At 36.1% G+C, this 288,358-nt stretch overlaps 1 protein-coding gene across 2 annotated transcripts; it reads right to left on the bottom strand.

Annotated features, from left to right (window-relative positions):
• Window positions 1-24,565: 24,565 nt before the first annotated feature.
• Window positions 24,566-210,094, bottom strand: MMP16 (matrix metallopeptidase 16). 2 transcript variants are annotated; one of them, XM_082754834.1, is made up of 10 exons: window positions 209,772-210,094; window positions 116,861-117,009; window positions 109,762-109,884; window positions 97,655-97,959; window positions 76,677-76,838; window positions 69,471-69,688; window positions 43,426-43,564; window positions 33,182-33,332; window positions 28,559-28,674; window positions 24,566-25,259 (listed from the first exon to the last, which is right to left on the bottom strand). In XM_082754834.1, exons 1-10 carry the CDS (start codon window positions 209,901-209,903, stop codon window positions 24,925-24,927), a joined length of 1,830 nt encoding a protein of 609 aa, XP_082610960.1. In that variant the 5' UTR covers window positions 209,904-210,094; the 3' UTR covers window positions 24,566-24,924. The 2 variants fall into 2 exon arrangements, with proteins under 2 accessions (XP_082610960.1, XP_082610961.1); XM_082754835.1 differs by lacking the exon at window positions 116,861-117,009 and having other exon boundaries at window positions 209,772-209,853.
• Between the last annotated feature and the right edge of the window lie 78,264 nt (window positions 210,095-288,358).

A 288,358-nucleotide genomic window follows, 5' to 3' on the forward strand; every position in this document is an offset into this window, starting at 1 on the left:
TGAAAGGGGAAGAAATAGGGGTGGACGGAAACATTAGTGCTGTTTCTTCTGTCAGCATTTTTTTCTCATTCTGTTTTGATTTTTATTTTATTTTTGTTCTATTTTGTATCTGTGTAGCTAATATGTAGTCTGCTGACAAAATCTCTTTTCCTTGGCCTTATTCAAAACACTGGGAAATATATGAAACCTCAGAATAAACTTCTTAGTTTTCACTAAGGGGAAGACTTTCAGTTTGAAAAATTTAATTCTTTAAGGATAAAATTGTCATTCATACTGACTATCCATCTTGACACTTCTTTGTTCATTTGTTTATGAAAAATTGTGAAAGAATTGACCATCTGTTTAGTATAGAAGGCAAGTACTGTAGAAACCCCAGTGACAAAATTACGAGGCAAAATTTGCCTGTGTTACCTAGCTTGCTCCCAAGATACTATTTTCTGCTCATAGCTTATTACCATTACTAAATCCATTAAGGGGTATTAAATCCATTAAAAGCAAGGAAACTTGATATTAAATTTTCATATAAAGTGATGATCTCCAAATAAGTTATCTGAGAAAGTCCTCCTTAATCAGCCATTTTCTACATCACATGTTTTGAATTATTTCCTTACACCTTAGGGAAAAATCTTTCTTTCTCTTTAGAAACTGACATTATTCACTCATTCATTGAAAACTGTGCAACATGTACATAGGTTTTATTTAACCTTCCTGTTTGCACATACACACACACACAAACACACTGAATTTGTTACAGAGTAGATGATTGGCTGAATATATTGACTAACTTAACTAGTGCTGTGCAAGATATGTGTAAACTATTCAAAGGGTTATTTTTATTATATATATATATATATATTTTTATACAGAAGTATTAGTGGGCTTCACTGTGACGTCAGTCTTTTCACAAGTCACACTGAGTACTAATGTACAGAAAAAACATTAAATGGGAATTTTGATGACGTAAAGATCTGTGTTAAGGAGACTGTCAGAATATGATACACAGGAATCCTTATTTCAAAGTTGTTTTTGAGACAAATTTAACTCCTCTACATAAATATTAGATGGTGAAAAGGACTGTTACAGTAGTTCTCAAAGATATATTTTCAGGATCATTATCTCAAAATTCATCATCCCCCAAGTGGTTGCTTATCATTGTGTCTGGTTTTGGTCAAGAAGCAGAAAGAAATTAAATGCACTTATTCCATTTAAATATTGATATTAAGTATATCTGCTAAAGTGTAGATTGATATGAAATACGAAGTTCAGTAAATGAAGATCCTTCAGTTTTACATTTACCCAAAGCAGTGGGAAGCTTGATAGTTTATTCTTCACTGAGTCAATTATAGCAAATGCTGCTTGTTTATCAGCTCAATATATAAACACATTAATGACAGTATGCGATCTAGTCCAACACCTTGAACTGCTTCCTCAGAGATACTACTTTAAATTTGCCTATTCTTACATTTTTCCTCAGTTCTGCCTCACAGTCTATCAGGTCCTGTCCAAAGGACTCTGTGCCAGTGGTGATGGTTTGCACTGAATACCTCTGAGATTTTGCTTCTTTGCATATATTAAGTTGCCTTTTGAGCCTATTCAAAATTTGAGTATATTTGTGAGCAACTTTTAGTATATATGATAAATTGTAATAAATGTTTCACCATCTTACTTGTGTGTTGTGCAAAGTATCTACTTTTGCTTGCTTTAAGCTTTTGACCTGTTAATTTCATTTAATTCCCTTAGGGAGAAGACAGTGAAAAATAACTTTCTATATACTTATTCATATAACAGAGGGTTTTAGAACTTTTTTGTGTTTCCCTTCAGCTGCCTTTTTTGAATCACAGAATCACAGAATTTCTAGGTTGGAAGAGACCTCAAGATCATCGAGTCCAACCTCTGACCTAACACTAACAACTCCTCCACTAAACCATATCCCTAAGCTCTACATCTAATTGTCTTTTAAAGACCTCCAGGGATGGTGACTCCACTACTTCCCTGGGCAGCCCGTTCCAATGTCTAATAACCCTTTCAGTAAAGAAGTTCTTCCTAACATCCAACCTAAAACTCCTCTGGCGTTATAGAGTCCTTCTATAAGCAGTTTTTCTTTATAAAATAGAAACATCTATGATGACTTGATCATCCTTGTAGCCTTTATCCAAACATGACTACCTTATACAACATGATTATTTTGCTACTTAATAAGTACTTTTAACATGCAAGGAGAGAAGCAGAGGCAGATTTTCAAATAGAATTCAAGATGCAGGTATGTAATTGATTTACACAGTACTACAATGATTTTATTATTTTTTTGTTTTGTTCTCTATTCCATTCCTAACAACTTCTAACATCTCATTTGCTTTTCTTCACTGCTACTGTGCATTGAACTGGCACTTTCATAGATCTCTCCCTATCATACTCCTAAAAGCTTTTCTCAAACACTGTTAATAATATACTAATATGCATAAAACAACATTATATATACAAAATTTATTTTTTCATGTTTCACTTGTACTTCATTTCATCTATATGCCATGCCATTTCCTAGTTGCTTAATATTGTGCAGTTTTTCTTTTTACCATTATTAACACTCATTCCTTGTCTTTATTACTGTTAGTATTATCAGCACTTTTCCATATAACTCTTCCCAGATTATTTATGAATATAGTGAATAACACAGTCTCTGACAGAGACTACTACAGATTTTTATTTATGATGTATTTCCATTGTGAAAATGCAGTAATAATTCTTTCCTCAGTTTCCTGTACTTTAATCACTTCATCCATACGAGGACTTTGCCTCCTTTGTTAAATTTCTTTAAGAGTCTTTGCAGGGGAATCCTACTAAAAGCCTCTTGGAAACCCAGAAAAGCATACCAACTTGATTAGCATTATTTACATGTTTTGTGAACTTTGATAGATAAGTAAGATAGCCTCTTACTAAAGCCATTCTGATTCCTCTCCCATGTACCATATTTATCCATACATTTACTAATCCCTTTTCTAAGGTCAGTTTTCTCAATAGACATCATAGTTTACTTGATTAAAATTTTTCAGATTTCACAAAAAGCACTTTAAAGAACTGCTGTCACCATAATCACCTTACAGTCATGAGGCACTTTTAGGAAGACAACACAAGTCATGTCAGCTGTCTTTCCACTTCCTTCAGATCTCTTATATTAATTCAAGCAGATATTTGACACATCATCTTGTCAACTATTCTTGTCAACTATTTCCCTCCTCCCTTTTATCCCCTCCCCCCTCCCCAACAAGATGAGAGCAGAAAATGGGATGGAAAAGCTTGTGCCTCAAGACAAAGATAGGGAGATCACTTGCCAAACTCCATCACACGTGAAACAGACTTGACTAGGGAAAATTACCTTAATGTTATTTAAAATAGGTTTGGATAGTGAGAAACAAAGACAAATTAAAACGACAGCTTCCACTGACTCCCTACCCCTTCTTTCCAGGCTCAACTTCCATCCTTCACTCCTCATGCCTCTACTCTCCCACTCCACTGAGCAGTGCAGGGAATGGGGGTTGTGGTCAGCCCACAGCAGTTTTTCATTGCTGTTCCTCCCTCCTCATACTTTCCACTCTTCCAGTGCGGGTGTCTTCCTCAGGGTACACTCCTTTATGAACTGCTCCAGGGCTGGGTCCTCCATGGGCTGCAGTATGGATATCTGCTCTGGTGTTTGGAGCACCTCTTCCCCTCCATCCTCTCTCACATAAGCGTTCGCAAGGCTGCTTTCACTTTTTCTCCACAGTCCTTGCTCTATGTGGTATTTTTATCCTTTCATGAACACATTTTCGCAGAGGTGCCACCTCTTTGGCTGCTGGGCTTAGTGGTGCCCCGTGGTGGGACAACTGGAGCCAGCTGGAACCAGCTGGCACCATCTATCAAGGGCAGCCCCAGCCTCTCCTCACAGAGGCCTCCCTATAGCCTTCGCTGCCAGTACCTGGGCACTAAAACAATGACATATACAATATAATGTCTAACAGCCTGTAAGCCACTAACAGGTCCCTGGGAAGGAGATAAGCTAGCTCGTTCCACTCATAAGGACCTTAGTCTGACAAATACAATGCTAGAGCAATGCAGAAACACAGAACCCTCACAGAATATCTGAGTGACCCAGCTTGAGACAGCCACTGCAAAGAATCTGTATAGAATATGCCTAAATGCCTTCTATGTTGAGTGGAGAGGCACTTTAGAATCAGATTCACAATGGCTGCAATAATATTTCCTAAACGAATGCTAAAGCAAATAGAATACTAAGAAATACTGAAGAAATAAAGTATTTAAAATCATTCTTCTGTCTCAGACTTAAGTATATGAACGACAAATGGCTCTGGAGATTAAGTATCTAAATTGTTTCTTTGTAGACACTAAGGAAAGAAGACTGAAGTGAATGAAAACCATCTAATTCCTAGGAGGAGCCAACCCCTTGAGACAAACATGTTTTGGAAACCAGAAATCTCCAGACCCCAGGGCTGATACTCAGATGAGTCACCCATCTCCAAGTGTGCAATTTACCCATTTCAACAAAGGAAATCTTTAGACCCTGATCTCCACATGTGCCTAGCTCTTCCCAAGGATGGTGGCTAAGGCACAGGCATGAGACAGAGTTGCACAGGCTTCCCAGTGCTTAATAACCAGTTTAAGTGTCAGCTTGCTCGACAAGTTGACTGTTATTAATCATATTTTTAGCGCGCAGAGTTGAGCACTAAAGAGAGACATAATTCAGTGCTGGCAGTTCTATTCATTTCAGTACAGAATATGACAACAGTTAGCCAGTGGTGATCATGTGATTCACCAGGAGTCAAAGAACTAATCTCTGTTCTGGGAAGTAAAATCTTATTCCTGTAAGGCTAATGTTGCCAGGTATCTCCCTTGCTGCAGCCACAAAACTACAAAAGCAGCTGCAAGACCACTTTATGGGCCATGCAGATAGACAGAATCAGCTTTAGAGGAACTCCTGGAGTTGCCGGACTACAGACTGGGACTTGATGCTTTAACAATCCATGTAAAGAGTTTAAAAGGAAGGAGATATGGGGGAATAAGATTGCCAGTGCTAAAATAATTACTTTTATGTATAAAGAAGGAATCTCTGCATGAACCATGCAGCTTCTGAGATAAACAAGCGTGTATGACTGTGCCAGTATAATTTGGAGAGAGGTGGGAGAGGTTAGAATAAAGCTTTTGTCCCTCAAGGAATTGTTCCAGCAGCTCACATCAACATAGGCATATGTACTGCACAACACCATGCAGCCTGGCCCATCAAAGGAATAATTTAATCTTCAGAACTTTAAATTTCTTGTCTCTCTGAACCACTTAAGTTCAATTCTTTTAATTAACATTTAAATGAGATTACAATTCCCCGTTTGCATTTTCAAAGGTCATTAGGACTTTATGGCATTAGGCAATGTTCGTTACATATCAAAGGATTTGAGAAATCATCTCACATTGAAGCATTTTATACTTTTCCAGTACAGCTTATCTGGATTTATTTTGCTGCTTCCTCTTTAACTACCTATTGTACCTGGATTTAATAAGTAACACAACTAGAAAAAACATGCATGGCCCAGATTTCTCTGAAAGGTAAATTGAAGTTCCACTGTCTAAATTAATTTCCATATCCTATAAAGTAAAGCTCAAAACTATCCTTTCTAAACCCTTTCTTCTTTACTGCATTTCTCATTTCTCATAGAATGTTTATCTTTCCCCTACTTCCATCTTTTTATTACACTGGTAGTGTGCTCCGTGCCCTCATTTGTCTGTTCCCTCTTCTTCTTAGAGACCTGAGTACACAGTACAGTAACATTTCTCAGCAAGATAAGAGCTTGTGCTATATGACATAACCCTGCCTATAAGCAAAGCACTGTACACACAGTTGAATGCACAAAAGCTGTAAGGGACATTCAGCATTACAGTCAGAGGGCATTCAGCATCGCTGCCCTTGCAAAGCCTCTTTTTGCTCTCACATACGTCCTAGTCTGCTAGTTGACGTACGTGCAGGATAGCTCAATGAATGTGTCTTCTCTATGCTATTTGTAGTGTTCAAAGGCTCTCCTTTTGGCTCCTTGAAATACCCTCCCCTGAGCTAGTCTATGCTAAGGATGGTTTTTTTTTTTTTTTTTTTTTTTTTTGCCACTCATTCCCAGTTAGGCTCATTTCAGCCTCCAATTGTTGGGATCCCACTGCCACTCCAGAAATGTAGATGCATTCTGTTCCTTTACAGCTTGATGGCATTAGGGTACACTATACACTGGTGTCCACTGGAGCCTTGTTTTCCTGTGGGTCTGATGTGCCAGGCCATTGATCCATACTGTCCAAAAAACCCTGTTGTCGTTTTCCTCCACCTGGTTGGAGGCAGAGCCCCTCTAGTCCTGGTCATAATATTCATTAGTCACTTCTTGTAAATAAAAATCAGAAGTCCCTTTGTTAAGATCAAAAGTAAGACTGACCCTTCTATTCTGTCTAGGGACCTGCCAACCAGAAACTGGAGCATTAATTTTTGTGGAAGAACTGCCTTTTGTGATTGTTTTTCCTTGCAACTCATGTGCTTGTGCCTTTATTGTCAAGGTAGATTTCCTATCTCACTTCTGCATGTCTTCCTCATGATCATATGGGCGAAACCACAAGGTAGCACATGGTATATATCCACTATATCCTCTCTATAACAGTGGAACACTTTGAATAGCTGAGATACTAGTTTGTACAGCTGGGGTGGAAGATATATTTTCTTTGAGTTGCTGGACCTCTTGGGAAAGACATAAGCCCCTAGGGGGAAAAGAGACTTTCTTTGTACTGCCGGAGTTGGACAGCCAATTCATCCATTATTTGTTCCTCTTAGTCTTTCCAGGTCATTACTGCTAAAGAGTTGGCATATGACAGTGTGTTTCGTACAAATTTCTGCCACAAATGTAGCATGCACTTGAATTCATCTGGATTTTTGGATATCTATCAGGTCATTGTCTAGGTCACCATAACATCACCTCCAGAACAGTTAATTCCCTCAGGTACTGTATACCTCTTTCTGTAGTTGTCCACTTGCCTGTGTGACATAGAACATCTTTGAAGGGACACCTTTCCTTCACACCTGACACGAGTTACTTCCAGAGGCTGAGGGCTTGTGGCCCTTTTCCAATCACGTTGTCAATGCCCCCTTCCCTAGAGAGGGATCCCAGTTCCTTAGCTTTCCTGCCCTCTAATTCCAGGCTATTGGCCTCATTATCCCAGCATCAGAGAAGCCATGTGATAGTGTGCTCATCTGGACAACATTTGAATGTCACATATCTCACAGCTTACCCAGGGATAAGGGATCAAGTGGTGACTGTTACATGTATGAGATCTGCCTCTTCCTCCTCCTGTTCCCATGATGGCCCTGCTTCTAAATAGCCTGCCTTCTCCTCTTTCTCTTTCCGCTTCTTAGTAAGGAATTAACCACTGTGTATAGGGGTGACTGATACCAGCACGGGTTGGTTCTCTGGTCCAGCTGCAGTGCCTGTCACAGGAGTTAGAGTTGCTTCAGGGCCTGGTATGGGGGTTGGAGTGGTTGCATGACCTGTCACAAGAGCTGCATTAGTGTTGAGTACTGCTCAGTAGGCATAGGCCAAACCCTAACACATTGCAGTGAATTGTGTATCTGGAATTGCCGGGGTGACGGTGTAACTTTTTCAAATATTTTACAATTTTTTTCATGATTCTGCATTTTTTTGGGGGGTGAAGTTTCAAATCATTGGAAGTGCCCACTGTTCTAGGTTCCTGCCCATATCCTCCCACACTCCCTGCCACTCATAGCTATTCTGCCTTAGGGCAGGTCTTTGGGTGGCATTCTTAAATAGTTGTTTAACATTACAATAAATAAAATAAAATAAAATAAAATAAAATAAAATAAAATAAAATAAAATAAAATAAAATAAAATAAAATAAAATAAAATAAAATAAAATAAAATAAAATAAAATAAAATAAAATAAAACAAAACTAAACTAAACTAAACCTGAAACACATTCAGGAGACAGAGCAATAGGAACACACTTGTTTGAACATCCCAAGGATATTCAAAATTCTCAAGAGGTGTTGTAACTAGTCTGGAGGAGAATGGAGAGGTGGAGGAGAAAAAGTAGGTGAAGAAGTGGGAGAAAGTGTTGCTCTTCATCTCCCCCATATATTGTCTCCCTGAGGAGAAAAGGCAAAGAGTGCAATTTATTAATAGTTTCTGAGAGATGGTTCCCAAAGTATGAAATGACAGCACTGCTGAGTACAAATACCACATTCATAAGCCAGTGTTACACAGTACAGCAAAATGATAACCTTAAACCAGCCCCCAGAGATGATTAACGGTACAACAGGAAACACATACAGCAAGTAATGTGTAACTCAACACAACTCTGAGAACAAGCACAACAACTCTAAGAGAAAAAAAAATAAAAAATCAACATTGTTACCAGCAACTATTAAATGGATATCATGCTTATAACGATTTTTAATTTTTTTTTTTTTAATGTTCTCTTGTCAGATCTGTCATTATGCCACCCCTTCATGCCCCACACTGGACCTGAAAAGGACTATTGTGGTTTAACTGGGCAGGCATCCAAGCACCACACAGCCATTCACACCTTCCCTCCCTGCACCCAATGGGAAGGGGGAAAGAATTGGGAAAATAAATAAATAAATAAATAAACAGAATAAACAAAGCAAGTGATGCATAGTGAGATTGCTCACCACTGACTAATGCCCAGCTAGTCCCCAAGCAGTGACCGCCCACCCCCTGGTCAACTTGCCCAGCTTTATTGTTCCTCATGATGCCAGAAAATATGAGATATCCCTTTGGACAGTTTGGGTCGGTTGTCCTGGCTCTGTCCCCTCCCAACTCCTTGTGCACCCCCAGGCTCCTTGGTATCAGGGCAGTATGAGAAGCTGAAAAGTCACTGCTCCGCAGCAACTGAAACATCAGCATGTTATCAACATTATTCTCATCCTAAATCCAAAACACAGCACCATACCAGCTACTAGGAAGAAAATTAACTCCATCCCAGCTGAAAGAAGGACAGAGACTCTGGTTCTATCATTGCCTCATTATTATCCAGTGGTAGTATACAATTATAGTACTGCTGAGCAGGCAAGCACATCAAATATTTAAATATGAAGAAACTTATGCTGAGCTTCCTTTCCAGTTTCCTTTGTTATTTTCTTTGTACACATATCCTTGACAGTTCTGACACACATATTATTTCCTTTAATTGTGTAGCATCTCTGAACATTACTTTCCAGCATCTTTTGCTACTGTCTGCATCTCTGTTCTTCTAGTTGAAGAATGACAGGGTTACAATTTATTTAACTTGCACGTCTTACCAAGAGAAACTGCCTTCTTAAATTAACTCCCAGATTTTGCTGTCTATTAAATGTAGAGAGGAAACAGCTCCTGAAGGCCACCATCTAGGGCACAAATATAGTTGAATAAAGTGTCAATGTACTTACTTTATGCACAGATTAGGGGATATAATCTGGTAGTCATCCCCTCTTCTAGACTTGTGAGGGGCATTTAAGTTCCTCTATCCTAAACATGATCTTCTGAAAGGCTAGACTGACCTTGGTGAAGGTCTAAATTTGCTTTAACTCAGAGTTTTCTATGGTTCAAAGTTTAAAAAGTGCATGACCAGGTGTCGGTTATATGGTTATATCCGAAGAAGTCTTATATATTTTTTTATTTTTATTTTTATTTTTATTTTTATTTTTATTTTTATTTTTATTTTTATTTTTATTTTTATTTTTATTTTTATTTTTATTTTTATTTTTATTTTTATTTTTATTTTTATTTTTATTTTTATTTTTATTTTTATTTATTTTTATTTTTTAACTTCTGAACCAAGAGACTCTGATTCTTTTTGAATTGAAGTATTTTCAGAAGATGCCTTATGTTTTAAAGTTTTATGCCTGCTGGGATGATATCAATGGGATGATGCTGTCTTGTTCAGTAGGCCAGAGTAGTTTCTGGAATAGCTGTTTTGAAAATAAAATACTTTTTATTTCTAAAAGACCTAGCTAGTGCACACCAAAAGAGAAACCACAATGCACGCACAATGTGGACAGTCAATGAAATGGGACCTGGGAGAGATTTGGGTAGTATAGTATTGAGATACCCTGTATCTTCTTTGTAAAAGTAGATAGAATCCTTCACAGATAATATAGTATTTTCTTACAAAAGAACAACAAGAAAAAATAATAAAAAAACAACAGCAACAAAAAACGCCTCTTCAGTATCTTTTCAACCTGAATGTATTGCTATAATGAAAACATGAGCAAAGACATGCAGCAGGAAACTGGTCAGTGTGACAAGGTAACAGGATCTCAGTGTAGAAACCAGGACGCTGCAGCCACACTTGTCAAATGTCATGGTAAGAATGTCTAATGCTGAAAATCAAAATCAAAATCAAAAAAAATGTCTGTGAACCATAACACAAAAGTACTGCACAATACATTTCTTAGCATGCAATTAAACAGCAAGTGAGCAAGTCATAGATAACAAGGATGCCTCTGCATGTCACTGCAGGGGAATATATAAAAATAGAAGAATCCTGGAAGAGAAAAGAAAGATAATCAATACAGAGATTAATGACAGCAATTTCATACAAACATCTGGGCAATTAAGCATTCTCTTTAGGAGTTGTTTCTTGCAGTGACTTGTGAAGGGATAAATGAGTTGCAAACCAAACTTCACATCAATATATTGAACGTTGCCAGTGTGGTAGAAACAATACTTATTTCAGCTTGGACACTTTCCAGAAATTAAATACTAATACAAAAACATATTTGAAAATATTGGTTCCTCAAATAATTTTTGTAATTGTTGTTGGATATTGCTTTGCTTTTGCAACTTTTCCACTCTGATTCTCCTGAATTATAACTTGAACATTTTAGATCAGAAAAACAAAAACAAACAAACAAACAAAAAAGGAATTTCATGAAGGAAGGAGGCACTTAAGTGAAAGTCTATATGTTGCATTTCATGTGACAAATAATGAAACAGAATCACAGAATCACAAAATATCTGAGGTTGGAAGAGAGCTCTGGAGGTCACCTGGTCCAACCACTTACTCAAGCCTGGATACATACAGCAGGTTGCCTAGGACCCTGTCCAGACAGCTTTTGAATATCTCCAAGGAGATATTCCATCATTCACACAGAAAAGACCTGCTTCCTAATGTTCAGAGGGAACCTTCTGTGTTCCAGTTTGTGCCCATTGCCTCTTGTCCTGTCTCTGACCACCACTGAAAAGAACCTGGCTTTGTCCTTTTTGTATCCTCCCTTCAGATATTTATAGACATGGATAAGATCCTCCCTGAGCCTCTTCATTCCAGGTGTGGCCTCACCAGGGCTCAGCAGATGCAAAGGATCACCTCTCTTGTGACACTGGCTAATGCTGGTGACACCTTGCCTAATGCAGCCAAGAATATTGTTAGCCTTCTTAGAGGAAAGGGCACGTTGCTACTTCATGTTTTAATTGGTGTCCACCAGGACCCCCAGGTCCTTTTCTGTATTCCATCTGGGTGGCCTGCAGCCTGTACCAGTGACTGGGCTTGTTCTTTCCCAGGTGCAGGGCTTTGCACTTCTTGTTGAGCTTCATGAAGTACCTGTTGGCACATCTTTCCAGCATGTCCATGTCCCTCTGGATGGCAGCAAGACTCTCCATCAGCCATTCCTCCCAGTTTTGTGTCATCTCCAAAGTCCGACTTATCCTCTATACAAACATTCAGGATGCATAGGACTTAATACTTAGCATTTTTACTTCAGAAAATCAGGCATGGTCACCAACATGATAATCTTCTGTGATGAATTGACGAGCTAGGGAGCTGTGGGGAGAGCCGTGGATATTGCCTACCTGTTTTTGATCCACTTCCCTGTCTGCCCATGCAGCTCATACACCTGTGGGGATCTTATGGGGGACAGTGTCAACAGTCTTACTGAAGTCCAGGTAGGCAATATCCACGGCTCTCCCCACAGCTCCCTAGCTCGTCAATTCATCACAGAAGATTATCATGTTGGTCAAGCGTGACTTCCCTTTGGTGAATCCATGCCTGATTTTCTTACTCTTTATGGAAGTAAAAATGCTTAAGTATTGTAAAAAGTCCTATGCATCCTGAATGTTTGTATAGAGGATAATAGTTTATGTCCTCTGGGGCTGAAAGCAACTCAAATGGACTTTGGTTTGACATTGATCAGAGTCTAGTTTCTTTTCCTATTGAAGCACAATTCAAATGTACATTACAGCCTTGCATGTCCCATAGCAGAATTCTACTTCTAATACAAACCCATTTTCACTTGTGCAGCAGTGAACTGGCAATATACATGGAGAAAAAGAAGTTTGACTTACATGTTTTGTAAGTTTTAGGATTGACTAATATTCATTAAATTTCAGTCCTCATGATTGGTAAGCACCCAGTGTTTTGCCATTTGACTTGCTAGGTGATCTGTAAAACACTAATTTCCTTTATCCTTAGCTTATTTTGAGCAGAAAACAAGTCTTTGCCATGCCACCAGATATTGTGTTGAACTGAAGAATGTCATAAATAATATATTCATAAGTTGTAATTCCATTGTCAGTTATTGACATCCAGATGTTCAGTTGATTTTATTCACTATAATAACTCAAACGTAATATGAGAGTGGTTGGCAAGCAGTGATTAGAAATATTTGTTAGTCATAGTTAATTTTGTCTAATTGGTTAAACCAGTATTGATTGTGTTTCCTCTTTGAAAAGATTTTTTGGAAGAGAATAATTCCTGGAAACTAAATTCTGAATTTGGGCCCAAACATTAAAACAAAAAATGAATTACCTGCCAAATAATTGTGAGAATAGGTCTGAAACAGACTGAATTGTCATATCAAATTTCTCTTGTGCTAATTGTGATTGCTAGATGTTTACTAATAAGTAAACATCTTCTGCGTTTTGCAGCATATTCACCCACGAAGTGAATGGTATACATTAGACATGGATCAGCTTGGAAGTTTTTTAAATTCTTCTCTTTCAGAAACCAAACACTTCCTTGAACTTAAGATGCTAAGGTATTTAAGACACTCCCTAAACCCTTCCATTCAGAACTGGTGTTTATGTCAATCACCTGCAGACAAAGCTACACGGAAGCTAATTTCTAGGCTGAATGATTAGACTCACCTTTTACTGACACTATAATTTTTTATTTTTTTTTGTTCGCTCACAAAAGAAGGGAAGAAATTTAGCCACCTGTTCATCATTTTTTTTATAGTGTCTGCATCAGTAAAGTCTAATGAATGGTGCTTCAAATATTACAGAAGTAGGTACAAAGCTAGGCACTCCACCTTTCTCCTATAAATCCTATAGGAGAATTAGAGTTTAGAATAAACTCTATTTATTCTAAAGAATCTAGAGATTCTACTCTATTTTGATTTGAAAAATAAACTAATTCTCCTTTTGCCTTTTTTATACCCAGATATATCCATAATATCTCTATATTGTCTGTATCTGTTATTTATTCATTTTCTGAGGTGAAAGTTGGCTGTAATGTTATACAGCATCTAAAGAACAGCAACTATAAATCTTATGGTAATATGTACCAAGCAAACCACAATGCCTTTAGGAAACTTTTTTTCTGTTCTCTTATTTATTGACAGATTTTTTTTTTTTTTAATTACAACACAATGAAACGATGGTAAGTACATAAGATGCAATAGTATAAAAAGCCATTTTAACCCTTCCCTTGGTTAAGACACTTACAGCAGACAAGAACTGCCCCACCCCAATTCCCCCCTTCTCAAATGAAAAAAAAAATAAATATAAATTAATAAATATAAAACAAATCACTGCACAGCCCTTAACTCTTTGATTGCCATGGCAAGAACCCTAATGATGATTCTAGCATGTGACTTTCTGTGGTTAAAGGTTGCCGCAGCAGTCAAAGGGTTATAGCATTGTAAACATAAGTATTTTGTTGAAAATGTTCAGTCATGTTAATGGTCTACAGCAATGAGATTATTATCATGACCCCTTGACCTTTAATGACACAACGTTATAAGGAGTTAAAGAGATAATAGCTTGGAGAGCTGTTACATAGATTAGTTAACCCATTTTGTTTAACAATGCACTATGAGGTCTTGATTTACTAATAAAAGACAACTTGTGTATAATAAAACACTGTTCAATGCATTGATCAATAAAATCAATGAAAAAAATCAGTCTAAGCACCACAAAATTTTGCCTGATTATATCTGACAGTCATAATACACTTTAGCACCATTTAGTCAGCCTTGCATTTGCACACAAACAAACTTTGTGTTTGTCAGTAAAAGCTACCTGAAGGAATAACATATGTCAGTTATAAAAAGGTTACTGTATAGAATGCTGTGTGAGCCAATAAAATAAAATAAAATAAAATAAAATAAAATAAAATAAAATAAAATAAAATAACAATAACAATAACAATAACAATAACAATAACAATAATAAAATGACATTTAGTTGCAGGAAAAAAAAGCTCCAGTTATTTTGTTACTAACATACATTCTAATGAGCCAAACATGGGCATGAAATGCATGGGGCTATGCTGAGAAAAGAAAATAAAGATAAGAAATTTTCATGACACAGAGAAATCATTACATCTATATTCTGAGTTATTTGTCAGGCCTTGTAAATTAAGTGAGCAACTGTTGGATGGTTCAAGAAGTAGAGCTTGAAAAGAGTTGGTGTTTAAGAATGTATGGGTTTTACATGTTATGCATAAAACCACTTTCAGAGATATCCTAGAAACTGTACCAAAATCATGAAAAACACGAAAAAGATGAAAAGTTTGTTTCTTCTTTCTCAGAGGTGGAGGATAAACAAGGATATCATGGTGTGGGAAGAGACTCATAATTGTAGCAGATTCTAGCTAACGTATTGGAACCAGATTAATTTCTACTCTAATTACAGGGAATTAGGTGGAGGAAAGAATGGCAACCACATGGAAATTAGAATCAGCTTCTAAAATCACAAAGCACACCCAAAAAACAGGATTAAAAAAAATTAATAAAATAAATCATGTTCTGACAGATAAAAGATTACAGCACTTGGACTGAAAAAAAAAAAAAAAAAGTGAACGTTATTTGGAAAGTAATGGAAACAAGAATGTGTATGTAGTAGAAAAAAAAAAAAAAAAAAAAAAAAAAGACATGTACCCTTCTTGTACATAAACATATCAAACTGATTGACTACACACAAACAAAATCAGCCATACACACTTTAACCACTAACAGTACCAACCACAGAACAGGCAAAGAGCAGACATAACCTTCCTTAAACATCTTCTGAGCATGTAGGAATACACCATGTACAGTAAACCTGCAGAAGTCAAACACTTGCACCTTTCACTGCAGGCTGTGAATGAACTGCATAATGAATCTAATTCCCAGCCTACACTAGCAGATGACAGGTAGAGCTCTTCATAAATACACTGTTTATGACACCTAAAAATTAGGATCATTCAGAAAACAGTGCATAATAACTTTCAGCCATGCAATGGTGTTAGTCTATTATGCCAGAGTAATAATTTAATGCTGGTTGATGTCTGTGTACGAACTGACTTGGTGTAGAGGAGGGTCCGGTCCTACAGTTATTGTTGGAGTAGCAATGGCATAAATTACAGGCATCAGAATACAAAGATGGAAGAGAAAAGACAAGAATTGGTACCACTGTAAGTAATACTAATACTCTCAAAATACAGCTTCCCACCTCTCACAGACAACATAAACCATGGATGTAAATAGTGTGCAAGGGCTGGCATCAAAAATGGTGGCTCTTTGCTGTTACATTATGACCAATGGAATAGCCATGAGATGCAAACATGAAGTCTATGATGGTTAGTGCTGGCTGTGCCATAAAATTTTTATAAAAGTTAAAGGATGGCTTTGCCAATGGATGTCAGAGACTTTAGCAATCTGAAATGAATAACTTGGAGCTCAGCTGTTGGAATACTGGGCAATGAACAAGATTTAGTGAAAGATATATTCCAAGTTCCTCTAATGTGCATATGATGTATTTTTGAGAAAGTACTAGCTTTACATCATTGACAAAAAGCTGCATTTCCCAGTGATAGACGGTGAAAATATATATGATTAATGAGGTGGACAACAAAATTTTATTTTCTTCATCTGTAGAGTTAAGAGACCATTTCTCACTTGTCTACCAAGATCACAATACATTAAAAATTGTATCAATCAGTCAGAAAACATGTCAAGGCACAGTGGAAAAAATAAATAAAAAGGGGGAGGGATCAGAAATTTGAACATTTGAATCATCAACATCAATTTAAATAAAAAAATAAAGTGATACATGATCCATCCAGAGGTTATAGGTGTGTTTCTATTAAATCAAATATTTCAGGACTGAGATACAGAAATAAAGATACTTGTCTGTAATATAGACTAACATGGGTAAAGGCTTCTTTCTTCTTCAATATCTCATACAGCAGAGTTCTTCAAGTGATGGATAACTATGGGGTTCTAATTTCTAAAAACGAGGGTAAAAACATTAAACTTGACAAGTTTTTGCACATAGATTCAGGATGATATTGGTTTGACTAATCCTTTCTTGAATGATTTATGATTGTAGAATATATTTAGTGTGTTCTCTATGTATTTGTGGTCAGATTTAGAGCAACTCCACTGAGGTGCCTTTTTGACAGACCAGTAGTATATGACATCAAATATATAATTCAGTGGACTTTCCTAAGTGTAACAAGTATCTTTGTTCTTGGAAATCAATAATACTTTCAAAGCTATCACTGAGTTCCCGATAATATGTCTTTTTGTTCCAATGTCAGTAACCAAGGTAGTGGGTACGTGAAATTTTCCGTGGTGTCAGTCATCATCTTTGGTTCCTTCCCTACTCATCAAATAGGCTTTGCACTTGCAGTTATGAAGCAAAGTGTTCTCATTCCTTTTCTTATATTCTTATAGAAATTAAAAAAGGAAATGCACTTCCCCTGCTTTTTCTATGTCTGCCTGCTGTCTTTGATCGAAAGACCTAGTTTGCTCTCCTGTGGATCCTAGGTGTTTTGGAAAGACAATTCATGACTAATATAGGTTTTCTCTAAGAAAGATTTCAATGGTCCTAAAAAGCTGTATTTGTCATCACTGTGAACCAAGGACAACAACCCTCAAAGCAATGCATATATAGCAGATGATGGTCTGTGTATCTTGTATGGGAGATTCATAGTCCTCAGTCTATCCTATAATATCGTTTTCATTCAGACACAGTAAGACAGTAATAGTGAATGACACTACAAGTCCAAACTTTTAAGCGTGAATTGACAAGAGATGTCTGCTTGGTTTCAGAAACACATTTAAGGATGGATGTTAGACATATACTTAGTTGACAATATTTCACCAAATGCATTACACAGTGTAAGAACTGAGGATAGATTATTTGTGTCATCACACATTCCTTCAATACTGGATTGCTACTCAGGATTAAATTGTCTTGGGTATAGCAATCTCAGGCATTTCTGTGAGCTGAGTGAGTATTGACAATTAATGTCCTGAAGGTTGTTCTTTTTGTTGTCTGTTTGTTTTTAATAGTTTTCATCTGCCTTTTGATTCATGACCTGAGTGCACAGTACTTCATTATGTAAGGTGTAATACAGCTATGCAAATACAATCCACAGTAATGCCTTTCAGGTGTGAATTGTGGTTTGCCATGATCATTTAAACAGTGCTGTAGGTTGCTAGTGATGTCTTCTGAATACACATCATCAAATGTATCTTTTTCTAATGCGTATAACAGTGCTTTCCTAATATGTATAACTCTCTGTCTAAGCAAACAAACTGCTCAGAACTGACTTCAACATGGTAATCCCGTAAAATATGAATGTGATCAGTGTGTGAGCACTGAAATTTCTCTGGCAATAGCCAAGCAATGCATATATTGTATATGAATCTGTTCAGATTTTTTGTATGCCTAAATATGAGGCTGTGCTTTTAATTTTGAATGTATCAGTTGTGTAATAGTTGTTGTGTATTTTGGGCTACATATAATATGTAAGTGTTAATACTGAAAAATAAAGAGTATTTTAAACCACCATTTTACACTACTGGCCAACCTCCTTTTTCTCTTTGAGGTTGTGAAATCAGAGTAAGGGAAACAGTTTTTTTCACACCTTATAAATGAGTTAGCACTGACTGCATACTGACCCTAAGCACTGTCAGCTTCCACAAGTCTGACAATTTTATTTATAGCCATGTAAGTACAAATATGTGTGTAGACAAGGTTTTAAACTATGTCAATATATAAGGATGGAAATATGGATTAGAAACATTATTTTCTGATTTAACACGCTACTCTCTGTAAGTGGTGAACACAGCTGAGCATGCACTGATTGGCAGAGTTACAGTGCATTGTTACCAGTATGTAATACATTAGGGAAGTAATACTTCCCTAAAAACTCTTCAAACTCTGTTGTCATAATGTTAAGGTATAAGCAGTTACTGCAGAAAGCTATTTTATACCAGCCTTCTGTTGCTAATCCTACTTCCCAGAAACCCAGTTCCCAAAATGATGGATGGGCAAATGTCTGATCCAGGACACGCGCATGGCACAGAATAAAAGTGATTATTCCATGGGTCAGTGTCAGATAGCAAGATGAAGAGAATGCTCAGTATATAGTTTACCACAAGAGCAAATTTTATTGTTTGTTTGTTTGTTTGTTTGTTTATTTATGGGGCATGAAAGACTATGAATTAAGATATGCTGAGAGCTTGCCAAAGAGAGTAAGGGTGTAGTTATAAAAAGGATATGATGCAATTTCATAGGGTAGAGATGCCTATTAATTAAATAGCAAACTTTAGTTTATGTGGTGGCTATTATAATTACTAGCTGTGGACAATGTCATTTTACAGAAGCAGAAGAAACTAAGCTGTATGACTGGAAAGCTTTGTGCCATCATAAATGGCTGGCATATGTAATGGTTAGAGTTTATGTAGTGTGACAGCAAGCAGCACTGTGCTGCATGCACATCCAAGTGTAGAAAATCCTGTTTAGTATGTTAGTTTGAATCAACGTTTCTTCATTTATATTTTACCTGTCTCTCAAATTCATTTAATCTGTACTATGGGCAGACCAGAGTAATACTTAAGGCTATATCCACAGGGTCAACATACTTTAAACACCTCACATAGAATGTCATATCTCAACAAGATGATAGACAACTGCAACTGACTACAAATTGTAGATGATATGCTACAGCTTATGAATGCTGAGAGTCAAAACCTGTTTATGATGTTTGTGTTCAATGCTGTCTACATACTTGGAAAGACATTTTGATTTGATGAACAAATGCTTACTGTGGTCACATACTGATGAACCTTCAAAATATGAACTCCAGTTATCATTGTGTTTTCTTAGTTACATACATACCTCAAATAACACATCATAGAGAATCTATGCTGTCTAACACTAGAGTCTACCTTAGATCAGTTGTAAGATGGAGCCAGTCCACAACAAGTGGTGGTATGCTTTTGATGTTTACCAGACATTTTCAGCATCTATGGCACTGATGACAATGTTGACCAGTCTGTGACATCTCAGAGGATAAGTCATAAGAATGGATTAGAGAGATTGGACTCACACATTACATTTTTTTTTTTTATGAGATCATTGGCTGACAAATCCATGATTTATATGCATAAACATATTAATTTTATATTTATATGTTATATGGTTCACTTACACCTGATTTTGTAACTGACATATGTTTAAATGGTCTTATCTTATTCGAACCACTCTGTCTAGAGTCTGTGAACTTTGAGCCAAGGAAGTATTCTTAACTTAACAGCACTGGTCTATCAGTCACAGATACAGCATTGTAAAAGGTTATCTGTTCCTCGACTCACACAAAACATTATTTCATTTACAGCATAGCTGCACACCTAAGTAGCCAGTGACATTTGTTCCTTCCACTGATAATAATGATTTTCCTTGTAGCTCATAGGGCTGCAGTCTTCTATTTACACTTCTGGAAATAGAGCTATCTAAAGACAGTCTTGACAACAACAAAAGGCGACAGGGAGCTATTGTTCTGTAATGGCTGCATCAAATCTCTTACTACTATGCTACACAGCTTCCTCCACCTCTGCAATTGATGACAGAACTTAGGCCTCATTCTAAGAATACACGTATATGTAAGCCAGGACAGAGCAAGCCCCTGCAGTCATATTTTTCTTCAGCCTGGTTATCTTGTGCTATCTCCAGTTTAGGCTGCTAATGGTGTGGTAGTTTGCATTTCTACTTTCTTAAAAATGCAATGACTGGAACAAGGCTTTTTTTAAGCTTTGCCCTAGTGATGGTTCAAATGAAAAAAAAAAAAAAAAAAAAAAAAAAAGAATAGGAATGTAATGTTTCCGTTGCTTTTAGGCAGACCTACTTTCTATCCTACACACATTTTTTCTAACCAACAAGCTAGAATTCTATTCTATACAATTTGGTACCAAAGGCTACATTTAACTGATGTTAGGATTGTGAAGTAAGCCAAAAAAAGCTGAAATTTCAAAATTAAGTCTTACACTCTGTTCTTAACCCCCAGTGCTCATAGCACAAGAGTCTTGGCAAAACAACTGGGAGGTGAAGTACACTGCCAAGAGAAAGTTTAAATCTGCCCCTTATGTTTGAATATATTATTTTCTGTCATTTTCATTCACAAAAGTAGCTTTTTTTGTTTTTTCTTTAGTTATTCCCTCCCTTTTCTCCACTTTGAATAAAAGAAAAAGAACAAAAATTCATAGGAAGATATAAAACATGTATTACATTTATTCAGGAGACTTGAAAGGGCTCCGTTGGAGCCATTTGAGTCTCTCAATCTCAGGCTATCCAGTAAATATACAATTACATACTTTTTAAAGTGTATTTTTTGGAAAAAAAAAAAAAAATTGTGTCAATATGTTACAGTCAATAACCTTTTCATAGTTTTATACATTAAAAGGCCAGGTGAAATGGTGATGTTATCTACTCTGACCTCCTGCGTCATACAGACCATATTATTTTGAAGATACACAGCCCCGTATAGTCAGCTTGATAGACTGTAACTGATTAACACAATGAATATTTAGTTTTGTATTTTTCCACAGTACAGATTGTGACAGTAGCAATATGGAAAAGTTTATTAAAAATGTTATATGAAAAGTTACGACATGTGAGTAGGAACCCAGATTGCAGAACTCAATCACTTTGTTTTTGATTAGTGCTTGTAATTATAGGCCCTGATAGAAAAACAACTGTTCAAAAAATAACATCGTCTTAGAACTTTTACTTGTTTGAGTTCAAAACTAAATCAGGTAACACCACTAATTTAATCTGAATTTCCATAATTCAGTCAGCCAACATATATTTGGAAATTCCACTGACCACAATTGCTCCTACATCTATTACTTAAAACAAACCTTTATGACTGCATTATAATCTACTGAAAATAGGAGTATATAAGATAAATGCTGACAAAATCTTGCTCTGCGTGACATAAACATGCCAATATAATATTACTTTTCCCTCTCTGTATATAATATATATGCACTTTAGAGTAAAAGAAAATAATCAACTTGTGTATTCAGGTATCTATGATGTACCATATACCAAGCACTAGACTTATCACACTTACCTTCCTGCATAATTAAAATTAAGTTCTCCAAATGCAAACATTTTTGTTACTTTATCAAAAAACAACAGTCAACATGCTCAGCACTTCATTACTCTCAGGGAAACAGTTGCACAAAAAGTTAAAGCTGCCATGTAAGATATTTCAAAATTGAAGTGAATTTTTCAAGTGAACAAAAAAACAGATGAGATGCTGTTCTGAATTAAAGATAATATAAAACCAGTTCTCCTGTTGTAGAGGAAAACCAAATGCAGAGTAAATAGTGTTAGTATTTTCCACCAAGGGACAAAATTGGAACAGGTGATGAATCATTTTGTTCTGTCTGTAGCAAAATATAAGTTATAGTAGATTGTTGACAATAAAAATCTATGCATGAATTAAAATATGCATGTATGTGTATGTGAGTGTGTGTATGCATTTCTAAATACACAAATGCATGTACACGCACACATATTAATATATATGACAAAGAGGCATTGAATTCTGAATTCACCAAATGAGCAGATGTGCAGTAAATACCCTAGGTTACTTAACTGTCAATTAATATATATTTTCAGCAATGACTGAATTGGATTTACTAAATAATGCTATGGGCTGATACTGGTGTAATTCTAACCTACAGTATGCGGTACCTCTACAAAACATCTCAAAAATGCCATCTGCATTGCATATTTGTTGTAAAACTATATCTTTTTCTAATCTTCATTTCTGTTAGCCGTTACATATGTATATCTGTTTATGCTCTAAGAAATAACAATTTGCAATGCTTTATAGCATGCCACATATGTTCATAAAGTCCTCAAATCAATATAAAATCATGTAGTTGAACAAAAAGGCATACTATTTTTCATGCTATGCTCAATATAAATATAAATTCAAGGCAGTCAAGCTATTCATTACCAAAATAATAACCATAATATATGTGTATATATACCTACACTCTCTAAAAAGTGATCCAGTTATGTGAATTAAGAAATCAGTAAGAAATTGGCTGAATGTAGTACAAAAGTCTTATTTTATGTAAAAGCCAATACTGGCCATTTCAAGTATTTTAATACTTTCCTATAACCTTTTCATTAATAACTAGCTATCTGTAGAAATGATAACTTTATATGGAAAAATTGTATTCAAGTTAAATAAAAAATCATTTCTACTGTAGTTCATTTTTAGAGTGTGCATGTATACATAGCAAAATACCTTTCTACAGATCTATCATAAATATTTTTGTTTCTGTCTTTTCTTTCCTAAGAAAACACTTCAACATTTTTTTCTCTAATTTTGGATAATGTACATCAGGCCTTTAAGAAATTAAACCCATCTTAGATCATTAGCAACACCGGATTCCATTCAGTTTGTGCCAGTTTGCAAGTTAAAGGTCAAAGAGCAAAGACATAGGACAGTACACTTTAAGGAAATTCAGACAGTGAAGCTGTTCACAGAAGACAATGTTTAACTTGGTAATGACAGTCAACAGGTCAATAATCAAGTTCAAGGCAAGCTGTTCATTGTTGCAAAAGCTACTCCCCTCAAATCCTGGCTTTCATAAAAAACCAGGTGTCTGACATTTGGGGTGCATCATTCTGACCATCTTTAATAAGTTCACAGCCCAGTGACTGTAAAGCCTATCACTGCAAGAAGCAGCTCCTAAAATCAATAAAGAGGTCTGTCAGTTGCTGACTTTTCTCTAGGAAAAAAATATTGATACAAACCTGCTCTGCAGGTCACATGAAAATGACAATACTGCTGTTAGCACAAATTACACGTAATGACAAAATGCTTTGGTGGTCCCTTGGCTCTGTCGGTGATATCATGTTCAGCTAAAGGCCAGAGATTTGACTAACCCTTTGAGAACTATAGTGAACATGCAAGGGGGTAACACACCAGAGGATATTCATGCAATATCAGAGTCATCATTTTAGTTTTCCTTTGAAACTGTAACTCTACCTCTGAAGAGGCAAATTGTATTATCATGCAACATAGTTTAAAATAGAAGTTCAAGCTGCTTAAGATAAAAGGCTAAGCTATAAAACTGTAGCCAGTTCAGAAAAATCCTTGGTAAGTGGTAGAAGATATTAAAATAGGTTTGGTTCATTTAACCAGAAAGTAGCTGGTAAATATAGTTTGTTTTCTCTTTATGCTATAAATGCTTTTGTATCGATAATGCAAGTAGTTAAAAACACTCACTTGCAGTCACAGGAAATCCGTTTTAAATACAAAACAAAACAAAACAAAACAAAAACAAACCTGTTGTTCTTTTAAAATCTGTATTTCCAAAACACAATCCTGTAATTTAATGACAACCAAGATTAACATCCACCAGACTCTGATGCAATAGTTCTCAAAGGGTTACACCAAAGTAATACCAGTGTCAAGTTCTCTACACCATGACTGTTGCTTTAAGTTCATTGAAATCCACTTCAGAGACACACTGCTTTTTACCATGCTTTGGAATGAGTGCTCCTGACAGACCTGTGAAAGGCCTGGGGCAGTTGGCTTGGTACAGCTTGGGAAAGATTATGCAGGAAAACCAACCCAAAATCAAACAAACCAATAAAAAGATTCCGCTTGAATATAGTAATGAATATAAATGAGTTTAAAACATTGAGGACATAGCCCAGAGCAGCTGTATAAAACACAAAATGAATGTATTATTAAGGCTGTTACTATATTGCAGATATTTTGGCCCCTTGTTTGTTGGAAAATGGCTGTCCAAACAGTCTGAAGTCCTGCGTGTCATCCGGGTCTCCCACCTGACAAACTGGAAGTAGGAGTAGGACTTTATCCATAGCAGACAGAAAGCAATCCTCTTTGGAGACAAAGCTGTTTTGGGTCTTCTCACTTTCCTGAAAGTTCCATTGCAGGTTGTTGTGTTTTTCTAAAAAAATTGACTTTCAGCAAAATTTTTTTCAAAGGGGAACAGGCCTTAAGGGAAAAATGTAGAAACATTTGAGATTTTTTATTTTTCCTCTTCATTAGTTAATCCTGATAGTTTATCGGGCATTTGGTGTGCAGAGGAAAGGCCTAAATTGAATGACAAAGAAAGACAAAGGACTGAAGAAACAGCAGATACTTTGTATCATGGAAGCTTCCCAGCTGAGCAAATCGCCACTCATGCGCAGGACAGGCAACCCCCTGGGTTTTAAAGATCAGCTTTGTTTCAGACTGACAGATGCCTGCTCCTAGCTAGGAAACTGCATAACAGCTCTTGTGTCGAATCTCAAGTTACCACAAACTCCTGGGAGGGAAAGAAAAAAAAAAACAAAACAAAACCCTACATCACACCCACTCTTGCATAGAGCGTTTGCAGTACAGTATGTGGCGGGGTGTTCCTTTCCTTTTGAACTGGAACACAGTGTAAACCAAGACAAGGAGGCACAAGGCCAGGATGCAAGGAATGACAATGGCTATGGCTTTCACAGTGCTGGCTGTGTTGTCCAATTTGATGACAATGTCAACGTCATCTTGAGGGCTGTGTCGGTCTTTGTCTCGGTCTGTTGGTCCATCACAACCCATAAAATCCTTAAGGATTGATCTGGGATAGCCAGGTTCCACTCTGAGCATCTGGTTATTGAATTTCCAGTACTCTTTTCCTTTGTAGAAATATGTGAAGCCTGAGGAAGAAAAATCACAATTATTCACAGTCATATCAGATCAAGCATGCCATCTACACCCAATGACTGAAACTACTGGTATCAAATTATTTTACAATTAGAAAGATAAAAAATATGAGGAATGTACCCTACTGATTGGCCTTTCAAAAGTTTCATTTCTTTCCTTTCTCTAGAAAATCTGTTTTCCCCTATTTTTTACAGAATAGAAAGGTTTTATTTCCTGCATTACCACAAACAATAAAGGAATTCCAAAAAAAATATATTATTTTTGACAGACCAGGGTCCAGGTGATTTGTTTATACATTGAAAGCCCAACTGAAGCTGTAATCCTCGGGGCCAGCTCTATGCATGCACTTGGAAGCATCTCAAGCTCTTCAAGATGAAAAGTCTACTGAAATAAGTTACTATGCTGAGCTAGCCAGAAATAAGAGCTCTGTCTCTTCAGTGTCACATAGCCTACCACTGTACTTCAGAAGAAGGAAACTGTGTGAAATAAAAGCAGCTTTGTCAAAAAAAAAAAAAAAAAAACAGGTGTACACATTTAAATTTTCTGTAGGGTGCTGGTATTTGATCATTTAGATGCAATCAAATATGCCTCCATGGAAAAAAAAAAAAAAGAAAGAAAAAAGAGAGAGAGAGAGAGACTCCCTGACAAAAATCTGTTACTGTATTATCCCAGATGAAAAATGGTATTAATCTGGAAAAGCAAACAAACAAACAAATACAGCAAACTTTCACAAAGGGTGAATTTCCTCCCACTGTTTATAGGCTGAATACAAACTGATGGATTTTTTCCAAATTTTTTTTTTTCTCCCAGTTAAGTACTTCATCTGAAGCAATTTGATGTATTATCTATAAAAATATTCTAATATATATAGAGAGACTATATAGAGATATGACATCTCTATATCTGTATTCTTACCTATATATATAAACTACAAACTTGTATATATCAGGTACCTATAACCCAAAATACTGACATTAGTATTAATTGCTAAGGAAATCCTTTTGTCTATTATCAGACTTACTGTAGGTGTTTATTTGCATGGTTTGCACAATAAAAATACAAGGGAAAGCCAAAATAAATTAAAAATTATTTGGTTTAATTAGAAGATATGCTTTCAAAAGGTCATCAACAGAACTATGAAGATAAGCTTGTATGTCAGCTCTTCTACCCAAAGAAAGGAAAACAGATCCAGACAAAATGCACTCAAATTCTTTCCAGATAAGCTGTGTTACTTCATATTGGTATCTGTTTTTGTTTCTTGGTATTTCCATATAAGCAGCAGTGGAGATCTGAACTATTTCTCAGGACATGCCTGCTTTCATTATTTCATGAAAAATGTCTTAGTGGTTTAATGGGAAATTTATGATACCATTTTCTGCCTTTTTTTCTGCCCTAGGGTCCTTTTAGGCTTCCTGAGAAGCCCAAGAATGTCCTTTTCCCTTCACCTTCTTCACAATATAATGTCATGTTTTACCACCCTCCTCATTCAAAGACTGCTAGACAGACTATCAAAGCTATTGGGGAAGAAAAGAGAAGTGGGTCTGACATTATGAAGAGTCTTTTCTGCCTTAGTAATAAGTGTTCTGCCCCTGTAGTACTTTGAAAACCACTCATCTGAGTGTTACACTAAGATAATTTGCATTCATAATGATAGACACATGTACCTGAGCTCAATAGAGAAACCATTTTATAAGAAGTGCAATCAAAATAAGAAAAAAAAAAATAATACATGCATACATACAGCTATCATACAATCATAGAATAGCTCGGGTTGGAAAGAACCTTAAATATCATCTAATTCCAACCCCCGCCCTCCCCGCCCCGCCACAGGCAGGGATACCATCCACTAGATCAGGTTGGCACTAGATCAGGTTGGCCAAGGCCCCATCTGTCCTGGCCTTGAACACCTCCAGGGATGGGGCATCCACAACTTGTGTTTGCCAACCTGTTCCAGTGCCTCACTATATATAAACATATATATGTACTAAATTCCTTTTGGATGTAAATCTTTAGAAATATGCTTAAAAAGTAATTAAGGGAAGAAAGCAGAGGTTATATCAATTGTGCTTGTGCGTGCATACATAATTTTTGTGCCCATTTCCAAACATATATGTGTATTTACAAACAACAGTTAGTTATTGAGTGTAATATACGCAGAATATCATCATGCCTGATCTACTTCCCAGTAAAAATAAAATAAACCAAAGAAAAACAACATAAAAAAACCTAGTCTAGCCAAAATGCTGGAATCCAAAGATGTTTTCTACTTCTGGGTGTAACAGAGATGAAGCAAGGAAGCAATTAGATATATTTTGGGAAAACAAACAAACAAACAAATAAAACCAAAAAACTATAGTAAATTACTTAAGTTGGAGATTGAAATACTAGATGGAAATGATCTATACATGGAAAGAAATCTTTTTGCCTAATTATTAAAAGGAAATTAAAATAATATGGCAATACATATATGTGCTGTCTGTGAGGTGAGCACAAGAAATTCAAAATTTACTAATAAATAAATCATAAATGCCATACAACTTTCTTCCAACAATGACAAATGAGGACAGATGCATATTTTTATTCCCATCAAAGGTATCTACACTCTGTGCAACTGAGGACAGCCTGCCAGTAGCCCTGAGTAGCACTGAATTCTCATAAAGTAGACGAGATTTTGGCTGCTCTCATTCATTTGGAACTGTGGCAAACCGAAATTCTAGATTCCTGTATGTGATGATCCATCTTGGTCCAGGTAATAGCACCTTATACTAACATCCCCATGATTTGCATTTCTGTATCATGGGTTTATGACATCTTTGATAACATAGATTTCTAAGGATATATCAGATTAAGATTTCTATTCAGATAAAAGTCTGGTTTCCCTGTTCTAATTGTTCAGAATAAAGGTACTACCTTCTAAACTGTATAAACAGCCAATGCCTTGACAGTAGCAAAATGGAGATATACTGTGGTTAGAAAACTCATTTTAAGACATTCTTTAATTCTGCAGAAAACAGAAATAATTAAATGATTTAAGACAGAATAAACAAACAAAAAGAATGAAAATTAATGTTTATTATGCTAAATTTGAAAGATCTTTTCCCTTCATTGTGTTAAGTGATACATGCAAGCAAACAAATCCTTTTTCACAAAATCAAGTTCTATAGCAGGAAATATTTCCTCTCTTCATAAATTCCTCCACTACTTAATACAAATAGTCAATCACTGCTCTGCTACTTTATCTTACATAAAGGGTAAACTAGTAAATTATTAAAACAGAGATGTGTTTGCATACCATTTTCTTTGTGGACAAAGGCTCCCTGAGGAGATTCTGGGATACCTTTCCAAATTGTGATTGGTTTGGGATAACCAGGGTCCATGGATCTCATTTCTTCACTGTACCTCCAGTACCTGTTTTTTTTTTTTTTTTTTTTTTTTTTTTTTTTTAAAGAAAGAAAGAAAACAAAGAAAAAAAATATAACATAACAGGCAAGAAACTACATAGTTTTTTCCTTCTGACATTTGCTGTATTCAATAGTCACAAAACACCTGAGTTCTTTTCTTTGAAGATACTACCAAATAACAAAGAAATAAAATCTATTTGCAAACTAGATTAACTGTTTCATATACGCTGAAAAAAAGAAAGATAAAAGATTTTTGCACTTTGACAACTAAATCAACTTGTGTCCCACTTTTAATCAGAGCAATTCTGATGTCTAGAACACAGTGAAACAAAGAGAAGCAGCATATGAAAAAAAAGGTACACAAATGTTTTAACTAACATTTTAATCACAAAAATGCCAGCATGCTTAACTGCTTAACTTGACTCCCTATGAATATACATTACTGTAGCTGGTCATTTTATTACATAGTTACGATGCAACAGAAAATTTCAAAAGCACTTCTGCATCATTGTCAACCAGTCTTTCTCTAGTTAAAAAGCCTCAATATGCAAATTCTAGGCAACCTGAACTTCAGATAAATATTTACAATCTTGATTTTATTTACACTTAGAAATAACGTTGATACTTCCCTTGGTCTTATGCAGATGATTAAACTGCTATATGCATCTAAGTGTTATCATAGAGTATCCTTAGTTTCTCTGTGTATATTGCTATAATATTTGGGTAGGTTAGTACATATTTTGTTTGGCTCCACTAATTTAAAATACACTAAGTTAGAGCATAGTTTTTTGGGAGTTTTCCAAATTCAGCTTTATTCTTGTGAAAAATCACCTATAAAGGCTATAAAACTCTCCATATCACCTGAATTAATAATATAGTCCTGCTAAATTCTTGACCTTTTTTATAATTTGAACCATTTGACTTCAGCTTTTAGAAATGGTTGTTATGATATATCCTGGTAGATTAAAGAGTCCTTAAGTGGACAATATTTTTTCCTTGTGAAGGTTCTTAGAAACTAATCAATTCATCTCTTGATCTTTCTGAAAAACAGAATAGACTAAACTCTTATGTACCTTGCCCTGTGTGGCATTTCCCTGGCTTTAAAATTCTAGTGAAATTAAAAGGTGGCAGATTTGGTAAATTACACTAAAAACTATTTGCATTTATTTTTTTATTTCAAATGCATAAATCATTTTTATAAGCTGATTTCTTAATATAGTAGCACATGCACCAGTAACCAGCCAGAAAACGATGTTGTTTATTTTGAAATGGAACATCTTTTAGAATTTACATGGAGAATGAAACAACATGTAGAAATAGCAAACAAAGATCTGAAATCAATACTAATGCAGATAGTTATAACTCATGTCCTGACTCTGCATTTCTTCAGCCTTAGCTTGCACCTTCTGTTTCCACATTTGTTTGTTCTCATTTCTGTGTTCTCACTCTTCACTGAGTTTAATCTTCTATTTTCTATTTTTATCTTTTTATCTTTTTATCATTTTTATCTGCATTTCTTATGAATTATCTTATGTTTTCCTCTATCCCTCTTTCCCAAAACCCCCTTTCTTGCTTGCTTAATTCCATCCTTTTTCATTTCTTCTCTTCCAACCTGGAGCTCTTCTTGCGAGCTCCATTTACATATATAACCTCTATGTTTTTCTACATGATGGAAACAGGCAGTCCTATAGGACTTTCAAACATATATGTTGCCATTAAAAAACATCTTTGAGGACACAGTCAGTACACACTTGAAAGCCCTGAAAGCATTGTCTTTTCAGCATTGATGAGAAATCCTATTAGGAAAAGACCGATCATGATACTATCTCTTCAGTCAGTGCTGGAACAATGAGCATGTCCACAGGGTAAGGAAAAGCCTAGTTCTGTCTTTCCTTGGCATGCAAAATGTTCATAAGCAGACTCCCCAGTGACGACTTGAATGGTTTGAGCTTTACCAACTATATAAACTGTGCTACTATATCTCAAAGACTGATAGAATAAAAGGGAGAAAATAAATGAAAATGCACTTTGTGATTTTGTAAAAATAAATATAGAAAAACATTTGCTAAAATGCGTTCTTTCCTCTAGTTAATACTGTGTACTTAACCATATTGTAAACTACCAGATAACTAAACTTTATCAATGAAAAAAAAAAAGATTCATTTAAACTAAAAAGTGCAAAAAACACACCAAAGAGGGTCATAAACAAGGCCAAGTGTCAAGAAGTGCAGCAAGCATGTTATCGTCTTGTCCTACACTATTCAGTTCTAAGGAGAGGAATAAGAGTGGGTAAAATGTCTTTCTGCAGTCTTTTGTGCCCTCTTTTGCTTTCATAGAATTACTTTGAAGAGTTATCTTTTCTGTGTAAATGGATCACTTCAAGTAATAATAATGATCATTTCATGAATTAGTTTAGACATACAAATATTATAATATAATTTACTATTTGAACTTCTAAATATATTTATATTTTTAATCTTATAGGTAATATTTTATGCTTGTTATTCTATTGCTCCAACTGCTTTTTGTTTATACCGTTGTTCTGGCAAATTTAACTCTGTCTAGATTCTGCCCTGAAGCTCCTTTACTGAATATTATCATCAAAACTATTGTACATGTCCTTGAGTTACATAAGCAGGAACATTGTTATTTTGACGCTAGTGTAATGTTTTGATTTCCTTTAATTACTATGTCCTGCCACTAAGCAGCTACATTCATACCTTACTAAGGATTAAATACAGCCCTATAGTATATATATACGTACTACTAAAACCAGCAGAATTCAACTCTAACTTTACATAAAATAAAGAAATTGTGATATAAAAAATACACATTGAGAAGCTTAGTGGTATATGGGCTTATTCCCACTGGTGGTCAATATCCCATAATAGCTCAATTATCTCTGCAAGCTCCATGTTCTTCGATCTTCTTACATACTGCAATGCATTTATATCATGCTGAGTCTCATTCTGCTAGTTAGCTCTAAGTTTAAACTTTGTCAACAGATTTTTTTTTTTACTGAAGGTTTTTTTTATGTTAAAATATTATTTCCAATTATTATTATTATTATTATTATTTAGGAAACTATTAACTATAAGTAACTGTTTGTGCATGGAAATATAAAAGGACACTGCTGAATAAAGACTAAGTGAAGGTCATGTCAGATTCCTACTGTACATACTTTCCCAGGTGTGTGGAGGTGGGAAATTGTTATCTGAAAATGAACTTACATGAAAAATAAAAATATAATAATCAATCTTCTGAACAAGAGGAAGCAAATTATACAGGTGTCTTTCTTCGCTAATTTTCAAACACCACTAAATTTTGACTTAGTTTCTACCTTCTTTACCAGATCTTGAAGAACTATTTTTCTTTAAAAACAAACAAAACCTTTAACAATACAGTTGGTTGTGGCAGTCTGTAAAGCAATATTATTGTACTGTTAAAAGATGATAAATACAGTGTTATCTACTAAACTAGTAAACTAAAAATATTCTGTGATGTGCATTAAATTAATTTCTTAAGACATCCAAGAACATTATTAATGTCTCATAATCCTAAGTACCATACAGTAATAACAGCAGCAATCATACTTTTAACAATACTAATATAAACATTCAAATAATTAGGAAAGAATAAGTTTTCTATTGGTTTATTATTTGTTTATTATTATTGGTGTCTTGAGCACCCAGAATATATTAATAAACAAATATAGTAACAAGTTGAACTTATCCATCATTCAGATAACTTGCAGAGCTTCAAAAACCAATGGGTTTTCTTAACATTTCTATAAAGTTGACAAATATTCTTTCCTTTATTTTTGCAGATATGGAAATGAAGACATGGAGACAATAAGTGACAAGTGGAAGTCAGTTTCAGGACTGGAGGAGAACTCAGATTTTACCATTTTTCTTTTGTTCTTTTTTTAATAATAAAAATAAGTGTCCCTTCTGAAAGAAACCATAGCCTTAATTTAAAAATAATTCCTAGGGAACTGCTTAAATTGTTCTCTAGCTTCCTGTGTTAGCTGTCATTTTCCTTTCTTATCTCATTTTTAAATAGTAGCAACAAAGCCATTTTCACTGACCTTAAAAACTTTCAAATGAATCATTGCCTGTTTATGTGCTAGAGTTTAGAAATGAGGATAAAAAGGAGGTAATAGTGGACATAAGACTAAACACCAGGAAACTACCCAAATAAAGTGAGAGTGCAAGCTAATTACATTACTTGGAATATTTAAATTTAAATTTGTCACAACTGTGACATGCCTGTTGACTTCTAAATCATAACTTTCCACTGGAAAGAGACACTTCATATCAGTATGCTAACATAATGATAATATAGATTATAAGAAATATGAAAGAAGTATGGCCCTCTGCAGGAGGAATTAATAACATCCACAAAAACCACTGAGTTGTTGAAGTGGCACAACTTCTTTAGAGAAATAACAGAAAAGATTAATGTGCTTAGTTGAGATCCACAAAATTGTTTCCTTGAAGAATTCATATACCAACCTATCTCCTTTGAAGAAGTAGGTTTTCCCAACATCTTCCCACCAAATTGCTGAATCAATACCATGGGAAGGAATTCCACTTCCAAGTGTTATTAAGTCATGAGGATACCCTGGCTGGAGAGTAGTGTCCTTGAAAACCCAGAACTTGTTACCTGTACAAAACCATATATAAAGACATACATATATAGGTGTTAGTCTTCAGAACTCTCAGTATTGAAATGAATACATTCTAAAGAAATAAGACTCCCATAGGGTACAGTAATTGTGCTACAAACTTTGAAATGAAAAATATTATATCACTGCAGATAATGCCAAAATAAAATACCTTTGAAAATAAAATATATTACAGATACCTTGTATTTATAAAACATCTATTATCCAAAAGGACCATAAATAGGACCACATATTCTAATACCATCTATTCTGAGATCAAACCCAGAGTGAAAATTAAGTCATCTTTAAGGGTCTCTGTGAACGGTAATGTAATAAATTTACAGCAGTACAATACAGTAGTATATAATGTTGCACGAGGAAAAAAATAGTTAATTTTAAGACAAAATGAGATAAGAAAACATAAATAAATGAAAAATAGAAACTCTTATCCTCATATAAACTGAATACTTTTATGTCTGTGTTCTTTTTCTCCTGAAAAAGTTAAATTATTTAGGCATAATGTACAGGTAGATTTTAAAATATTTTTTCATATTATACATTCATATTCATATCCTTAGTGTGACCTACAGACTGCAAACTAAGGTTCTGAAGTCCCTCAGGTGAAAATGCTGTGCTCCTGAAATTAATGAGTGGTTGCCTTTAGTACCAGTGGCAATATCATTTAACCTTTGGTTTTGCGTAGTGGATCATTGAAAACCACACAATTGATTTAGTGTATGATGATAACACAAGGTAGTTGTGTGATGCTAGCTGGTATGCAAATATCTACACAAGGTTACCTAATCTGTTTTAAATATCAGTTTAGGCGTAATGCCTCCTGGACAGCAATGCTCAGTGGTTGAATCCTTACTGTTTCAGTTACTTGCTGAATATATTGTCTGTCTAGCAGTGAGCATGTCTACAAAAGTAGAATTTGCCACAATTTTTTCTAGTACCTGTACCTGCTTTTGGAGAGGATGCTCCCTGTGCTCTCTTGAGATTCTTAACACTTCATTTTCCCACCTTCAGTTTGCTCTAGCTTCCTATCCAAGCTCTTCTTCCTCAATGAACTCATGTCACCAAATTCATTACCTCATATTATAAGCCTTTAGACTAGTGCTATCCACAATAATTCTGCTATCTTCTAGGCTCTTCCCTGTCTTTTAAACATACTGTGCCTGCTGACCTATTTCTGCAACCATCTTTTCATTTGTATGTTTTTACTTTCTTCTAATTAATCCTCAAAATACACATCTTACCTGTGTATTTTCAGTAAAAATTTCTCTTTCAAACACAGACATCTCAGGCTGAAAAAAGGTAATAAAGATCCTCCTATGCCCGCTAGAAATAGGGAAAATGGAGCATAATCTATGTTTTAGTATTTATCTGAAGAACTTGCTTTAGAGCCTGTCTTCTTTTTGCTTTATGTTATCTAGGCCACAGGGACATTCTTTGTAAGCTAGACTATAGCCTCCATCATGTAGGAAACATGCTTATTTTCTCTTTAAGGGACTACCTTCATCTGTGTTTCTAAAAAGTGCTGCTAATTGTAATAACAACACTGAAGGAGAGGGTTGCCTGATGTGATGTAGACCTTTCTGAGTTACATTACAGAGAAGTCTAGGGAAGGTACACAAATACTGGATTGGCCTATTGTATATGTTTATATAGCCCTATTGGATATTTCACCTTAGTCTGTCCAGTGTTATTTATGATGATGTTTAAAATTTAAGGGAAAAAAAATGAAACAAACAAACCAAAACAACAACAAAAACAGGTTGTATGGGGCTTTGAGCAGCCTGTTCTAGTGGAAGGTGTCCCTGCCTGTGGCAGAGGGTTTGCAACTAAATGATCTTTAAGGTTCTTTCCAACCCAAACCATTCTATGATTCTATGATAAAATATGTTTTCCTCAGACACTTTTAGAAAGAGATCTTAATAGATAAAATCATGGCTGTTTATATTAGTTATTATATTTACCTGTAAGGCTAGGCAGGCTGTTACACAGACTTAGGAGGTTAAGGCGCTATGCTGCATAATTATTTTATAAGGAAATGTAGTATCACTCCAAAGACATAGGATCAGGTGTATGCCAGAGTTAAGAAGAGGGAAAATCCAGAACACTGGTTTGCAGTTGTTTTTAAATTTTAGCTATCCCTCAGTGGTATTAAATATTTGCATAACGGGAGGTTTGCTTTATATCCCTGTTTGTACTGGAGTGATATAAAGCATGCTTTCATTTTATCACAGTTTTAATTAGGAGAAGGGATATAGTTTCAGTCCCTCCCATGCTGGGTTTCCAGAATAAATTTTTTATCAGCTTCTTCACAGCTGCTTGCCACCCACTTCCAAATACTGAGACTACAGTTTGCTCAACAGATCCATCTTTTCCCTCTGTCAGTTGAAGGAAGAAAGGGTTCTAAGAAGAAACACATACAGAGACATTTGAAGTACTGAAAATAAAAGGGACATAGAGATCTAAGAACAGTCACAAAAAGCTAAGGTCTGTATTGACCAAGGATTAAGGTCTGTGCTACCCTGATGTTTACCTTTACTGAGATTCCCTACAGAATTCACTTATATAGGGTATGATGATGAGGGTGAGCATCTCTAATCTTTCATTGTCTCTCCTTCCATGTGGTTTATCCTTCTGCCAATTCAGATGACCAGACACAGAAGACTTCAGATGATAATGGCAGTTTCAAATGCAACAGTAAGAGAAGCCATGTATTTTGGACCTTAGTAGTTGGTACTTATGGTGTGAACAACAGATGGCATCCAGTAAATGATACGGAGCCAGCTCATTTCTGTTTCAGAAGATCATTCAAAATGACAGCTGTTGCACAGCATTGAGAGGCATATGCTGTGATGTATGTAATGCCATTACCTTTTCTTGTGCCTCACAAGGAATAAAAGTAAAGTCAGTTGTTAGGAATTGATCATTACCAGCCATACCCAACACGTCAAATTCAGCTATTAACAAGATCAAGTCACAGCAAAACAAAACAGTGGTTGAGCGCACACTTTAGTGGATAGCAGTACTGAGCAAGGTAACAAATCTGTTACATGTTCATATATACTGAAGTATAAGCAGGTAAAGAAAGGAAAAACATGACATAAGTGAGAAATTAAATCCTTCTTCACAAAATTTCTGACAGAAAGCGAATTGCTTTGCGGTAAATAGAAAAAAGGTAAATTTAACTATATAAAATACACTTACAAAAATGGAGACAGTAGGGCATTGAGAGCTTTAACATATGTGGGCAAAACTTCTATTGATTCTAACTATTCTAACACTAACTATTATGTATTATAGAGTTTAACATTGGAAGATATATTTAGTCTGCTACAACTCCGTTGATTGTATATGGGAATGGGAATGTTTGTATATAAGAAACCCAAATGTTCCACCTGACTGCCCATTTTATTTTTTTATTTATTTTTTTTCCTGTTTAGCATCTGTCCCTCAGCTGGAAGAAAGTGGGTGACTTGATCAGAGAATTTCAGAAAAGTTCAAATTCAGTATTAGGAGTTAAAGCTGAAAATCAGTGCAAAGGATGCATGACTATAAAGAAAATTAACTCCTTTACTTCTAAATTATATTTATGTATCGTAAAATGTACTAAAAATGAACCCGCATGTCAGTAAGCTTTCATTTGGTTCATATTCCACTTCCACAATTAAATAGTCAATACACTTCATGAATTGTGATTACAATGGAAATAAAGAATACATAACAAGACTAAAATAATTATAGTTTCAACCTTCTTATACATAAATAATGCTTGATTGGAGTCCTACTGTATGGCCCAGACAGAAATTAGCACTGTATTTATTTAATAGACTTGTTTTTCAAGGTCTGTTTGGTAGGTTTGTTATTCTCACAGAGTTTAATAAAGCACCACATGTTTCATGAAGTCTGGCCAGCCTTCAGAATGTTTCATCTCTCTGCATTTATTCCCTAATGTAGATCCAATATACCAACAAGCAGAATGTTAAGGTCACAAGCTGAGAATGAAGCAAGTGACAAAAAAGTCAAAATGTCTTACTTTTTTTCAGTAATGCTTTGTTAAATATCATCACCATAGGAAAATAATTGAGAAAGATGAACTGTGACTGCAATTACTTGAAGTTTCTAAGCATCTATCTTTGACATTCTTAAAAAATTGCTGGAAATAAAGGCTATCTCTACTGCAATACCTCTCTTAAAATACCAAATATTTAACTCCAGATAGTCTCCAGACTGACAACTGCAAACAATTATGCAGATTTTAGAAACCATGACCATTCCTTTTTAGCATCAGAATGCTGAATGGTTGTGCTCCAGGGTTGTCAGCAACCAATTCATGTTTGTTCATGGTCTATGTACTTATAATATCCTGTGCAGGATATAGCATATAATCACTATATGTGCTATGATGAGCCAAGATTATAAAAACTTTTAGGACTTCTATTCTGAACTGGTTTCTGTCTGAAACCAGTTAGAATTTGAATATCTAATTCCGGAGGGTTTTTTCTCCAGTTACTCTTGTTCCTAACTTTGGTCTTGCAAGCCAGGATCAAGCATCTTCTCACTAGTATCCCCAAGTTACTATTTTTGCTTCCTTTTATCTCATTCTATTTTTTTTCCCCACATCTCGTCTCTGGCACTTCTCTGCTCCATTATCCAACGCTATAGTAAATCTATTTTTCAAAATAATATTGCCAAGCAGTGGGATAAGTGCAGTTGAAAGTTATGATGGTGGCACTGTGTTTTACAGCAGCCTTTCTATTGCTACATTTGGTTTACCATAACATTCAATAGCACAGATGGCCTGACAATTTCATTTTTAGCACTACATAAATTCCCACAGGTATGGAGAATAAATTTTACTCTTCACATTTCCTCATTTAAAATAAAATAATAATAATAAATAATAAAAAGTATAGTTCTGGAGCCATCTTCTTATTATCATTCAGCACAGACACCAGCAGTGAATAACAAGAATGTAAACAGCTGCTTTTTATAAGCCACTGTCCACCAGATAGTTAAGTACTTTATAAGCATTATGAGTCACAAGGATGCGGGCCAATTATCTTAAGCTACATAAAATGAGCAAGTATCACTTTATAGCTTTGCACTACAAGCATGTCACTGAATTTTTGCAATTATTTTTCCTTTTATAAAATAAATATCAATGAAAAAAAAAAGTATATGAAACTAGTTAAATTTGTAAAGATAAAAAAATCAAAACCAAGGAAATTTCAAAACTGAAGAAGACCCTTGATCCAATAGCCTTGAACTTGATTTAGCTATATTTTTGATGGATATCTAACATATTATGTGTGGTCTCAAATGCTCCACCAATATTCTCAGAAGATTAATGTTGAACAGGTATAAACATACTGAAAGATTTTAAATAGCACACATAAGGAATAACTACATTTCTCACAGTAAAAATATAAGCTATACAGATGTTTCAAAGGATCATAAATAAATATTCCACCCTCAGTTGCCATCCCAGATTATTTGTATATGGCTAATATTTTACAACATGGCTCCCATTTAAATATATATATATATATATATATACATACATTTAAAATACCTGTTGTCCTGGTTTCAGTTAGAACAGAGAGCATGAGACTCTTAATCTCAGGGTCGTGGGTTCGAGCCCCACGTTGGGCGCCAAAAAGACTGTCGTGGTTTAACCCGGCTGGCAGCTAAACACCACGCAGCCGTTCGCTCACCCTCCCCCCTCCCTCTCTGGGACGGGGGAGAGAAATGGAAAGTGAAGCCCGTGAGTTGAGATAAAGACAGTTTAATAAGACAGGAAAATAATAATAATAATAATAATAATAATAATAGTACAATGATGATAATAGTATGTATAATAATAATAATAATAATAATATGTACAAACAAGTGATGCACAATGCAATTGCTCACCACCCGCTGACCGATGCCCAGCTTAACCCCGAGCAGTCCGGCCCCCTCCCCCCGGCTAGCCACCCCTATATATTGTTTAGCATGACATCAGATGGTATGGAATACCCCTTTGGCTAGTTCGGGTCACCTGTCCTGGGTCTGTCCCCTCCCAGCTCTTACTGCACCCCCAGCCTGCCTGTTGGCAGGACAGAGCGAAAGTCTGAGGTGTCCTTGGCTTGGTATAAGCACTGCTCTGCAACAATTAAAACATCGGGGTGTTATCAGCACTCTTCTCATCCTAAGCCAAAACACAGCATTCCACCAGCTACTAGGAAGAAAATTAATTCTGTTCTAACTGAAACCAGGACTTCTATACTATTTTATATTTCTACTAGTGTAAAACAGAAGCCTATTAATAAGAATACAACTGTTTACACATAAATAGGAAAAATATAATACTAATTAAAAAAAAAAAAAAAAGAAAAAAGTTATGAAGATCTAAACTTGCTTTATCATTTAAATCAACTATTTCAAACGATGTTTGATGTCTCAGAAGGTAAAGATTTAAACAAATCAAATCAAATCAAATCAAATTCAATTGGATCAAATAGGATAGAATCGAATCAAATCAAATCAAATCAAATTGAATTGAATTGAATAGTTCAGTTGGAAGGGACCTTCAGAGACCATCTAGTCCAACTGCCTGACTTCTTCAGAGCTAACAAAAGTTAAAGTATATTATTGAGGTCATTGTCCAAATATCTCTTGAACATTGACAGACATGAAGCATCAACCACCTCTCTGGGAAGCTTGTTTCAGTGTTTGATCTCTGTCATGGTAAAGAAATTTTTTCTTACATCTAGTCTGAACTTCCCCTGGACCAGCTTCACACCATTTTTGCATATCTTGTTATCAGTTACCAGGAAAAAGGGACAAACACCTCCCTGCCTGTTTCCTTTCCTCAAGAAGTCATAGAGAATAATAAGGTCATTCTCATCTCTTTCTCACGCCTTCTCATATAATAAGATTACACCTTCTCATCTCCAGACAACCCGAGTGTCCTCATAAGAAGGAAATAGAGCATAGATTATTGAAAGTAAATGAGATTTGTGGATTCCTAAAGAGATCAACAGAATGTTCCTATCCTGGATGTTTCACAAGGTCTACACTGAGTGTATCTTGGAAGTGTTATTGGCCTACGATTGAATGATTTTTGTCCTGAACCTATGACAGTTTAGGCATGCAAGCAAAAACGAAGTTGCAATTACTCACTAGTAGTCACAGATGAATAAATTGTATTAATTCTCCCTCCTCTGACCCCAGACAGTGGATATATTGCTCCACAAAAAAGAAAGCAGAAGTGGAAAACTGTTCAGTCATGGAAGATGTCCAGACCCTGTTTCACCATAGGAACAAAGCCTCCAAAGTGAGTGAAAGAGAGCAATAGAGATGTAAGGTGTGCCTTCAGAAAGGATTCTGAAGGGAGGATATTTACACACTGACATGTTTCTCCAGAACATGGCTGAGATTGAACAGCCTATAATTTATTGGAAGACATTGGATGTTACTGATAACTTGAGAAGAAGTATTGGAAGCTTTATTTAAAAACCTGCAAGTCAATGCTGTTGTCACTTGATCACGACACTTTTCTGTGGTGAAGAACGGATCAGTCTTAAAGTGAGAAGTGAGGTGATCTGGAGAGTGTTTTCTGAGCACACTGTGATGTTCACCCAGTCCAAGCTTGGTGATAGCATTAACTCCATTGATTCTTTTTTTTTTTTTTTTTTTTTTCCTCTGAATAATGAACATAAATGTTGGCTTAGATCTGTGCTTTGTGAACACATCTGTATTACAAACTTCAGATTTAGAGCTCCTACTAGAACTTACTTGGTTTCACCATTTTTTTTTCCATTGGTAAAGCATTCTACCTAGGTAACATGTTCTGTTTGCTCATCATCTCAGCAACAATCAGCTTGTCTATTGCTAACAACCTTGGGAGGAAGACATACACTATTTTCCCAAGAAGAAATTTTGTAAGGGAATGGAAGAAATGAGATGAGGATTGCTACCTACAGACTTCTGCTATCATGTTTCACAAATCATCTGAGATCCTTGGTAAACAGGAGTTTTCAAGGACATGCATAGAAAATACTCAGATGAATCTATTGATTCTGTGGCAGCAAGAAAACAGGAATTACACTGGTGGACAAACACCATCAGGTAGATATTGGAAATCATGAAGAGCTTATTCTTCATGACAGAGAAGCAAAAATTCAGAAAAAAAAAAGTCAAAAAAGAAAATAGAAGTATTTTTGACTTTGGCAAACAACAAAACAATACAGATGTTACTGAAAAACAAAACAAAACACAACAACAACAAATAAAGGAATTTTGAATGAAAAGCAAGTGGAAAAATATCTATAGCAAAATCCAAGTGTATGATGTTATCAATAAGGCACAAAATCATCTGGTCTGAACTCAAAGAGCATACACTGGGGATAAGGAAGATGGAAAAGAACAGTTTTCTGACTTATAGAAACACTATCGTGTTGCTTCTATTTGCTTTAATTAATCTAGATTATTTCATTTCACATGCAAAAACATGAACAAAATCCTCTTAGCCCCTCCTGTTGTTTTGTTGTCTGTAACATACAGACTTGTTGAATCAACCCATTCCTCCAGGGCCTAACAGGAGTCAGTCAGCACTGGATAAAGATTTAAATAATAAAATATTTTTAGGTCACAGGGAAGGAAAGGAAACGAAAGGTAAGGCTAGCTTGATCATTTCTGCGTGAAGGTCAGGCAATGGGGATCCCAGAATTATCAAGGAAGAGGTCTGATGTGCACAGAATGGTTCCTTTGCTCTGTGTAACAATGATGAGCAAAGAAGAATGTACAGAATAATCCCTCTATCCTTGTATGACCAGCAGACATGAAAATCAAATAGAGGAATGCAGATTTCGTGATACTTTGATCATGATCTTACTTACTTCCCAGTTTATGTCATTAAGTTTATTTTATGGCAACATAAATAAAAGTATATATTCTTTTGAAGTCATACAAATAGAAAATACTACATGGAATGTAATTTACCTTACAATTCACACACACACAAAAAAATAGTTTGGCTATTAGTAGAATGTAAAGTTCATCTTCATTGTACTATTATGTAGTATTTCTGCATGTTATTAAGCATTTTCCATTTAACATTTTAAAGGTGATAACATTTCCATAGTGAATGAAATATTGAATGAAATATTACTTCTATCTCCCTGTTAATGTTTCTGCTTCTAAAACAAAGGACTAATTTATGATATAACAATTTGAAAAACATTATTTCTACCTTTTTGCGATAAATTAACAAGTGAATCACTCACAACATAAATAAAAGCTGAAGTTTTACAAATACCTATGAAGTTTCTTATTTATTTTCCTAAAATATTATATTATAAAACATATTTTAGATGTTTTTCACTCTTAAATTGCTATATGGGTATTTATTTATCATATAGGACAATACAAATTTGTCAATTTTGCTTATTAAATCTAAATTAGATTTAAATCTAAATTAGATTTAAAGAACCACTGACACTGGGAATGAAACTGAAAAGAATTACATGTATTAGCAATAATTTAATTCATACAACATTTTATGGAGTTTATACTTTTACAGAAATACTTGATACATCTGTGAAAAATATATTTGTTATGAATTCATTTCCCACCTGAAATTCCTAACATCAGAGGTCTTATATGAAATAAGTACAGTGCAATACAGTACCATATATGTAGATCAGATGCCATTTAAATATATATGTGCAAATATCATTTGTAACAAGAAAGAAGAGCAAGGAGAACAATATGAAAACATAGGCAACTGTGTTTATTCTTGCTTCTGATCCAGATTTTCCAAAAAAATATTTCATCGTAGATCACTGCATTGCAATGCCTTGTATTTATGCTTCTAAACTTTTACTGAATATATCAGAGTAAATGATCTGATACTCTGAAGGGTAAGCATAAATTAAAGCTGCAGTAGACAGGATGACAAAACATAACTCATATGTAGCTTTAGTTAGCTACAAATTTCTAACATGATTTACAAACCATTAGTACAAATAAGTAAGTATGTTCCAAAAAAAACATCACAGTCAAAAGTATTACACAAAGTCTGGCTTTTCTTACCTTTAAAGAAGACAAAATTCCCGTCACTGTTTTCATAAACTGCATCAATGCTGGGAGGCAGTCCTCTCCAGAAATAGGTAATCTGCATGGGGTATCCATCCATTACCCTGTTGTTTCTGACTCTCCAAAACCACTGATCCTGGAAACCAAATATACACCTCTTATTGTGCTTTCAGGAATTCGTATATATTCAGTTGTTGTTCTGGAAATACTGAATAGCCTATCCTAGCATTTTTAGAGCAGAACCTTGGCTGTTTGCATAACTATATCTGTATTTGCATATGTGTCACCTCCCCACATTACCAATGTGTCAGAACTAGTTGTTCCCTAAGGTTAGAATAAGCTTCCCATGTGAACTCTGTGTGTGGTGCAGATAACCTTTGTCAGAATGTACAGAGTACTGTACAAGATGATGCAACCTTCTCAACATCATTCCGGTAAGGGACCAGACTTAAAATTTGCAGGCTGACTACAAGTGCTTATAGACTGAGCTGTAGGTACACGTGATCAACTAATTCTGCAAGTCATTTTTCTGCAGTGGCTTCTAAGAGTGAAAGGTTGGTAGATTAACATTACAGTAGTGTAACTTTACTACAACAGCCCCATAAGAACTACAATTTGATGGCAACTTTACTGTAGTGAAGATTTGCAGTCTTTACATGTGCAAAAATTAATATTACAGCCAATTATAGGTTTTAAATCCAGTATCCTGGTAAATCTCTCGTATATTGTTGACACTTAAAATAACTTCTCCCTGTTAAGATATGCTATTGCTTTAAGTGAGAATCATATGGAAGGTGCATTGTTGAGGAATGAGGAATATTGAAGTTGAGAAATGAGTACATGACACATTAGGTGGGTTTTGATAAAGACAGCATTATTGTAAGAGTTGAAGAGGTACAACAGAAACAGTTCCAGTTGGCAAAGGAACTCTAATAGGATATTTCACTTTTTAGACACATTTTCACAGTCTTACAATATTAATGTTATATAAAACAAAACAACTCCCTTTAAATGACAAAGTGCTATCCTGTCAGGTATCTGTCACAGTTGTTTTACATGGCAGTTCAGCCTTCTTTCTGTACAGATCAACTTGCAAAGCAAAAGAAATCTGTGCTCTTGTGGGAACTGGCACAGCTTAGAGAGAAGATTAGTATTTTACAGGAGCAGGCTTATGATGAACTGCATTCATCATTTTTCCTAACCTGAGATCACAACTCTATTTAATTGTTCATCTTTACAATGACACATCAATTTATAAATCATCACTGAAAGTATTAACTATAGAAATACAAAACTGCTCAACACATACACAAAAATACATCTTAGTCATGTGCATAAACGAGTCTTGGATTGAAAGAGTTGTTTTCAGTTCCAAATTTCTGAGGATAACTTTTAAAAAATGTTTGAATAGCTTATACAATTTGAAAAATATAACATTGATTGCCACTGAGTTGCAACTCTGAGAATAATATCCCTCACATCTAGCTATTTCACTAGTAATAAAACTCTATTATATCTTATAGTCACTCTAGTTTTGTCTCATTATACTCCTATTTACAATTTATTTTTATTTTTATTTTTTATTTTTAATTGTTAGTTGTATTAAAATGTTTTAGGAAGGTCAGCAAAACTTTTTTTTTTTTTTTTTTTTTTTTTTTTTTTTAGGATAAATTGACCAAATTCCAGTATAGGCAAAAGTGAGGGAATGCAGCTTAAAGATAAAAACGTTTAGGGAGGCCTAATTTTAAGTGTTCTCAATGCTGGAACAGATGTCAACCTCTGTTATTTGGTCATGAAGATAAGACAAAAGGGCTATGAAAAAATAAAATTAGGGGAAATGTCATCAAATCAGATGATTTGGAAGTACTTTTTCATTGAAATGGTAATTAACACTTGAAATGCATTTTCACATCATATTTTTAAGGCATCATCAATCTAGCAGTGACTTGGGGAAAAATGATTTAACAGGAAGTCTCAATAGGTCAAATAGTTCTTGTCTTTTCCAAATTCCTACAAAGCTCTCAAAAGCCAGGTATTATCTCAGAAATCAGTTACTGAAGTTTAAAAAATTACAAAGAAGTAGCAAGCTGCAGTGAGCTTCTCTTTCTGATATATGTTACTATCAGGGTTTGCCTGGGCCTGCATCCTGTACCCCAAATCACTAGGAAATTAACAGACAACAATAAAAACACAGGAAACACGCTATGAAACCTCTCTAATAACACCTCTGAGAGAGGTGACAATGCTTCTCTCTCCCAGTCACCCATCATTTATGGTTCAGGAGGTTCCCGAACAAAATTTTATAATTTTGGTATTAGCACTTCACTGCTAAGAATTCCTTCCTAAACACATGCAAATTCACAGCATCCACAGCTATCTGCTGAAATAAATATATGACAATTTAACAACATGCAGTGTGAAAAGCCATAAGCAATTAGCAAATTCACAGCTGCTCACTGTTCTGCCTTCATTTGCCTTCTTTCCTTTTCTGTATCACCAACAATAGCTGCACTTTGACTGCAAAATCTAATCCAAGATCCTTGTTAAAATTACCTTGTAGACCAAATCCATTCTACAATCTTTCTGTTTGTTTTCAGGAAACCTTTCTATATGTTTGACCAAAGTTTAGGAAAAAGAAATTCTTGAAATAAGATCTTCCTATTCCATTACCCTTAATGTTTAAATATTGTGTCCTGAAACATAATTTTGAGCATACCAAGATCAGTTTTCTGATGAGCATTGGCACAAATTAACTGACTTCAGGGAGTTCAATGGAGCAGTACCAGCATTACAAGAGATTCTGACCCACTGAACTTCCTGAATTCCTTTAATAATTTTCTGTTGTCAGTAAATTGTATTACAATTTACAGTCTTCTAAGTAATGATTGAGAAGAGAGCTACCTGCTAGCAGTACCTGCAGTACTAGCAGGAAGCTAGCAGGTACTGTACCAAAATTCTAGAACTATTTGTTCACTTTTATTTTTTTTTCTTTTTAAATTAAATTAACCTTTCTGTTCAAGTAGCTATTACATGATTTATTATTATTATTTTCATTATGGTGTTCATGAACTACAGTGGTTACTTAAAAATACTAAAAAGGCTTTTTGTCTCAATCAAGTGCTCTGAAAAGTTTACACATCCAATGAGTTCATTATTTTTCTGGGATGTTTTCAGTTGATTTACATGTCATCATAATAAGAAGGAACAATGGGGTATTGTTCATCAGTAAAGACCCTTCAGGTTTTCACAGTGTAGTCCCAAACTGGGAAAACAGAATTAAAATTTTGGAAGGGAATAATCTTAACATTTTTATGTTCCTATGTAAATAGAAAAAAAGCAGGCACATTATTTGCTAACAGATGTATTTTTAGAGATAGGCAGACTGACAAGATTGAGCAAGTATCTGGAAATGTGTGAAAACAGAACTGGTAGTCTGGATCATATATAAGAATGGGCAAAATAGGTGTTGGTGGACATTGATAGAATAATATGCTTATGTAAATTTAATTTTCCTGGCTGATTTTCATATGAACAGAACAGACCCAATGATTTTACACTGCCAGAGTTCAAACTCTGGAAAACAAGCTGACTAATTCTAACATGTGGATGCAGAGCATGCCAAGGCTCTTGCTGAGGTATCAGATAGGCTCTGTTTATAGAAATAATGGATCATTTCAGCACGTATGACTAAATTTACTTATTTTTTCTTAAACAAAGTTATATTTACTAGCAATTTTATCATCTGCATTTTGATAAACAGATACAAGTAATGAAAATGTATTTTGAATGCTATTATTGAAATTGGAAAGAAGAATAGTCTTGGAGAAAGTGCACTCACTCTAAGAAAGCTCCTTTACACTCAAAGTAAATAGCCTGAAACAATTTCTCTGACAAAACACATCTCAGCATATTTGCTTATATTGAATAAATACAATTTTGTCTCTTTTGAGAAATATAGTGCATTGAATAACTGTTTGTCTTTCCCACTATATTGTTTTAATATACTTCTAATTACTTAATTTCTCCAAAACACATTAACTCCTGCAGACAGGTTGAACATATGACTTGTCACATGCATTGCAATTCCAAGCCTAAAAAACACATGGATTGAGTACAAAGCTTTTAGTGCCTTTCCTTGCTGGCTAGCAAATGTTTTTTTTTTTTTTTGTAAGCATCTGTAGTTACCCAGTAGCTCCAAATACATGGATCACTCACTTGCAGCTGGGATCTTGAATAATAAAGGATCATTTAATGTTATAACCAGAGACATACTAAGTTAAACTTGGACAATTATTCCCAGTTCAGAAAGCAGGACTGTAACCGACAAACAAACAAACAAAATGGAATTGAAAATTCCATTCTATATCTATATCGATTCTATATCTAAGAATCAGAAAATGGATATTGAGCAAGGAGATTATAAGCTACTTCAGAAACACTATTATGGATAAAGAGAAATGGTAGAATGAAAAGCAGGAACAGTCACTCAGATTGACTGTTACAGAATTTGTTTTATTTAGAATATGGGACACTTTTGATGAAAAAAAAAAAAAAAAAAAAGACAACAAAGCCTTTTAGAGAAATTAAACTGAATAAAGATTGTACATAAATCATTCTGCTCTCAGTAAACACTCTAGGTAATTTTCCCAGTACATATGTAGCTTAGTGATTAGATGAAGGGACTGAAATGTAGTACTGTGTGTAAGATAATAGCAAGTACCTTCTGCACAAAAGTATTTCTTTGTGGACAGTCTTGAATAGAAGACTATTATAGTAAAAAAAAATCTGTCTCATAATGCATAATATATAATACTCTTACACTAAATATACTTTTGCTTTTCAGTGATGACTTTGGTAAATTGCGTTCTTCATGTTTGATTCTACGAATTCTCAGAAACATTCTATTTGATGCTGGTTAACATTTATGCCTTTTTTTTTTTTTTTTAATGAATGTTTAAATCTGTACATCAATGAAGGGGAGTTTCAATCCCATTCCCTGGTATTTATTCTCACCCTAAACATTCTTCATGATCCTTAAGTGACAGAACTGATGGTATGAGAATTAAAAGCAATCTCCAGTTATTTCGATTCATCCATAAAAACAGACAAAACAAACTAACTAACTAGATAACGGACAACAAAACCACCACCATCACAACAACAAAAACTTGTAGCGATTTTAGTGCAAAATTAGTAGATTTTTTGTTTCTCAGAACCTCACTTTCTCCCTCATCTCTGAACCAACAACCATCACCAACAGTAAAACATGAATGTGCTGCAAAATCTCTAAAGCTCTGCCCTTTATTTTATACTTGATGAATCCCACCTAGAATTCGTTAATGACATGCAGCACCCGAACCCTGACTCAGAGATCTAAAATACACCTAATAAAAAACACCAGGGTCTGGCTGGGATGGAGTTAACTTTCCCTTCAGTGACTCATATAAGGCTGTGCTCTGCACTTGTAGCTAGAACAGCACTTCCTAGATACACTTTTCTTGTGCTAGAACAGCACACCATTTTTTTGCCTATTGCTGAGCAATACCGGCACAGCATCAAGACTTCCTCCATCTCTTCCCTCTCCCTGGCCCCCAAAAGAGCCAGCAGGCTGGAGGTGGGCAAGAGGTGGGGAGGGAACATCACCAGAGCAGCCAGACTAAACTGACTAAAAGGATATTCCATGACATGTGGTGTCATGCTGAACAATAAAAGCTGGGTAATGGAAAAGACTTCTCTTATGCTCTTATGAAGGGAGACTGTTATGAAAACATGTCATCCCAAACAACCACTACATGTATTGAGGCCTCATTTCCCAAGATGTGGCTGAACATCTCTAGCTGATGTGAAGTAGAGAATAATACATTTTTTCTCTCTTTGCTTCTGGTGTGGCCTTTGCTTGTTCTCTCTCCTCCCCTAACTACCCTCCCCCCCCACAACTTCTACCTTTAATTAAATTATCCTTATCACAACCCATGAGCCTTTTCCATGAGCCTTTTTTTTCCTTCATAATTTCTCCTATCTCCTCTTCCTTTGATGAAGGGGAGTGAGAGAGCAGTTGTGGTGGAGTTTAGCTAACTATCAAGGTGAAACCACCACAAACAGAAAAACTGTCCAAGGTGATACACATTTTTTAAAAAGTACAGAGTTAAATAGAAGAAAAAATTGGAAACTTTTTGAATGTTATCTTTTGTACATACTTAGCAATGAAGATTAAGTTGCCTTTAAGCAGAAATTAGGTCTTGTGATGGTTTTACAAGGAATCTTAAAAGTCACTCTGGGTGCACAAGGAAAGAAAAGATTTAAGGCAGATGGTGGGATAGATGAAAATGTTTACAGCTGTAAATTATGATATTTTGACTACAAATATAAAAAAAATATGTGGAATCTCTAGAACTCTGTGAAATACCTTTACATTATGCAGAAAGTACCGTATGAATTTCTATTAGTCAATAATACTCTGACTTAATGTTAAAGTATATATACAGTGTTGTTACAGGTATTCCACCATCAAAAGATCGAATGAGATGCAAAACTGAAAAACTGAGTATCTACAGCTGTTACAGAAAGAAGTTTTACCATGGCTATATTCCACAGGGATCACTGCTTGGCCTATTTAATTTCCCATGAAAAGGCAAATAAATGTGCTCTAAACGTCTGCCCTAAATTGATGTTAACTAAATACTGATTTCCAAGTAATATTGTAGGCTAATACTATTGACAAAACACATAAAAGTTTCAGACTGGGTCATGCCTTCTCCTTTAATCTCACCATATGAAAAAGCAGGCCTTTTTCAATGGAAGATTGAAAATACCCAGAAGCTATGCAAAGTTTGAGAGGCAAACTGAAAAATTCAGACAAATGACTATTGTAATTTCTTTCCTATCTGAGAGTTGCAAAAACAGCACGTGGTAAATAATAAACTATGATGTTTAGGAAATTTAAATTATTCTTCTACAGAGAAAGAAGAGTTCCAGTTATGTAAAGAGAAAGATACCAGAGAACAAAACCTTTAGAAACTATCTTTCAAATGACTGTGAGAATGAAAGCTTTATATTACACACCTTAATATGTTCTATATGTATTGTATCCAAGTAAAGATATATCAGAACAATCCTTTTGAAAATCTTGATCTAATTTCAAAAGGCACTTTTTCACATCTACTTCATCTGAATATCATATGAATTTCATCAGGGGACCCCGATGTCTGGGATCTGGGTCTAGGAGTCAATACTGTCTCTGCCACTGAGTCTTAGCATGTGGGTTCATGGGCTTCACTCCTAGTCATTTGGTTGTTTCTTTCATAACATCCATTTTCAACATTACAAATTTAGAACTTATAGCACTTAACTTAAAGGCTAGGAATACATAATAGGAAATGTATATATAATAGAAAAAAAAAAAAAAAGATTTTGAGTAACATTCTGCAAAATAATTTTAATGGAGCAGAAGAAAAATTTAGTCTAGGGGATATAAAAGTAGAAAAAAATATTAGCACAATTCAGCTATGAGTGTTTAAATTATTATTATCTTATTTTATTATTTTTTACATAATATTTTTGAGGAGATGTATAGATTTAGATATAGCTGCACTTCAGTTCCTACTTAATTACACAGAAGAAAATAATTGGCTCTAGTGAGACTGGAATCAGACATTAAACGGATACTAACAATCTAGCTTGTTTTAGGAAACAATTAACTAAACAGGTTATTCTATACGCAGACTGAATATTTTAGCTCAACTTATTATTAAGCTAATTCACTTTAAGAACAAACAATACTCTTAAAACTACCAAGGACCATTATCCATTCTTTAACACATGAATGTATAATGCATTGACGGTGATTTATTTGAACTGGCAGAAACAATTCATCTTTCCTAATGAGTTTGAGATAACAGCATGGTTATAATGGGGTAACAATGTGGTTTGAGAAACCACTTTGTGAACTCAGACCATTTAACACTGCTCAGAAACACTTCAGCCTCTCCTATGGTGAGATCCTGAACGTTTTGCTGGAGATGAGACCAACTCACTAGATTTAAACCATCCTTCACACAAAATAAAGCCATTGTTACAATGAACTCTTTTTCTTAACAGTATGTTTATGCCAACCAAGTCCAGGAGTAATGTAGCTACCTGTGAGTAGGAGTAAGATACTGGTAGACTTACCCATTTGCTGTTTATAGTAAGTACTACATTGCACAATTGTTTGTCCTCAGCTGGACTGATTAACTGCTATTTAAAAAAGATTAAAAAAAGAAAGCCCTCCCCCCCCCCCAGTTTATAATATGCTGTATACATCTCTTTCACGGATACTAAATAAAACAAAATTGTAATGTGTACTCTTGTTCATCCAAAGTCTGCTATTGTCTTATGCACCAGGAAGACGGAGCGTAATAAGAGAAGTTACGACCGAAGCTGGAGCAAAAATACCATCAAATTTTAAAGTATGGCTGATTAGCCAATGTCAGTAAACCCTCTGAAAACTCTTCTGACCTTTTATAGCAATTTCAATAAAATGCTATCAGCTGCAACCCATTTTTCCTACTTCTGGTGTTGGACAATGGTAAACCCAAGATGTGTACTTTCTCCTCCTTTATTTTACCTTTCAATTTATTGTTTTCTATATAAACCTCCTTTTACATTTTCTCTAAAGTATATTCTAGTTATTTTTTACTGTGTGTTGGTGCCGAGGTGCTGGCAGCGAGGCCTCTGTGAGGAGAGGCTGGAGTTGCCCCATGTCAGGCATGTCCAATTCCAGACAGTTTCAGTCAGCTCCAATGGCCCCACTGTACAACACCACTGAGCCTGGCAGCCCGTGGGAAAACTTGTTTAAGAAATGGCAAAAATATTGCTCCTTGCTTAAATTTTCTTACATTCAAAACACTTCAATGTTTAGGATCAGATTTGAGGAAGTTAAGGACTTTTTCACACCAAAGAATTAAGTAATAATTCTATCTCATTGGATGTCAACAGAAAAAAAAAAAAAAAAAAAGTTAAAAAGTTTTAAAACTCAGTGTTATTTTCTAAAACAGTGATCTGTATTAAATTCTCAGAAAGTCCTAAATGGAACAAATATTTGTTCATTATAATTAATTTATAATACCTTTACATGGTATCTACATTATTTTTTAATATTATTAAGAAGAGATGTTCATTTTTTTTACAGTGAATTGGACAAAATTGGAGTACTCCTTACTGTAGCCTCCTACATTAGAAAAGGTATAATTCTTCTAGTTTCCACAGTAGGACAATTCTGAAATGCTCAATATTGTAATATTTGCCAGGAATTTCTGATTTTATTTCTAGTACACAAATAATAATATTGAATGCCTGACAACATGCTATACAAGAATTCTGCCACTCTTCAACAAGCTTTAAAAAACGTCTACTCATATTTAGACTAGGTTCTGCGATTCTGAGACAATTACTATATCCAAATACTATATGTGCTTCCCTGAATAATGGATGCATGAGATGCACAGAGGCACGTGTTAGAAATAAAATCAACTCTTAAAAGCAGATCTTATTCTTTAAAAGTGCCCAAACAGGCTATTTATTATTTGTTTGTTAAGGAAACAGGCTTGGTACTATTCATACAGAAATGCCAGACAAATTACCTTTTTAAATGATTGCACATCTAGTGAAAATATATCTTCAGAGGCATCCACAGCCATGGCTGTATGTTCTCTTTTGAAAGAGGTGCTTTCATGTAAACCCTGGCCCTTCCCTGTCTGTGCTTGGTGGAGTGGATTAACTAAATGCAGTAAGTTAGTTAACTTAATTTCTTAGTTAATTTTCCTAACTTAATGACTGCTCTTGCCCTTGCCAGTGCAGATGAAAACATTTTTTTTTACTTCTTCTTTATTTCTTTCTCTCTCTTTTTTTTTTAATATAGAAAATCTTCACTACTTTTCAAACTAACAAATTTTAATTACTCCATATCAACAATTTCATTCTAAATTAGGCACAGCTAAGGGCTGCTGCTAGTATTTGTTATTCCATGGCAGTAATTCATTTAAGAACACTTTGATGCACGTTTGGTTAATATTTTTTGAAATGTGTCCTCATTTTTTTCCTGTTCTGTTTTCATTAGCAAATGAATCTTTAACTATATCCTTTGTTTTAATTCTTTCAGTCTTACTAGTCATTCAAATATACATATTTTATAGTTTCTTCATTATCAAATTTTATTTCAGCTTCTTATAAAACATTTTGATGCATATTCATCTGTCCTGTTTTTGCTATGTAGACAGTAGCAATGGCATTTATGCATTTCCTTTCTTTGTATACATTAACCTTTCAAAAATACTCTGAAGCAATCAAAACCTGTAAGTATCTATTGAATGCTTTTAGTTCAAGGAAAAACTATTAGAAAACAGTATACTTTTAAAATGTGCCACTGTATCTTTGGTTACCAACAATGGCTGGATGACACTAGGTCTTTTACATGAAATTCAGCAGTCTGAGATTGGTAACAAATACAACAGGTTGATCTAGGCCTTATGTGGAAGATTTCCACACATGATAGAGCTAGAGATATCCAAGAGCTCTTCCTGTAAAGTCTTCCATACCATAACTTGCTTAGTGAACCTATTCCAAATGCAAATCTGACAGTTAAAGACCTTGCACTATGGTGCAGCTGGAGATCGTAGTCCTCAGTGCTATTGCTTTTCTGATGTCCCAGAACTTATTAATGGTAACAACTCAAGTATGAGTCATGCCACTAATACTATAGCTTTGCCAGCTAGATAATTCAATTTAAAAACAAATTAAGAAGATAAAAAAAAAAAAAAAAAAAGTAGCTAAGCTATTTTCTTTTGGTCTCTTTATTCCTAACTGAGTTTGTCATTTCAGTTCATTCTGATTTTGTCCAAATAACTAAAAAGACTTATACTCCATAAAATGTTCTCATTGCCACATGCTGATTACTCAATATGAACAAACAGTCAGTTATTAGAAAGACACAAAAAAGACCTGTGAAGACATCTAATCTAGGCTTTCTGCCAGGAATTTCTGAAATGATCCCATTCCCTCTAATGCTCTGTAGGTAACAGCACATGTATGTGATGCACAAAACACTTCATCCACAGGATTAACATTAGGCCTCAACAGAGCAGTTGACTAGTTATTTCCCTAGTAGTGATTGCACAAAACAATTTGTAAGCAATCTGTAAATTTTCTTGAACCCAATTCTGTTGCCTGCATCCTTGGGGAATTCATACAGAAGGTTTGACCCCATACAGAAGGTTTAACCCCTACTATATACCTACACAGTAGGTATATAGTATACACAGTAGGTATATAGTAGGGGTTAAAGAATGAAAAGGTGTGAAAAGGTTTAATAAGTAGTTGAGCTGAAGAGATGTGAGGTGAAGATGTCTGCTTTGCAGTAACTCTCCTTGTCTCTTTACAAAGCACAGTGTAAAAGGAGTTGGAATGAAGACTGACTTTCTGAGAGGCCTGCATTTACACAGGCTGCGTCAACACATTATCATGATTCTTGGAAATATCATGGGATATATGTTGAATATCACGTTTAAATGAGTCACAGTTTTTCTAGTTACTAACACCTACTTCTTGGTACTTCTCTTACATTAATACATTCCCCTCCAGATGCTATGGGAAACCAAATAACCAATACTTTTCTGTAACAGTTTGCTAGCTTAACTCTGACAAACCTATGAGCCTCTACTCTATTTGAAATCTCAGTAATATTAATTTTACAACTTCCTTCATCCCTCAAGTCAACAATGATACTGTATGTCCATTTTTATTCAAATTATCCTTTTATAGCCTACTTTGCTGTTCCATTAAGAAAGAGTATCCATGATCTTGGACTACCTTTTCCCTTTAAATAAAATTGGCAAGAGGATTTGAAAACATACACAATTCCCTAGGAATAGGTTAGATATTAGTATAAATATATTTTCAGAAATGTGTTCCCAGTTGCATGGTATTCCTTGGCGGTACGCTATTCTGTTTTACCTATAATAGCACAGATCTTTGAAAACAAATCTATCCCAAAGACCAACTGTAGTGCCTATTATCCTTCAGAAAAATTAGTGTTGTTTTTTGTTTTGTTTTGTTTTTTTTTTCCATGTTTGTTTTTTAATTTGTTTTTCTGTTTATCTTGGACCATAAGAAAAAAAATAATATATATATATATTATATAATATAATATTATATAATATAAATTATATAATAATAATATATATATATATATGGAAAATAAGGATTTCTTTCTTTCTTCCTTTCTTTCTTGGATGTCTTTTTTTTTTTTTTTCAAAATAACATTTATTTTCAGAATTATATTTTATCTATTTCTCATCGGTCTGACTTTGTTGACTCCACATTTGTAAGGAATAGACATAGAAATATTTGAAAGTGGTTCAGGACAGACTTAACTTTGTCCAAAGAAAACAGACCAACTGTTCTAATTAAATTGAGATAATTGGGTTTTCTCTACCTGTCTATCCTTATTACTTTATCACTTGTAATATGGACATCTGCCTGACGGGTGAGCAGAATACAAGTATGTCTGAGTCATCAGGCTTTTCCTGAAAATTAAAAATGCCAGAGGAAAGCAAACCCAATCCCCTGTCTATAATTTTGCCCCCCAAATATAGAGATTGATTCAGTATGGTATGTAGGCTATGTAGTGGGCTATCTCTGGGCCTAGATAACCAGAAGTTCATTGATAACGCAGGAGAGAGTATGACCCACTTCATCAAAGGTTTCACTGGCAGGGAAAACACTGAAAAACGTTAAATGGAGAAATGATGATTAAGCCAAAGCCATAATTACTCATTTCTAGTTTCTTTGACCCAGCTAGCTACCACCAGCAAACAAAGAAGACTGGAAAAGTCCAAATAGAATACAAAAGGATTAACTCATTAAAAAATAATTTTAGCTACATGAATAAGCCTGTGGACTGTGAACCATGGCATGTCTGAGAGATCATTTAGTATCATTTCAAGAGACAGCAAGTCTCTTTTTACTGGGGAAATAAAATATATGTTATTACTCTTCACTATTGTTGGCCAACAGTTCATGAAGACAGGGGAGTACCAAACTGTATGCACCACGATTAACCAAAAACAACCGTCACAAAACTATTATTGACACTGTATGAACATAGAAATTAGTACTCCATCTATGTATTAGTACATAGATGTATTAATACAGCTTTCATTGCCTTGATGCAATGATCTTTGTACTCTAGAGTGCATTGTCATAAATGACATTTATAAAGAATGTAAGAATGTATTTAATTTTATACCGCAACCTTTCTAAACTCAAAGAAATTCTTTCTAATCTTCCTTCTTTGTTTCTATATTATCAACATTGTCTGTGGAAGTCAACTAATGAAATGATCTGAAGGCCAAAAAATCTCAACCCTATGTCCCAAAATGCCTTTCCTATGCCTTCCAGTAACTAACGGCGGTGTACATGAAAGATCGTGAGGGGCTTTTTATCAGGAATTGTAACAATAGGACAAGTAATGGTTTTAAACAAAAATGTGGTCGATTTAGATTGGATATTCAGAAGAAATTCTTTACTATGAGGTTGGTGAGGCACTGGAAGAGACTATCCAGAAAAGCTGTGGATGCCAATCTCTGGAAGTGTTCCAGGTCAGGTTGGATGGAGCTTTGAGCAAACTGGTCTATTGAAAAATCTCTCCATCTATGGCAAGGGGTTGGAACAAGATGATCTTTGGAGGTCCCTTTTAACCCAAAATATTCTGTGATGCTATGATTTTATGAACTGAGACAGAGAAGTCCACACAAATGACTAGTCCAGACCAAGATGTACAGACCAGTACATAATCAAATTCAGCTTTTAAAAATATACATGCATTGAATACAGATTTCTGATAATTCAGTCTTTCATGTTGCTTAGTGAATGAATGAAGCAATAAGCTCTGATATGCTGATAACATATGAAAATAGAGAAAGACATGATGTAAGGAACTCTGTAGGGGAGTCACTTTGGATTCAAGCCCCTGAACAGCTAAGACACTAATATATGCTGTTTGATCACAGTTTAGTGCTTGTAATCTATGAAATTGTGCTGACAACAACAACAACAAAATCTATCTTGGTACCAAATCAGGCTTTGAGTACCATACTGCACTACTAAGTAAGTCTTCCCCATGGAAGTGACAGGATTAGAAAGATGTTGCAGTGGTTCCCACTGTAACCTGTGGCTAAACAGATATATTCTTGATGTCATCCAGAGTTGAGACTGACAGAAATGGACAAAGAGAAAAGCAGGCCATGGAGACAGGAATATCTAGCAAAGAGCACCAACAATGATACCTGTTGCAACAACACAGATATAAAAATGTTATATATTTAGAATCATATAATGGTTTGGGTTGGAAGGGACCTTGAAGGTCATCTAATTTGAACCCCCCTGCCATAGGCAGGGACACCACCCACTAGATTAGGTTGCCCAGAGCCTCATCTAACATGTTGTTAAATATGGATGAGGCATCCACAACCTCTCTGGGCAACCTGTTCCAGTGCATCACCAACCTCTGAGTGAAGAACTTCCTCTTAATCTCTAATCTAAATCTCTCCTCTTTTAGTTTAAAACCACTCTTACTTGTTCTGTTGTTATCTGACTGAGAAAATTTGATTGTTTTTGGTTTGTCACTCAGATACAGGGATTAAATCTTGAAGAAATTGAAGGACTTTCTAACAGTGCATATTGTAGAATAAATATGATGACAGATAAACTGTGAATTTACCATTTAAAGCAGTTAATGACTGTGGGTGACTATAGAGCTGGACATCACCAAAACATCACCAAAACATCCACAAAGGCCCCATTGTGTTAAGATTGAAAAGAAACACTGGTGCTCTGCTAGGGAGAAGGGGAAATCATTGAATTCTATTATCAAGTATATTGTTTGATCTAATAATACAGTCTGTTCTCAGTGAAGATACTCTCACTGAACAGATTTGTCAGATCATTACTTAAAATTTTCTCTGTCCCATTTGAATTTATAGACTGGACAAGCAATATTATCATATTATATAGCAAAACAGTTCTTGATTTCATATGCTTAATATTAAAAGCTAATGTGCTGTTTCTTGTGTTATTTTACCTAATATCTATTACTCATAGCTGATTGTCTCCCTGTCATATCAAAGGCACTGAACTCTGGTGAAATCTTGACTCTGTTAAGGTCAATGGAATTTTTCACATTAGTTTTAGCTGGGCCAAGAATTCACTCAGTAGGCAAAGAAGAATGCACTTCAAAAACATTCAAGCTATGACGTATAAAAAAGAAGATACAGAATTTTGATAAATGTTTATTATAAGTTCCTTATATTTTAGTACATTTTCAAATTGCAAATGGTTTTTCATTCATTTGTTGAAAAAACTAAGTGCATGGATGTTGCTTAATTATTTAAGATTTCAACTGCTTAGTAGTGCAGTGCTTTGCACAGGGAAGAACTAATTTAGAGGAACAAATGAGATGAGTTTCTTTTCATCTCTGTTAAATTTCTGTGTTGTTGATCCTTAACCCCTTGAATGGGCAATAAATAAAAAAAGTAAATGAATAATTAAAACACACAAATACTTCTGGAAAATAAAGCCTTAGCTGCAAATCAAGATTAAGCAAATATTTCCAAGACTAATCAATAACACTGCTTGAAAAAGCTTATATTACAAATCATTACAATTGTTTCCCAAAATCTCTACATAAATTAGTTGAAAGGCCACAATTTTGTACAACAAGAAATTTTAATTAAATCTTGTGCTTGAAATGTTTCTGCAATTACTCCCTTTGGTTCTATTAAGACGTAGCCCCAATTAAAATGTACTGTTAATATTCCAAGATAACACTTGCTGGTGCCTTCATGTAATTTTAAATAATTCCTTGCCGTGAAATTTTGCACTCATTTTATTTTATTTTATTATTTTTTTGCTATTCTATTGCAAATTAAGTATTTTTTCATTAGTGGAACATCCAAACACTTATTCTCTGAAAATAGTCAAGTTTAAAAAGATTAAATACATTTTGTACCCAAGTATTCTGTTAAGGCTTTTTGTTAAATTTTTGCTGTAGTAAAATAGCAAGTAAAAAAATTTATTGGTTCACAGTTACAAGTGACTGTAACAAGTAAACATTGTAACTGTGAGAAGAAAAACAGGATTTGATCTTTCACCTTTAATTTGCACTGTTAGTACTTACTCAAATGCATATGCTCACCAAGGGCTTTTATGTTCATATATTTTCCTAATTGAGATGCTCTGTTTACCTTACATTATTCATAAGACATAAATTTGCCAGATCAAAGTCTTTTATATTTATTTATTTATCTATATTTTTTATTATTTTCTTCAATTTCTTTAACAGTGGCATGCAGAGTTATAATTTTCCTGTATTTCTTTCACTTGATGTTATATTTAACTTGCTCTGATCTTAAGCACAAATAAATTACTGGTCATCTAGGTTTCAGAATAAACTCTTGACATATGTGGGAAAAAGAAGGGGGGACAGTTATATTCATGGCTAACTAAAATAGCAATTTCTGTTAGTCTACATATCCACAAGTAACGTGTTATCATTTATGGATTACTTTGGGTGAAGTAAGAGAAGCTGTAATTCCTTTTTTTAATTTTTTTTTTCATATTGTTACAAGTACTTCCCTAAGAATATGTACAGATTTGACCCACTGTATCTTTTTACAAAGAGTGACAGAGATCTTCAGATTCCACTAGCTCTATGAATATATAGGCACACACATACAAAAATGACCAATTCTTGGAATTTTGGCTTCCAAATAGTTAGTCTCACATTTTATTTTTTTTTTTCCCCACAATTTATTAGGTTAAAACTAAGTCAGAAATAAGAATTTGTTAACATTCATGTTTAACTGTCTAACCTTTATAGACACATCCCACATCCTACCACTACATTTTTATATGGGTTCATACATAGTTTTGCCTACCCCATTGTGAAAGATCTTTTTAATGTGATGACTCTGCAGGGTAGAAAGTGTAGGTGTAATGGTTCATCATGAGAACAGAAGGAAAGGATTAGTCTTTGAATAAAGTGGTTTAGACCAGAGCCTGACCCTTGAAATGGAAGTTGATTTCTCCCGAAAGCTGATACAGGGAAAGGAGACAGGAGAGGATCTGTCTTGCACAGCTGGAGATGGTGGCTCCCCACAGTCCCCTCTGTTAGTGCTTTGTGATCAGCAGCTGCATACACGTCTGCTGTGCCTGGCCCCTTCTCCTGACCTGAACATAGCAGTCACAAAACAGACCCCTGATTAAATCTCACTAGATACTCCCTGTGAGAGCTGTAGCCTAAAAGAGACAATGGATCACATGCAATGGGGACATGAATCAGTAAAACAGTCAAATTTCAATGGATTCACAGCATCACAGAATGACTGAGTTTGGAAGAGACCTATGGAGGATTCAGAGAAGTATGAAGAAATGCTCAGTCTCCTCCCTTGGAGGAGAGTGGGGAAAGCTGATGACGCAGAGACAATTTGCAAATCTATTCCTTTCTAGTCATCACATTTCAATACCTACATAAAATCACAATAAGGCTGAGGTTGGAAGGCACCTCTGAAGATCCAACCCCCTCCTTTGCTCAAAGCAGAATCAGATGAAGCCCAGGGCTGTGTCTAGTCAGGTTTTGAGGCTCCACAAAGGTTTTGAGGCTCTGGAGGGTCCACTGTTTCTCTGGACAACCTGTTGTAGTGTTTGATCTGTAAGGGTTTACAATGGGAAGGTACTTTCCTATGTTTAAATTGAATTTAAATTGCGTTTAAACAAGTGTTTCTGTCTTACTTTTCACCAAGGGAAAATACAATTCAGAAAGATGTTAGTATGTAATTTAAGGTGATGTCTCAGCAGTACATCATTCAAACTTGTGTTAAGGAGATAGTCAAACAGCAGGTACCACAGTGTCACTCAAAAAATGGCTTCAGGAGAAATAATAATATGAGTTAGCATGGGAGGGTTTATTTAGGTCAAGATGGTGTGGGCAATGGCATTTTAACAACATGGTAACATCACTTGCATTGAAAGAAAGGATTGTGTAGTACACCATCAAGGTGCCCACAAAGACACCAGTGTCTAAGGGCTGGCTGACCTTCAGAAAAATCTGAACTACATTTATAGCAGAACTGCTTGGCCTCAGAGGACAGACTGTATCTAATTAAAAGCGAAGCACATATGATGGACATGAGAGAAGCTCAGTGCCATCTGCTTTGCTGCTGATCAAATCCTTTTACACTACACTGTTCGCCAATGAAAACATAACCTTCTTGGAAAAAATAGTACTTTTCTGTCTGACAAATCTAAGGCTCTGCTGTAGATATTGAGTCACGCACCCTTCTGAAGTTATGATTTATAATGGGCCAGTACATAAATAATAGGAATTTTATTAGCCAGATATTACAGATTGTTAATCAGTTCAAGTTGCTTATGAGTTTCAATAATATATATATGCACTACACTTGCACTCTTGTAAATAAATCCCTAGTAATATATAGCTATAATTCTTTATACTTTTCTATACATGATACTCATACGTGCACAAATGTAGGCTAGTAAGTGCTACTTAATAAATGTAGCTATGACTGGGTTGACATCTTTCAGATGGACATAAAACTCTGTCCATAACAATTTTTTTCAAAGGTGAGTGGGAGGATTTTTAAATGACTTACTCTGGGAAGTTTATGACTCATGTGATTACATTCTTGTCTAGATTTCCCTGCAGCTGGATGGAGTATACTACCTGTTTCCCATACAGTGATGAACAGACAGTGCATTTTAAAGTTGTGAAACATGGTAGCTAAAGTCCTTTCCTAATGTAGAAACACACCAAAAGATTTAAATAAAGTTTGGAAAATATTTTGTCATCAGCCAGTGAAAAGTACCTATATACCAAAAATACATGAACTATGACTTTTTAGCATTCCAGCACTTCCCTGCTTTTGTCCTTCTTGACATCATACAACTTGTTTTTGTGCCATAAAACATCCATCTTGTACATTTCCAATGGGTTTGGTCTACTGTGATACATTGAAGTCCCCCTGAACTTTTGCTGCTTTTCTCCCTCCTTTTCAACATAGAACCTGAGCTACATGAATTAAAGCTGTCATCCTCGCTAATGAGTACAAAAATAGCAAATCCCATCAGGTTATTCTTCCTGTCGTAAAGATATGAAAAAGAGGTAGAAAGGAATCTGCTCTCTGCAGTCTTAGCTACTTCTGACCTCCCGTTCCTGGTCTTTTACAGTTGATATGTTAAGTGATTTTCTCTCTCGGATCCCGAAATGTTTACTTCCACAGCATCCTCTGCTGAACTTTCCCAGGCTGCAATTGACAGACCAGACCAGACATCATAATGCTGTGGCATTATGAGAGCAAAACAGCTACACAAACAGTCTAGGAGACCTTTGAAAAAATATATGCTTTCAAATTCTGTGGAGTCAAGTCTCTTATTGTGTCTATTTCTTTATCTCTACTTTTTATTAGTAGTATTTTCCCTCTGTCCCTCAGATTTATTTTCCCTCTGTCCCTCAGATTTTATTTTTTTTATTACACCAACCAGTCTAATTATTAAATAGTCAGTGCTAAAATTCTTTAAAAATTCCTCTTTTGTTTAATACATACCAATCAACTTTTTTTTTTTTTTTTTTCTTCTTCTTTTGTGTTTGTAGTGGGTTTACGTGGCAAGGTTTTGGTAGCAGGGAGCCATAGGGGTGGTTTCTGTGAGAAAGATCTAGAAGCTGCCCCATGTTTGGGAAGGGCCCCATTGTTTTCAGAGCTGAGCCAATAAGCGATGTTGTTTTGCACCTCTGTGAGAGCATATTTAAGACAGGGAAAAAAACGCTGCGCCACACAGCAGACGGGAGAGTCAAGGGAGTGAGAGAACAGCCTTGCAGGTGCCAAGGTCAGTGTAGAGGGAGCGGGAGAGGTGCTCCAGGTGCCGGAGCAGAAGTCCCCTGCGGCCTGTGGAGGAGACCACGGTGGAGCAGGTGGCCCTGCACCGATGGAGGCTGCCGCCTGTGGAAGACCCCTGCCGGAGCAGATTCCGGGCCGGACCTGTAGCCCGTGGAGAGGAGCCCACGCAGGAGCAGGTGACCCGGCAGGAGCTGCTGCCCGTAGGGGAGCCAGGTTGGAGCAGTTTGCTCCTGAGGGATGGACCCTGTGGTACGGACCCATATCTGGAGCAGTTCTGAAAGAGCTGCTGCCTGTGGGAAGCCCACGCCGGATCAGTTCATCAAGGACTGCATCCCGTGGGTGGGACCCCACAGCACAGGGGACGAGAGTGACCGAGAAGGAGCAGCAGAGAAGAAGTGCTGTAGACTGACCATAACCCCCATTCCCCCGTTCCCCTGCGCCGCTCGGGGGGAGAAGGTGGAAGAGGGTGGATGGGGGGGAAGGTGCTTTTGGTTTGCTTTTGCCTTTGTTTTCTCACTTCTCTCACTTGTTAGTAATAGGCAATAAATCTTACTATCTCCTTATGCCGAGTCTGTTTTGCCCGTTACAATAATTACTGAGTGATTTTCTCGTCCTTATCTCAACCTTTGAGCTCCTTTTCACATATTTTCTCCCCATTCCTCTTTGAGGAGGGGGAGTGAGAGAGCGGCTGTGGTGGAGCTCGGCTGCCCACTCGAGCGGAACCACGACAGTGTTTAACAGCATACTCTATATAAATACACGATTCCAAAAGGGATATTGAATGGCATCTATACAGTTATATATGAAAGCAACTGCAGCCTAAACTAATGCCAAGGGCTAATGACAGCCTAATTAGCTTGGTTTGTTTAGCACTTCATTTTTTGTTTTTACAGTGGTTCTTAGCAGATGAAGAGTCAGAAAACAAATTTCTTCAAGTTGTGGAGAAATTACTATAAAATAGTAAAACACAGCCTGTTAAGGCCTTCCTAAAATTGTTTCCATATTCTACCATCTGTAACACTAACATTTCAGAATACATTTCTCTAAGTTGTAAATGCTCTTTCCATGGTGGACACATTTCTTTCTCTACACTTACATTACATTTCAACAAAAACCCTATTAAATGTCAATGGTTAAATCTGGTATTCATGAAAGAGCGAGTTAACTTTTCAAACATTACTAAAAACATTATGGATCATATAATATGATCCATAATAGATCATAAATAGATCCATTAATAGATCTCTTAATTTGTTTCTTAAAGAGTTAGCATTAGCAAAGCAGAAAGTACTAATGCAACGTCTATGAGATGTTCTTCTGCAAAGCAAAATCCTGTTTCAAAAAACCAAAGAAATGTGACCAGTCTCTCTAATGTGCTGATCCTGAAGGACAATTTCAACACGTGGTGTTTTCTAGATGTACCCAGTTCAAAAGCTAAGGATTTTATTAAAATCAGTATAATCTTAAAACAAGGATAAAGGAAAAAATAGTAACAGCAGGAACACATGTTGTTGAAACAGAGCTAGAGGTAATTTTGCTGACAAGGAACAATCAACATATAGAGTCAAACACAAGCTACACACACATCTCAAAAATCAGACAATAAACAACCAGTATGACTCTGTCTGCATACTGACAGATAGTACATCTGAGACAGTAATTTCTGTGCACCATTGAACCCCTTGAAAACTTTTTTTTTTTTTTTTTAATTAACAGTACAAAGTATTCAGAAAGCATTAACATAAGTACCTTTATGGGTAGGACATCCAATATCATCTTCAAAACTCTATCTCTCTCTTTTTTTTTTTCCTTTTTTTTTTTTTTTTTTTTCTACAGAAATTGGAAAAGCATGTTGTAAACATCTTCACTAATGGATTTTATCTGGTGACCTTAGAAGATGGGGATCCTTTTCACTGAGGTCCCTAGAAGTACTTCCAGGAGACTTTAAGAAGACAGGATTGTCAAATATAACATACTACTGTATACAGTGGCTGAGAAGATTTTCCATTAAAAGCAGGCAGGCTGACAGTGTCATACCACTTAGCACAATTTTTCCAGAAAAGGAGGACCAATTTATATTTTTTTTCCTCAATTTTTCAGCATTTTTTATGTCCCTGGAGAGTCCTAACTAAACAGAGGGAGAAAACAGCTGGAGAAAATACTGGAAATGCGAGTGACAGCTAATACTAATTGCATTCAGCATAAATGCAGAAGCTAACAGGAACCTCAGGATAAAAGCTTGGCACTCATTAATTTTGGCATAGAAAGTCTTGTCCTGATGGTTGCTTCTACCAGTTCAAGCATATTTATAAATAATAGCTATAATTTTAAAACTACATTCAATTAAGACAAACTTCATCCATTTTCAAATATCATTTGATGAAAACTGAAGCCAATGCTTACAATAATTTCCTTTTTCTTTTTTTAATTATTATTTTTTTTTATCATACTATATCTCCATGCCATATAGCTAGCCGTGGCATTTTAAGGGCACCTAATTTAATGAATTCAGGAAAAATTCTTTTGGGAATATATTTATACAGCATTAATCCATATATATTTGTTGCAAAATATTTTTTTTTCCATAAAATCTAGTAATTTCTACCAAAACAATTCACCTGCAAAATTCTAATTTTATTTGCTGATCCTTGGGGAATCTTTAACAGGTTGATTGCTTTACTTCTGTATTTATCAGTCATGTTACTTTAAGAACAATTCTTCTTTATTTCATTTCTTAAACCACACAAATTTTATCGAGTGTTGCTAGGACTGCTATTTTGTCAAACTGATGGAAAACAATAAAAAAGGATAAATGTAGATTCCATTTTCCCTTTAAGCTTACTGTTATTCGGTTTAACTCTGGTACTAGCCATTTGAGAATACTGGATATTCTTAAAACCACAAACAAAGCTCATCAATTTGACAGAACACAGCAATTGCCTCTAATATTCTGATACACTAAAGCATACCTAATAGCTAAACAGCCAGCAGAAGCAATCTTCTTGAAATTAATATTGTTTGTCATCTACTATGAAAATCCACAGTGTATCTCAAACTCAAACTGCTATCTTTTGTGCTTCAGTTTTATGCTTAAATTAGAATTTAATTATTCAAAAGGACTTGCATTCTTCAACTCTGTGGCTAAGCTCCCAAGCAATTTCAAGGATTATTTAAACAAATTGAGCACCTGATCTTAAAACTGGCCCATGAGATAAAAATATTATCTATTTTTGTTTTGAAATTGGTACACAGCACACATGCTATTCAGAAGGCAGTAAAATTTGCCACTACACAGTTGTCACAGACCTGTGGATAAAGAGAAAGAAAGCGAAGGATATCATTTGATTAGCCTCCAACTTGATTAATTTTAACTCATTTGGGAACTATCCAGCAATAATTCTTCCAATGAAGGTCATAATTCTTCTTTAATTGTTTCCACCTGGTACAGTACTGACATCAATTCCCTCTTTTCTCCACGTCTCTGTATCTGGTTCTCAGCCTGTTGCTCATGCCTTCCCAGGCTTTCTTTGTACTAGCATTAAGGGGCAGGAGTAAGGCGATTGCCTTTTTCAGTTGTGTCAGACATTGTCAGACAACAGAATCCCCTGCTTCATTTCCTCCATTGCTGGATGCTCTCCTTGAATTCATTCCTTATTCCAGTTTATACCTTTTGAGAATGAATTCTTGCCCTGCTCCTGCTACAGTCTGATGTGCTAAGCTTTCACTTGTAACTTGCCCTCTGCCACTGACATTCTGCAAAGGAAAGTAGAAAAATAACAACCCCTAACTTTCTGACTTCTCTAATTCCTTCTCCTCTTTCCTGATTCTTTCATGCCCCTCCCCATGCTCATATACACACACACGAAAGAGAGAGAGAGAGAGAATCACAACCAGGTAATGAGACTGTCTTAGTAGACAAAAGTCATTCACAACTTAATTTCTGAACCAGAATGTTCAGAATGGCCTAATAGCCCAAGGATTCAATGACACATAGACCACAAAAACAGGATTTGTATACTTAATTAAATTCCATTTTTTAGTGTGCTAACCCAAGTTATCTCTTTCCATGCTGCCAGGTACTCTGAAGAGAAAATGAGAACTGTGGGATCCTTAAAGAAATTCATCCAGACAAATGCCATCTTTTTCTTGCCTTACAACATCTTGCTTTTAAGATTGAAGCAACTGAATTTTGTAATTCTAAACTCTAGACATAACACCTGTAAACAGTCTGTTACTGTTTTTTTTTTTTTTTTCTGATAACATTTGACTTTGTTTCTTCATTAGAGTGGGGACATCAGGAATAAAAATTTAGTTTTAGAACATAAACACACACTAGAAAGTATATAAGCCATATAGTAAACATGTAGCGTTTCACATGTATGTAGTTTTAAGGCAATAAGCAGCAAACAACTTTCCAAGAAAACACAGTTTTTCTTTTCAAACAGAATCGAAAAGAGTGATAAGTAATGGTGGTCAATCCAGGAACACTGACTTGGCTAGACGGGAAATTTTGTATTAGTGGGATAGCATTTCACTATTTATCGATTTATGTCTAAAATAAATGAGAGAATGTTTTATTGCTCTTGAGGTGGATGATATGAGATTGAAGTAGATATTTTAATATCCTGTTTAATGTCAAGTTAGAAAATTAGATTCTTCTTTAACCTTTGAGTTTTAGTCATAAAAAGACTGATAGTTCAAGACCTCCCAGAGTTTGAAGATGTACCATCTATTCAAATGAAAAGGGCTGACAGCCTCAGGGATGACAAAATACTTAGCTGTTCCTGGAAAAAAATATTTTTTTTTGCTCATTGGGTTATGAAGTTTCTCATCAATAATTGGGTTGTGAAGTTATTCATCAGTAATTGGTTACTCATCAATAATTGCGATGAAATAATGTAAAGCTATTGGTAAATATTTTTTCTAAGTTATGCTACAGAAAGTGAAGGTCTAAGTAGTAGTGCTAAAGAGATTTATCTGGAGCAATAAAGTACATAAAAAGAAAACATGTTAAGGGGGAAATGGTCCCACCAGAAAGAACAACAAAAAGAAAGAACCAAAAAACAAAAACAAAAACAAAAACAAAAAATATTGAATTGGGAGCTTCATGCTTTAGGACAAATTCATGTGTAATTGTGATATTGCTGAAGGAAAAAATACTATCCTTTCATGTGAAAGGCCTTAGCTATAATGTTGAATCATATCATATATTCACAAAACAAAGATCTCACGCTTCCTATTGCTGAAGCACATTTGACACAGCAATAGTTCAAAATAATAGATTATCCTCTTTCATGTTTCTAGAACACAGCAATACCTGTCAGAAAATTGTCTTAAGATTTAAGACACTGAATAATGAAGATTTTGTAATTATTTTTCAACATTCAATGTCTTCTGGAAACTGTATTTCCTAAGATAGTTTTGATGTCCGTGAGCTTTAGCAAAGTCCCTCTATCAAAAGACTGCCTTTCAAATCAGTTTGATTAATTCAGTTTGTCACATATACTACATTTATCAGCTTAGAGCAAGATGACTGGTAATAAACAGCAACCCATTTGCAATAAGATTTTTGTATTTTTGTGACGAAGACCTTTACTGAGATGTTGTGCGTTTAATGCAACCACAACACAATGACACACTCCATTGCAAATGACAGATCTAATCATAAAGTTAAAATTATAGTGCTGGGCAATAAATAAATAAATAAATAAATAAATAATAAAATTAAGACACACTGTATCTACTATATGTCTGAACATAGCTGTATTCCCAGCGAAGTTATTCTTACTAGCTTCTATTCCTCAGCTGATATATGCTTTTTTATTTCTCCATAAGCTGCAGCATTTATTTACCCTTGCATTTTGAGGCATTACAGTTTCTGCTGACATGAGTATTTTCCCCAAATAGAACATTACAGCAGTCCCTTGCTAGATATTCAAGCTATGTGTATGTTTATTTTTTAATTTCTTTCTTGAACTTTCTAACTGTGAGAGGGCTGGGAAAGTGGAGTCATGATGAATGAGAGTTTGCTTAAAAAAAAAAAAAAGTAGAAATGTAGACATTTGATGTAGCATTGAAAAATTCACAACCTCCTACCTTGAAAACAAACATTTCCCGGCGAAGAATAGCCAGAGTGTTGAAGTTCCCATCACAGATGTTAGGTTTGGCCCCAGGATAGGAAGGTTTGTCACCAGTGGGTGGCCGGGGAGGTTTAGGTTGTCTGTCATTCTTCCGCGGGTCTGCTGGAGGGATCGAACGATGTGGGGGCACTGTTGGCAGAGGTCTTGTTGGTGGTGGGATCCTGTCAGGTGGACCTTTAAAAACAGTAGCAAGGGATAATTTACATGGCTATCAGTGACATTTCAAGAAGAAGTACAAAGAAACCCTGCTGTAAGCAGTGCAAATCCTACAGCGGGTGGAGAATGGAAAAAGTGACCTAATCAGCCTTTCTCATGTTGCTAAAGGGTATAATGAAGGAATACCACAGAACCAAAGCACTAATGAAGAAAATAATTGTTTTTCACTGTTCAGGATCTTTCTTCTTTATTGGAACAACAATTCAATAAAACCTTCAAAGGATTTATTCACTACATATACTTTACCAAATGAATAAGAACTGTTCAGAAAAAATCATTGTCTCTTGCATAAAATAAAGGGAATAAACAAACAAAACTTTTCCTAATAAGACTATCATCAGTCAATGGGTTTACAAACCATCTTTTTAACTTCCACCTATCAATTTGCATATGCGTGGTATGACATGTGTGGTAATTTCTACTGACCCAATTTTTAGGCAAAGTACTATCTTATTCAGAACATGTTTGCACCTTTCCACACTTCCCTTTGCTATGTATAGACGGTCTTAAAACTGGACTTCAAATCCTATGCATCCACATTTTAAAAAATATATAATAATAATACTTTGCATTTTTCTTCAAAATTCTTAAATTAATTATGTTTTATTTTTTCTTCATTTATTTATTTAATTTTTATTTTTTGGTGAGTTTAACAAAGCTATATACTTGGTAATTAAAAGAATTTCTGAGGATAAATGTATTGAAAAGGAATAACTAAAACTCTGTATAATGTTTTAAACAAAGTTTTATTCTTGTACACATATTTTCTGTCATAATATACAGGTATATTACAGATGAAAGGTAAAATAACTATCCCACCCACAAGTTCTCTATCTGAAAGTTGAATGGCCTTCCTAGAGAGATGCTTTTCATATATTTATATTTATATATATTTCATTCAGGATATGCAAGGATGGGATCAAGAAAGGCAAGGCACAGATTGAACTGAACTTGGCAAGGGATGCAAAGAATAACAAGAAGGGATTCTGTAGGTACATTGGTCAGAAAAGAAATGCCAAGGAGAGTTTATCTCCTCTGATAAATAAGAAGGGAGAACTGGTAACAACAGACATGGAGAAGGCTACTCAGCAACTTCTTTGGCTCAGCCTTCACTGTCAGTTAGTATTTCCACATCTGTCAAGTGGCATCCCTTCCTATGGCAGGGGGTTGGAGTTAGATGATCTTTAAGGTCCCTTCCAACGTGAGACATTCTATGACTTTACAATTCTAATTCTCTGAATCTCTGGGCAGGATCTGGGGGAGTAAAGTCCCTTCCACTGTAAGCAAAGAAGAGGTTCGAGACCACCTAATGAAACTGATGACACAAGTCTATAGGACCCAATGTCATACATTCCAGGGTCCTGAGGGAGCTGTCTGATGTAGTTGCCAAGCCTCTCTCCATCATATTTGAAAAGTCCTGGAAAAGTCCCTAGTGACTGGGAAAAAGGAAATATCTCTCCCATTATTAAAAAGGGTAGAAATGAAGACCAGGGGAACTACAGACTGATGAGCCCCACCCCTGTGCCTGGGAGGATCATAGAACAGATCCTTGACATTGTTTCCAAACAATGTCAAGTCACATACAAGACAAGGCAGTGATCCAAGACAGTCAGCACAGCTTCACCATGGACAAATTGTGCCTGACCTGTCTGGCGACATTCAGTGATGGAGTGACTGCATCAGTCAACAAGAGAAGACCAACCCATGTCATCTACTTGGGCTTCTGGGGCTTTTGACATGACATCTTTGTTTCTAAATTGGATAAATATGGATTTGAAGGTTGGAGTATTCAGTAGATAAGGAATTGGCCAGATGTCTACAGCTAGAGAGTTATAGTCAATGGAACTATGGCCAGGTAGAGACCTGTAATGAGTGGTGTCCCTCAGCAATCTGTCTTGGGACTGGTGCTGTTTAATATCTTTATCAATGACGTAGACAGTGGAACAGACATAGACAGTGGTACCCTCAGCAAGGGCCTGCAGCATAAGGAAGACATGGACCTGTTCGAGTGTGTCCAGAGGAGGACCACAAAGATGACTATAGGGCTGGAGCACCTCTCCTATGAAAAAAGCTGTGTGTGTTCAGCCTGGAAAAGAGAAGACTGCAAGGAGATGTCATTGTGGCCTTTCAGTAGTTAAAGAGGGCTTATACAAAAGATGGAGAGTGACTTTTTACCCAAGCAGATAGTGATAGAAAGAAGGGAAACATTTTTAAACTAAAAGCGGGGAGATTTAGATTAGTTATAAGGAAGAAATCCTTCATTATGAGGGACTGGAACAGGTTGCCCAGAGGAACTATGGATGCCCCATCCCTGGAAGTGTTCAAGGCCAGGTTGTATGCGGCCCTGGGCAACACAATCTAGTGGGTGGTGTCCCTGCCGATGACAGCAAGGTTAGTATTAAATGAGCTTTAAAGTCCTTTCCAACTAGTACATTTACTTATATTTTCCATGTACAACAATATTGCAAGTTTCAGTTGGATCAGTAATATTTCTGGAAACAAATGAAAATTTAAATTTGGATCATCTCTCCAAATCATTTAAATACAAAATCAATTTTGACTTAAAAAAACTAACATATTTTTCATGAGCAATTTCAGAAAGACATTTTAATAGTAAGACAACCTTAAAACTTCATAAATGCCATTTGAATTTCTGATACTTGTTCAAAATAAGCATACTTTTTAAAGAAAAATATAGACTATGGAAGGAAATGGTAAACTCCCCAAATAGTTGTCATACAATTTAATAGGGCATTTATTTCATTCACAGTTTTAAGGTTTGTGACATTTATAATTTACAGTTAATAATGGTGTTCTGAGGAATATTGCAGACCAAAGTAATTATTTTAATAGGCGTGACATTTTTATTGAGGCGTATGATTCCCGATCACCTCTTGATTTTAAAGGAGGAAAGGAATCAGTTTGCAGTAGCTCATGTTGGAATGATTTTAACCCCAAACCAAAGTTTTCGTATGTCATTTGCTGGTGATGTCAGATATTACATCCCAGGGGTAACACATTTCTCCTAACGTATAGCTCACAGCTGTTAGAGCTTAGTGGTTAGTTTTTGGCAATGTATTGTTGTCTAGCTCTCAAGTCTAGACTACGAAGTTATGAGACCATGAGAAACAACCTTCCTTCTAGCTAATCACACAGGGAAAAAAAAAAGAAAAAAAAAAAAAAGCTTGGTAAGCTAATCATTTTGAAATTGCTATTTAAGCTTTATGAAAATATATATCAGTGCTTACTAATACAATATGTTTAAAAAGCTTGTTAATATAAAATATATCATAATGGCAGCAGAGTTCTAATTAGCAGTATGGTAATTCTACATCTATATAGGTGTCATTTGTAGTAGTAATGATATGCAAGGAATGGCTGTGATAATATTCAATTTAACCCTGATAGTTAAACCTCTAAACTGAAAATAACTGTAAGTATAAAATTAAATCTAATACAAAATTAATTGGGGAATATTAACCAAGGGAGTTCTAAATCATATAACTGGATACATGGCATTAACATAGAAATAGCACAGATTTTTCACTGTAGGAAATATACATATATATATTATAAACAAAACAAAACAAACAAAACAGCTATAGAATCAGTCTTTAAAACCAGGAAAAAAATTATGGCTTTGGAAGTGTAAGGAAAAATAATGTGGGAGTTAGTCTTAGATTCAGCCTATAAGCAAAATAATGTTATTGTTTTCACAGAATCATTTAGTTTGGAAACAATCTCTAAGATCAACTAGTCCAACCTTTAACATAACACTGCCAATTCCACCATTAAACACTGTCACTAAGCACTACATCTATACTCTTTTTCAAGACCTCCAGGGATGGTGACTCAAATACTTCCCCAGGCAGCCTGTTCCAATACTTCACAACCTTGTCAGTGAAGAAATTTTTCCTAATATACAACTTAAACCTCCCCTGGCACAATTTAAGGCCATTTCCTCTTATCACTTAGTGCTTGGGAGAAGGGACTGATCCCACCTCACTATAGCCTCCTTTAAGGTGGGGTGCAATAAGGTCTCCCCTGAGTGTCCTTTTCTCTAAGCTAAATAACCCCAGGTCCCTCAGCTGCTCCTCATAAGACTTGTTCTCTAAGCCCTTCCCCAGCTTCGTAGCCCTTCTGTGGTCATGCTCCAGCACCTCTATGTCCATCTTGTAGTGAGGGACCCAAAACTGAACACGATATTCAAGGTGTGACCTCATTAGAGCTGAGTACAGGGGGACAATCACTTCCCTAATCCTGCTGCCCACACAGTTTCTGATACAAGCCAGGATGCCGTTGGCCTTCTTGGTCACCTGAGCACACTGCTGGCTCATACTCAGATGGCTACTGACTAATACCTCCAGGTCCCTTTCCGTCAGGCAGCTTTCCAGACACTCTTCTCCCAGCCTGTATTTTTGCATGGGATTGTTGTGCCCCATGTTCAGGACCGGACACTTAGCCTTGTTGAACTTCATAGAGTTGGCCTCGGCCCATCAGTCCATCCTATCCAGATCGCTCCACAGAACCTTCCTACCCCTAAGCAGATCAACACTTACGCCTAACTTGGTGTTATCTGTAAACTTAAGGTGAACTCAATCCCTTTGTCCAGAGCATTGGTAAAGATATTGAACAGAAGTGGCCTTGGTACTGAGCCCTGGGGGCCAGCACTAATGACTGACTTCCAGCTGGATTTAACTCCATTCATCACAACCCTGAGCTCAGCCACTCAGCCAGCTTTTAACCTCACAAAGCGTACACACATCCAAGCTGTGAGCAGCCAGGGTCAGAAGAATACTGGGAAACAGTGTCAAAAGCCTTACAGAAGTCTAGGTAGACCACATCCACAGCCTTTCCCTTATCCACTGAGTCTATCACCTTGTAGGAGGAGATTAGGTTCGTCAAACAGGACCTGCCCTTATTAAACCCACACTGACTGGACCTGATCACCTGGTTGCCCTGTAGGTGCTATGTGATGGCATTCAGAATAATCTGCTCCATGAGCTTCCCCAGCTCCAAGGTCAGACTGACAGGCCTGTAGTTTTCTGGATCCTCCTTCTGGCTCTTTTTTTAAATGGGAATCACATTTGCTAGCCAGCAGTCAACTGGGACCTCCCCTGATAGCCAGGACTCTTGACAAATGATGGAAAGCACCTTGGCGAGCACTTCCACCGAGTCCTTCAGTACCCATGGGTGGATCCCATTTGGCCCCATAGACTTGCATACATCTATACATCTAAGTCGAGCAGGTCACTAAAAATTTCCTCATGGATTATGAAGGATTCATTCTGCTCACCATCCTTATCTGCCAACTCAGGGAACTGGGAACGTGGTGAACAACTGGTCTTGCTGCTAAAGAATGAGACAAAGAAGGCATTAAGTACATCAGCCTTTACTTCATCTCTTGTCACTGTTTCCCCCACATCCAATAAGAGATGGAGATTCTCCTTAGTCCTTCTTTTCTTGTTTATGTATTTATAAAAGCATTTTAATTGTCTTTAACAGCAGTAGCCAGATTGAGCTCAAGTTGAGTTTCCAAAGGTCATAAACCCTCTTTTTCTTCCTGAGTTCTAGCCATAGCTCTCTGTTCAGCCAGGCTGGTCTTCCACCCTGACTTGTCTTTTGGCATGTGAGATATATGTATTTTTTTTTCAGGAATGAAATCTTTTAAGATTTCAATCCTGAAGGGTGTCCAGCCTTCCTGGACTCCTTTGCCCTTCAGGACTGTCTCCCAAGGGACTCCACCAACCAGTCTCCCTAACAGGCCAAAGTCTACTCTCTAGAAGTCCAGGGTGGTAGTTCTGCTAACCCCCTGCTTACTTTTCTAAGAATCAAAAAGTCTATTAATTCATGATCTCTATGCCCAAGATGGCCTGCAACCTTCACATCACTCACAGGTCCTTCTTTGGTAACAAGCAAAAGATCCCAAGGGGCGCTGTCGTTAGCTGACTCACTCACCAGATGTGTCAGGAAATTATCTTCCACACACTGTAGAAACTTGCTAGACAGTTTCCTCTCCACTGTGTTGTATTTCCAGCGGACATCTGGTAAGATGAAGTCCCCCATGAGAACAAGGGCTAGCGATTGTGAGAGTTCTCCCAACTGCCACATATAGAATATTTTGCCTGCTACTTCAGCCTGGTTGGGTGGTTCTTAGTAGAATCCCACCATGACATCTGCCTCATCGGCCCTCCCCTTTATTCTTATAAACACTCAAATCTGTTATCACCATTGCTCAGCTCTAGAAAAGCAAAATACTTCCTAACGTACAGGGCTATGTTGTGTTTTGGTTTTAAAATTTCAGTTACCTTGCATTCTCAAATACATACAGAATTTACATTTGCTAGATTATTTGCTAGATCCTATTTCCAGCCACAAAAAAAAAAATAAAAATTAAAATTAAAATTAAAAAGTGGGTCTTTTTTTCCCCCGTGTAGCTCAAAGTCTTGGACTCATAATCACATTCTTTTGAGATCAATTAGCTATATTTATCACAAAAAAAAAAAAGGGCTTTCAGGGACCACAAAATTGATCTACCCAGGGAACTGTTTAGTATTATAACTGATAAACTGATAACTGAGCAGCAATCAATTCATACAGTTATATTAGCTTCGAGTACTGTGGAAATAAGCTCATTATGGTTAAAGCCTGCATATCTTAATATTTTAATAGATTGGGATCTCTTTGCAGATATTTTCTTTATGGCCTTTTAAAACATTTAAGATTACCATTCCAGCTGAGTGCAAATTTGAATGCAAGTTGTGAACAGTGAGAAAACAAGTAAAAGAACTTCATCAGAATTTTTGGCATTATCACAAGAAGGCATTTGGGATAACAAGTGGCAGAGCCTACCCCAACAAATTATTTTAGAGAGGTGATGTGGACAGGAGGTTGTCAAACATATTCTTAAGTGAAAACATTGTTTCCTAATTAAAGTATGACATACCATATATCTTCTGAATGCCCTGTAAATCATCATTAGGTAGTTTGAAGTTATCAGTTTCCATATACTGGTAAAATGGAGCCATGATTGCTGTGGGATCATTAGAATGCTCCAAGCCCAGAGCATGTCCCAGTTCATGCACAGCAACTAGAAACAGATCATTTCCTGTGGAGAAAAGAAAGGGAAAATAATGTATGAAACAATAAGCATAGTAACAGAAATAACACAAGTGGAGGACTCTTCATTTGAAAGACATTTTCATTGAATTTGAATTTTACTAGTTAATTAACAATGAAACATTAAGGTAATGCAGTTGCAAAGGTAACTTTTTTTTTTTTTTTTTTTTTTTTTTTAAGAGGCAACTAATCATATTATAAGCATATGATACTCATATGAATACCATGTGAGTGTTTATCTTTTTAAACTGATGCGCATGGTTAGTACAGGGTTCAAGTGTCATATCTGGCATCTAGGCTTGTGTGTAGTTTTAGACATCAGGTTTATGCTTTAGTTAGGCTAAGTAAAAATGCTTGCACTAAGTCATAGTTCCAAAAGGAAAATATCTCTGATGTGTGTGGTTAACTTCACAGACTGAGGACTACCTATTTAGGACAAACCCTACAGGGAACTTAGTCATCCAAGCAATCAGCAATCAGGCCTCTGCTGATTATTTGTACATGTTGTCCATTTCTGAATCACCATAACTGAAATTCTAATGAGGGAAATATGGGTGTCTTGCTATCTCATTCTCAAAATAGGATTCCCTTATTTATTTCATTGTATTTCATTGTATTTCATTGTATTTCATTTATTTTTCAAATTCTTAAGTATTAGAACTTTTTGATTTATGTAGATCTAAATAATAAAATGTCAGACTCGTATTATAGACTGATAATGACTGCTTTTGTTTTTTCCCTTCCAAAAACCCACGTTTCATTTTTATTACAGGGTATTGGAAACAATTAGAAATGTTACCAGTAGAATTATGGCACTCTGTGAAGTAAACACTAATCAAAGTTAGTAGAAGTATTTCTATAAAGGTTTCAGAGCTCAACCTTTATGGTGTTCATTTTGTTTATTTTTAATCATCTAAGAATGCATGATCTTTTATAAGTTTTTTGTACAGATTCTGTCTGTAGTCATCCTGTTATATAATGAGACTTTGGAAAAAATGTTTTACATCAGAAAGATTTTGGTCACTTGGAGAGGATTCACATCCAATGTATTGCTCAGTTTCACCACATAGGAATGGGAGGAATCATTCCTCAGAAGTGTTCCTATCCCGCACAAAAATTTACCAGCTTATGATGAACATAACTTAGGTTACCAGCTTATGATGCTTATAACTTTTAGAACGTTGGACATAAGCTAAAGGGGTTCCACCTAGAGTAGGTAGCTTTTTGTTGAAATACCAGTATACATGGTGAAAAAGTAAAACTGAAATGTAAAGTCTATACTGTGGTCCAGTAGACAGATCAATATTGAGATGCAAAAATGTTAAACATTAACTTTCATTCTATATTCTGTAAATCCTTTGGAGGTAGACAGTAATATTCCACTGCTGGCACTGGGATTATAAGTACTTTTATAATATAATAAGAATATTAAACATTGGATTTAGTTAAAAAAAAAAAAAAAAAAAAAAGACAGAAGAAGAAAAAGACATATATTTACAGAACTTTGAGAACATAGTTGAGAGTGTTTCAATTTTTCAAGTATTTCCTCTTGCTGACACAAGAAATAAACTTTCTTCCAAGTACCTATGAAAGGGGAAACACTTGGCAGTAGATGTCTTCATGATGTATAGAACCATGCTGATGTTTGTAATATAAATGTCTGATTGAAAGCATGGAAACATTCACAGTTAAAACTCTGTTTAGTTGACAGTCTTTTCACGTCTTTCTTGTTTTTAATCCAGAAATAGGAAAACTAAATGCTTGTGCTCCTTTATTCAGTATAACTGTGCAGAAAAATCACCTTTCAAAAATTAATGTGAAATAATATGCATTTAGAAATGAGAAAAAATTTATCCTATCATTTATAATTAAGTGGTTTTCAGATGAAATATCTTCTTGACTATATGTGTATATATATCTGTGTGCAGTTCTTTACATAGTAAAGCAGATTCTCCATGCACTGTTGTAACAGGTTTGAGGAGCTTGACTGTCCCTCTCAGTAATGCTTTTGATATCTGAATTTGCCCTTCTATATCCAGTCAAAACTGATCTTGACGGTATCTCATAGCCACAACATCTGTAGCTAACCTCAGCATTTTAAGTGATGCACAGGAGCAACCCTGTAAATGTTTTCATTCTGCACTCACAATGGAATAATTAATATCCTTTAAAAAAATGATAGTTTAAGATGAAAAGACATGAAACAAGATACTACTGTGCTATTAGCTATTAGATATATAGCTATTGTATTGTGACAAGGCTCAAAAGTTCTCTTCTGCATTTTAAGAAAGTTAGAGTTTCAACACAGGTTTATTAGAATGAATTATTTATTTGTGCAGCTTTAAGTTGTGTGTGTAAAATGGAACTTCCTTTTGTTCATCAGACCTTGTGAAAGGCAAATTTGTCTCCTAGACCTGGGCTCCTATCATCATAATTAAGAATATTAACCAGTCTAAGTCTTTGTATCAATAATTCAACTATCAAACCGCATACAGTATTTATTGAACCATTTTCATAGTTTTATATTAATAATATTTGAATGTTTAATAATATAAATAATGGCACTGTGGCTACGCTGATCAGTATCAATAGATTAAAGAGTGTTTTATGTGTGGTACTCAACATCTACTGTTTGAAGTGAGAGGGCCAGGAGGTGAACTTGTAACCATTTCTAAATTACGTAAAACTACAGTTAATAAAATACTCTTGGAAGAGTCTACTGTTTCTCTCTAATTGTGCCAATTATACAATGCCTGAAGAATCAATACATCCTTTGGTCTTCAGTCCCCACTGAGTATTTATAAAGATCTCTAGGAATTCCTATATCTTGTTCCATCTTGACTTTGAGGCTGCATAAATTACACAATGAAGTGAATATACATAGTAAATAAATAAAGCTGCTACTGGCACGTGTTCCTTCCAGGATCACAGACAATGCGCATATGGCAGAGCACTTCTACTACTACTGTGATAGTGGGTCTATGTCAAAGAACAGGTATTATGCAAGGGGTGTTTGTCTCTCTTCCTATGTATTTTGGGTGGGGTCATATGTGAAAAATCATAAATATTCAGTATCTGCTTGGCCCCTCTAGGCTTAGTAAAAACCTAAGCCCAAAAGGGAAAAAGGGAAAAAGACAAAAGGACTCTGTAATTTCTACCTCCTGCAATGCAACCAGTAGATGTCAAGGTAGCTATTAAATGTGGTAAACTAGAGATAGAACTGCCCTTGGAGTAAACAGGTAAAGGGGAAAGGAGAAGGTCACAGGAAAAAACTGGGAGAATAACATTCTTGCCTGGGGTGACAGCGTGATTTAACAGGGAACATATTTTCTACTTATAGTCAAATAGTTCCATTTTTCATAACTTTTTCCATCAAGAGTCATGATTGTCTCCAGGGCATCCTGAGTTTAAACTGACCCAAATAACTTAGTGCAGTTGAAACTGAGGTTTAAACCAGTTCAGAATGTGTTGCATGAGACCACTGCAGGTAGGACTTATTACTGTCATAGTTTTCATTCTTCTTCTCTTGCATATGATTAGATCTCTCTAATTCAGCAACAATTAGTCAGTCCCTATTTGCTTTTGGGAGATAACTTGCCTTGAGCATCACAATTTTACTATAACTATCTACTGAGAATGCAGAAGGATAATCCTAAAAGTGCTCATTCTTTCTCTCCAGTCTGTGCAGAAGTGTATTTGAGTCTGCAAGGTTGATAACAGGACAACTTCAGTTCCTTGTCTAGTGGTCAGAGAAAGATGGAGTATACAGGCAAGTGAATATTAGTACAAGCTCCAGACAGCTTTGTTAGCATACTTACACTGGACATCATCTTTTAAATATTTTGAGTCCTCACCATTGAAGGAGAGAGTCCCAAATGATTCTGTATATCCATATACATTATGTATGTAGAAAAATATATTTCAGTCTACTTGGCAAAATGAAGCACCATCTCAAAAACTTTAAAAAGTCACTAGAAAAAGAATTAAACTACATACAACTATGATGGCTTTTAAACTAAAAGTTGCCACTTTGGGATATGCAGCGGTGAATATTCATTGTGATAGTCTGTTACATCTTGTTATATTTATCTATAGGGTAATAGAGAAGTATTGCAAAATATATTTCACAAGTCCAAAATCTGTGCATCCCTGGTCTTCTGTTATTAACACAGAAATTCAGAATAGGTAGGATATAATATCAAACATATTGTGATTGTTTTTCATATTTTATCTCAGGTTTAATTCCACATTGAAAAAAAATAATAATACTGTGTGTAAGAAACTAAGACAAAATGATTATTTTTATACTGACACTTTTCTCTGAGGCTATAAACTATTTTAGGCACTAAATCTGCCTGACTTTACAATCACTGCCCAAACTCCAGAATATAAATATGTATTAATATATCAAATATTCAGCAGCCAACACTGTGGAGCACAGTGTATGGAGAAACCTCTGTAGCTAATATATACACTATTTTTCATGTCTACAGAGAAACAAAGCTAATACGTTTGTCCACAGCAAGCTATTAAGAAACACTAGTACTGGAGACATTATTTCCTGCTTTAAATGGTATGTGAGCTTAATTTAGAAAAGTAATACGCTAATGGCTTACCAACTGTTAGATTTGTCACTTGGCCATCTTTTTTACATAGTACTAAATGACACCCCAAGGCATGTCACTTGGTTCTTCTCCTTGGCACATGATAGTAACTGCTACAATACATTATGAGCTCAAAAGTTATCCATCCAAGTGACCTAAATTTTGTAGACTTCTATATCCAGAGAACAACAAAACAAAGCTAGAAGATGAATTTCAAATGTGAAACAAACTGGAACACTACAAAACTACTTTATATACAGACCATTTCTTTTTTTTTCTCAAATCTTTTTCTACGACACAGAATATTTCAGATTAAACATATATGAATTTAAAATGTAAATCTGTACAAGAAAGACTCCCATTTCGTATCTGTTATCAACAAACCGGTACTCCAGAGGCAACTTCATAGTTCATCAGAGAATATTACACATGTACTGTCCATGAACTTGTCTGACGTATTTACAATTTGCATTTTTGTTATTTGGTTCATTTATACCATTAAATCACCAGATCAAAGCTGCTAATCCAAACTTGCTGAAATGCTGCAAGATTTAGAATAAGATTCTTACTGCATGTAGCATACAGAAAAACGGAAGTTGTATATCTATGTTATTATTTTTATTTCCAGACAGGACAGAATTTTGAATGCAATATTTCAACAGTCAGTGATAAAAGAAGACTTTTTCTCTCTGTCACCGTATTGAATACAGCAGAATTAAGCATATGTATGCTCTTACATAAACGCAATATATGCATGCTATATATGTGTATAAATGGTCCTAGATACAAATCATAGGCATGCTCTTATACAAAAAAACAGTGCCACATTTCCCAGCCTAGGAAATCATATACTGTTGCTTGATGTTATCTCAAACTTTTATCAGTCACTGAAAATTGTTAGCTTTATGGTTATTTGGAGAAGAATTTTACAAGAAAAAGGAGAGATGGTGCCATAGCTTTGACAAAAGAATAAAACTGTTGTTTGTTATTGTTGTTGTTTTTCTGGTTTTAAATTAAAAAAAAAAAAAAAAAGTATGATACAGAGTATATCCATTTTCTGTATGAACTTGGTGTACCTATTTTGTGTATACAGTGCATTTTGAAGACTTAAATACTAAATCCCATTTAGTCATTTTTCCACTGTGACTAAAAAGAATGACACAAAAATGTATTTCATTTATTCTGTCATTATATATAAGCTAATACATAGACTGCAATATTTGCAGATTGTTTTGCTGAAATGTATATATATTTGGAAACAGTAGGGAGACACAAGAAGTTTATTATATATAGAAAGCATGTACTAATACACTCTGTATATCATTTCGTATACCTACGCCCACATGTGTATACTTCTTTAAAAAATACTCTATTTTAAACTGACCAGGAGATTAGTGTGAAATTTAAACTAGCTTGCTTGAAATTTGACAAGGGAATATTCAGCAGGACTGTCTTAAGGTGACTCAGTGATCATTGCTGAAACTCATTAAGGATATGTGAGTTTAGAAGAGTGTATGTCTTTTCAGGCAGTTTTCTACTGGTTCTGCATATTCTAGGCATAATTTAGAAGAAGTCAAGAGTCTGATAAAAAACATCTTTGAATGGAGCCCACATTCTTTTATAAAACATATCAGCCTCTGCTTTAAAAGGGGAGGACGTGCAGAAGGTAAGACTTTTTGCTTTACCACTTATATTTATTATCATTTATACAACCATCTAGTAAATAACTTGAAATGGGTATAATTAATTACTTCAGATATTCTTAATTTTCTTTCTAAAACAACATGGTGTAAGGATCTTTCCACTTTTTTTTTTTTTTTCTCTCGTACTTCTAATTACTAATAATAAAAGATATCACAAATTACTCTGACTCATGTATTAATATCAATATCTCTAAAAAATGAGAAGTCAAGCAGTTGGAAATTATCCTAGGGAGGTAAGCAAGGTACTAGAGCATGCTGCTTCCCCAAAAGGTGTAAATAAGGTTCTGCAAATATACTGCTTACTGTTTTGTTTCATGCTTTGAGGAAACCCTGCTGTGACAGTGAACCTAAAAAGACTAAGAACATCTACACTTGTGCTGAGTCTTTAGCTCCCAGGATTAATTTCTGTCGATCTCCTGGGATTAACTGCTTCAGCATGCAGGTCTACTACCAAATTTTTATATTATTCTCAGATGGCATTTGCATTCAGATAGTAATGAAGCCATGTCACTTAGCAGACTGAAAAGTACTATTTTGTATGTGCTCATGGCCATCTTTAGATACTAATTATTTTAAATAAATCAAATTAAAATTATATTGGAATTTTTAATTTTGTTATAAAATTATAAATTAATTTCTCTCAGAAAACTTACACCAGTCAAAAGGTTTGAAAATACAATGGTTATTCTTGGAACATTACAAATGACTAGGATGCTAAATAACATTTAATCTATTTTTCCAGTAGTCTCAATGCATTTGCAAATGTTGCACATACTGTAGCAGCCTTATCTATTTATAATTTTTCCTGTCGTCTCTTTGTTGCTGTTTTTGGTTGTTGCTGTGGGAACAATAAGCTGTAGAAGTATTTAAAACTTATTTCTGAAGGCTGTGAGAATGAACACATGCTGAGACTGAATGTTTGAATATGTGTGTGACAAGAGCATGTATCACATATTTATCAGCTCTCTTGCATGGTCCTGTCCTTAAGGGTCATTCATGTACAGGGAATGGACATCCTTCTACCACTCCTGAGTGAGTGCCAGGGTGGGAAAGGATAAAAATAAAAGGATAAAAATAAAATTGAGGCTGATTCCATATTAAAATCAAATCATTGACTTTGACAACAACAAATGTAGATTTTGACTCAAAACCACTCAGATAAAATGTTGGCTTGTTAACACCGCAGCTACTTTTGTTTTGAAGAGATGTTTTTGTTATTGCTGTTGTTTTTTCTTCTTCGTTTCCTCTAACGTCCTGTGTATCCAACTATAATGAGAAATATGTGCAATTACCAGGAGGACGGTCAAAGTCATGCTGCCAATATTCACAATAGATGTAACTTGCCATGGGGCAGAAATCTGTACAGGTCCTGCAGATCACTGAAATCACCGAAATAGAACCATGTACAATTTAATTTATGTATAAAGCATGTGTTGGCACTCTGCAGACATAATTTTTTACCCAGTCTCAGTTAAACTACTGAGATTAATTATATCATGCTCTAATTTAATTCACACTAAAGCCAGGTACAGGTTGTTATTCGTATCCTACTTAACACATATATATGACTAAGATTTTTTTAAAGATAAAGTGACATACCATTGGATTTATATTTGGGAATTTTATGTGAGTGGTTCTTCTTTCTTTATAGTTGTGTTGCCTGTTTAGTTCCTATTAAGAGAAAAAATCATGATAGAATTTTCCATATATATATATATATATTTTTTTTTTTTGGACACAATGCTTACCCCATTTTCTTATGTTCCATCAGTTCTCCAACTGCATCAACAGAACAGAGATATATATAATTCTTATGGTAATGGAAAACAAATATATGTTTACATATTACCATATTACCTGTGACATGTTCAAAATTTAAGTTGTGCATTACCTTTGTGTATTACCATATTTAAATCAACAGGAAGGTGTTTGTCCTGTCATACAACAGGGATAGTCTGCACCAGTAACTACCTTGTCTGAGTGTAATACTGAACTGTTCCCCCAGCAGGCATCTCTGCTTCTGAGATTTCCTTGTATCCCAGTTGGTGCTATTATTTGGAAGCAGTTATTACTTCAGTTCTCCTTCTCTAATCTGAAATTGCATGGTTTCAACATTGCAGGCAATATATCTCTAACTACAAAGGAACTCTATGAGATTAACTCAGATATAAACATCAACATTTGGTCAGATTGATTCCACCCCCTGATGCTGCTGGTTTCTGACTCAGGTCTTTTCATTTAGGCCCATGGCAAAACATTAATTATAAAGTACAAGATACAGATTTAATTCTGTGTACAAAATCAGGAAGCATTCATCATTTACTTGAACTAGAGACTTAAACCTGTCCACCACAACAAAGCTTTTTGCACAAACAATATTATTCTTTTAATTTAGCTGGTCCTTTTTGATCTTTCTTTTTTCATCTTTTCCCCAGCCTGATATTTTAGCTGTAGATGTTTCCAGGTACTGGTGTTAAATGCTCAGCATTTTTTGAAATGCAAACCACTTAGGAAAGAATCTAAATATAGACTTAGAAAAAAAATATGGCCTCAAGAACATATGGTTTAAGCATTTTGAAGTACAGAATTGACAGAGTAAAGCACAAATTATTCTCTAGATTTGAGAACACAGACATTGTGAGAAAGTCTTTCATTAGACAGTCATATGCTGTTCTTAAAAAAAGTTATATATGAGGTTTCCTTATATTTTAGGGTTAGCTTACATTCTACTTTTGCTACAACAATATATTAATTTTCTTCCTAACAGATAAAGATATACACGATTATGTAAAGTTCCTGTCTCTTTCTCAGGAAACAATGACAATATGCATAGTAATTGGGAGTGTGATTTTTCCAATCTGTTTGCCTCTGAAAAGACAGGAAGAGGAGGGGTCAGCACAATAATGATATCCTATAGAATGTCTGTGGAAAAAAATCTTAGAACCACTGTCTTGGAGAAAAAGTCTCCACAAAGCGGTCTTAGCAGCCAACAGAGACTCTAAGATCCAACATGAGATTTGGAGTCCCGAGCCCAGTACCCTCTTTGAACAGCAAAAACGCAACTTTCCATTTAATGGGACAATTTGAGGGTCATAGGTATTTTTTAAAATACTCACAGATAATTCTCTTTCCTAAATTATGTCTACTATCTCGGACTGATAAAAATATAGTTTCAAGCTATTCTTGTGTGTGTGTGTGTGTGTGAACTGATTTTGCCTTTTATGGCAATTTATTTGTGATCAAAAAGGTAACTTCCTTTTTTTTTTTTTTCTTTTTTCTTTTTTTTTTTTTGACCTGGCTTGTTTAACAGTATGGATTTTCATAAGGTGTCCATAGCAAGTGGACCTGAAATGAACTTGAAATTCAGGCTGTGGTGTGAAATCTCATAAAGCAGTTTCCTTATAATTAGCATTAGAGCTGTTATAATTATTTTTAGAGTATACATTTTAAAGAAATACTGTCTTTCTGATAGATGATGGAGAACATAAAAAGATGTATAGGGGATAAAAATAACACTAGAATATGTTAAATCATTTAATTTTTCCCCCTTTTCAATAACTGTCATGGAGAAGATTTATATGAAGCTCTCTCAGATTCAGGACCCAGACTTAAAATCTGCTAAACTTTCTGCTAAGAGGAGGAAAGGTAGGAGCTAGATTTATTTGTTGTGTGTGAGGTCTTTCTCTCTCTTTCTCTCTATTTCTCTCTCTTTCTTTCTTTCTCTCTTTTCCTCTCTTTCTCACACAGTAACCTTATGTGAGGGGTTCTGGGATTAGGAAAATAATCATGAAAAGGCTGACCCACATTTTCTATATGCACTTGTTCAAACTACATCGATCTGCTCTCCCCCCCAAAATAAATAAAAAAATAAATAATAAATAAATAAATAAATAATCTTTCTACCTCGCTACAGAAAAAGAAAAAAAAAAAAGCACTTTTTTTTTTTTTTTTGTGACACATTGAAAAGACACATCATTTGCTTCAACATATTAATGAGCTTAACAAATATTTTTCAACTACATTTCCCATGTTAACTCACTACTCTCAGTATACAGGTGTCTGATCCAATTAATCCAGTTTGGGAAGACAGTAACAAAATTTTTGTTGTTGTATAACCAGCTGTTAGAGACAAAGGCCTCTAGACGACAACAATAATATTAATAATAATGGTGTGGTCTGTTTCTTTTCTGTACATACCTGCAATGGTTACAGAAATTGTCTGTGAGGGGCCATTCTGTCTTTCAGCTAAATGTTTCTTTGGCAATGAAGTCGATGTAACAGGCAATGTGAACTTTCATCATTCATTTCCATGCAAAGTCAACCACTTTAGTTTTAACAGTTCTCATTAGCAGTTTAAGACTGGCTGATAGCAAATTAAGACAGATGGCTAATGCAAGAAGTTTGTTCTACTGGCCCTAGTATGTGGGAAATAACCTCCAGTTGTAGTTCAAATGGATAACTGAATTTGCAGCTTCCCTAGCTACTCCACATAGGCTTGCAACGGTCTGTGTTTGCCTACACAATGATGGAAGTAATATGCAACTTAGTAAATCTTATTACACTTCGTTTTTGATTTACTGCCTGCATCATGACCATTTCTGTTTGGCAAATAAGCCATAGTGTAAATACCGCCTTGGAGCTATAGACACTAAAAACACTGTGTAAGATGTGCTTAACAGACTACACTCCCATTGCTTTAATTAGGAATACTACAAAGTCCATCTCTTTGACTTATTCCTCAGCCTCTCTTTCAGATAGCATATTAGTGTACTTAACAATTTTAGGTCAAGATGGAAGCTGAGAGTATGATATTGATAGCCCCAGAGATATATTAAAATGGGCCAACTGAACACACGTCTAAAACATGGGGCTGGATTCATCCACGTCCCTGCCTTCACTGAGTGCCAGTGTTTAAGTTTCCCTTTTAACAACATGTAAATTAAGCACTTTTCTCAAAGCTAAAATGGTTTTCCATGAAAGCAAAAACAAACAAACAAACAAACAACAACAACAAATAGAAAATGAGTTAATTACCTTGCCAATGGTTAATATTTTCCAACATCTGGTTTCCAGGCAGTACATGGGATATATTAGAAAGATCCACTTCTCATGTCTGTATATTCCTATGCCTTATGACTGAGTCCTCACAGGCTACCCAGGGCCATTTATGGATGCATATAATGCATCTCTTCAATAACTAAAGGGGCCTCTCTATTCGCAAGTGCAGCTCTATATCCATAGCTCTACATACCATAGTAATACTTTTAAGTACACACTGAATGGTTCAGAGTTATCATTTTATGCAACAACTTGGGGTGACTGGACATGGAACAAGTGGGTGTATGCACACCAAACAAGTATAATCCATGTAAGATCTGTGAAGCCTGAAAACAGATTACCCTGTTAAATTCTAACAGCATAACACACACTCACTATTGGGGAAAGAGTGATTTGTTTTCTAAATAATGAAAGCCTTGAGGTTTAGCCATAAAAAATATTATATGTGTACGAGTTGACTCCTGAATTTCAGGGAGAATCGTGAAATGAAAAGAATCATCAGTTACTCCATTTGTCTGTAGCTTGCAAAGTTCTTTTAAATATTTTCTGGCATCTTCAGCATCGTGATATGCTATAAACGTAATTGTTTGTTTCTTTGCTGTATTTTATAATACTGCTAATTACCTCATTTTCGCATTCAAATAGGTTTAGTTTAAAACAGAAGTTGGGCTTCTTTAACCTTGTAACCATACATAAACAAAGCTGTAACTTCAAAAAGTTAGGTATCTTTAGCCTGGAAACAAGATGTGACCGAGATCCATACAATTATTAATGGCATAGATAAAATGATTAGGGAAATACTTCCTCATAATATGAGTATCAGTGTACCTAAAGTGAATTTATAAATGGCAACTTTAAAAATCAAGAACAGATAGCTTTTCACATCTGCTTAAACTATAAAACACACTGCCACAGGATGTTGTGGATACTAAATGCTTACATGGGTTAAAAAAGAGATTACACCAGTTCATGAAAGGAAATCCCTCAAAGGCTATTAAACACAGAAATATGGCCTCTGGCTCAGAAAGCCAATGAGTCACAGATTTTTGGAAGCTAGGAGTGAATATGCCAGGGTTTTTGTTGCCACATGCTTGCCCTTGCTCTTATCCTCTTCCCTAGGTATCAGCTAATAGCCCTATTAAGAATAGGTTGATTTCTAGGAACCCATGTTGTTAATTCTGTGTTTAAAATACGTAAGTATTTACATAAGATAAGTATGATACTATATATATATATATATTTAAGGAACACAATCAGCTTTTAAATATTTATCCTAGTAAAGAACTGGAAAACAAGCATGTGATGACTACTAGGTCACACTGCTTGATTGCAGATTAAACTCAATATGAATAAAAGTTTATTAAAATAATCAAGTAAGCAAGAGCACTAGGCTTTATGAAATGAAAGTAATGTTAAAATTGTAATACAGAGCTTCCTTTAATCTGAAGTGCTCAGCTTGCTTTTTACCTAACCATAGCATATGACATGCATTGTTTGAGATGCAAATCTCCCTTAGGAGACATGGTTTTCACAACTCCACTGGTTCATATTTCCAGCAGCATATATCTGCTGCACTGTGACATTGGCAGCCAAAAGAAATTTACTACAAGTTGATCTATGCACTTCAGAGATTAAGATTTTCATAAATTTTTCCTGGCTGCCAAAACAGAGCCCACAGCATAATCTATGCACTAACTAGAGTCCAAATATCTATCTACATTAGATACTGTATTTGCATCAAATCCCAAAAGCTTTTGCTTGGCAACGTGAACGATCTATCAACTGCATAGTACAAAGTGACAGAGTTTTTTTTTGTTTGTCTGTAAAACTTGTAATTTTTGAGTACTACAGAGTTAGCAAAAAAATTACCAAATCCTTATGAAGAGTTTTGTACTTGTTCTTCCAAAGACAGATTCACGTATATAAAAGTTGCAACTATTCCACATGAATGTAAGCATGCTACAAACATATTCTCCTTACGCTTAAAAGCAAATGTACACCAAAAATACCTAGTACTTCTGTAATAAAATATCATTTACTATTATTTATTGTGTTATTTTGTTTAAAGGCCTCTTTCTACAGAATTTCAGTATTGTGTAGTAATTTTGCTACAGACATTAAACAACAACAACAACAAATGCATGTATATTTTATTTCTGTTTCTCTGGCAGATATTAATATGAGGATAGGAGTATCAAATGAATTCTACTGATCTACTATTTTATCTGAGGAGAGCTTATACTTAGTTTTGCCAAGTATTTTTTGCCACTGGAAGTCAGACTTCTGCAGTTAGATTTTAGTCAGCAACTGGTACATTAAGCATCATGTCTAATCTGCTTGAAGTCTAAGCTCTCGAGACATCCTTGTCTTCCCCAAGAGCTACTTCTAAATCTTGCTGTTTTAAAACGCTGCACATGTGTAAGTAGGTCAATCTTAAATTAATCTAGTTAAAAGTACTATACTCTCCATTCAAACACTCAAAAAAAAAAATGATTTAAAGAAGAGCTAAACTAACTTAAGTGCATTTTGCCAGACAAATCTAAAATCAATTTTGATAAACCAATGCAATTTTTGAAGTTGAAGCAGGAGTTTATGCTTTAAGTTAAGTTAAGCCATCTAGTTTCTGGCAGGTTGCAAAAAATGTTTTCAGCTACTCTCAGCTGGAGAAAGGACATATATACATTAAGAAGCTATAAAAAATATGATGATATGTATTACTGATGGATTTTTCTATTAAAATATATCTTCATCCATGATTGGCTGCTCTCTGAAAGTCTTCTTTCTGATCTATTTACTCTGCCATAATTTTTAGGATTCCATCCGAGAGCTTTACTATATTTAATAGTAATTATGTTTGTAATAAAATATAAAATAAATCCAGGTAAAAGAGATTAATTGAAAATATATAAGGTAAAAGTGAGGAGGAATAACAGTTGCATCTCAGTCACCATTCCCACCTGATAGAAATAGTTTGTGTTTCATTCAACAAACAGACAGCAGTGACGTTGAACTCCAAAAATCATCACAGCCCTTTCATTCCCAACTACTGCTTGCCAACATGAAGCTTCTGAACATAGTCATTAGTTAGGAACCTGGCTTCAGTGAGTTGGGACTGCCAAAGATTATCAGGATTTTACCCAAACTTCATCTACTAAATGTTTGCTGGTATTTACCAACAGAACTAGTCAAGACACACAGGTTTCTAAAGATAATCTAGCTTTGTCTGAAGTCACTGTTCAGAAGACTGCTTTCAGTCTCTTCATCTGTTCCTCGCTTAGGTCTTCAGAAATTATAAATGATGGAAGGTCTGAGATTCATTTAGCTTTGGTACTGCTCACTGTTAAGTTAATGGGAAGGGTGCAAAATGAATTGAGGTTAGTACTTGTCCTCTTCAAGGCTTTCCAAAATAATAAATAAAGCAAGCAAGCAAGCAACACCCCTTACTCCAGAACACTCTAGCTAGTTACCCTATAATAGGGGACATATTATCATTTCAAGTGGACTTTATCACTTCAAAAACAACCTCAATGTGTACACCGCATTTAGCAACTCTGAGATCTGATATTGACTCCTCTCTTTCTCAAAAGTCCGGTAGTGGGATCCTAAGCAACATTCATTTACAAGTATGAAATCATATTTCACAATGAGATCAGATCTAGTGAGTCCTGTATAAAACATATGTTTTGTTTTCTTTGTAATTTGATTTTTTTGAAGTAAACATAGGAAAATTGTCCTTCTGATTGATCCTGCTGATTCATTACTATATTCTATTGACAAAGCAGATCTGCAAGATAAGTCCTATTCATAACTGTGTTGTTATAGAAATACATCATCTATTTTTTCCAGTAGCAAATATCTATGCTCAGCAGATATTATTTAAAATTTCCACAGATTTATAAACACTGCTGCTCAAAACCAAAGTAAAATGTGAAGAGTATAAGTAGAAACATAAAATTGCCTGTTTTACAATAGGGAAAGCATCTTATCCCTAAGACCTTGAGAATGCATATACATCATGCTGCAGTAACTTGGAGGATAGGGGAGGAGGCTCTGAAGCTTAACAACTACTAATGAAGCAGCATGTCCAGAAATCTAGCACACTAGTTATTCTACTAGAATCTGATACTTCAACCTTTAATTATATTGCAGTACCTTAAAACTTTATGTGTTCCAGATTTAAAAATGGCCAGATGAAGACAACATGTGACAGAGCCCCATTAAAGCCAACAAGAACACTACCATCAGCTTCAGTACAGGAAGACATTTTTATGCTAGCAGCTAACAGTAGAGGCAGTCCCTGCCTCCTCTCATCCCTGTCAATGACTCTGAATTTCTATACAGAGATTTCAAATATTTTCAACTGAAAATATATTTTGAAAAAGACTTCTGGTTAAGGATTTTGACAATACTATACCTCCAAAATATTGCCGCTCTTAGCAAGACATCATTGTCCTTTTCTGGATACATCATTCATTGTCTAAATACTTTTCACTCCAAAAATGAGGTGATGTATATCACCTAAATGGATCGGAGTCATAGGGACAATGAAATCTTCTCCTCGCCTCCAGATTGATATATTAAGATTTTTTTCCTTTTCCTTTTTTTCCTTCTTATTCTTTCCAGCATATAAATTTAGGAGAAAATAAAGTTGTTGTTTTTTTTGTTTGTTTGTTTTTAATAAACACTGATTTTTCAAATAAATACTTATGTCAGTTGATGTTGCTTATTTTCATCTGTTTTTTTTTTTATTGTTGTTTACATCTCTAATTGTCCATCCTGTATGACCTCTATTTCCTTATTTTACATGTATATGTTTGTCTTGTTATTAATCTAAACTGTGCTCTTTGTGAAATATTTTCCTGTGATTTTCACATCCTTTCTGATTTCCTGTTCCTGACTAGTGTTTCACTTTCAATGTTTGTTTCTTCCATCCTCTTCTACTACAGTTGCAAAGTGCTACCAAAATAATCTTGAGACTAAACAAACTAAACTTTCCCTGCTGCAGCCCATACAATGGTGTGTTCCGCACCTGTAGCTAGAACAGCACTGGTATCACACCAGTGTTGTGTCTATTGCTGCACAATACCGGCACAGCATCAGGACTCCCTCCAAACCCCAACCAGTAGACTGGGAGTGGGCAAGAGGTGTGGAGGGAGCATCACCAGGGCAGCTGACCTAAACTGACCAAGGGGATATTCCATGCCATGTGGTGTCACACTCAGCAATAAAAGGTAGGAAAGGGGAAAAGGGGTGGAGGAGGTGGGGGGTGGGGAAGGGGAAGGTGGCTCTCATTATGAAGATGTCTGTCCTCCTATACAACTGCTATGTGTATTGAGGCCCTGCTTCCCTGGACGTGGCCAAACATCGCTTGTTGAAGGGAAATAGGATTTCTCTTCAGGGAAATAGGAAAAAAAAAAAGATTTTTTCCCCCTCTCTCTGTGTCTCTGTGCTTTCAAGCAGTCTTTGTTGTTGTTTTTTCCCTCTTTATTTTCCCTTGAATTAAATAAATTATTTTTTTTCTCAACCCATGAGCTCCCCCCCCCCTTTTTTTTTTTTTTTTCCAGAATACTTTCTTCTCCTCTTCTTTTGAGGGGAAGTGAGAGCAGTTGTGGTGAAGTTCAGCAGCCCAGCAAGGTAAAACCAATATTGTTTGCAATCACCAGCAGCACAATGGAAATTCAGAGAAGAGTTCACTACAGTTTAGCTGGAATTAAGGTATCAGCTGTACTCAGTTTATAGGGTATCCAGAAAAAAAAAAAAAAAAAAAAAAAAAAAAAAAAAAAAAAAGATCATTATAGAGAGTCTGCAAGTGTTAATTTGTGTGACCAGAGTGTTTTTGTTTGTTTGTTTGTTTGTCTTCTGAGCAACAGGCCCATTAGTCTCTACTCCTACAAAAGTCTTATTCGCTCCTCAGAATGAGGGAAAAGTGCAGACCCCACAAAGCACAGACCTTTTTCACCACCTTGTTAAAATAGGTGTACAAGCCACAAAAAATGACCCTGAAGTGATAACAATGGAAAACAGCACTAAGATGCAGAGATTATGTGTTTCTATTGAAAACGACCCCTCAGTCTGTAACGTTATTGAAACCAAGCAAAACAAAATAAAATCAAGAAAGCATGATAAGAAAATGACAACAAAAACCCAGTAACAACAAATCACCCAAAGTATGAGGACAGTGCTATTAACTAGTCAATATAAAGTAATGAGTACTGAATTTGTGTATGATAATTTATATTCTTGTTTTGTGCTCATTAAATATATACATATATTTAAAAAATAATAATTTAAAAAGGAAAACTGTCTTTGAAAACTTTCCAAGGAGTTGCTTGTGTTTTCTGAGTTAGAGAGTATGGCAAGCAGTTTTCATTAGCAGAACACTAAAAGGTGGAAAATCAGGCTAGTACTTTTCAAGAGGACCTAAGACTTGCATTTTGCTGCTAAATAAGCAAGCTGATCTATGTTTTCAAATCACTCTGGAATAATAGAATTGTAATCAGAGAAAAAGATTCTTTGGGGTGAGATTTAATTCAAAAACAAAACCAAAAATTTATGACCAAAGGTTTTTACCCTTGTATTGGATTTCTAACAACACTACATGGAGTTGACTATTGCAGGACTATGGCAGCAATGAAGCTTAAAAAAATGACACTCGCCCAGGAAAAATGACTCATGGCTAAGATCAGAAAGATATTTTTCAACCTTCTGCTTTTCAGTGTTCTGAGACTGAGCTCAAGATGATAGGGAGCCTAAGAGAGCTGTAAGTCTTTCCTTCCTGTCAATCCCAAATGGCATGCTTGTCTTCTTTTTCCACCTGGAGATTTTTTCCAGTCACAAAACAACAACAAAAACAAAAATGTGGACATTCCTTCAGGATTCCTAGACCTAAGCTAATGCAGTAAGATCATCAGCTAATGCAGTAAGATCATCAGCACAGGCCTACCTGATAACTGGAAGTCACGGACAAATAGCAACTCTGAGTACATATATCAACTGTACTTAGGTTGATATTTCTAGGCTGACAATCACGTAATACTTTCATTTAGACAATAACTATGACCTAAGATCCAATGTACATACAATTTCAACAGTGAAACTAGAATTTGCCAAAATTCTTCAGAATATTTACATTGATAAGATATTTAATTTCAATGTATTTTGCAGAAATTTTGCAGTCATAAACTGGGTTTTCTATCTTGACTATCCCATTTTAACAGAAATCTGACTCCCTCAAAAAGGATATATGAGCACATCAAAGTACGTTATTACACTTGCAAAACATATTTCCTGTGATACCTGTTGGCACTTCATGACATAGATAACAAAAATTTTCTTATAAAAGGTCAGTCCTCTAAGATATATGAAAGCACAGTTTTAATGATAGTATCATTTTACTTTCACTTACTTTTTTCCTTCAAGATATTTTAAAATGAGTTAATACAAGAAATAGCTCTTGACAACTATTCCACAAAACACAACCACAAGAAAACACATTAAGAAATGCATGTCATTTTGCACTCTGAAAAATATCTAAGTTAGAGTAGAAGAAGATAGCCAGAAGGTCGCACATTTTCATAGAGACTAAAAGTATCCATATGTGGAACTGTTCCAAAGGAGTTATCACATTTTAAATTGACACCTTGCCTTCAACATACACGTCTGTAGATTTTCCTGTGTGCTTAAGTAATAACTTAAAAAAGATAGAACATTATGTGCAGTGTTGGTCTCCCACAGAGTTCATAAGAACACTTTCATTTAGCCTCACAATGCTGTGACTATTTACCTGAGCTGCACAAACAGAAGACTCCCACTGCTGTTTCTTTGATCTGAGCTTGTGGAGGGCAAATATAAGCAGTGCAATATGTTTTGCTCCGATAAGAATCTGGGGCTCAGTCCATAGGAAATAAGCTTCTTGAACCCATTCTGCTACTAAAGGCCTCCACAATGCAGTATACTGTTCTTGCTTCACTGACCCTTACACAATACAAGTATTTCCCATCAGAATCATCACAATATCCTATTTATACCCCTGAACTATTAAGTTGAGACTTTGTTGTAAGCACAAGGCTACAAATACTGGTACACATAGAACTCTGAATTAGACTCAGAAGATGAAAAAGAGAGGAAAGAAAGGAGTTAAATAAAGTCCTTAATTGTTCACAAATTTGGTTTAACATTCAAATATAACAGTTTTGCACTTAATTGTCGTCTTTATCATCTTTTGTGTACCAATAGCATCCTCTTTGTGCATCTGTATGTCTTCTATATGTCATTGTTTGCTGAAGAGACTCTCTCAAACTATGGAAATGAGTTAGAGAGATCTACTAGGACAACTGGGGCCAAAGCAGCAAATGCACAATAAGTCTACAAAAAAGTTTTTCCTTGATACTGTTCTGCAGAGATAGCTTTAAATTAGGCTTATTAGATAATAACAGTAATTTAATCACATGAACTTGGAGCTCAGCAAAGGCCATATTATTCTTCTGCAAATAGTATCATTAAAGAGTATCTGCAGTCTTCACTTAGCAAATTTTAGATGTACCAACTGTAGTAACTTCTTTAACTCTGAGGCATTTACAACTTAAATAAGTAATTACGAATCACAGAATGGTTTGGGCTGTAAGGGACCTTAACGATCGTCTAGTTCCAAACTCCCTGCCATGGACAGGGAGACCTACCTCTAGACCAGGTTGCTCAAAGACCCATCAAACCTGGCATTGAACACCATCAGGGGCCATCCACAGCTTCTCTGGGCAACCAGTGCCAGTGCCTCACCACCCTCTGAGTAAAGAATTTCTTCCTAATATCTAACCTAAATCTAACTTCTAGTTTTAAACCCTTACTCCTAGTCCTATCACTACCTTCTTTGCTAAAGAGTCCTTCCCCAGCTTTCTCTTATGAGTTCCAAAAAAAAGGTTCAAAAGTTATTGGGAAGCACTAATTCTGTTCTTGGAATAGCACCCTTAAGAGTTGACTTTAAATGCTACTATTGCATCACCATTAAGTAAAACAGAAGACTAGGTTTTATACAGATAGGTATCGGTGAGAAGTATCAGTCGTTCTTAATCTCTCATATCACTTCTAATGAACATTCCATTTTCCCTAAACCTAAATAAAATCCATATGGCCAACAAGTACAAAATGCAACTTGTTTATGTAAACACTCATCAGTACAATGCTTGAATTAACACAAGGGTTCCTAACAAGAATTTAATGTGTTTCAAGAGAAACACTTCTTCACGCTCTGAGTTACATTTAGACAGAAACTTTCTATTGAAGATTCCTAATAGACCAATTAACTGAAGATATTTCTAAAGCAACATAAACTTAGGGTAGAAAACTATGTGACTTAAGGACAGGGAAGCATGGAAATAGCTGAAAATTCATGAGATGCTTTAATTAATATTAATTATTTTGTTTAAATTGAAATCTTCTCTTACCATCATGATTAGGATTTCCCAAAGTCCATGGCTCATCTGAGTCAAAATGAGTGTCTCCCCCAATTCCTGGCCCAGGGAAATATGCATGGGCCAAAAATCCTCCCTCCCCGTCAAAGGGAGAACTGTCTCCATGAAAACCTGATGCAAAAATGATTGTAATATCCACGTCCCTCTTGCCATTTTCTAATTCAATATAAGGAACTTCTTCAAATGTTAGAGGAGTTACATTCTGCCACACATCAAAGGCACGGCGAATGGCTTTACGAGTTTCAGCATCACCTACTTTTGGAGTGACGTTCTTAATGCTGAAAGAAACAGAGAAAGAGTAAATAGATTAAATTTTACAGAGTGGTAAGTGACACTGCTCACATCCACTTTTCACTAGATTATTAAAAACATAGAGCTTTTAATAAAACATATTAGTGTTGTTTTATATTCCTTAAGAAAAGTATTTTTAAACAAGCAGGTGAGAAATTATTGTGTTAATTCGTTTAGCCCTTTACACTAGTTGTCCTTATATGTTAGCTGACTTATTCTGAGCAGTACAAAAATCTTATTTGTAGAACATTAAAAATATTTTTAAATGAAAAAATTCTGAACAGGGGGATAACCAGATTAATCAGCCACTGAGTGCTTACCTCCTGGACCACAATTCAAATACATCACAGCTGAAGAATGGCATGTCATTTCTGATCAAAAGCTTCAAATGTTTCCAGTTAAATGATTTTTTAACTTCTTAGTGAGCCCATTAACAATAGCAGAGCTCCATACTGTGACTACCAACCAATTTTTACAAAGCCTCAAAAATGGTTCTTGTTTCATTTGGAACTGGATAGATAATTTCTTATCACAAATAAAGCCTTTCTATTTTGTAACAGGCTAAGATGTTCTTTAATAATCTGATCGCGTTTATTAATGTTTCATAAAACTGTGGAATTTGTCAGAAAAATCATTTTATAGAAAATCAGTTTTATGCTAATTCATAAAAAGTTAAACAAAAATTTCGGTCTCTACTACATATACAGTTACACACACACATAAAAAAAAAAGGCAAAGAAATGTCATAATCACTGTTGAGTTCAAAATGGAACTAAACTGCATTACAGTGGAATTATCTTAAAAACAAACAAAGAAAACTACCCTTCTTTATTTAAATTTATTACTTAATTCAAGAAAAGATTGCCAATAATCAGATTCAGACCTATCCAATTTCCTCTGTAATTTTTACTCAATTCATGCGCACAACAAAGACTTATATTATTATGTCTGTACTGAAACTGCTGCAATCAAATGCACCTTTTTTTTTTTTTTCATTTGACGTGCTTTGCTGAACATCCATCCATCCATCACAAGTTTTAGAAGTAGCGTTCTGGAATGCATGTAAGATTTCTGTAAGTTTATACAACACGATGTGCTGATGGAGATCACAAACACTTCACTAGTCAGCCTGAGAAGATTCATATACTTGATTATATGATACTGAAAGTTTATAAAAATGGAAGCAAACCTTTCAAGTCTAATTTAATTTTACATATATAGTATGTAAAATACTTATTGAATTCCTCTAGTTTCATCATGTTCTTTTAAAACGAACTTTGTCAGATTTACAAAGTCCTGCCACACAGATACCACTCAGAGAGGAAAAATCCTGACACCTGGGCCTGGCCCTATCCTACACAATGTAGATGTTGTGATTCAGATTGCTTTGTATGCCTTTTTCTCCTGCTTTTGTCTGGGATAGAATTAATTTTCATCTTAGAGGCTCATATGTTTTTAGAGGATTCTGTGTTTTAGGATTTTTGACGAAAACACTGTTGATAACACACCAATGTTTTTGGTTGTTGCTGATCCTTGCACAGACTCATGGACATTTCAACTTCTTGTGCTGCCCTGCAAATGAGGAGGCTGGGGATGCACAAGGAAGTAGGAGGGCACACAACCAGGACAGCTGACCCAAACTGGCCAAAAGGATATCCCATACCAAATGGAGTTATAATCAGAAATAAAAGACAACTGGGTGAAAGAAGGGGGGACATTTGGAGAAATGGCTTTTGTCTTCCTAAGTAACTGTTATGCTTGATGAGTATCTGCTTTTGTGGAAGCAGCTGAACACCTGCCTGCCAATGGGAAGTAGTAAATGAATTCCTTGTTTCACTTTGCTTGTGCACATAGATTTTGCTTTACCTAATAAACTGTCTTTATCTTAACCCATGATTTTTTTTTTTTTACTTTTATCTTTTAGATTCTCTTCCCTGTCTCACTGTGGGAGGAGTGAGTGAACAACTGTGTGGTACTTAGGTGCGTGATGGGCTAGCAACACCTTTCCTCACAGTTACGTATTCCTCATAGTACTGACTCATCAGTAACTTTATGATTAGTGTTGTTTTGATTTTCAGGTAGTTAAAAATTACTGGACACACTGGGCCAAGTATCAGGCCCTGCAGAACCCCTCTCTAAAAGCTCCCTACTTTGTGAATTATTTTTTTTAAGATGTTTTAAGATGTTTTGGAGTTTGTAGCCTACCCACACGTTGAGAATGTACAGTATTTCTTTCACAACCAGAATGCCATATAGCACTAAATGAAAACACCTCACAAAAGCACACTTACACTGCCACTACCAGAAACTTAACAACAGTTAATGTGCTGCTTTCCTAAGAATATCACTACAATGAAGATGACATTTTGCATTAGTCTAATTTTACAGTGTACTCTGTAAGGCACATAAATTGTCCCAAGCACAGCTCACTGAGGGATTAGAGCTTGTGCTGCTGCATATACAGCAAATGAATAAACAGGTTTTTATAGAAAATAGAATACGTGTAGCAAAACTGCTATTTTTTATGTAGTAAAAATGATGAAAAGAGATTGGATAAAAACAGATTGGAATTTTTTACTGGTGGTAAACTGATCAATTGTTTGGTCTAAGAGAAATTGACTCACATTTTGAACCTCATCATTTTACATTTTCTTGCTTTTCAGTGCACAGAATTAAGTTTTAGTCATTGATTATAAATGAAAAATTGAGCCATTCAACTAGTTTCACACACATTAACTATGGGTGATTACCTATAGTGGGGGACTTTTTCTAGGAGCTTCAGCTATCAAATTACTTTTGAAATAGTATTCTACATCTCAAGAGTCATTGTCAATAAAAAATATTTTTCAGAGCATACGTTCTGTATTAGAAAAAGACAGATTTCTGGCTTCCAAAATGGTCTTCCGGAGAGAGTAAGATTGTAATGAAAAATGTAGCTTCTAAAGAAATTAAATAAATCAGTATTTATTCCAATATAGGAATATTTCCAGAAATGATTGTCCTTTTTAATGGGCTTAATACAAGTCAAGTTCAATCCTAAAAGGGCAAATTCTAATGCTATTTGTAACACCAGTGTGGAAGTTTTCTGGCTGGGAAGCTTGCATAGAATATAGATATGAAATCCAAACAACTTTACATTTCTTTCATGGTGTTGATCTTCAAAGGGGTAGTAACAAAATAAATCCATACAATGTATCAACTATCAGGGATTTTAAGGCTCATCACTTAAAAGGCTTTGGTTTAGACATATCACTTCAGTAGCAGATAGTCTTATGTGGTCTTTTTTCACGTGGCTCTACATCTTAAAGATAGGAGTCACCTAAAATAGTAGTTGCTGTCACTGGTAACATGAAAAGAGGAGCTAGGCATCTTACACTCAATGTGTCCATATAACGTGGCTCAAAAAAACTTGGGGACATGCCAACCCAGATTTATTCTTATTGCAAGGTGGTAACATAGCAAGCCAAAAGCCATCATAATAAGAAAATGGTATTTCCTAAGAACTGCTTTCATAACCTCTCTGTCTAGTGATCATTTCACAGGAAAGAAATTCAACTGAGAAATCTCCAGTGATGGCCTTGAATTGATTTGCAATGAAACCTTATAAAGGAGCTGAAGACAGTACTTGCAATTCCTTCCAATGGAATTTTTTTAGTAAGTAAAAGGAAAACAAGTTGAAATATTTCTTTAGATGCCATTTTTTACAAACAAGTATACTGACTGATATTTTGCACAGATTTTGAAAGCTGTTATTCTTAGATAATCACAGACATATATCCATTGAATACAGTATTTTGTGGTTATTATTGCTGCTTGACGCAAACATTGTTTTCAACCTTGCAGTTGCTTTAGTCATAGTAGTTTTTAAATCCATCTCTTGTAAAAGAAAGAAAAAAAAATCATCAGTGATATCCACTTTTCATGTTTAAGTAGTATTTATACAGATACATGAAGAGTCTTGTTTGGAAGACTGCTATTCTGAAATTCTGTCTCCTCTTGATTTTAGAAAAGCTTTGGGTTTTCCTTCTACTCCTCCCCCTCTTCACCCAAAATAGCCTCCAAAAAATTCTCCATCTTTCAGTGACAGATTTTTGGCTGCAACAGCTTCAGGAGCCTCGTAAGGCTGTCAGGATATACCTCACATGACTGTGTAGAATCACTCATCTGAAAATTAAATACAGTGTATTAAGAATCACATATTTGCCATTAAATTTCACTGTTTCCTTCTTTTTCTTATGGTCCTCAGAGCAGCTCACTATATCTTTCACATAAATTGCTACGATCCTGTATATAAAATCAACACTTCTGACCAAACTAAAACCCAAGAGACAGTTCAGCAAATGCTAGATAAAGCTCAAATACTTTTGCATAAAGCTTAGCATTATTGCTTACCTTAGCAGAAACAGTCTTCACAAGAGTTATAATAACTCAGTGACAGACTCCTTCATGGCCTGTAGACTTTGATACTTTTATTCTTCCCCAAATATAATAAATACTGTTCTTAAATTGGTTCTGTGCTCATTTGTGCAGTAAATCCAGAGTACAGGATTAACAATATCTTACTACCCTGTTGTTATGATTACACTGGATACTAATGAGTGCTTTTGAAATTATTAGGTAACTATAATGATGCAAGAGGACTTTTTAAGGACTTTTTAGGACTTTTTTCTAGAACATGAATATATCAATTAACTATACATTTAGATAATATTTCTACAATGTCATTTCTTTCAAACATTCTAAGATTTTCCCCAAATTTGGGGAAAAATTCCCATTTTCCCACAAATGGGAAACTCTTTTCTAGAGAAAGAAAGAGTACAGAAGAAAAAAGATCAGGAAATTTAACTGAATAGGTAAAAACATGCAGTCTGTAATCCATATGAAGTAGTCAGCCATTTCTAGATCTATAATTGATATGAAGCAGTTAAGATAAAATAAATTGAAACATAATTTAAATTTAAATAACTTGTTGAAACATTAGCTTCACATTGCCATTGCTGTCAATCAAACCTAAAAAAAAAGGTTTTCTTCTATCGTTTTTTTTTCCTTTTTTCCCATCCCAGTCTTACTCCTATTTGAAACAAATAGATCACCTCTGGTTAAAGGTATACTGCATTTTGTGCCATCATTTATCTACAGGCACTTTCCATCAAGTAACTTCATTAATCTCTCACTGATGTGGGTTTTCTTAGCTTCAACTTCTTTGCAGTCTCACTTTGCTAACTCTTTGTAGCTATAACCTTAAAACATGTAAAATGTGATCTTGATTCATATAGCTCCAGCTCCAGCTGATTAAGCCGAAGTCAGATATATTGCTTTTGATCTCCTTGTTCTGTGATCACAATAAAAGTCAACCTACTGTTGCCACATCTATAATTCTCTTGGCTATTCTGTTTCATGGACAATACTCTCCCTATAATTTGTTAAAAGGAGCTGAAAAGTGACAAAGATAAGGTTTCCAAGATACAAAGCTAAGATTATTAAAATACTTTGTTTCTACAGGAATGTGACCCATGTCATATTTTACTACTAATTAATACGAATAAAATGCAAGACCAAAAAAAATAATTTACAATTATAACATATTAATGTTTAAGGATTTTATTATTTCTGAATTGTTGAAGTAGTCAAATATAAAAGAAATGAGAACTCATATTATACAATGGAGATAAATTTTATTTGAAAAGGGCTTACACTTAAAGTACATATAGTGAAAAGCATTTTAATTTAAATTACACTGTGCAAAAGCATGGCTAATTGGCTTAATTGACTGTTAAGTAGGAATTCTCTCACACAAGTACAGTTATTGGGACTTTTCATTACCTTATATACCTTTTATTACGTATACTTTACATGCCTTTACTTCTACATTTAGTGGTTAGAAATGCTGAGGTACATAACACAGCTAACTGTTTTTTAAGAAAAGGGAAAGAATCACGGCTATGAAATTAGATTTTGAGATAGCACCAAGCTTTAACAGGGGGTATATATGCCTAAATCAGCAGGTAGGAACGGAAGTACTTTATTTTATTCAGATTCATAAACATTGCCTATAATGGTACTAACAGAACTAAGGTAAATACCAGAAACCTTCCCATGTAGCATAAGGTTGATTATAAGTCCACATTTTTTTTTGGTTTTGTTTTTCTTTTTCTTTTTGAAAGCTTGTGGGAAATACATATATAATGGCAAAAGAATGTTTAATACACAAGGATCTATTAAAATTTACGCTGTAATTTTGCATCCATGATTATTAAGGAAAGTTAATGCTTAGTTTCAGTAATCATAGGATCCCTGGCCCTTTAGTCCTCAGGATATGAAGCTCTATGGTAGTCTATAATAGTTTATGAGAATTTCATTATTGAAAAGAACTAGTCTCCCTAGTATAAATACCTATTTTTCTAGAGCATGCAAGTACAAGTCACCAGAGCTCCAGCAAAACATGTGAGTGGTAATGATAAGAACACACATGTGGGTCAAATAAAAACATCTGTTTTCAGAGAACCCTAAGAACTTCTTCCCCATGCCAGTCAGCTTGCTTTCCTCATTTACAAGTATCACTTCCCAATACAAATCTGCATCCATTTTCTGTGATACTGTGTGTACTTTGATAGAGAGCAATGAAAGATTTTGGCTACTGACTTGAAATTTAAAGTTCTAGAGCACATGGTAGGGTATTTCCACTGACTTAATGCCTTGTAAGCCTCGTGTGTATGTTGGGAAAAATGATACAGGCCAGTCCTGTAAATGTTTCTGGCATGTTTCAAAATGTTACTTAGGCATAAGATAATACAACTGAATTAAAGCACAGAATATTGCTTCCATGTTGAAGACTGGTTTTCAGATGTTTCAGTTACTCAAAAATTAATTAAAGTTAGAAACTTCTCATCATCTCTGAAAACAACAACAAAAACACAGAGAATGTTTATCCCTTATTTCTGTTGTTTTTATTATTATTATTACTATTTATTTATTTACTTACTTTTAAAGGAAAGAGAATATGCTCATGTCTAGACACTGAAATAACCATATATTTAAAAAATACAGTATGCAAATCATCCCATCACAAAACATATGCTCTTATTTCAATATTGATGGCTCTGCCCTTTTTCATTCATGAGCAAAATATAATCAAGGAGATTCAGCATACACAATTCTTAGTGACAACTTGAATTAATAAGGAATGCAATTCCTTGATTTAGGAAATATGTTCTTAATAGTCCTCTGTGGCAGTAATATTATGTTATAATCCAACGTGTTGCTACTGTAAATCAAAAATACTTTCTAAAGTCTTTCTTAACTCAGCTTTGTCTTATTTTTCAGTGTGACTTTCAAACTTCAAAGAAAATTTTCTTTCCATGTTCCACACAATGTGGGTCATTCAGAATGTAGTAATAATATGGTATATTTTTAACAAGACATATAGGACCTTTCATTACATACTGAAGCTTCCATCAAGCATTAATTCATTTAACTGGACAGCATAAAGGTAGGCATGTCCAAATCTTTCATCTTTTGTTGCTTTTTGGGGAGCTGAAGTCAAGGATGAATCCAGCTTGTTGGGAAAGGAAGAAGAAATTAATCTAGTGTTTGACCCAAGGCCACTGACCATCTGCAGTTAAGCTTTCTCTACCAATTAAATTAATGTTATATATTGCTGAACTTATTATTATTATTATATATATTATTATGAATTATTATTTTTTTTCTCTTTCTCAAGAAAGAAGAATAAAGCTGCAGAATAGCTTTTAAATTGATATTTTATTTTATTTTAAAATGTTAAAGGTTCTAAATGAGGGTCTTAATTCAACACAAAGTTTGAGTTTTCAGAGAGCATTCTCTAATTTTATTTGTATAAGTGTTCTGCAGGCTGAATAATCTGAAAAATTGGCTAATGACTGACTCTCTTAGTGCTAGAGTTAAAATTATGAATAGTATGCCCAGACTTCTGATGAAGAGGACTTTATATTCAATAATTCTCTATCTAATTATATGCCTAAAAAAGGCATATAAACATTCATGTTCTATTTTACAAAGACAAGTGGTTTATTGATTCACATCCTTACTCCTTTTAAATACTGGGTGATTTACTTCCCTAGCAACAGAGAAGGTGATTGCTTTTTCAGAGAGACTTACAAGTGTCTTTGTAAATATCACCTTAAAAAAAATAAAAAATCCCTTAATAGGTTTCATAAATTTCTTCTCTCAATCTATATTATGTTCAGTCAGAGATTGTTTTGTAATCTGATACAGTCTAAAACACTAAGAGACAAGACTTTGCCATTAAGATCTTTCTTGTTCTGTAATGGAGCTAGTTCTCACTAGTCCTATATGCTTATGGCTGTTTAAAAAGGTTAATCACTTTCTGTTTCTCCTTTCATAAAAGTTGTATTAGAATATAGGAGAAGTATAAATAATACATAAGTATAAATAATGTTTATAAGGTATGCAAGCATGAACTATACCACACAGAACAGATACAAGAACTACTATTGCTGTGTAACTTCATTAGAAACAGGAATTCTTAAAAAAACACCCTATTCACCAGTTCAAATAATTTGAAAGCTGCATTCCCTGGAGGAGAGAAAGTATAACTAATGCAGCAAAATATCCATTCCATGCTATCATTAAAAATATTGGAATTCTGCATATTGACACTGACTGTAGATATATGGCTGTCTAAGACTAATGATCATCTAAGCTAAAACTGTAATATGTGGCCAGAAAGGATGCAATTAACACAAATGATATTGGTAAATGATTTATTTAAAGCTCCATCTTGATATTTGAGCTGAATTTCCTAGCCTGAAAAATTACAAATTGAAAACATGGAAATGCAGGAAAAATGTGATATAAGTAGCATGTGTATCCATTTTGATCCCCTTATCTGTGATTACAGAGACAATCTAAGGGGAAAAATATTCTTAACAACATTTAATCATTCAAATTTAACAGGTGCCAGGAACAATTCTTGGGGGAAAAAGAAAGAAAGAGAAAAAAAAAATCTAGACTGAAAATACAAGTAGACACAGATTAAAATGCATTTATATGTGATCTCAGTTCTGTTTTTTCAAACAATAGTTTGATATTTTGCCTAAAGTGATAATTATTTCATTTAAATCCAGCATCCAGGATATCCTCTAGCTAGAGAGATAGTAAGTGGTAAATGTAGCTTTTGAACTCCTTCAGCGTGCTCCCCTCAGCATCAGAGTTGCACCAATTTGACGATACATAGAAAAAACGCTACATCTGTGAATTTCACAGAGCCCAACAAAACTTTATACATTTACAGTTTTATATTAAATACTTTCTAGAAATAAGCATCTAGCATTTGAAAAGTTTGCCTTACTCTATCCCAGTCAAAGCTCCCCAGAAAAACATAAAATAAAAGAATAAATAAATAAATAAATAAATAAATAAATAAACTTCTAAGAAAACCTGCTATAAGCTGCTGTTAAGGTTCATGTTCTGCTCATCTTTATTGGGCTCTTTTTCAAGTAGTGTCAATGCAATACATTTTTTTTTGCAGTTAACCTTCCTGTTCAGAAAAGCAGGTGAGTGAAGTGCTACGATAAGATAACCTTACAGAATGATAAAATCATAGAATGGCTCAGGTTAGAAGGGATCATCTAACTCCAACCCCCCTGCCATAGGCAGCAATGCCACCCACTAGATCAGGTTGGCCAAGGCCCCATCCAGCTAGGCCTTGAACATCTCCAGGGATGGGGTATCCACAACTTCTCTGGACAACCTGTTCCAGTGTCTCACAACCCTACCTTGATTGATGGCATTTTTTTTTATTGTTTATTCTGTGTTTCTGTTCTATTATTTCCAGAAAAGTTGAAGAGGTAGCAGACACTGATATGAAAAAGAAATTATCCTTCCTTTGGAGGTGTTCCTAAACTTAGACAGTTAAGACTACAAGGTTGGACTAGTCAGAAACAATGCAGCTGGAAATCTGCAGGTTACAAAGAGACTAGCACCAAGAAAAATGGAGCAGACGTGATGGTAGAGATATGTTCAAAATTTTAAGGGAACAAAGTAACTTAAAGGGTCATTGAGTTAACTGTAATCTTGTCAGCAGGGAACCACTAGGAAGGACAAAATAAGTGGAGAGAAGGGATAAATTTTATTTCTCTATTTTATTTCTCTTTCTCTCTCTTTTTTTTTTCCTGTTGTTAGTTGCTTTGAATTTCCTATATTCAGAAAAAATAATATATATATATTATATATATATATAATATATATTATTCTAAGGCAACTTGGCTTTTCTAGTTTAAATGTCTTTTGGTCTGTAATTCACTACAAAAGTATTACAGGTTTATTCACTTTAAAGCTCTTGTTGACTGGAGGTCCTGTCAAAATGAGAGACTGAACATTTTACAAGAGGGAAGGGAAGGCAGGAGGTAAAGAACTGCTATAAATTCCTCAAAGTGAGAGAGATTACTAGATAGTTGCCACATAGTTTAAAACTGGGCACCCTTGTTTGGGATTATGATGAATGCTTTGGGTGATGGAAGATAAACAAGTGGTAAGATTTAGACTGTTGTAAAAAATCCTGTAATGAAATAGAAAATTGGACTCAGTACAAATGAGATGGGAAAAAAAAAAAAAAAAAGCATTTTTAGATGACCATGAATTCTTTTCATATGTATGCATACATGTACATGCTATGTTTAAATTTTAAAATGCAGATAGAAGTGCTTTCTTATTACATTATATTTTCTTATTTCTTTATTGTTACATTAACAATAAAGAACATAAGCCAGTGCAACATACTAATCACAAGGTAGTCAGTTCTCTATTGCTTGAAGTTATATCAGTGTTTAATGCCTTAAATAAAATTCTACAATTCAAACATAAGCCATAGAATTGATATAGTGTTACTAATAAAACTCTCTTCTCAGTTCTACGAAGATCAGTCTATATGACCATTAGAGCTTATGTACTTAAAATCTTATGCTTATATGGGGTTATGAATAAAGGTAACAGTCAGTGAATTTAAAAACAGGTTTATCCCTTGTAACTTACTCTTGTTAGATAGTACAGAAATCACAGAAGGGATGTGTAAATTTTCAAACAGGCTGTGTGGGAATCAGTCTGTTGACAAACTATGCATACTACATTACATACATGACATTTACTTTGGTTGACAGAACTCTGGCAAGTACGCTGTATGGATCTAAGTTTCCCTGGAAAGATCAGATTTTACAGAATAGGCAATATACTGTGTAAAGTATGTGCCAGACTCATGAGTTACAAAGATGTACAGCCCCCATGTATCCCTATACTCATCGCTGGGTAAGCAGGAAATGGTTAGGTCAGTGACTCACCAAAATGTAATCAAATTCATTGGTGCTTCAAAACAGACCTGTAGGCACCTACATTTTACGGAGACTGACTTCCTTCAATAACCTATTTTACATACTCTAAATTAGCGATCTCAGTTTCATTAGAGTGCTCCTACTTTCAGAGAAATGTTCTCTGAGAAGCTGCCAAGAGGGTTGTAAGGTAAGGTTAAGGACATACTGGGTGTGAATTAGATGCTGAAAGCTTCTGAGAATTTAGTGCTTACTAAATGCATGCAATTTTAATCCAGGAAAATCCCCTGGTTCTTAGGTACTACATATGTATTTATCCAAGAGGTATTCAAATCAGCATTTTTACATCACATATTAATAACAAACTTCTTGAAACATTGAAAAATATTTCAGAACCTCATATTTACTTTTAATTAAAATTCAGTGCTACTAGTGAGATTTATAAATCTACATTAGTATTTTTAGTACCTGTAAGTGATATGTTTGTGCTGCCACTTCTGTCCTGTTAACGCATATCGTTTCCGACGAATGTTAAATTTAGAGCTACCTCGTGTTTGGTCAGGCACACCACATCGAGGCTTCTTCATCCAGCTGCAAGAAACAGCACCATAGTTGAAACAGTATGAAAGAAAAATCATAATCACTGCACTCAATTAATAAAGATATCAAACTTTTTTTTGAAGTTAGAGTATGATCAATTTTGTGTCTACAAGCAAAGATGACTAACAAGAGGAACAGTTATCTTGCTATTAGATGTATATTTTGTGGAGCTTCATTGCGTCTGCTGGCATTCAGAAACAAATTTATTTGTTTTTATTCCCACACCCCTTTTTTTTCCCCTTCGTTTGCTACAACTTCTCAACAAAGACTTCATAAGTGTTTCAGAATTAGTAATTTATTCTGATTCATTCAAAGTAATTCTTATCTGTGTTATTGGCTTTCTTACTGGAGGTGTTAAGTTAAAGTATACATACACAAATTTAATCAAATCATTAGTTACTACTGCCAGATTTTTATTTTTTTTAATTCAACATATTGAAACATTCTAACATCATAATAATTTTAAGATCTTCATTAAATGTTCCTACTACATGTATGTCACTGTCTTTCCACACAATGAAGGGTACCAGCTCTATTCACAACTGTAAATAACTAGTGGAGATATCTAACAAGAATTCTGCTTAGAATATTTAAAGTTCTGCACAGAATCAAGTTGAAAATATCTAATATACAAACAACAAAAGCAACCACTTCCGTAGCACTAGACTTTCAACAGAAATGCTGTTTTTGCAATGGCCTTCAAAGTTTTAAAGTATTCATATATTTCAAACACCTCAAATTTGTCAGCATTCCAAATTATCAAAATTACAATGATGTCTTATTCAAAAGAATAAGTTCAACAGAAGTGTTACTAAAAGAACTGTTTCTTACTTGCAGTATAAACGCTTTAGTTTGATTAGAAGTAACAAAACTCAGCAGAAGTGGTGATTTTATGTGAACTGAATATCTGCAGCACAACCAGGATGATAGTAAGATTAAAGACATTTATTGTATAAGTAAAAGACTTATATTGTATAAGACTCCCCTGATACTTTTCCAGTTCATTGACTTTACTCATGCCAGATAATTACTGATGTGAAAGCTGCAGTTTTCCTATGGTATATACCACAACAACGGTAATGTTCTTCAGGCTTGCACAGATGAATTTCTGACCATTAAACTGGCATTTAAGCATTGTTTTGTAAATATATGCACACACCAGCTTTATGAATGGATGATAAGTCACTTGAAATTTCATCTAATTAGAATATAGATACTTTTTAAAATATGTACAGTTAACAAAACTTTTAAAAAAAATAATAATTAAAGAAACAAACAAACAAAAAAAGAAACCAGCCAATTTATTTAATCTTTTCCTGTAGGTATTCTTAGTTAAATATATGTATAATAAATAAATTGTCTTGTTTTGTTCATAAGAAAATGTGGAATGATTGCAGTGCAAAGGACTATTTTTTATATATACATATATATAGTACTAGTGTATATATATGTGTATAGTAAATAATTCAATGAAATCACTGATTCTTCAGTTCTGTACTCAAGAAATGAGATGCATATTGTAAGTTTGATAACTACTACTACGGGACAGACTATATTGCATATGGAATGACTTTTTAGAGATGGGATGATGAAATTTGAATTTCAGTGAAATCAGACACACTTGTTTTCATAAATCCGTGGATTTCACTACATCCCCTGTCAAAGAGTCCCTCCCCAGCTTTCCTGTAGGCTCCCCCTTATGTACTGGAAGGCCACTATAAGACCTCCCTGGAGCCTTCTCTTCTCCAGGCTGAACAATGTCAATTCTCTCAGCCTGTTTTCACAGGATCAGCACTACATCAAAAGAAAGTAGCAAGCAATAAAGAAACACATACACACACACACACAGATTAATAATAATAAAAACAAACAAACAAGCTGTTACTGAAACAAGCTTTCAAGTTACTTCCAAAGTTCAATACTCCTCTAGAAAAAGTTAGTATAAAATGTTTTATGCTTAAGATTTAATACCAAAACAAACAAGTAACATACAAACAAACAAAACAAGACTAGTAGATAGCATGGACTCAGAATTCAACATAATATTATTTTACTAGAAATACTAACAAACAATTTTAAACAAAACAATAGTTCCAAATTTTGAACAAATTTTGAAATTTAAGCAGTCACAATTTGTTTTTCCATTGACTTTGAAGTGGCATGTACCTATCAGAAGTGCTGTGCAGCCTGTCAAGCTTTCATCCTTGTTAGAATGGGCACAGGATGTTCCATGCTGTCATTCTGTGTGGCCTGTTGATATTCTTACTGTTGGTTATACAATGACTGGGACTGTGGTTTGTACACAGCATAAATCCCAATGTAAATGTAAATGGAAGCCTTTGCACAAGTGGCTCACTAGCTTTCAGCAAGTTATCTTCATGTAAAATTTCAGGAAAGATGTAATTTTCTTTGTTTAATGCAGCTGAAGTGTTGGACTGTCACCTGCTCTATTACCCAGATACTAATTGAGCTAAATTTGGCAGTCGGAGTTTTAAACAAAGTATTAAGTTGTTAGTAATGGAGTCAAGTCCTTTCTAGTACAGAAATGAGGCAAAATATTAACAATCTCTGGCACATAATTTTCACTTTCTCTTTTTTTTTTTTTAATGCTAAAAATAGTTTCTTAAACATTAACAGGTCTTACTCTGACTGTGGGGAAGGCTTCTGTCCGTAATCATTAATGCTCATGAAATTTGTGGATACTTACTGTGTTACGTGCTCTTCCATCTGAGGGATAACTGATGTATAAAACATTCGTTTTTATTTTCTTCTGAATATACTACTTATAGCATAATATGATCAATGCTTCCCATGTTCTTGATTGTGTGTTAGAATTTAATTATTTAATATATATATTATTTTATTTTAAAAGGTGCACACTGGTGATGACTGCCTACCTCTCCTTCATATGTTTGTTTCCGAACTTGTGGAAATATTTTATGCAGCAGCCCTTCAATATTAATATTTTATTGGTACTCAATAAAGAGGCTTAATTGTGACTAATGTACTCTATCTGTAGGCATAAATCTTACATCTAATTCTTCTCTTAGGTCCATTAGTTTAAAGCTTGAAGAGCTATATATGTCAAGAGAACTAAAACAGCTTAGACTCACTTAAAATTTGAAAAGATTAAAATAAAAATATGCATCAAAATTATAACATTTCTCCAGGAGAGAGAAATGAAAATTAACTTTTCATTACTCGAGCCTTATCATATCTTTGAGGGATAAGAGGAAGAAAATCTTTCTCCCTCCTCACCTTCTTAAGCCTTCAGGAAAAATTGTGAAAAGTCGTACTTTGTTTTAAAGCAGTCAAAACATTAAAAAAGCTACCTTTTATTTATTTTCCCTGCTTATTCCTCATCAAAGCTGTATAATGGTTATTATATATGTATCTATATAGAGAGAGAGTCAGAGAAACTAAATGGTTGGAAGTGGTCTTTTAGGAAACAAACAAACAAACAAACAAACGCTAATACCACAGAAGGAAAATAAAAAGGGAGAACACCAAAAATCCAATTTGACTCAGTGGCTGGAAAAACTGATTTCAGTTAACTTCTGAATGGCACCCTGAAACTTCTTGTGAAGAGAGATGTTTTCTAAACGTTTTTACTCTTCCCTATTGTTTTCTTACTATCATTACAGGACTTTACTGGCACTCCTCTACGTAACAGAAAACAGTTAAAAAATGGTGTAAGGTATTTCAACACTCTTACTGAGGATGGTTTCTCAGCAAGGCACTGAATGTTTGCTGAGGCAACAAAAATTTATATATACATTTTTCACATAAAACAACATTTACACACAAAACAACACAAAACAACCAATAGAACAGACTACTGATATGATTTCAACAGCTCAAAATTTATCATTCACTGCTCATTGAAATAAAATATATTTTAATTATAACCTATAAAGTAAACTTTCGTTATAAGTTCATCTGAGAACTAAAGTGACCACATTTGCCACCTATTTGTAAAGGATGACATTAAAATAAAATGAATGCTTTGTTACTATCACAGAGATTTATTCACCATCTTATATACTACCATTCTATTTGTATACCAAGAGGTTTGTAATGTATCCCTTTAAACTGCAAAACACATGTTGAAAATAAACATGTATAAGTTTTAAGAAAAGACAGCAACTACTCTTCCTCTGCTTCATATGTTTGTTTCAGGAATGTGAAAGACCAAGAAGGGTCCATTTTCATAATTTTCTTTTTGGATTGATGGGTCATTGTCATTGATCGGTTTGGTAATATATGAACAAGTTGCGTAAAATATTGTTGCACCCCATGCAAATGTCAGAGTATTTTGTCTGCATTTTCCATTCTAATAATTCTATTCAGAATGTCCCTCATTTTTTATGTCATTATGATGATATCTATTTCTACCACTCATATTTCCATATCCCCAGCAATAAACATGTATCGTTTTTTCAAATTACTTGGGAAACAAATTTAAAAATACAGCAAAAACAAGTGAATTGTGAGTAGTAGGGGCAAGATGTTCATATTTATGCATGCCAAAATACTCATTAAGGGATTAACTGTTTCTCAGAATAAGAAATTTCCTCCAGGAGACTTTGATGCTGCTGCTGCAAGACATTATTTCTCTGCTCATGTTCCCATAGTCGATTCCTGTCAAATTACTACAGTAATTTCTTTTAATTGTTCATCCTTCTGCAGACTAAGAGGCAGAGTGTAATCTCTTCTCCAGACATGCTAAAGAAGCAGGTATGCACAAGATGAGAACATGTTTCTATGAGATTCCTGCTACAGTCTTTATTTTGTAATCCCAGCATTGCATGAGATTATAACATAAAAATCAAAGAGAAGCAAATGGTAAACTGTCAAACTTTTCCAGTCAAAAGAGAGTATGTATTCTCTTTATATATAGACAAAAGTGAAAATTATTTCAAAAGTTTACAAATCACTGCCATAAATGAACAATTAAAAAAATATATATCCTTTGCTATGCCGCCACTTCTCACTAGAATATTCAGTGCTGTTAACTGATGGTAACTTGAGGGCACACTTTAGTTTAATGAGTTTTTGTTTTTTGTTTTTTTTTTTTTTTTTCTCAAGACCAATGCAAATGTGACAAGTCTTTAAGAATCAGTTTTGTTCCCAACTTGGCTCAAGTTAATACAACTCCAAATGTGTAAGTAAACATGGAAATCATAAAGCATTAATTATATGTACCTAAGAATCACCATGCTTTAGTCTTTCTTTCTGTGGAGAAGAAAATTATGTATCAAAAGAATGGAAGGTTCGTGTTTGGAAGATTCAGACCCACTAAACTATAAAATGGGTGTTTTGGACTGCTGTATTCTTTGTCTCTTATTTAACAGAAGAAATGAAGACAATCTTTCTGGCATGCTGCCCAACATGCACAGTTTAGAAAACATAAAGTACTTCCTTTTGCAATTAAATATTTTTGTTTGTTTGTTTTAGTTTTTGTTTTTAACTTGCTGACTGATGCAAGAGATGTCCTCCCCTTTTCCTTTCTTTTACCACTTTCTAGCTTCTCTGTACTGCTAATTGAACAGATCATTTTCCTTTTAGTGAAATATATTGCTTCTTACAAAGCTGCCACTAATGTGTCTTTATAAGACTACTAGTGCTGGGTGTAGTAGCACTCTCCCCTCAAAGATCAATCACAAGTTGAATAAAGAGCCCAGTTTTTACAACCTGCAGGCTGGACCATAAACATATCTTTGCGCATGGCTCTCTCACAGGGCGTTTCTTGAGCCTACTGCTATTGCAATGCCTGTTCTAAGGTCCTTTAAATTCCAAAACTGAGGGATGTCTGATCAACTCACCTCCCTTTAGGGCAGCCCTAAAATCTGTTTTCCTTTATTGCTTTTCAATGCAATAATGCATGTGCCAGTGGAATAAAATGATTTTTCCAATCCTGCCAGCATTTTAGGTAGACTCTTCCCTAAACCATAAATGATTGAATAATCATTCATGTCAGCTACTTTGCCAGAAAAGAATAACAAAAGATGACATCAGATTGAGGCTAGTAAGTGGGAAATTAAAGAGGATTTCCCCCAAAAACAAAACAAAACAAAACATTTTTGAGAAGCAGTAGAAACGCATGTCAATAAAGTAATGCTGGATATGTTATTTTGTTATTGTTCTATAGTGTTATTTTGTTGTTTGCTTTTCAGGTAAAGTTACTTCTTCTAAAATCATGAGATTATCTTCATTGCATTTTACCTGGAATGAGTCCAACACTTCAACTCCTAGCCTCAAATAAGCTTTCTTCATACTCATTCTATTTTGCATCTTCTATTATACTCATTCTATTTTGCATCTTTGCACATTTCTAAATTTTGTCATAGCATAGAGCCATTTGGAAGAGTCTTTCAATCTCTTCCCTTCTACAGCATTTGGCTGTGTTTAGTCTCTCAGCAAAATCATATGCTGCCTCCTTTACATGACCAGAATTGCAAAGGGCATGCAAAACTAATCCAGTTTTACTGCACGTGAAAATTAGCACACCTGGTCTTTTGTTACTGGAAACCATGAAATGAATGAACCAGTGGAATGTGCTAACTTTTGTATGTCTTTGTGTGTAATGAGGATAAGGAAATTTACACTAAAGATTTTCCACTGTGAAACATTTAGTGAATTCTTGGCAGTTTCAAAAAGATTTCTCCAGTTCTACACGGATAATCTTCCTTTTCTTTAATTAAGCCTGAAACATTTTCTTTAGAATCATGGGCACAAAAGCAGGCAGCAGTTGACAGCTGACTATCTCCTATTATTAAATACAACAGAACAAGATGAAAATAAAAGAAGTCAAGGAGAGGCAGAAACATTTTTGCTCCCCATCTGAATATGCAATGCTATTTGGATATCCGGGTCACCCTACTTCATTTGCCATATAGTTTTTCCATTTCTATTTTACTCTTCCTGAAACAGAAAAGTCAAGAGCAGTTCAGTACCAGTTACTTACTCAATTGTGTTCCTGTCCACTTTTCCTGTCATATTAATGCCATAGAACTGCTGCATGGCAGCTATAGCTGATTGCATGGTTTCTGCAGAGCGCAACACCGACATTCTGGGGTCAGTTGGTGGAAGGTAGCCATACTTTTGTAACCATACCTGCAATGACAAGTGCAGTGGCTATTAAATAGAAATTAGAGGTAAATAAAGTGTTCCCCTGTAATTAGCTTTGTATGATATATAATGAAGTTTCTGGTTCATCAAGCATAAATCCTGTTAAATCCTGTTAGTTTATTGGAGGTTTGGGTCTTCGGATTTTTTTTTTTTGTCTTTTTTTTTTTCCTTCTGTTTCCAGAGAAGAAATTCTTTGGGCCTTTCATTTCTTCTCCTTTATTAAAGATTCTGCTGTTCCCAGACTTACAGTGTTTTTTACCCAGGAGCCAGTTCTCTTTATTATCTGAAACTGCCTCCTTCAATTATTTTTTTAATGTACTTATTTATTTGAAGTTACAACTTAACCACCTATCCCTTGCTGTAGGCACTTCAAAAAAAATGTAAAGCAGGCAAAATGTAAAATCTACAATATATGCCACATATAATTGACTGTCCAACAGATACATAATAATATTTACCAACTATAATAAATCCACAATAGCTCTCACACAGTTACACTGCATTGTTCTCTACTCTCAAGGAATATGAAAGAGAGGGTGAGAAGAGATTCATTTTCCAGAATGAATATCAAACTCACATATTCATAAGCAAAGCAGGTGGCTGGGAAAGAGGGAAGGAGTAGTCTGTGCACACTTACAGGAATCTCCCTGGTAAGAGGATCCTCCTTTTCAGATCCAGATAGATTTAGTGCCAACTCTTTATGTTCATAATTGTGTATAAGTAAGAAGGAGAGGGCATGGTCCAAATAACTGAAAGCTGTGTGGATTACAGCCAATGTCTTAGTACACCTGGAAAAACTCTCTGCAACATGCTGTCCTCTTAAGGCAATGTTTCACAAATGAGTAGCTGCAGTTATCCCTAATGTTTTGAAGCATTCTCAAAATCCAGCCTATACAAAACACAGTGTAAGACTTTTAAGCTGATGAGAGAACTGATATATCTTTGAAAACGTCTTTGCTTCTCATGTGAGTAGAACTACTCACTACAATGAAAAGTGTACATATTGCCACTACACAAGAAATGGTTAAATCGTCCTCCTTTAGCTTCACTCTCCACAGTAAGAAAGCACATGCAACCCCATAAATCAGTTTTTCCATTCTTAAATGAATTAAGAAATTCAGTCACCTCTCTCAGATCTATCACATTCATGGATTCAGAATTGTTACGTTAATAAATTTTATCCACCTACTCTCCCCTTATAAGTGTGCCATGGGCTTTGTCTACCTTATACAACGCTGCTGGGTTATTTACCTGTTTATACACACAGTTTACACACATCCTGACACCAAACCATGCAATTGCAATTTTCAACCTTAAGTTTAGCTTGCAGAGTCCTGTCCATAGAAAGATAATCATGTTTGTGGTTCACTTCCATTTTACATATCTAAAAAACACCCTAAGCTTTCCAGAGAAGTACCCCAAGATGGAACAATTTGTTGTCATGTTTAACTTTTCTACGCAGTGAACATGAATTATAAGTTCACTTTGGCATAGTGCAATTAAAGGATCAAACCAGCACTAAAGATAGGGGAAATCTTCAGGTTATAAACTTGGATATTTCTAATTTAAATAGGTTTACATATCCAGAGACATACACAATCTCAAAAATGTTTGTGAGCTCTGCACAATGGGGAGACACAATACAGACAGCATTAAGATGTAGCCTAACCTCTGTCACCTTCACACTATCTCTATGTACAGGAGCCCTTCAGAATAAGAACAGAATTATATTTAATAGAATGATGCTCTTATTTCCCATTAAACTGAACAATTACAATCTGTAGCTACATCCAATTTTGTATTCTCCTGACCTCTTGCACTTTTCAGCTTCAAGGATGAACTTATGAACTTTACATTTTGTATTATTTTGTGTCATCACACTATTTAGCTTATGTGTCATTTTCTGCTGGAAGTCTACTTTTCCTTCCGTTACTGGAGGATGGCTCTGAAAGGCCAGCTTGGGGTGGAAGGTTGGCAAGATATAATATGTGGAAACGTAACCATGAAAGTAACAAATTAGTTTGATGCAGAGTGGGTTGATTTCAAGATAATTTGTAGAGTTCCTCTGAATTAGTACTTACAAATAATATATCTAAGGATGGGGTTACTTTGAGATTCATCAAGCCATTAAAGAAAAAACGAGAAGAATGTCAAAATATACTAAAACAAATGATCACCTTAGGAAGAAAAATAATTCTGAGCAGCATATCACTGCTCCCAAAACTGATGCCACCTTCTTGCCAGCATTAATTTGGTATGCAGACACACAGTAGGGCTTTCCATAAAGTTCTCTTTTGTGTGTTAAGGGCACAAAAATTTCCTTGGTAGGCTTGAGAGACCACTTATCACCACTGAAAAACATCCTTACTGTGGCAAACTGAAGGAGATGGGTATGGGGTTACAATTTACCAGATTTACCAGAAGCTGAAGTTTCAGATACCTAAATTAGAAAGGGTGTAAGGAGAGAAAGAGAGAGAAAAAAGGGCTTGGGGAACACTGCTCATGAAAGAAAGGCAGAGGAGTGGACAAACTGGAATTAAGAACAGTACCACTGCAGACACAGGAGAAAAAGAAAAAGAGGTGGCTCAGAAACAGCAGGAGCCTATTCCCTTTTAAAAATACAGGACACCCAATAATCACTCCCTAATGTTGAATAAAGGAAGTAGACCACCTGGCTCTTCCCTTACAATTCAAAATAGCAAATAAAAGACACAGTATGTCTGGAAAGTCAGAGGACAGTCAGAAAACAAGTTCCTTTTTCTGAAAATTCAGACTAATTGGCATCCAAGGCTAATAACTAGTGAATGCCTGAAAGCAAGCTCAGATACTACTAAAAGCTATTAGTGTTCTATAGTATTGTGCAGCATGAAACAAGACAAGAGACAACAAATCTGGTTTCTGTGTCATTCCTCAGATTTCCCAATTTTTTACTAAAGGATTTTGAAGGACCTTGGATCAGTATGCCAGGTGACTGAAATATGTGTCTAAGACTCCATTGTACACAGTCCAAAAGCTGGGAACTAGGAAAGAGAAACTTAACTTTAAAATTAAGTCCAGAATATAAAGGTGGCAAAAATATCAGAAAGGAAAAGAATGAGGTAGCCACAGCAGGAGAACAAATTAAAACAATTTTCTCACAGTCTTGTAATTTTGAGGCAACCTATTTAAGAAATTATGGCCAGAAGACTTTCTCCCTCACTCAGTAATGAAATTAAATGTCTCTCTGCCTTAACACACTTCAGAAATATTAGCAAGTAATCTATCATTTTGAGGAACTTGTTTGTCCTGGAAAAAGGAACTAGTGAAGTGCATCCTTCTAACACATAATCTTTGGGATGCTAACAAAGACACTGCATGGACTCCAAAATAAGTGATATCTCACATTTCTTTATACAGTATAGGAAGATAAAATACCACTATTTCAATTGAAGCTTCTGAAGCTTCCTTATTCAGCAGCAATCTGACAGCCATGTTAACCTCTTACGGTAACCACAGAAAAACACAGCTGCAAGACAACAGGCTCCACCACTTCCCTCTCTATTACAATGCTTTGCCATCCTCTGCGAGGTTTGCCTCAGAACTGAATCTCCCTTGTTGTAACTTAAGCCTATAGCTTCTCATTTTTACCTGGTGAAGGGAACTAATTATTCTTTTCCCCTCTGCAGCAGCCTTTTATATATTAGAACTCTCTTATGTGAGTCACTCTACTCTTTTAAAATAAACTAAATGAATGCCATTTGTTTAATCTCAGAGACTTTTCATTGTTCACACTAACCTCTAGGAAACTAGAAGCTAAAATCTATCTTCACTAAGCATCTGCTTGCCCTAGATTTGTATATTGGTTCTTATTGTCCTATTAACAAACACTGGATTTTTAACTGAAGACTGTTAGATGTAATTCAGAAGGATGTGGACACTCAAAGGTTTGGTTTTGGACAAAAGTACAGAAATAAAATTAAACTAAAACTATTTTTTTCTCACTAATTGAACTTCAAGACTTACGTATCATTTATTTAGACATTTTAAAATTATAAAACCATGCTCTACATATACTATGCCTTTTGCATTAGAAGAATTCCCCCTACATAATTTCATTTCTTCCATAAGGAAAAAAATAAAAGTAAACAAAGCTCACAGGTGAAGAAATGAGAAATGCTAGGAGTTTGTAGGGGAACTGCAGGAATCTGTGGAACCCATAAGTACTTAGAACATGAGCTGTATTAACTTCCAGATTTAAGATGTCATTAGCCATATGCCTAAGGTTTTTTGATAGTTTGTGTGTCTCCTGCCAGGATGAGAACTTTTCATCTTTCTTTGTATCTGCTACTACTGCTATGCTATACCAATAATTTAGCTACAGAATAGATATCACTTTGTCATTCATCTGTATGTTTTCTCTTTTAAGGGAGAAAGTATGGGTTAATTTAAAATATATGAAATACAGTGGTGGACTTCAGTCATTCAGATCTTTGCTAGTTTGGGAAGAAAGAGTACTCTTAAAAACACCATGTTGACACCAGACGGTTACAGAAACAAAGATAATCGATATATCATAATAAAAGATTAAGAAGTGAGATTATTATGAAGAGTATCTGAGAGCTTTGTGATTTCTAAGATAGAATTTATCAATGAATCATCAGCGTTACTTAATGACTGCACAGTATAAGCTACAGTATATTTATGTTCTATAAAACTGAAACCTTAGTAAATCAAACAGGCTCAGAAAGCACAGATCAAAACAATTTCATGAATACCTTCATTAGTGCAGCTGCATATCATTATTATTCATGTATTCTTGTTCCTTTCTCAGATTTTATCATAAAAACAAAATTCCTGTAGGTACTGAGTAAAACTCAGATTTTTTAACTTCAAACTGTTTTTTTTTTTGTTTGTTTGTTTGTTTGTTTGTTTGTTTGTTTTTGTTTTTTTTTTTTTAAGGTACTTCTACTAAAAACAATTTAAGTGAAATTATTTAAAATGTCTGAGTAATTGAGGAGATTTATATTTTCAAAAAACATATATTTAGGAATCTAACTTTTACTGATCACCACAAGATTTAGCAGTTTAGGTGCTGATATCACCTTGAAAAGAACTTGAAAGTTTTACTATGATATAGATAAATAAGCCAAGTTCAGAATTAGTAACTGTATAGCCAGCTTAGTTCTCCATGTAGGCCAATTAATCGTACACCCTGCAATAATCTGCAATTTCCAAAAAAAGTTAATACCTATCTCCTTTAGAGTTTGCATATCAGCTTGTTACTGCTACTGTGATACCATCTGAAACTGCCCTGGTGTTTATAAAGTACTATTGAAACTGATTCAATATGCTTAGAATCGAAAGAATAATATATCAACGATATTTTTTTTTCTTTTTGTCCCAGCCATGCTTGCATCCTAGCAACGTTGTATTGTTGCAAGTTTTTAATGTCTAATGGTACATTTTAGTTGCAGGCCTAACTTCTGCAGCCAGTAGTGACTTTTCAGTGGCAACTTGATAGATAGCCAGAGTAAGTAATACAGAACTAAGCACTTGCACAGACCAGTATAAGGAATTTTCTTCTGTTTTTCCTACCTCTTATCTCTGATTCCACCAATTTCTTACTGATGATTACCCTTTTTAACACCAATGTGAATTTACAGAACACAGATAATTGTATACACAGTATATATTGTGTATGGTATCTATATGGTGAGAGAAAATTCTTAGTGACATCCTTCCCCCCAAAAGCATATCAGACTAGGAGAATCCAACCTAGTCTATCAGAAGAGACTAACAGATGTGAATACAAATTATGATAGACAACATAATAGCTTAATGGTCATGATCAGTTTGCTACCTATGGTTTAATTTGGGATAACTAATATTTAGCAACTAAAACTGAGCTTGCACATTCAGAATAAGGTCTTTTGCAATAGGGTCTTAAAAGTAGAAAAAGCCTATAGGATATTTAGATTGCAGACCACACTGTAGTAAAAACTTAGATGTAGTCTTTGAAGCAGTAGATTTGAGCTCATAGTGGACCAGTGTTGTGGTTTTACTAAGCTGGGCAGCCAAGCTCCACCACAACTGCTCTTTCACTCCCCATCCTCAAAAGGAAAAGGGAGATAAAATAGGGTGAAAGGGGCTCAAGGGGCAGAGAAAATGGGATAAAAAAGGCTCAGAGGATGAGATAAGGACAGGGAGATCACTCAACAATTATTGTCACGGGCAAAACAGACAGCATAGAGAGATTAAAGAAATTTACTATCTATTACTAACAAGCTAGAGAAGTGAGAAACAAAACAAACTAAAACCACCTTCCCCCCCATCCATCCTCTTCTACCTCCTCCCTATGAGTGGTGCAGGGGAGCAAGGAATGAGGGCTGCAGTCAGTCCCTAACGCTTTGTCTCCGCAGCTCCTTCATGGTCACTCTCTGCCCCTGCTCTGCTCCGATATGGGGTCCCTCCCACGGGATGCTGTCCTTTCCCAATTGAACCTGCGGGGGCTGCCCACAGGCAGTAGCTCTTCAAGCACTGCTCCCACATGGCTCCGTACCATGGGGTCCATCCCCCAGGAGCAAACTGCTCCAGCACGGGTCCCCCATGGGTGGCAGCTCCCCCCCATACTCCCTGCTCTTGCGTGGGCTCCTCTCCATGGGCTGCAGCTCTTTCCCAGGGCCTGCTCCTGTGGGGGCTCTCCATGGGCCACAGCCTCCTTCAGGCCACATCCACCTGCTCCACCGGGGGCTCCTCCATGGGCTGCAGCGTGGAGATCTGCTCCATGTGGGACCCATGGGCTGCAGTGGGACAGTCTGCTCCACCAGGGGCCTCTCCATAGGCCGCAGGGGAACTGCTGCTGCATGCCTGGAGCACCTCCTGCCCTCCCTCTGCACTGACCTTGGGGTCTGCGGGGCTGGTTCTCACTCTTCTCACTCCTCACTCTCCCAGCTGCAGTGTTGTTTTTTTTTGTTTGTTTGTTTGTTTTTGTTTTTGTTTTTGATCTTTTTGGATTTCAGTAAAGCTTTTGACACAGTTTCTGATAGGATTGTACTGGACAAAATGTCCAGTATACAGGTAGACAAAAACATCAGACAATGGGTGAATAATTGGTTGACGAGTAGGGCTCAAAGGTCTGTGGTAAATGGGGCCACATCAGGCTAGCGGCTGGTCACCAGTGGGGTCCCCCAAGGCTCCATTTTAGGGCCAGTTCTCTTAAATGTTTTTATAAATGATTTGGAGGTAGGACTAGAAGGTGTTTTGAGCAAATTTACTGATGATACTAAACTTGAAGGAGTTGTTGACTTTGTTGAGGGTGGAAAGGCCTTACAGAAAGACCTGAACAGACTGGAGAGCTGGGCAGTCACCAACCGCATTTAAAAAGTTTAACAAGAGCAAGTGACAGATTCTGCATCTGGGACTGGATAAGCCTGGCTATATATACAGACTGGGTGACAAGATGTTGGACAGTGGCCCCGCAGAGATGGATCTGGGGGTTTTGGTTGATGGCAAGCTGAGTATGAGCCAACAGCGTGCCGTGGCAGCCAGGATGACCAACCATATCCTGGGATGCATCAAGCATGGCATTGGTAGTTGGTCGAGGGAAGTGACTGTCCTGCTCTACTCTGTGCTGGTGTGGCACAAGTACTCAAGTACTGTGTGCAGTTCCGAGCACCACAGTACAAAAAGGACATGAAACTATTGGAGAGTGTCCAGAGAAGGGCTACTAAGATGATGGAGGGCCTAGAGGAGAAGACGTACAAGGAGCAGCTGAGGTCACTAGGTTTATTTGACCTGAAAAAAAGGAGGCTGAGGGGAGACTTCATCACAGTCTACAGCTTCTTCATGAGGGGGAGTGGAGGGGCAGGCGCTGATCTATTCTCTTTAGTGACCAGTGATAGGACCTGAGGGACTAGCGTCAAGCTGCGACAGGGGACACTCAGGCTGGACATCAGGAAGAGGTTCTTCACTGAGAGGGTTGTTATGCACTGGAACAGGCTCCCCAGGGATGTAGTCACTGCACTAAGCCTGTTAGAATTTAAGAAGCGTTTGGACTGTGCTCTTAGTCATATGGTCTGAATTTTTGGATAGACCTGTGTGGTGCCAGGAGTTGGACTTGATGATCCTTATGGGTCCCTTCCAATTTGGAATATTCTATGATTCTATGATTCTAGTTCAGTGTTGCTACAGTTGGTTCATTAAAATTACCTGAGGCATCTCCACAGCTTTAGCATGTATATCCTTATAATTTTTTTTCCTATGCCCCGCTACAAAATGGGTGGGAAACTGAACGTTCATATTATGTAAGTCTCAGTATGAAACCACATTTGCCAGTACATAGAATCATAGAATCATAGAATATCCTGAGTTGGAAGGGACCCTTAAGGATCATCAAGTCCAACTCTTGACACCGCACAGGTCTACCCAAAAGTTCAGACCATGTGCCTAAGTTCACAGTCCAATCTCTTCTTAAATTCAGACAGGCTCGGTGCAGTGACCACTTCCCTGGGGAGCCTGTTCCAGTGTGCAACCACCCTCTGTGTGAAGAACCCCCTCCTGACGTCCAGCCTAAATTTCCCCTGCCTCAGCTTAACCCCGTTCCCGCGGGTCCTGTCACTAGTGTTAATGGAGAAAAGGTCTCCTGCCTCTCGACACCCCCTTACGAGGAAGTTGTAGACTGTGATGAGGTCTCCCCTCAGCCTCCTCTTCTCCAGGCTGAACAGGCCCAGTGACCTCAGCCGTTCCTCGTACGTCTTCCCCTCAAGGCCTTTCACCATCTTCGTAGCCCTCCTCTGGACACTTTCCAACAGTTTCATGTCCTTTTTATACTGTGGTGCCCAGAACTGCACACAGTACTCGAGGTGAGGCCGCACCAGCGCAGAGTAGAGCGGGACAATCACCTCCCTTGACCTACTAGCGATGCTGTGCTTGATGCACCCCAGGACACGATTGGCCCTCCTGGCTGCCAGGGCACACTGCTGGCTCATATTCAACTTGCTGTCTACCACGACCCCCAGATCCCTCTCTTCTAGGCTGCTCTCCAGCGTCTCATCGCCCAGTCTGTACATGCAGCCAGGGTTTCCCCGTCCCAGGTGCAGGACCCGGCACTTGCTCTTATTGAACTTCATGCGGTTGGTGATCGCCCAGCTCTCCAACCTGTCCAGATCCCTCTGCAAGGCCTTTACGCCCTCATTTGAGTCCACAACTCCTCCAAGTTTGGTGTCATCAGCAAACTTGCTCAAAATACCCTCTATACATGTTCATGTATATTTCCTACAGGAAGTCAGGAGAGAGGGGACAGAGCCTGGAATTGCCCCATGCAAGTATATGGTGATCAAGATCATTTTAAAAGCTCACACTTGCAGTGAGGAGTAATTCCACTTCAAGTCAAGACTGCATAAGATCTGCCTAGTTAGTGACTTGAACCAAAGATACAGCACAATTAAATAGGCAAAATATATTAAAAAATGATTGCTGATTTCCCAATATTTATGATTCTATTTTAGTTTAAATGTGCTAAATTCTTTGCTTTACTGTCACACTTGAATATGGAAAAAACACGTACCTTGAGAGCTGCAGTAATGAAAGAGGTTCCCAGTAAGTAGAAAAGGTAGGAACTGCATGTACTGCTGTGCTTCAGAGACTCAGAAATATGCTTGGAACAAGGGTCAGATATTACCCAGTTCCCAAGGCAGGAGTTACATTTTTCATTTACAGAGTGTCTGTACAGGGAGTGGGTTAGTGTTATAACAGATTACGATACGAATCTTTGCCATGGAAAGAAACTCTTTGTACCTTGATCATTCCCCATAACATTATACATATTTATAGCTGACTGTAGAATGTGAAACTTATTCATTAGTTTCTCAAGGAATATTTCTCCAGTCATGAATAGAAATCTCTGAAGAAGTCTGGCATGGACCCAGATCAGTGGAAAGACTACCACAAATAAAACTAACAGTTCTAGTAGATGTAAATACTCCTTCATACAGCTTATGTTAGGGAACACCATCCTTACATCATAGTAGAATTTCTATAGCTTCTTTGAAAATTTGAAAAGCAATGCTAAGGATGCTGTGCTGAATAATCAGGCTGTTTAAGTCATGATTACTTACGAGTTTTATCTGATACTTTAAACGCTATGAAGATGATAAAGGGACTGGAGCACCTCTCCTATGAGGGACAGGTTGAGAGATCTGGAACTCTTCAGCCAGAGAAGAGGAAGCTCAGGGGGAATCTTATCAATGTATACAAATACTTGAAGGGACGATGTAATGAGGATGGAGCCAGGCTCTTTTCTGTGGTGTGTAGTTCCAGGACAAGAGGCAATGGGCACCAGATGGAACACATGAGGTTCAATCTAAACATCAGGAAGCACTTCTGTACTGTGTGGGTGGCAGAGCACTGGCACTGGTTGCCCACAGAGGTTGTGGAGTCTTCCTCCTTGGAGATCATGAGAAGCTGCCTGGACATGGTCCTGAGCAACCTGCTCTAATTGTCCTTGCTGGAGCAGGGACGTTGGACCAGATGGCTTCCAGAGGGCCCATCAACCTCAACCATTCTGTGATTCTGTGATTCTAAACTGAAGCATCCGGAGAACTTGCAGAATCCTATTCATACTGGCTCAAACCTGTTCATACTGGTTCAGGGGAAAGTCCCTGAGGGACAAGAAATCTAGGTAAGTATTACATTATTGGTATTTTTATTGCATTTTGTTTGTTTGTTTGTTTCCTTGTTGTTTTCTCCCTCCTCCCCCTGAGGTCTGTTGTAACAATTACTCTAAAATTTTTCCAGGCTCTTTCTCATACTGTCAAACAAAAGGATAGACTATTTTACTGTGTACGGTATTTCCACCTAAAGTAAATGTATATTTTAGGTCGCAGAGGGAAAGGTGTATAGATTCAAACAAGAATCTGTCCCAAGGGTGGCTAATTTAAGTTAGCAATTCTAACAAACCCCTCTCAAGTGACTTCATAGCAAAACTTTGGGTTGAAATGCAAGACTACTAACATTGGCTAAGCATATACCCCTTGCAAATTATGGTTCTAGTGACTGATTTTCTTAGATAGATGCTCTCCTCATGGAGAAGAAGGGTCTTCATTTGGAATAATAACTTACATGCTTGTACCCAATGTTATTCCAAGATCTCCAAAACGGGAAGAGTAGTAGTTATCCAGGAGGAAAAAGATATTTACATTCTTGTTTTCCTGAACAATTTTATGGACCCTCTCTGCTCATAAGTCACAAGAACTACTAACATGAGGACAAAAAAAGGACTGATAGAGAATTGGTTAATATCAACATGGGAACAACACTAATTATTAGTGTTTATGCAGTAGAAGACATATAGATGTTACAGAGTCCTATTGTGCTACACTAAGAAACCTAGAATGAGAGTCAATTCCTTCATCATAAATAAATATTGTCTAGTGTAATGTGAAATGAAGAAACAATTTAGAGGAAGGAAAGACTTAAAGATCATGTGAAAAGAGGATGAAATGCAGCATAAAAGAAACACTGGCAGGTGTTATATGTACAATAGGTGCTGAGTAATTTAAGCTTTTAAACAAGATAAGGTAGAAAAATAATGAGGAATTCTTAGTTGTCATCCACAATCACTTGGAAAAAAAAAAAAAAAAGAGGGGACAGTCTTGGAGATAATAACTTATCTAGCAGAGTGCTGTAAGATTAAGGGAACAAGTCCTCATGTTCAAAGATGAAAATAAATTCAGGGAAGTTAATTCTCCACAAAGCTCTCATTTTACTTTATCTGTTCTACAGCACATTTTACTTATGAATCTCAAACTAAGGAAGCACTTTTGTGGAACTTTGCTACTTTTTTCCTGATAGCTAAGCACTCTGTTTTCTAGAATACATTTTACAAGAAGTGTGGTCTATTTCTTTGATAACCATCAAAGATGTTTTATGGTACAGAGATTGCCCACAATATCCCATGATCTCGTCACTATAAGTCCACAAGTCATTTTATTTGTCCCTGTAAACATTTGCTTCTCATTGCATCTGTCTCTCTCTGTGAATCTTCTGAAAGGTTACTTATGTGTTCACACCTGGAATATCCTTGATCTTTGCTGAGTTTAGATTGCTTTCTCTCTTTTGCTGATTCTTGTCATTTGTAACTGTGGGGGTTTATTCAGATGCCTGGATGCCAGAACAGCATGGGACAGGTCACCTGACTGGCATATATCAAACAAAAAAATGATGAGGCTGGAGTCAGAACAATCCTGGTTGAGCCACAGGCCCATTATGTGTTCCTGGGAAAATTAACTGGATTTCTTGGCAGCAAAGATAAGAATGAGTGATGCTTCTAAACTTTCCTCAGCCCAGCATTGTAAGAAATCCGACAGGGTTTGGAACATATAAAATGCTATCTAAATGCAACTGTCATCTATGGTTGTCTCAAGGAAGGCAAGTGTTAAAAATGACTCTCTCATCACACTCCAGAAAATTACCCAAAGTTGAGGGATAAACCCCACTTTGTGATTGCCTTGATATTGGTATATTTGATCGCTATAGCTTTTCCCTAACTTACCTACAAGCTAGGTTTTTTTTTTTTTTTAGTCTAATCCATGTGTGTATTGCTGGCACTATATTAACTGTGCTTATTATCACAGTATTTCATTGCAGAGTTGTTTCTTCCATTTCATTATTTCTAAAAGTAAACAAGGAACTGAACACCAACCAAGAAAACATAGTTTGCTTCATAGCTCCTACAGATTTGTTTATCTTGTTTTAGATTCCACAGGAGTAGAGAAAAGCCCTCACACAGATATGCTAACCAACCAAAGCAATGCATTTTATGATTTCTTTATGAATGAATTCATAAAGACTGCCTAACTACTTCCATCACCATCCTATACAAGCAACAAAGTCTCAAAGTGGTGGAAATGATCACAGACCTTTTAGGCTCTGAGAATATAATTGCAGTGAGTCACATATTTCAAAAGGGAGTCATTTGTATTAGTAAGATTTAACAGTAATTTAGGATTTTCCCTTAAAGCCTGTAGTCATGCACATCATCATCAACATCAGACAAATAGAAATTTTGTAGTACTATAAAATTAAGTTGAAAAATCATGGTTATTTGACATGTCTTCAAGGGCACAGTTTTAAATCATATGCTGTAGTGTAATGTGCTATAATATATATACATACATTTTATGTATATAAGGAAATCAGGCAAAAATGTCAGGAGGCCTTCATCAGTGAACAAGGAGCTCCTTGACAAATTCAAACACAAAAAAGAAAGCCTACAGAGAATGGAAGCAAGGACAGATAGCTTGGGAGGAATACAGAGAAATCATCTGAGCAGCCAGGAATCAGATTAGGAAAGTTAAAGCCCTGGTAAAATTAAATCTGGCCAGGGACATCAAGGGCAACACGCAACACTTCCACAGGTACATTGGTGATAAAAGGAAATTGTGGTCCTTCTCCAAAAGGAGACAGGAGTCCTAGTTACCTGGGATATGGAGCAGGCGGAGGTACTCAACTTTTTTGTCTCAGTCTTCACTGGCAAGTGCTCTAGCTACACTGCCCAAGACACAGAAGACAAAGGTAGGAACTAGGAGAATGAAGAACTACCCACTGTACAGGAAGATCATGATCTAAGGAACCTGAAGGTGTGCAAGTCCATGGGATCAGATGAGATGCATCTGTAGATCTTGGGGGAACAGTTGGATGCAGTTGCTAATCCACTGTCCGTCATATTTGAGAAGTCATGGCAGTGGGGGACAGTGGGGTGAAGTTCCCACTTCTGGGAAGATGGGAAGCAAAACCTCTCATAAGAGGGGAAAACAGGATGACGCAGGGAACTACAAGCCAGTCAGTCTTACCTCTGTGCCTCGCAAAATTATGAAGCAGATCCTCCTGGAAACTATGGAAAATAAAGAGGTGATTTGTGACAGCCAACATGGCTTCACTAAGGATGCCTGACAAAGTTGGTGGCCTTCAACAACAGGATTACAGCACCAGTGGATAGAGGAAGAGCAACTGACATCATCTACCTGGACTTGTAAAAAATATTTGATGTTGTCCTACATGACATCCTTGTCTTTAAACTGGAGACAAATGGATTTGACAGGTGGATGACTCAGTGGATAAGGAATTGGCTGGACGGTCACAGTCAGCGTTGTGGTCAGAGTCTTGATGTCCAAGTGGAGATCAGTGACGAGTGGTATTCCTCAAGAGTTGGTATTGGGACTGATGCTCTTTAACATCTTTGTCAGCAACATGGACAGTGGGATTGAGTGCACTCTCAGCATGTCAGCCAATGACACCAAGCTGTGTGGTGCTATCAATATGCTGGAGGGAAGGGATTCCATCAAGAGGGACCTTGTCAGGCTTGAAAGATGTGCCTGTGCAAACCTCAGAAAGTTCAGTAAGTCCTGCAGCTAGGTCAGGGCAATTCATAGCATAAATGCAGGAGTGAAGAAGGGAGTTTGAACAGCTCTGAGGAGAAGGACTTAGGGTTGTTGGTTAATGAAAACCTCAACATGATCTAGCAATGTGGGCTTGCACCTCAGAAAGCCATTGTATCAAAAACAGCATGGCCATCAGGTCAAGGGAAGTGATTCTGTTGGAATGAGCCCAGAGAAGGCCCACAAAGATAATCAGAGGGATGGAGCACCTCTCCTATGAAGAGAGGCTGAGAGATTTAGGGTTGTTCAACCTAAAGAAGGCTCCAGGGAGACCTTATAGCAGCCTTCCATTACCTAAAGGGGGCCTACAAGAAAGATGGAGAGGGACTTTTTATTGGGCCATGTAATGATAGAACAAGGATATAACAAGTAATAGAACAAGGGTTAATGGATTTAAACTGAAAGAGGGTAGATTTAGATTAGATATAGGGAAGAAATTTTTTACTATGAGGGTGGTAAGGTACTGGCACAGGTTGCCCATAAAAGCTGTGGATGCACCACCTCTGGAAGAATTTAAGGCTGGGGCTTGGATGGGGCTTTGAGCAACACCCTATACTTGGATCTAGGAGATCTTAAAGGTCCCTTCCAAACCAAACCATTCTATGATTCCATGATTCTACGATATTGACAGTACACTAAACAAAATATATTAATTAGCATGGTCCTTTTAATATGTCCCAAGTGGTTGTTTCAAATTATCTTAATAAAAGTACTGTATTTTTGTTCTAAGACATTTACATAGGAAATACATAAATACATAATGTACCAACAGATGGTGTTGTGCTACTTTATAAAGGCTCGTAGGAAGACAGTCCATTGTAATAAAATCAAAAGGTCATGCTGCAAAGTTCCTTTTGGGAAAAGATTACTCAAACCATATCTGACACTTGGTATTTGAATCCATTAGATAAAATAACTCTACTGTTATAGTTTATGAACTTTTAAGTTTATAACAGTGAAGTTAAACATCTATAAGGCATGTGACTTGGCCAAACTTTTTTTTTTTTTTCTCTCGGTATCACATTTAATTTTCTTCATTACCAAGTTTATTCTTATTGTTTTATAAACATAAGAATAAATAATATTTTTAATCATAAAAGTATACATTAAATTTCCATACAAATATTTCCCATGGAGATATTTATATATTAAATGTTCTCATAGTATGGATAAAACTCAAACTGCAAGAAAGCAATAGAACAGAAATGCAATAACTAATTGCACACATTGTAGGTTTATACTTTATAGGTTTGTTGTATTTTATTGTTGTTGTTTTTGGTTTGTTGTTTTTTATTGTTGTTTTTGTTGTTTGTTTGTTTTTTGATGACTTGTTTTTTTACAAGTAAGATTGCATGTAAATTCATATGGTACTCAACTTAAGCAGTGTTTGAAAGTATGTGTCTGAAAAACAATTGGATAAACTAAACAAAACAGCAAGGTCACCTCCAGTGGAAACAGGAGGCATTCAACTGAACAGAGAGATCCCTTATTTTGGTGAATATTATTCTTCCTTTCTTCCTTCCTTCTGTCCTTCCTTTCTATGCCTTTTTAGCAACTACTGATGTCACTACCACTTGCAGTGTATGTTTTTATGACAGTATATGTGCTTCCTCTGGTCAGAGGAAGAGTTTTTAAATATAAATTGACTGTAAAAATGCTTTTAAATTAAAAATATTTTTTCCTGTTTTCTGTTTTTCAAAATCAGCTATTTCAGATATAAACTTTAAAGATTCTGTGCTTCCTGTCTGAATATCCATCCATATCATTCCACATTTTAGAAATATTTTTTTAAAATTATTTTTATTTTTGTTCTTTTTTTTTTTTTGTTGTTTTTCACATTCAGGTTAGTATAAGATTTGTGATATTCTTCAGTACTCTAATGACTCTGAAAAATCTAATTACTGTTTTCCTGCAGAAACTTGTAGATAGAAGATAAACATTGGATTTTATAAGGCACAGTATTACCTACAGATAATATTAGGTTGTCCCTTCCCAGGGGAAGACAGGAAGAGGATGTAGTGCATAAAAAGTAATACTGTGGTTTCTGAAATGACTTTATTTGGTCCAAATGGCAGAGTGGAAAAATAAATAAATAAATAAATAAACTGTGACACCTAGTTAAAAAAAAAAAAAAAAAAAATAACATCAAACAACAACAACAAAAAACTAACCAACCAACCAACCAAAAAAGACTTGTTCCTTCTGCCAGGGAGCAGAAAGGAAGTGTAATCCCTAAAACATATAATTTCTTAGGAACAATGCATCCAGTTGGGAGGAAGGAGGACAACTTTCTAATTCAGTCACTCACTTCCTGTTTTTCAATGAAGACAATTCATTCAACTACATAGTAACTCTATCTGATCAGAAACTCTAAGAATGAAAAGGAAAAGGCAGCACAGATGTAAGCTTGTTTTATGTCAGTCCCAATCTCTTTCAGTTTCTGACTTATTCCCCAGTTTTGAAGATGGTGCAGCAAAGGAATTTCCATGGGATATTGATCTGTAATGAATACTCCCCACTTCCACTTCCAACCTGCCAATAGAAAATACCCATGGGAGAAGGTAAATCTGTTACAGGGAGGGTAGAGATCAACCAGAGTCCAGCTTATTTTTGCATACTTGCTTCTACGGATTCTCTTTGATAATTTATTCAAATAACATCTGTTACATTTTCCACTTGTACATATGGTTTGAATGGTGCTACAAAGTGCCCTACAACTGAAGAGGTAATGAGAAGACTAGATAAATAGTTTTACTTTTTTTTTACACATCATCTTCAACAGTGATCACATACCTTTCATAAATTCTGTTCCAGCATGGATTGCAATAGGTCAATATAGTAGCTTTTCTGGCTAGACTTCAAATCTTAAGTAACAAGAAAATGTGAATTTTGTATGGGTGAGACATTATCATTGCTTCAAAGTCACCGCAGAGTCTGTTACAATTGACTCCTGCTGTAGATGTTAAGGTAAGGGAAAAGAAAGAAAGTAGAGAAAAATGTCTTGCCTGCTACGGTAAAGACCATATCAATTCTGAAGTAAAACATTCCCTTTCCACAAAACCATCTGTGTAGATCAATGACAGAATATGACCAACTCAGGCTAGCTGTACTAGCCTCCTACTTTCAAAAAGATAAAAAATCCTTATTCTTCATTTGACATGCAAGTCTATTTTGCTTGTATGCTAACTTACCAGTTGTCTGTAATGCTTTTGCACATAGGAGAAAGACTACATATACATGTATTTCAGTACATCTGCAATTCTCCTTTTTATGTCACCCTCTAAACTCTATTTTTGTTAAAGGGCAGGATTACAAAAATAGCAAGGGGGAAGGGGAAGTGGTAGATTGATGCAAGTAAGGGATGTGACAAGGTGATTCCTGCAGGCAGAAAGGGACATACAGTAATTGCTTCAAAGCCAACCACAGAATTATCTTTTATTAGCTCCCCTATGGGCTATGGTCATGTGTATTGCAATTTAAAAATGTAATAGAACAATTTTAGCTTTGCTTAATTAGGACCTGATGCTGTGAATTCCTGAGTACCCTCAATAGCCAGAAGTTCCAATAGATGCTTAGTATCTGGCAGCAGTGTCTCGTCTCTATCAACCAACAGCAAGAGTAGTATTTATTTATATTTTCATATATATAAAAAAAAATGTTTCTTCGATAAAATAATTTCCTTTCATTTATCACAGGTAACATTTATAAGAGCTCAGACATTGCAGAGTTTTTTGTATAAATACATTATTTTTCTAGCTCAAGCATGTAGATAGAATTGAAACAGCACAAAATAAGAGGGAAAAATATATTAGCATGGTGGGTAATCTGGGTTATCTTCCTTTTTTTTTTTTTTTTTTTTCCTGCAAGGCATGATCTTCCATACAGTTCAGAAGTATAATATGAAAAACAAGTAACCTAGTACATTTTAAAATTGCATTTGTAGTTAATAAATATAGCAGGTTCTGTAGTGTCATAGCAATGTCATTGGCATGCTTATCCTGTGAATGTTACATTTAAGTATCCCAAGCAGTACTTTATTTGATACTCATTTGCTCCGAGTTTAACACAAGTTATTTTAACTCGATGTACCATAAATTAGTGGCAAAATCTGAGCTATGGTAACTCCGTTGAGCAACAAAAGACAAATTTAAGAAGTCTGCATACATTTTTTACAGGTCTGGCTGCAAATAAGGACATTTGCATTTATGAAAGCCAAGGCTTTCTACAACTGTTTATCCGTGTATGCACAGAATCACAGAATCAAAAGGGTTGGAAGGGACCTCGAAAGATCATTGGGTCCAACATCCCTGCCAAAACAGGTTCCTTAGATTCAAGATAACATTTGTTTTGCAAATTTTGGTCTCAGAAACAAGAAAAAATATTTTAATATATAAATATAGAGAGAAAGAGGTCAGAGAAAATGACGTTAGCAATCAAATGAAGTCCTGCAAATATTAAGCTCTCTCCCAATTTAAGTTATATCAGAACAACAACTAAGGTACCAGTACTCAAAAAAAATCAAGCCTGGGACTCATGTATAATGAACAAAGAAGTACAGATTATGATTGTCCCAGTATAAACTGGTTAGGATATATTGCTCTAGTCCCTCCTACCCCAAAAAAGAACAGATAGACAAAGAATTTCCAACTGAGACCTTCAAACAGGAAGTAGATATCCTGGATGTAGTATTCTTATTTTGCTGTATGTATTTTTTTTCCTGCATGATAGCATATTTAGACCCTGGGTATTTTTTTTTATTTATTTTTTATTTTTTAAATTGTTAAAAACTTAACAGTATGCTTTTGCATTCAGTTTTAAGATGATAGCTGACAAATCACTGCACTATAAATTTCATTTTTATCAAGGACCAACTTCTTATTCATGTTAACATTGTACAATAGAATGGCATCATACCTTTTCTAAGATTCATTTTTTTTTTTTTAATAAATGCTTGCCACATTTTTAGCTGTAAGAAATTTTTCACAAAAAAAAAAAAAAAAAAAAAAAAGTAATCTTTCTTCTTTTCTTCTTTCTCCCAATATAAGGATTATCCAGTTTCAGGAAAAGTGATAAAGTTACAAGTTCTTACAAGTTCTTCTTTAACAAATGAGAAATTCATGTTACTAAAAAGCAGAAATTCCTAGCCTTTTCTTCTAGTTTTGGACTAATGTTTGAGATCAGCTTTTAAAATAATAATGTCATTTCAAGTGTATCATTAGACTCAGGTCTTTTTTAGTTTAATAGTGGATTTAATAATGCAGCCATTATCTGAACAGAAACCTATGTAAAGGTGACTTCCTGAATCTGCAGAAGAGTACTTAAAGTGCTCATACTGCTCTTTGATTGCATTATAAGGAGGAGCATGGCTATGAACAGGAGTTTAAAGAGAAGTTCCTAGATGGTAAAAGCTGTGTAATCCTATTGTCAAGAAAGTTATCTGTAGCAGTCAAACACTGGGATGTAAATGCAGTCTCAGAGTGTCAGTGACCTTTCTTTTCTTTCTCTTCATATCAAAAAGTCTGAAGAAGCAGATGGAGGCTGTGCTTGCAACTGAATGCAAAAGAAAGTTCTTCTATCCTATAACTATTGAAGAATAACTACTTCAAAGTTATCAAACACCTATTAGTCAGATGTCGATTTGAAAACCTTAAGACATCACATTAACAGAAACTATAATCAACTTTCCAGTAGCTGTTGAAGTATCTATAGTCATGGAAGCGTCTCATGTATCCTTTCCATAAAGTACATCGTCTATTAGGAACCTGAAGCTGCCAGGTGGAAAACTAGACTTTTCTTCTCATTCTGTTTTACTGATAATAAGTGAGATATGTTCACAAAGCTCTATTGCCAAAAAACAAGGTATGCCTGATGAAACAAGATTGCCTTTACCAAGAGGCATTTTCAGATTCATCAAATTATTTAATCTCTAGTTGTCCTTCCCTTCCCTCTCCCTATACAGAGCAGAAATGCAGTCTTGCTTCAGTAATGGGTAAGTTTTGCAGGTAACTGAAAAGTAAAGCAAAAATGAAGAATCTGTTAATATCAAAAGCTGTTAACTGATCATATGTTCAGGAATATTATCTCTATAACATAAACTGATGCACAATATATTGTAAAGTAAATATAGAGTAAATATATTGCAAAATAAATATAGAGTAAAAATGGGAAATGCCACAATGGATCATCTCAATGGCTATGCACTTCTTGTCTTAGGAAACAATCCCTATTGGACGTTTATTGAATAGCCTGGCTACTGGGGTAAACTCATTTTCTGGAGAACAGGAGGCTCAGGCCTGGAGAAGAGGAGGCTCAGGGGCGACCTTATCGCTCTTTATAGGTACCTCAAGGGAGGCTGTAGTGAGGTGGGGGTTGGTTTGTTCTCCCACGTGCCTGGTGACAGGACGAGGGGGAATGGGCTAAAGTTGAGCCAGGGGAGTTTTAGGTTAGATGTTAGGAAGAACTTCTTCACTGAAAGGGTTGTGAGGCATTGGAACAGGCTGCCCAGGGAAGTGGTGGAGTCACCATCCCTGGAAGTCTTCAAAAGACGTTTAGATGTAGAGCTTAGGGATATGGTTTAGTGGGGACTGCTAGCGTTAGGTCAGAGGTTGGACTCGATGATCTTGAGGTCTCTTCCAACCTAGAAATTCTGTGATTCTGTGATTTTCACCCCATTAATTAAGGTTACAGATAAATTTCCACTTAAAAATTTACTGTCCATTTCAGCTCATCCACATTATGTTTTGCAAAGATAAATAGGAGAACACAGTTCAGCTTTTCTTATTCTTAAGGCTTATCCTGTTTATTGCCCTCAAAAGAAGCAATATTAATATGGTCCCTTCCAAAAAAGACTTTCCCTTTATCATTTTTTCTGTTTTTCAAATGTCCTAGCGTTTTCCTTTTGCTGTACATTAAACACATGTTTTTGCTGAGCTGTCCAAAACATTGCCTAAGTCTCATCCCTCAGTGACTGCAATTAACATGGAAATCTGCAACGTGTGTGAGAAATTCAAATTATTCCCTCTAGCGTGCATTACCTTATCAGCATTGAATTTCACTTGCCACCCATAATAAATTGATAACCATTCACTCCAATCCACACACTCTGAGAACTGTACTATGCAAATAATAATAATTAGTACTCAGTATTATTAATGAGTACTCAAATAAAAAGCACTCAGCAAATAATATCTCTCTAAAATTAATCTCACTTTATAACTCATTTCTATAAACTCAATTCTCAACTAAATTAGTGGTGGGAAAAAAAAAAGTCTTTCAGGGATAAGTAGCTACTGAACTAATTTTCAAAGTTTTAGGAGATACTATTTTCACTGGCAAGTTTAAAATCAAATTTATTTATTTATTTATTTATTTATTTATTTCCACCCCTAAATGGATGTGCTTTATTTCAAAGCAGAATTAATTCAGGAAAATCCTATGACTTTTACTATAGCAGTAGGATGATCAACAGCCTTCTATGATAATAGGCCTTGTGTTATTTTCCTCTTAGATGTAACAATCTTAGAGATAATCTTTCTTTATAAAGAGTAGGATGTGATGGGATATTTCAACAATCACCATGACTGTAGCTACTAGACTTGAATTTGTGCATACCATGATCTCCAAATCATATAGTTGCCTTTTTGTGTGTGTGTGTGTGTGTGCGCGCCTGTTCACATTATCTCAGCCCCACAGAGCACATGTGGTTATGACAGCAAAGAGGTAATGCTTAGTGTAACAGAAAGCTGTATATTTAAGCGATATGTATCACAAGAGTTTGGGAGGTCTGGCATCTGATGTCTCCAGGGAAGAGTGCAGAAGCCTGAACAAAATAAAGCATCAAGGACTGACAAATAGCAGGACATAGACTAGTCAGGGACTGGAAAGAACTGGAAAATATTCATTTGTTTTCAGCGAGTACTAAACTGTTTTGTAGGTAAAAAAATAAAAATAATAAAAAAAATTGAGAGACATGGATCAAAAGTCTGCTACTGAGGTCTGAGACGATGAATTGGCTCAAGGGTTGTTTATATAAACACTTAAGTTGCACACATAAGGTCTAGACAGGTGGAAACACATATGCATCACTTCAAACAATCTTAGCCAGTTTTCTGCCATAGGGTTAAAAATAATAATAATAATCTGCTTGCAATGTCAGAATGAGCTATTTATTTTATTTATTTTTGTAGGGCACACAGGACAGCTGACATACCAAGTTATATACATGTCACTTTTCATAATGGAACACTTGAACTAAATCTTGTAAAACCCTTACAACTAATTACCTTTTGTACTCTTCCAGTAAAATTCTGCTCTCAGTTCTGAATTAACAAGTAAGCTTAGTTTACTTAGAAGGTTATTTTTAAAGAACATCCACATAATCTTGATATTAAAAAAATTGATATTGCTATATTTTAGTGCTCTAGATATAATAGATATTATTTGAATTACTTTTCCAGCACTTTGTCATAGAGGTATTTTAAAAAAAATAATCAAAAATTCATGCTAGGGTATACAGGAATTGCCCTCCAGAACTTCAATTTATCCATAATTTTGCTATATTTAACAAACACTATCAAATATTTGCTATTCCAAAAGATCTTTATATCACATAGGTATGGATGCAAATTTCTTTCACAGAAAGGGCAATTAGCATTTTTTGTTCTAAGACCTGTTTCCTATTCTAGCCACTGGAATTCAAAGCCATACCACTACTTGTGTTCTTCTCTGTGGAGACATTCCCTCACACTACTTCAAGTAGCATTCCTCCTATGCACACAGTATTACAGATGGCACAGGCTGTGGAGAGCTTCAACCTGTTGCCTCTAGTCTAAGAGACTGTTGTGAGGGAATGTGGCAGAGAAAGGCTGGGAAGATGAGTAAATGCATCATTTGCAAGATCACCATGGAAAATCTGATGACCCCTTCGCACCAGCTATCTGGCAATGCTTTTCAAATACTAGAGTGAACCAGCTACGCAAAAGTTTATTTAGCTTGATAAAACTCAAAGGGACTAGAGGTCACAAACTTCTCTCTTCTGTATTTCTGAGTGGAAGCTGAAGGTGTGCTACGTATCATGCTGATAAATACACTCTTCTCTCTTCCATGTAATGGGATTGCAGATTTGGAACACAATTTCGTGAATTCTGTCTCCAGCCTGAGACCTGCTAATGTTGGTAACATTATATCTTCCAATGTCTTCACTAGTAATTGCGTGTGACACTTTATACTGTGGTGAATGTGAATATGATCAGCTTTGAAAGAATAGATTCAAACAGATTAGGAAAACAAACACAATAACAAAAATAATAAAAAGACCTAAATAGAAAAGCAGATATGCAAGAGAAGCATTCATCTTTGTAATCCTAACTAGCAAATCTTTAAACCATTATCTGTGCCCTTATATGTAAAATTTTAAATGCATCTAGGTTTTTGCAAAGTGGAAACTTGCAAATGGCAGGGAGAGAATAACATGGATAATTACACACAGCAACAAATCCTCAGAAGTCCTCAAATGGTAATTTAAGCTGGTTAAGGCCAGAGCAGCATCTCAGATGTAGACTGAGAAACCTAATAGTGGACTGAACACATATTCAGAGAGTCAGTTTCAAGCAACAAATTACAATCTGGAAAAGGCCTTACTAAAATCAAAAGCCTGGAGAATTAAATCAAGGCTTCTTCAGGAAGATAGCTCAGTAGGTCAGGCGGAATTGTATATGGGATAAGTATTGTATTTCATTATTAATTATTTCTGACTGGTCAAGATGGTTATATCATGAAGGATTGTTAGCTATGTTTTGTTTTGTTTTTAAGTTAACCCCCTATTTTTATATTCTATATAATTGACGACTTCTCTGAAGCAGTATAAAATGTACAAAAGTATATAAAATGCATGTCTTCACAGATGGTTGCACATGACTGAACATTATAATGATTGTGAATATAAACTGTTTTTTTTTTTTTTTTTCTCAAATTAGGAATAAGACCAGGACAATAAAAACAGTACTAAAGTCCACACAAATAAATATTACAATGCATTTGAAGTATAAACAAATATTGAAGTTAATAAAACCAAATGTTGTTTCTCTTCTTTATGTTAATAAGTTGATAAAAGCAAAAAGCATGGACATTCCAGCTGGACTTGCAGATGGACTCTACAGGTACTAGTCTGATTAAATTATAATACTGTACATGCATTCACAGTGTTTGTGGCCAAACAGAAATTAGTTATTAATGTCACAATGCATTCACATTTTATTTTTACTACAGCTAAATTAACTTTCTCATACTTTCAAAATGCTTTGATGATTATCACTTGACTCTGCTTACTTTCCTCCACAGGTACTTTTCTCCCTGTTCTACTGTTTAAAATGCTTTTCATTTGATAAAACATACTTGCATTTCAGTTTTCTCTGGCATCAACTTTTATTATGGTATATACTCATTAGTTTTTATACTACATTAAAAAAAAATGACACAAATTGGCAGCTAGGCAGAAGTTTAAAATTTTGTCAGGGAGTCTCCATAAGAGCAGCTCTTACTAGACATTTTTCATGCCCAATTATCAGTGACAAGACCCATAGATCCATATGACACCTTAGATACTATCATTTTACTGTAATTGATCCCAGCAACAATGGCTTGGCTTTCATTTCAGTATTTTCCATCTTTACAACAAACTCTGTATAAACTTAGAAAAAGACCTCTCTTTCATAGTACTTTGATGTAGCAAAGTAATGCTTTTAATATTGCTTGTAACACCCAAGCCCTTGTTGATACCTATGCTTCAATTAATAAAATGAACTGCAAACACATTGGTTTTCACAAAGTCTTAAATTTATATTGTTTTTTCAGCACTTGGTTATGGAAACTTAGAATTAAATCCAGACCCAGATGTCCTCTCTTGTGTGTTACAAATCCATGCAGACTTGCACATGCGGAAAGGCTTAGTTTAAAGCACATGAAAGACAGAAGTTTATTATCTAAATGGGATATGATTAAAATTGGGATTAAAGTAGTCTTTAATCCCAATATTTACAGATGTTTACTCTTGTGAAATTCTTGAAAGCAACACTGAGCTAAACACTGTGTCAACTGCTTACTGTCATTTTGATCAAAAAAATAATAAATCCTACTTTAAAACATTTTCATTATTTAAGTAAACTATGAACAGTTTTGTTGTTGTTGTTGTTTTGTTTTGTTTTGTTTTGTTTTAAATTCTAATTTTACTTGATTTTTCTGGCAAAATTTTTATTAAGTTTCTGATACCTAATAGCATGACAAATGATTTTGAGATACATTTTCAGTTAATATTCAGTTAATACAAAGTGCTATAGCTTTTTATTAGTCTCGATTTTACTGACCCAAAATTCAGTCTCAGTGACAAGGGATCTGACAAAGGACCTCTCAGCAATGCCAACTGTGATGAGAATCTGACATGTTCAGCTTTAGAAAGGTCAATGCAGAAGGACAACCTTGCTTGCAGCATCCATCACAACAGAATTCAGCAGCTTGGATGAAGAAAATGCTTTCCTTTAGTCTGATCAATCACAGTATCAGGGTGATGTCTCAAAATACTAAAAACAACCACTAACATGTTTGTAAATACTGATTTTTCTTTCATGCTGTCACCTTCAAATTTGCATAATACCCCATTCTGGAAGACTACATCAAACCATTTAATGCCGTAGAAAGACTGAATTAGAAAAGCTGTCAGAAAAAGAATACTTCAGAAAATAGTGTTCTTCTTAAAACAGTTTTTATAATGCCTTAAATCAATTGTTAAAAAATGTCTAATTTTAATTGAAATATGGATATAAGCTTAAATTTTTATTACATAGATATAATTTTGTTCAGTCCAACAGCCTCCATGAAACTCCTACTTTGCTTTATTCCCTTATGGATTACTCAGACCTCTCTATACGTAGGCAATGTCCTTCATGTCCTTCATCAACCTTTCAGTGCCTCTGGTATGCTGGAACACTTTGACCTTTTGTAAGCCTCTTCAAAATATGACAGCGAGGTAGAATTACTTACATTCTGCTTTGCTCAGACTTCAACTTTTTCTGTGGACATCTGGAAAATAGCTATATCAATCAAACAATGCTTGACTCTTCAAGGAAGTTTGGTGCTACTTTTGGGTGGTAGCAGCTTTGTAGCTACATTGGTAACCATAAAAAATGCAAGTAAGGGCAATACATAGAAGTATACATGGATTCAACAAATGTAGTTCAGAATTAAAGAAAATAATGCAGAAAAGAAAATAAAAGTAACACTAGAGAAAGGTACAGAATAACAGTCTGGGGCCTGCTGCCATTGAAATCAATGTTAAACATTGCTTGATCTCTACGGTACCATGGAGTAACTGCAGTTTGCTTTCCAGCCAGCTGACACTAGTTCTAACTGATCAGTCAGAAGTCTACAAAAGAGAATAAATGTGGCCCCAACTCCCTGGTTACTATCCACTGTTGAGATAATAAACAATAATAATTTATGTATGATGATAATTATTTATCTGGCAGGACAGAACACCCAGTAGCACTGAATTCAAGAATGTATGTTTGAATAGTTCATGGTATCTTTTTTTTCTTCCAACATAATTTTGCTTAGACTCTATCTGGATGTGTCACTTGCCCTGTTTCTTTAATCCATGTATAGTTGTTTCTTCTTTTCATTTCATTAGCACTAAAACAACAATAGTTATATTTAGTGTCCTGACTAGATACCCCCTTGAAAATTACATTATTATAGCAGTCCACATTTAGAAGTACAAAAAAGAAATAAAATCAGTGTGAAGAAGATGCTCAGTCCTATGAAAGTCACAGCCATAGAACTACATCTGCAGTGTCTAGAGGAGTCAAATATACCCACAAAGTATGATTTAAAGTTTATCACCTCTCTTAGATGCTCTAGTGCCATCTAATAAGCACGATCTGTAAAAGTTACCTCCAATTCTACTATTTGTTCTAGTTTCATTTTAAAAAAATAGTTCCAAATACCTCTGCACAAAATGTGGAGAGTGATGTGGACACAAATGTGGACAGTATGATGTCACTGTACATGCACGTTTGCTTAGTATCTCCAAGTCCCAGTGGATGGTAAGGAGAAGGAAGTCACCTAAGGCTGACCTCAGGTAAAAATGTGTCTTACTTCATCAGTTGTGCCATGGGCTTCTTTAACCAAAACTAAGCACATGAAAACAAAGCAATTATTGGCAAAATACATTGAAATTCCTCATAGTCCCTGGCTAGTTCCATGCTGGCTAGTCCCTGTTGGTTATTATATTTTCTAACATGCCATTTCTTCCACATGGATTCCCTGGTATAATGAGCAGCCACTCCTGCAGTGTCAGTGCTGGGTCATAGGCACACTAAGAAAGTCTTTTGTCCCACCTCTTTCTTTCATGTGGTGATGGTGGCAGCTGGCACATCTCTGTGCCAAACTCTGCACAGGTGATGGAGGCGGCATTTATTGGCTACTCAAGAGCTGTCAGTCATCTACTCCATCTCCTCCGTGAACAAGGCAGTGGAATGTATTTTATATATATATATTTATATATATATAATTATTATTTTGCATGCTGCTTTGAATAGATGCTGTACAAGTTGTGAAAAATGTATGCTAAAGTTTTGTAATCCTTGTTTTGGATAAGAACAACAGTCAACAAACTGTTCTGCGACATCCAAGATCAATTCAGACTTGATGGCAGCCCATTGCTGGACAGGGTGCAGCTCTACACCATTTACAAAAAAGTCCAGCTATGACATTTACATTATAGTGCTGCCTCCACATCTATTATGCAATGGTAATCACTGCAAACAGTCAACATTCCCATTTAAGCTCAGTGCTTTCTAGCCAGTTAGGATCAAAAGTAATTCTCACCCATTTTTAGATTGTGAAATGCATTCAGCCTTCCAATCTTGACAGCTTGTATCAAGCTCTCGCCAGCCCCAATGAACAAACATACATAAAGCAGAAATGCCAGGCAAAAGAAAGAAAAACTGCTGCTGTCCTGAAAGCCCCTTGGCACCTCAGGCAACCATTGCAAGTCAAAACACATTCCTTATAGTCTTTTCACCTGTGAACGGAGACTGACTCTGTGAGAAACCAGCCGGGGTTGAAGTCATTTTTGTACCATCCACCACTTAAGATGTGCCATGCAGTGCTTGGTTACAGCTATGACTCTAAATCAAAATATCTCTTATTTGAAAAAATAAAATAAAATAAAATAAAATAAAATAAAATAAAATAAAATAAAATATAAAAAATCTTTCACTTTCAAAAGGTAAGAGCTTCCAGATGTACAACTGTCAAGGCAGATTAGTTTCTGATCTAGATCCAGATACCTTGACAGTACCGCCTTTAGTACAGATGCAAAAAAAAAAAAAAAAAAAAAAGTCAAGAAATGAGATTTGAATTTCAATTACAAGGCATTCTCTTTTAATCTTGTGATGACACTACCTAAAATAAAGTAACATTCTGCTATTGTTTTTGAAACATAAAATGCATCTCAACTGATGCAGCCGAGGTCTAGGAAAACTGACTACTCTCAGATATAAGAATATGTAAATTAGAGAAACTGCACATCCCCAAATGTTTCTGATATTTGTGAAGGAATATTGCAGAAATTATTGACATAACACAGGTTTAGAATGGCATGCAATTCTAACCAATTACAATGATATGTAATTTAATAACAAATTTGACTCAGTGTTTGCTCTGTTGTTTCATGTCTACATCCTTCCAAGAAGCTTTCTCAGAATATTTGATCACCCGGCATTATTCACTGCTCACTCAGCTATTCAATCTCACAGATTTCTGGGATAAACTGGCTTGAGGCATGTGAATTCCATGGTCAAAACATAATGCACAAAAGACTTAAGCAAAGGAAACCATCACACCCCAGATGGGAGACTTAATTCTTGGAGACCTCTGCTGTACGTAATGAAATGCTGGATGTGTAGGAAAGACACTTCAGAAATGGGATCACAGGGAGGAAAAGAGGGAGACGGGCAAAGAGAGGCCAATGGGATATGAGTATGATGTAAGACAAAACCCAAGAATAGCAAAATAGCATGTGCTTAAATTTATGTGAGATCTACATAAGCAAAGGTATTTGTAAGCCAAAACATTGTATTTGCTCTAAATAGGTTTCAATAAATGCCTGTAGGAAACATTTTGCTATATAACTATGATGTGTGTAAAATATTTTGATGTTTATTTTTTCACCTATACCTTGTAGGATATATGTGGTTTACTGCCAGTTAAGGTTTTATAAATTATTCTCACATTTGTAAATACCAAATCACTGTCAAACGGTTTTCTCAATTTGGGGAAGAGTGGGAAAGGGGGGCACGGGGGAGGGTGGGGAGGGACGGGGAGGCACAAAGGTGCTGTTGAAAGAAAATGTAAAGAAAATAATTTTAAAAGGAAAAAAAAAGTAACACAGGCAGCTGGTGGATTGGCATTTGGAGGCTGACAGCTTTGAGGAGTGTAAGAAGCATGTACGTACTTCAGGGTTTCCACTCTGAGAACACATCTGAAACTGAGTTACCTATCACTTAATCCAACAGCAGCATGAAAGTGAGGACTACATTTTATAGGCAGATCTGTCTCTGACCAGAAAAGGACATCTGTATCACAAGTTACTATGCTGGTTACCACGTAACCTCATACATCTCCCAAACATGTCACAGAGCACCACAACCTCAACTTCCCCATCACCTTCCTACCCTGCAACAGGCATTAGACTTTCACTATGAAAGACCAAAAACCTCACAAACAATAATGCTGAAATATAACACCTTTTCTCAAGATTGTTGTAACGACTTATTTGGAAACCCAGGCTTTGTATCTTGCAGAAGAAAATCATTCCTGTCAAAAGGAAAACTTGAGGGTATATTGTGATTAGATTCTTCTGCTTGGTTTCTCATGTCTGCACCTGGTGGTGCCATTTATAGCCACTTCCCATTATAAGCATATTGACCGTAGATGAAAATAGGAAACATTACTGAATGACATGTGTAAGCTCTCTCAAATAAAAACATACAGGCAAGCATCAGCAGAACTAAATTCATATGATCAACCTGAAGTATGCTCTAAAGCAGCTGTGTGGTAATTACACTGTACAGGGAGAAACTGCAGCTGGAAAAATCTTCAACAGCTACATCTCTTTGCCCTTTGATTACACAGAAATAGAAATATACAGAGAGTTGATATCAACTGCACCTCGCCTCACCATGGTTTCCTTGTGAATTAAATAAATTGCAATAAATTGCAATACATTTTGAGTTTAGAAGAATCGGACATTCTGTCAAGAACCAGCTATTTAAACAGTCATCCTTCTTAAAAGGCATGCATTTTATAGCCTTTTATGTGATTGCATAGTTTACTTCCATTTATTTACCCACTTGTCTCATAAAACCTGATTGATACTCTTCCTGAGGCTTTCCCTGCAGTCATCCAATTGCCTCTCCTTCCTTAGACTTGTATTCACAGTTCTGCCTCTGCCTCGTTCATCTTTCACACGTGATCCTGGACTATTCCTATTTAGACCCCATTTGGACTCTACAGACTGTAAGAAAATTTTACCTGTTCTCTTTCACTACCCTCCTTGGGGGTTCAAAGCACTAAATTTGAGCGCAGTACTCAGTCACTTCCCTCCAGCTTTCCACCACCTCCATTTCCTGCCTTTTCCATGACAAGAGTTTCCATAACATATTATAACCTTTCTGGCAACAACACATATCCATCTACACAGTGCATTAAAAGAGGTGCCTGCCCTACAAGCCAAACAAGATGTACTCTGCTTTACATGGAGATAAGCCTGAATTAAAAAGGCCCTCCTAAGATGTACATGTAAAGTACACCCGTTAAAACTCAGCACTACGTCAATGCAAGCACAGATCTTTTGGACTCAACCCAGCTCACAATGCATTCTCTCAGAGTATCTATGAGAGATCCTAAGCACACCTACAGAACATCTTGGAGACATTTACTCAGTCTTCTTTCTGAAAAATTCCACATGCATTCATATGAAAGTGTGCAAAATATTTCTGGGTGAAGGAAAAAAAAAAAAAAAAAAAGCTATACTCTGGAGCACTGTCTTGTTTACCCTTGCTATTACCTGTGTAATATTTTTCCTTGCTTTTTAAATTTGTTCCCTTCCCTCAAAACATCTGCTGAAGGTGCAAAAACATCCAAGCCAGCTCTGCTTAGGGCCATCATACAAGGTCTTACTCACTCCAGTACAATTGTTCTGCTTCTTCCTCTTTTGGGGGATCCCTTTTTCTAAACCTTGAAGAAATTTCCTGTTATCTCATTGATATGGTCCAGAGACCACATCTGAATTATTTTTTTCCTTTTCTGGACTCCCTAGTGCACGGAGAGGTGCCTTTGAACCTTCAGACGTTCTGTGATTTCTACCAACTTTGTACCTTTGATCCATTCTCCTGCTTTTGACACTGTTCACAACTCCCTCTACTTTCACATTCCTGCCACTTTGTGTCTTTATTTCTTGGAAGGCTGACTAAGAACACCCAAATGAAGAGTCAGCTCAAATCAAGAAACAGTACAACTACTTCCACATGGCTTCTGGACTTCTGAGCCCTGCTACCACACACAAAGACCAGAGCAGAATTAACTGTGCTGACTGAATACATAGCATGACCTACATACAGATCACATAATCTTCTCATTAATAACAGAAAGTTTATTTCATTCCTATTTCAATTCCTGCTTGTCACCTTTGTTTATAGTAATACTGTTTTTTTTTTTTTTTTTTTTTTTTTTTTTTTTTTTTTTTTGACCACGTAAGAGGTCAAACAAGTTCTGACTAAACCCAAACCACTCCTATGACTCCCTTTAAATTTTCTAGAATATAGGTGCCTTATCCCCCTATTCCCACAGCCCTTGGGTGAAAAACATACCTCAGTAACTCTGATGGCCCTCATGGAATTAGATGTTTTATACTGATGTAATGGAGGAGAAGCTGGTCCTCCATGTTGCAAGACTTAATAAAAAAGTATACTGGGGAAAGAATCACCAAGCTTTATACTATTTGTTTGTTTGTTTTCAATACTAAATGCAATTACTGTTATTAGAGTGGCCCATAATACCTGAGTAACTGTTAACTATTAACTGTTTTGTTGCTGTTGTTGCCACATATGGAAGCTGACATAAAATAAAACTTCAAAACGCCCTGTATGTCCAATTGAGATGGGATAGATTGAATGAAAGATAAAAAGGCAAAATAGTAAATTACTTAATCAACTTCATGTATGCTTAACTAGGGGTTGCAGTATAATAAGGCTTTCCCTAATCCAAACAAATAAATTAAAACATCATCCTGCTTCTTGGAGAAAAAAAAAAAAAAAAAAAAGTTATCACAAAGTATAATTTTCTGCATTCAGTTATATAATCTGGTACTGGCAAAAGTTATACAGTGTTTAAAATATGTAATTATACCGAATAACAAGGCCAAAGCCCTGAGGAATTTTAAAGTCACAGATGAAAGACAATGCAGTAGATTCCTCTGCAGCAGGGAGGCTGGAGATAGTGCTGTGTGACGTTTAACACCAGAAGTATACTGATAAGTCAAAATCCAGCTATGATAGCTGCAGATAGAGGTTGAAATGATTGAAGTGCTATCTGTAGCAGAAGGCAGGGAGTAAAACAGGGAACTCCTATTTTAGTTCATTGCTCTCAGGGCCTGTGTATGCCCTGATAGTGACCTTCCATACTCCCCCATGAATAGAAACCTCCCAGCAGTAGTTAGAAGAAGGAAGCAACCTCATGTAGATTTTCCACTACACAGGTACTTCTAGTATACCTCTCCTAGAAGCCTTTCTACTGTTCTTCTGCCTGGGATCTTCCGAGAAAAAGGAAATGAAAGCAGATTTTTTTTATTTTTCTGAAGAATGAAGAAAAAGCTAAATATTAGATTGTCACTTCCTGTGTAAAAGATCCACAAATGAGACCAATGAAAACACATATAAAGCTAAGAAACAAGCAATAGCTTGTAGCATCTGTGAAGGTTTTGCCTCACTGATTGATCTGGGAATTCCCACTATTTGCCTGCAGGACAGCAGCCATAAAAATAAAAATAAATAAATAAATGCAAAGCTAATCAATGAAGATAAATGAAAAATGAAAACTCATCATTCTTTGGACCAGAAACAAAAGCATTGCAATGGGTGAGGAAAAATGGTTGCTATTGTCTAAATGGACAGAAGTTTTGCATCAGGTTTATTTCATTATTCGCAAAACAACAAATACTTAAATGCTTTCAAGGAACTTTATAGCTTTAGTAAACAACTATTGGAAAACATGACATGGTGATCTACTATTTATTTTTCAGAATAAATAAGCTACAACCAGAGTATAATAGATTAAATAGAAAATGTGGCTGTTTTACTAGAAGTAAAAACAGCAAACCAAATAACCTTTTTACATAACCACTTCAACTTTGAAAAACAGAAAAATCCTGCTTAAAAATTGCATGCCTTTAAGTATTGTTTATGAGCTGTGCAAGAGCAAAATAAACAAAAGATTACACTAGTGCAGCTCCTCAAGTAGCATCTTTCTTTACTCCAAGTATCTGTCATTCATTTCTTTTCCTTTTATTGAAGCAAGTTTAAAATAGAATGTATCAATCTATGCTTTCATATAAACCTATCAGCTTTTAAATGAAAGGACAAAACATTTTTGCAAAATAAACCCTTCCAGTTATGATGCATAGATATTTCCTTACTGAATCTCACAGCTTGATGCTTATGGTTCTTTTGCTAACACAGGAGCAAATCAGGAATAACTATCAAAGCTTAAATACTTATTCCAATACAAAAGTCACAAAAGTCATGCAAGCAAATGGAAGACTCAATGTTATTTGTTATGAGTCAGTTGTGAAATACCTCTTAATCTGTCAGAACTACATCTTCCATGAGACACTGCAGTCTCACCTAAGTGAAACTAGGCATAGTGAACATCTGATCTAGTAAGGGAGATAGACAGAAAACAAATGCCAAAATATTGGAATTGTCTGTGGGACAAAATTTGTGATTTCAGTGAGCTCTAATGTGATATATTCAGATATGGTGACTGCCACTTCCATCAAACAGTCCCAAAATAAACAAAAAAGAAGCCTGGAGAGGTGATATTCTCAGTCTACAACTGAGAGACTGTTGTACTCCAGATGTACATCTGGAGCATCTGCAAGACAAAAAAGTGTTCATGCAAAACTGTGGAGAGTATCTGTGGTGTAATAAATAGCAGCAGTCTAGCAAGTCTGACTCATCCTGAGCTGATTCAGAAATTCTGTTCCGTTCTCTATATGTTAACCTATTTAGAATAACTGGTTAATTAAGAAGGCATCACATTGGAAGTAACTTGTCCGATTCCACAAATACAAAGACCAAATTCACACATCAATCTAAATAGAAGTTTTAAAAGAATATAAATATGGGCAAAATCAGAATTTTGATATTATATTTTACCAAAAAAAAAAAATAATAGAAAAGTAAGGCCATTTGAGAGTACAGGAGTCATTAAGTCATTTCCCTATCTCCAAAGTAGATTTAGGTACATCTAAACTATTCATGACTGATTATTTTTCTTAAAAATGAAAAATGAAATCCACACTGAAATCCACAATGCAAAAGAATACACACTGTTTCCTGATATCAGCTTTCCTTCACTTCATTTACAAAAAGTAATTTTATTTTATTTTTTCAGTAGCAAATCTAAAGCAATGGACTGTGATTGGTTGGTTGGTTCTGTGTTTTTTGTTTTTGTTTTTAAATTAAGTTAATTATTAGCTCTTTTCCCAGAGATTCAGACTGTACATAAGGAAAAATTTCTTTACTGTGAGGGTGGTCAAACACTGGAACTGAGTTCCTACAGTGGTCGATGCCCCATGCCCGGTAGTGGTCAGGCACTCATACCCTCATCATTAATGTGCCTTAAATATGCTTTAACTTTTCGTTAGCCCTGAAGAAGTCAGGCAGTTGGACTACATGATCTCTGAAGGTCCCTTCCAACTGAACTATTCTATTCTATTCTATTCTATTCTATTCTATTCTATTCTATTCTATTCTATTCTATTCTATTCTATTCTATTCTATTCTATTCATGCCATGCCACGCCACGCCACGCCATGCCATAATGACCTTTCTTTCCCATTGTTGAAAGTGATTCAAAAGTCTCAGAACTCATCCATAATTATAATTATACTTTTTAGTCTGTTACCAAATACTTTTAAAAAATGTTGAACAAAATCAGGACCAGCACAGTCCATCCTCTTTGAAAATCATCCACTGATAACTCAGCCTTAAGTACAGTTTCCAACGTTTAATTTTGCACTTCACAAGGTGTAATTATGCACCTTGCCTTAATTTCATCTACATGTTCTTCTAATTTGCTTATAGAGTTCCTCATGTGACAGTGTAAGAAACCTTCCTTGAAGTCAAAATTAATCCTATCCTTTTCTACATCCAATTAACTCAAAAAAATCTTTCAGAAAAAAGTAGAGTATGTTGATGAGACTGTATTTGACAAAACATATTACCTGTTTTTATTATTTTTATCTTCTAGATACCTGCATATTGAATGCATAATAATTTGTTCTATTAATTTTCCAGATGTTGAAGTTACTCTCATTCATCTATAATTCTTCAGTAGGCTATTCTATTTTTAAAGCTACAGACTATGTTTGCTAATAGTTCAGGGATTGAGTTGGTTTTCTAAATTCTTAAAGGCAATTAAGAATTTGGTTTTCTAAATTCTTAAAGGCAAATTATATTGGACCCTGTCAACATGAATACATCATGTTACATTAATATTCTTTAAAATTTTTCCTTTCTAATTCTGTGTTTGTACCTATTTGGTAATTTTATTTTGTTAAGTATGTGCCTGCAGAACTGAGTGGGATTTTTTTTTTAATGTTTTTTACCCTTCTTCCTTGCTAAGCAAAGGACCAACACAATCCTTTATCATTCTTTCATTCTAATTTATTTTTCTAACACCTTCAGAAAATTTCACTCAAAGCTTTCATGTACCTTATTTGTGAAGCCTAATGAATCCGTATTTCACAGTATATTTCCTGCCTTTCCTCCTCAATACAATAGCTTGCTACTCTGCTTTTAACATATTCCCTTTCAGTATCTGCCAGCTATCCTTCACTTATTGATCCTTTACTTTATCTTCACAGGTGACCTTTTCTACCAAGTCCCCAAGTTTGTTAAAATATGTTTCTTTGAAGACTGTTGTCCATCTTCTGCCACTACTGCTGCTTTTTCCTAACACCACAACTTTTGTCATTTTACAGACACTTTCACACAAATTAGCTTCTAAGCAGAGATTGTCATGTTTGCAGAAATTACTTAGTCATAGCCAAATGTGAGAAATGCTATTTGTAATAACTTTCCTTACACTTTAAAATAAATTTCTTCATACATCAGTCCTTGTCTATTCTTGCATAGTATTTTTGGAATAGATTAGCTGATGTTCTCTGATTCGACAACATTGTCTTTGTTGTATCTATTCTTCAACCAAGTTGGCTACAGTAGATTCCAAGAATGACAGCAAGCCTTTATTTACTTTTCCCTTCTCTATACAGGCTGGTGAAAGTGTGCTTTCAAGATGTCTGCTTCTCACTTCCCTGCCTTAAATGTCAGACAGCTATAAGGATACTTTTTTTTATCTTAAAAAAAAATATATATATACATATATATATATATATATAAATAAATATATATATATATAACTTTTTTGACCAAAAAAAAAGTATAACTTCTTTTTCCTTAGCTTATCTAAACAAACCATACCTCAGTAGTCCATTTCTGATTTAATTCATAGTACCTTTGTGACCCATACCAACTAATGGATACTAATGTGTATGCAATGTAATGGACCACACTAATATATGTTAAAGATATCTTCCAGTTTATCCTGCAGGCATCTCTGTAAAGAATTGTCAATGTCTGGCACTGTTTGATATTGTCCTGCCATTTCCAGGTTCTTGCCTCAGTTTTCAGTTCTGGGAATACTTCAGCCTACCAGCGATATTTTTACTCAAAAATAATTTGATCTTCTTTCGAGGGGAAGGGAGGAGAGGAAGAAAGGGGAGGGGAGGGGTGGGGAGGACCAACAAGCTGACAAAGTAGTGTATTCCCTTCCTAAACATTATTAGAAGATTCTTATTAATTGTATTTAATATTAATAGCAGAAAAATCAAAAAGAAGGAAAAATAGGTCTTTAAAAAACATATAAACACAATAAATTTGTTAACAAAATTAATCAATTATTCAAATTAATCAATATTAATATTGATATTTAAAACAATGCAAACCTGGTTTTGATTATTACAGATGCATTTTTTTAAGGATTTGAACGTATTTTTGGTTTTGTTTTAGGCAGGAGTAACAGAATCTTAAGTGCCCTTATGCTTTCTGAAGTACCAGGTATGATGTGAACACCTGTCAGTCATGTCATGTCCCTTGATCTCATTATGATTGTAACTTTTATTAAACTATCTTCAGAACTGGGAGGAAATTCTGAATTACAAATCTTATAATGAAAAAATGTGTGACTTTACTAAAATAACTTAATTATTTCACAGTAAAATAAGCACTGAAATTATGTGCTCAGTTCACTGGACAACATCTGGTGTAACTAGCTGCTGACACTCACTGAAGCCTCAGTGTGGAGATTATTGTACAAATTGTAAAAAATACAATACAAAGTGCCACTATAGCAACATGACTCCTACCATCACAAGTTTGTCTTTGAAAGGAGGTGAGCAATTTGCAACATACATGTCACAATTCTTTTTTGAGATAAATATATTTATTGAAACACTGAATCTGTAAACACTTCCTGTGTAAAAAATATACAATAACCTAATCATTTTATAAGCATATATGCTGATAAACATATACATCCACACATGCAAACATTTAAATAGCAATGTATGCTGGAAAATAATGACATCATTTGTGTTATTGAAATGGGTATAATTAAACTTAAAAGAGTCTACATGTTTTGCATTACCTATGTATTAGAAAAATGCAATGAAAATTTAACAGGATCTATTAAAATTCTAAAGCCATTGCTTATATAAAAAATGATTTATTAACTCAGATAAATACTAACTTAAAAGACTGGCATCTGAGTCAGACACATAGCACTCTATTGTCGTAAAATAAAATTAATTAATGAAATAATTCTAATAAATAGTAAATTTCAATAATATAAAATATTTTCATCATGCACCACATACACTGCTGCAAAACAAAATGAAACACTGACTCTGAAACTATCAACTTCTACAGTGACATTATTTACATGGGATTAATTGTGCAATTTACTCTTAATTAAGCTAGTGATGCATTCCTGTGAAATTTTCTCAGTGTGTAATTACTTTTATATACAATTCTGGCGAGTTCAAACATTTTATGCTTTCTGCAGTATAACTTAAGATTTAAGAGAGGGTTTCTTTTACATTGTCATTAGTAAATGCTTGGCAATTTAACAATCTCTCTACAGTATAAACATTTATAAAAATGTCAATCATTTTGACTTTTATGTGCTTAAAAATATTCAAATTTTCCCCAGAGGGTGGTAAGCTAAGTTCCTTGTCCTGTTCTTGGTACAATCATAGGCTGTTATTACTGAAAGTCCACCCAGGTTTTCTGTGGTTTACAGCTGGATCTAAATATGGTGAGATTAAGGCTTTCTCTAATGTCTTTTGAAAAGCTCCACTAAAATTACCTTATTTCCAGCTCCTTTACGTTTATTCTTACATTTTCTTCAACAAGATGTAGGAGATGGCTTCTGTTTTTGTTTGTTTGTTTGTTTTAGGTTATGTAAACCTAATCACACTGCAGATATAAAGTTTTTCCCAGCACAAAGTAACTAGCCCTATTAAACAAAAGGAAACAAACAAACAAACAACAACAAAACACGGCTATCAGTATAACCCACAACTATAGTAAAAAAGAATATATTGTATTCCATGTTTTACATGGACGTTGCCTCAATCTGGTTTTGCATATTTTGCATATTTTCTAAACTGAAATCCTCACACAGTGTTGAACAGAATCTAACGGAGAAACATTTTTTCGTAGTTTATCTCATTCCAGTAATTTCACGATGAATCAAATGATAACAGTTTAATGAGAAGTGTGCTCTGGTGCAAAGAATAAACAGAACTTAAGAAGAGAAGCTGCAAAGATACAAACACTGAGAGAGAATGTGTTTTCACTAGAAGTCGACTTAAATATTCTATAATACCATAACCTTCAGAATTGCAAAACATGCTTGGCAAAATCATAAGGCCAAAGTCAAGTTTTATGGCTTTCTAAAAGTAAGGAAAACATAAAAATCAACAAAAGACCTACCTTCAACAAGATCCAGATTTCCTCAGGTGATATAATACTATCACTCCATTGCCCTAATTTGCTAAACATTTCAAAGCAGAAATCATATTGTAGTGGCAAGAATACCTAAAAGAAGTTTTGAGAAGGGTAACATAGTCTATGAAGAAGTGACAGGAAAAGTATATGTTATACAAGTTAAAAGGGAAATTCAAGAATTCCAAGATAAAAAGAAAAAAAAAAAAAAAAAAGATGAGATGTTAGGTTGAATCCATCTTAGACTTTGTCACAGAGAAATTTATTCATCCTTGATGTTAAATCTGATCTGTTTCTGCAGTAGCCTATTGTCGTGGTTTAACCCGGCCGGCAGCTAAACACCACGCAGCCGTTCGCTCACCCTCCCCCCTCCCTCTCTGGGACGGGGGAGAGAAATGGAAAGTGAAGCCCGTGAGCTGAGATAAAGACAGTTTAATAAGACAGGAAAATAATAATAACAAAATAATAATAACAATAATAATAATAATAATAATACAATGGTGATAATAGGAAAGTAATAATAATACGTACAAACAAGTGATGCACAATGCAATTGCTCACCACCCGCTGACCGATGCCCAGCCTAACCCCGAGCAGTCCGGCCCCCTCCCCTCGGCTAGCCACCCCTATATATTGTTTAGCATGACATCAGATGGTATGGAATACCCCTTTGGCTAGTTTGGGTCACCTGTCCTGGGTCTGTCCCCTCCCAGCTCTTACTGCACCCCCAGCCTGCCTGTTGGCAGGACAGAGCGAAAGGCTGAGATGTCCTTGGCTTGGTATAAGCACTGCTCTGCAACAATTAAAACATCGGGGTGTTATCAGCACTCTTCTCATCCTAAGCCAAAACACAGCATTCCACCAGCTACTAGGAAGAAAATTAATTCTGTTCTAACTGAAACCAGGACACCTATACTGCCTGAACCAACAAAGTAAAATGTCTTACAGTTTCCTCTAAAAAGAAACAAAAACTTTCATCAGCAGAAAATATAATAGAAATTCAATAACATGTTCCCAAAGTTCACTCTACAAATTGAAGAAAATCTTGTTCCTAGAATTACACTAAGCTGCTACAGAAACTTAAAACAAGACCATTAAAACAATGGTCGAATCTGTTCCAGTTTATATGAACTTTGTCAAGAATTATAGGAGATGTTCTAGCTGAGGAACAGGCTTGTGAGAATCAAAAAGAGGTCATCAGTCTAGAGAGATGTCGAAGTCTTACTGTGAGGACTTGTAGACACTCAAACAAATAATACTTTTAACATTTAATGTAATTTACTGGAATCAGATCCTTGCTACCAGACTGTCTATACAAGGACAGATTTATACATAATACAGTTGCCACTGTATTATGTATAAATTTTTACTAAAATCATATAGTCTGCTATCCAGCAGTGGATTACAGGAATTGGATCTATGATAAGAGCTAAAAAGTTTGAACTATAGCAGGAACTGCAGAATAAAGTAGAATTATAAAAACATCCACTAAAAATTAGAGTGCTGTAAAATAAAGCAGTTACGGGAAATTACCACTTACAGGAATTTAGCAAAAAGTATTGCTTTGCAAATTAATATGGATTATGTCACAATTCTTTTATCTAGAGCAGGTGATCCAAACTTTCTAGACAAACTGCTCTCAACTATATCTTTCATTTCTCACACACAAACATTCATTATTTAATTGTTTTAATTTAATAAATAAATAGATAAATATCTGTCTTTCATTGTTTCTATAAGGACTGATTTTTTCTGGAGTCAGTTCCAGGATATGTGTGAGAATTTGTAGGCTGTAGAACAGAAGAAAGGAAAATAATATTCCTAGTAATCTGTAATTTATTCCCTTCAATTTTTTGTTTTATGAGGAGACTAGATGCTCACACAGGAAGTAGATGAACACAAATTCTGAAAAACTTCTTCCTCAAGAGCTCATTTCTGAAAAGTGCACTTGAAATTGACAAAGATCAGTTTCATTCTATTATTTACTAATATGACAAAACACCACTGAAGCCATATTTTACTGGTCATGGCATTAGATTTCCACATTCCATGAACAGTTACAATGTTTTTACCTTTTTACCTCATTAAGTTAAGAGCTTGAAACAGTTTGCAGGATTAAAGCCCAAGAAATTTGCATACATATAATAGGCACATGGTAGAAGTTGGCTTATTGAACTTTATTTTTTATTTCCCTGGCACAACTGGGCTTGAAGCATGAGTTTAATGAAGGGAATATATCCAGCTACCAATCCCAGCTTTTAGTTATTGCTTTCCTTCTCCTGGAATTCATAAGCATCATATTTGTTTAATTTTTACGCTAATTTGTAAGAATTACATTTCTATTTCTGTCAAGGCTAAGTTGTTGCATTTAGTAATTTGAAAAAGTTTTTCTCATACTATCGAATAAATGAGCAGGAATATTTCTTCAGAACATTAAAGAGAAAACATCTGCCCCTAATCTAGAATTCACCATTTTTCAACATAAAATGTTACATAAGACTGAACAGTTTTGTTTTGTTTTGTTCTAATCCCATTTTATTTTAGTTTAAAAAAGTTAGACTAGAATAAGATGTAATTATGTGTAAAGCTAAAACACTAAATCTTTGATGTAAATAAATAGAAGTCATAATCAAGCAATATATCAATATCTCTTAGCAAACATCTAGAAGTTAATTATACTAATTTCACACACTAATGGCTTTGCCCTGAACCTAGAAATGCCTAAAGCCACTTCATGAAAGGAAAAATAAAAAAATAAATGCTGTAAGGGTGAATTTGAACAATGTAAAGCTCCTGTTTAAAGGTCTTGCTACTGTGAAGTTTTATTTCATTTTTTACTCAGTAAATCAGATAGTGGCACTTTTTTGCTTTAGCTGTGTGTTCAGATCTATAAATCTTCATTTGTCCTGGTTTTAGATCAAAGAGATTAGCTCCAGATCAGCTGCAGAGACACAATCAATTCTTGTTCTCTGAATGGAAAGCCCCCATTGTGGGTTCTTCCAACAAAATTAGTTTAATTATAAATCCAAGAGCAACCTATCAGAAACATGTTAATAAAACCTGTTTCTAGATCCTAATCTATATTCTCACTTCTAAACTTGTTGTTGTTGTTGCTGTTTCCTGACATATTACGATATTAATTTGTATAATTTGTTGTTACAACTGTGCGAATTCTCCTTCAGACTAAAAAATATCCTATTATCCAAATCCTATGACAGTTCAAGGGTGTCACTCTGCTGTCACTGAAGGTAAGAGGCTCTCTAACTACAAGACCGATGTGATATTATAAGCTTTAAAAAAATACTATACCCTTCCAATCCACATTTCAACAATAATCTTCACATCTGTGTTGAATTCTATGCAGCAAAACCAGATAATTCAAAATAAATGTTAGATTCATAGAATCATATAATCATAGAATCATAAAATATCTCAAGTTGGAAGGGACCCACAAGGAACAACAAATCCAATTAGTGGCTCCACATGGACCCCAAAATCAAACTGTATGTCTGAGAATGATGTCCAGATGCTTCTTGAACTTCATCAGGATCAGTGCTGTGACCACTTCCCTGGGGAGCCTGTTCCATTGCCCAACCACCATCTGGGTGAAGAACCTTTTCCTAACACCCAGTCTGACTCCTCCACTGTCCCAGCTCCATGCCATTCCCTTAGGTCCTGTCACTGTCCCCAAAGAGCAGAGCTCAGCACCTGCCCCTCTGCTCCCCTCATGAGGAAGCTGCAGGCAGCCACAAGGCCTCCCACCCTCAAGGGCAAACCAAGGGTCCTCAGCTACTCCTCATATGTCTTGCCCTCTAGACTCTTCACCATCTTTGTAGCTCTCCTTCGGACATTTTCTAGCAGTTTTATGTCCTTTTTATACTGTGGTACCCCAAACTGCACACAGTGCTTGAAGTGAGGTCACACTAGCACAGAGCAGATGGTCAATCCCTTCTCTCAAATGGCTAGCAGTGCTATGCTGGATGCACCCCAGGGCATGGCTGGCCCTCCTGGCTGCCAGGGCACATTGTTGACTCATATTCAACTTGCTGTCAACCAAAATGCCCAGGTTTCTTCTGCAGGGTTGCTTTCCAACCTCACATCCCCCAAGTCTGTACATACAGCCAGGGTTGCCCCTTCCCAGGTGCAGAATCCAGCACTTGCTCTTAAACTTCGTATGGTTGGTGAATGCCCAACTTCCTAATTTGCCAAGATCTCTCTGCAAGACCTCTCTACCTTCAATGGAGTTGACATCTCATCCCAATTTAGATTCACTTCTGGATATGCAATAATTATTAAACAGATGCTAAATTCCCCCTATTGTTTTATACCTAGGGTTCACAGGCCACTTCAGCGTTTACTTGACTACTATGACAATTACCACACCAATTCTGTCTTCCAGGACATTGCTAGCTCCTGCTAGGTTATCCACAGAAACTCAGAGACAACACAGGGAGACTTGAGCAACAGAACAACAGGAGTAAATGAAGGGCAGTCACTTTGTGCAAATGTTTATACTCCTTTGCCTCTGGATATGTAATAAAATATAATCTCAAGATTCTCCTGGAATTTATGAATTGGGAAATCTGATTTCCTGTTCAAACTGTAGAGGTCCGCAGTGCTCTTATGAGAAAGAATGATTTCAAAACAGTTATATTATACAGGGTTTTCAGTCCCCTTTAAGTTTTTTTTTTTTTTTTTTTTTTTTTTTTTTTTTCTGAAGACCAATACCTAAGAATCTAACATAAAACCATCCATTTTTGTGTACCAGTCTGAGATAAACAGCACTCTAGAAAGCTGTTATTTCTGTAAGCTATCAAGCTATCCATATACTCATAATTTTGCAATTAGTAATTTGAAAATGACACAATGGGAATTGTGCTGTATCTTTCAAATATACACTATAACTGTAACAGTGAAAGGAAAGTAGAGGCCAAAAGAGCAGAGATAACACCTATACATACGTGTCATTCTTAAATATGTCTGGTGTGTCTCCTCTTCCTTTTGCGTAACAATAATTACTAAACATTTTATAATTATTTGTTACAGAATAATCATCACCTTGACCTTGGCAATTAACTTTAAAAAGTTATCATAATATTTTGCATGTAAATTGAGTATCACAAAACTCTCACTTTCTAAAGAATTTACCCTCTACATTCATTTACCCTCCTTAAAGTTAATTATTACAATGTACCCATAAAAGATTGCATAACAATGTCTCTAATTGCTGTATAGCAAAAAAAAAAATAACAACAAAACAAACAAACAAACAAACAAAAACAACCACATCATTTTAAATAGGTAGTATGTCTTTGACTTTTTAATATTGGATTATGGCAAGTCAAGAAAGTCAAGGTTCTTCTGACAATACACTGCCTCTTTTGCTTTGCCATATTGGCATTCAATTTATTCTCTTTCCCTCTGAATGGTCTGGGAAACAGTGCCTAGACAACTAACTGTATTAAAAGTGTAACTTAAGCAAGAGAGGATTTTATCTTTTTATTTGAAAAACATGCTAGCAAGTGTCCTGCAGCTGTCATTAATTAAGTCTAGTACAACACCATCCTGTTTAAAATTCTGACTTTGCTTAATTACAACTGCGGGTAAATCTCCTTTGCATGTGGTTAGCATAAACATTGATGTATATGACCTATAAAACTACAAAGTCTTAAAACAACCCTAATAAAATATATTGTCACCTTATTTAAAAGTACTCCTGTATATTCAGCTCATTGCCCTAAGTACCTGCAAGATTAGAAACTGTCATTTCCTGTTGTATAAGAAAAAATAACTTTCCCATATAAAGCTACACAACACTGATGATTAGTGTCTCCTAACGATCTATTGTTAGGAGATTGTTTGAAATAATGTTAGTTTCCAAATACAGTGCTAAAGCAGTTGCATGTACACTACAGGCCCACAATTCCCATACTAATTTGTATTTCCACAATCACAGTTTCTCAGTGTTAACACCATTTTTCTCTCCTCTTTTGTAGTATAAACACCTTCACTAAAAGTGAGAATTGATTTATTAGCACTCTCTTTAAGTAGATCTAATGCATCTGGAGCATCTCTCTACTGTGAAAGAGCAAAGTAACTCTGCAGACTATTTAGCATCTTTTTCCAAACTTAAATAAACTCATTTACATGAGCAATGATGCTAGAGATACTGCTTCTGTCTGGGACAGAGAGTAGACCCAAGAAACAGCTACTGAATACAGAAAACATCTCTCTAAAGGAGACAGACCTCTCCAATTTGCTTCAAATATTACTGATGCATAGCAGAACGAGAAGTACCAGTTTGCTCATGCAGCATTGACAACTTCCTTACATATAAGTAGGTAGGAACACTTGACAGTAGTAGACATCTAATTGCAAGAGATGAAAAATGGTCTTCTTATGTGACAAGGGAAAGGGACAAAGTAGGGCACAAAAAGAAACAAGAAAATGACATGTCTGGCTGAAGTCCACACCCCTGTGTTTCCCATTAGTACAATATTTCCATTACAGATTTACTATTGCAAATCCGTGAAGGATGAAATTCCACCAGTGACAAAGTATGAAAAATATATTTTTTCTCATTTGCTCATTCTAAGAGGTCCAAATTCACTTCCAAACTCAGAAAATACTTGATTCATACTTAATTGAACCACATGCTGCTCTGAGAGAAAAAATACTGCTGCAGTATCCAGCACTATACAATCCATTAAGAAGAAACAGATCCCTTTCTCCATGCATCCAATTTACCATTATAAAAACTCTATGTCCCTCTTTAATCTCAAATTAGGTGTTAAAGAAGGATGATAATATCAATATATTATCATATAAAGCATCCCTACAAATACTATCAGTATTCAAATTTTTATTTTTGTTTTTCTTGTACAGTGACAAAGTTTAGATTTCCTGTGAATTCAATGGACTGGCTAAGTACTGTTTATTGTCTCTTTCATATAAGATTTAGAGCCACTTTTTTCTTTCAGTCTGTTGGTTTCTGTATCCTCAGGTATGCAAACAGTAACATTAAAAACTTACTCTTTTGCTCTAGGCCCTTCACCATTTTTGTAGCCCTTCTCTAGACACCCTCCAATAGTTTCACATCCTTTTTGTACTGTGGTGCCCAGAAGTGCACACGGTACTTGAGGTGAGGTCACACCAGTGCAGAGTAGAGCGGGACAATCACTTCCCTTGACCAACTAGCAATGCCGTGCTTGATGCACCCCAGGATAGGTTGCCACTATTGGAGCCAGGGTACGCTGCTGGCTCATATTCAACATGCTACCAACCACAACCCCCAGATCCCTCTCTGTGGGGCTGCTCTCAAGCAGTGCATCCCCTAGTCTGTACATATAATCTGTTCTCTCTTTAGCTTACTGAAAATCTAGAATATAGTTTTTCTCTTCAAGTGTTTGTCCAATAAGCACACATCTTAAATCAGTTCATTCTTGACAAAAACATCAAAAGCAAGCTCTGTGTCACATATCAGTTCAGCTCTACAGAATATGAGTCTGTTGTGATAGAATTACACACCTAACTGGTTATAAAGCTCCCTCTATTTAAGCAATGGTTGATTACTGTGTTTAATTTGGCACTCTCAAGTGCACCTTCTAATCTGACGTTATTTCAGACAAGCAGGATGCTCAGATTCAGCTGCCTCAACTCTACAACTAGCTCTTCAAGCCTTTTAAATGTCGCGGTTAATTAAATACATTTCCCCTAGAAAATACATTACTATAACAGAGATGTGGCTTACTAATTTCTAAAAGGACAAATTTGTAAGAAAGAAATCAGGTTCAGCAAAGGAATTTCTAAAATACACAGAAGTGTTGTTCTCCTGAAAAAGAAAATGACCAACAAATGGGGAAAAAAAAAAAATAAAATAAAAATAAATAAATAAATAAATTCTCCAGGTAAACAACTTGCTGAACGTAATTTTAATCATGAAACTTCAAATGAAAACTATGCTTTGCTTATCCAGCCAGAAGCTACGATATGCTCACTCTCTCCTCTTATATTCCAGTAGACGTAAATAACCCTTGTCAAGGGAATGCTTCTCTTAAAACTTTCCTATCTCTTTCAATGGAAGTTCTCCTTGCCCTAATGCTCCTGCTATTTGCTACTGGATTTCTTGCCAGAGAGCTGTTCAGAGTAAATGGTCCTGCCTGGAGAACATCCACACTGTTCCCGACGGGAATCAATACCGATAGCACTTCATTTCTCTCACATATCTTCCCACACGAGGCACTAGCTTTGTTGTATAAAAATGAACTTTTACACCCTTAACAGCTATATGCAAAATAGGACTCAAATGAATTATGACCAACACACAGACACACATAAAACCCCAAAATATCAAGGAAACCGTTTTGGAGACTTGGAACCATCATATGTTTATAGTATGCAGTACAGCAGAATATGCTTGAACTAGTGACAGCAGTCAAATTTAAAGGGTGGTTCAACTCCAAAATGTGTTTTTCAACATCTTTTATGAGATTACAATCAAAAATAAATAAAAAAAATGAACTCCCCAGCCCTTTCCACTCCTTTCTAACTCTCAGCATGGGATCCAGAAAGCTGTTTTCTCTCTAACATCCAGTAATCTTGATCCAATTTGTACATAACAAAGGGACAATTATGGCAAGGATCACTTCTCTGGTCTACTGTCCTCATTGGTATATGATATATATATATGTCCACATTGGTATATGATTGGTATATAATATAGACATTAATAATTATCTTTAGTAAATATGGTTAGTTATCTGATAATATTTATAAATCTTATACATATATTAAAATATGTCTGCAGTCCACTGCAAATTCCCCAAATTCTGTAATGGATACAAACTCAAGGTGCAAATCTTGTTTGGAAAAAAAAAAAAAAGTTTTTACACACTGTTTTAAGGTTAATAACAGAAGTTGTGCTCCAAGGCTGCTGCAGGAAGTGACTGGGAATATTTGACAATGCTCTTCTCTGTAATCACTGTGAAGAAATAAGTTCTGAAGAGGTGCCATTTTCAATTTCTAAAAACTCACCTTGGATAAAATGTTGTACTTCAGCTGAGGATTATGTAGCTCTAGCAACATTAACAAAATAAAACAGAAATTTATTTCTGCTCATAAAATTCAATAACAATTTGTCACCTGCTCTTGCTACAGAAAGAGCATTATCAGTAAAGACTGGGTTTACATTACCATACAACTGATAGTAGGGCAACCAGGACAGTGCTACCGGGATGGATGTTACCTCAGTATACATGAGGCTGGAGAAGGGAGACATGCAAATAGCATGGAGGGGCAGAACAGTCAAGCACCTGTGTCATACTTCATTGGATTGCATACCCCAAGTAAAGAAGAAGGCCATACAACTACCTTCACCTGATTGGTAAATACAGGCTCTATGAGAATACAAATGCTCTTTTAAATTTCTGCTTGTATTGTGGTTTTATTACTTTTATGTATTTTAAAAAAGTATACAAGTACAATGCACAACATTACCTCCTCACCATAAATCAATGTCTCAACTGAAATATTTATGGATAAAGTATCAGCTGTATTAATAAAGAATGTGGTTTTGGCAGCCAATCATTTTGACTGCACAGAAAGAACTTCTACCATTCATAATATTTTAGGTAGGCAGAGGATAATTATCGAATACCTAATCAAATACCTGCATTTTGCAGTGCTTGGCTGTGCCATTAAAGGTGCAGCACTGAGTTGTGTCCAAGGTCAACAATTAAAAAAATCAATCATTTAAGTAATAAGCACTTGCTGACTTTCCTAAAACCATCCTTCAGTTGTGAAGTGTTTTTAAACAGATCAGGAAGATGGCTAGGTTATGAAAAAGTTCTATTCTCACTATCAGACCTTTTCAGAAATTTAAATTAGAATATTGGCTTCAGACACCTCAGCATAGTATGTCTATTAAGACTCAGATAGGTATAACCAGGAGTACTGCTCAGATATAAGTGATTGTTAAAACGCTATCTTCATTAACGGTATCTTAATAATGCCCAGTACTGTGTATTATAGATACAGCTTATAATGTTTTATAAGGTTATAATTCAGTCATATATTTAAAGACTAAGAAAGCAGTTTTTGTTGTCTTTGTCAACCCATCTATTTAAAAGGAAGAAAGCTGAGAATTTCTTGTAGTTTTGAAGGTTAGCAGCAGAATGTAGACTGCACAAGTATTTGTGCTCCAAGGCTGTTGCATGTCACTGGGAAGATCCAAGAATTGTTTGTTGAAGGGTCTTGTGGAATATAAGGGGGAAGGAAACAGCTTCAGTCCAGTATCTTGCCAAGGGGTGGATATTACAACTCTCTCTTAAGCAAGACTTGAATAGAATGTAGCAGACATTTTATCAAGCAAGAATGAAGCATTTTTTTCCAACTATCTTTCTGAAATTTGCAATTCAGCATAATACAGAAAAGCAAACAACCTCTATAGCCTCAGAGAAGTTAAACATGTCTCAATTTAACTGTTTACAAAATGGAGAATAACATCAGCCATGTACATTGATAAGTTAATTGGAAATGTCTGCTGATAGGATAATTGGAAATATCTTCCCCTTTTTGTAACTGTCATGTGCTAAGGTACACAAAAAGTTGGAAGCAGCAGGGTTATATAGTAGTTTGTTGCAAAAAATCTTCACAATATTTTTACAATACCATCTCAGAAGGGAACAATGAAACTCGTTTAGGTTTTTCAGAACATTTTGAGATCTTTGAATTACTTTATTTAGTGTTTTTTAAGGATTTTTTTATTATTATTATTATTTTTTTTTTTCCAGTTTCCAACATTCCAGGAAGCCAATGCCTCTGTCCTTTTTCTTCCATTTCTAAAATGTTCTCTTTTTATTTGTTTCTCCAAAATAAAAAATAATAATAATAATAAAAAAGGAAAAAAAAAAGATAGAGCATAATAAAAGTAAGCATGACTGAAAAGCAGTTGCTATGGTTCACTGTGTTTCACAAAGTGCTGAGTGGAAAGTAAATGGTAGAAAGAGGACAAGAAGAATAGCTAAAGCGTTCCAAACAGGGAGAAATGAATGCTTTGTAGTACATGTGAATCTGTTCTGCAATTATTATTCTGAAGAGGAAAAAATTCATATTTCTTTCTTCAGGTTTGAGAAGAAACCTTATCAATTCAGCATTCATACCAACCTCCCCACGAGGGAGCGTATATATAATACACATTTTTATTACAGATAATGTATCTTTATTATATAATATGTATGTGTTATATATTTTTTTATATTCTGTATTTATATATAATTTAAAATATAGCATATTTGATGTATTATATTTATGTAATAAATATAACAGATAGTAGATAAATATATTTTATTATGTACATATATATGTATTTTCAATACACTGGCTATTTCACATGCTATCACAGTTTCTTATAAGTGCATTTTTACATGTAGAATTCTACATGTATTCAATCAACACATGCATGACATCTTAAAAGAGAAATCAACTCAATCTGCACTCTGCTCCTCTAAAGATTCATGATGGAATTATGTGGATGTTTCTGTAGAAAAAAGATACCACTTGTTCTGTAAAGCATCTTTAGGCCAACTGCAAAACTAAAGGGTTAAGCCTAAGAAAGAACCACATGACTGGTGATTATGTGAAGTAGCTAACTCCCTGCCATATCAACATTAGATTATCATTCTGTAGAGGCTGTGCCTATAGATCTGTTTAATGAATCCCACAGAAAAAGAACAAAGACCTCTTATTTGAAATTAACATAAGAGGGTGGCGTTTGCTTTAAACCAGAGGCTAAGATCAGTCTTTATACATCAAAGATCAGTATGTGTATCACCTCTGTTGCAGGTGATATTTACCTTCCTGAATTTCCAAATCACATCAGATCTTAAGGCTCTATACCACTCTTTTCAATCTACAGCATTTGTTCTAAGGTCTCATTCATCTTCTATAATTTTTTAGGAAAACTTTCATCTCAGAAAGTGGTTAGGAGTTAGAACAGGTTGCCCAGGGTGTGGTGTCACCATCCCTGGAGGTGTTTAAAGAAAGGGTAGATGTGGTACTTAGGGACACGGTTGGACTACATGATCATAGAGGTCTTTCTGACCTTAATGATTCTATGATTCTTTGAAATGGTGTTTCAAACAACAGAAATATATACAGATATATTTCCTTAAATAGTTAACCTTGTCAAAAATGTTACCTATTCTATTATATTAGTGCAGTTCTAGTATTGGGCATGCATCATACAGAGTCATTTTAAAGATTAAAGTAGAGGTCATTCAGACCAAACCTATTATCCTGCAGAAATGACTTGTTTCCATTCATTGTCTAGTTTCAGTCAAGTGCTCATCCTTAACCATGAACATTAGTCTCACTTATATGCTTACAGAAAGTTATAGCTGTCTATTATTAGAAATAATAGGAATTTCAGTGCATGAAGTGTATAAACTCTATGGTTTCAGAGCTACACATTCTCAGAAATGTAAACAAAGGCAAACTAAGGAATGCATTTCAAATATCAGCAAAGGATTTGAAGGAAACAAAGCTTTTCTCTTCAGCAATACTCTTCTATTATTTTTAGATAAGAAGATCAATACAAGTTTGTATTTTACAGTGCATTCCCTGCAACAACCCGTTAGAAACTGGAAGATACAGACAAAGAATACAGAGATAAATTGAACATATTTACACTAATTTATATTTCCTCGATTTGGAAAACATTCATTTTCCTCCTTGTACTCTGAAGAGAAGTGAAATTTGCATGTCTGCATATGTTTAACAAGAATTTAAACACATACCGTGTCTTGGTGTTCTCATAACATCTTTGCCTCCATACTACCACCATTTGAGTGATATTTGTGTATCTCTAAGAAATGATTACCTTTTATCCGTATCAGCGTAACAAGGGAAGAACCAAAAATAATTGTTGTATACCCCACAAAAATAGCGATTTAAAAAATTATTATATCATAATAAAATAAAAGAAGAATAACCCATCTTAGATAAGGGGAGTCTGAGTACTATAACCCAGCAGAAGATTATAGTTGAGAACTAAACTTGATTTGATGTCTGACATTTAGTATTAGATAATAATAAACATGTCCTGTGAGACTAATATCTGGCTGAGTTGTGGCTACACTGCAATCAAAGCAGCCTGATCATATTAACTTTGAGGACCTGAGTAAAGGTCTAGAATTTTTCTTGTGCTCCTAATGCAGTAAAGAACACTGCTTTGTTGTACAAAGGCTGTACTGCTCATGCCCTGAAGAGTCTGATTTCAAGTGAGTCAGAGAGACAAAAATGTAAGGAATAACTAGCAAACAACATTTATTTACGTCTCAATGATAAAATTAACCAGACAATAATATTGCATCCATAAAACATTGTAAATTGATGATATATGGAGCAAATGACAAGTCTCCATAAAAACACATAGTTACTTGAAAATACAGATCTTCAAAGGGATTTGGAAAAGGAAGAATGAGTGACCTGGAAGACAGTGCCTCCAGTTCTGCTCTTATTATTATTACTAAATGAGAAAAAAGGTGTATTTCTGGAGCCATTATTTCGCAACTAGAAATCTCATGTGTTTGCCCCTATTTGACAATAGCAATTAAAAACAAAACAAAAAACACTTAGTCTAAAGAGCCTACCACATTAAAAAGCATGATAAAATCCTCCATGTAATTTAATTGTTTTAGTAGATAACTGGAGCGGGTCCGGGGTTTTGTTGCAGGGAAGCAGTTGGTCATACTTACGGAACTTCAGTCCATTTTTAATTACATGTATTTGACTCAGCAAGCAATTTTTTACAGATAGAAAAGTATAGTTTTTCAAACAGCAAATCTCAAAGCAATAGATATAGCTAGCTAGTACTGCAGGATTAAACTTCTTCAGTAGCTCATCAACCACAGTTTAGCCCAGTCAAGTTAAACTAAGGTCAGAGGTTCAGGTACAGCTGCCTCTAGCTGATGAGTTCTGAGATAAACAGTGCAGGTTCTCTATAGCTGTAATACGACAAGAAAAAGTGCAGAATAGCATGTTTCTTTTCAGCTTATTTCTATCTCTGGGTGAGCTAAACACAATAGCTTTCTCTCCATCCTTTCTCCATAAAATAAACTAAACTAATCTCTCAGTAGAAGCTTGCCTATTGTACTTTTTTTTAAACTTGTATCGGTACTCTAATTTATTATTGAGACAGCTTTCGGCAGACCTACCTGTGTCGGGCTTACTTTAACCATTAACCATTTCTCTGTGACCTGCTGTGCCTGCAGACAGGCAAGTTATGTTCTGAAGATGCTTCATCCCATATTCTCATTTGAGATGTTACTTCAGCAGATGGGACATGCTTTTAAAAATTGAGAATAAAATAAGGCAGTTAGTGGGACAGTCCATGGAGGATAGGAACAAAGAGAAATAGAAATGAAATGGAAGGAATAATAAATGCTGAGAGGTAAATTTGAAGAAACAAAGGGAAAGAAAAGGCAGAAGGTTTGGCTACATAGGACAGTTATGAAAGCATTCAGGAGTAAAAATTTTGGTTAAATTCTGTGGAAAAGGGAGTAAGGTGCACAGAGATGGTGTAGGAGAGTGGACAACAGAAGAAGAGAAGAAGGAAAATTAAAAACAGGAAGCCATATTGAGCTGCTTAGTATTTAGAACAAGTTCACCTAAGTCAGCAATTTCTATGTATTTCTAGTTAAAAAAATAGCGATATTTATTAAGAATTTATTTATTTATTTATTAATCTCTGGATGAGAAAGCAACATCACCTTTTTTTGCACCTTTGAAGTTTTAAGCACTGCTTTCATTCCTCACAAGGAAAAAGGTTAGTTCTTCACTTCAATACAAGGCAGGCTACAAGCATTCTTCCCCCAGAATTTCTTCTTTAGATTCTTTAGATGCAAAAATTTGTTTAATTCAAAAGAAATATTATCCAAGAAACTTGTCAAAACTCATGAGCCACATAAAGCTATGTAATACTAATTGGAAATTCAAACAACACCAAAAAAAAAAAAAAAAAAGTTAATGAAAACCATAGTGGAATTTGAGAATCACCTGCAACACTTTTCCCCTTTTCTGAAATTTCTTGAAGTTTCTGTTTAGAACAACAACAACAAAATGTTTCTAACGTCACATTTCATTAGGCAATTATTTCTTCCATTTTCATCTACTGCCATGGGAAACAAATATCAAGTTTGTTAACACTGTAGGAAGTATTAGAACCAGACAACTGGTTAACAGACAGTTCATTGCAATGCCTATCTATAAGGTTTTCAAGATGATTCATAAATAAATAAATAACGATAATGATAGTAATAGTAATAATACATTAAAAAACATAATAATAATAATAAAACAACCTATTTTTGGCTCCCTACTTACAAAAAATCTGAGTAGTAATCATATTCTGAACAATTTAAAGTAAACATGAATAGATGATTCTGGAAGACTCAAACAGTAAAATAATTGCTAACTAACAGGATTAAATAAAATCCTGCAGCTGCAGTCTCTTATATTGGGCTAATACAAGCATTTCAAGATGCAGATGTAGGAAAAAACAAAAACAAAACACTACAGTAACACTTAGAACATAAAAGCTTGATATACAAACAGCATATGGAATGAAAACATACCATTTGTAGAAAGACAATGCTATTTCCTCTTAACAGAATTTACACACATTTTAAATATCAATAGACACACAAGAAAATAAAAAGAAATGAATATCTCAATGAGAGAGCTTAGCAAAATCAACACTTATTCCAGTCATGCAGAAGACACTAAACTTCAAGTAAGTTATTACTCAGGTTTTGCAAATCAACATTTACATTCGCTCACACAAAAAAATGCAAAATATAGTGGGCAACAGCATCAGCCAAGAGTTTAGCTTACCACAGACCATATGGGAGGATGTCCCCATAGACTGTGCATCTTGTACTAGCATGGCATCTGCAGTACATAGTAACACTTTATCTGATGTAATAAGGCCTTCTGCTCTTAGTCATTCCAAGTTATAAAACAAATGATTAAATGATTTCACCATAAGCAGCCGCATGAAACACTGACAAGGTGGGATGAATATAATGGAGTTATTATTCCAAATGCCAGGCAACTTGTTACTGTTATATTAACAGTTACAGCCAAGCTTATCCTTTTGTTAAAATACTATATGCTTAAAAAAAAAAAAAAAAAAAAAAAAAAAAAAAAAAAAGTTAATTAACAGAGAGTAAAACTTCTAGAGTTCTTTGGTATCTTACAGTGGGGGTATGTTTGTGGACCAATGCATCCAATGAAAATATAATAACATTTATGTAAACTGCATGTTATCAACAAATGACTGTCATGCTTTGAAAACTGTTAGCTAGAGTGAAGTAACGTAAAAGTGCCACCCACAACAAATACAGAATATGTTCATTGCTATGCATTTTCAACAAATATTAAGAGAGCACAGACTTTAACAGCTTGTCATGTGAGATATGTTCACAAAAGTACACCTTCAAAAATATTAATAGATCACAAAAGACTTTAGCAACTTTTGCTATGAGAAGCTTAGAAGAGCTGCAGTTTTTAGAAAGAAGGACTTTCCAGTGGGACAGGTACCTATAGACACCGTCTCCCATTATGTCATTGTGATAGTTAATAAAAATGCAGCTGATAAGCACTGTTGAAACAACATCGAGAGAAGGATGCTTTCCAACAAAGTTCCATGCTTCAGTCATAGAAGGATGACATCACTAGAATTTATTGTAATAAAACAAGTATCAGCAGTCCTTTTTTATTTCAGATGTTTTCTCATCAAATACAGCCTTTATTTTTCCCTAGCATTAGAATACACATCTAACTACAAAAAGAAAAAGAGAGAATACAAATGTCTTAAATTAAAGAAGAATAGCATACATTTATTTCTTTAACATTCCACAGGGAAAAAAAAATAAATAAAAAATAAAGTAAGGAAACCAGTCTAGATTTACCCAAAGGAACAAAGACACAAAAGGTAATCCATCCACTAGTTCTGGGGCCCATGGGAATCTTCATTAAAAGAGAAAAGAAGTAGAAAAAAAATCATGGTAGTAATTATTTTAGCAAATTATCATTTTCCAACATATATTCATCCCTAAAAAATTTCTGTCTGGCTCTCATCTTGTCCTGTCCTATGCTAAAAGCCCTGAGCAGGAACTGCTCTGGCCTAAGTGACAAACCCAACAATACAGTAAAAATATCTTCAGCATACTACGTCTTCTTAATCTGCCTGCATTCAACATAATAACTCTACTGGAAGCTACTGATAAAACTAGACCAAGATAGGGACACATTAAAGATTAGTTTTAGAGATTTTGGCAGTGATGTTATGTTCTCAAGCACCATTGACATTAGTCTCTTTTTTTTATTACATCTTCAATTTTAGCATACTGTGTCTGCTTTTAAACATTTTAAACACTTCACTCATGTAAGGACCATTTGACCAAACCGTGTTCCATCAACTACTTGCAAATAATATATATATATATTATATAATATATATATATATTTATATATATATACTTATATATATTTATATTTATATATATTATATATACATATTATATATATATATTATATATATAATATATATATATTATTTGCAAGTAGTTATCTATTATATAATATAATGATATAATAATATAATATATAATATATAATATAATAAATAATATAATAAAATAATAAAATAATAAATATATTATATAATATATATATTATAATATAATATAATGTAATATATAATAATAATAATATAATATAATAATATAATATATATTATATATACTATATATATATATTTATATATATATTTTATATATATTATTTGCAAGTAGTTATCTATTATATAATATAATAATATAATAATATAATAATATAATAATAATATAATATATATTATTTGCAAGTAGTTGATGGAACACGGTTTGGTCAAATGGTATATATATATTTCAGAATTTTAAGAGATGGATTACCCAGAACACCAGGAATCCAAATTTCACACTGATTTTCCTTAAATATTTTATCCTTAAAGGCCTTGACATCATATCATATAATTTAACACATAAAGCGCATCTCCAGCTCCAGTAATCTAATCCTGTTTAAGCAGGCAAAATTCTTTCAGTTTTCTCAATGTCTCTATAATTTGTGTCAACTTTCTGCTTGAAATAAAGATAACCGTAAAACATACTGTATAAAAATACAGTATGCAAGGCACCCCTAGGATTGCCTTGGATTGGTTAACTGCATAGTTATCATAATTATTTTTTATGTAATACATATCTACCTAATAGACAATTTCCGATTGTCTGTTTCAGAGCAAATCCAACAAAACCACTCTGGTTATAAAAGTGATTCTCAAACTAGTCCAAATAACTGTTGAATTTGCTCTGAACCTGTCTATTGAAGTTGGCTGCTGAGGAGATTTTAAAGTTCAAGGATTACTCACTTGTGAAGCTCCAATAACCTCAACTGTGTTACAGGTCCTGAGCACTAGGCACAAAAATATCATCTCCAAACATTTGTAAGGTAAGGGATCAGCTCTCTGCAAGGCTTTAGAAGAATGCTTTTTCAATTGTAGTACTAACATTTCATCTAAATTTCCATTTGAGTGCTAGAATGCTTAAACAGGATTACTTAGAAGAAAGATGTTTTCCTGTCTGAAAGTACTGTATGTTACTTACGTTCTGCAGATTGTCTAACATCAGTAAAACATGGTGAGGCACTAGTTACTTCCTGCTTGAAAAATGCTGCTCATTTCCTAGTACTTTTCATGTAAATACTGCCATTCCACAGCTAATTGTCATTAATGAAAATGTAATAGGTCTTCCTTCAGAACAACTGAGTTGATATCTAAAGGAATCAAATACAAACTTTTAATAACAAGCCTTAGTTTAATTTTCTCACAAGCCAAGCCAAATGAAACACAACTAGGCAACAAATATGATTACCATGAAATAGGAGAGCCACTCTTTTTCCATTCCACCAACTAAGCGAGATCTTTTATCGTCATTTTCAGTGTAAGCATAGGTCTTCATTTTTTTGAAGAATCTCAGAATTAATTACATAAGAGAATTCACTTCTGAATTCTTAATTACCATAGCACTGTCACTGTTGTATGTGAGTGAGGTCGTGTGGTAAGAACCAACACTTGTCTCTAGATTGAGATAGAATAGAAACTCTTGGTTGATGAGTAGGTAAAGCAGATAAAGTAATGACAAAGGATGGAGGGATGTGGGGGAGAAGAAATGGATTATTCAGGTTTTTCCAGCAAACAGGGAAAGGTATCAAACTTCTACTAATCTGTTCTGGCGGGTGGTATTGTTTGGAAGGTTCGGTGCAGGAAGAAAGAGTCAGGATTTTCTCCTCCTATTTAATCTGGTTGTCCAAGTGAAGGTAGATTTCACAGGTTCTAGAAAAGAAGCTTTGTATGAAGCTAATTAATGCCGATCCCCACAGGTGTTCTGTTTCTTTTCAAGGGCTCACTTGGAACAGCTGTTTCCAAACCTCCCTGACTTGGGTGGGTAGATTTTTTATGCACAGACACAGGCATTAACTACAAAACCTCCAGATAACTTTCCGTGATAATTCTAGACTGTCTACGAGAAAATAGGACACAACACAATCACTAGAATAGACAGACTTGCTTTGGTACTGTTGGAGGTTGAGATTAACCAACTTCTTCCTTTCTGTTCACCCACTAATAATCAAGAACCCAGCCACCCTGCTATGGAAAGATGAGGAGGTACAGCATGGTGGAAACAGGAGAGCACTTCAGTAAAAAACATGAGACACATCAACACAGGAAATGGGTTTAATGAAAGTAGACTCCTACTCTTCTGCTTGTATTTCTACCTGTTTGCCTGAATTTGCATGCAGAGAGGCTCTGAGCAGCAAAGCTTTTATTCTACATAAGTAGCAAGCTGAATTCCAAGGTATGTGAGCATTTACTGTTAGACAAGCTAGCTCAAATAGTAGAGGCAGTATAGTTACATTATAGAAGAGTTCTGCCACAGATAATCAGACCAACCACTGCATCTTGTTGTGGGAACATATCCATAAATTGGTTAATCTCAACCTCCAGTGTCTAATGGACAACCTCATGATTAGAAATTATGAAAAATAAGATGAAAGGATTCTAGAATATGATCATGAATACAAGGTTGTGTAGTTATTTCTCTTTAGAAATTTTGGACTTCTGCTATTATGACATAATACCTTCTCAAGACACTGGTATATTTACTCTAAGGATTTCCATGCACATTCAGCTTTTAAGAACTTTGACATACAAGCAGCCTAAAACAAGAGATGTGATGAGATGTCAGTGCCTGAGAAAGAAAAAACGCATTCCACTGACTCTTGGAAGCTTGCCTTTCTCACTTAACCTGTGCAGTGTCTAAGTAATATTGGTTTAGCATTATAACTGAGACAAACAGGGGGAGAGCCCTTGAAATATTTCCATATCCTAAAAGAAATGGAAAACTATCCATTTCTATATCACCCTAGTTATTTCAGAAAGAAAAGCGTATCTCACTAACTTACCATCCTCTTTTTAAATAGTTCTCTTCTCTTTGGATCCAGTTTCTGACTGACAGCCTTCAATTTATCACAGACTGCTTGTCACACACTTCTTCAAACATTTCAGTATATATGAGGATATATTAGCAGGATAGCAAACAGACCTGGAAATGCCTTCTATATATCTCGACTACTAGTAATGATCAAATGCTGCAAATTCCAGATCTCTCTTTATTTTTACATCCTCTCTTTACTTTTCCATCTCAGCCGCCATCTCCTCCTCGAACCCCCAAACAATGCTCTGCCAAAGCTCTTCTATATTCAGCCTTTCAGCTTCCAAGCCTTTCTTTGCTTCATACAGATACCAAAGCTTACCTGTCACACAAAACCATCAGAAATGAAAAACAGATATTAAACTTATTATTTGCTTATTTTGACCTGTGGACATACTAATGAATGCACAACTTGAAACTATCATGCAGTAGCTGATATAATATTTATTTTCAAAAAATCAGAGTAACAACAAATATACAAATATTTCCAGAAACTGCAAAATGTTAGACAGCAATAAAGCTTGTAACTTCAGCACGGATTTACATTTTTGTGAAATCTCTTTTGATAGTACAAGAAAAAGGCTTTGACTCAAAGTTTTTAGACATGTGCTGTACTCATTTCTATGGAAACTTAAAGTTTGCTTTCATTTAGGAAATGCAAACCAAGCAAGCCTTACAAAATCTATATAACCTAATTAAGAAAGAAAAGTACTCAATTCTGAAAGTCAGTTATCACATCACACCAGAAGTGCTTTCCTATGTCCAAGCTACACATCTGTCCAAGTAAACTGAACAATGAATGAAAGGAAAAGAAATAACATGCAGCACTTTATTGGACTCTAAATAGCTTGTTCCCAAAGGGCAGACAGACCCTGAAATCTTTATCATCCAGCTATATAATCACCAAACCCATGAGCTATCTATACATGCATATGCACCACAGTCAGACAATCACAATCAAGACCACACAAAAAACTGAAAGACATCTTCTCAGGTACTGGGATCACTGGCCTTAAAGGATTTTTTTTCTCAGAAGAAAGAATACTCTTTTTTCTGAGAAAAATAAAATAAAATTATAATAACATTAATAAAAATTATACATCATTCCCATTATGCATTATTTGGAGAAATACTTTTGCCTGAATGTGTTTTTAAGAAACGCTTAGAAGTGACCCTCATTGAAATTCCTTTTCTTCATCATTGAAATGCAATAGGATTATTTTCAGATTAAATCACAAAATTGTCTGGATACATGAGGAAATGAAAACAATTTTAAAAGCACATACAGGCAGAAACAGGAAAGAAAAAAATTAAAAAAAAAAAAAAGAAAAGTAAAAAGACAAAAGACTTCACACGCAAGCCTGAGTATTTTTCTGAAATTATCTCTATATATTATATAGATACATATATTATATAATATTATATACATATATATTATATATATATGTATACTCTTCACTGCAATTGCAAGTTTGCACCCATATACCTGATGCTATTCTACACAGAGATTGTAGCACAATTAAAATGTTAGTTTGTGGGTTCTTTTAGCATACCAATTATATCCATAAAACCACAACTCCTGATTTAGGTATGGTGGTGACTTCTCTACACTAGGTTATTCATTCTGCTGTATCTTTTTAATTTCCTGCTTCTGGATCTAGAAATAGACAGAAAAGTGTAGAGCAAACCTACACTCATGTCAATTCTACCAAGCCATATTGGAATTGAATTTGCTACTTTTCCTGTCTCATCTACTGCTAAAAAATAAATTTGTACTGTAAACAACCTCTGATGGACAGTTCTTGGTTTTCATTCTTAATGGCAGTTATGAACATTGTTGGGATGGAATCTGCTGAAAAAGGGACATTGCTAGGGGATTACACTAAGACTCCTCGAAGAGAAAAAGATGAAGGAAAGGAACCTGTAAAACAGTACAGAACTGGGAGCAGTTCTGTACTGCAACTTCATTGAAAAGGTGAAGAAACTATTGCAAACAACCAGGTCCCAGAGCTGATTTGACCCCTCTTCCTTCCTTCCTTCCTTCCTTCCTTCCTTCCTTCCTTCCTTCCTTCCTTCCTTCCTTCCTTCCTTCCTTCCTTCCTTCCTTCCTTCCTTCCTTCCTTCCTTCCTTCCTTCCTTCCTTCCTTCCTTCCTTCCTTCCTTCCTTCCTTCCTTCCTTCCTTTCTTTCTTTCTTTCTTTCTTTCTTTCTTTCTTTCTTTCTTTCTTTCTTTCTTTCTTTCTTTCTTTCTTTCTTTCTTTCTTTCTTTCTTTCTCTATGGCCCCACAGAATGGTGCTGACTCAAGAAGTCAGTGAGTTGTCTGGAAGCAAGGTTCAACTATGGGAAGGCATTTGTTTATTAGTCCTTCTTATATTGATTGCTTTCCCTAAGTTGTTTGAATTTTCTTAGAAACTTAATTAATCTAGTTTTATGCTTAGAAATCCTAGAAGTAATTTACTTATTTACTTGTTTATTTAAAAGCCTTCAGGTTTTGTTTGAAGACTTACTTGTAAAGGAAAAGTCTATGAACATCTGTATTGCAGCTGTGGTTGACTTGGGTTCCCATCACACTAAAAAGTAAGTTCTCAAATCAGCAAAGCTTCAAATGCATCTGGCAAAAACAAATAAACAAAACCATCACCAAGAAAAACCAGACAATAACAGAATCCAGCTGTATCTAGCACATTAGTCTTGCAACTTCATGGATATGGCCATCAATTCTAAGAATTCTAAAGGTCTAACTTTTACCTCTGACTGCTGCCAGACAATCACACCTACCAGAAGAAAAAAGCAGTGCCACATGAATAATGAGGATAGATTAAATCCAGCTATTTGAAACAAGGAAAGCCAAAACCACAGCACCAATCACCTCTTTGCAGCCCCTTTAGTCCACGTTGTCAGTATGTTCTGAAACTGTGACTTTGAATACTCAAGTATTTTTTCCATTCTTACTATGCCTTAATTTGAATTCATTTAAACTTTTATAAATGTATTTTTGAGATGTTATGCTCTTCAAGTCACCCTGAAGTTGATCATCTCTGATTTTATCAACAGCAGCCTGAATGATGTAGAGTGATTTTTTGGTGATGCTTGTGCTTATTGTACTGCTAAAAGTACACCCCCATTGACAGCAATTTCTGGACCATCACAAACAATCTAGGATTCAGCAAGGCTCTGTCCATAAGCACAAGGTGTGCACTATGTTTTGCTTCCCTTCTTTCTTCCATTTCCTTTACAGCTGTGCCAATCAGGCAACCGATTTCAGGCAGCATCTTTTGCTCTGTGTGCTCAATCCCCCTCTGCGGTCTGTACAGAAGCTCAGATGTGTCCTGAGACTTATCCCATGCTGCTCCTTCTCAGTTTTACTTATGTAAATGTTCAGCTCAACCTGATGGAAAATTCTGGGACAGAATTAAGGTAGTCAGTCTCTAAAGCAGATTCAGTCCACTACACTAATAAAATAGAGTTAAGGTGTCAATTTTAATCATAACTGACAGTGGTAACTTTTACTTCCATATCCCATTTATACTGTGTTTTGAAAGCCAAGTCTAACTAATATGCAATGTATTTCTTAAATAATGTTGGTTTTAATTGCCTAAAGTAAAGACAGTGCATTTCACACTCTTAAATTATGGATTACAGTCTTCTACTTCAGCAGGACTATGAGATCATACAGTTCATTAAATGTTAATTAGGATATTTTCTTGCAGTTTGTCTTTAAATTTAGGGACATGGGACAAAATTCTGCAGGAAAAAAAAAAAATAAAATAAAAAATAGAACGTGTCAAAGCTCCCTTCCCTTGTCTCTGATGTTTGACAAACATAGTAGTGGAACACAGAACTTTACCTTTGACTTAAACAGCAATTTTCTCTGAGAAAAGACTGCAACTTATGTTGAAGCTGACTTACAAAAGTTTTCAGAGTCAGAAAACATGTCAGGAAAACATCAGTAAAAATGCACTAAGGTAGATTATGGGTTTTAACTGGGAATTTTGCTTGCTCTTATTACAGTATTTAAAAAAAAATGCAAAATTAATCTCCTGTGGTACAGGTAAAATCACATTATCTTAAAGAAACTCCTCATTAAACAGAACTGCAATCTAAAGATGTGCCAAACCTCATAATATTACTGTAAAATACATTTTGTCCTTGTTCCAGACACCTCTGTTTTTTAAATAACAGGGAAAAAAAATAAAGAAAGAAAGAAAAAGTGGAAAATACTCTAAATTAATACAAAATTATACAGTTAGAACATCTAAAACATACAGATGTTAGAACACCTAAATTTTTTTTTAACTACTAGTAAGATAATTTTTAAGCGTACTGATTAGGGTTTCTATACCAGTCTTCTAAACATAGTTGAGTCATCCAGAAATAATTTTAACACGGTAAGGGAAGTACTTTGACCATGACTTACAGGTGTTTAACAGAGAAGCAAAGATATGGAGTCTGAAATCCTTTCTTCAATAGGATCAGTAGGATCACCAGCAAACTGAGAGATTTCAACAGTACAAAATGGCACTTGGAGATGCTACTAAAATAGTCAGCTTTACAACAAAGTAATGCTGAATCATCTGAAACCAAAACACATACTACATTGCTGGTAGAATTTATTTTTACTTATCCAGGTTATTTTGAAAGTCAGAGCTGGAAAAATCCATGATGTATCTCATAAATCACTGCAATTATCAATCAGTAAAGTGGTGAAAGGTCCCACCCTTTAGCAAGGCAGCCATCAGCTTGGATGATCAACGCAAAGCACCAGGACTGATTAAAAAACACTAAAAAAAATCTAAACATATATATCTGAAAAGAATATATAATATTTACATGCTATTACTTCAAAAGCAAATTGACTATGAAAAAATCTGTTCCCATCATTTAACACCTTAACACCCCTTTTAGAATTACAAATTCTCTGAATAATGTTAATAAGATCAGTCTAATGAGATCTTACAATCAATTTCATCTGAAATGTTGCAATGGCGTTTCAAGGGATTTATTTCATATACAACTGTTTTCACTGTATTCTACAAAGATGCTTTAAATTTTGAAGTCATGTTTTTTGTAACATTTTTAAAGTGAAACTAAGTATAAACTTACATGTTTGATTTTTCAGGAGTAAATAGAATCCATGTAATAACAATACCCAGATGTTCAACCTGTCAAAAGTAATATCATCTAAATAAAAGGAGTATGTAAACTACAGATTTTAGCTGTAAGTAACCACTTAGCAGCCTTATGTCCCAGTCCCAGACTCAGAATCAGATCTCCCAAGAATAACAAATATTCCTAAAAATGAAGAAAAACAAAGCTAATAGACAACATTAATGAAAGAGAGAGAGAAAGAGAAAGAAAGAAAATAGTACTTGTTGATTATTCACAGGGAATGTGGACTTTATAATTCCCTATAGTTAGAAATCTGTTTCCTTCCTGCTAAAGTAGTTCTTCTGAAAAAGCAATGCTTTTTCATTGCAGTGTTCTATGACTGTTACGTTTGGCTAATAAAAAATAATTTCTTTTTTTTTTTTTTTTTTTAGATTGTTACCTGTCTGCCTTTGAAATACACTGTGCATCCTTACAATGACTTTGTTAGCTCTTCAATATCTTGTATTCTCTAGATAGCAACTGAACTCTGTATTTACTAATTCATCTTTATTTGCAGCTGGCAGATGCAAAGATGTTGGATATACTCAGGAGACCTTGACATGTGACTTCTTGAAACATAGAGGATTTACAATTTTCCCTTTAGCAAACTGTTCCATGATTTATTTCAAGAAATGTGAGTCCCAAGGCAAAATGAGGTTATTAGACTGACTTATTCTCTTTCAAAATAAGAATTTAATGACTAACATGCAGCTTTATACTTCTAACCTTAGCTAGCTAAGACTTTGGTTTAGTTAAAGTTACTTCTGGTCAAAAAAAAAAAGCAATGTGTATGAGGGGACAGAGGAATCTCAGCCATCTCATTCTGAGTCCTGTCATGGACTTACAGGCTAATACAGCCATGGTGAATATCTCCTGACTCAGTCTGAAGTTGTAATAATGAATGGAGAGAATGTTGGGCACACAGTGACTTTGTGAGCCATTATTGATAAGAGGTAGTGCTGGTAGCATTTCACCAGGTTAGTTCAAGACTTATATGGACTAATTACATGCTACGACAGGTAGGGAACACCTTTTCTGCAGGTTCAGATTTCAGCAGAACAGGTCAATTGCATGTTGCCTTGTCAAAAATGAAAGAAGTTGAGTCAGGCAACAAAATATACTTGAATTTCAAACCACTGACACAGACTTGGTCCCCACTGAATCTGTCAAACATCTTATTTATAATCCTTACTTAGTGCTGTTGTACAAGAAGGCATAGACTGTATGGCTCAAAAGTATGCAGAAGTACACCAGAGACCGGAAAATAAAATATTTGAAGCATTTCACTTCTTCAACACAGAGATTTAGTCAGTGGTAATATGAAATGATCTTCTCCCCTTAGAAAATTATGAGTTCTTCTGAAATTGTAGGCTTTTGAATCTTATAGGTGAATATGTCCCCTGGCCTGCCATACATGCACATGAATGATCCTCTATAGAGTCAACTTTTTAATACCAGACTCAGTGTTCAAATTTGTCTCCAAAGTGCCAAATCAGATTATGCTTGGTACCTTGTCCTCCAATATTACAAGTTTTCTTTTTACTTGCTGTAAATACCTGTAGAATTAACAATAACTTCCCTCTGTTCTAATCAAACTACTGACCTGCAAGTATGCCTCAAATCTCAAAACCGTATATATGCTTTTTGGATGGGATACATGTAATCCAAGCACAATAGCGATACATAAATAGAATATAGGTCAGTAAACTTTGTCAAAAACACTTTACAGATACGAAATGCTCTTTAAGAAACTGATACAATCATTTAAATACACAGAAACACATAGCAATTCAGGCATAACTATTTCTATTCTTCACCATTTGGTGTATGATACTGCCAAACACTTGTCATTTCTCTCTATAAAAATATGTTAGTAGTGGAAGAACAAACCTGTTCAGAGATAACTAAAAGATTAACAAAGAAAAAAAGACTGTCAACTCACAGAATTATTATTCTGTTGCTTTCTATTCACAACCATTGACACTGTGGGTATCCAACATGGACAGAGATTAATAGCAGAGTCTTAAGAAAAACAGTAAACTGGTCACTCTGCTAGCTGGTGAGAGTCCTCAAGCACATCAGGATAAGCAGACTGATGTCACCTCACTCCTTTAAGTTATTCACCAGGAGCCTGTTGCTGTATTTTATTTTTTTTCTTCAGCAGAGCTAAATAATTCATCAGGGCATGGTGTTTTGTGAGCAGGCCAGACTGCAGGCATCAGGCCAAGACCAAGGTCGCCATGGAGACGTACATGCAGCATCATTCTCATTCCCTCCTTGCTGAGAGAGCGTATGAAAAATGGCATCAGCTGAGCAGCCTTGTTCATCTTAGCAATGAACAATAGGTATAATAAAAACAAAACAAAAAAAAAAAAAAAGGAAGCAAAATAAGGATATAAAATCATCTGCTGTAACTGCACTGAAAGATTTAAATGACAAATGAATCATTAAGCAGTTCCTATTTGCACTGATACAACTATTATTTTACATGAGAGAAATACCAACCCCTCATTATTAATAAGAGCTATTGCTCCTCTTCAAACAAGTGTGTTATCCTATACATTGCAGATGGCAAATTATTAAAGATATATGTTCTTTACACATTTTTTTTTTTTTGTATCTGAAATGCAGTTGTAGAGGCAAAATTAAATCCTAAAATAGAAACAAGATTTATTGGTTTGATTTCCTTTTCCCTATTAAATACACTTGCTGTAAAATACTGATTTTCAGAGTTCTCTCAGCATTCCTTAAGACCTGGGCATATTTATTTTCTAAACAGAAACAACAACAACAAATACTACTCAGAAATGCCCAAAATTACATCAGAGGAAAAATGTTTTTGAATGGTGTTTACTGAAGTATTATTTCTCAATGAATTAATGGTATATAACATGAAAACATCATTTTTGTAGGTCATATCAATGGCAAAACGAAAATCTATTCTTTAATATTTTTACTAAATTAGCTTAACTTTCTAACCTCTATTCTAGATACATATTGTTGTTTTGACAGTTTTGCTCTCCAGGCACCTACCTGCTATTAAATATCATTATGATCTATTACCCAAAAGCAATAATGTTTTTTATCAGATGTACAATGTAAAAATCTGAAAAAAAAAAAATCTGCAACCACCTAGAATAAAATTCCTTTTTTTTTTTTTTTTTTTTTTTCTCACTTCTAAGCTTGTTTATTACAGAAAACTTATAAGACTACTCCCTCTAACACATTCCCACATCCTCAAGATTATGTGTTTATTGGAAAGAGTGATTCTGCGGAATGCTGACATCACACAAATACAACATAGTACTATATATATAGCCTTTGCAAACCACGGTGTGCCTTGCATAGGTGATAACGGGAAAACTTACAGTGTGAGACCAAAAGCACACAAACTGGAGGACCACACGACTTCTTTATGGTAACCCTGAATTCAGAAGAAGAGCATCTCTTGCCCTTCAAGGTCTTTATACTCTCCCATTGCCTCTATTACAGACTCCTGCTAGGACTCCAAAACCTTGAATCTACTATAAACTAATATATTGAAGGTTTTTCTCTATGATTGATAATCTCATTCTCTGCTTAGGCTCAACTCTCTCTAGCAATATTCTTGTCTATCCCTTACCCTTCCAGATTCATCTCTAAAAATTGTAGTTGAAGTATATCAGTGTTGTATGAACACAGTAGGCCTCTTCTCGATTTCAGGTGCTCCCACAGAGATTCTCTGTGTTCAAATAAAACTTCATAAATAGAAACCCTACAACATTTTGCAGCAGTGTCCCCACTGACTATCACATACATGTGAGCAATTTGTATTTTGAGACCAATTCTCCTAGGGTAAATCTGACAGATGAGAACTGAGGACCAATGCATTTCATGAAAAATCTGAGGAGATAAAAGTCACAGAACCCCTGATTTCAGAACTATCATGTCTAATTTAAATCCCAATCCACCCACCAAAAACCACAATATCAATTTGTTTTGTCTTTCCTTTATAATTATGAAGGAGTTAAATGAGCTCAAAATCATGCCTTTTCAGCTTTTTGAGATGGTGTTTTTTTAATTATTTTATTTATTTATTTATTTTCAGAATAATATTTTGGCATATAAAGATCACAAAATCTAGTTACTAATACATTACCTCCTTTTTTTTTTTTTTTTTCCTTTTCCCTATTTCATCACACAGAGGATAAAAGTTCCTTTGTCTAGAGAGACTACTAAATCACCCCCAAAAAACGTCTGCTGTTGCACTCTAAACAGAAAATTAGAACAAGTCCCTTTGCTCAATTATGAAATGGTAAGAAGTCAAAGGTTAAAACCTTGTAGCTCAGGTAGGGATAGAATGGTCTATTGCTGGAAGCCTAAATTCCATTACAAGAGAAGGGCAGACCTCCGGGTGGAGTTTTCATTTGGGATGATCTAACTGCAGCCTTCCAAGCCAGCTGGCCATTACATTTATTTTCCATTGGATTTGACAGGTCTGGTCTGCCTCCAAGGCTGCACACAGAACAGCCTGAGTATCATGGAGCTGAAGACCTCATTACAAACATTAAAAAATCCAGATACGGTAACACAAACACCAGCAAGTGTTGGACAGCTGAGGAAATGTGCTGAATGATTGTGATGCTCATGCTGATTTTATATGGACTAGAAGAGAGTTACTTCTGAATCAGACTTCATGTAATGTCAGAACCAGGCCTTTTATTCTCTCCTGAGCATACATAGCATGGAAAAAGTTGTTATTCCTCTGCTTTTTTGATCTGTTGTTTCATGAGTATCACACACTTCTGTAAATCCTTGTAGCTATTGATGTTAATAAATCTTTTTGACATTTACAAATTGTTACTTGCAAAAAGAAGAAAAAAATGAAAAAAATATACAGCTTAATTTGCTTTATTTCTAAAACATGAAGAAAAGGCCTAAGTGAGAGCTTGTTGGTACACTTTTACCTTATAACACAATATAAGTGGTCACAGGGAAAAGTATAAAAAGAACAATTGCCACGAAAACCTACTAGAAACATTGTTACAGACGGACTCACAGGATGCTGAGGATATATGTTGTGGAAATAAAAGTAATTAACAAAAATCACATTTCCTGATATAGTACATATTTTGTTATCAAGATTATATGGAAGATATAGATGACATCAGATACAGGTCCTTTTGGATTTGGTGTCCAGCAATTTTCCTGCTTTTTCAATCTTCTATGTACAGTAGTCATGCCATGGACATGACAAAAAAGCACAGATGAATAGTTGTGTGAGTTGCACTAGATTTCACATTATCCAGAAGCAATGGTTTTTCTTCTGTAATGTTCTTAAGGGGAGGGAAAAATGGGATAGAATTGCCTTGTGACCTGCCATGGGAAGACACACTGTTAAGCAGAAGGAGGCAGGTTTTTTTCAAGTTGTTTGGCTCTCTGTCCATCTCCTGGTTCCTTCGTGCTCTCTGTTGTTAGTTATTTGATCCATACGTCTTTTCCTGTGTAACTCTTGTAGAGAGAATGGCTTACATGATAGTGAACAAAGGATGTTTAAGCTACTAGGAGAATGTATGACATAGTGGCATGCTACTGCTCTTCCAAAGCTAGGCATCTTGACATCCAATCCTCACAGTGCTCTCATAGTGATGTTTGGGCAGATTAACTGAACTCAGTTTCCTCGTATGTATGCTAGGCTTAAAAAAAAAAAAAAAAAAAAAATGTTCTCCTTTGACAAAGTAAGAATTTTTAATTTTGTCTAAAGAAAGATGAAATGTCTGATGATGTTTTACAGTGCTAGCATCATACAAACAGACTAGCATCATTAAGTACAGTGTATTGTGACTTGCTTTTAATCACAGAGATTAAACGACCAGACGTTCCACTTGTACCTGAACTGATATGTATGCAGAAATTTGGATCCATACTACAATATGTTAAATGACTTTATTGCTGAACTACATATAACTCCTATGGTATGTGATAAGTTCTATAGGAATCACCAGGGACGGTGAGCTTTTACTGAATGGGATGTTTAAGCAAAAAGTGAACGTGTCTAGACAGTGAAAGCAGTACAGACTGGAGACTCAAAAGAACAATAAGACTGTGGCAGGATGACTGAAAAGTCTGTTTGGAGTGATGACTAATGTTTTCCAGCATATATGTTAAAAGGTTTCAATAAATGTCCTATAAAGTGCTACAGAAAGTACAGATAATGTTTTTACATAGCATTGTTATCATTGTGAAAATTTGTTTGCCACTGTTTGTCAAGCATTTTGAACAAGGGCACATTTATATGCAGAAACAATAAAAAGCAGTCATATTTAGCTGCTAGGCAACTCTGAAAGATTGTAAAGCTCTTCCTCCAGACTACCATCACAACTCCACTTCATCCTGACACCCCATATTTCTTCGTATGCACAATCATGGACTCCTATGTTTTTGCTCTACTATTACAATTGCTTAACAAAATGCTAGGTTGACTAGCAAAATGAAATGCAGTAAAATTAACTTCCAAGGCTGGTAAAGGAAGGTCTCTAAACAAAAGCAGTGAAGTGATGCAGGTCCAGATCTACACATACAAATGCTATTTATTTATTTATTTGTCTCTGGATATGGGGATTTCTTAGTCAGGTGTAGCATTGTATGACTGCTATTGGGAAACAAATTAATGTTGTAACTAGCAAGGCACAGCAGGTAGAATCAGTGATAGTTTCAGGATATCTATGCTTCACTCTGTACTGTAGCAGAGAAATGTCTTCGTATCAGAAACAGCATCACAGAACACTATAGTGACATATGAGCATCTCACATATTTTAAAATAAACACTTCACTTGGTTCTCAGCCAAAGAAAGGAGGAGTAACACTGCTAATGCTAATGGAGTGGCAGTGGTGAAATATATATCATGCTCTCCTCCTCCACTTGCAGGGAAGTGCAAATAATTTGTCCCAGCATGTAGTTCAAACAAAGAAGCTAGGTCAAAGTAGCAATATTTATAGCTTGTTCTGCTGGTGATCACTGAGACTAATTTTGAGAGAGAATTATTTCAACTTTAGGCAGAAATTATGTCCTCATTTAACATCATGATGGAACATAAGAAAAATATTTCTAGTGACCTGGTATATGTCTGCTTGGTACATAAAGGTAAGTTAAACATAATCAGCTTCATATTTTTTTCCCCGTAAGTGACTTCAATTGCCAATGCCTTGGAGATTGATTGTCAGACACGACATTCAAACAACATCCCTAACTAAGCCTCTCCCAGTTCAAGTATCTGCACTGCCTCGCTTGATATTTTGTTGTAGTATGACATTTTCTAAATAAAATAAAATAAAATAATGACTTTGCCAATCACACAAGAAACATTTCTGGAAAATTATGTCATTTTTATCTGCCAAAGGCTTATCCTGAAAGCAATACTCCCTGTAGCCTACAGTGTTCAGCCAGTACTACTGATGTTAGCAAGAGCTAATCCCATGAGTGAAGAACACAGAGTAAAAGCAACATGAAACATTCTAGCTGGTGGCAGAGGACTCCCAGGCTGCAGACGCATTCCCCTCATGCTTTAACTGAAAGCTTTATAAGAAAGGTACTCCAGGTGACCACAAACACACAAATGTCAAGAGTGAAACTTCTATTAACTTCACTCGAGACATAAATGAACTGTAGGAATTTGTCAGTTACTAGGAATTACCAGTCTTCTACAGAATACTGTAGTTTCAGTATCCTTTCTTCTACTTACAGAATAAAACAACCAAACAAAAAACTTGAAAAGGGGAGAGGAAGCATCACACATTACATGGCAATAGCTGTATCTACACAGAGAATGAGGGAATATCTGAAGAAATGAAATCCAGTAACTCTGATTTCACTTCTGCAGCAGAAATTGGAAATGCATGCTTACAAACCCTTAACACTGTACCATACTTAGACTGACAAAGTAACTCAATCTCATAAACAAAACAAACAAACAAACAAAACACACAAAAAACTGCACATGGCAAATTTATTGTACAAATTGCTGACATGACAGACAAGCATGATGCAATGAATATTTTATTTATCTTGATTTCAAGCTCATTAATGCTGCACCACACAGCAGTTTCACCTACAAGGTCAGACATTAGAAAAATTGCTCATACCGTTTCATAACTGGTTTGTTAAAAGAAAATGGAGGGTGTCAGCTCAAGAGGAAACATTTGGCTTGTGTACAAGTAATAAGCACAATAGTAATCAATAACTTGATTTTGTTTACACAGTGTAAACTGAAGGCAGTATTTCACAGGGTATCAGAGGAGGTTAATAATATCAATGACAAACAAATAAAAATAAAAGCATGGAAAAAAACACTGGTCTTTCTCCTTTTCAAGACACCGATCAGTCTGTCTTACTCAAATACAGTTCTCAAAAGCATGCTTTCCCAGATTAAGGAAAATTCTTCTGCTGTACACTAGGCTGAGCATTATAAAGAGAAGTAAGAAGAAGAAGAAGAGAAGAAGAAGAAGAGAAGAATAAGGAAGAAGAAGGAAGAAGAAAGAAAGAAGAAAGAAAGAAGAAAGGAAGAAGAAAGAAGAAGAAGAAGAAGACAAAGAAGAAACAGAAGGTGGCTCATTTTTTTGTTTTCCTGAGTAACAATCTGAATGTGGTCTGCAAGGTTAATAACGCTAGACCATTGCTACTACAGGAGTTCAGAGGATTACTAGTAGATAACACAAGTTGATCATCCCACTATATTTTCCAAAAATATAGTTCAAATAAACTCTCACTGACATTCTTCTTGACAGTCCAAGGAAGTAGGACTTTAGCTCTGGTATGATCAAATTCAGCATAGTGCTGGGCAACTTGCATCACCACTAACCGTACTAGCACAATGCCAGGAAAAAACATGTCCATCTCCTCAATAGTTAGTACCTCCTATTTCAAACCAAAACTTGCAACCAAGAACGACATGATCATATGAAAGCAGAGATTCCAGACAAATACAATGCAGGGCAGACAAGTTTTTGTCTCTCAACTTACTGTATGCAACAAATGGCAACAACATGATTTCAGACATTTGAAGGCAAATTTTCTAGATCATAAGTAAAACCTGACTGCACCCTTTTCCAATAGACCAATATGACTGTACCACAGACTAACATGAAATAAAACCTTTATCCTCAAGTCTTAAAATCTGGTTAAATTCTCCTTTTACCACAAAAGTGTCTGGGGCTAACTTTTCTTTGTGATGCTTGGACGATACAAATCCAAATTAAATACTGATATGCAAAAACAAAGAAACTACAAAACAATCAGCTTTCCAATACAGTCTCTGTCAGAGAGTTATCCAGAAGAGATTCATAATTTTAATATATTATATATAAACACAGTCAGACCTCTAATATATTGCAATACTGTGTTCTTATAGAATAAATCCATACAACATAACTTGAAGCTTACAGTGAACTCAAGTGCTAATTTCTTGTACAGAATCTGCTTTATTTTACATCGGACTAGTTCTACAGACGTCAGGTACTGCAATTACAATGCTTTTTTTTTTTTTTTTTTTTTCCCCTCTCCTCCAACATTTGTGATTAGAGCTTTACGTCAGATCTGGACATAACAGGTAAAATTCATTCCACTATTTTAGAGGCTCTTTGGGCACCTGCAACTCAGAAGCCAAATCCAACTCTGTTAGTAGAAGCAAAGAGCAATGTTCCTTCTCTGTTCTTTCAAAACAGAGTCACACCAGCCACTGTATTTATCTGACGTAAGTGTGCTTCTGCTGAATTCTTACTTTGAAATTCATGGTTTGCTGTTTCCTTACTACCTAAGCAACATTTTCTGAATCACAGAAGAGATATGTGGTGGCTGATTTAAAATACATCCCATTACAGACTTACGTGGTTAAAATACAGCTGAACTTCCTGTTTGCATTCTTGGACAAGCAGAATCCCTATTACCAGGTCTTCCAAAGGTCATCTCCTGATTTTCACTTGTGCAGGAAATCAATCACTAAGGGAATTCTGAAGTTTAAATATATGTTTTTAAGTAGTCAATTATTTGTCCCCTGCATCAAGATTAAAGAAAATAAAAGAGCAAAATAAAAGAATATAAAAAGAGAAAAAACATCCGATTACATAGTGAGAAGAAGGATTTATATTATCTATATACTGTTTTCTAAATTAACCTATTTAGTTCACAAATGATTTTTAGTTTATCATGTTTATCATAGTTTATATATGTCAATACTGACATTGGTACTTTAATGTACTGCTTTTGGAAGTCTAATCTTGGACCTCTAGGATACCACTTCAAAACTCTATTTTATAGCATCAAAAATTAGAGTTACAAAATCACAAACTTAGTTTAAAAGCAGTAAAAGCTTTTATAGTTTCTCCTCCAATGAGCAAAATCACAGATCGTGTAAAAATAAAAGCTACATCTCTGGAACACTACCCAGTCACTGCAGCTGCAGTCAGTGGTTAAGTCAAATGTTAGGCTAGTCAAAGTTAGGCTTCTCCCATGGTCAAGCACAAGGCCAGCCAGCTAGCCACTGTCAGTTTAGTGGTGTTATGCAAATTGTATAATGGTAGTAGTCATCACACTCTTGTGTTGGCAGCTGTTAGAAGCACTTTGGCCTTTTGAAGTGGCAAGTTTTAATAGAGGCAAAAATATCACCAAACACAGTTCTGAAGGCAATCAAAACTGAAAGTGGTAATGAAGTGAGTATTGTGACTAGAGTGTTAGGTAGACTTCACCTTAAACATTTGGTAGATATTCATGAAGATGGTTTACTGCAGATAATGGAAATATTAAGTTTCTTTAACTGTGAAATACCTGTCCTCATTTCAGGAAAGGAAAAAGTAATCTATAAACTGTGAACATAAAAGTTCAAAAAGCAGAAGACAACCAAAAATATTCTAAAAGCCTTTTTATGTTTTTTACACCAGTCTGGTTGATTCCACAGGCCATATTCACAATTGGTAGCATTGAATTAAATGTTATTAGAAAAAGGCACTTTCACAGATGGTGGCTGGGATGGTGGGGATGACAAACTCCCAACTGACCCTGAACATGTGCGGGATTTGCTACTCCACCTGGATCCCTACAAGTCCATGGGTCCGGATGGGATTCATCCCCGGGTGCTGAAAGAGCTGGCGGATGTCATCGCAGAACCTCTATCGATTATTTTTCAACGATCCTGGGAATTTGGAGAGGTCCCGGTAGACTGGAAGCTGGCAAATGTTGTGCCGATTTTCAAGAAGGGTCAGAAAGAAGACCCTAGCAATTACAGGCCTGTCAGTCTCACGTCAGTGCCTGGTAAAATCATGGAGAAGTTGGTTCTCGGACTTATTGAGGCGCACCTGGGGGACAAAGCAGTCATTGGTCCCAGCCAGCATGGGTTTGTGAAGGGTAGGTCCTGCCTAACTAACCTGATTTCCTTTTATGATAAGATCACCCGTATGGTGGACCAAGGGAAACCAGCTGATGTGATTTTTTTGGACTTCAGCAAGGCTTTTGACACGGTTTCCCATAGGATCCTACTGGACAAAATGTCCACCATACAGCTAAATAAAAACATCATACGATGGGTGAGCAATTGGCTAACGGGCAGGGCCCAAAGGGTTATGGTAAATGGGGCTGTGTCAGGCTGGCGGGCGGTCACCAGTGGGGTCCCTCAAGGCTCAATTTTAGGGCTGGTACTTTTCAATATTTTTATAAACGATCTGGATGTAGGAATAGAGGGTATTTTGAGCAAGTTTGCTGATGACACCAAACTTGGAGGAGTTGTGGACTCAAATGAGGGCGTAAAGGCCTTGCAGAGGGATCTGGACAGGTTGGAGAGCTGGGCGATCACCAACCGCATGAAGTTCAATAAGAGCAAGTGCCGGGTCCTGCACCTGGGACGGGGAAACCCTGGCTGCATGTACAGACTGGGCGATGAGACGCTGGAGAGCAGCCTAGAAGAGAGGGATCTGGGGGTCGTGGTAGACAGCAAGTTGAATATGAGCCAGCAGTGTGCCCTGGCAGCCAGGAGGGCCAATCGTATCCTGGGGTGCATCAAGCACGGCATCGCTAGTAGGTCAAGGGAGGTGATTGTCCCGCTCTACTCTGCGCTGGTGCGGCCTCACCTCGAGTACTGTGTGCAGTTCTGGGCACCACAGTATAAAAAGGACATGAAACTGTTGGAAAGTGTCCAGAGGAGGGCTACGAAGATGGTGAAAGGCCTGGAGGGGAAGACGTACGAGGAACGGCTGAGGTCACTGGGCCTGTTCAGCCTGGAGAAGAGGAGGCTGAGGGGAGACCTCATCACAGTCTACAACTTCCTCGTAAGGGGGTGTCAAGAGGCAGGAGACCTTTTCTCCATTAACACTAGTGACAGGACCCGCGGGAACGGGGTTAAGCTGAGGCAGGGGAAATTTAGGCTGGACGTCAGGAGGGGGTTCTTCACACAGAGGGTGGTTGCACACTGGAACAGGCTCCCCAGGGAAGTGGTCACTGCACCGAGCCTGTCTGAATTTGAGAAGAGATTGGACTGTGAACTTAGGCACATGGTCTGAACTTTTGGGTAGACCTGTGCGGTGTCAAGAGTTGGACTTGATGATCCTTAAGGGTCCCTTCCAACTCAGGATATTCTATGATTCTATGAACAGTGTAAGCGACAAAAGGTAAGGAAGCGGAGAAGTCAACTGATGCAATACAGTCCAAAGTTTTGTTCTAATGTGATAGATATAAAGTTCTTAAGGTATACAGACCAGTGCAGAAGAATAAACATTACAGTCAATAGCTGTCAGTAGACATGAATAGCTGTCAGTCTCACTGAATGAGGAAAATTACTGTTAGACTCATGTTATAGGGAAAGGAAAGAATCCAGTCCCTTACTGCTGATGACATAAACCATATTAAGAGAGGCCTTTCATTAAATGGTTAGAATTTATCACAATTTAATTCCACCCTCCCCCTCAAAAAAATTTTCTTTCTGGTATGCTTTCACAGTGGCCACTCCTCTAGTGATGTTACACTTCCTTCTAACTACAAGATTAGTTTTACACATAGATAGTTTCTCTCTACTTCTTTTTGTACTAATTTTAACCTTTATGCACAGGTTGAGACTATGAATTTAGAAACGAATATTCATCTTAAGTATTCAATATACTGTTCATTGACTCAGTTAAAGCACTGAGTGATTCAGGGCTTTTCAAACAGTATGGAGTAAAATCCTGGATACAATAAAACTAATGGCAAAATCTGACCAATTCCATGAAGTTAGAATCTCATCAAAGTTTTCCAGTCAAGACCACTGGAAATAAATACCTGATTAGGATTGAAAATAGATATCTGATTAGGATAATAACTAAATAAGCAAACAAATAGCAGTTACATAAAAGAAAATGGGAAATATCGGTGGATTCCCTTCTCTCAGTTGCTTCTCCCTATCACTCAAACATGGGCAATGCATGAGCTCTATTAAAAGAAACCATGGAGCAAAAGCATATTTGTACTCTCCTTTTCTACATAAATCTTAAGGCTGCTGACTTCTTTCAATTACTCTGAATTCTTTGTTCCAAGGGAGAAAAAATACATTATTTTTTATTACTTTACACCGAAACACCAAACACCGTTACACAGTTTGCAACTACACATGTAGCTGTTTTATTTCTAAGAAGTTAAAATCTACAAAGACCTTTCTTTGTAGGGAATTTAAAATTGAAAGCCCCATTCTGTCCTTTTCTAGCTATCATGTTAATGCTAATGTGCTTGATGAATTTCTGTATTGTATTATTTTATTAGTTAAAACACTAGAAAAGCTATAGTTTCTTAAGGCTCTCCTGTCTCAGCCACTTGTAATTTTTACCAAACATCACCAAATGTTCTAGTATTTTGAAAGCTCAGTTTCAGCTTAAGAATCATTGCTTGGCTGCTAAAAATTTAGAGAAGGATGGGAATATTCATAAAGACACACACACACAAACCTTACAATGAAATGGATTTTTTTTTTTTTTTACTTTATTTTGAGCAAAACTAGAGAAAGAAAACGTTTCTACAGAATAAAAATCTTTTGGTCCAATTTAAATTGACATCAACTCTTTAGAAAGATCTTGCATGTAGAGAAAAATTCTCTAATATCTCAGTGGAAAAGACATCTAAGCAATTAATCTATGAAGAACAATGACTCTATCTTTATCTGACTGCTAGGACAAAAAGTGAATTCTCTCAGCAGCCAGAAGAAATGATGAGATTATTCACAAAGGAACTAAAATACTGTTTTTTCTCTAAGTGAGCCTGTCAGTGCAAAACAATAGAGTAGAGCTAAATATTACAAAGGAAGCTCTTCTGGAATAGAAGATTGCAGATATAATCACTCTTCTTCCCCAAGTGCAGACCTGAAAATCAACAGTAGATCTATTCTCCGTTCAATTACATGATAGCAGAAACCTCAGTCAAATAGTACATCTGGTATATTCAGGTATTTGCAGATCTGGATTTACAAAGAAGTAAATAAGCAAACATATAAACATAAAATGGCCATTAATCCTCTTATTTGGATCAAGTTGTTTTCACAGTTCTGAAGATCTAAAGCAAGTAGTGTAAATAAATCAATGAAATTACATACCTGACTATGATGATATCTAAACTCTAGCATTAACACTGAAATGTAAATTTTTGTTGAATTAATCCATGTTACTTTACTGTATAGTACTTGAAAACTGCTAATTATTCTTGAGAACACATGGCTCCTACCCAGAGAAATTATTAAAATGTCATTTTCATTTTTATCTTCTTGGGGATTGTCTATCAGACCACAGACATTTAGCAAGCTTATACTTCTAAAATATATTTTTTAATTACTTACTCTTCATAAAAATGCTTAACATTCTGTTCTCTCTCCTTAAGGGCATCAGATAGCTGTTTTCAAGTTTGTATGTTTAGGAAAGAAAAACAGCCTTTAAAATCACTTAGGGTAAGGCATCAAATAACTCTTGTGAGTATTGTATTTATAAAACAGGGCAAAAATATACTGTCTAAGTTAGATAATATGTTGTACACTGACTTAAACAGGCCCAGGCCTGGTCTCATTAAGGTTAAAGGCAAAACTGCCTTGATGTCAGTAGAAAAATGTTGTGTTCCTTATATCCCTAACTAAATATTTAAAATACATGAAATCTAAATGTGTATGAAATAGTGCCTTCTTGCATTAAGGGATAAATCTGTGTGTAGATTTATATATATAAATCTACATATATATATATACATATATATATATATATATATATAAATCTGTGATGATGTGTAGAGCATCAGAGCGACAGGATGAAAATCATACCACCATAACAGAGTTCTGTTCTTTGGCTTTGCCAGAAATACTAGTGTCTAGTGTGATCTATGATGATCTACATTATCCAGGGAATGACAAATATGTCACTGGACTTCTAGGATGGTCATGATTTTCTAGAATGTTATCTAAAGCCCAAACAAGATAGGCCACAGGGGCTAAACACCAAATAGACAAATTTAATGAAACCTACCATTGCAGAGGGAAGGGATTCAACACCAAATTAAGACATCTGAATACCAATGTCTACACGGGGGAGCCTCATAGATACAGGTGTCTTGACACACTCCATGACTTAAACTCTGCAATAGGATTCGAGTACCTAAACAGAAGTGTCTAGTGCTACCTGAGATGACCTAGGACACACAGCCTGACTTCCAGCTGCTAATCTGAAAAAACAAAGCTTCCATAGATATTACATTATTTCTGCCAGCTTTATGCATATTTCACCCTTGTGCTCCTTAAATGGTGCTAGATGCCTATATGTAAGCAAGTAAATCATGCTGCTAGTCAATACTAGCAATGGAATCCAGAAAAAGATTCAGGTCATTCTGATGTTGACATTAAATGGCTGATTAGCTGAATTATTCTCTCTGCTTCATTGATTTCCGGGAGCAGATTGTTATTAATACACAGGAAACATACATAAAACACATTTGAACACCTAAATGTAAGTATTGTTGTCTCAAACTGAATCCCTTTTCCAATCTAACCCAGAGGGCAGCCTTGCTGCTTGCACACTGGCTAGAAAGTGTATCTCATACAAATAATCCTGAACAAATCTCAGCATCAGGATGTATGTTAGCAAACCAATCCAACCTTCCCACATAACACATTTTGAGATTTTTGTTTGGCAAATGTTACAAAATATGCAGAGCATGGACATTATGATAGCTCACATGCACAAGTGTCACAAACATCTTTAAGTTTGTGTTTGTGAATATACTAATGACATGACGTGTGAACTCAAAAAAAAAAAAAAAAAAAGAAACAAAATGATTTCTTCACAGGTTGTTGTATCTAGATATCTATAAAACTCCTACTAATATCCAGTTTTATTCTTCAGGTGGTAATACTTAAATACAACAATGCACAATACTTACAGAATCATAGACTGGTTTTGATTGGACCTTTAAATCCCATCTAATTCCAACCCCTGCCATGGTCAAGGACAACTCCCCCCACCACACTGCATTGCCTAAAGCCCCATCCAGCCTGGCCTTGAGCACCTCCAGGGATGGGGCACCCACAGCTTCTCTGGGCAACCTGTGTCAGTGCCTCACCACCCTCTGAGTGAAGGATTTCTCCCTAAAATGTAATCTAAACCTAGTCTCTCTTAGTTTAAATCCATTTCCCTTTGTCTTATCCCTACACCCCCTGACAAAGAGTCACTCCCCAGCTTACCCATAGCCCCCTTTAGGTACTAGAAGGCCACTATAAAATCTCCCCGGAGCCTTCTTTTCTCCAAGCTGAACAACCCCAAGTAGCTCAGCCTGTCTTCATAGGAGAGGTGTTCAAAAACATCACAAACTATTCTAGCCCTTCTGACACAGTGATAGCAATTCACACAAAACTGCATATATTTTTAAATCAGGTACTGTTAGTCTATTTCAGCTGCACTACAGATTTCAAACGAAGTGATAATTTAAATAAAGCCTTTGTTTCTCGCTGCTCCTCCTGTTGTTTTGTTGTTGTTGTGTTTTTTGTTTTTGATTTTTTTTTTTTTTTTGTAAAGTCAAAGAAATGCACAGAATTACCAGTCAGTGCATATCATCTATTCTCATACACAGATGCTCTCACTTTGGCTTGCAGAACAGACATCACTTCTATCAGAAACTGCTTAACTGGAGACAACTTTGAACTATTGTTGCCGCCAAAGGAAAAGTCTACTGAAAAGAATTCTTCCACTGTAGTTTTCCATAACATACATTTAGCAGTTTGTTTGTTTGTTTTTTTCAAGTGCAATTTTGGAAGTTCCGCCACTGTGGATTTTAAAGTTTGACTTTACAAAATGCCAGAAAACATACAATAGCAAGCAATCTAGCGCACTGGCAGAGAAATAGACTCTTAACAAGTCTTTCTCATCTCTTCTATCTATGATTCTATGGTTCAATAATGACTGATGACTTTCCCTGGCTGCAGGCAATGTCCTGTAAAGAGACAAGCTGAGGATGCTGAGGAAAGTACCTTGGCAGGAAAGTGTGTGTGTGTGTGGTGTGTGTGTGGGGGGGGGGGGGGGGAGTTGGAGGGAAGGGGGAAGAAAAGAAAAGAAGAAAAGTAGAACAAAGGAAGACTATAAGGTACAGGAACCTTGAAGAAAAAGATTCAGTTTCCAATTCTATAGTATTTAACATGTCAGCACAGCAAAGCTCTTATTCTCCCAGTGCCTCATTCTTTGCCTTTTTTTTTTTTCTTTTTTTTTTAATAAGCAGTGGTATGTGAGCTGCATATCTGCCTATTAGTGGTGTATAATAAAAACATTAATACCTGGAGCAGTGAAAAGTCAATCCTTTATTTCAACTCATGGAAATCCACAAATATTCAAACAAACAAAGAAAAAGGCTAGATACTGTGATAAGAAGGCAACATGTCTGTGGAACAAATCACTTTATTAAATAAGTGAATTTGTTTAAAAATAGAATACTTTAATTTTGCATTGTGCAACACACAGATTGATCTGAAATACATTTTATTTGATAAGACTTTTACACTGAAAGATATTTTGAAGCAAACTACTTGTTTTTGTATTTGGGTATCAAAAAATTATCATATTCAAACTTTCATCCTGAAAGAGAATGTCATACTCTGTATCTTCAATCATTTTCTGACATCCTTCATGTAATCCTACTGACAATATTTTCTATCTAGCTTTGGTACATATATTAAAAAAAATACAAACAAACAAAAAGAAATAAAACAGTGTTTGAAATGTTATTATTGACATGTTTTTCATTTCTTCTGCTCTGGTATTTGATATGATGAATATATTCATCACTTCATTATTACACAGATGACCTAAGTGAAATGCTGTATTTATTTTTATATATATATATATATATATATTTTATTTTTTTTCCTACTATTTTTTACATGACAAAAAAGGGAAACAGGTCAGAGACAAATGAATGATCTAGAAACATTCATGGCTCTTTAGCATCATTTCATTTCTATTGTTCTTGACATGTATTGGAAAAGGCAGCAAATACTCCTCAATTAGTCCAATCTACATTTGTGAAAGCTCAGTTAAGGATATGACAGCTCTGTTATCACTATTGATAGCTCTGTTATCAATATGAAGACTCATTATGAAACCAGACACATGAACCAGATCTCCAGCCCCCCAGCACATTGCTTCAATCACTTACATCACCTCATTTTTCCTACATACCCGAAAATACATGAAACAAAGAGACACCTTTCCAAAGCTGACATACTGTGTAAGTAAGGAAGGACAGAGGTATTAGAAGCCAGAATTTGTTAATTATTTAAATTAATTAATGAAAATAGAAAAATGGAATGCAGTTCTTTTTTTTTTGTGATATATGTAGAGCTAATAAGAGGAAAAACAAAACAACAAAAAAAACCTCTCACTTGCCAAAATCAAAATCATGCTGTACATTTAGCAATATAAATCTATTACTGCTAGTAATAATAATAAATTTTATTGTGAGGAAGACAGATCATTTATTTTGTTTGCAATTAAATATATCACTACAATTCCAAGCAGCATGTAAACCACGGCATGCAGACAAACACAATCTGGCAGTTGCTCTGAGAAGACAGTGGGTCAAAGTAATTTCCTAGAAGAACATCACACAACCAAAGTCTGAGGTAAGAAAAAAATATGACAGGATCACCACCTTCAGATCCGGATGCGGTACAAGAAAGAAGCAATTTCCTCTTTGCTACACTTCATAAAAATCTATTGAGACATTTAAAGGAAGCATACTTCTTCCCATTGAAAGGGTTGCTTTTACTTTTGTTTTGCTATCTACTTTTTAAATAAATTGATGATTTTCCCTCTGCCATTGAGTTGGTAATTTTCTGAAAAGGAAGTCTCCCCCTTGCCAACCTGCATATCACACTTGTAGGTGGAGATGTGATTACAGGTTAGCAAAAATGAAGAGGACCAATGGAATAAAACTGCTTCTCTACAAGATCATGAGGAAAAAATATAATAAAAAATAGATTCTGAGGTTAGCATTTCTTTTATAATTACCTATCCAATTACTAAACCAGCTCAATTGCTTCTGAAAATATGCTGAACATCATCTTCGTTTACTATAGCCATGTCACATAAGTGGGAAAAACTGATGAAAATCCACATAGGTTTGTCTTACAGCAAGCACCTTGTCCCCCATAAGCACAGCTTGGTATGAGTAGTACGAGGGAGTCAATACAGTTAGAAGCTTAAAGTGGAGGGTATCAGTCCTAGGGGGGCATTCCAACTCAGTTCTCCAATAAGGAAGCAAAGCCACTTGCAGACCAAGAGGTAGCAATAGAGAGACAAATCTACTTTCACCCTGGCCCTAGAGTGACAGATGCCCTTTTAAGACCTATCTATAAGGAATTTGTCTCAGTATTGCTCTTGATATACAGAGACATCCTCTCTGAGCAATCCATAGCACATCTGTTATTTCTGCACTGCTACTCCACACAAGGGTCACTCACAATACAATCCCTACAATCCCTAAAGAACTAATAAAAAAGGCAAAATATTTCTCATCCAACAGTCAAGACAATTGTCAAATTATATATTTTATGAACGTGTTTCCATACATTGTAACAAAATCGGCTATTTTCTCCCGAAAGCATCAAGTGACTTTAGTGTTCTACAGAAGTTCTCGGGCTCATTGCTTCAGCTGCACATCTTCTGTTGCAGCAGTTTTTAAACCCTGAATTTTAAAACCCTTTTCAAATACCGGGTTCAAGCCTTAGCACTTGAGATTGGATTGCCTATGGCTAAGCAGTGGAATCAACAGGAGAAGTTTCGTCATACCCTGAAGCCTTGATCTTGAAATTAACAGGTGATTTTAAACATGACGAAAACACCTGAACAAGACCCTAAGTCAATTATGTGTTGTAATACCTAAAGGTGTGCTAGGACTATTATAATCACTGCTGAAGTGCAGGCAATTCCACAGCTGGGATAAACCAGCTTTTAACAAATAAACATTGTACCAGCAGTTTCAGTTAACAAGTAAAACTACAGAAATATTCTTTTTCTATTTCTGTAATTTCTGTCAATTTTAACTCGACACAGAAATAAGTTGTTACCACTTAATTGCTCTTACTGTACAGCGAAGATGCTTATAATGAATGATGATAAGCAGGAACATGAATGAACAGTTGCCAAGCAACCAATAAATAAAGGTTCCAAATAGCATGACCTCTCTTTAAAAGATAAAGCTCTAATCATAATTATTTTTCAAATCCATTTCTGTGCCAAGTAAAATCATGTTTGCAGCACTAATCCTGGTCTTCCTCATACAAAATTAAACTAAATCTGTCATTTGACATATCACAGTTAGCAAAGTGAACAGACTCAACCTGCTCCTTCAAACTACAGTCAATTGCGTGGTTTAAGGACAGCAAACAGGTTAGACGATAAACTGAAATCTGAAACAGGCAGGTAACAAGCATTACACAATTTAATAAAGGTCATTTTAAAAAGTTACATCTCAGCTTTAAGGATCATCAAAAAGCATCAACACAAAGTCTTCCACAATCATACAGTAAAGTAGAAGGATGAGATAGACTTTAAAACAGTGACAACAGATGCAGTTTAAAATGTTTAAAATCCATATAATACTGCATTCTATTTTTATAAACTCTTACAATTCAGTCTTGCTGAGTGCATAAGGAGAGCTGAGATGCCTAGAGCAAGCACTGACCTTTTAGATGGATTCAAATAAAACTGACAAAGAGCAACATAAATCTTAAACCAGTTAAAGAAGATGGTATATCCACTCTGAAGAAACAATGAACGGTTATGCAGGAGCATTATTCTACTGCAGGATGCCTTCTGAATAATGGAAGGGGAGAGAGCTTGGGATTGTTCAGGCTTTTTTTGCTGAACTAATAAATTGTGTATTTATTTTAGTAAGATCTTTTCAGAAAACATTAGGAATACATGTTTTGGCAGGTTTCTCTTGCACTAAATAAGGTGATTACATAAATCTTTTTGTTTAACTATTTTATTTCTTTTCTTTAGTGGAATTGAGAACAACTAATAGCTCTCAATTAGATCTCAAAATAGCTGTGATGCTCCATCACTAAGTAGTCAGAAATATGCAATAGAAAAATAAAGATGAAATAGAACTATAAACAAATCCGTCCTGCATCTAAGGTCTAAAACACTATGTCAGTGGTGAACTCTTCAGAACTGGGACCATTTTTTTCAATCTGTATTTGAACAAAATAAGAGGCAAAAAAATCTAGAAGGTTATCTGAAACATTTTAAACAACATTATCTCATGCTACACAGTAGAAAATTGATCTACTGTAATTTTTGTAAAAAGGAATTGTTTTAATTATAGCAGAGAATATACTTTACTGACTAGTAATCTCCACATACATTTATTTTATAATATTAAATGAGAGCCTATTTGTCATGTAGTAGGTATTTGCCTACTGTAACAGAAACGAGTTCTGTTGCCTATTAGGCATAAAACTTTCTGAACATTAGTTTCCTTATCTGTTCATCAGAAACCCTTACAGAAGGTTTTCTTTGCATCTGTATTTCCTCAATAATCAAATAGGAAATATCCCATATTATATCTATATTTTTATTGAATAATATTTCTCCATCTAGCCACCTCCATCACCAGATCCAAGCCTCCTAATCCTCTCCAGCCTCCTAATAATTTCATCTTGAACTTCTTGTTTTCACAAAGAGACAGTTCATTTAGTAGATATGTTATCCAAGGGCAAGATTGAGAATTTGAACAACTGAGAATCAGGCGTACTATCTGCACCTAAAAACAATGAAGATGACCCTGTAAATTCTTTTTAGGACACACAGCACTATTTACATCAAAAACACTTTAATTGCTTCTCCTTAATTCTCTCTGAGCTTGAATTTTAACAAGGTAGAAAAGTAAAGTTTTGTGCTTGCAAACCTGCTAAGCAAGCCCACTGGCTGACAAGTGTGTAAAGGTGATATTGGAAGAATGTTTCCCTCCCAAATGTTTATTCCCTTTCAATTGCCAGCTGAAGAATTAAACTGGACTGCTTTTAAGCTTAAATGACCCAGAGCCCATGAAAGAAAAGGTCCTAGATTACCACTGGACAGGAGATGGATGCTAGTTATAAACTTTATTAACAATGAAAACAATGTGGTTCTTAGGCACTTATAGCCATGGAGGAAATTGATAGTATTTTCTTGAAGTTTTGATTCTACTGTATTTTGTTCCACAATAAGAAATTTAACTGTCACACATCTGAAAATGGGAGGAGATAAAAGACTGTATTGTTTTAAAGAGCTGCTCACACTAAAATAAGATTCATTTTAAGACCTTCCCTAGGGATTCAAGTCTATAAATTTAGCATTAGAATAAAGAAACTAGAGTGTAACTGCCTGCTTGAGGAGAGAGATGATGAAGCATGCTTTGTTTCTAGTGCTTCCCACATCTCAGATACAGTGAATGAAACCAGGTGGGAACCTAAAAGCAGTTCTTTCCTTAACAGGCTTTATGCACATACCCAGCTGATGCGGTTACTCACAGGAATAAGAATATCCAGTATTAGAATACAAAATTGAATCTTATTCTAGATTCATGATTGACTATCCTGTCTTCTGACCAAGGTGTACTTGTTTAAGTAACCCTTAAATAATGTTGACATTGCTTTCTATTTTTTATATTAAATAAATATCATTAAATATACACAACTACTATTTAAATATATACATAAATTAATTGATAATATTAGAAGATGAGCTCACAGATCAATACCAGCTCAAACAGTACAATAATATTGGTTTTAGGAAAACATTTAAGTATCTATACAGTCTTACATGAATGATACTCATGAAAGACCATAGATAGACAATCCCAATAAGACATATTATTACTATAGTGAGGAACTTTGAGGGAAAAAAGAAAAGCCTGGCTGGCTCAGAATATCATCCTCTATCAGATTCTGAGAACAAATTATCTTGTGCTTGTTTGTATCAATTTTACTATTTAAATGTGTGTTTAATAACTGTTATTCCATTATCTATTTCACTGATGGGCATTTTCCTCTATTATTGTATGGAAATAATTTAAAATAGTAGAAAGAAAAACCTACATCATTAGCCATATCCTTCTGTTACTGCAATTGCTTATGGATGTTATAGTTCTGGACCAATAGTTCAACATTGAAAATAGGAAGCTACCAGTATAGTCCTTAGTTGTTCACATGATTTTAAAAGCAATGTTTCACCAAAATACCTACCACTGGTAACCAGTGAACTTGACCATTAATGTTAAAATCTTCCTACACATACCAGTATGTGAAACTTAAACTTCATCATGACTTCTTCAACTATCAATTCAACTATTCAACCACCTCTCATGCAGCTTTAACACAAAACTCTCATTGCCTCAGAGTGCAAGTGTGCTCCTCCAGAGTCCCATACTCCATGACCTGAATCCTACTCAGCTATGTCTATTAAATACAATACTACATATATGAACACAATTCAGAATTGACAACTCAGGTATCATTGGAAGCTTAAGGACTTCATCCATGTAGATATTTGCTTAGAAGAATTTTACACAGAAGCAATAAAATTACAAAGAAAGAACAGTAATGTTCATATAAGCTTGTAACCTTCATCTGTATGTTTTTCTTTTAAAAAGCAACATTTTATTTAATATCTTTGAGCTACAGTAGTATCTCTTAAGAATTGCTCTGGCTCACAGCCCAACAAACCAGCATTGAAACAAACAAACAATCCAAAAGTGCTACAGAAATGTTTCTTTTCAATTAGGAAAATGAATTAACAGAGGCAGAATAATAAGAGGAAATAAAAGATCTCTGTTTTTAGAGGAAATAAAGGATCTCTGTATTTTATAATGTTCAACAGGTATTATCTGTACTTTATTTAGAAACCGGAAATAATTAAAATCTGCTTTCCAACCATCCTAAGTATCTGTTCAGGGACATTTTATTCAACTAAATATACACTGCTTCTTTCCTGAAACCTGTTTCGTATGTAAATTTGTATTGCCATAAGAATTGTCATATATTCACACAATTTACCATCAAGTACAATTGTATTATGCACTTGTGCTGACATAGAGTGCTGTACAGCACAATACATACACTGCTACTGCCAACACCTTTGCCTCAGATTTCTCATGATTTTAGCCTTTGCTGTTCCCTACAAGAAGAAAGTTGAATTTGCAGTGCTATCCAAATAGCATGAACATGGGAATGGCTGTTCTGGGGCAAAACTCAAGTCTGTCTAGACAGGATCATGTCACAGAGTAGTCAAAAGCAGTGGTTTAGGGAAGAACCTCACATTAGGACAACTCTCGAATACCAGAGAAATTCCCTCAAAACAGATTCTGGCTCCCAGCAATCTGTGGCTCAAAGACTGAAATATGAAAAGAGACTGAGAGAGCTGTCTGGTATATGATGAACTGGGAGGAAGAACTTGAGATGGAATATTTCGAAGAAGGAAATATGTTCCCTCATCACACTACTGCATTTCACCCAGCAGTGTCTCTTGCCACTGGTATTGTCTTTTGCCCTCCAAATGTGTTGTTTTCCATATGGATGAGGTGGCAAAAATGAAACTGTTTCCCTTCTTTCCTCATAAAACCTCCTTCTGACTGGAGTTGGCCTCCTGTTCCTATTCCACTTGACGAAACCAATCTTTTTCTCCTCCCACACTAGCTCCATCTGCCGCCCGTCTCTCCAGCAGAGCCAGATGCCAGCAAAGCAGACTACTGTGGGAGGAGAAAGTTCTGTTGCTGGAATTTCTTCCCTATACCCTGCAGGGGGCCAGCCTGTGAAGCCTGGAGAGGCTACTGAGAGCAACTTCCTCCCTTCCATGCTGCTTTCCTATGCTCATCCATAAAGAAGGCAGCTGAGGACAGGAGCAAAAGGAGAAAACTTCAACATGCACTATGAAATTGGTGACTTCAATATTTACATAGCAAGATTCACAACAGACTACAGACTACACACTGCATAAACGCATAAGAAGACATGAGTGTTGCCCCAAAGCGCTTACAGTCATACTGAAGTGGAGATGTACATTTGTGATATGAAATGAATGAGAGGGACTAGTGTGCAGATAGCACACTAGGAAAAAAAAAAGAAAAGGTAGGATGTATGATCAAGAGAGATTTTAATGATGGAGTAAAGACGATACTTTCCAGAGAGAAAGAAGTCAGAGAGGGAAGCTGAGGTTGCGTGTTGCTAAGCAGAAAGGAGGACTGCATGTGGCAAGGGAAACTGCCATCCAAGAGGGAAAGGATAGAATGAAAGCAGACAAGGAAAGAAAATGTGATTTTGGTATGTATGAGGTGATCTTGCATGAGGAAGGATGAGAGAAAGTAAAGGTAAGGACTTGAGACAGAAAAGGAGACAGTTTAGGGATGGAAGACCATCTGCGGGGGTAGTCTTGACATAGACAGGAGCAAGAATGAGTGTCTCTAAGTGAGAAAAAGAGCTCACATAAAACAAGCCAGTATACAAATGTGCGAGACGGAGAAAAAGGCAAAGGCTTCATTTCTGTGAGAGAAAGAATTGTGGGAACATGAGATGAAAGACAAGGAACGAGTTGAGGGTGGTGCATGGGTGCAGCATAAAGTTTGGAGTGGGGCTGGCAGTAGAGAAGAAAGAGAAATCACACCAAGATCTAACAGAAAACCGTTACAGCGTATGCGGAGTGGAAAGAGCACAAGCAAATTAGAGAGATGTAATGAGAAGATGAAAAAGAACAGACAGAAAGAGCACATTGAAAAAGATGAGGAAGAAGGGCTTACAACAGAATGAACAGAGTGACGGGAGGGGGAAAAGGAGGAGAGAATAGTTGCTGTAAAGTCAGTAAAAGCTCATTATTTAATAGGAAGCATTAGCATTATGTAAAAATATATATATATATTATAATAATAAATAAATAGAAAACGGGGAGCATACAGAAGAGTGACTGGAAATAGCTGTTCACTGAATTCTCACCGTGGCTACAAACTCTTAGGATTTGCCCCATCTAGGTAACCCTATGTTTTAACCTTCATTTTCACTTAGGAAAAAAAAAAAAAAAAAAAAAAAAACGTATTTCCTGGTCCTCCACACCCTCTAACTTTTGTGTTGTAGTTGCACCTTTATGCCATTTGTTTCACCGTTTCTAGTGGCAACTCTTTTTGTTAGCTTTAAGTGGGAAAAGGATCTTATTTTGCCAAATACTTCACCACAAAGAAACGCGCCCCACATCCCAAGTTTCCTTCCTCCTGTCCCCACAACACTCTTTCATTCATTCTTCTTTCCAAAAAAATAAAGGAAGAGAGAAGGATCAGAAGAAAAGGGTGGGGGTAACCTCAGCTATACAGTAATATCTTAGGTCCACGGTATTCAGAGAGCCTTCCCCGAGCTGTAGTGCCCAGCGCCGGGCCGGGGGCTGCCCGCCTGTCCCAGGGGGGCTGAGGGGGCACGGGCAGCGCTCCAGAGCCCAGCACCGAGCCTGGAGCTGCCGCCGGCAGCGGGATCGCCCTCGGAAACGCAGCCATCAGGGAGAGGAGCTAGCTACCGGCTGCTGGAAAGAAACCGCCACCGACCTGGCTGCTTGATGACATGGCTGGCTTGGGGGGGGTCGATTTTATTTAGGGGATGTGGAAAAGGGAAGGGGGAAGCAGGAGCGGAGGGAGCACACGCTCGCACACGCATACGGCTGAGCTTACCTCCACATTGAAATACTGCTCCGCTTTGCACATTGTAGCACATAAAATCCAAAGGAAGGTTTGCAAGAAAAACACCCTGGACCGAGACACGAAATCCAACCGGCTTCCAGTGCTGAATGCGAGTACGATCATAGTGAACTGTGCTTCAACGGATGGAAGATCTCTCTCTCTCTCTCTCTCTCAATCCCCCTCTCTCTCTCTCTGTTCCTTAAACAAATACACAAACAAACCAGCCCCCTCCCCGGGTCGGTGAAGAGCCCGTAGCGCAGGTTCACCCACAGCAGGGGAGGAGGTGGAGAAGGAGGAGGAGGAGGAGAAGGAAGGGGCACTTGGCAGCTCCGGCAGCAGGCTCAGCTATCGCTCATCCTCCCCGCCAGTCCCGTACGGGGGGAATGTGGCGTCCGAGTGCCGCCGCAGCTCCGGCACGACTCCCCTCTGCCCGGCAGCAGCAGCAGCAGCCGCCTCCCCGTGTCCTCCTCCTCCTCCTCCTCCTCCTCCTCCCCCTCCTTCTCTTCAGCCTCCTCCCCTCCCTCCGTCCGTCCGTCCCTCCCTCCTCCTCCTCAGCCTCCTCCCCCTCCGCCTCCGCCTCCTAACGGGGATGGCTCGGCTCCACTCCCTGCCCTTCCTCTCCTCTCTCCCCACTTCTCGCCCCCCTCCTCATCCCAAATCCACGCAGCCCCGCCCGCCTCCCGGCAGCCACCTTGAAGGCGACGGCCCCGCCAGGCGGCCCCGCCGCACTCCGTCCCTCGCCCCCCCCGCCGCCGCCGGCCCGGCTCTTCCATCCCTTTATTTTTTTCGCTTCTGCCGGGGAAGGGGCCCGCAGCGTCCCCAGTGCCTACTGCCTCCCTGCCGCCCCCCTGCGGGCCGCGGGGGGAGAGGTGGAGGGGTCGCTGGGGTGCCCCCGGGTGACCGGGGATGGATGCAGAACCACCGCGGGGAAAGTTCCCCGAATGGTGTAGTTAGCGGTGATGTAAGCAAGTCAGTAATAAATAAATAAAAATAAAAGTGTATTTTTATTTTCAAAATCCATTTGAATATGCTCAGATGTACGGTCATATTATTGGGGGGAAAATGCCTTCCGATTTAGGCACATAAGCAATTATTGTGATTTTATGTTAAAAAGATCGTTTTATGAAGCTGTTTGATGTTTTAGCAGAGCTGCCCAGTCAAAGGTGGAGCAACCCATGACATCAGTGAGACAAGCTGTTGCGGTAATGCATCTTGTTCAGATATGTACTGAAAAACAACAACAAAAACACAGGAAGAAAAAGAGTAATTTAGAAGATTCCAAGATATGAAAACTTACAATATGCTTAGTTATCAAAAAAGATGCACTAGATCAGGATATGCAACAGACTGGAAATAGAAGACATCCCTGACAGACAAGTCTACTTTATTGGGTAGTTGAGGTCAATGACCAGAATTAAAACTCATGCTGTTTAGACATACAGAGTTTTGATAACACTTAGTAGCAGAATGTAGGAATAAGGCAGGTTCTCCATCTTTTGATATCTTAAAAATAAGGCAGTTATCTCTGAAGATGTCATGTTCTGCCTAACCAAAAGTTTTGCAATTTAGCAGAATTGCTATTGTGATACACTTTTTTTTTTTCTTTCCTTTTTCTTTTTTTTTCTTTTTAACATTAACTGCTTGATCTAAAAGGCATTTTCTCTTCTTCAAATTATTAGTGATGTGGATGATGGAATCATGAAATATAGAGCTGGAAGCAAGCTAGAAGGACTTGCTGGCACTTTGGTGTCATCAGAAGTCAAAATGACATAAATAACAAATTAATGCATTGAAACCATAGCAAGAAACTTAATACTGACAAATGCAAATTACATTTGGGAAGAAAAATCAAAAAGTATGACACCAGTAAAACAACAACAGCACATCAGAAAAGAATCTGAGCAATGTAATGGATCTTAAAGTAAATATGAGTCAGCAACAGTTAAAAAAAAAAAAAAAAAAAAAAAGACAACCTCATCGTACAGTGTGTTAATAGCTGTCCTTTATTTCTGATAGGACAGATGATTTTTCTGCTAGGGACTGGTGGAGCCAGGAGCCAAGAGTGTTTAGTCTCAAACTAGAGAGAGTCCAGAAGAAAATAATACTAAAACATTTAGAATGTAAGACATGGAAAATTTGAAATAAACACCATTTCTTTAGTCTGAGAAGGCCTAGGGGAAATAGTATGGAAAATTTTCTTTGTATGGAAAATGTTGCTGTGAAAAGGACAAAAATACTCTTTCTGTCTTCAGGATGAAGGAAAAATGTATCAACTAAATTATTTAGAAAATTTAGATTTAATGTTAGATGAAAACATTATAAATTTATTTCTAAATTTATTTTTTTTTAATGCTAATTTTTCTTTTCTAGATTTATTCTTCCTAAAATATAAAGGTAGTAATACTGGGAACTAGATACCTAGGGGGAGTGTGGAATATCTTTCATATGGAGGTTTGATAAGCAATAATATTATAGCTATACCTTCCATTTTCAGTATAATGGATTGGAATATGTGATCTCATCTTTTTTTTTGGGGGGGGGGGAGGGGTGCTATTATATTAGTAGTTTCATTCATTTTATTATTCTATGAATTAGTAACTGGTTATTACTCAGGTATTACTTTGTGAACTAACAACTGATAATTCATTACTCTATGAATCAGTAACTGTTGGAAAAGAAGCACTTATCCTGTGCTTTTTGTTTTTCCTCTTCTTCTAAGGAACCTTCTTTTTATCTGTGCTCTCAGAAAGTGCTAGCTCTGTTTTTGTTGGTGTATTTTGTAACGTCCGCCATTAATGTAATACCTGGAAATGGATACATAAATCATAGAATCATAGAATGGCTTGGATTGGAAGGGACCTTAAAGATCATCTACTTCCAAACTCCCTACCATGGGCAGGGATACCACCCACTAGACTGGGTTATCCAAAACCCCATCCAAACTGGCCTTGAGCACAGCTCCTCTGGGCAACTTATGCCAGTATGTTCTGGAACTGGAACTTCATTCATTGCGCCTGTCAGGACTGCTCTGACAATTTATTCTGAAAAACATGGGACTATCAATATGATTACCTTCTTCCTTTACACTGTATCCATTAGAAGAGGAAAGAAGAAAAGCAATGGTATGAATAGAACAGTGGAGAACAAAAACACACAAGTGTTTGTAAGGCTGTGTGAGAAAGATAGAGAGACCACAGTGATAAAGAAAGAGATTGGTAAGGAAAAAGAGCAGAAATATGTGGCCATGGGAAGAAATGAGGCAATGTCCATATGAAGGACAAAGATGACCTTTGAAGTGAAAAATTTCATTCAGGAATGCTTGTGTGAGGAAACACCAGCAGTGATGGGAAAGGGCCTTGAATATTTATGTGTAAGCTGGGGGCATCAATATACAGGAGTACCATCAGAGCCTCTTGGACGTTCAAGGTAGAGAGAAAGAGAAAAGAATTCTGAAACTCCATGCAGTGAGCTGTAGGTAGATATCTGTGTATGGGAGTGTGTGAGAGATTGGAGAAAAGGCAGGAAAGAGCAATGAAGATGAAAGAAAAAAGGAAAGAAGAAGAAAAATGGAACTGGAAAGAACTTGGAGATATTTCTTGAAGTACTTGATTGACTCAAGTCCTGTACTTTATTAGTGTCTTGCTGATTTCTATCTTTATGAAATAGCAATGTGATATTTTCTATTCTTACAGCTCATACTGCTTACCAGCAGTAATTTATAAATGGTGAGCAGGTTTGTAGGAAAGCAAAACTGAAAAAAAACAAAACAAAACAAAACAAAAAAACTTTTGGCCTATTTCAAAGACAAGGAGAGCTCTTTTCCTGCTGCTCCCAACCAACCTACTAGCTCAGTTTTTTAGGTTCTGTAGATTAATTATATCTTTTATGGATGACTGCAGTCACATAAGTAGTAGTATGTACTAGAAGCAGGCATAGGCATCATTGAGCATGCCCATGTCCAGCTTTGAATACAGGGCAAACATCTTCCACATTACTGCATATACAATTCTGAATTAAAAAAAAAAAAAAAAAAAAAAAAAAGATAAGTAAAAAAGCACAAAATATTACATGTTGTCTTTGCTGACTTCTGTGGTGCTTAGCTGCTAATAGTACAAGCTGGAACTTTTTAAAGGAAGAGGGCTTTGTTGAAACATACCATAAACTGCAAGAAGTAAGGGTAAATATCACAAATCTTACATATCTATGGATTGCTACATTTATATATAGTTTGGAAAGATTTTCTACCCACATGGCCTTTTACTTATGAAATGAGGCTTTCATAGATGTGTCTATTTGGCAGGTCCTACAGGATATGAAGGCAACAAGTTTAACAGAATACAGGGAATACTGCATTTAACATGCATTCCTGCAACAATTATGCTCATATTGCCTCTGTTCAGGTCACTATTGGTCTTTATTGTGCAAGTTTCATTGTAGTCACAAGCCTATGTAGCCAGGAATTAGAACTGACTTATACTGCTAGTACACTTTCCTATGTTGTCTTACAGCTCCACTAATGGCTTTATAAAGTAGCTGAGTAAAGACAGGAGAAGTAAAATTGTGAAACTTCACACAATTGTAGTAGAATCACAAGGAAAGATCGTAGAATCATAAAATTCACTAATAATTCATATTTTGGTTCATGCTTGGTTGCTATTTTTCACCAAAAGCCAGTGAAGTCAAGGAGGAAGTCTGAAAGTGTAAAAACTTATAACTAACTAAATGAAATTAGTTAACTATCCATTGAATTTTTAATTCTAATAAAGTCGTAATGTCATAGAATAACTAATAAATTCATAATGTCATAGAATAACTTAGGTTCACAGGGGCCTCTGCAAGTCATCAGGTCCAACTACCTGCACAAAGCAGACTCAGCTCAGATTAGGCTACTCTCTCTGGTGCTTGTTTGAGAGTTACAAATCAAGTTAACCTAACCTAAGTATATAACCTAGTCTGCAAAATGATTTCCCTGTGTCAGGGAGATATTTCAAGGGTAAAATCTCTTTTGTGTGGCATTTGTCAGGCCTCCAGTTATTTTAGTCTTCGTAGTGACAGCATCCATTTCAGAAACTAGAGCAGATATCTCCTAATCTCTTAAAAGTAGGAGAGGTCACCAAGAGAAATAGCTATTGAAAATAAAATTCTGTAGCTGAAGACTGACAGATGTATATTTTAAAGAGAAAGAAGACACAGTGTTAAAGAAAAATGACTCTTGGAAACAAAAACATTGTGAACTACACAATAACAGTAAAAATAATATATTTTTCTGTAATAAAATCTTAAAAAATAATAATTTTTAGTAGCATGAGTTAGTACTGTGTTAGTGAATAATAGATCAAAAAAAAAAAAAAAAAAAAAAAAAAAAAAGCACCAAAGCAGCCAACTCCTTATTTACTCCATGCAAGTACTCATATAAAACTTTATTTTCTCTACTCTATGACAATTTTCATGCTACTGTTTTCCCTTTCAATTGTAATACATTCTCTCCATGCTTTCTGATTTTTGTCTGAGTCTCTAGAGCAAGGAAGGTCTGTTTAAACATCAAGTCCATCAGCAATTTCCCAACATACTAAATGGGTCCATGCAGCCAAAGGTGTATGAATGGTCCAGCTGTCCTTCGGACTGTGCTGCTGATTACTCACTAGGTAATGCAGGAATAGAAGTCTAGTCAATGTTGTAAGATCTTAACAATTTATGTTGAATATTATCTCCTTCGTTTTTACAATGTGCCCCATATTGATGTTTTTAAAAGCTAAGGAAAGAACATGATGCACAAAACAGAAATAAATAATGTAGAGCAACAACAGGTGAGTCTGACAGACAGGAGTTCTGAGAAGCATAGTCAATGGCTTGTAAGGTAATAGAGTGCTTTTAAAAATATATAAAATATTTTTTTAAGCTTTGAAAGGTTTGGTCAAGAAAGGAACCAACAGGTGTTTTTCATAAGTTGTATTTCATAAGTATGAAAAAGTCTAGTTACTTGAGGGCTTCTACAACATAAATACAAAGGACTTCATATTAGGTTGAATCTTAAATGAAAGGTAATTTTCCCAAGTTTTGTATTGCTCTAAGCTGACTGGAAATTCAACTTCAACATGGGTTAAAATAGACACGTATAATATTCCTTAAGATCATTTTAGTTTATAGCATTTATATATGAGATTTTGGATCAAGAATAAATGTTTATAGAAGAAAGACTTCACACTGCTTGTAAAAAGAGAGCAGAGTTATCAATAGAAAATATGTTTTAAAAGGGCTCACTTGAAAATGTATCTGAGGAGGTTAGCCTGTAAGAAACAGATTTCACCCAGGGTTAAGCTTATGCATTACTCCCTTTTGCAATAGATACCCAAAATTACAGATATATATCAGATAGAAACAGCTATTATTCAAGTGACAAATCACACACAGGGGATTCAGTTTTTCTATGTCTAGGTTCTTCCAATTACAACCTGATTTCCCCCTCCCCCCCTCCCCCCCTTTAATAGGCAACTTTTACTTCCATGTTAGGGTTATCTTAACATCCCTTTTCTCTAATTGGTTAATTGTAGAAATAGGTTAATTTTGTCTCTTGGGAAATAGTGGTCAGGTCAAAGAAGACTATAAAATAAAGTATATTCTCTTGAGACTAGTATTAAAGTTTTGTTTGCAGTCTCAACTTTGTAACCTGTGTGCTGATGGTCTAAAAAGCAACATTTAACAATTTTAGAAATAACGTTTTTCAGTGTGGGAGTATTGAAGTGTGGGTGTATTGTTATAAACCCATTTACCCCAAAGCAAAAAAGAGTATGGAAGAAAAAGGGAAGCTAAGACCTGGAAAATGAATTTGTTAGAATAGAAGGACAGACATATTTATTAGGACTACAGTGTATAAAAATGCATTACACACTTACAGGATCTTGTTGCCCCAAACAGATGTTGTTAGGGGAAATATAAATTTGAACAGGACTCAGTTTTCCTTTGCCTAAGCTCTTCTGATCAAACACTGTTTTTAACACCATTTACTTCTGGATTCAAGCAATGGTAACAGTTTCTTTTTACTCTTACTGTTGTTTTTCATATTTATATTTGTCCTGGAAGGAAAGAAAGGAACAGGGATTTTATATCAGTTAAGCTTAAACAGAATTTTGCCTTGTTAACATTTTTCATCAGTCAAATTTCATGGCATTGCCTGTTCTTCTGTATTCCAGTGCCAGTTGTGTCCTTAGTTTTATCTGAACGAGAGTAATTAAAAAAAAAAAAAAAAAAAAAAAGTTTTAAATATGATGTCATAAGGGCGAAGATGCTGGTGTAGATGTGGTTGTTGGGAGGAAGGGTAGGAAGTTCCTTTGAATCTGATATCCTGCTGTGAAATTACTGTAGCATTTTTGAAGGGGAGGTACAGTTCAAACCCGTCTGTATATATGATTGTATTGTGTGTGTGTGTGGAATAGAGCTACAAAAACAGATTTAACCTCATTATATTGTTCTAGTACTATATCAAGGAAAAGTTATGATAAAGGAAGAAGATGGGGTGATAAACTGGGGTGGTATAACAATGTTATTAGCCTTGAAAAGTCTGCTTGTACATGGCTAATAGTAGAGGGGAAGTTGTCAGGAGAGGAAGATAAGTAGACCAGTTTTATGTGTGTATTCTGGGAGAAATTCAGAGAAAGTAGTTAGATTATGTTATGATCTTTTACAAAGTCTTATTTGTTCAGTTAGATGTGGCCTTCATAACTCATGTGCAGAAAAGTCACAAGAAAACTACCCCCTCCAGTTTTGCTCTGTACAATGTGTGAGCCCAAACACCATCCTGGAACTTGTAATGCTTTACAATGTCCTTAAAAAAGCTCACTAGGTTCACGTATTTTAACTTATATATATATATTAAGGAAGATAAATATATACATATATATATATATGTATATATTTATATATACATATAAATTATATGTATAAATTTATGTATATATATGTATATATTTATATGTATATATATGTATATATACATATATGTATATATTTATCTTCCTTAATCTTAGACATACAGTTTTTTAATCTTTTCTCTATCTTCCTTCTGGGATTTTTCTGGTCTTCTCAATTTTATTTTCTTCTAACTTCTGTATTGCAAGACACCTCATAAAAGCACAAGAACTGGTTGTACAGTATTTCCATATCATTAAGGAGGCTCCCAGTAGAGATCCCAAGCATATGTTCTTACTCATGCATATCTGAAGAAGAGGCAGAATTATGCTTAGACCTTTAGCTTAAGAGAGGCTTCCAAATACTGCTCATACTTTTAGGTTGAAGTCTCAAGGCCACCTAACAGATTTGAACACCTAGTTCTCATTAATTTTCTGGGACTTGGACAAACCTGTATGCACAGAAGATGTGAAAATACTAGGTTCTTTCTTCACCTGTTTCATTGCCCTGTGGTGAAAAGGATAAAGCAAAAATAAAGGAATGGAAAAACAAGAAAAGCAGAGGGGCTTACTAATACATACATATATATATATATATATATTTTTTTTTTTTTTAAGTGCATTTACTGCTATTTATTTAGCTGCTTAGTCATCACATGAGTTTTACGCAGTGTTTACCTGAATTGATTGATATCACAGTTGCCCAGCTTATTACATGCTCTGAAAGCCTTTCTAACTGTTCCTATTATTTAGTGTTATTACCATTGTTATTGTGTTCAGACCTTCACAGTGAAAAAAACACCTTTAGTGAGTGCATTTTATGTGTGAGGGGTGTTTAGCTGGCTTAGTAGCCTCCAGACCCAAAGGCAGCTGAAAACATTTGTACTTTTTAAAAAGTTTTACACATTTTGATAAAACATTCACTTGTTTGTCAAGACGAGTAAAATTTCTGGAGGATAGAGGATGACAACAGCAACTTGAGGAATATGTGGTTTGTTCATTCGTTTGTTTTCATTCTAATAGAGATACTAGCATTTGTCTTCTGTGAGAGTGCATGTGTGCACACATATATGTATGTGTGAGAGAGAAACAGAGAGTAAGCAAGGCAGAATTCCAGATTCTTTCAATAAAGAGGATATAATCTCTAGTTTTTCATTATAAGCATCCATTAAGCTGCCAGAAGGCAGAGGGTGTGGTGGAGTTCTGAGACAAGGACTTCTTGCTTTCCCCAAGCCCGTATAGATACTTATCTTTAAGCACATGATGTCCATACATATCTAGGGTGTATAAAAAATGAGTGGTACATATGCATGGTATGCTTATGATAGTATATATATGTATATGGACTAACATCTAATGAATATTAGATCATGTAAAATAAATTTTCTCATTAATCATTTGAGCAAGCTCCACTGTACCACATTTAATTATTCTATCTGGTTTTACCATAAATTTAAGTTTACCATATTTTATTATCCAAATAAGTGAGCTTGTTAGTTGTTATAACTTGAGACTGGAGTTCATAAAATAATTTAGCTGGAAATTTCTTATTTTATGTTTAGTCTGTGCTTCATCAGTAACTTCAGTGATGTTCAGATACATTTATTTCAGCTGGGTGAACCTCAAGCACCTGTCTCAGTAAATCTATATTTGACCTAAATAATATCTTGCAACTCAGTACAACCAAATACTTTTCTAATGAGTAAGAGAATAGATTAATACATATTTGATGAAAGAAGCACTAATAACTGTGAAAATTACATGTTGTTTTCATTTTTAGTAGTATGAATTTCAGGTAAATGCAAAGTCTATGGAACATAAGTCTAACAAGATTACTTCAATATCCAAAAGTAGTTCTGGTGTGTATTAAGGGTGCTTTTTATTAGGCTATTTCATAAATACTTAATAAAACGTAAATATTTTTCCTAATTATGTTATTTCCCCTTTAAATTGTAATCATATAGGTAATATAGTTTGCTACCACATTCTGCCTATATTTAACATTATTTATTTATTTATTTGTTTATAAGTAGTATCATTAGCTATGTCCTTTTCCAAGCCTCAGGAATCTTAAATTACTTGACAGCATTTCATTCAATGATACTTGGCATCATACTGGCTCTTGGGATATCTTAATTTTCTTACTTTCCCATAGAATCAAAACCATTCATATTTTATATTTGCCAGATTTTATGGTTCAGATCCCAAGTTTGTGTAACCTTTATATGTTCTAGATGAATGTTCCTCACCAAAGCATTTTGTTGCCATAGTGAAACAAATATTTCCATATTACTTGGTATCAGTAACTAATCGGTTTAGTTGTTTTTGTGTTTTGTTATTGCTTTTGTTTGTTTGTTTGTTTGTTTTTCCATGGAGGGCAGGAGGGAGTCAAGTCTGAAAATGTGGAACAATGCATGAGTAGATGATGAAAAAAGTTCCTTTCTTAATGTACAGTTTTTAGAACTCCATAACAGCATACTATCATGTACAAATGAAATTACTAGGAAAAAAAATAAAATATTGTGCTAGCTCAGTTTTAAGTAAATTTTAATTACAAGGGGGGTATATTTCTGTTCAAGTTGACCCATTCATAGACACTGCTTCTATGAATGTCAATTCCATATTTTCATTAACAACCTAAACAATGAAATGAAGGGCATGGTAATGCAATTTGCAAATTTTTTTCTTTGTGAAGTTTGTAAGTATTCTGGAGATAAATGCATGTCAGAGAAAAGGTCAAAAATATGATTAAATTTAATGATGATAAATACATGTACTACGATTGTGAAAAAATGATATGGACAAACATAAAATGAGGAAGAACAATGCAAGAAAGACTGGAAAAAAAAAAAAAAAAAAAAAGTATAGATGTTCCATAATTTGAATTAAGATTAATACGATGTTACAAAAAAAAAAAAAAAAAAAAAAAAAAAAAAAAAAAAAGATAAATACAATTCTGGGAATGGTTTATGGAAAATTGACAACTTTGGGTAATACTTTTTTTTTTTCCTTACTCAGTCTTACTAAGATCTCAACTGGAATTTTAGGTTTGGTTACCATACTGTAAGACAAAACAAATAGAAAGTGATCTGAAACAAAGTGATCAGAGATTTGAAAGCATATAAGAAAGGTTCTGTTTTGGACTGGAAATTTTTTGTGTAGCCTAGAAAGGAATTCACTACAGAGGATATGGTAATTATATCTGTGAAAATGTACAGGTATCATAAAAAGCATACATTTACACCCCGTCACTGTGGGGGAAATTTGACTTAATTACGAATCAAGAAATTTAATTTAGACTTTTTTTTTTTTTTTTTTCCTAATAGTACATAATATTGGGAGAGGCTATTTATGGAGGCCATGAAAATTCTATATCTGTATTCTAAATATCTATAAAGATATTTAGGGTACCTGAACAGAGTACATGTCACAGAGTAGAGTACACTCAATAAATAACCAATCTGGTGAATTCCCTTTTTAATGAATTATAGGTAAGCAGTGCAATCAACATTTAACAAACAGCAAATTTGTATTGATTTAAGTGTGTGTATATATATATATGTGCACATACTTTTTTATTATTATTATTCCATGGGAAGTATTTTTTACTTGTTCTACTCCTCAAGAATCAACTGAGACCAGAGAACTGCTTTTCTCCAGTTCATACACCAAATTCGTTCATTACAGATAAGTTTCTAATTTCTCAATTTTTGTTACTTTTTTTTTTTTTTTTTTTTCCCTAGTCAGGAAAGATCCTCACATGATGGGAAGTTTTGTGAGCTATTGTGGAACACAGTAGCAAGCTGACTAACAGGACTACTCTTTGAAACACTAGTGTTCTCTCCCATCATTTTTGCTGACAGATGATACATTTTTCTTTAGCTCTTGTAACTAAAAGCTTTTAATTTAATGATTAAAAATGTACTTGCTTGGAATGGTATGAGCTTGCCATTCTGAGAAGATGATGACAATAATATGATTGTGATGTAATTACAGCATATCCAGCTTTGGGAAGCGATCTCATTTTCAGAAACCCATAGCTCATCGTAATAGTTACCAATACAGTCTCTAAACTTGCCTCTACAGATGGAAAAGGATAAAATTATCTGGACCCTATACAGATGACAATAATCAGAGTATAGCTATCCTTTAAAACACCTTGTTGCCTTTTTTTTTTTTTTTTAATAATTATTACTTCTGAGTTGGAGGAGGAAGAAATTAATGAACAGGTAACTTCTAAACTTTGGTTCACATTATTGAAGATCACCCTGGTCTTCATGTAGCTATAAGTGGGTCATTTCAAAATAAGTGATACTGCTCACTATTCTTCTACTTGCCATTTACTGTAAGAAGTTATGTGTCTTATTCAGCCTAAAGGTCTACAGCCAACAAGACCATTGACGTAGTTTCAGTAATGAAGACAGGGAAGAAGAAACATGTAGTAGAAGAAACATGCTGAGCATTTAGTGCCTTACAAATGACTCATGGCTGGTGTAGCTGAATACCTATAACATGAGTAGAGAAGTAGACATTAAGGCATAGAAAAACAAAGCAAGACAGCAGTACTGTTTAGAATAACACACAAAGTGAGATATGCAAGGGCATGACCTTGTATTCAGTAATCTACTCTTTATGCAAGCAATTTGCAGAAATTTGCATTAAGATAAACTAGTGAACACAGGGAATGATTTCTGTAAATAATCTTTTTTTTTTTTTTTTTTTTTTTTTTTTATGAATTCACTTCCACATTGTATTTATTGGTTTTGTTTGTCTATGAATATTCCAGTGAACTAGAATTAGTGTGCATGATTATATTTATTTGGTTAGTTAACTATTAAAAAAAATAATAATAAAATAAATGCTAGGGAATGTTTCAGGAAGAGGAGTCCTGCACCTGTAAACAAAAACTAGTCATGGCAATTCCATTACATTGCAACTGGAAACTTCATCAACTGAAGGTAAGTAGAAAATGACAAAAATGTCCTAGGAAACATCTCTCCCCCTTGAAGTGTCTGAGGTTACTGATGCCATTCCTTAGTATCACCTCTCCTCCTCTGAGCTATTAAACTGAAGCAGCTCCAGAAGCTTTATTCCTGTGGCTCCATACAGTGTCCTATGAGGAATGGCTGAGGGAACTGGGATTGTTTAGTCTGGAGAAGAGGAGACCTTATTGCTCTCTACAACTACCTGAGCTGGGGATCTGGGGTTCAGTCTCTTCTCACAGATTAACTAGTGATAGGACTAGAGGGAATCACCTCAAGTTGTGCCAGGGGAGGTTTAGGTTGGAAATTAGGAGACATTTCTTCTCAGAAAGAGTAGTCAGGCATCAGAACAGGTTGCCCAGGAAGGTAGAGGAGTCACTGTCCCTGGGGGTGTTTAAGGAAAGGTTTGATGTTGTGCTTAGGGAGATGGTTTAGTGGGTGATATTGGTGACAGGGTGATGGTTGGACCAGATGATCTTGAAGGTCTTTTCCAACCTTAATGATTCTATGATTCTATGACTTTGTTGTAGTGAGAGGGGAGCTAATCTTTCCTATGTCTCTGTTTGTTTTGTTTTGTTTTTTCCCGATCATATTCATTCATTTTACTCAAAGAATCAGCAATTGTTCCCACTTCTACATGACCAAGTGGGAAACAACCCTCTGATGAGTGCATGTGAAGGAACAGAATCGTTGGATCTTCTTTCCATTTGCAGAGTCTCCTCAGAAGGCCCATTCTAAAATCATGCATACCACTTCACTAGTCAAAGGAATTTGTTCTCATTTCTTTTAAGTTGTAAGGATAAAATAGCTGAAACTAGCTCTGATCATCCTACATCTCTCATATCTGGGCCACCAACAGTTTAGATGAAGGTGATGAAAAATTAGTTTTTTAAAATGTAGTAATTACACAGCAATTTATTTTATTTTGTTTTGTTTTATTTATTTATTTTTCATCTGTATTACTGTCTTTGCTTTCTGCTGCATCCTTATGGACTCTGACAAGTTATAATTAGTCGTGCACTAGATCAATTTGAAACTTTGACTTCTACTTTCAGGTGGTTATGATAATTTTACTTTTTATCTAATCACTTGTAAGATTCTAATAGTATGCTTCAGGAAGAGTTTCACTGATAGTAGGTTGCAAATTGTAAAGTTTTGCAATCTGTACACAGTCTGTATTGCAATCCTAGGTGATGGGTAAAACTAAGTCTTCCCTTAATGCTACTTTTCCTTTTGGTTGTAGAAGACATGATCAGTTACCTATGGATCTAAAATTATCTGTAAGATAGTAGAGAATAGAGGAAGAAAAAAAAAAAAAAAAAAAAAAAGTGGAGAAAAATTATAAAACAGACAGGCAAAAGAACAGTAGAAGATGAGCTTAAAATTTCTGATATATCCCTTAAGAATATCAGCAATATCAGCCTTCTTGGGCATCACTGTCTTTCACCATTTCCTGTTAATGCCACTGCTTGTTCTACCATTCTTTGAGAGAAATTTGCACTTTTGTGGTGAATGGAAGAATCCATCTCTTTAGTTTTTAGTGGAAGGTTGTGTTTGTGACATCCATCTAAAGGCCACTTTCATGTTGTTCTGTAATAAGGAAAGAGAAAAAAAAAAAAATTGCCAAGCTAAATGAGGAATATCCTTTGCAGCTGTAGACAGGAGATTGGTTATATGTGGTAAGGATGAGATATTGGTGTATCTAAGAGAAAGCAGGAAAAATGATACCATCTGAGAACATCATGACTGGCACAATGGGAGGAAGAAATAATGAAGTAATAGGATGAGATCAAGAAATGGAACTATGTGGCTTCATTACCCGCTTGACCGTACTGGGAGAAAAGATCTTTGCAGACTGCCAGGAATACGTTGAAACAATGACAAAATGACTACAAAAATGTTTAAAAACAACAACTACAACAAAATAAAATGAAAATATATATATTTGGATCCAGTCACCTCCTTACTCTGCTAAAAAATGAACTGTTGTTGCCCTCCAAGTCTGATAACCAGGTAGGACAGAAAGTGGGTTTTGTCTCTTAAGAAAAATGGTGAAATCATGAGTCCACTGAAATTCAAAACAAAAGTCTGTAATTTAATTACAGCCTAGAGATATGAGTTCAATCAGTGCATTAAATATTTGCCTTTATATTTTGCTGTATTTCCAAATTTACCTCTTGTACCTCTTCTATTAAGAAAAATTTCTTGGACAATTTATTGAGCAGTATATATTTTTATTCTTCAAAGTATTCATTATATACCAGCTATGACCTTGAGTTAATAATAGGGATGTTTGAAAAGGCAGGGGACAGAATGAGATTGTAAGGGTAACAAGATGTAGAAAGTAATACCATGCAGAGAAGCATGTTGCACTTGTATTGAAAGAATACATACATTTTTATGCAACATGGCAAACTTCATATGCACTTTTGGCAAGAGAAGAGAAGATGTGTTATCTAATGAAAAATGTGTTTCTCTTTCTATTGCACTAATATACCAACTACACAGAGGAATAAACAATGTTAATGTAGCCTGCTGAGATGAAGCAAATCCTACAGTGACATTACTTGACATATACAAATAAAATGACTGTATCTCTCATGCTGGAAAACAGTTAAAATCCATGAAGTACCAAAAAGTGGAATCTTTCTATGAGATAGATGTACATATTTCTTCTTGTTTAAACATCAGGGTAATTAATATAAAACCACACATCTAATGTGAAGTGCATGCAATACATTTTCAGTAAAAATTAGCTACCTGAAGATCTCCTAAAACAACTACTATAACCTTTCTCATATATATAGATGTAAATTTGATTTGCTGATCTTATTCATAGAGTTAATCTTAAAATTTCATAGAATGTTGTGAAACTGACAAGATAGGTACGTTTCAAACTTAGCGGGAATAGCAATTGATGCCTTAACATGAGGAATACACTCTACTGGCACTTTTTTGATGTAGTGTTGGATCACAATTAATTCTGACCTGCTCAATGCTTGCATGCTTTCAAGAGCTGCATATAAAGGGTTTTCTTGTTGGTCTGACCCAGAAATATTATAGTGATAGAACTGCATGCATGACTGAGAGATAACCGTCCTCACCTTGCTCACTGTAGGAAGCCATGTATATGATAGTTTAGTGGGTTTATGTGGGAAGGTTTTGGTAGTGGGGGGCTGCAGGGATGGACTCTGTGAGAAGAATCCAGAAGCTGCCCCATGTTAGATAAGGGTCAGTTTCAGCTGGATCCGAAGGGACCCGCCACTGCCCAGAGCTGAGGTACTAACTGATGTTGTTTGCACCTCTGGGAGAGCAGACTGAAGAAAGGGAATAAAATTGTTGCACAACAGCAGCTGGGAGAGTGAGGAGTGAGAACCAGACAGAAGAAGGGCAGGAGGTGCACCAGGCACGCAGCAGCAGTTCCCCCATGGCTTGTGGAGAGGCCCCTGGTGGAGCAGGCTGTCCCCCTGCAGCCCATGGAGCTCCACATGGAGCAGATCTCTATGCTGCAGCCCGTGGAGGAGCCCCCGGTGGAGCAGGTGGATGTGGCCTGAAGGAGTCTGCGGCCCATGGAGAGCCCCCACAGGAGCAGGCCCCGGGCCGGAGCTGCAGCCCGTGGAGAGGAGCCCACGCAGGAGCAGGGGGGCTGGGGGGAGCTGCCACCCAACCATGGGGGACCCGTGCTGGAGCAGTTTGCTCCTGGGGGATGGACCCTGTGGCACAGAGCCATGTTGGTGCAGTTCTTAAAGATCTACTGCATGTGGGCAGCCCATGCAGGATCAGTTCGGGAAAAACACCATCCCGTAGGAGGGACCCCACATGGAGCAGGGGCAGAGAGTGGCCGTGAAGGCACGGTGGAGACAAAGTGTTCAGGACTCACTGCAGTCCCCATTCCCTGTTCCCCCATGCTTCTCAGCGGGGAGGAAGTAGAACAGTGTGGATGGGGCAAAGGTGTTTTTAGTTGTTTTATTTTTGTTTGTTTCTTACTGTTCTAATTTGTTACTAATAGGTGATAAATTTTATTAATCTCCCTATAGTGAGTCTGCTTTGCCCATGATGATAATTGTTGAGTGATCTCCGTGTCCTTATCTCAACCCTTGAGCTCCTTCCATCCTATTTTCTCCCCCTTTTCCTTTGAGAAGGGGGATTGAGAAAGTGGTTATAGTCAAGCTCAGCTGCCCAGCTGGGTAAAACCACCACAGATGCCACATATATCATTATGGTGATACCTGTATAGTTGATCTTTTATTAAGGCACAGGCAAAACACCTGCTTTTCAGATTCCCTCTGCTTTCTTTTCCAAGGTTATACAAGATGATATCTGACTACACTTTCATCACCAGGTTGCTGCTGTGCAGCCCACCCACTACCCTGAGAGGTTAACTCCTTGGGTAAGCACCATGTCATCCAAGGATGATTTGTATTTACTTAATTTTATATTTCAGTTGCAGAAACATCTACTTGCACAGTCTTTTCTACTTTACTTGTGGGTCCCAATGTATTTGTTTTGCCTAGTTCAACAGTTGCTGTGAGATTGTAGTTGGCAAATTATGCGATCTGAAAACAAATTTTAAATTCTAGATACAACATAACAATTAAATACCATTTTAGAGACTGTTAAAAATCTCTGAAGTGGGCTTATATGTGAAAGGTAATTTTTATGAATGCATTAGGTATGGCGGAAGCTGAATAACTAGGTTAGAGAATATTCTGAATAAAGCAAGAAATACCTGGTAGGAAAAATTATCTAATTCTTTACACATTACAATGTGTAGAAGTCCGGTCTGCCTTTAAAACTCTAAAATATCAGATATGATTCATAAAATTAAAGCAAATATAAATTTGGGCCTGATTTATTTATACAAAATGTAAAACTATTAGGGAAACATTATTTTATTCGCCCCTGTGACAGGGAGCAGTGAGAGCTCATCTGGCCTTGGGCTCTTGATGAGGAGAAGCTGACAGTAGGTGGGACAAACAAGGTGGTTCCTTCCATGATGAAGGCACAGCCCCACAGCTTCAGGGCAGGGTAGTAAGGGAAGCAGGCTCAACCAGCAGTCACAGGCAAGGTGAGGTCATGAGTCAAGTCCAGGGGGAGCCTAGGAGGTAGGATTGAAGACCCTACCTACAGCCTGGCTGTCCAGGAAGCCTACAAACTAGGACAGCAGGAGGCATATCTGGGCTCATGGACACCTACAGCATCACTCTGGGCAGGTCTGGGTGTCCAGGAATGAGCTTAAATTAGACTCTCATGCCACCACAGAAAGGGTGGGTGAAGGTCAAGGTGAGGCTGCTTAGGGTAGTAAAGCCTGTTAGCACACTCAGGACCCAACAGTGTAAATCCAAAGTAATACCATTTGCTTCAAAGTATAAGCAATGGAATTTACAGAAATCAGTCTCTCTCAGTCAAATTTTCAACCCCATTATGTGTTAAGAAATGGTTTAGTGAAATAATGAGTCATTTAACAAATATTTATGTTGCTCTTTATTGGATGAAATAAGTCTTACTGATGAAGTCTGAATATTAAAACAACACCCACTAGATGTTTAAAACAGATTAAATGCCCAAAATATGTTGTTAGAATTGTTACATTTATACTTGCGATATGTGTGAAGCCACATCTTAATCTCATTAATCTATATTTCATAAAAATTCAAACATATCCCAAAGAAACTTTCATTGATTCCTGTTCCAAATTATAAAATATTATTCACTTTAGTTATAAAGGCCCCATTTATTCAAAAGAGATTACCTATGTAGACAGATGCTCAGTGTAATTTACGGTGTGAAGAACACATAATTCCCCAAAAGTAGTTCATGGGATATTTTTCAATCAAGGATATTTTCTGGTTCTGTCTCACAGTTCTATATTACAAAGCAATATGTTTTTCATATTTTTTTTTTTTAGTATAATTTATACAATTGCAAATAAATTTATCCACTAGAGGGCAATAACTTTGCTTACCTAGCTGAAATAACAATATTCCAGTTGATTACAATGTTTAAGTGAATAAGGAAAGACACAGAAAATCATGTGAATGATACAGTATTTTGACTGACTTCAGACTGGGAAGAACACTCATCAAGAATTAGGAAATTCCAGAGAGTATTTTCATCACCTGGATGATTGTTGTCTGTCCTCTACAAAAAGTAAAACCTTAAAAAAAAAAAATAATAATCCTCTTCATCTTAATCTCTTCATGGATGTTTTGATGACTCTTCCGATTCAGAAACTCTGACAGCTCTATTGCAAATTTAATTCCAAAGTGAACATTTTTTTAATGAATAACAAAATACTGCTATCCCCTTTGAAAAGAGTTCAAACACATTTATAAGAGGAAAATGGAACTAAATCTTGATAATATATAAAGGTTATATATCATTTCATCAAATTGCTATTCTGCTCAGTATTATGACAAAATTATTCCTTCCATAGTGTGCTTTGCTCCAAGAAAAAATTCCTATTACATGTGAATCCTGGGAACAGAAGCTGAAGAAAGTTGAAGAAACATTCCTCAGGAAAGTTGTGTCATTATACAAGTCTCTCAAAGGTCCAAACCTTTCAGTCAAAGGAAATGTGGGTCAGAAGTAAGTATAAAGAAAATAAGGCAATGTTAATAAAAAGGTACATGTTAAAAAAAAAAAAAAAAATGCAATTACTAGAAAACACAACAAATTCAGTTATTCAATGTTTAGTTGTAAAACTAAATTTGCTGATTTATTTGAACTGTTAAAGTAGAAATAAAGGTCTCTCTAAATTTAATCCCAATATTAACAAAGTTTTTAATGATATTTCTAGTTATTATATACAAATGCACTTACGTGTAAAATTTAAAATGGATTAAAGAAATAATAAACATACATATGAAATTATAGGTAAATCAGTTTAAATGGAAATATGTTCCAGATGCCAAAGGAGATGCTGGTAAAATGCCTGGGATGTGACGTCAAAGATGATGAGTAAATAGGGTTTAGTAGTAGCATTGAATTAATCCTGAAGATAAAGTAGCATTGATATATGCTCCAGGAGGATTTCACACAGGAAACTGTAAGATAGAAAATCATAACTGTTGCTCTAGATGGATGGAGGGGATATATTCTGCCTGAGCGTTCTCTCTGGCATAGTGCAGGTGCCCTGTCATGCCAGCTGAATTCCTTATGCATTATAATAGGTACCTGGAAGGAAGGGAAATGGAATTTGAAATTATCTCATTTTGCCTGGGTGAATGTTTAGATGAGTACAGAGCCTCTCTCTTTGCTTTCTGAAAATATACAGCCCCGGTCTTGTAAGAACACAGTATCTACATTAATTCTGATTAATCCTAATGTCTTCAGGTAGTATGTATGCAAGAAAATAAAACCTCTAAATATTAAAACTCAAGATAGAAATCTAGAAGCTATTTACCTCCAGAATGACCAAGTGAAGTTTTGATGCAATAAACTTGCAGTTAAGCCACCTATTCTACATAGTGCATTGAATATTGGTGCTATGGCCCTGAGGGCACTGTCAGCCCTGCCTGGCCCTGTTCACCCTTGAGGCTTGCCCCATGTTGCCCAGGACAACGAACATTCTGTCAGGCTCCAGTACTGTCAGTTTCTATCCCAGTGATGCCATAATGGGGGTAGTCACCAGCTGCAAGGCTGCACCCACCTGCAGGCTGTGTCCCAAACCCAGCCTTGGGCTGTCCCAGTTCTCAGGGAGGAGCCTAACACACTGTTACTCTCGGTTACCTAGGCCTGATCCTGACCTGTTGTCCTGTCTTGAGCTCAGACTTGATTAACATGGCCTTGACTAGTGATCTGAGCTCTTGGGTGAACCCATCTGCCATCTTCAGGCCCACTCTGCCACCTTGCCAGGACAGTGGGACAGGCGCCTACGCACCAGAAGCAGATGGTCCTTGCTGCTGTCTGGCAACTGGGATGCTGAGCCAGCTGCTGGGAATTGTAAATGATAAAGAAATAATACAAATTTGAAATGATAATCTCAGAATGATAAATTCCATGTCCCACAATCAAATTTTTCTCATAAGCACTTAGGGATGCATTAAAGCATTCTGTCACTGAATTATAGAATCATAAAATATCTTGAGTTGGAAGGGACCCACAAAGATCATTGAGTACAGCTCTTGGCTTTACAGAAGTGAAAGGTTCTTCACTGAAAGGGTGGTTGTGCACCGGAACAGACTTCTCAGGGAAGTAAGTGGTCATGGCACCAAGCCTGCTAGAATTCAAGAAGTGTTTGGACAATGCTCTTAGACATATGGTTTGATTTTTGTGTGGTCCTGCATGGAACAAGGACTTGTACTCAGTGGTCCTAGTTAGTCCCTTCCAGCCTAGGATATTCTGTGATTCTATGATTAAGAACTACATTGCCTGGCCTCAATGTTTTCCTGACAGTAGAACTATAAATTCACACCAGCAGATTTTTTTTCTGTGACGGTATCGTACCTACAACAAAAGGTGGTATTCACTCATATACAAGTATAAGCCTCTCCTATGTACACCTCAATAACTGTGTGAACGTACAATAAATTAATAGTCCCTATTCTTTGAATATGGAAAGTTTTCAAGTTAATCTTTCAACAACTTAGAAAACATGTTTTTTTTTGTGCCATGTTTTGAAAGGGACTTTACTCTGTTAGCTAATTACTCCAACTAAGGTCAGAATCCAAAGAGCTTAAATAATATTTAATCTTAATCATTTTATGTTATGTTATTGGCTTATTTTTATACTTCTATAAAATATCCATTATAAATCCATTTTAAATGGATTAATGGGTTTTCTTTTTCAGAGTTGCTAACACTTGACAGGAGGTGGAGTAGAAAAAGGATAACCTCCACAACTTTCTTAGTCAATGAGAGAGACAGCTTCCTTCTAAATGAAGATGACTTTAATTTAACATGCTGAACATCCCTCTTAAGGAATCTCTCTACACTTATTATTTGAGAAACCAAAGCACAGATAGATATAGATGGTATAGATAAAGATATAGATGATATTGATAAAGACTGATATAATAAGACATACTTAGAAGAAATTTACTTTTTTTTTCTTCCTAAGACAAGTCTGAATTTGTAGGATTTCTCTACTTAGTACATGATTTTTTGGTTATCTTAGTTCGTACAATTATGATGCCAGAGATGGTTAGATCATTAAGTAATGAATTTCTAAAAACTCCACAATGAAAATCCTGTGAATCAGAGACAGGATGGTTGGGATCCAGTTTTCTGCTTGAATCAGTTTCTGCTTATTAGCTTTGCTTGAAAAGTAATACATAATTTTTTCCCAAGTATCTGGCCTAGCCCATTGAAATAACTTCTAGTGAAATGATTCTAGGAAATAAATCGTATAAATTATTTTTAAAAATTAAACATTCCCTTTAGGAATTGTTGGGTTTGTTTCACTGTCTTCTTTTTCTTTATATAGATTACCAATTAGCTCCTCTCAGCAAATTAAAGCAAGAAGTGCCATTGGATGGTCAAATATTTTTTTCTTTAGAATTAAACATCACAGAACAGTCCTTATGATGAGATGACTCAGGAAGACAAAAAAAAAAAAAAAAAAAGGAGAAGATTATTTGAAGAATGCTCAGTGTGTGGTAGCTAATGCTTCTCAAAGGTGATATGTTTTTTTTGCTGCCATAATCTTGAATGACTTCTTTTTGTCCAAAGCACAAGGTGGCAGGCAAATGAGAGGAGAAAAACAAAAGGAAATCCTTTCACTCAGTGACATATAGAGGAACTCCAATATGTGAGTTTCTCTGCTTAGCTCTCACATAGTTCTGCTTTTACTTTGCAACTCTGCTTTTACTTTACTCTGTTTCTACTCTGAAGCCCTCTAAAGCTTTTGTAAAGTCAGTTACAAAGACTAGATTCATTAATGTGCCTTGACAATGTGCTCTGCCCTGAAAATGTAGAATAACTTCAATGCAGCTTTAGTGGGGTCTGAATTGCTTTGGCATGGTAACAAATCTAACCTCAAAGGTTAAAATAATTTTATTTTTAAAAGTTTGATACTTCATAACTTCATATCATTAGGCATTATGAAGAGAATGTTCTCTGGCAGCTTCTTATTTCAGTGTTCTAGAATTGATAATTCCTCAAATGTAAGAAAACATAGAAAAATATCCTGCAAAGGTTAAAAAGCAATGTTAACCAACAGCAAAATGCTATTTACTCTTTCTTTACGAATACACATTACCAATATTACTTCTATTTTTTTTTTTTTTTTTTTTTTTGTCAGGGGATTATATATAATATATACACACACAGTGGTGACAGTGAACTGTTGACTGATAGACACCTACACATGCATGTAATTTTTCATTTGAGCAGTCTAATCAGAGATTCAGGCAGGTCCATGGTGATTTAAGTGAGATCTCACTACATTTTGTATCATGGAAGGCACTCTATACTGTGAAACTTTATGAAGGGATGGAGAAACATAAAATATATATACTAAAAACAAAAATACACAAGACAACTTTCCTCAGCTTAATATCATGATGTTTGAAGTCTGAAGGAATTTTAAATTCTTCTGCCTGCAAACAGGGGTCATTCCATAATCATACTCTTAGGTATCCATGTCGAATTCCTGAAATCGTATAAAGCAAATAGATGAGTAAAAGAGATAAAATAATTGATAATTTTATTTCTTGATGTGCCTCTGCCATTACTTCCTGAAGAAAAGATACAAATGGTTTAGATATATTTAAAGATTATTTTTTTTTTCAATCAGGTGTTGAATTATACAATGAATATACTTAGGCCATTATGCAGAGAACTGCCTTTGGTCCACTATAAAACAATATTATTAGCCTTAACTGCTTGCAGAGCAATGTCAAAATGGTATCAAAATTAATATTTACAAGCAAGCTACTCTGAATTAGAGCTACCAGCTGTGTCCCTTTGAATTACATGAGACTTCAGTGATTCTCCTTGAAAATGATTTTTTTTGTGCTCATATTAAAATAAATGTTAATTTCAGTTTAGAATATACATTTATTTAAAAAGTGGAAAGCTAAGCTGTGTTAGACTAGTGAAATGGAACTCATTTTAATATTTCTTTTATACTTTCATTAAGGAATATACACTAGTAAGAATTAAATAATAGATAATGCAGCTTTGGTATTTGGTTTTCTCTTTTTTTCTGTTCAGAGGACTAACTTAAAATAAGAAATCCTCAGAGCATCCACATCTGAATTCACATCTTAATGAGTCAATTGTTTCTCTAGAGACTGAAACTTGCCAGCTTAGGTTAACAAATATATGATAGTGAAGTCCAAAATGTTTTTGTGTATGCCGGTGCCTTTAATTCGGTTCTTGGCTTTCTGTTTCAACTACTTTTGCAAAGGTTGAATTTAATAGAATCTGGTTTCATCGACTGATTTTCACTTTCAAGGTACCCTGCATGGTGCTTTTACCTTGCTGGGCAGTTAAACTCCACCACAACCTCTCTCTCACTCCGACTCAGAAGAAGAGGGGGAAAGAAATTATGCTGGAAACAGAAAGAGAGAAAGAGAGAAAGAGAGAAAGAAAGAGAGAAAGAGAGAAAGAGAGAAAGAGAGAAAGAGAGAAAGAGAGAAAGAGAGAAAGAGAGAAGGAAAGAAGGAAAGAAGGAAAGAAGGAAAGAAAGAAGGAAAGAAAGAAGGAAAGAAAGAAGGAAAGAAAGAAGGAAGGAAGGAAGGAAGGAAGGAAGGAAGGAAGGAAGGAAGGAAGGAAGGAAAGAAAGAAAGAAAGAAAGAAAGAAAGAAAGAAAGAAAGAAAGAAAGAAAGAAAGAAAGAAAGAAAGAAAGAAAGAAAGAAAGAAAGAAAGAAAGAAAGAAGGAAGGAAAATTTAATTAAAGGAAAAGGAAAAAAAAAAAAGTGAAGGTCATGAGGAAGCAAAAAGAGATAAAAAATATAATCTCTACTTCCCATCAATGAGGGATGTTTGGCCACATCCCAGGAAGCAGGGCCTCAATACATATAGCGGTTGTTTCAGAGGACAGATAACCCATAAAAAGAGATTCCCTTCCACCCCTTACCCAACTTTTATTGCTGAGTTTGACACAGAATATGGTAGAGAATATCTCTTTGGTCAGTTTAGGTCAGCTGCCCCAATGACGTCCCCTCCCCACCTCTTGTCCACCACCCCCAGCGTACTGGCCTGGGGGGAGAAAGGGAGGGTTGGAAGGAATCTTGATGCTGTGCCAATATTTCTCAGCAATAGACAAAACACTGGTGTGATAGCAATGCTGCTGTAGTTACAAGTGCAGAGCACTATATGGGCCACTTCAGGGAAAGTTAACTCCCCAGCCAGACCCAGTACACCCTGAAGTTTTTTTTACAAGATAATGAGACACAAGCTTCTCATTTCAACTGATGTGCAAGAATGAGTTGTCATATAAAAGAAGAAGATCTACACATCCCTGTTTGGGTGACATTCATATTGTACTCCTATGGAATTTTCTTGAATAATAACAATAGACAGCCTCTGCAAGGGCATAACAGCCTGAGTGGGAAGCCCAAATGTTATCACTCTCAAGGGAAGGTATGCACCTGAAGTACCAGTGGAACCTTTCATGCACCAGCCTCTGAGAGGAACCTGTGGTAGGCTATTTTCTGAAAAACATTATACAGAGAAAATGCAGCAAGATCACCAGGGCATATAACTTCTCCCCAGGTCACATAGTTGCACAGTACAACATCAGGGCAAATAAATATCCATCTGGATACAAACTGTTGAGCTTTGATTCCAATTTTAGATGTTAATGCCTACATCACAAGAAAAATAAATACTGGCTGAGGAAGAACCCTGATATTTTAAATTGTCATAGACTCTTCATGTGTCAGCATCAGTTAATTTCTCTTGCCCATATCTCCTGAAATTCCTGCAAAGCATTTTGACTTACCAGATACTGGAAGCTTTATACAGTGCTTTGTACCACTTTGTAACATAATATCCTCAGGCAGCACCACAAAACTTTCAAATATAGAGGATGTGTGACTCACTCTCCCCATCCTCTATCCCACCATCCTCTATCCTAGGAGTGGTTTCTAAATTAAGTTTCAAAATTACTTCTTCAAAGTAATCATTTTTTCATCCTACCTGTTACTACTATACCATGGCAATAAGATGTTACTTGGCTTTCCTGTGCAAGCATCATTTAAATGAAAACACTTCTGAGAATTGATATTTTAAGAAAAGCACCTTAAATACAGTAAGAATTGGCAACAGCACACAACATACCAAAATAGAAGGTAACTAATTTTCTTACTGAAGACACTCTGCTCTCTGCATTGTCGTTAAGCATACTGATAACCATGGTATTTTGCAACCAGCGTAAATAGCATTAGACTTAGAAGAGGAACAGTTATGGCAGAAGAGTAACACTTATTTTGAAGGAAGAAAGGAAGAAAACTCTTTGCTCACTCACAGCTAGGATTATAGCTGTATTGAGTGTAAATAAAATAGAGTTTTCTTAATAATAATAATAATAATAATAATAATAATAATAATAATAATAGTTTATCTCTAGAATCCTGATGTGGTTTTATGTGTGGACTGGGCTAATGTAACTAATGTAGTTAGTATTGCATTAGTTGTGGTGGCAGAGATTAGCCTTGTAAAACTCATAAGACTCAGAGCTAAGAAGAGTGTTTGATCAATGCACAAGGAAGAACTTTGGAGGACAGCGAACGTGCACCATAGGCAAAGTAAACTTCTGGCATATCCTGAATTTCCATAAGTTAAAATTTGCATAGGCTGTAGTTTAATAGCAATATATGAAATAGTAGCAATAAAGCTTTTTTGTTTGCTTGTTTGTTTTTTTTTGTTTCCATATGTTTTTCCCTTGTTTTTTCCCTTGTTTTTCTTGTTTTTCCCAACTTCATTGTTCAGGGAAAAAGGACAACGGGGTTGATAGAAATAACAGCAGAAGAGTAGAATATATTCACACTCAGGGTAAGACTGAAGAGAAATACTCTTCTTACTCAAAATCAAGCTGCTGTACTAAAGTATGACATCCTTACAAATTCATGTGTTCTGTCATCTACTTCTAACTGGAGGATCTAATTGGAAAAAAAAAAAAAGTCACATAAAACAGAGTTTAAGAGAGACAGTGCAAAAATAGCTATAATCTAAGGAAAATATCTCCAAGTAGAAAGAAGATAGACATCTATAGAGTAAACTGAAGTGGGAATATTTGTCCAGAAGCAGGTTAAGAGATAGAATTGTAGTAGAAATTAGAAAGCCTACAAAAACCCATCAGTGTTTGTTAAAACGCAAACAAAATCTTTCAGTAACTTGAAGACTATCATTATCCCAAACCACTTCAAATAGCATTGAAAAGTCAATATCATTATCAACAACATGAGTATGCCATCCAACTTCAGCAGAGAAATAATGCTCACTTTTTGTAATATAAAAATGAATTCTGTCACATCGAGCCAGATGAACCATTCAGGCACTGATAATCTTGACTATATTTATTTATTTATTTATTTATTTATTTATTTTTTCTTAAGGGAAAAACTGAATGCCTATTTGTGGAAAAATACTAGAAAACATGGGGATACAGAGTTCTACCAAGTTTACAGCCAATACATTCATTTATTAGGTGGGTAAAAATGACACCAAGGAAATAGAAATTCATGTGCAGATTCAGTGGAAGAATTTTAGACAGAAGGCAGATAAGTTGAATATTATTGTGAAATTGCTCCATTCTTTATATCTTGACAGATGGTGGTCTCCAGCTTTCACTTGAATTTTGAGAAAAAGTAAAGGAATCCAGACTGTTGAATGAGAACTGACCCCCCACAATTTTTAGAGGTGGTTATCTTGACTACTTGAGTTTCTAAATATCTTGTAGTCTTGGGAATCTTTAATATATAGTGGCATGGAAAAAGGGAGCAAAGAACAGCATTTGAAAAAAGAAATCAAATCATAAGAGGGTCTCTAATCCTAGAGAACCTTATCTCTCCATCACAAACTAGAACAGCAATGTAGTTTTTTATTAATTTTTGAGGCTCCACTGACACAAAGAAGCACCTACTAGTAAAAGGGCCTATACTTAAAGACATGATTCTTAAAGTTGCTTTTTGTTGTGGATCAATTTAAGGAAGTAATTTTTAAGACAGATAGAACATATGTAGTCACATTATCAGTGTTAAATATGTTCCATAAAGAAGTTGCAATGGAGATAAGATTTAATCAATATTAAATCTTTGTATTCTGGAGTATATAACACTGTATTGCTTAAAAAAATAGTTCTACTGTTGTACTACATTAGGGGAGTTTTGGTGTAAGGACAGCAGTTGTGACTGTTGTAGGAAGAGGCCATGAATGGCCCTGTACTTGTCACAGCCAGTTCCAGCTGGCTTGTACAACAGTGTGAGCATCTCATTATGCATTGAAACCACTACCAGCCAGTGGAGTCCCAGTGTCATGGCTCTGATGTGTTCAAGAAAGAGCAACAGACTCTGTGGAGGCAACTAGATGAAGGAGATGCTGGGGACATAGCTGAAAATGCATTTTCAGAAGTAGACTCCAGACACTGTATGTTACTGAGGGATTGCAAACTATGGATTAGCAATGCTAAAGCACAGATATCTCTAAGGAAATGTGGTAATAAGTGACCCCCCCCACACACATACTAGGGTGTAGACAACATGAGGGACCACAGTCATGGACAATACCCATTGCAGCCGAGGAAAACAAATAGAAGCAAGAAGTGATGAAAAACTCACCAACCCCAACCTCCTGTCACATCAACATAAGAAATTGGGATTGACTGAGTATAACCCACTGTCAAAATAAGGTGAATTAAGACTGGAAAGGGAGTTGGAAAAGTGACTGAATTTGAGCCTGTCAAAAGGTGATGAAAGGTCTTTCCTAATTGTTTTTATTTTAGTACCTCAATTAGTAATCAAAATTATGTGTCAGTTGGCAATAAAGTAAACTATATCCTCTAAGCTGAGACTCTTTTGTCCACAACAGGCATTATTTATAACAGCCTGGGTACAGAGAGAGATGTGTTGATCCAGGAGAGTCCAGCAAAGGAGCACAAAGATGACTGAGGGACTGGAGAGAAAGCTGAGAGAGCTAGGACTCTTCAGCATGGATATGAGAAAGCTCAGGGGGAATGTCATCTATGTATACAAATACTCAAAAGAAGGATGCAATGAGGATGGAGTCAGGCTCTTTTCAGTGATGCCCAGTGCCAGGACATGAGGCAATGGGCACCAACTGGAACACAGGAGGTTCTGACTGAGCATTAGAAAACACTTTACTATTGAGTGACAGAGCACTGGCACAGGCTGCCCAGAGAGGCTGAGAAGTCTTCATCCCCGGAGATGTTCAAAAGCTGTCCAGACAAGGTCCTGGACAACCTGCTTTATGTGGCCATGCTTGAGTAGGGGGTTGGACAAAATGATCACCAGAGGTCCCTTCCAACCTTAACCAATCTGTGATTCTGTGAGAAAGAACCAGCAGTTGTTCCCTTGGCAACCCAAGAAAAAATTGCTGATAGCATTATTAAACTAACCACGGGGCTGCCAATGAAATAATACATAAAATAAATATACATAAAATAATAAATAAAAATAATTGATTCCCTGGTAAAACAAGGAGTGGTCTCAAAGACTCATTCACCTTACAACAGTCATTACGGAATCTTACTGGAGAATGGCAGTTACCAGTAGGTGTTAGCTTTGAATGAAATCATATCTCCATTATCTGTTCTGGTTCCAGACATGTTGCAATTCCTGCACAAGCAAAGAGCCAAAAAATATACCTGGTGAGTTACAACTGTTTTTTCCAGTCCCTATGGCTGAAGAAGCAAGACACCAACTTGCCTTCACCTGAAATGATGCGCACCTGGAACTGGCTGCCCAAGGGGTGTAAATATAGCCAAATCATCTACTTTGGCATCATCCACCTAACTGTAAACCAATAGATATTCAGATAATTTTTCCATTACGTTGATTGTGTATTGAATTGGAGAAACAATGTCCAAAAAGTACTAAGGAAAGGATATGTTAACCGTGGACTTCAGTTAGATGACCACCAAACTGCTCATCCCCAAGAGGATGGGGAGAGAAAATAGGATGAAAAAGCTCATAAATTGATATAAAGACGGGCATCACTGACCAATTACTATCATAGTAATTGACTTGGAGAAAATTAATTAAATTAATTTTAAATTTACTTTATTATCTATTTAAAATAGATTTTGTCTAAAACAAAGAAAAAAAAAATAAAACAATACCTACCTCCCACTCCCACTTTTTCTCAGGTTCAACTTCATTTCCCAGGCTCCTTCTTTCCCAGCTCTTCTACCTACCCATCCCCACCCTGATTGGTGCAGGGGGAATGGGAAATGGGCAGTTATGGTCAATCCACAGAAGTTCCTGTCTGCCTTGTGTTATGTCTTCTCTCTGAAACATATCATAGCTGTCCAAATTTCTTGAGTAAGTAACATGAAAGTCCATTTATAATAAACAAGAACTCCTTCCTGATCATTAACAGTTTCTGGTGCATGCACAGCCCAAGTTACAGTCGACTGACCAAACCCTTATATCAAGTGACTTCCAATAAAAGTCATTTTATGACAGAAGAGAAACCAAAGCAAATTTTTGAACAGATCAACCAAGAGGTAGCCTGGGCAATGGCATTACTAACGATTCAGAAATGTAGCAATTTTGCTATATACCAATTTAGGAAAGAGGAGCGGTTTCTGGTAACAAGAGCAGGATTTTGCAGCAATGATCTCCTGAAGAGATAAGAGGGAAGATGTTGGGATTCTGGAGTTGGAGCTATAGTGGAGCAAAAAAATAGTCACATTTCTCTGGAATAAGAGGCTGAAAGATGAGGGTGTTCATGCCACTGAAATATTAGGTACACATCAGTCACAGTGGTTGCAGGACAGGACTACCTGTCCTGAGCTCTTTGTTTAAGGATTCAAAACCCACTGAGGAAAGAGCAATCAGTACTATGTTACAAAAATGGGTCCTGGCCCCTACCCGGGAGGCATGCACCAGTTCAAGCTTCAGACTGAGATTAGCTGAGTTTATTAGTCAGTAAGCCAGTAAATCAATAATGTGAGGAAAGCAAATTCCTTGGGCTGTTGAAGCCCCAGCATATGATTAATTAAGTACTGAAAACAAACAATAGGGTTTGTTTACAGATGGATCTTGTAAAATTGCAATAGGGATCAGGAGGTGGTGAGCTGCTGGTTGGAATCCCTCCACAGGAAAAGCTGCCACCTGCAAAGGCTCTAGTCAGTTTGCAGAAGTAATGGTCTTGAAAATAGTCTTGGAACATGTTCAGGAGCATCAACAGCCCCAGCGTATGTATATACAGACTCCTGGATGGTGGCTAATGCAGTGTGGAAATGGCTTGAAGAGTGGAGCTCATATTAACGGGCAGCAGTGAGTAGTTGAGCCTGGGGAAGGGGGAAGAAAGTGTAGGTGTTTAATTGTGTATGGTTTTAAATGTGTTTGTGTAATTTTTTCTTAGTATCTGAATCAATAATCAAAAGTTTGTGTTAATTGAGAATAAAAGTTAAGTAAAATTCCTCAAACTGAAAACATTTTGCCTTTGACAACTGCTGACAAGATGGCATAAACAAGAGGATTTCTAGAGGGTAGCTCTAGAAAGCAAAAGATTGATTTCATCTGCTTACTACCATACACTTCCTTCATGAAAGTGGAAAAAAGGGTACCGTATGCATGGACAGATCTAAAGAAACAAATATACCCAATTGCTGATGGGACTGTGCAGGTAACCCTAGCAGATTTAGGAGACTTAAGAAAAATCTATGTTTAAAATAGGAAATAAAGAGATTACCAGCTGAATATGCAAGCTTATTTGGCATATGTTTGAATAGTGAGAAGAGTGCAAACAATACAAAGAAGAATATACAGGATATACAAATTTTCCATTGAACCTGGGGAAAACAAAACAAGACAAAACAAAACAAAACAAAAAAACAGATCAGGATTTAGGAAATATATGGATTACAGAAGGGTAATTTTCAAATTTCCAAGAGAAAGTCTATCTAGAGGGCAAGAATTGATGAGAAAACTAAAGACAGATTTTACAAATTCTGACCTATCTAACTGACTCAGGAAATGAACAACACATTGCAGTATAATTCAAGTGACTCAATGGCATCAGGGAATCTGAAAACATAATGGGTATCAGTAGGTCTGCCTAATCCCCTGGAAAGACATCCAAGAATCTGATGTCAAGGACAAACAGAAAAGGATCTTTACCTGCTAGTTTTGGATCCAGCAGTCCATCTTCACAGGTAACAAAACAAATTCTGATGATCTAGAAAAACACTTTTATCCCCTGAAGTCATCTGGACCTCACCAGAGAAATGACAGACCCTGTCACAGTTATGATAATGCCAAAAACAGTGGGCAGCCTCTATAGCAAAGTAACCAGTGACCTGAGGTGAGGATATACAGCTGAGCATGCTTAGATCTAGCCATCAAATTATCACACAAAGCAATGACAAAAAGCAATAGCCCATGTTGCCATGGAAAACAGTGCATGCAAGGTAAATGCAGACTGACAGAGCAGTGGAGAGAAAAACATGGACAACTGCATAGAATTGCCAGATAGAGAGCATTAATGGACATGAAGAATGTGACCTAGCAAAATGTTACATCCTATGAGAAATGAATTTTCCTAATATGTCTATGACAAGAGTTACATGATCTGACAAATCCTCTTAGGCACCACAAAAACATTCAAATTCAGGAATTCTAAGACCAAGAAGGTTTTAGCATTTATGCTTGATGGGAATTTTGAAAAGATTGGTTCCCATTATGATTCAGAAAAAAAAAAAAAAAAAAAAAGTTATGCTGAAAGAGAAAATGTGAATTTAGTGAACTGTGTATCAACCCTGTTTCAAACTGATGGCAAGATCTTTCACTATTCTGCTACACCCTGTCTATGGCTCTTTTTTAATGTCTTAGATATTATAATATATAACATTTCTGAAAAGAAACAAAATAACTAGCTTAAATAATATCAGATGTTTCCAACTGTGAGTAGTTTAATGATACATAATTTGGTGCAGTTAATGCAAACAGAAAGGGATGATAACCTGTTTTATTAAATATAACATAAATTATCATAACTACAATATCAAATTCTCCTCTGCTTTGATTTTTAAGTGAAAATGTTTTCATTTGTTTTTTATAATAATTTTTAAGGAAGCGTATGTAATATTCTTCAGTATATTGACAGCACACTTTATCCTAAATAGATGATCTTTGTTACAGATTCTACTTGTAATCTAGGTTAGATCTGAATAACCATACAGACTTCTATCTGTGTGAAATTTAACAAAGTTTATTTTTGCAGCATCAGTGAAGAATTCACTAGTTAACAATGTCTATAGATTTCAGTTTATATGGAGAGAATGCAAAGCAGGTTCTTAATTTTATCTCCACCACACTAGCATCAACAGATGAACTTCAATGATGTAGGTGAAAATTAGTACTGGCATGTGAAAATCTAAAGGTAAACTGGGAGTGTGTATTTAGAAGGGTGATATCTTCTACAATTTTCTCTCAGCAAGGCTACAATGTGGCAGTGCCTATTTCACAGTTTATCCCTATTTTTCAGGAAGACTTACTGAATGGAATACTCTCACGTGCATGAAAAGCATAATTCATTCAGACCTGCAGGATGGATGAAACTAGTGGTGCCAAGTGCTGTAAGAAAAGACCAAACATATATTTTGCTGTGAAGTATATAGTGTGCTGAATGCAAAATATGAAATAACATTGCAGCATTTTAATAGACAGCCCAAAAGAATTAGGATAGTTAGGATAAATATACCTTTGATAGCTTGGAAATATCTATAGAAAAACAGAGTTCACCATTTTTGGCATATGTAGGCATTAAACATATATATGTTTTTTTTTGTTTGTTTGTTTGTTTGTTTGTTTAAAGGGGGTAGTGTTCTTGAAGATGAATGCTATATATTTTGGTGATTTTATTTTAAAAAAAGAAAAAGGAAAAAAATGTAAATATTTTCAAAGCTGTCTATGTGTTTTTGGATGTCATACAAAAGCTAAATCCATTCAGAGGAATACACAATTTTATGGTATTTATGGAAAGACATGAGAGATTAAAATTTAATTTTAAATGCTATTAGAAATATTTTTTGAAATAGTTCACAGATGATCATTTAATATCATTTCACACTTTATATGAAATACTTAATCTGAAAGTAGGAAAGTAATCTAGAGTTGGTTCAGAAGATCTGGAAATTGTTTCTTGTCTCATAATTCAAAATAAGACAGTTCATGAAGTTAATTAACCACCGAGTTTGACAAAAACTGTGGTAGATTTTTTTATCACACTGAATTGAAAACTGAATGTCTTCCTAAAAGACATGCTCCAATTAATAAATGAGTTAAAGGGCATCATATGATGAATATCTACTCCTTTGATATATAGAAGAGGTAATTATGATGACACTCTAAAGTACTTTAAAAGGAGTTCTTACCTAACAACATCCCTCTAACATCTCATCACAATAGGAATGAATGTACTTCCATCTTAAAGGAAAAATTAAACATCTGTTGGTGCTCATTGCACGCTGTGATGTGAGAACATTTCTGTGACACCCATTGTTTCCATTCTTATTTTTCCTAGTACAACTTTTGGATTGTAATAAAAGTACATAAAAACAGAGAATTATCTCTTAATCTGGAATATCAAATCTCTCTCTCTAGAAAATAGTTTTAGGCTTTATGTAAGCTGGAAATTTTATTTTAAATATATTCAGTTTAAATTTAGATTTTGCAGGTTTTAAAAATGTGCATTCATAGATGTGTTCATATGTTCACAGATGTAATATAATATGAAGTAAGGAAGGAATAGTTAACAACTTTACAGTCTGATTCTACCACCATATTTTTATTGGAATTAGCTAGCCATTTCACTGTTTCATTACAGTGCCGGTTTAGAGCCTTAAAAGGTAATACACAATCATTTCTGCTGGGGGGGGAGGGGGGGAGGGCGGGGAGAGGCAGGGGGAAGTGAGCTTCAGAATATAGCTTATCAGCAAGGGAAAGAAGGGCTGGAAAGAAAGTGTACAAATGTGGACAGTTTTTTAATGCAAATTTTAAAATATTAAAAATAATTTTAATTGCCCTGGCATTGCATGAACATCATTGAGTCATTAATTCAAGCCGGCAGCAGGTTTTTAAATACCTTTCCAACTTTGCTGTGTGAGGAAGCAGATCATTTTAATGGATATTTAAAGCCTCAAGATGTGTCTAATACTGGAAAGCTTCAGTGTAGAACTGGCAGAACTACGGTGGTTTCAAAATTCTACAAAAAAAAAAATCTCAGTGCAACTAGTATGACATGTAGAGGCCTCTAACAAAAGATAGCTCTTGTTTACAGAATGGCAACAATGAAAGGTTTGATCTCATTTGTACTTTGTCTTTTTTTTTTTTTTTTTTTTTTTTTCCTATGTCAAGTTTTAAGGTTACCGTTTGAGAGTGGCTCATGTAGAAATTTACTGTTTATGTCTTCTAAGGCTTTCTCTTAGGTGATACAATAGTTAATGGAGCTTATGAATACTTTGGAAACTAAATAATTATTAAATAATTCTAATGATTCTCACTAGGTAGTATCTTTCTATTAATGGTTGGACTATCCACAGGCTAAGTCACAAAAACAAGTAACAAACATCTCTGAGGCACAGACAAAAGACTAAACCTGGTGAGAAATTTAGGCACACCGAAGTACTTGACAGCTTCTAAATTATAAATCAGTCTGTTCTTCACCTTTCCATGTAGATTCCACAACTAGCTCAAAAAGAACAGACTGTAGAACTACGCCAGATTACTCACCCGGGTTCTGGAAATGTGGAGGGTCTTTTTAGCCAAGGGCTCCACATACCTGGAAAAGTGCAGTACCATACACTAAAGCGCAAGTGTATCCTGGGATACACTTGTAAACATCTTGAAAGCTTTTGTACTAAATAGTAATTTTTATTTTTTACAGATTTTTGACTCATAAATCCATGAAAATCTCAATATTTATCTAAAAAACAAGCAATCAAATGAGAAATGTTATTATCGTTCATTTGTTCATTACTGGGCAATCCTTACTGAAGTCCTTATAAAACATGTCTCCATCCTAGGAAAAACTAATGCACTAACAAAAGCTTTGTCCCATGTTTCAGTACTAACACCATCAATAAACATTTTAAATCCACAAAAAAATAAAAAAAAACAATCAAAGTGCACATACACACACACAAAAATCAGTGAGGGTGAATAAACAAGATGTTACTAACTAAAAAGCTGTGATTTTTTTTTTTCCTTTAATTGTATAGAATCTTACACAGGAAAGACTCACTTGGTTGCATTTGGGAAACATTAGTGAAAGCATTAAATAGTCTTTTTGTGGCAAAAGGGATGCAAGCTAGGCTAGGCTATGTAAGTAATTACTGCTGCTGCAGAAATCCAGTCATTTTTCTTTTAAAAGGCAAGGGCAGGAAAAAGATAAAAAAGTTGGTGAGACCAAGTCTCAATTGCAACTTAAAAATAAGGAAATTACAAGTACAGTGTGCAGTTTTATCTGTCACTTCCAGACTTGATAAAGTTCTACCCAAGCCTGTGAGTAGACAAATAAGTGTCTGATGTAAGAAAAAAACTTTCCTGGCTTATACAAGTTCCTATAGGCAAGCTGTGTGTTTAAAATAACCCATATCAGGATTGTCAGTCTCCTTAAAAATATTCAGAGCTTATGTTATATCTGAGTCCATCCTGGCCCGTCTTCAATTAGCTGGAGGAAATCTTTTTAATCCTAAACTCTTACAGTTCTTCATGATGCCTTCTCATCCTTCAGTGTGTAAATATGAAAAGGAAATTCAAGAAGGATTCTGGATCCTGAGTCAATTGCTAAAGATACATAAAGGAAAATGTTTTTGACATACTTCCCTTCCTAGCTATGCTTCCTAGCATTTGCTGTTGAATAGTTTAAGAAGTCTCCTTACTCAAAAATATTGCTTCTGGATTGCCAAATTCATCGTGTACACTGTGAGGGATGAAATAATTCTGTGTTTCAGGTTCCAGTCTGGTAGGTCTCACGTGTCAAGCCCATATGCTTCTAGTGATTAATCCAGTTCATTTAGCTTAGGGTAACTAAATAATATCTTCATTTTAGGTATTTAATGAAGTAAGATTTATCTCAGAAAAAGGGATCTATTTGTCCAAGGTTAAGCACCTAAATTAGGCAGATATGATCTCATTTCATGAAGACTTCAAAGGCACCTACTTTCTTCCATTGACCAGATGGGAGATGTATGCTTTACCTTTAGAATATTGTGTGCTTTAATATGACTAAAATAGAAGGTAAATAGTTTAGGCTCTACCTTAAGGTTACTTTTGGGTCTAGCCTGAAATACTTGGTCTTTCATTAAAAATTTTTTACCATTTATGTTTTATTCCAGTCCTCAGAATCATTCAGTCATACTCATATGATATTCTGTATTAAAGACACTTTCTGATTCTGTATCATTACCAACTTTCATTATCACATCAAAACTTGTGCCAAGTCCCTAATGAAATACTTAAATAACATCAGTCCCAAGACTAACTTTTTAGAATTCCACCAGTAACTTAAAGATAAATCTCATTTCTGTTCTTTTCATATTTCATTGGTCAGTTTCTTAGTTTCTTACTTATCACAGTTTCTCTACTAGTTCCCATTTTCTACAGCTTAATGAATATCCCCTGTGACACTGCATCATGATCATTATTGTTATTATTATTTTAGTGAAGAGCAGATTAAGTCTACTGCATTTCTCTAAATGGCTTAGGAACAAAGGAAACATGATCCATTATATTAGATCAGCTCATAAATTACATTTTAGCAAAGTCTAGTGTAAAGAGATAATAATTTTAAGATATTAATCAAAAATGATAAGTAATTCTCTCAGAATTCACCCAGAGACCAAACTTAAATACTTATTGAAATATGTGGAGAGAAACCAAAACAACACTAAAGCAAATAATTATTTTTTTTTTTTTATAGAAATAACTGAATGACAGTTATTAACTGAATTATTTCTAATGATCTTATGTTTAGGCACCAATCATCAAGAACCCTGCTCCCTTAGAAACTGCAAATACTAACTCTACAATGTAATATGATGTTTTATTTGCCTCCTCCTTGGTTCTTTCTTTCTGACAGTGTGATGAATTATGTTGGTGTTGCAAGTTATTGGGTCACTAAAGTTAGAGCACAAACTCATTTTTATGACAGCACTAAGACATTACTCTGCCTATTCCTTGAAAATAAAAAGAGTGTTTTTGAAGTTGCAACTTTTTCTACATGCACCAAAAATGATTTCTGCGGTCTCTTTAAAGAGAAATTAATTTGTAATACACATCACGTCCATGTGTCACATCTGACATCAATAAGCCCTAATATGTTTCTTCCTAGGTGTTAATGTCAATACTTGTAATACAGTACTTCTCTGGAGAAAAGGAATAACCTGGGAAATAGAGACGCACTGAGAGCTCTCGTGATTCACGATTCACTAGCGTAGAAATGTCTTATCAGATGAAGTTACGAATGTGTTCTGTATACTATTCTCCAGCCAAAACAGACTAGTTTTTCTTCTCTTGTGAGCAGAAAATCATGAAAGATTATTACAGTGATATGTAATAATGCTTATCAAACAGCAAAACCAGAAGTGGACACGATCAAGCATAATTTATTATTCAGAAAATATAGGCTTGCAATTTTATGGGTGATCTCTGAGAATGATTATTTCAGAAATAGCAGATGAAATCTTGGCCGCACTGAAATCACTGAAATTTTGCCATCAATTTGAATAGAGATGGAATTCCACCTTCTTCTTTTAGTTTTCATTTTCGCGTCTCACTTTTTTGGTTCTCTGGACATTTTGTATTCAAGATGTATTGTAATTTGTTTTATCTTTCAGCTCGGGCCTGGGGAAAAAATGCACATCTGTATTTCCAAAGCATTTGAGTCATCTCACTGTTTTTGATAGATTACTTATATATGTACATTTATTCTTGAACATATCTGTGGGGAGGGCTAGAGTATCAGTGAGAAAGGTGAACAGGTAAAATTAAATTACATAGATCTCATACAAGTTCAATGGGAATCAAATATCTTTTACTGTCTCTATTTATAAAGGAAACCAGTATTCCTAACACACTGAAGGATATCTACAAGGATGTTCAGAGCACACAGCCTGTATGAAGGGGCTGAGGAGGACTGTTTGAACAGTCAGAGAGAAGACTAAGGGACAATAAAATACTTGAAAGATAGTAAAAGTCTTCTCAGTAGATGATACAGCAAGTGGCAATAAGGTAATTCAGGTTGGGAGGGTTCTCAAGGGGTCTCTATTCCAACCTTCTATTCGAAGTATCTGTGAGGTCAGAGCAGTGTTCTCATGGCTTAGAATCATACAATAATAGAATTGTGCAGGTTGGAAAAGACCTTAAAGATCATCTAATTTCAATCCCCCTGTCATGGGCAGGGACACCTCCCACCAGACCAGGTTGCACAAAGCCCCATCCAACCTGGCCTTTAACACTTCCAGGGATTCCCATCCACAGCTTCTCTGGGTAACCCATGATAGTGCCTCACCACCCTCAGAGTAAAGAATGTCTTCCTTATACCTAATCTAAACTTAAAACTTTTTAGTATAAAACCATCTCTCCTTGTCCTATCACTATACTCCCAATCTTTCCTGTAGGCCCCCTTTAGATATGGAAGACCACTCCGTCTCCCTGGAGCCTTCTCTTCCCTGGGCTGAACAACCCCAAGTCTCTAAGCCTGTCTTCATAGGAGAGGTGCTCCAGCACTCTGATCATCTTTGTGGCCCTCCTCTGGACCCTCTCTTATAGGTTCACGTCTTTCTTATGCTGCAGGCCCTAGAGCTGAATGCAGTAGTCCAAGTGGGGTCTCACAAGAGTGGAGTAGATGGGGAGAATCACCCCCTTCAACTTGCTAGCTGCTCTTTTGTTGCAACCAGGATATGGTTGGCTTTCCAGGCTGCAGGTGCATATTGCCAACTCACTTCCAGTTTTTCAACTACCAGTACCCCTAAGTGCTTTTCTACAGGGTTACTTTCTATCCTCTCACTGTCCATCCTGTATTTGTGCTTGGGATTGCTCTGACTCAGATGCAGGACCTTCCACTTGGCTTTGCTGAAACACATTATATTTATGTGGGCCCACTTTTCTAGTTTCTCGAGGTCCATTTAGATGCCTTTAGATCCCTCCAGTGTGTCAACTGCACCACTCAGCTTGGTGTCATCAGTAAAACTGCAGAGGGTGCACTCAATCCCACTGTACATGGCACTGACAAAGATGTTCAATAGTAAAGGTCCTAGTACAGACCCTTGAGGACCTCATCATTGGTCTTCACTTGGACATCAAGCTGTTGACTCTCACCTGCATTAGTGAGACCATCCAGCCAATTCTTTATCCACAGAGTGGCCCATCTGTCAAATCCATGTCTCTCCAACTTGGACACAAGGATGTCATGAAGGACAGTGTCAAACGGCTTGCACAAATCCAGGTCTATTCTGAAAAACCTTCAAGAATGAAAACTGAACAGCCTTCCTGGGCAACCTGTTCCTTGCTTGATTGCTCCATTTCAAAAAATTTCTCCTTATATCCAGTCTGAGCCTTTCTTGCTTGAACTATATGTGTTGTATCTTATCAGCCTACCATGGACCATTGTGAAGAGCCTAACAACACCTTCTTGATTTCTCTATTGACACTGGTAGGCTGTTGTTTTGCTTTCCGAAGCCTTCCCTTCTCCAGGGTGAACAAATCCAGCTCCCTCTGCCTTTCATCACAGGGAAAATGCTTCAACCCCACATGTCACTGTTCCTGACTTCTGAATTTGCTTCAGCATTTCAAAATTTCTTTTTATACTGGCTGTTGGGAGAGGGCAAAAAATTGGATGCAATATTCTGGGTGTGGTCTCATGAATGATAACGTATGATGGGATAATAACTTCCCTTGATCTATTTTTGAATTGAATTCAAAAATTCTTGTTCATTTCACCCAGGATTTGGTTGACCCTCTTTGGTGCCAGGACATACTACTGACTCATGCTCATCCTGCTGTCTATGAATCCCCACTGGTCCTTTTCACCGGAGCTGCTTCTCAGCCTGATTCAACCCAGCCTGTATTGTTGCCAGTGATTTTTCTTCCAAGATACAGGACTTGGCATTTGCTCCTCTGGAATTTAATTGGGTTCCTGTTGGTCCATTCCTCCTGCCTGCCTAGGTCACTTTGTATGGTAGCCTTGTTCTCAACCATTTCAGATGTTCCCTCCATTTTAATGTGATCTGAAAACCTGAGGAGACTGCACTTAGTCATCCCCTCAAGATAATGGTGTTGACCATGACAAAACACAGAATAGACCCCTACAATTCTCTACTTTTTACTAGCCTCCAGGTAGAGCTTAATCCATTAACCACTGCCCTTTAAACCTGATCACACAATCATCTTTTTACCCATTCACTGTGCACCCATCCAGACTGTAATGTCCTAATTTGGATTCAAGAATATCGTGGAAAACAGTATTAAAAGCCTTGCTAAGGTCAAGATAAATTATATTCACTCTTCTCACTTCATCCTCAGATTTTTTTTTTATCATGGAAGGCAACCAAGTTGGTCAGGCATGATTTATCGTTGGTAGGTCTACAATGACTGTTTCCAGTCACTTTATTCTCCTTTGTGTGCCCAGGAATGTGTACCAAAAAGGCTCTTTCCATTATTTTCCCAGGGACCAAACAGCCTGATTAGCCTTCCAGAGGCTGAGGCTTGGAATGCTGAGGTTGGAGATTATGAAAAACATTCAGTAAGGAGTAATGAAGTGTTGGAACAGATTATGGAATCTCCATCCTTGGAGTTTGTTAGAACTCAGTTAGGCAAAACCATTACTGACCTGATTAAACACTGGCAATCTCCTACTTTAAAGCAACCCTGTTGTCTTGTACAAATTTACCTTTTATTGTACCACAATCACATTTTTTATACACAACAGATTAGGTCACTTCGGCTTCCATGCAAAATATATAGGGCTGTTTTTGCCTATAATAGTTTATTTTTATATTAGGCTGGGAAAAGAAGAAGTTAAGGATGCTCTAAAGCAACCTAAGTGCAGTCAAAAGAACTTTAAAACACAATGGAAAAAATGTGGTCATTTAGAGACTACTCTCATTTGAAGTTCACAACTATTTTTAATATTGAAAACAGAAGAAATAAGTAGTATTGTCCCTCCTCAACTACTCTACGTTACACAGGCACTGAAATAACTCTTTTACAATTTATTATGCACTAAGAAGGATTTCATTTCAAACTACTTTGTACCCAAAGATGACTTAAGTACCTTAGAAAAATTCTTTAATCCTATCAGCCATATTAGATAGATGGAGAAATAAAAAAAAATAAAAATTAAATTTATGTCAAGAGAGGAATTTAATTTTAGTGGTGTTATGAGGACTGAACATCTTGCAGAATTGATCTCAAGAAGTTCCATTCAAGAAAACTGGGTTGAATTGACTGTGAGAGTGGTGATGAACAGGATATTATCCTGACAGAGCTTTATCCTCCATCTTTTTGAGTCATTGGCTTCTTCAGTAGGACTTATGTACAAATGACATATTTTTTTTATCAGTAAAAGATTTTATATTTAGACACTATTTTTCCAGGCCTTAAAAATGTTTTTATTCCTACATGACTGGATCTTCAAAATCAGTCTCATTTAAACTTATTGGGATTTGATTTGAATAAGAAACTAATGGAATACATTAAAAATTTTCATATTCTACAGTAATTTTAAGGATTGAATATACTTCATTAGACAATCAACTAACATATATATATATATATATATTTTTTTTTTTACCTGATTCTACATTCTTAAATTTTGCAATAGTGCGATTTACTTGAGGTGTTTGAATTATTTTTATAACCTTTGTGAAATTTGGTTTTCTCTTTCAGTGTATCATATCCCATGCAGTGGTATAGATGTAAGGAAAAGTGTCTGGAAAGTTGCCAGGCAGAAAAGGACCCAGGGGTCCAGGTTGACAGCCAGCTGAACATGAGCCAGAAGAATGTCCAGGTGGCCAAGAAGGCCAATGACACCCTGGCTTGTATCAGAAAAAATGTGGCCAGAAAGATGAGGGAAGGGATTGTCCCTGTGTACTCAGCACTGGTGAGACAACACCTTGAATAATGTGTTCAGTTATAGGTCCCTCACTATAAGAAGGATATTGAGTTGTTGGAATAAATTCAGAGAAGAGCAATAAAGCTGATTACTAGAAAACAAAATTATATGAGGAGCACCTAAAGGAACTGGAGTTGTTTAGTCTAGAGAAAAGAAAGCTGAAGGGAGACTTTTTTGATGTCTACAACTACCTGAAAAGAGGTTGGAAAGGGGAGAGTGTCAGTCTTTTTTCTCAGATGACAATTATTAGCACAGAAGGAAACAGTTTCAAGTTGGACCAGGGGAGGTTTAGATTGGATATCAGGAAGAATTTATTTGCAGAGACCATGGTTAGGTAAATACAATGTCAGGAAGAACTTTTTAATGGAAAAAGTGATTAGGCACTAGAACAAGCTACACAGGGAAGTGATAGAGTTGCCATCCCTGGAAGTACTTAAAAGATGTGTGGATTTATTGCTTAGAGACATGGTTTAGTGGTGGACTTGGTAGGTGATACTTGGACTTGATGATCTTACGGGTCTTTTCCAATCTAAATAATTCCATGATTCTGTGATATCACTTACATAGAAATTTCTGTCTTTCCAAGAGCACAGTTACAGAGACGGATATCACAGCATCACAGAATCACATGATTAGGTTGGAAGGGACCTCTGGAGGTCATCTGAACCAACTCCTCTGCTCAAGCAGAGCCACCTAGAGCAGGTCACCCAGGAAATATCATCCATGTAGTAAGCTGTACATGCACAAGACAACTTCTAGAACAATGTGGTGCATTCATTTAAGTCTCACATTCGATTGTCTCATTTCATCTCTATTCACTACCCTATTTTGGCCACAATTTTCTTTAATTTCCAGACCTTGGGAAAAAAAAAAAAAAAATCAATCAACTGTTTAAAAAAATAAAATCAGTGCACTGAAAATGTATTTTCCATCTCACACATTGCAGACCCTGGTGCTATGTCCTCATTTTCAGCTTGGAAATAATGATCTCACTGTAACTAATTTTAAGGTTCAGGTTTGAATCTAGCTGAATACTAAAATGGAATAAGCAGAAGTTTTCCATCTCTCTCTCTTTTTTTTTTTTTTTTTTTTTTTTTTCTGGAAAAAGATGGCAAGAAAAGTCTAAAGATCTAAACCTATTAGATTTTCAAATGGAAAGAACTTCTCTAGAACACTTTGAATGTTTATGTGGTTCCCTCCTCCAGGCCAGCATCTACCAGCAGAAGTGTTTCTATTCAGCACTGATATTAATGAAGAATTGTGCTGCCTTTACCTGAAGTGCTCAACGGAGAAGAGTAAGAATAACTTGGTTTGTCAAATTTTGAACCTGTTCATTACCCCACAGTTGTTACCACTGTTAAGAGACAGGTTTTTTTTTTTTGTTTGTTTGTTTGTTTTTTTTACCAATAACGTACACAGGCAGGTCAGAAAGGACCCATAAGGGAGCTGCTCTTCTGGCTCATATCCAAAGTATTTTCTCTAATAGTTGGGCCTTTTGCTCACCTACTGCTGAGTGACAGACGATGGCAGGCACTGACCTTGCATATCCCTCATGAGAGGACAAAAGGAGCCAGCTGTAGATGGTTGCCAGTCTCAGCAGGGCTATTCTCAAAGCTGAGTCATATATCTCTCTAGCCTAGTCTTATCCAGGTGGTTATCAGGCCAATCCCCACTGCTTTAATAGTTATCTTTAAGCAAAGGATTTCCACAAAATTGACATAAAAAGGCTTTTGAAAGATCTAAGCTTTCTATATCATCTGCTTACCTGCTAGGAAATGAGAAGTACTAACACTCTGGAATCCCTCAGGCTAGAATGATTAGTGGCCCTTGAAATAGCAAAGTATCAGTGAACAGCACACAAACATTTTCTCATGTGAAAGCTGCATTGTGAAAATAGTCTATAGCTCATTGTACAAAAATAAAAAGATTAGTGCCCCATGCAACTGATGTTTTGTACAGTCTGGGCATTGACATAACAAGCTTATGAAGTTGGGGCCAGGCCAGTTCTGATTCCAGGAACACAGCAAGAGATTGATTAAAGTGAGCTTTATACCATCTGTGGTCAGGTTGTGCTTGGGATAGTTCATATATCTGCAAGAGCAGCAATAAATATGCCAGTAGAGACAACAGCTTTTCATGAACTGAGAAAAGAAGCAGAAGCCAAACAGGGAGATGATTTCTGCCTATCAGTAAGGGTTCGAGGAGAATGAGTGGCTCCCTGTCGCCTTGTGAGAAAAAATCACCTGCAAATGAAAGCTGATACTGGAAGATGCTTCCTCAGAGGTGAATTTATGATTCAAACTCAAATTCATTCTAATATTTATTCAATTAAATTTGGTATAGGCATTTTGGCAGAAATTCAAGGTCTACATTAGTGAGACAGTAGCAAAATATATATCTGGTTAGAAATAACTGGCTCTAAAATCCTTTAGTCTATTAGTGAGATTGAAAGTAAAGGCCAAATTATAACCAGTGCATAAACAGGCACAATTTAATTCGCTTCAGTGGTATGATACACTTTTCTGCCAGGTATATGTTTTGCCATAAGAGGGTCAGGGAGAGCAAAGTAGTCCTTACTTCTCCATACCTTCAGCTAACACGAAGCAGCCGTCATCCTCACCACAAGAATTACTTGATTCCAAATACATGCCATTTCTGATCCATCCACAGCCTAGGCCTTGTGCCAGCTCCTGTGGGTGTCTTGGCAGGGAGCTCCATTAAGATCTGAATTACCAGCACACATAATCACCAATGTCAGTTGTTAAACATGAAGCAGTTATGTCAAAGGATAAAGCAGAGAATATATTTTGTGATTAATCTCCTACTTAATGTTTTGTTATCTCAAGCATCTAATTGGACCCAGAAAAGACTTGCTAGTACCTATAAGTGAACTGAACTGAGAAAAGCTGGAATTACTACAGGAAACACTTTCCACGTTTAAAAAAATGCAAGTAGGTAGCTGAAAACAGTAAAGCATATGATGTAGGCAGGAAAAGTAATACTATGTTCTCAGATCCATTTACATGCGAGTAATTCAGGCATATATTTTTTTTTACTTATTATTAGTTTTGATATATAGGTTTCCACAATGGGTTATGCATAGATTTAGAGAAATAAAAATACAAGTCATATTTCTAATAACACTTTATCTTTCTGAGTTTCCCAGACATGTGCAAAGACTGCCGAATCTATTCTGGAGTAGTAGCTTCTTTTTAAAGAGTACCAAATCATTTCTATACTACTAGTAAATGCTATGATTTCAAACTTTTATATTGTATGTATTCTCTGATGGAGTTTGCTGGGGCAGACCCTCCTGCTTCTCATTAAATTACGATGTTCTTATTAAATCCCATAATAGTATGGGATTAGGCAGCAATGCTGGCAGACCAAGCAGTTGTCTTGGACTGCTAATATCATCTTTTGTCATTATCATTTTGAAACTATTTGATTATAAAATTAATCTCATAATCCCACTTTTCTTAGGAACACTTTTTCTTACCTAGCTTTCTGACAGAAGAATATTTTTCAGTGTTTAATACCAGAAGCAATCTTTGGATATAAAGCTGCTCCTCAGTAAAATTCTTAACATTTTTATAGATATTGAACTACTTGTTATTTAATAGATATAAGCTTTTTGACTTTTTTTTTTTTTAAGTGATTTTTGATGTCCAGAATAGCTCGTTAAGTGGTCACCTGTTATTTAGGCATTAATATTCACATTCAGAGATTCTTATTATCTTTGCTGATATATGACTTTCCAGATAAGTTTTTGATTTTGACTAGGCTAATTCTAGCCCCGCCCCCATTTATTTATTTTTTCTTCTGGATTTCATCATTGATCTTCTTTATCACTTTTTTGTTGTTGTTGTTGTTGTTATTAACAAAGCAATATTACAGGCTGAGGATGATGTGCCTTTTTGACAGTTTAATACAACAAAATCTGGGAACCCTAGTCCATAAAGAGAGCTAGGATATAATTTTTACAGGTTATATACATTTCATCTTCTTGGTCTTTTACAGATAGATATTTTATTATTTTTTTTAGTAACTTAGAAATGTGCATAACGCATGCATTTTTAAAATTCCATTTTCCTTTGCCAAATCTTAACAGACATTTTCTGATTTGGACCCCAAAATTACTATGTCCCAAATAACCCTAAGTTTTGGACTCTACGTGAAGCAGTGGCTCTCCAAGACAAGACAAGAACCCTACAACTGCTTTATCTGGGCTTCAATAACAGCCTTTTTGCATTTATTCAGCTCTATAGATGGAAGAAAAATAAGGATAAGAAGCTAAATTCTCAAGAAAGAGACATTTGTGGTTTCATCACAGACTTGCCAATACTTTAGGTTAGGTTAGCAGTACTGAGGGGTATTCTGACTCTCTGGGTCACAAGCCTCAGGTGCACAATCTATGCTTTCAATCAGTGCACCAACTGTATTAAAAATACTCTTGAGAGGGCAATTTACTAAACAGTGGGGTTTGAAGTAGTCAGCAGAGTCAACAGGAAGCTGCTAAAGCCTAAAGCTGGGGTCAACTGAAGAGGCAGTGAGGTAGAAATTTCTGCTTTTTGAGAGTTGCCAATAATTAAATTTTTCTTTAAAGAAACAGAACCAATTTATATATAAATAGGTTAAATATAAATATGTAAATATATATATATATTTATATATAAATGTAAATATATATAAATATATAAACAGGTTATATAAAAAACATATTTATATGTTTTATTTTCTTTTAAACACCATGGAAGTTGAAAGCAGAACAAGTTTTATATAAAGGTTTAGTAGTTCCAAGGCATCCCTTGGGAGCAGGAGTTTTAGGTTTAGGTCTGTTTTCAGCCTAAATGAGTAGAAAATACATCTCAGTAAATGTGACCCTTCATACAGAGGTTTAGATAAAATTACTTGCAAAGCTTCAGACAGAAGTTTGCATATTACATCCTTAGCTTTTAAGGAAATCTCTAAATAATTATCTGATAATACGTGACCTGTGAATTTTACAAGGGTTTGTAGCCCTGCCAAGAGTGAGTTTATTTTCACAGGGGAGACAAAAGAGTATGCTTCGCATAAAACACATCTCCATCAAAACATTGGTTCTTGCTCCAATGTTTGGTATGTTCTTGAAATGTTGAGAAATAATCATCAGGTCATTTCTAAATACAAGGAAAACAGGCTTTTCCCATATTTCAGTCTGAGGTAGAACTAAACTAATTTGCCTAAATTTTCTCAAATTTATACCAAGATACACACCTGCTAAGAAAAAAAAAAAAAAAAAAAAAAAAAAAGGTAACTCAGTAGCTGAAATTTGGGAAAATGGATTGCACATAGAGATAGAAATATGTGTAGGAATAACATCATCTTATTACTAAAAGTCTTCTGGGACTTGCATTATAATTGCAACAAGATCTTGAAAAAGCAGTCACATAAACACAATTGCTTAGTGGTATCTAATTACATTATCAGGATACACTTGTCACGGAGATTATATGCTGCAGTAAGTGCAATAATAAATAATATCAGAAAAGGATTTGCTGAAGAAATTCCAAAGGCTGAATCGTCATTTTTGTTAAAATAATTACATTGGGAAGAGTTTCAAAATTAGGAGAAGAGCCATTCACTTTAACACATAGAAGGGATTAAGCAATGGTGGTATTACATTGAGATAGTCTTTGGCCCATCCTCAGCACAGCTGAGAGTATGTAAGTACTCAGAGAATTCTTAGCTCAGCAAGAATTTTCTGCATTAAGTTCTGAAGTTGTTCTTTTTAATTTCTCCCTTAAGTAACATCTACTGGGGAACATTTTTCAAGTCAGACAGTTCATAGATTTTCTTTCTTTATTTTTACATGATCAACTGCTGTTAAAGTTGAGAAATGAAAGGCTAAACCTTAACTGAATGGGAAAAAGGAGAACATAGGATGCCTCTATGAAAGAATATGTAGGAGAACAAACATTTTGATGGCACCAAAACTGACACGAAACTTCCCTTTCCCCAGAGTAGCTCATGACATTTAAAGGCACAGGATTGTGCATGGTCTTTGTCCATTTACTGACAATAAATCCAAAACCAGAGGATCTCATTTTCTTCTCATGTACAAGGCATTACTATTTTATTGATGGAACTGAAACTGGTCACTTACACACTTACATGCTTGAAAGAATAGAGTAGTAGAAGCAAGATTTTTTCCTTTTTTAATTTCTGCCTTTCTGCAGTTTTCATATGGGGGGGACATCATTAAGCATATATAGGGCAAGAAGCTAATAATAAAAGTCCATTTTCTACAAAGTATTATGCTCTACAAAGAATGCTTGTCTTTTGAGGCAGGTATTCAAGATCCCAGATTGAAGGGGTAATTCCTCTACTGTCCCATTAATTTATGCCATAGACAGAGACACACACAGCAGTGCACTGTACTATTACCTGTGGAAGAAGCCATACAAGATGAATCAGAAAGTTATAATTCCCTGCAGAAACCCATGTATGAGTTAGGAGGGAACCTGGATTAAAAAGCACAGAAAACTACTTATACTTTCTCCTAACTAATCCCCTTGGGAATAACTAAGATGCTGAATTTATCAGACTTGAACCTGTAAAGAACCTCACACAGCTAAAAGGACTATTTTGGGGTAGGAACCATAATTATGACACTCCTGTGGTAAACGTACATAAATTTCTCTTTAAAGGCAGGTATTCAAGATCTGTGTGAAATCAGTGAAGATAATATGCATTTATTTGGGATTCCATCCCATCTACAGTTAACTGCTCATTTTAATTTTGAAATCCTGCTTCTGTTTTATAGCCACTTAATAACTAATTTCTAGAAATCTGGTCTCAGAATATTCTAGAGGCTTTGGCTCAAAAAATGTGAAATGCAGCTAAGCAATTTGAAAGGAGGCTTGGTGGACATCTCCCATTCTTAGACTAATTTAGTTGAAAAGATAAATCCAAACTGCAAAGTTTTTATAACATATTTAATTCCATAAGAACATTCATTGCTACTCTGTTTTTTAGTGGTTTCTAGAACCATCTTTAGGCTTTGTTATTATTGTAAAAGCTTGTTAAAAAATTAAGATATTTCCAGAAGAATTTAGTTGCTTTTTTTTTTTTTTTTTTTTTTTTTTTTTTTTTTTTTTAACGCAGAAATACTTTTCACATATGCAAACAAGTCACCACTGAAGCCTAATGAAATGAGATCCGAGGGTAGATATCACTGTAAGTGAAACAATATCTCTTCTGGCCTTAAACATTCTTAATTTATTGGCTTCCTGACATTCAAATACTTACAAGATTTTCAATTAGTCATATTATTGTAAGTGGAAATACAAAAATTTTTACTTATCCATGTGAAGGAGTGCTGGTTTTTTTTTTGAAAACACAAACTAGGTATTTATTGAACTGAAGAATGTAGGACTGTAAAGGTAGAATGTATACCTCTGTATGCTTCCTTTGATGCAGGTAACATAAATTAGTTATTAGAGAAAACTGTAAATATAAACTGTAGGCTATAAACTAAAACCGTAGACTATAAACTAAGAAGAAAACTGTAAATACAAAATAGATATTAGGAGAAAACTGTAAAGCCTGCCCATACCTTTACTCTAATATTTTTCAGTATTAGATAATTTACATGACAAAAACAGTTTTCTAAAGGGATTCATCAATTAGAAGGAAAATGTACTAATTTTGTAATTCTTGTTTTAGTATCAAATTTCCAATCTATGCAAATTAGAAACTACTGTAACTATTTTGGAGGAGATTTTGAAATGTCCAAAAAAAGTATTATGTTCAATACTTGATTATTTAACAAGATGAAAGACACAAAGTTCTGACAATTTAAAAGGACAAAGGCTCTTGGAGCATGTTATGTGGTGCTCTGAAAATCAGTTAAACTTTCAAAGTAGAGATTGAGCAATTGAGGTAAGCTGACAAATGCATTCACTACTTTGCTGGCCATATTCCAAAATCAGTTAATTTGAAAAATGTCTTGGAATTTCCAGAGTTACTTTACCAACATACTGCTTTCACCTGTTCCAAAAAATAAAAGTGTTTGTGGTATACACAGAGGTGACTAAGCATGGTCTGTTGTTGACCGTGTCAGTAAAACATAGACCAAGAAGACTGAAAGAAAGTCAGAAATTTAGATAGTTTGGGTAAATACAGACACCACATTGCATCTGTCATATTATGTTAACAGGAAGACTGTTGGAAAATTATAAATATATACCAGAAAAATGGCTGCTGTGGCCTGTTTTCAAGCTTCTGTTTTTCCTATAAAATGTTAACATTACGTTAAAATATTCTTTACCAGCACCTCATCCATTTGGAAGTACAAAATACTTCATGTGCTAGAGAAGGACAGATGGTCCAGCTAGTTCTAGTAAAAAGGTCCAGGAATCTTAGAATTGGGTCTCGCAACTTTGAGTTCAGTGTAAACTGAAAGAGCAATGAGAAATTTCTTTAGTCAAGTGATGTTTCTTTAAGGGTCACTAAATCTGTTGTGCAATGTAAGCATCTAGAATTTGATAAGCATTTGGATACCCTTAAATGGAAAATGTTATTTAAGTTTAAAGGATTATATCTATGTATTTATTCACGAGAGAAGCTGAAGTGGGATTGGCTTTCTGTCAAAAACTGTCAAACAGAAATAGAATTCCTTCTGGATTGTTGTCTTGAGGATTCCTCCTGCTGTCTCAGAGATTTATGTGGAAAGATTTACAAATGTATTACAGTCCAGTGAGTGGAACACAGGACTAGAAATGGGAAGGATTATACCACCTCTGACCTTAGTTATTTTGTGATCTTTGACATGTCCTTCCACCCTACCTTAATTTTATTTCCTATCTATAGTCAACCTTATCTTCTTTGGCAAATTTCCATGTACAAAGAAAGGAGACAGGACTTAGGAGCCCCAGTACTACAATTCTCAGTGATTTTACAAGAATACCTTCAAAGCTTTATAGTCTCTTTCAAACTCCATCTAACCTCTTCAGAGAGAGTGACTGTCTCCTAGTGTTTATATTTGTGATGGATTAAAAAATGAAAAGTGATTATTTTGTAAATGCTACTGTAATAATGTTGCTGCTTTTACAATTTATGATACTATTAATAATTATAGTAATGTTGCATATACATAAACATCTACATATGTTACATATATATAAACACTTCCTAGCTGTACATTAGTAGCTCAGACTACAAGTTCATGTATCCAAGAGAGTACCTGGCAGTCTATAGTAAGGATATGTCAAAACCAGATAGCTGTCTAATTTTATATAAAGAAAATCAGTGTATGCAAGAGCTGTAGTGCATCCTTGTCTGAACAACGGGGTGACCAGGAACCCCAGTATTTTCAAGTAAGTAGTATGTACATTCTGTTCAGTATGTACACAAGGCATAACCCATGCATATTTTTACTCTTGAGAAGCACACAGAGAAATGGAAGCATGGAGGAAGATTGTACATATTCCCTTTCAGTAAGCTGCATGTGCCTGTAAAATAATCATATTCAAAACAATCAGATTATAGATTGACTTGTCTATGAAAAATTAATGCTTTGAATTCCTTTTAAACATTATGCTTTATTGATTTTTAAATGTCACAAAAAGGACATGTAATTATTTAGCATAGAAAAAAACAGCTTTAGATCTTTCAATAAACAGAGAAGACAGAAGACTCATTATAAGAAATGATGGTTTGCAGACCTTATTGCCTACGTAATGAAAAAGGAAGAAGAAAGAAAATAATAATTTAGCAATTTTAAATCAGATCAAGAAAGGTAATGCAAAATATTTTCTTCAAATATTTGTTTGTCTTTTTTGTGGATTCCTGTCAGTCATATTTATTACATATTTTTATTAAAGCTGGTAAAAATTATTTTTTCTGCTCAAATTTTTGTTAACAAGGAATACAAAAGACACTTATGTGACATCATGAAATCTATGTGTATGTTTGAATGTGTGAGGTTTTGCACTAGAGCTGTTTAGATGTTTATCCAACCAGCAAATAAGAACAATACCACATACTTTTGCTGATCAAGGCATCAAACACATGAATAGTAAGAACAGTGAATATTCAGTCCATAAAATTAACAAGGAACTTTTTTTTTTTTTTTAAGTAGTTATTTTAATTCTGAATATTGAATAAATCTGAAAAAACTGCAATCTGCCATAAGAAAAAGATTTAGATAAATTATACATAACAAATCATTCACTCATCTATGTTCTAAACAATATCCATCAGTGTTCTTGGAGATGTCTATATAACAGCAAAATGTGTAAATATAGATATCAGATAATATATGTATATATATGTATATAATATATATATATTATGCTTGAGAAAATCAAAGGAGAGTGCTTCTTACTTTAACAATCCACAAAAAAAAAAAAAAAAAAAAAAAAAAAAAAAAAAAAATCAAAGACATTTAGGAAACAACTTTTACAATAAAATTTCCAGACTTTATCGGCGTGATATTATGCCACAGAACATTTGCATATGTAGCAATTCGGCAGTTATGCCCCTGATTTCATAGTGATGTCATCACCCTTGATAGAGTTAAAATAGACCAACCTAAAAGTCAGGATGAAACAATGGTCATTCAAAAGAACTGAAGTTACTCTAATCTACTGAAGCTACTCTACAAACAAACAAACAAACTGTCTTAATACACTTTTGTGTAAGAAAAGACAAATGTTTTCTTTAAATGTCCAGAAATCTCATTTAGATAAAATATAAGGAAAGGGGTATACATTCTCATAGGAATGAAACCTATACAGTATATTTAGTTGTCTATGGCTAGGTGTTGAATTCCTTGTTGACAGGAGGAGTGCAGAAGGAAATGGAGATGCCCAGTGGAAGCAATTTAGGGATCAATTAGTATAACAATTTGTTTTTTGTTTAAAGTAACAAAGACGAAATTTGGGTACTGAAATAACACATAAATACATGCTCAGACACATGCAGTTCTCATTTTCTCCCCCATACATCAGCCTGTGCCTACAACTGAATAGAAGTGGTGACACAGAAACAAATTCTGAGGCATCCAGTCCTGGTTGTGCAATTATGTCTGTTTTTTTACACCTTGTTTTCTTGAAAAGCACAAACTGATGTTCTAATATTCCCCATGGAAAAAGCCATACTGTTCCTGTGGAAGAAATGTGAAATATATAAACCCCACAATGAACATTTAAGAAGTGTGTACAATTTATGAATTTTTGTGCTGTTATATTTGTAAAATGACATTTGTACTAACAAACTCCCAAACTATTCCCAGGAAATGTCTGGCAAAAAGCAGTTGTCCTGTGCTAATACTTTGCCAGCGACTCTGAAAACAGTTGCACAGTATAGATGATCACATTCCAGAGCTTGAAAATGCCATCTATAAAGGCAGAAAAAAAAAAAAAAAAAAAAAAAAGTGTCTTACAATTATACTTCTAATGTTATGGACAAGGACCAGAGCTTGCCTCTTTCAAGTCTGTCTTTGGAATAAAGTACCACTAACGTGCTTTCATCTAGGTATGCAAAGAGAAGGTTGCAGTTGTTTGCTTCTTTTGATTGGGCTAGTGTTTTGAACAGGAGAATTTCTTAAGTGGTCACATATAGGAATTTTGTGTTACTATGGGGACTGAAGAATATTTGAGGTGTACAGGAAGACTTCAACAAAAACAGAGTGGAAGAAGAAGAGCATAATGACTTGTTTCTGGCTTCAGGACTAGTCGAAGTTGAAGGAATTTGATAAAGACAGGTGAAAAGACCACATTTCAGAAGATAAATTCTAATTGTGGACAATATCCCAAAAGAGGTAGCTGGAGAGAAATACTCTAGAGTGGGTAAGAAACTTTGGCAGAGAAGTATAGAGATTACACTTTATTTTCTCTACATCTGTACACTTTCTGTATTAGCAAAACCTATCAGTAAGCATGGTTAGTGGCATCAGGTGTGACTATCACTATTTTCAACTGTCTCCCATTAACCAAATGCTTTAATCTGTGTGAGAAAAAAGTTAAAAGTTTCAGAAAAGGATTTAAGACAACAAAGTCAAGAACTTGTCCATAGGGGCTGAAGTCACCCCTTGCTTAGGAGTGTGACCCAGAACTGTAGAGTTCTGAGTCACGGTAAGATCTTGATCATTTTAAGATCTTCTTTTATCTGAAACTATCTGTCTTTGTTCTGTTGAGTACTGAACAGGTAGGTCATTAGCAGGGCTTCTATCTTTAAATGTATCTCAAAGCATTTTATGAGAAATATGGTCATCAGGGTTTTGTATACTATGGGTGTACATTCACAATTTTGCAGGACAGCATTCTTTCTCTCAGGGAACTCACCTGGAATAAGCAAAGGGATTCAGTTTCTTTTTCCTTTTGCAACTTAATGACCCTGATATAATTAAAGCCTCCCATGTTTTCTGGTTAGAGGTGGTTACCACATCCCAACAAAATGCAGTTTCTTTATTGTCAAGCATATCTGCTTGTGTTTCATGAATTAAACACAGCATCCTTCCAAACACTGTCATGTTTCATTTCCAATATAATATTTTTCATTGTTTAAAATTTTGTTTGGTAGGAAAATCACCATTTTATTGGTAGACGAACACGGTTATGAAAAGTAGATTAATTGCATCATAAGTGATATTCATGTCCTTAGTGGCTTGGTTTTAGGAAGTCTAGATTGTTTGAGTAACCTATTCAGGAAAAGATTTTTCTTTAGCTTCATACTCTTGGTTACAGTCTATGTTCATCTTAGGAGAATTATAGGCAATACATACACAGTTGTTTTCATTTTGAATGATAAATATAAAACATCTTTTCTCTAACTTATCTATTAAAACAATGCATCCCTAGTGTAAAAATCATGTAGCGCTTGCCATTTACACTCCTAAAAGCAGTAAATTTTGTATTTTACAAAATAGGAAACTGAAGCCCAGTAAGAACATGCTTGAGAAACTTGGGGATAGAACTAGTCATTTCTGTGTAACACCAGGCAACAAAGGCACACAGCAATTGAATTTCATAGAGTTGTTGAAAGTAAAAAGGAAAACACCTTCCTTATCCTTTACCATTAAACTTCAGATTTTGTTTTTATATTTAGTTGGCAATTTAAAACATTTTTTCAAACAATATTTTTGTTGTCTGGTAATTACTTGAAAATAAAAGTCTGGATTCCTGAGACTCATCAGACTGATAAGTGATATTTATCTGACTTCGGTCAATGCTTTTGGGAACTGTCTGAAAGAGCAAAAGGTACTCAAAGAGAATATTATGTCAACTGGTGTACCTAGTAAATGTAGTCACATATGATGTGACTTTTGAATTGTGGCTACCATTGAGGCCATTGTCACAGTTGTTTAGACAAGATTTGATGGGGAGTATAAATCTGGCTGCTAAAAAAATAAAATAGATGTATAATGGAAAATTAATCTATTTTCTAGATTTTAGGAACACTGAAGATTTTCAGAAAAAGTTATTTTATCTAAAATGTTTATTATCTATTTTCAAAGTAATCAGCAGGAAGATTATGGCCTTCTAGATGAGACAGACCAGGCAACTTGCCACTACCTGTTCTTAAATTCGTCATGAAAGAGTTAGAAAGTTTGTGGAAACTGTAAGGGAATTATATGTCCTTTCTGCATTAGCCTTCCCTCTAAGGGAGGACTCACCTCAATAGATAAGCATATGCTGAACAAATATGGTATTCCAGGCTTTCTCATTCTGAAGTCCACATCATTCTGACTTACATAGTGCTCCTATTTCAACTTTTCCATTACTCATTTGCAGAGAAAGAAAAATATCCACCTCTCTGCTGGTTTTGAAGTCAAAAATCAATCAAGATTTCATATATTATTATTATTATTTTATTTCTGCTATTATTTCCAGTGGTATTAGTGTTTCTTCTAACATTTGTATTTTGGAAATTGTTCTTTTTCTATTGTCAGGTTGGTGTCCAGGAAACAAGACAAATCCATGTTTACTGTCTTCTGTTATCCCTGTAGAGACTCCAGTAGGGTGTAGTTGAGGTTGAATTCCCAAGCAGACAGGATCCTTGCAAGAAAGCAGAGGCTGTATTCAACCTGGTGACTGATACTGCTCCCTTTTCTCTTCAGGCTTCCATACATACATATCCTGCTGCTCTTTTACTGTAATGGAAGAAATTCTGGAAGCAATCAATATAACTTGTGAGTAGCTCTATAATGCCAGGCCTCATACAAATGTTAGGGTGTGTAATATCAATCTGAATGAATATTAGCTATCTGTAGCTATACAGTAGATAAACCAGTAACCTCAATGTGCCCAGCACCCTTTCCTGATTTACAAGTAACTGGCATAAGTGAGTTATGCCAGTTAGTATAGGTGAGTCCTGCTAAACTCTCCTGGAATTCAGAACTATATTTTGGGAATATTCCACAGCTTGCACTGATTCCCAAACTGCCTGCCAATTGTTTGTAAGAATGTGGCATGGGCTGAAACTTGGTCAAGTACAATTGTAGTAAGTCAGCAGTAATAAAACAAAATTTGAGAAATTAAAGAAATTAATTGTAACTGTTGCATGTATCTTGTATATTACAGCCTGCATGCCTGACATCACCCAGGAAAGAATTAGAGAGTATCTCAACATCATGAACTAGTTGCCAGACCATTCATAAATGTCTGCAGTAAATATTGGCAGTTATCTACAGCTGTTGTAACAGCTGAATATCATTGTTGATAAATTATTGAACCTGACATGAAAACAGAGGGAAAGAGATAAAAGAAGAGAGAACGGGACAGTAGATATGTATATACAACCCAGTAGTACCATGAATGTAGCTGATCATGGAGGAATAGTCTGCCATCATCTCTTGTGTCTGTCACTTGGAAGTAACATGGAATCAGATTCCTCCAAATGGGGAACACTGCTTCAAAATTGCATTATGGGAATCTCATTTGTCATCATAAATTGAGAACAGAGATGTACAAGTTGGTATTGCCAGATTCTAAATCTCTGTTCTGCCCATTGATGCTCTGTCATCAGTTATCTTCTGCACTAAATGAGGGATGACCTCAGTACAAACCTCCAGGAATGTGAATTCTTCCACTGGCACACCTCCCACATTTGTAGCAAGATCTTCTGCTGTTAGTTATTTGTTCTGCTCAGAAACTCAGAGACTGAGTGGACTGGGAAGCTATTCATCACCATGCTGAATGTCACTTCAACCTTCTGTAATTTAATTTCTTTGTGTACTTTCTCTCTTTGTATGTGGTCTATGGCAAACACATCAGCGTGCTCCCATACATTAGTATGACCATGGCTGGGCAGAGATCAAGTCTTTTGCAGCAGCTACTTTATATTCATCCTGTAAGAATGGGACATAGTTGAACATAAAATTTCCATTCCACAATGTAGACAGTCACCTGGACTTGCAGTATTGCAGTATTGTCTTTTTTTTTTTTTTTTTTTTTTTTTGGAAGTAGCATAATTCTTAGGTACTGGCCAGCTTTGAAACGTAAAGAAAACCATGTGACAGGGCATGTATTTCAGACTGCGCACAGTGCCCAGAAGAAGAGTTGAATGCACAGAAATTTAAGATGCACTGATTGTTTAAGACTGATGTAAGAATAAGTCTAAGAGGAGGAAGGTCAGAAAATCTCAGATGCATGCTCTTGCTAATTTGGCATTATCATTTAACATATGATAATGAGAGTGAACTCTATTATCAGATGACTGAGCAGTGCAAGCATTAACTTGTTAGTCTTGTTTGTCTTTCTCCTTTGCTAATAACTTCTCTGTTTTCTGAATGTTAACTGCTTTATGATGAGGCATCATAACATTGTATGTTATTGTTATTTACTCAATTATTAGTCCAAGGACAGTATAACTACCAACTATTGTTTTTTTGCCACTTCTCCTTAGGTTTGACATAGGTTGTGTAGGCCCACAATGTATGCTTTCCAGCTCCAGTGTTCTTACATGGTCTAATAAAAGACATTTATTCTCCTCCCAAGCTTTATATCTATCAATACTTGGGACTGAATCACAGAATGGCTGAGTTTGGAAGGAGCCTCTTGAGCCTCTACTAAAACAGTATCAGATAGAGCAGGTTGCCCATGGCTGTCTTTACCTGTGCAAGGTAAAGTGCAAGGTACAGTGAGGGTTGTCTAACAACCCTCACTGTAAAAAAAAAATTGTTTTCTGGTGTTGAGATGGAATTTAATTTTTTACAGTTTCTTGATGTTGCCTCTTATCCTGTCACTGGATACTATTGAGAGGAATCTGTCTCCCTCTTCTTCATTCCCTCCCATCAGGTATTTGTACACATGGATAAGTTCCCTGCCAAACCTTTTCTTTCCCTCGCTGAATCTGTTTAAACAAAGGAGTAATTAAAAGATCTAAAAGTGAAATGAAACACTCTCTTCCCAACTGAGCCTTTATCTGGAGGGATTGGGACTGTAGAAAGTTGTTTGGTTTTGTTTGGACTTACAGCACTGGCCATATCATTTTATTTTATTTTATTTTATTTTATTTTATTTTATTTTATTTTATTTTATTTTATTTTATTTTATTTTATTTTATTTTATTTTATTATTTCATTTCATTTACTTTATTTTTCTGGAACTTCCTTACAAAGATTTTTTTCATGTGAATTATTGATATTTGGTTCACCTCTGTTGTTAATGTCACATGGTATTTCTAATTTGAGGAACTTTTTTATTTTTATTATTATTATTACATCTTCACTAATGAACCTTTCTACTTATTAGAAAACATCCATATCTCGTGAGTTTTATAAAAAATCACCTTTTAGAACTTGATATTTTTATTCTAGGTCTTCAGTAATTTGGTTACTGTTAGAAATAACCCTGGCAAAATATAAATAAAAAGTTTTTTGCAGTAGCTTTATTTCTAAATGTTAATAGTATGGCAGCAGCTCATAAATCATTAATGATAAGCCTCTAATTATGTGCCAGCATCACAGTGGGATCCAACCCAATACAAAAAAATTTACATATTCATGAATACATTCATACTTATGCATGGCAGAAGGGCATAATACAGTAGAAATCATATAATAGCTTTTGCTTTCTACAAACTGTTATTTGGGTGAATTGTCTCCTTTTCTTCTACCCCTTTTCCAGATATGTACCTATGATATATACTGTAATTTCAAAGTTTTCTTTGGAGTTAGATTTTAGGCAAGAGATAGTTTCATCTTGTCCAGAAGAATGTGTATAGTCTGCAAGGTTATATCTAATGAATAACTCGTGTAACTAGTGTCCATTTCCATTTGCTGACATGAATTTGGAGTTTAAAATATAGCTGGTATATGTTTACTCTAGAATTGATGGAGCTTTATTTATTTATTTATTTATTTATTTATTGTGATATAACTTGGCATCTTTTTTTTTTTTTAATCTGGTTTTGTTTTGTTTTGTTTTAGTGAATATTTACAACTGCCTGTACCTTGGACAGTTCATTTCAGACAGTGTAGGTACTTCAGTAGGTGAGCAATGAGGGATGTCTTGTAAATGTAAACGGTAATGATTGGAAGGAAAAGGATGGGCTTTATTTGTTATGTTTGTACAAAACTTTTTAGTACAGATCATAGAAGAAATCACCTTATTGATGTGGGAATCTAGCCTTTTTTTCTCAGCCCTGAAAGAATCTAGCATGAGTTCTTTTTGAAAGAGTTTTATTCTAAAAAAAATAAAAATAAAAATAAAAAAAATAAACAAATAGACAAACAAACAAAAAACCACAACACTTGAGTTAAACATCAAAACAAGCTCCTGTCTTCTTCAGACTTCCATCCCTGAAGACTTGGAGGGTTTTCTTCCTTATGCCTTTTTGTACGTGATGCTCTCTTCATCCTGCTCAGTGTTTTGGTCTAATGTGGGAGATCACCTGCAGATCTCTTTTCAAATGAGTCACTTCCTACCTCTGTAATCATTTCCACCTTTTCCACTGGGCCAAATAATTGAAAAAGATGAGCTGTCTCCTGGCTCCCTATCTCTTAAAGGAAAGCAGGCTGCTCCAGTATAAGCCACAATCTCTGCTTGGGGCTTATTGACACTGCTGTAATTCAGACGCCCGTGATAGTTATTTTAATTGAATGTACCTATAACTAGTTATGTGTATTTCCACAGAAGATAGTATTCAAGGATCTCTATGCATTTTTAGCAATTAAGAATTATTAAGATTCATATCAAACCTGCATAGTATATAATGATAATTAAAATATCATTATGTGGCATTGAACAATCTCTATCTCTGTTGTAAAATACAATATATGTTAAAAAAAAATTACATGCCAAAAAATTCACAGTTTGTATTATCACCCCTCTCCCACACCCCACCCTCATTGTAGACCTGTATCTCACTCATATAACGCAGAATGACAGAACTGTCTAGGTTGGAAGAGACCTCAAGATCATTGAGTCCAACCTCTGACCTAACACTAACGAGTCCTCCACTAAACCATATCACTAATTTCAACATCTTTTAAAGACCTCCAGGGATGGAGGTCTTTATCTCCAGGGATGAGCATCTCCCCTGGTAGGCTCACTAACCAGCTGCATCAGGAAGCTATCTTCAACGCTCTCCAGAAACCTCCTAGACTGCTTTCTCTGGGCTGTGTTGTGCTTCCAGGATACATCTGGGAAGTTGAATTCTCACCACGTCCCTGGGAAGCCCATTCCAGTGCCTCACAACCCTCTCAGTAGAGAAGTTCTTCCTAATATCCAACCTAGAACACCCCTGGCACAACTTTAGTCCATTCCCCCTTGTCCTGTCACCAGGCACATGAGAGAATAGACCAACCCCCATCTTACTACAGACTCTTTAATGTACTTATAAAGAGCGATAAGGTCACTCCTGAGCCTCCTTTTCTCCAGGCTGAACAAGCCCAGCTCTTTCAGCCGCTCCTCGTAGGACTTGTTCTCCAGACCCCTCACCAGCTTCATTGCCCTTCTCTGGACATGCTTGAGCACCTCGATGTCCTTCTTGTAGCGAGGGGCCCAAAACTGAATACAGTGCTCAAGGTGTGGCCTCACCAGAGCCGAATACAGGGGGACAATCACTTCCCTATACCTGCTGGCCACACTGCTTCTTATAAAAGCCAGGAATGCCATTGGCCTTCTTGGCCACCTGAGCACACCGCTGGCTCATATTCAGCCGACTATCCACCAATACTCCCAGGTCCTTCTCCGCCAGGCAGCTTTCCAACCAATCCTCTCCCAGTCTGTAGCTCTGCTTGGGGTTATTGCGCCCCAGGTGCAGGACCCGGCACTTGGCCTTGTTGAATTGCACACAGTTGACCTCAGCCCATTGGTCCAGCCTATCCAGATCCTCCTGCAGAGCCTTCCTACCATCGAGCAGATCGACACAGTCACCTAACTTGGTGTCATCTGCAAACTTACTGAGGGTGCACTCGATGCCCTCTTCAAGATCATCAATGAAGATATTAAAGAGGACTGGCCCCAGTACCGAGCCCTGGGGAACGCCACTAGTGACCGGCCTCCAACTGGATTTGACTCCATTCACCACGACTCTTTGGGCCCGGCTATCCAGCCAGTTTCTAACCCAACGAAGCGTGCGCCAGTCCAAGCCAAGAGCAGCCAGTTTCTTGAGGAGAATGCTGTGGGAAACAGTGTCAAAAGCCTTGCTGAAGTCAAGGTAGACCACATCCACAGCCTTTCCCTCATCCATCAAGCGCGTCACTTTGTCATAGAAGGAGATCAGGTTCGTCAAGCAGGACCTGCCTTTCATAAACCCATGCTGACTGGGCCTGAATACCTGCTTGCCCTGCAAGTGCCGCTTGATGCCACTCAAGATAATCTGCTCCATGAGTTTCCCTGGCACTGAGGTCAAACTGACAGGCCTATAGTTTCCTGGGTCTACCATCCAGCCCTTCTTATAGATGGGCGTCATGTTTGCTAGCCACCAGTCGACTGGGACCTACCCCGATAGCCAGGGGATAAATGCTGATAAACTGCTGATAAATGATGGTAGTTCTCTCAGTACCCTCGGATGTATCGCATCCGGCCCCATTGACTTACGCACATCCAAGTGCCATAGCAGGTCACCAACCGTTTCCTCGTGGATAGTGAGGGCCACATTCTGCTCCCCATCCCCTTCCACCAGTTTAGAGTACTGGGTATCCAGAGAGGAACTGATTTTGCTGCTATGAGCTTTGGTGTTTCTGATTTTGTCCCTGCACTGCCTCTCGACATCCTTATAGTCCTCCCAAGTGGCCCGCCCTCTTTTCTAAAGATTGTAAACCCTCTTTTTTCTCCTAAGCTCAAACCACAATTCTCTGTTCAGCCAGGCCGGTCTTCCCCGCCGGCTTGTCTTTGGGCACGTGGGGACAGACTGCTCCTGAGCTATTAAGATTTCCTTCTTGAAGAGTGCCCAGCCTTCCTGGACTCCTCTGCCCTTCAGAACTGCCTCCCAAGGGACTCTACCGACCAGTGTCCTGAACAGTTCAAAGTCGGCCCTCTGGAAGTCCAGTACAGTGGTTTTACTGGTCCCCTTCCTGGCTTCTCCAAGAATGGATAACTACTATTTCATGGTCACTCTGCCCAAGACAGTTTCCAACCACCACATCTCCCACCAGTCCTTCTCTGTTTGTGAAGAGAAGGTCTAGTGGGGCACCTCCCCTGGTAGGCTCACTAACCAGCTGCATCAGGAAGCTATCTTCCATGCTCTCCAGAAACCTCCTAGACTGCTTTCTCTGGGCTGTGTTGTGCTTCCAGGATATATCAGGGAAGTTGAAGTCCCCCACGAGAACAAGCACTGACAATTTCGCAACTTTTTCCAGATGCCTGTAGAACACCTCATCAGTCTCCTCATCCTGGTTCGGCGGTCTGTAACAGACCCCCACCAGGATGCTTCCCTTGTTGGCCTTCCCGCTGATCCTAACCCACAGGGACTCAACCTTATCATTCCCAGCCTCAAGTTCCACGACATCAGAACTCTCTCTGATATAGAGAGCCACACCACCACTCCTTCCATGCTGCCTGTCCCTTCTGAAGAGCCTTTAGCCAGACATTGCAGCACTCCACACTTTGGACATTGCAGTCCCACCACATTTCCATGATGGCAACCAAGCCATAGGCTGCCTGCCACATGATGGCTTCCAGCTCCTCGTTTGTTACCCATGCTGCGTTCATTAGTGTAGATGCACTTCAGTTGGGCCATTGCCTTCTCTCCCAGCCTTGCCATTGTTCCCCCTGGCACTGCTCTAACAAACCTTGTTTCAGCCCTGTCCCCCTTCTTACCTAGTTTAAAGCCCTCTCAATGAGCCCTGCCAGCTCCTGGCCTAGGATCTGTTTTCCCCTTAGAGATCGGGACCCGTCTGTGGCCATCAGGCCGGGTGCCGAGTAAAGCACCCCATGGTCAAAAATGACAAGATTTCTGTGTTGGCACAAGCCTCTGAGCCATGTGTTTATCAGGTGGGTTTTTTGTGTCCTGTCAGTACCCCTCCCTGCCACCGTAGGGATAGACGAAAACACCACCTGTACTCCCGCTCCACCCACTAACCGTCCCAGTCCCCTAAAGTCCCATTTGATGGTCTTCAGACTTCTCTCTTCAATGTCATCACTGCCAGCCTGGACTATTAAAAGAGGATAATAGTCAGAGGGGCGAACCAGGTTGGGAAGCTTTCTGGCAATGTCCCTGACCCTGGCCCCAGGGAGGTAGCAGACTTCCCTACGGGTAGAGTCAGGCCGACAAATAGGGCCCTCTGTTCCCCTGAGAAGGGAGTTGCCCAGTGTGTTGTAGTGGGTGTACCTGGCAAGGTTTTGGTAGCAAGGGGCCATAGGGGTGGTTTCTGTGAGAAAGATCTAGAAGCTGCCCCATATTTGGCAAGGGCCCCATTGTTTTCCAGAGCTGAGCCAATAAGCGATGTTGTTTTGCGCCTCTGTGAGAGCATATTTAAGACAGGGAAAAAAACGCTGCGCCACACAGCAGACGGGAGAGTCAAGGGAGTGAGAGAACAGCCTTGCAGGTGCCAAGGTCAGTGTAGAGGGAGGGGGAGAGGTGCTCCAGGTGCCGGAGCAGAAGTCCCCTGCGGCCTGTGGTGAGGACCATGGTGAAGCAGGATGTCCATGCTGCAGCCCGTGGAGGAGACCACGGTGGAGCAGGTAGCCCTGCACCGATGGAGGCTGCCGCCTGTGGAAGACCCCTGCCGGAGCAGATTCTGGGCCGGACCTGTAGCCCGTGGAGAGGAGACCACGCAGGAGCAGGTGAACTGGCAGGAGCTGCTGCCCATGGGGGAGCCAGGTTGGAGCAGTTTTCTCCTGAGGGATGGACCCTGTGGTATGGACCCATATCTGGAGCAGTTCTGGAAGAGCTGCTGCCTGTGGGAAGCCTACACCGGATCAGTTCATCAAGGACTGCATCCCGTGGGTGGGACCCCACAGCACAGGGGACGAAAGTGACCGAGAAGGAGCGGCAGAGAAGAAGTGCTGTAGACTGACCATAACCCCCATTCCCCCATTCCCCTGCGCCGCTTGGGGGGGTGAGGGAGGGGGTTGGAAGAGGGTGGATAGGGGGGGAAGGTGCTTTTGGTTTCTTTTCTTTGTTTCTCACTTCTCTAGCTTGTTAGTAATAAGCAATAAATCTTACTATCTCCCTATGCCGAGTCTGTTTTGCCCGTTACAGTAATTACTGCATGATTTTCTCGTCCTTATCTCAACCTTTGAGCCCTTTTCACATATTTTCTCCCCATTCCTCTTTGAGGAGGGGGAGTGAGAGAGCGGCTGTGGTGGAGCTCGGCTGCCCACTTGAGTGGAACCACGACGTGTGTGTCATGGACACCTCGCTGCTGCACCATACGAATACTGTGGGTCAGAGAACAGAGAAGTTCCTCCTGATCGTATATTTCTTTATGTCATCTAAACCCCTTCTTGTTGCACAACAAGCAGATCCCCTAACACAAAAATCAACATCAGTCCAAGTAATAGGTCTGCTGAAGGATGAAAAGAAACATGAGTATCTAAAGGAAATTGCACACATAATTTATGGAGCCAAACTTAAGTATGGCAGTGTGAGAATTGCCAAGTTGGTGTACAATAATGGTTTGTCTTGTCCACCTTTCTGTATCTGACAGTGAACAGTGCTGGGTGCTTTCAAGAAATGTTTCATAAAGATAGAAGTTACAGGGTAAGGAATAATAAATCTTATCAAAGAATTCTTTTCAGCACCTATATATTGAAATATTCCTCTTTGTGCTCACTCTCCTTAGACTATCATAGCAGTCTTCAGCTTGGCATGGCATTCTTTTCTCTTGACTTGAAGTTCCAGGCAAAGTTTTGCTCATCCTCTCAGCTACATATTATTCCTGCTTCAATGAAATGTAGTGTGAAGAGTCCATGGTGGTGTCACTGAAATTGAACTTATAATTTTGTCCTAGAGGATTCTAGCTGTATCTGGAGGAGGCTGGAACATGGCCTGAAGCCACCACACACTGGTTTGTATTATCATTGGCTCATGCTCTTCGTCAGGACAAAGCAAGAAAAAAAAACGTGGTAAGAAAAGTAGAAAAATTTCAGTGGTTTTCATTATTATGGTCCTTAAAAGTCCAAGTCTTTCTTTACTTTTTTTTTTTTTTTTTTTTCCTTCCTAATTTATACACTGTTAAAATAATTTAACCTCATTGCCATTGAAGTGCAGTTAATCATTTAGAAAATATTAATAATTAAAAAATGCAATTAAGAATGTCACAAGAATTATGGAAATGCTTACAAAACGATCACCAATATTTCTTTAAGATAAAGCATGTTTCAGTGAAAAAACTTGAGCAATTTTAATTTGAAACTTTTGAACAACTCCACTGGTACTGAAGGCCAGGCTTTCAAACTTATCTAAAGTTTTGTCATTTTTTGCTATAGTAGTTATTGTTATTTAACAAAATAGATAAACTGACAAGGATCCTAGTATGCACATCCTAGAAAAATTAAGAAAATCTATTATATTAGTGATCACAGTACAGTGCTATCATATAAATACTTTATAGTTATAGAAGATAACACATTTTAAAATATTTTTTGAAGTTCATTTTTAATATTACAAAATCTAAACTTCTGACAGAGAGTGGATAATGTGTTAGTATGCTGTCCAGTTTACAGAAACAAGTACCTTCCTACTCTTATTATGGAAACTTGTACTTGCAAGAAATCTGTTGTAAAGTATACGATACGTGAAGTACAATAATGTTAAGACTAAGAACATGGATTGACACTGCATTGTAATACAACAGGCTTTCCTTGCTTATGTTGTTTGCAGATCATATAAATTAATAAACTACTTTTCCTAAATCCACTTTTATTAGAACAATCTCTTCTATGTTGAGCTAATACTTCTTTTCTATGTTGAGATAAATATTGAGCAAATAACCCTAATACAGAAGTTTTTGAAGAATTCAATTTTTTGTTTGCTCATTTGTTTTTAAATCCCCTCTTTATTCTTCCAATTTATCCAAATATAGCTTTCTCATGTCTCCTATTCTAGTGGCTTATTCTATTCCACGCGGTTTATAATCCTTCATCCTGCTTTGTCTTCTTACACACCAGAGAAACTTTTAGCATACAGAAATCTCCAGCAATTTCCTATTGCTGGAGATTTCCAGCAATAATCCTGATTTCCTATTTCCCCAGGGACAATTACTTTGCAGGATAACCTTTTATTATTATTATTATTAATATATTATTTTATTCAAAAAAAAAGTCATCATCCCATCAAAGTGGGATTTTTTTTATTATTTTTTATTTTTAATTTAACCATAATTTCTAAAGCTTGAATAGTTTTCACAAAGTACAAGATACCCCAAACTAGGTTGACATATTGGATAACAGTTGCAAGAGATATTTTTAAACAATGGAGTTTCCTTATTTTTGTAACAACATATGGAAATATATTATTTAAAATACCTGCCCATAATGCACTGTTCATTCTCTATCTGTCTTCTCACCTGGTTCTGGACTGGACGCTTTGTGATTTTAAAAACAAAGGACAAACTTCACCTAGGTAGAATGTACCTCTCCCAGTGAAACTGTCAGTTGACATGCATATTAGGTGTAAAGTTCATGAACTTCCTTATTTTTAAAGTTTTTGCTAATTTTAGGTATATTTTCTATAAATGGTTATCTTCTTACTTTCTTTCACGTCTGTGTTTGTTTTGTAATTATATTATTTGCCTGATGGAAAAAACATGATCCTGCTCTGGCCACATATCAGCAAATTGTTCAGCATTTGTGGAGATAACTAATATCAGAAAAGAAATCAAAATAAACATGAATAATCTACAAGAAATGAGGAAAACATTTGAATGCTTCCACCACAATTGCCTTTGATTTTAGAGCTCCTAGTCTAAAGGTCATGTTGTAGGGATTAATTTTAAAACGTCAAGAAGAAAAGCTAAGCTGTTTCTATTATGGGAGACAATTCAAAATTTATGTTTTTCTAAATATTGACATTACCTACATTGGTATTAGAATAGTAATTAAAAAAAAAAAAAAAAAAAAAAAAAAATTGGGGAAGGGACCTCTAGAGGTCCTTCTCAAAACAAGGGTAAGCTCAAAGTAGAACTGGACTGCTGACAGCATTGTCCATCTGGGTTTTGAAATATTAGGATTCCAAGTTTTCTCAAGGTTGTTACATTCAGACATGAGATATATAAAGTACTTGTAAGAGTCTTACAGAGAGCACTCGTATAGGTCTGCATTGTGTATTTTGTATGTGGTTTTAGAAGTACATACAACATGTAGTCTAATAATTCCTTCTGACATACAGCTCTATCAATTTTCTATTCTTGACAATTTAAGACGTACCTAAAAATCAATTATGTATATATTGTTTTCCACTAACAATAAACAATATGATATTATGATATTTCATAAAAATCTTAGTGCCCCATAAGAAAAGCTCACAAAACTCTCATAGTTTACAGTGGGATCAAGGTTCTGGTGAGGACATACATAAAACATGGCCTCTTTCTGATTGCTGTAAATACGCAAATACCATGGACAATATTTAAACACAAAACAAAACAAAGTATTTTTTGCATACCACACTATTTACCTTTATTGCAATATTTATACTATTCTGACACTTTGTGGAGGAAATTTATCAAACACTGCATAAATTTAAAGAATGATTCTGTAAATGTCCACTTCTTATTTGCTCCCAATATAAGATGAAAACTAGGATATATAATACCTCACAGTACTGTCTTAAAAAAATAAATCTTTCTCTTTAAGCCTTGGACATCTTTTGCTTCTGAAAATTTCTTTAAGTCAAGATATCATAGCTGGAGTTATGTATCATAATTCCAAGCAAAAACAAAAAAAAACAAAACAAAACAAAACAAAAAACAAACAAACAAAAAAACAAACAAACAAAGAAACAAAAAAACATAAAATTTACAGGACAAAAATATGATACAATTTATACCCACTTTTCCACTCATTTTGTCAACACTTTTCCACTCATTTTGTCAATACTTAAAACTGTCACATAGTCCCTGGCATGTTTTGAGTGTGTGTGTGTGTTTGTGTGTGTGTGTGTAAGTTTGTGTGTTTGGTTGGTTTTGTTTTGCTTTTTTTCTATTTTTTGGTCAGGTCAGACAGCATTGTCACAAAAAATTTCTGGCAGTGTTTCAGAAGTTAGAGTACTACAAGTCTTGCAGACAATTCAAGTGTTATTGACCTGTTTGAGGGGCTAATATACCGTATGACGGTTTTTATGGTGTATATGGAGGATGAAGTATACATAGAGAACTTCCAATGCATCATATTTTCATCTTTATCTCAGCTCTTGACTTTGGGACAACATAAAGTTTCCGATTACTCTTCAGCTTGCTGTTTGAACTTGTTCTGCATCCACATCATGGCTGCCAGTGTGTTGGCACTTTTAGACCCATTCTTTCTCTCTGCAGAGGTATAGACTTGCTCTTTGCTTTTTAACAATAAAAGAAGAAACTAAGCCAAAACATGCACTGTGTTCCTAATGTGTCTGAGAGAAATTTTCTTACTCAAACATTTGTGTTATGGATTCAAACAATCTGCATTCTGGGTCTTTCTGTGATACAGGAGCAGAACGGGGGGAACGGCAAGGACGTTGCGGGGGATGGGGGGTGGGGAAAGGCTCCAGCAGATAGCAATTTTATAAGGGTCTGAAGACCTATCACTATCACAACCAAAAAATGATGTGCATGTGTGAAATTCACATTGTGTAGGAACAGAAGAAGTTGTTGTTTTGATAGATAGAGACATGGAGATTACATTTGTATTTATCAGTTTCCTAGCTTGCAAGTATAAGAACTGTTAACTACACTATTTTTTTAATGTAGTTTTCCTACCTAGAAATGAAAGATTGTATGTCTCACCTTTATTGGGTTTAATAGCAGAGTGGGAATGCAGAGTTTGATATCACAGAATCACAGAATTTTCTAGGTTGGAAGAGACCTCAAGGTCATCGAGTCCAACCTCTGACCTAACGCTAACAGTCCCCACTAAACCATTTCCCTAAGCTCTACATCTAAACGTCTTTTAAAGACCTCCAGGGATGGTGACTCCACCACTTCCCTGGGCAGCCTGTTCCAGTGCCTCACAACCCTTTCAGTGAAGAAGTTCTTCCTAACATCTAACCTAAAACTCCCCTGGCTCAACTTAAGCCCATTCCCCCTCGTCCTGTCACCAGGCACGTGGGAGAACAGGCCAACCCCCACCTCGCTACAGCCTCCCTTGAGGTACCTATAAAGAGCGATAAGGTCGCCCCTGAGCCTCCTCTTCTCCAGGCTGAACAAGCCCAGCTCCCTCAGCCGCTCCTCGTAGGACTTGTTCTCCAGGCCCCTCACCAGCTTTGTCGCCCTTCTCTGCACCCGCTCAGGCACCTCGATGTCCTTCTTGTAGCGAGGGGCCCAAAACTGAACACAGTACTCGAGGTGCGGCCTCACCAGAGCTGAGTACAGGGGGACGATCACCTCCCTAGCCCTGCTGGTCACACCATTCCTGATACAAGCCAGGATGCCGTTGGCCTTCTTGGCCACCTGAGCACACTGCTGGCTCATATTCAGCCGACTATCCACCATCACTCCCAGGTCCTTCTCTGCCTGGCAGCTCTCCAACCATTCCTCTCCCAGCCTGTAGCTCTGCTTGGGGTTATTGCGCCCCAGGTGCAGGACCCGGCACTTGGCCTTGTTGAACTTCATGCAGTTGACCTCAGCCCATCGGTGCAGCCTATCCAGATCCTCCTGCAGAGCTTTCCTACCCTCAAGCAGATCGACACACGCACCTAACTTGGTGTCATCTGCGAACTTACTGAGGGTGCAGTCAATGCCCTCGTCCAGATCATCGATGAAGATATTAAAGAGGACCGGCCCCAGCACCGAGCCCTGGGGGACGCCACTAGTGACTGGCCTCCAACTGGACTTGGCTCCATTCACCACGACTCTTTGGGCCCGGCTATCCAGCCAGTTTCTAACCCAACGAAGCGTGCGCCAGTCCAAGCCAAGAGCAGCCAGTTTCTTGAGGAGAATGCTGTGGGAGACGGTGTCAAAAGCCTTGCTGAAGTCAAGGTAGACCACATCCACAGCCTTTCCCTCATCCATCAAGCGCATCACTCTGTCATAGAAGGAGATCAGGTTCGTCAGGCATGACCTGCCTTTCATAAAGCCAGCTCAAGGCAGCTGACATCTTCAAAACTCCACCAGGCCTTCTGCAGTGGTTTACTCAAGTTCATATTTGAGATGATCATTCATGATAACTGCAATTGCTCAGATTAAGATAACATTCTCTGTCACGTGCATTTGCATCCTCTGATTACATGGAATTCTGCTGCTGTTTTTACTCATTCCAGAGCTCTCAAAACTTTTGTGTGCTTTTTGGAAAGAGTAAGTAACGTTTGGCCACTTCTGTCCCAGTGGAGTAGCATTGTCCTAGAAATAGTGCTATTTTAGTCAGTGTCACACTTCTGGCTACTTCAGGAAAAATAAATAAATAAATAAATATACACCCACACACCACCCACCCCCACAAAATAGCAAACAGAAGAGATTTAATTAAATTGTAGCCACCTACGATAATAGTTTACAGGACACAGCTTGATGTATTTTGGCAAAATTATACAGACAAGTGTTTTCATTGCCTCTATTCAGAAATGTATTCTTTGCAAGTGATTTTCACTGTCTTACTTTTGGCAATTGATAACGTACAGCAATTTTACTTTCAGAAGAAAGAGGAATAATTTATTCCATGAAAAACGTAATCCATAAACTGCCTTATTCATTAGAATCTCTGGATCTCCTTTCCATTTTTCAATATTCATAGGCATTTCTATTCTAATCAGTCTAACCTAATCTTCCTATGATGTCTGACACCCCCATATGATGTTGTAGGAAGCTAAAACACTTCTGAATATGCAAAAGACTGTGACAGAGCTGTAGCACTGGAGCCATAGAAAAAAAAAGTTGATTGTTTTAAAGTAGTGCAAATACTAGGCATTAGAAGTTATTCTTAATTTGACCTGATATAGATGAAATCAGATTTTGCTTTTGTAAGGAAAATGAATGTTGGGAATGCTACTGTGTTTTTCCTAGTAGCTTTTCAATCTCCACGAAAATGGAATTGTTATATATATGGACTCACTATTTGATTACCATTTCCTCACTCTGCCTTGGGTAGCAATCACTTAAAATAAAATTTAATATTAACAAAAATTCAAAAACACAAGGCAACAACATAGTACCTTATGATACAGTTTCTTTGAAATGACTTTCAAAAATATGCACCCCCGCAGCCTGGCTTTTAATTTGTATATTTTCTTAAGCACATAATAGTATAGACATCCTAATGTAAGACTGGCACCATTCATAAGCTGAGGGAATGAAAATTTGGTTTGTTTTTATTAATTCTTGTTGGAGCAGCCCATGTCTGGTATGCACAACCTACATTCACCAGTTTGTATTTAAACACTGAAAAAGAAATACATTCCTTCTTTATTGCTACAGTTGCTTTAAATTAAAATTGTGAAGGAATACAATGTTAGGTAACACAAAGCTTCTTTTATTTCTCTTTTAAAAAATCTTTATGAACATACTGATGTATTTTGTAAACATAATAATTTTTATCTAGTGAATCAGTGGGAAAACATAGCCTCAGGGCTCAACTCTGTGGTGTCTCTCAGAAATGATACAAGTAAAGTTATGCTAAAACTATCATAAAAGTAAAGAAAAAAACCTTTTAGTGAGTGCTTGCAACATTTTAATACTAATGGAACCTTATTTGCTCAAATGAGAACATTTTCATAAAAGCTTACAGAGCAAAAGGCTCTGCATTTTCTTTATACAAATTAAAGACAGAACATTAAAGGGCAGATGTAAAACTTTGCCAAATAGCTCTCTCTCCATTGATTTTACTGTGTGTTAAGAAGAAAGGTTCTAGCTTGCTTGTTTATGACATGGAGAAAAAGTGCTGGTTTTGCTGTCATGAAAGTCTGAAGGACCAGTGAGAAGAGGTGAATCTTACAAAGGCAAGGATCTGAATGAAACCTTCAAGGTCCAAGGTGACTAAGGAGCAACATATCAAAAAGCTTATCAATGAAAAAGCCAGGTTCCAGCCTCCATTGAGTTTCCATCCTGGGCTTTGTCAGTTGTAACATCAGACAAATGCTCAGGCTTTGTAAAAACAACAGGATGTGCAGGATGATGCTTCCAAGGCTGGTGGTCTCACCTGGAAGCATATTTGAAAAGCTGAAGATGGAGGCAAAGGCCTAGTATTCTATTATTCTAAACTATTATTCTAATTTTTCTTATTAGTAGACAGTAATGTCACTGGTGATAGGGAAGGTGTTTTTACTACTTTTACAAGGTATTCCTATGGTTTGTGAAGGTGAGAGCTACACTTAAACTGCATAGTGCCTTTGAAAACAGCGTGCAGGGAAAGATGAGGTCAGAACTCCTAAAAGCTTTTCAAACTGGTTCTTGTCAGTATGTCTTCTCTGTTACTTGTTTTGAGGTTCAAGAGATGATTGGTACAAATATCTTAGAAAACTTATTATAATAAAGACTAGTCTAGTCTTTACAAGTATATTCACTTAATCTCCATTTTTTGTCTTTATGAAATAAAATATTTTTATCTATCTAGAGTACTTACTGAGAAAGAACATTTTAGGCAGAGCAGATAGAAATATAAAAGAATCAGAAAAACTTTTTTTTTTTTTTTTCAGGCTGTTTTGGCAAATCTCTTTTTTGTGATGAAACTGATCAAAAATATTTTGTACTTTTAAGTGGTAGAGGAAGTCTTCTCCTCTCTTCTCCTCTCTTCTCCTCTCTTCTCCTCTCTTCTCCTCTCTTCTCCTCTCTTCTCCTCTCTTCTCCTCTCTTCTCCTCTCTTCTCTTCTCTTCTCTTCTCTTCTCTTCTCTTCTCTTCTCTTCTCTTCTCTTCTCTTCTCTTCTCTTCTCTTCTCTTCTCTTCTCTTCTCTTCTCTTCTCTTCTCTTCTCTTCTCTTCTCTTCTCTTCTCTTCTCTTCTCTTCTCTTCTCTTCTCTTCTCTTCTCTTCTCTTCTCTTCTCTTCTCTTCTCTTCTCTTCTCTTCTCTTCTCTTCTCTTCTCTTCTCTTCTCTTCTCTTCTCTTCTCTTCTCTTCTCCTCCTCCCCTCCCCTCCCCTAGCACTAGTGTTTGTGTTGCTAAAATTAGGTTATATTTATCTTCCATTAAAAACTGTAAGCTATAAAGTATTTCTCTGAGCTCAATCTTGCCAAAAAAAAAAAAAAATCAGGCATGAGAGAGTTGCTCAATTTGATTGTAATTCAAAAGAAATATGTTGTCTTGCTTTTGCTTTGCTTCAAATTAATTATAAAAATTATAAAGTACATTGTACAATATAATTTGTCCAGTTTCAAAATCACTGAAAAATACCTACCTGTTATACTCCTATGAGTTTTCTAGTTCAATTAGATTTAATTTTATACAGAATCTATTGGCACAGAAATGTTTTCTGCAGCTAGGACAATGCTGTGAACTGCAATGCTATTTTTTTGTCTCCCTAAAGTCCTTTAGCCAGTTTGCATTTTATTCCCAACACATTTTTAATAAGTGTTTAATAGCTGAATTAACAAGCTACAGGATTTCAGGCATGGTCACAGAGCAGTAAAAGCATGAACATTATGATACATATTAGTATACATTGGTGTAAAATTACAAACGGTGTGAGAGAAGGAATGTTGATAAATATTCAAAAGAAAAAAATCACCAAGTGTCAGAGTAACTATCTACTATGAAGAAACTGAGTTGAGAGAAAGAGAGAAGGAGAGAGAGACAGAGAGACAGAGAGAGAGAGAGAGAAAAAAAGGAAGAAAGAAAGAAAGGAAGAAAGAAAGGAAGGAAGAAAGAAAGGAAGGAAGAAAGAAAGGAAGAAAGGAAGAAAGGAAGAAAGGAAGAAAGGAAGAAAGGAAGAAAGGAAGAAAGGAAGAAAGAAAGAAAGAAAGAAAGAAAGAAAGAAAGAAAGAAAGAAAGAAAGAAAGAAAGAAAGAAAGAAAGAAGGGGAAATTTTAAAGTGCCTATGGAAGGGAAAATATCCTGACAAGCTGCTCTATGAGGTTATGCAACAGTTTTTAAAGAGAAAATTCTGAAGTCTTCTCATTTGAGGCATGTAAAGTGTCAAGTGACAGAAAACTAAAAATTATATTGTAGAGAACAGTAACATACTAGAAGAGAGATGGACAAAATAATCTAATAAATATTTTCCTTCCCAGTTACTATGATCATAGAATCATAGAATCATAGAATATCCTGAGTTGGAAGGGACCCTTAAGGATCATCAAGTCCAACTCTTGACATCGCACAGGTCTACCCAAAAGTTCAGACCATGTGCCTAAGTTCACAGTCCAATCTTTTCTTAAATTCAGACAGGCTCGGTGCAGTGACCACTTCCCTGGGGAGCCTGTTCCAGTGTGCAACCACCCTCTCTGTGAAGAACCCCCTCCTGACGTCCAGCCTAAATTTCCCCTGCCTCAGCTTAACCCCGTTCCCGCGGGTCCTGTCACTAGTGTTAATGGAGAAAAGGTCTCCTGCCTCTTGACAACCCCTTGCGAGGAAGTTGTAGACTGTGATGAGGTCCCCCCTCAGCCTCCTCTTCTCCAGGCTGAACAGGCCCAGTGACCTCAGCCGTTCCTCATACGTCTTCCCCTCAAGGCCTTTCACCATCTTCGTAGCCCTCCTCTGGACACTCTCCAACAGTTTCATGTCCTTTTTATACTGTGGTGCCCAGAACTGCACACAGTACTCGAGGTGAGGCCGCACCAGCGCAGAGTAGAGCGGGACAATCACCTCCCTTGACCTACTAGCGATGCCGTGCTTGATGCACCCCAGGACACGATTGGCCCTCCTGGCTGCCAGGGCACACTGCTGGCTCATATTCAACTTGCTGTCTATCACGACCCCCAGATCCCTCTCTTCTAGGCTGCTCTCCAGCGTCTCATCGCCCAGTCTGTACATGCAGCCAGGGTTTCCCCGTCCCAGGTGCAGGACCCGGCACTTGCTCTTATTGAACTTCATGCGGTTGGTGATCGCCCAGCTCTCCAACCTGTCCAGATCCCTCTGTAAGGCCTTTACACCCTCATTCGAGTCCACAACTCCTCCAAGTTTGGTGTCATCAGCAAACTTGCTCAAAATACCCTCTATTCCTACATCCAGATCGTTTATAAAAATATTGAAAAGTACCAGCCCTAAAATGGAGCCTTGAGGGACCCCACTGGTGACCGCCCGCCAGCCTGACACAGCCCCATTTACCGTAACCCTTTGGGCCCTGCCCGTTAGCCAATTGCTCACCCATCGTATGATGTTTTTATTTAGCTGTATGGTGGACATTTTGTCCAGTAGGATCCTATGGGAAACCGTGTCAAAAGCCTTGCTGAAGTCCAAAAAAATCACATCAGCTGGTTTCCCTTGGTCCACCATACGGGTGATCTTATCATAAAAGGAAATCAGGTTAGTTAGGCAGGACCTACCCTTCACAAACCCATGCTGGCTGGGACCAATGACTGCTTTGTCCCCCAGGTGCGCCTCAATAAGTCCGAGAACCAACTTCTCCATGATTTTACCAGGCACTGACGTGAGACTGACAGGCCTGTAATTGCTAGGATCTTCTTTCTGACCCTTCTTGAAAATCGGCACAACATTTGCCAGCTTCCAGTCTACCGGGACCTCTCCAAATTCCCAGGATCGTTGAAAAATAATCGATAGAGGTTCTGCGATGACATCCGCCAGCTCTTTCAGCACCTGGGGATGAATCCCATCCGGACCCATGGACTTGTAGGGATCCAGGTGGAGTAGCAAATCCCGCACATGTTCAGGGTCAGTTGGGAGTTTGTCATCCCCACCATCCCGGTCCTCCAGCTCAGGGCACCCTGGGTCCCGAAGCCCATCATCGGCATTGAAGACAGAGGCAAAGAAGGCGTTAAGCGTCTCTGCTTTGCCTACGTCATCGTCTGTGAGGAGACCTTCCCTATCAAGGAGCGGCCCTATGTATTCCTTAGTTCTCCTTTTTCCATTTACATATCTAAAAAAACCCTTTTTATTTTCTCTCACAGACACAGCCAGCTTCAACTCTAGCTGTGCTTTGGCCACTCGAACTTTCTCCCTACAAACACGAACAGCATCCCTGTATTCTTTCCATGACGCCTGGCCCTCCTTCCAGTAGTGAAACACTCTCTGTTTCCGCCTAATCTCCATTAGAACGTTCCTGGTTAGCCACGCCGGCCTCCTGCCCCGCCTGCCTGACTTGTGATATTTTGGAATTGCCTTATCTTGTGCTTCTAGGAGGCATCGCTTAAAGAGTGACCAGCACTGGTGGACATCGAGGCCTTCAAGAGCAGTTTCCCAGGGGACCTTACTGACTAGTTCCCTGAGCAGCCTGAAGTCCGCTTTCCCCATATCTAGGGATGAGGTTTTGGTGGCACTTTTCCTTCTGTCACCATAAATTTTGAACTCAACCACTTCATGGTCGCTATGACCGAGGCGGCCACCAATCACCACATCTCCCACCAGACCCTCTCTGTTTTCTAGCAACAGGTCTAGGAGGGCACCTTTCCTAGTTGGCTCCGTTAGCACCTGCACCAAGAAGTTATCATCTAGGTGCTTCATGAACCTCCTGGACTTGCTCGTGTCAGCTGTGTGGCACTCCCAGTTAACGTCCGGCAAGTTGAAGTCCCCCATAAGGACAAGGGGAGTTAATCTCGAGGCCTCTCTTAGTTCTGTAAAGAATAATTTATCGGCGCTATCATCCTGGCCAGGGGGTCTGTAATAGACTCCCACAATGACATCCCCTTTATTCGTTCGTCCCTTGATCCTTACCCAGAGGCTCTCAACTTTGCCATCGCCAACCTGAAGTTCCACACAGTCCAGCCCCTGCTTCACATACATCGCCACCCCACCACCTCGCCTACCCTGCCTGTCCCTCCTGAAGA

This window comes from Aythya marila (genome assembly GCF_965140915.1).
Source record: "Aythya marila genome assembly, chromosome: 2".
Lineage (NCBI taxonomy): Eukaryota > Metazoa > Chordata > Aves > Anseriformes > Anatidae > Aythya > Aythya marila.

Excerpts from the sequence above, each read along its gene's own strand:
- MMP16 (XM_082754834.1), bottom strand. The coding sequence starts at position 209,903 with ATGATCGTACTCGCATTCAGCACTGGAAGCCGGTTGGATTTCGTGTCT. Across the intron at positions 43,565-69,470 it reads GGGAAATGTTTGTTTTCAAG|GATCAGTGGTTTTGGAGAGT; the intron begins GTAGGAGGTTGT and ends TTTGGTTTCCAG. Across the intron at positions 28,675-33,181 it reads TACTTCTTCAAAGGAGATAG|GTACTGGAGGTACAGTGAAG; the intron begins GTTGGTATATGA and ends AAAAAAAAACAG.